Below are 263,362 nucleotides of genomic sequence, written 5' to 3'. Positions count from 1 at the left end.
GGGAACTGGGAAGTGTAAATATGTTTACACTTCAGTCATATGTTGACATATTTACTCTTCAGTAAATATGTCTCTTTTTCTTCATTAACCCTTGGTCAATATATAGATACTAAAGGTTTTAAAACCATGTTGTTTGTTTTAAATAGCTCCATGGCGAGTTGCTATTATCAAAAATAAATATCTATATCCAAACCAGACAAAGGTAAAACATAATGGCTGCTAAGTGCACTGCAGCCATTTAATCCATAAAGCATTTCCGAGTGACATCATGCGATCCCGTGTAAGGATGAGACGTGATTTGCCCTCTGAAAACGTGGCCACAGAGGCTGGAAAGTGCTCCTGATTCCTTCATCCACTCACACGCACACTCGCTTCTCTCGCCCCGGCGAGTCGTTCCAACCGTTTAATCATCACAGCAGTCAAGACTCAGCGAGTCTCCATACGCTCTCCTGCTCTAATCACCTTTGTACCGCTGGAGGAGGCTGAGCGTATGGCGTGCTCCAGTTGCAGGCGGAAGTCAGAATTTCCAAGTTCCTAGTTGAAAGTTTCAACCGGAACGCCCACTCAGGAAAGTCTGACATCCACTTTTACTGTTAATTGCACTTTTGTTGGATTTATTTACACATTTCATCCATGCTATTTGTATGTGCAAAATACCATGTAGGGCAGGGGTGTCAAATGTACAGCCCACAAGCCAGAACAGGCCCGCCAGTGGGTCCAATCTGGCCCCCGGGGGGGATTCGTTCCAGATACCTGTAAATGGTTAACTTAGGCATAATATTGTTGAAATTGCACTTATTTTTCTCAACAAATTTCAGGTTGTTCATAATATGTTTTGTAAAAAGATAATTAAATGTAAAACAAGGAGAAAAATGTTGTTATTATTTTACTGGTCTGGCCCACTTCAGCTCAAATCATGCTGTATGTGGCCCCTGAACCCAATGAGTTTGACAGCCTTGATGTAGAGTGTTGTTATCAACTGGTATTTCTAAGAGTGGTGACCCCTACTTGTGTGTGTCCATGTTTTTTCTTACTTTTTAAATGGACCAAGGTCAGGTGGAGGTCACGTCACTCCCACTTCTCAGATGACACTCTGAAAACCTCATCCGTCCTCGTTTACTCTGCTTCCTAAACCAGTGTTTTTCAATCCTGGCATCCGCGTGTCAGGTGTGTTGGAGCAGGGGAAACATCTAAAACATGGAGGTGCAGTTGATTCCTGAGGCCCAGGATTGGAAAACATTGCTTCGCCCACTTCCCCCGCGTGACGTGTATCTTCACAGATGTCTCGAGCTTTTGCTTGGCCGGGGGAACACACCACGCTCGCTCTCCCTGGGGTGAGTTAAGGAGCCTGGAGACATCTGTGACCAAATTAACGAAATGAAATGGGAGGTTTCCAGCAGCGACACCAGGTCTGAGGGTGGTGGCGAGTGTACATTTTCCAGAGTGCTCATGTCTGGAGTGTGGCTCGCTGCTCGAGCGGCAGAGCTGCAGAGCTGCCTGTCACCACAGCATTTATGATGCTTGGCCCCTCAATCAAGCGAGAACAAAGACGCCGTGTGGCAGTCAGACACTGCTAACACTGGGGAGAACAAGCTCAGCTCTGTGTCCGTCTTTCCATTAGAACACCGCCAATTATTAGCTTTTCCATCCCATGATAATTATATTAACAAGGACTGAAAGCACATAATGATTTAGCTTTGCTTTGAGAGGAAAGTGGAAAAAAACTTTTTTTTTTTGCTCCATTTCACAACTTTAATAAGGTTTTCTTCAGTTTTGAATATTTTTCAGGTGAATTGAGTTTGAATCAGTGTTTGTGAAGATTAATTCACTTTCCTCGTGTTGTGTCACCTCTCCAATGAACCCAGGAGCTCGTAGACGGAGTGTTTTTAAATACAACCACACCTGAGCAGCTCGGGCATCGCGCCATGCTCCCGTCACGTGGAGGTTAACGTGATTATTGAGTTGCTGACTTGTAAAAAGCGTTCACACAAACATCCAAGTCGTAAACACAACTCAGAAAGTCATAATTCTTTTTTTTAGAGCTCATACGTGTGACTTAAATCAACGCGAGGAGCCAAAAATGCCTCACTAAATGCAATCAAATCCAGATTTTGTGTTTGTTTTTTTGTTTTTTTAAATAAAGCTTCATTCAAATTCATGCAACGTATACAATCACAGCAACAGAGACAGAATGCCAGGGTGACGAAGGAGAGGTGAGCTTATGACTTATCCACACTGTACTTTAACATGTGCACTATGAACTTGAGTATGCTGTGATCAAGCTGCTGTTATGTGTTCTGTTCCATTTTAATGTTATCTATGTAGATAGGTTTTTTTTTACCATTAGCTTACTCCTATGTGGTTTGTTCTACTTATTGTTATTCTTTTATCATGTCTTTTTAGTCTATTCTCTTTTGTGTCTTTCTGTGGTACTGTAGAGGCTGAGTGTGTGTGTGTGGGGGGGGGGACGCAATACTTTTTTATGCATGTGAATGACAGTAAAGAAATTGTTTTCCCCAAATAGCGTATTGTTGTGTACGCGAAAACGTAAAGGTAGCTTTTGGGACCCATTTACAAAAGAATAGCATTTCAGGGCTCCCTTGACACAGTTTCTGTGTGGATGAAACAACGATAAGATACATTTTTTTTTAGCAGATTCACCTCGACTTGTTTCCTGTGGACAGCCTCTTTGGTTTTTATGGCTCTCATCTCTATTGTGCTGTGGTTCACTCCCATCAGAGTCTCAGCAAACACGTCCCACTCTGTACCAAACAGGAGACAAAGGTAATGACCAGCTGGAGGACAGTTCTCCCTCGGGGGTTTGTTCACAATGACTCCTGAGAGAAAACTAAAATGACAGCGAATACTGGATTAATAATTATGTGGCTCCATAACTGCGACATCGTCCCTCATATGCAGATAACAATATCCCAGTGTTGTTTTTCTTACAGCATTATTTCTGCAATAAAGTCACAGTTTCAGCATATTTATGATCCGCTCGTTGTCTGTTGCAGTCGTGCACCACCTGCTGCCTCCATAAACACCAGGAGACTCAGCTGTTGAATCTCAGATTAATACAGAAGACGCATGGAGGATAAACTGTACATTACCACCTATTGGCTTCAATCTACCAACTCCTGCAATTAGGCTCAAGGGAAATACACAATACTCTACATACTGTATAGTAATAATTCCCTCTGAAATGTTCTGAAATTCTCTTAAATTAGAGGTTAACAGTTGAAGACACATTAAGAATGCTTGATCATATATTATATTGATTATTTTCCCTTGAGTAACTAGTGGTATTTCCAAACCACAGCAAAATACAGTAATATGCATTATGTAAAACCTTATTTGTGTATCCAATGAAGCAAACAATAAACAAGGGATGGGACGATACCACGTTGTTGTGTCCGATCCCGATATCACAAACTCGATATTAGTCCTATAGAGTCATTTTAGACCATTTATCAAGCTGTTAACATAATTATTTGTGCTGAGTCATTTAAAAGACATGATTCTCAAACTGCGTAACAAATAGCCCAAACATGACTCAGCTTAATGCTTTTGCTGATTTTTATTTACATGTTTACAGTCTGTGCAAAGTGAAGCGTGAGCTATATAGGATTTTCGGATGGTATCAGGTTTAAATTTTTATCTGTCCGATATCTGATCCAGTGATTTTGATCACACTCTGATTCCAATCCCTACAATAATGTGTCAGATGGGACAAATCAATATTTCTGGCTCATCAGAATTGGATATACTTGGTAGTACAAGGTGAAAAACACATTTCACAATGTCCATGAAGTCGTAACACACCGTTACTAAGCAATACTTAAGGTGTAGATAAAAGTTTTACAACCTAATTCCGTAAGAGATTTAATCAAGAAACAGCCCGGCGGTGTCTTCTCCCCTCAGGCCTGTAAAGAGACAGAGACTCTCGAAATTATACTGAAGTCAGTCAAGACCATCATTAGTCTAAAGGAGCGGTTTTCATTCCAGGAGCAACACAGTACACAAACAAAACAGCGACCTTTAGATGGGCTGGGCTCTGTGATAGCAAAACCGAGGCAACAATAGCTGCAGAGAGGAAAGCTGACTAACGTTGCTTTATCAACAACACGGGGGGACAAAGGCTGGTGGGTGCGCACCTGCTTCTATGGTGTGCACAATAACACCACACAAATAACGAAGCTGCGAGAGAGAGCCGGACTTTCAATCAGTGGACCAACATGTGAGGGTGTTGCGAGTGTGATGAGGCAGCGTATGGTGCCACAATGAATGCTGGGAAAGCTTTTTGTGTTGCTGGGTCAAATGTGACACAAACAAGCGGACGCCGTGAAAAGGCTGAGCTGGTGTTTTGTGGGGATTCCGAGCTGCAGTTGTTATTAATTAATCATTATTTATTTGAATGATGAGAATGAATGAGAGCCAGGGCTGCTTCAATAATTGATAAATAAATGAATTATTGCTATGTTGTGCTTACTCTCTGTAATATTTTCATTTGTTGTTTTCTGATGTTTTTTGTTCTGTTAAATAAGGATTTGCTCCGTATTTGAAAGATAAAACACGTGTTCCATAATGAACAGATATGCACTCACGCATTGGTCAGTCATTTCACTGTGGGTCCAGTGATGCAGCGAGATGTAACGGTAAAATGGCGACAGGAGGATAATGCTCAGGCGAAAGTAAATTTATTCATTCTGAATCTCATATTTGGTCGATAGAACGTTACACACATAGAAACACTATTGTAAAACAGCAAAACTGCATCTTTTACTTAACCCCCGTTCCTTAATTTCTTATCAGGAAGTTGGCAACCTGACCCTGTACTCTTGGTATGTTTACCAAGTAAATAAAGGTTATTAACAATAATAATAATAATAACATAGGAAAAGTTATCATGACATAATGTATATACACTTTATTTAATCACAAAAGCGCACGAGCATACCCCTCATCATAGCAAATATTAAATCAAATAAAGAGGTGGAAAAACATTTATTTACCGCTCCTTCATGAGCAGAGTAGCAGCTACAGGTCTATTGAAAGGCTGGCTGAATAATTAACTCACATTTATTGGGCTGAAAACCAAAAAGATAGTTGTCACAAGTTTATTCCCATTACACTCATTATGAGTCCGTTATAAGTTTGTTATTGTCCCCGACAGCATTGTCAAAAGTTACACATTTCTAATGAATATTTTGTGTCAAAACTGATGCATTTAGACCAAATACTGTATGCTTTTGCATTTCTGGGGCAGGGAAGTGTTTCAGAGGAAAAGGCAGTGTAGCTAATATAAGGCAAGGACACAAAAAATAAATAAATACAATATAGAGTGGAGCAGTTCAAAGCCTAAAATTGATCCAGTGGCCCTATGATAAATCTCTGACCCAGAATCCTCCTACAGACTCAGCAAAGACTCTACAGTGATGGAGGACAAGACTAAGCAGCAGTGACACTGGAGACTGTGGTCATCCAGTCTAAAAATTAAACATTCATAGTTTGAATCTGAACCAATGTGAAAGGACGGGGGAGTGTTTCAGTGCGTTTGAGAACAGTCAGAGGCACGAAGCAACAGATTTACCTGTCATTTATTGTAAATGGGACAGAGGTATAGAAGGCTGGACGTATAGAAAGTGAGCCAACACAAAAAGAAGCTTTAAAAATAAGAAAATGTGTTCAAGCAACGTGTTCGTTACCACTGAGAGAATCCGTCATTAATGTCCGTAATGACATGAACAGACATGGACTGCACCAGGACGCGTATAGACTGACTAAGCCCGTATTCCAGTAACTTCACAAGAAATATGTGCATAATTGACCATGTTGATTTAACTAAAGATACATGTTTGAAGTGTGGTTTCATGAGGCATTGACATATATCAACGCTGACATCCAGTGTGCCGTCATTTCCAGGAATACACTGATGCTCAACTTCACTAAAAACATCGCTGCCAGTAGGGAGCCACTTACTAAAAGGCTCATCCAAATATCTTAAGAACATGCCTGCCGCCATATTTAGCCGTTAGACAGCCTTATCAGACTGGAAACTGAAGTTTGTGTCAGTGTGTACTAACTACTCACCCTACTCACACCAAAGTACATAGAGAAGTGATTCTACAACTCCACAGACAGGAGTAGTTAATGGATGTGTTATTTTGTGACTTTCGTGTCCTCATGAGCTAAAAACACAGATTTCCTCTATGGACTTTGCGGGATATTGAGTGGTATACAAAAAAGACGAGATAAAGTGATAATAAACTATGACGTTATCATAGACTTACGCAGGTATAGATATTATTTGGCAAGTGGCTGCTTCTCGTGAGGGACAAGACCACCATGATTGGCCGGTGCACACAGCAAAGTCGGCATCGACTATAAGTTAGGACCTCATACAAATACACTAAAAGCCAGACCTATATGCTGTCTATATGAAAGCATGCTCTCTTACAGACACTAGACCTGGTCATGTAAATCCTCATGGAGTGTGAAAAGAGCCATGACTGAACAATCACTAAATATCACCTAGTGCTTTAACTGTGCTGTTTATGACCCTTCTCCTCTGGGCTTGTTGACACACAGGATGCTGACTCGTGACATATTTTTTTAATTTTCAAATAAAACAGGGTTGTAACTTCTTTTTTTTTGCTTGCACTTGTGAGGATTAAAGCAGCTAATGAAGTCCGGACTAATTACTTCTGAAAGTGCTGAGGCCTGGCCTTGCAGAGACCACTATCTTACGCTACACCTTGTTTCTACAGCGTCTCAACTACGCAGACTAGATTTCAGGTTTAAGAATGCCCCATTTAATATAATCTGCAGTCCCAGCATTAGATGTCACTAATTCTTACACACAGAACTCGTAAATGTCTCTATGAATGGATTTTATAAACTTAGCCAGAGTCAGACGTTTCCCTTATTTTAAGCTAAGCTAAGCAAACTGGCCCTCGACAGTGTGATTAATCCTCTTTGCACTTTCATGAAGATCAAGAATGAGCACATTTTCCAGAATGGTTGATTAATGTATTTAAGGTTTTATACAGTGTTTGCAGTTGTTGTTGAAAAAAGCTCCCGCAGTTCAATCTCTGTGGCTGTTCCAATGTTTTAATAGCAATATATTACATTCAGAAAGCATAGGCTTTCCTAGAGCTCTGTTCATACATCTTTTAGCGTTTATTCAAACACACATTAACATATCGTGTGGGAAACACGTAGAACATTAAAATGATTTTGCTGTAAATGGCGTCTTACAAAAGGTCAGGTAGGGTTATGGGATTGATCGGATGGACGGATGAGAACTGACTTTCAAACTCCCTCTTTGCAAAATATTGGAATTCTTTGCGTGGTTATCCTCTACATGGCGTCTCAGCAAGTCCGGACAAACTCATTAAGTATTTGCACACTCAGTCCGACCCAAACCTGCTGCAGTGTCAATACGTGAAGTCCATTGTTTTTATGCATCAGAGCTTTTGTGCTCAGTGCGATTAGCGTCAGTGGGGTAATTGTACAGTGGGTTGGAGAAGGACAGATTGGCACCTTTCCAGGTTGAACCCTGCGGTGGAGTAATAGACAGAGAAACATGCATCATGTCACTGACCTCTGCACAGATAATGAGAGTGAAGGCTGTAAAGGCCGAGCGGAGACACCTCACCTCCACCTCTCTCCTCCAGGGGTAGACACTGATGGAGAGCCCTTGACCAGCACTCTTCCTGGGGTGAACTCTGGGACAACCAACTTGTCTTTCATCCAGTGACTAAACGGAAAGACAATTATGCAGATAAAAGTGCACAATCGGAATCAAACCGTTCCGTTATGTGTATATAATTACATTTTTAACCTTCATTATACATTTGCTCCTCTTTCCACTGCTTGCTGAAATGAGCACTGTCTGTGTTTGAACGGCGACAACAGTCTACACGTACACTTCTCTATTTATAGCTGAGCTGAGACTGGTGAAGCAAATATGTATACACATGCAGATGAAGACACAGACCATAGTTAAATACATACACATCTGTTGTGTGTGTGTGTGTGTGTCTGTGTGTGTGTGTAACATATCACTTGTATGTAATCTGATTCTATTTGATGGGAGCAAATACTGTGTTTGAGTGAATGAGCTCAGTGAATGTGGAGTTTCAGCTTACTTTTTTTTCTTGATCCACATTAATTCCAGAGAAATTAATAGAAAAATGCCCTTTATCTCTTAATGCTGTGGCTATTGATTTAAAAAGTCCTCCTGAATCCACTTCTTTCATTGCATGAAAAATGTAATGACATTACCCCTGACCCACCTCATCCAATAAATGTGGTGCAAATTGTTTCAATATTTTTTGCATAATCCTGGTGATCGTTTTTTGGAACATTCACATAAAATGCAGGACATTTTTACATCATTGTTTTTGCACTTAAAACTACAACTTGTGTTCTAATTTTCAGTGCGTTGACCTTGCCTGCTGTGTGTATGAACGCAACACGCACAGATTAACCACCAGATCGATAGTCCTACATCAAAAATATAATCTAGCAGAAAGGCTGGGTGATCAGCGTTTGACCTTCTCTAATGATAAATCCACTTATTGAATTGAACAAATGCGATTTGTATAACTGACAAAACTTAACATCATTCAAACAGAATTAGCTGATGATTGATTCCTGTGCACTGACCTCTGCTCCCCAGTCAAAAGCCAGGTTATCCATCATCCTGTTGTCCATCTGGTCAGATGTTCTGCAGAGCCAGCAAACAGTCCCATCATCTTCCTCATCGTCATCATCCTCGGCAACAACACTTTCATATTTTTTGGCCGTCACTTACCTGAATAAGCTTTTTTTCTTGCATAAAGCCAGAGAGCAGACGGCGACTCCAATGACGAGCAGCAGCAGTCCAATGGCGATGCCAACGTACACAGCGTCTAAACAGAGGAGGAGGTACATTTAATCCTGCCCTCGATAAACTGCAGAGGCACTGGGTGCTATGCAAGGGAACAGGGGATAAATCCAGGTGAGACAGTTTAATGGAGACTAGAGGGTGTGTTTCTTTATCACCCAGCTGTGTGTCCTGTGGTTCAGGTGTCGAGGTGGAGAGAGATGGCTTCTCTCGCACATGGCATCGGTTTCCCGTCCACCCTGGATCACACCTGCAGTCAGACGAGGAAAAGAAGCTTTGACATTTATATGGACACATTATTTTCTGCAGTGATTTATTTGGTGCAAAGTGCCCTGGTGAGTAAAACGTTCATATCAAGTTAAACTGTAAAAATAAAAATGCACCAATTAATCATCATCATCTGGTGATGTGAAACTAAATAAATGTTTTAGCTTTCATGCCATGTAATAGATAATAATATCAGCATTTTCCTTTAAGAGCAAGAACAAAACAAATGACAAAGGTGAAACAAAATAAAATACATATTAAGAAAAGAGATAAATCTTGAGCATATAAATTCTCTCTCAACACAACAACAACGCTATCTTGACAAATTGTCTGCGGGACATTCAGCACAGAAACGCGGACTAATTACAAATAGTTTGGAGCGTTCTGGTGAATCTGCCTCTCTTGGAAGGAAAGCGAGTTCCTTTTCTCCCAAACGAAAACTGTGCTCCAATTCAACATCTGTTCAGTATCAGCTTGATTTTTGAGCAACATTGACCTTCTAATGGGAAACACACCGCTCCCAGAAAAGCCACACTGCATCATTATGATTCAGAGGGGGTCAGGGTACATATTGTGTGACAGCCTGGCCGCGGCAGCGAGACGTCCCTGGCCTTTTTCCCCGGAGGATCCTGCTCCGAGCATGAGTGGAGGGACGTGATGCAAATACAGACTTCCTCACTGGCCTTGGGTTCTGCTACAGCAGGGCTGTTATCAATGCTGGAACAGCTACAGGAGTTCCATACCACACCGCACTGTGAATGACAGTGGTGAAGACCTATTACATAATGAGGAGGCAGTGGCGGTGGTGCTGCCGCTGCACTGGGGGAATGTCAGACAGGCGAATAAATGGTGATGCAGATCCGAGGCTGTATGAGAGAAGGAGAGCAGCATTTCTGTGAAGAGCTGCCATAATAAACACATCTTTGCTTTCTGCTAACTCAACGCGTTTTGCCTGTTTGCAGAATTTGCAATAATGTCACACAAATGACAAAATGAGACCACATGCAAAAAAAAATGTTTTAGTCGAAACTGAGGCATCAGAGAAGTCTGATTTATTATTTACTGCTTTGTGTATGAGAGTGGACCATATGGTGGTGCAGCAGAGGCTTTCACTGCATACTCTGGCTTCCTCCCACAGTACAAAGACATGCAGATTGAGGATTAGGTTGATTAGACAGTCCTAACTGACCGTAGGTGTGACTGTGAGAGTGAATGTCTGTATGAGTCCAAAATAATAATGCACTGATGGTTTTTGGAGTATACAACCAGTTGAATGTATGAATTGCTGTCTAGATTAAAACAGGATGATTATTACATTAGAAGCAAGACTTTGCTACAGAGGAGGCAATATTGGACAAACTATATACATTTTGAATGTTTATGATAATCGATGGCCATCACAGGTCCTCCAACATGATTGCAAGGGGAGGATGAGGTAATAATCACCCACATGCATGCTAATTCACCAATAAATGTCACTCTATTATACATTCAAATCTTACACATGCAGATGTTAAAATCAAAAACCAGCAGATGAATATTATACTAAGACCCAGCAGCATCAAAAGCTCTACATGAAGCCAAGAAGAGTGCTGAGAGCACATACTTTCATCCACACTTAATTATCTGGGTCTACACCAAATTCTACCTGTTCATAATTTTAGCTTTCACTAAAAAATTAAAAAAAAAAGAAAGGAAAAGAAAACACCACATTATATGTATTACCCTTACTTTGACCATGCCCCACCCTGTCAAATTTCAAGAAAATTGGTTCAGCACTTTCTGCATAATCCTGCTAAGAGAGAGAGACATAAAGCATCCAAACGTAACCTCCTTAGCACAGATAGTAAACTGCTGATGTGTCGGAGCAGCGAACTGTGACAGAAATAAAGAGAGAATTATTTGCCATGATATTATATGCCGTAAAAAGTTATTTAAATGCAAAGTGGCCTGTGACAGATACTTGAAGAGAAAATATTAGGCTTTACAGCGGGCACTTTTACTCTGACAGGTGTAACAGAGGATGTTTATCCTGACAGCATAAAGACTGTGAGGCAGTCGTCAGACGACGAGAACTTTCCTATTAATGTCTGAAATTGAAATGAGCCCACTGCCCTGTTCACGGGGACGTTATTATCCTGTTTCTCCGCGAATTAATCTCAATGTTTGTATCTTGTGCTGCTGCAAAAATCTGTTTGGTTTGAAGAATTGAACTTGAAAACACACGACTGCAGAATTCTGCAGTTCACTGGCGTATAATGATATTAGCAGATACAGCGGCACGTTTCATTATTGCGTTCATACTTTCATAATGAAAGATCTCAGTGCTGCAGACATTCCCGGGCTGCTCATGCAGACAACGAGATTCATGAGCTTCCTGAAAAACCTCCAACGGAGCTCACTGTTCGTCTGGAAGCTGTTTTTCGAAGGGCAGACAGGGGATTCTATGCCAACCTCTTAGCATATTAATCTCATACAGGGTTTTGGGTTTTTTTTTGTGGTCAACACACTGAGGCTGTTGATATCAGGAGTTGTTTAAATATTGACCCGGAGAATCCATCAGAGATTCCCAGGAAACACTGCACTGGTGGATAAATGAAGGCAGAACCTCCCTGGTGAAGCTGTGGGGGATAAGCAGATTCCCACATGCTTCATGGAGCGTGGCTTTTCCAAGGAAAGAAACAAAACTGATGGGATTTCCATGTTTTAAGTTGCACAAAGAGAGATTAAAAAAAAAAATGGTGAAAAAATGGGACATGATACTTAGATTTGTTCATGTGTGTTTGTGTGTGTAACTCACGTGCATACAGGCCCATGTTTCTGTATATGGCATGAGCCGTGATCCAGGCAGTACATCAGAGGACAATCTGCAAATCACACAAAAGAAACTGACCTTTGTATAATGATATATTTACTCCCCCCCGCCGCCATCATCTTCCATTTCTCCCTTTTACCCGACAAAGAAAAAAGAAGTATATTAAGCAAGTTTCTGCTTTGACAAAACAAAATGAATTCAGTGAATCGTGTTGCCAAGGGAGACTGTGCACTGTTCGGTTCCATCCATTAAACGGTGCAGATAGTATTTGTGTGTCCATTGAACCACAAAACATCTACTTCCTGCCTGTACATCTGCTGTCACACAACTGTGCCTCTATGATTTATGTGAAATGCTCCAGTTTGTTTAGCTCTTGATAAAGTTACTTTGGCTTGGTGGTGACATGGAGGTTTGTTCTTGGTCCTGAAATTGCAGGAAAGCTGGTGAAGGATTTAATGGATTTTGGCAGCGTGCAGTAACCTGTGAGGTGTAATTTGAAGGCTAAACAGTCAGACTTGAAAATGTCCTTAATTATGTAAACCACAAGTCTGTCTCAAAAATATGTGTTAAATCAATGGCAAATGATTTAGGTTAAAGGTTTAAAAGAACACAAATTAAAAAGTAATTCCCACTGTGTGTCTGTTCCATATCTCCAAGGTCAAATAATTATACAGTATAATGGAGTAGTAAAAAAAAAGAAAGTTTAAAAGAAAGTGTAAAGTGAAAAATATGTTACCATGGCAGCTGGACTCATCAGAGTGAAAAGGGAGACAATCGGTGGAGTGGTCACAGCGCTTCTGAGGTGGGATACAACCAGGTGGACCTTGTTCACACACCAGTTCTCCCAGCTCACACTGCAGCAGAGCTGGAGGACACGAAACACAAGAAGCAGATTTTTTTGAATTGATCACTATAAGAAGACAAAGATTTTAAAGCTGCTTTGACACTTTGAACTTAATCTGTGAGCTAATGTGTGTATGCTTTCCTTATTTATCCCACTGGATAATGTGATATGCATTAAAAAGCTCATAAATGAAAGATTTTAGGCAAATTAAAAAATCATTTTGTTAATTTCTGTCTGTCAATGCAGTTTTAAAAACCTGACCAGAATGATTGAAATACACTTAAATATTGAAAGTGAAAACATTTATAGTCATGCTAAGAATTCTTAATTCTACACAGGCCTAAGGGGTTTCAGAATCAGGGGTAAGAGATGGGTAGAAGCATTTAGTGCCCAATAATACCTATTTATATACCAGATTGAAAAATAAAGTATAGGGGAACAAAACAAAACAAAAGATTTAATATGATCCCATTAAATAAATCAATAGTAACTCTGCTGAGTCAATTGGGTCGGCTGTCAGGAACATTTATATAAACCATTTATTTTCCTAAATGTACAATGAAAAAAGTTAAAAAGTGAAATATGTTATATAAGTTTTAACTCAGTGACCAACATGTTTGATATACTTCACCTGAATCTTACAAAAAACTATCAGGCCTTTGGAAACAATTGACTAAGTCTTGTGTTCAGTGTTAAAGTGTTCAGTAAATTATGCCAACAAACAGAAGAGTAAAAGAAGTGAAGCAACAACAATAAAAGAGCATCGTCACTGAACAAATGAGCTGCTTTTAGTAAAACAGCTCTCTTCACTGGTGATGGAGAGCGCCTTTGACACCGCAGCTGCTCTGCACAGTGCTTTACGTCCTCATTAAAAGCATATTAAAAAGGAGCCATAAGCACAGAAAACGTCATACTGTTATAATTTCATGCAAATAATAGGCTAATGGGAGACGGGCTTTATGAATAATGCTTCTGAAGCTTTATGTATAACAGGTTGTACAATATAATCCGCAGTGAAAGTACCATCTGTATGAATGGTGATGAGTTCACATAACAAACTAGAATTTAATGGAGAAATGATTGTGTGGAGAAAAAGTGATCAACTGCCTGTCAGGCACTGCAATCCTATTGAATTACATGAAGGAAATAATCAGAGATTAAAAATACGTATCTTTTATATAATTTATTGTTTGTTGATAAAAGCTGCAGTCCGGAACGTTCTGTCTTTTTGTTGTTGATTATTCTGCCTCTGTTTGGTCTCCGTGAACAGCTTAACAGTTTGATGCTATTTGTATGCTGTGTCCATCTGAAAGTGGGCTCTGTCAAGCAAAACCAAACCTGCCTGAGGGAGTGTTTGTGTGTGTATACAGCAGCAGTGCAGGGGCAGGCGGGGACAACAAGTTTTACTCCAGTCAAACTGCTGAACGCGGTTTTATGTGAGCAGTAGAATTCACTTCTGAAACCTCTGAAACGGTCTTGCTATACCAGCGTAAAATTGATGTTGCCTCCATCTGTCCTGACAGAAAACAAATAACCTCCTATGTGCAGTGCAGGAATGTTGCCGTGCGACACAAGATCTAAACGCTTGTGAGAGTCGTGCGGAGACGATAGACTTCATCAGCATTGTGTGAACAAAATCCAACACACTCACGGCAGCTAAACTCATCCTCTCCATCAGGGCAGTCGGGGACTCTGTCACAGCGCAGTATGGAGGGAAGGCAGAGGGAGTTGGAACACTGATAATACCCAGTAGGACAGCTGTCTTGAGGGGGAAGAGTACCAGGCCCCAAGGTCGGGCATTGCTCTTCGTCAGACCGATCAGCGCAGTCAGGTTCTCCGTCACACCGCCAGCTTTCTGGGATGCACTGAAAGGAGTATGCACACTGGAACTGGTCCACTCCACAGGTGAGAGGCTGAGGAGTTACTGGACCTAGTGGGACATTTCACAGAAACAATTGCTTTTTTCAAATGCAGCCAAAAAAAAAACATCTGCGTACGTGATGAAATAAGAGAGGTATGCTAATTGTGAGTTCAGAGCTTAACTTTGAATGTGGGGAGGAAATATACAAAAAACAATACAGTATTATAAATGTAATTGCTTTCCCCCCCATATTGTCCTCTACATGGTCCCTCAACGCTGGCACAGACTCCACTGTGAATTTATGTGGACCTGCAGGGCAACAGGCTCCATTAACTCACTACACACTTCACAAGGGTCCACACAGTTTATATGGAAGGAGAGGAAAAGAGAATGGTTGCTGGAAAATGTGGAGAAAAGAGGAAATGAGAGAAGGTGAAAAGTGAGGGCAGAAAGAAAACAACGTGAAAAATGAGCAGTGTGTTGCCAGGGCTGGCGATGAGGAATAAGTAGAGAATATAATTGCAAGTGCAACAGAAAAGAAAACGACCACAGAGAGAAAGAAGCTTTACCTCCGACCGTACACTCTGCGGTGTAGGAGACGTCATCCAGGGCAATGTCTGTCCACATGTCTCCGCCCACTTCTGCCTGGAAGGTCACTCTAAAAGGTGCGGGGTTGGACAGGATGACATTAGCATACTTCCACTGGTTGCCATGGTTTCCAGTGGTTGCCCACATCAACAGACTGGTACCACTAGGTCCTGAAGTATAGACCTATAGAGATGCAGAGGAAACAATGGGTACTTCAGGTCAAATACTTCCATATTAACTTGATAGGCACAACTTTTTACCATGTAATAATTGTCACTGCAACCACTGAGACAACGTCATAATTTAAGTAAAGGAAGCACACTAATTGAATCATTTATAGTAATAGCTAATGTTATGATCTGCTTTATACTGCTTTTGTGTCATTTAATCTACAATAGGAATAAGACCATATCTTGATCTTAATCTTACTATGCACAGTAACTGAAGATTTGTATAAACTGTATCATTCAATTGAATTTTAATGTAAGTGAATCACATAAATAGTGGGAATTTTCACTTAAATCACCCTTTCAAGCATCTTGTCAATGACTATTACTACTAGTTTTTTTGCACACATCTTCTTAAAACAGTTGCTTATTGTTTGTTGTGTTGAAATCAACCCAGGTAACAAAGACTCCTAAAAAAGACAAAAAGTGAAAGATATAGTTTGATAGATTATTTCCTGACAGGGAAAGAACATTTTGTTATTTCCTGAGAGATTCAGGTGATTGACAGAGGCTTCAGTAAAACAGGACAGACATTCCAAATCAAGCCACACAACAAGGAAAGACAACACTTTGATTCCTGAAAGAATAAACAAAATAAAAACAAAAAGACTTTGAATTATTTATGGAAATGTGTCTCAGATTAGATCACCTTCAGCGTTCCCATCCTGTCTGAGCCGTGCATGAAGAACCAGAAGCGCAGGTGACACAGACCGATGCTGGCAGGAAACGGATGCCTGGTCGTCACCCTGGCAACGTCGCCCTCCCTCTGAGTGGCTGAGTGTATGTAGAGAAATTTCCCTCCTCCACCTTCAGAGATAAATACAGTATAGGACACTTAAATAACAATAACTCACTGTCCAGAGAAAGCAAAATCCTGCTCAACCGTACAATCGCAGTTTTACCGCAAGAAAGAAATTCAATAACGTCTGTCTGTTGTTTCCAATAGACATAATATTTTGACAGTTTTCTGTGCTGTTGTTAAAATATTGTAGCCCAAAGCCAAACATTTCAAAGAGCTTCTTCAGCTCAGCTATGGCTCAAAGATGAGACGGCATCTGTGCGATGCCAGAATAAAGTTAAGGGTTTTCCACATGAGTTAAAGGGGATTGGAAGCCAATGCAATCCAGAGCACAGAGCAAACTCCAAACCAGAACACCGGATTCTTCGTCTGGCTCAAAAAAAAATTGAAAACCAAAAAGTGGTGTAGAAATTATTCTCCAAGGATTACAAAGGCACACAAATCATGCTCACCATTCAGAGTCCCCTGACAATGTCAATGCATGATATCCTCAGAGTCATGATTGTGTGTGTGTGTGTGTGTGTTTTACAGATGGCTGAGTTTACTGATCTCTACCACAGTGAGATCAATAATTTCTTCAATGGCTCAGCATCCAGTGTCCTACCTCAGAACAACTCATCAATAATTTGGGCAAAAGTGCTGTCATGCTCCTTTCCAAACATGATCTAATAAACACTGCAACTAATAATGATTCACATACAATAAATCAAATACTTAATCTACACAATTTGCCTCAGCGGTTAAGCATTGAAAGCCATTTATTTTACAACCAAATATACCAGAAAAAGAGGCAACAAATGATTAATGGATGATCAAATATTTTCAAGCTCTAAGTCTAGTTGGACTCACGCCTCTGCAACGTTTGCATCATTGCTTTCTAATTGTTATAGGGAAACTAACATTGTGGAATGTTTTTTCTTTTCCCTCAAATGCACTCAAAATCTGAAATCTCATGTTCTTATATTTTATGTACAAAGATGGACGATGATCTATAAAAGTGAATACAAATGAATGTTGCATCGCCTTGCATGGATGAGGCCAGTCTCAATAGTCATATACGAGATAAATTATTCAACAGAAAGAAGGAAAATAACGTTTCGATGAAAGAAAAACACCATTGCCGTAAAGCTGAGACTGTCTTGGCATGACACTGATGAGGGATGTATTATCGTTAATCCTGCATTCACACTAATGTCAGAACTCTTATTTCCCAGTTGTCAGGTTGTAATTTCAAGAGGCAGTGCACTGAAAGCTGAAAAACAATGAGGATGTCAGGATGCACAGGCTGTTTTTAAATATGAGAAATGTGGTTTTGGAAGACATTATTAATCTGTCACTAAGAAACAAGGCAGAGAGCAAGCACAGAAAATCACTGTCAGTTTAAATGCACAGCTTTGTGTCTGCTGGTTCTCTTATTCTGATGTAGAGGTAACTAAATGTAACTATGCCAGCTCACTATACTGTCAAAGTTAACTAGTTAACATTGTTAGCTTTGCTGTGCAGCCATAGACACTGGTGGGTTGTTGACAGGTGTATTTATGGTGTTGTTTTAATGCCGTGATGGGAACACTTTTACAGGATTGGGCTCAAATGCACCAACGTAAATAATCCGCACACAAGCCACAAAAAACAAAGCACAGAGGAGCTCAGATCACAACACACTCAGAGGGATTGTGAGTTTATTCTCTGCTCAGGATGCCATTACTCCTGCATAGCTTGTAGTGACAGTACCAGCTTTGGAAACCACTGCCATATGATGATTAGAACATCAGATTAGAAAGTGATTATATAGTTATTTGAGGATATGAAAAGATAAGGATTATAGGAGATTGGGCACTGACCGGGGCTGTGGTCAGTGTGCGGTCCAGCTCCCGGTGTCTCTGTCTGATGATCTATCCTCCAGTCAAAGTCATCATCAGGGTCCTGAAAGAGCTGACAGATTTCCTCCCACTGGTTTGCATCCATGTTGAAATTACAGCCACCTGGAGAGTCAACTCCAAGGTCTACACATGAGAGGGGAAGAGCGTGATGGATGTGTGGGGTAAAAAAATTTAACAGTGCCAAGGAAATGTATTTCCTCTCTCGACTCACCACAATCCATCTCATCGGATTCATCAGCACAGTCTGGCTTATTGTCGCACACCAGGTGGGATTCGATGCAATCGCCACTGTGACACACAAAGTCTGTGACTGCAGGACAGATGACTGGCACCACAGAGTCTGAAATATGAACACAGATATGATTTCTTCCTCTGGTAATCTAGAGAATAACCTATATACAATATTTTAAATGGAATCTAAGGTGAGAGAAAATGCAGGCAACAACTGTTTCTTATTAAAACACAGACTTCTTCTTCTCTGCACCATGGGGCATGACACAGTAAACAAAAGCGGACAACAACCTGTCATGGAAATCAAAGCCTCCTTCCTCCAGCTCTGCCTTGTTTGACCCACAAGGAAAAGACAAACCACACATACAACTTTGTGTGTGTATGTGTGTGTGTGTGTGTGTGTGTGTATATCTGTATTTCAAAGGCAGAGACATGTAATGACTGGAATGAGGAAAGAGTTGGACATTACTGCAGGAGGTCAGCAGGGTTAATACCATCATAGGCTGAGTTGGAAACCCATTAGGCACACATTATTTGATAGCGCAGTTGTGTGCGAGAGAAATTTGGTTTTGGACAGACAGTTTGTCTACTTGTCAGTCCCCCGTACACGCCTCTCAGTCTGTTTTGATTTATGTCTCAGCTTGTGTGTAGGACAGTATTTATGTCTCCGTATGTTTGTGTTTATATCCGTGTCTCAGACAGAGCCTTGGCGGAGCAAACATCCAGCCTTGTGCCAGGTCACGTGTAATGTGAAACATCTCTCTTATACATAAAACATCAAATGATGATTGACAGCCACTGTCAATCCCTCTCTCTCTCCGTCTTTGTCTGAATTTATACTTCGCCCCCTAAACTATCAGATAGAAAGGTCATAAAATAATGTCATAGTATAATTACATCTCACTTGTGAAGATAGATCAAACAGTAGTTGTACAAAATAGGAAAACCTATGGTTTCATTAGCATCAAAGAAAAGGATAATTGGTTTATTTTCAAGACTTTAAAAAGTTAGATATGAGCTGGCACGACAGTAAAATGAGTTAAGGACAGCCTCTAAAAGTGTTGTTGTTTCTGAAAAGTTTAGTAGATAAGTCATTGTTCTTTTTAAATTACAGAGGCAGTAAGAAGGACACAAGCCTCCCTGCACAAAGTGACTTTAATATGCAGTGGTGTGCTGAATAGCTCACTGACTGGCTGACTGATTACTTTGACAGGAGCTGATATTCTGGCTTAAAAACAAAACTTTCCACTTCAGTGATTCATGTTGGAACAATGAATCTGCGCTACAGTACTTGCATTTTAAACCCCTGAATCAAAAGCCATGGAGCTGCACAGAAACAGGCATAGAGCAGCTAATTTAGGAGCCAACAATTCAATTCAATTCAGGGTTTTTTACTGTTGATACACGTCACCTACTTGGGGCACAGTCTATGAACTCCAGGTCGTCCAGAGCAGCTCCTCCGCTCACGTCCATTGCGCGAATGCCCTCAAATATCACTTCAAAGTTCCTCAGCTTCCTCAGAGGGACCTCAGCTCGGTTCCACTTATTCCCCTGGTGCCCCGTTTTATTCCACACTTCCAACAAATCATTGTCCGTCTGTGGAAAAGAGAGAAAAATCAACAACATATCATCTTGCAGTCACACAATCTTACATACTGGTTACAGCACAGCAGCTAATGTCATCTGTAAAATTGTTGCTGGTTTGACTGCTGCTGGTTTAAAACAGTCCATTTAACAGGATTCATTCAATTCTCTTTAGCATAACATATTAGTAATGAGTTCCTCTACCTGAAGTCCTGCTATTCAGACTTCCCTTGACTTACAGTATATCTCTCATGGCTGATATGCAAATATAAAAAGACAGAAGAGTGTGAAGTCCTCCGTTTGTCCTCTATGTCTTTTCCAATTATCTCACGGGTGGTTCTTAACTGAATAACATGAATACAGTAGATGCAGCATATCAAAGGGACACAGTTTTGACTCAATAATATGAGGAACAGCACAGAATGTATAATAAAGGGAGAGAATATTGAGATTCTAAGAAACAGTGCCAGGTTAAATCGAGAAACAATATAAAAAGCACTATACACAAGTAAATAATGGAAAATCTGCTTCTCAGCAACACTTACTGTATATCAGGAAAAGCACAATGCAAAGGGTAAACAAAAAGACCACATTCAAAACAACTAATTAGCCTTTCTCACAGCAGCCATCTTAACATTACCCCACTGGAAATGTCAGCGTGATTCAATTCCAGCTCACATTTAGCAAATAGCTTTACAGAATCAACAGCATGCCCATCAGATGCACTGAGACAGTGAATCCGGTCAGTATTGAACTGAATGATAACATTGTCCACTTGCTTTACCCAAACAAACAAACACCATCTACAATCGGCCCTAAAAAACTTAGGGCCGATTCCATAAACTGGGAAGAGGATTCAAAGTATGGTGTTGGTGTATTCTGTATTCTTTCAGTGTAAAGCCAAAGCAAGTGTCTTGTGCTTCTGTAAGCAAACTGGCAGTGAGATATTGGTCAACTGAGAGGAGTTAAAATGGATTGGAGACACACACACACACACACACACACACACACACACACACCCACACGCAATCTTATCTCTCACTTGAGGTGATTGGAGGATTGTTAAAATCCACTTCAGTTTCAGGTCAATACACAAAACTGCTGCCTGTTTAAACCAGTGAGTGTTTAATTGTGGAAAGTATAGATTTTGCTCCCGATCCTCTTGGAGTTCTAATATAAGCCTTTTTCATAGCAGACATGTTGACAGGAGCAGATAAGGTGGAGGTGATATTCAATGTTCTATTCACTGGTCCCTATAATTAAAGTCATTATTTACTCCTGTGTTTCTGTGGTGACATATACAATTGCAGTCATTCAGACTTCCTTTTAAAATTGGAAAAGTTCATTTCACCTAAAATGACTACATTGGAAAAATTAAATAGTTTGTTATTGTGTTTGCATGTGGTTCTGATAAATGCATGGCACTTTTTTTTGTGCTGATTGTGTTGTAAGTGTCTCCCTGAGACATGGACATTTGCTCTCAGTTGACAAACAGCAGAGAAACAAGGAAAAGAGATATAAGCCACTTATAGAAAACTAACCTAAGGCAGCCTTTTCTGACTGGAGACATATTTTAATCTCATAAACCAAATTCCAAATAAAAAAGAAAAAGCTCACGAGGAGCTGTGTGTCTACTGCTGCATGGTTTGGTAAGTTTGTGAGAGTGAAGGATTTTGAACACAAAATAAATAAGTCACAAAATAACACATTTGAACTTGAACAATTCCTGTGTGCCTTGATGTAAAATGTTCGATTTTCTCTATGAACTTTGGTGTGGAGAGTGAAGTGCTTACAAAGCTCGGTTCAGACTCCAAAAACTTACACTAGCTTACAGGAATATAAAAAGTATTTATTTCTAAGTGTAAGGGCTTTATTGTCCTCTATTAAAAGTTTCACTCAATTAATCTTTCTGGACATTGCAGGTGAACAATAGACTGTACTGGAGTTATTGCTGATGTAGTGACTGTGGTGAAAAGATAAATGTCCTGATGTGTTAAAAATCAGAGGACAAGCAATGTCACATTCTACTCTGCAGGTTGAAAGCCTATTAACAAGCATCCTTGCATGAGGCGTGCGCAAGCTGTCTCCACCGCTTATGCCTATGGAGCGCCGGCTTAAAATAATCTTGTTACTGTGAGGGTAGAGCATAGATTAATAGGCAGCATTGTACCCCGATTTATCCAGATTTATGTCACGGAGTAAAAGCTCAATCCATAAAACTGGCCTTAAAGTGACTGACAAGTGTATGATACCAGCGAGGTGTAGCTCAATCTTGAAGTCAGTGTGGCCCGTCAGTAACGGCATTTGTTAGATCGGTTTGAAGATTCATTCCCTGAACTCGTGGTCAGGGCAATGCAGCAGCAAATGTCGTTTGTTCAAAGTGAAAAGTGGACGATGCATTTGCATAATTGAATTTTATTATCCCTAGCTGACAGTCAAAAGGCCTGAAAAGAACAAAAGAGGTTGTAATCACAATAAAAAAGCTTATTTCATTGAAATTTTTGATTCCCGGAATGTCTTAACCATTCACTAAATGTTCCACTAAGATGAAATCCAATTTGTATTCATGGCTTTTTTCATTTTATGGAACCACTGGCAGCTGTTTTTTTTTTTTTCTGTCCACTTATCCTCAATTTATATTGCAGCCACTTTTTTCTACCATGTCTCAAGTTCTATTCTACATATCAGCCTTTTGTTTTCTTGACAGGGCTGCACTATAGATTAAGAATATGTTCAAATGATTATCCCTGTCATGCTATATTCGACTTTGGCAGAACATCATCTCTTTGACTCAGGTGCAGTTGCTCGCATGGCTCGCCATAATGGCAGACCACATCTGAACCCACTGCAGCATTCGTAACTATATAAACGAGTAAATGGCAGAGTGTACAGGCAGCTTATCTCAATCACTGTAACACTATGGTTATTCAAAATACATCTGTCAGCAAGTATGGTGAACAAACTGCCTACTCGCACAAAATGAAATATTAAATATGTATGATGTTTGATTTAAACTGTTGCAAAAGAACACGGAAATACAATACGTTATTGTACATGTGGAAATGGGTTTCATACACATTTTTATCAAGTGTTCATATTCGTAATCGAAAAAACTGTATATTAAGAGGATTTTTTTTTTCTCTTCAGGCTGAGAGCTACAAGATTGATGCTCGTATCAGTGCAGTTAATTTAGTTAGGCTGGAGGTTGTGGCCAAATAGCTTAATTTGCACCATACATGGTATTCATAATTAATATATTATAATAATACATCTTCTACGGCTTTATCCTCCACATGAGGGTCGCGGGGGGCACTGTGCCAATCTCAGCCGACATAGGGCGATAGGCGGGGATCACCCATCGCCAGTCAATCACAGGGCCACATATAGAGACAAACAACAACCCACTCTCACACTCAGACCTAAGGTGAATTGAGAGTGTCCAATTTATCAGTCCCCATATTGCATGTTTTTGGACTGTGGGAAGAAGCCGGAGACCCCGTTTCAAAAACTCAGGTTTCAAATCTCAAGGCACACACAACAGGAGTTTGTATTTGAAACCAGAAGAGAGCTTTTCATTTTTATATTCAGTGTATGTCCAAACCCAATCTAGATTTGAGGTGGTATATTACCTAATCCAATATGAAACATCTCTGCACTTATTCTGCACTTATATGTCAGATTCACAATAACTCCAAGAAATGACGCCAAAACGTGCAAACTGCAGAAACTGCATGCAGACGCATTACTGTACGTGTAGTAGCTTTGGCTTTTGAAAACTGATTTATTCAGATCATCGGGTTTATTCCAGGTGAGTGTGCTGCAGAGTGTGATCAGTGTGATGAGTGTGACAGACAGGCCTGTTGAGCCCCTGGTGAACTTCATGGGGGGAGAAATCAGTTGCCTGGTAAATATAATCCCCTCTCGCTCTCTATTTAGCATCAATATCATAATAAATCCCTTTGTTCTTCAATCAACCTCCAAAGATGACTCACACTGTTTACATAATTAGGCTTTCAGAGGGAGTGGTTGTGCCTGTGCAAAGTTGTGTTTGCATTTATGAAGCTGTTTTGCAACATCTGTTGCATTGAGCACTAATCTAAATTATGAGTGCTAATGTCTTTGTACATTTCAGGTCATACATGCACTCCCATAATTTAAGTATGATATGGGATTATAGGGACATGAGGCTGAGATCCTGCCTCTTACACCTCACCACAAAAACAATGACAATTCACCCAGTGTCTAAAATCATCAGGATGACCTCTGAACTCTCCACCCTCTGTCTACATGTCCGTGTAAATTTAAAAGGCCAAAATTTACATTTACCATCCATGTGTGAACGTGTGAAATGGTCCACAAACATTCATCATCTCCTCCTTTTTAGAGAGTCCCATAATCAATCAAACAGCCAGCTGGACTGGGCGGGAAAACGCTGCAGATTGATGTTCAGCCTGCACCGGGCTTTAATGTGCAATCAATAGAATGGTAGGTTGGTGGAGTATTTGTGCGATATTTAAATCCCTAACAACACCAATAAATACATCATGCACAGGTGTCAGACTAATATATATGAGAGAATAATAATAAGGGAGACACAGTAGTGCTGAAAGCTGATTATGGCAATAGTCAATATGTTTTGTTTTTCATCACGATTGCAAAATAAGTCCAAACGTATAGAGAACCTCCTAATAAAAGTGAGTCATGAATATAAAATTTCACTGGTAGGCAAAAGTAGCCTCAAGTGAGGACATTTTTTTTTTGTTTTTAACGAAATATTTGTTACCAGAGGAAATCTACTCAAAATAAACCCTGCTGAACCCATATTCATAGTGAAACTATCTGTGTTAACAAGAATAAAGGTTTTTGATAGCTTTTAGACAATAATTGATTATGTTTTGAATCACTGGCAGACCGTTAATCTCCTGAACAACATGAGGTCAGGACAGAGGTTGCTGCAGCGTGTACCAGCCTCAGTGGAATGATATGCAAATCTTTACGAGGCAGGGTGCGACTTGCTGTTTAAGGAAAAAACAAAGCAGTTTGTAGAATTTAAATAACTCGCTGACCTGATTTGCACACAAGGACACACTAACATGCGAGATTGTGACACAGATTTGAATCCACATTCACGCCTCTGAATGATTCTGAATTAAATGGAGTTGAGAGTAAACAGAGAACTGACAGAAGGTAGCTGAACAGTAATGGCAGAAGAGCAGCCAGCAATCCATCTGAATCCCAAAAAGTCAACAGTGCATGTTTGAAACAAGATGGCTTAAAGCTGCGGTGCATGAATTTTGTTGATTTTTGGTTTGATTTTGATGTTATCATCATGCCTCTGTTTAGTCTTTGTGAATAGAAAAGATGAAGCACTATTTGTGTGATGTGTCCTTCGTCTAAAAACAGGTTCTGTCAAGTAAAACCACCAGACCAGAGGGAGCGTTTCTGTGTATGTACCAACTGCCACGAGCAGGTGGGGGCAAGAAGGGCTTATCCTGTGAAACTGCTGAAAAACTGCTGAATTGTACTTTTTAAAACAGTACAGTTCACTTCTCTGTGTTTTCAGTCATTGTTTGCCACTGTTGCTTTACTTGCTCTATGTTGCTTTTGCTTCCCCCTGTCTTGATAGAAAATAAATCCAGTAAAGTCGCTGCGTAACACGAGATCTAAACACTGCTATGATGAGATAGATAGAGAGTCATGTGGAGCTGGTGCGCTTCAACAGCGTGCTGTGATGTCAGCTGACAAAGGTTTGATTATAACAGACATTTGTTCATATTTAAGTTACATACTACAGTTTTAACACCTATTCTGATTGTATGTCGCTGTCTATGTTATTTTATCTTATTTCTTGTCTTGTGTAATGCTTTGTCCTGTAAGGCCATTTGATTCAACTCCTGTTGTTTTTAAAGTGCTACATAAATAAACATGTCTTGACTTTACTAACAAGCAAGATCAAGCCTTAACATTTGGAAGCTTGTGTACACTGGTCAGCCACAAACCAGTGACTAGCTGCAATGCAGTGGCTGATGAGTTTATTACCAGATGGTGGGGAGGAGCTGCTCTGGGCCGAAGGTTCATGATCCTCATCACTCACCTCCTCATCAGCATCAAAAAGATGCTCGATATATCAAACACTGGTGGAGAGACTGACAGCTCAAACTTTCTTTTTATCAGATCACCGAGACCACAAGAGAGTAATGCCAATACGATACTGTCTATAATACTGTCTGCATTATTTATGGGTAACCATGGTAGCCATGCTAGATGAATGGCTGAGGGTCGACCATAGTTCATTTAAAAAAGCATCATGGGCAAACCTCAGATAGATTCATAATTATTTATCTTCATCCTTTGAACATGCTCTCTCAGTGGTTTACCTTGATCAGCAGTCGGATGGTGCCTGATGCCTTGTGGGAAATGTAGTACCAGAAAGCAAGTTTGCAGACGGCACTAGACTCCTTCCAAATGGAGCTTCGGATGTGAGCTTTATCACCTTTGAGTCCCACTGGTGTAGCTTCCAGATAGACGAAATGTCCTGTGGCGATAAAGACACGATGTGATTGAGGGAAAGGGCAACACCGGGGGAGAGAGTGAGATTGATGTGTACGAGTAAGCTCCTGAAGTCGGTGACAAATTAAACCGGTGTGGTGGAAAGTGAGGGTCAGAGGTCACAGAGTCATCTCAGACATGTCTCCTAACCCAGGTTTATGAGAGTTTGTATGTTCTCCCCTTGTGACAATGCATGTGTGTTTTCTCCAGGTTCTTCAGTTTCCTCTCACATAGGACACTCTAAATTGACTGTCAGTGTGAGTGTGAGACTAAATGGTTGTTCGTCTCTGTGTGTTGGCCCCGTGACAGACTGGCGACCTTTCCATGGTGTCCCCCGCCTTTCAGCTGGGATTAGCTCCAGCAGCTCCCTGTGACCATCATGTGGAGGTTAAAGTGATAGACAATGAGTGAATGAATGTCTCCTAACTTGTCCAACTGCCTTTTGACACTGTGGAGATGGCTTGGGAAAATGGCTGAATACAAAGACAATCAGAATGATTAATTTATCAGTCAGTGTGTTTACATGACGTTAGAAAAAAGCAAATTACTGTGTTAGTGTGACTAAAAATGCATGTTAACATGTATTAACAGAGTGACTGACATTGAAATTGTACTAAATTTAAATTCTCAAAATCCGACAAACACACCCAGATATTGCAAATGGGAGTTAATCACTACTGCATGTCCAGTTGGACTAAAGTTGACCTTGACCCTCTGTGCCTGTGCCACAGTTCCTAGTTCCCTGATGGGGAGTTTATGAATGAGCCAGTTCCGAGAATTAAATATTTTCAGGTTCACAAATAGTAGGAATACTCATAGTATGCCTCATTGTCCAGCTATAACTGTAGCCTGACTGATAAAAGTATACATTTTAGAAATATAAAACTGTTTTTCAGCAACAACCAATATATGTATTTACATTCAGTAATTATTGTATGTTAGATGCCAATTCTATAATTTCCCACTCTTGATTTAAGTGTCCTTAATATGCAAAAGGAAATAAACATCAAACAAGGCTTACATGTAATATGTTATGGCTTTTGATTTAATCTAATTCACATTAGCCTCCTTAAGCAGAGCTGCTTTGTGTTCCGGCTTCTGCAAACGGATCATTTCCTGCCATTGCTGTTTTACATTAGACAAAATGAATTGGCAAAAAAATAGAGTGCCTTATTATTGTGATTGGACTGTGCATTTGGCAGCGGAGGAAAAAAAAAGAAAAAGATTTCTTAAGTGAGATGAATAGGAAGAAGCAGAAACAATGAGCTGATTGACGAACAGTATGCAACAAGGATGACTACATTTCCCTTTCCTGCTGCTGTGTGGGAAACCACTTGCACCAGGTTCAACATATACACATAATGGCTTTAATTATTATTGATTAATATTGTATTTAACATTAATTTGTTTGGCACCTCTGTGAACAATAAGTGCTTGCTTTTCAGTTGTATTTCTGACTATGTAGCTGTTTGCAAGCAGGCATAAAAAAATTATTTTACCATACTCACTAAAGGCTCACCTGCCATACATGACACATTTAAGTGGTGAAGTGCATGAATTAATAATTGTGGAGCTCCACAACAGCTCAGTTTTATTCCCTGGTTGTACAAACTACCCACAATTAAAAGTGCAATTTTAAATTGCATACCGTTTTCATCCATTAACGTGTGGTCATATGGAGGCCGTATGCTTTGGACCGATCCAGTCCCGAGCGTCCAATCGAAATTATCAGCCAGGGAGCTCTTCCAGCCACAGCGACCATTCTCAAAGGAGCAGGAAGTCCCACAGTCCTTTTCATCGGTACCATCGCCACAGTCGTCTGCAAAGTCACAACTCTGCCCTGCAGTGAAACATTGGCAATTTTCACACTGCAGGAAGCCTGAAGGACAAGAGCCTGGAAAAAAAAAGAAAGATACAGCCATAAAATTTCAATCAGACCATTTGTGGCTCGGTCTGTCACTGTTTCTGTCAGGACGAGGTGGATTGATGTTGTGGCTGGTGGCAAACGTGCCGACACTTTTTAGTAAGTGAAGAGGGAAAGGAATTCACGTCAAAGGAGGAGTTTAAGAAATACACTTGTCAATTTTCAATTTATTTACAGATTATTAATGTGTTGAACATGAAATTAATATGAAAATATAGATTCTGATTTCTACATTTCAGGGTGATATAACGCATGATTACCATTTATCTTATCTTAAGAAATGCAGGTAGGTGGTAGTATTTGTAACTCCTTGACCGTCTCACACTGTTTCCTCTTGTTTCGACTAACCTGACCTGCATATTATCTGAAAGACATCTAACTAACATGAAAGCAAATAAATCTGCTTCATCTTATGTCAAGCTATCGTTAATGATATACTGTTGAGGCCAGCTCAGTATTAACTTTAGAGCAAAGGAAGGCAAGTCAGAAGAGTCCATCTCCATGCAGCATCCGGGTCTCTATAAGAAGCTTAGAAAGACAAAAGAACATGCGACTTTCAGCCCTAATCAGTGTATCAAAGGGTATTGGTGCTGGAAGGAGATGGAATCTGCTTCTTTTTGGTACCAGGCATTCCAGCAGAGCCAGTGTTAGAGAGTTACATGAGGCGGAATAAAGAGGGGTGGTCCCTGTAATTAAAGAAGGGAAAGGGGTATACATCCCTCCTAAACCTTTGTTTCTCTTCAGAGGCACAGGACCAGAAGCAATGTGCTCCAACAAAGGCACATAGAAAGCCAGGAAGCCACGACTCCCAACTGTGAAACCCAGGCAGCTCCCTGCCCACTGCTCACTGTGGCGCATACAGATGAAGCTGAAGTGAACGTTTGAAGCTAAAAATATACAGTGTCACTTCTCCAAAAGCAGCCTCATGTAGCTCTTAAGGACTCATTAATTTGTTCTCATTGTTTCATACACATAACTTGTGTATGTTGGGCTTCAATTGTGCATAATGTAACCCTCCCTCCCTAGAAATTCAACCTTGATGTACACAATGCTGGTCAGTCACCTTGAACATCACAGTGCCCTCTAGTGATCAACTTGCAACAATTGTACAGTAAAAAAAAAGAAATCTCATTATGAAAAGTGTGGAAATTCTGAGGGCTAAGTTTGGTTTTGAGGGTTTACAACATTAAAAAATGTGTTTATTATTAATATGTAATTTCTGCCACTAGGAGTCTCTCAATCAGAACAATAACAAAATACCTATTTTGATGACATCTGGAGCATGGGATCATGGGAATTGTTTTACTTTAAACAGACCTTTTTTAAAAAATAGTTTTGTTTTTTAAATTAAAAACACTACTCTCATATATTTTAGATATTCTAATGTGGACATGTGATATATTATGAATATTACATCTTTAATGGGATCCAAAGACATTGTTTGAATGTACTTTATGCAGAATCATCATCTTGAAACATGCCCAAAAAGTAATGGCTACATAGTAGTTTGAGTACATGAGAAAACCTGTTTCAGTGGTCTGTGGTGTAATTGCTCCTCATCATAAACCATCCATGTATCCTCTAAAACCTCCAGAGTATTAGTACAGGCAACAGAAGAGAATGAGAAGAAGATGATAAGTGTAATTAACAGCACTAACACGAAGGCATCATCAGCATTCAGCCTTGTGTTAGATCTCGGTGAGACCGCAAATCTGCAGAGCTCCTCAGTGACTCATTAATTCTCCCGCTCCCTAAGAATAAATTCTCTGAAAGCACAAATACAGACAGAGGCAGTCACACAATGAGACAGTGGACCAAGTTAATGGCAAGAGGCGTTTGTGAGGAAAATGATGTACATCATGCTGCCGTTCAAGACAAACTAATTCAGCTCATAATGACAGGGAGCAGGAGCCACGGAGTTTCTCATCCCTTCAGATGAAAAATGCACTCTTTTCTCCAGCATCCAATTTTAAGAGACAGTCAGGAAATGGCTCTGTTATAACTGCAATAACTAGAACATTAGTTTAGAAACAGTTAACACCACTCTCATACTGTATCTTGACAAGCTGAAACCTGATGCTATGATAAAGCTGGTCAGCGGTTAATACATGTGCCCAAATATTTTAAGAATCTAACCTTAGTATCATAGATATTTACTTTTTTATCATATATTCAATTATTCAGAAAAATCTAACTAGACGTTTTATGTTCACAGATTGACGGATGTGCAATTTCTGGATATCTGTTAACAGTTGCATGGACTTCTGAAATGTGATAGATCAGATGAGGAGTGAAAAGTCATCAAAACCATCTTTTGCAAAATAAAATATTTAGTGCATAATAAGTGTGTTGCTTTTATTGTAGCTTTACATTTAAAAGAAAGAAGAGGATTTCAGTCCACTTACCACAGCCAATATATTCCAGCTCCACCCAGACTATGATTTCTCAAACATTGTTGAACAAGGTTAGGCCTTGTTAAACCTGAGCTGCAAATTCTCCACTTCATATTGTGCTGAAGCTGATAAAGGTCATTGCTAATACTTACAAACATAAAAGAGCATTAAAGGGTAGAGCACAACTAACACAGTCAACGCTCTTTGAAATAATAGAATAAAAGCTGGGAAAAAAAGATTTTCCTCTCCTATTTGGATGAATAGTGGTGAGAATGTTATTCATTTAACTATGTGAATATAAACAAAAGAAGCAAAGAGAAGGTTAATGGTAGTGTGTAAGGTGATAATAACTGTACTGGGATCAATGCAAATACTTCCAGCGGCTCAGAGTTAATCACAATATGTTCTTCAGTCCATAAAATATAGAAAATACCTTCATAAGATGAATTATACTGTCAACTGAGATGAGTGTATACCTGCAGGAGTTGCAGGAGTGTTTTCCTCAAATCCAGCAGAGGAGGTAAGCAGACATCCAGGAGAGAACGTGATGTCATCCAAGCAGACATCACCCTTCGAGCTGCTGCCCACTTTGCCCTCAAACGTGACCTGGAAGTCTGTGGTGTGGCTCAGAGGGATTTCCCTCATCTGCCAGTAGTTGCCCTGGTCTCCCGTCAGGTTCAGTAGAAGATGGAGATTCCCTTCAGTTTTCCTGAAGACGCTGAGCGTCCCGATGCCGTCGCCGGACATGTGAATGTAGAAACGCATCTGAACAAAGGACAGAAAGTTAGAAAGCTATTCTCACAGTGATACTGGGTTACTTTTTAGCCACATTGCTAAATAAAATATGCCCCTTCTATTTTGTATTACGTGAACTATTTTACATTTTCATTTATTGTTAATCACTTGATGGATGCACTTCTTTTCTATTCTGCCCTTGTCCTGAGAGGGAGGAGAAATAAATAAAAATAAATAAATAAATAAAAAAATCTCCATTATGCAGCACAGTGATGCGGAGTGTCCTTCTCCACTTCTCCACTACCCCCACAGCCCTTCCTCCACTTTAATTGGTGCCCCTTTTGTTTTTGCTGACTGCATGATTGATTGACAGGTTAGGAGTGTGATAAGACAGACATGAGGCACAGAGCAAACAGAGCAGTCAATCAAGAGAGCCTTCCCTGTGGAGCATCAGGCTGACGGCTGGGAGGACACACGCACACAAGCGTGCGCCCGCACACACCGATACTGGCACAATGAACATTAACATATCAACTTCCCAGTGTCTTTTCTCTTATATGAATATTGTCAAAATCTGAAACCAATACAAAGAAAGATATCTGTATATATACTGTAGTTCAGCATAAATCATCATCACCTTTGTAAGATCTAATTGTTTTTTTTTTACAGTACATTAATTAAGGTCATACTTTAACATTAATTTCTCACTGTTTCCTAAAGGATACCCTCCCAAATTGTTTGATATTTTGAGAAAAAGCCACTTTATTAGGTGTCTTTTGTACCTAATAAAGTGGCTGGGGAGTGTTTCTTCCTAGTTACAGCCGCTCTTTAGCTCTTACCTTCGGATACAGGTCAGATGCACTTAAAAAAATATGTATCAAACTGGATAAACGTGTAGTTAGCAAAAACAAAATCATATATTATGTTAACCTGTAAACCTTATAGGTGCTAACCAGAAGATTTTATTACCTCAGACCGTCACTCACCTTGCACTGTGAGCTCCTGTGGCTTAGCATGGGTCCAGATATACGGGCTATGTGTCCGACTGAGTGTGGAAAAGAGCTTTCAAGGTAGAGGTAGTGCCCTGAGGGGTCTCTTAGGGTGTGGTCACTGGACGGCCCGGTGCCAACTGTCGGAGTGCTGCCCGCTTTGATGAGCCAGTCAAAGTCATCCCCTCGACTCTGGCGCCAGGAACAAAGATCAAATTCAAAACTGCAGCGTCCACTAAAGCCCTCTGCAAGACAGCGAATTAAGAATTAAGAAATCACATCAGGCCTCTACTTTTTTAATGCTGAGAGAATTTAATCTCTCAGCACTGTGACTACAACGGATGCCCTTACTGCAGATGTAGGGGTCCTCATCAGAGTTGTCCCCACAGTGGTTAATGAAGTCACAAAGGTCGTCCTGAGGGATGCAGTGGCCGTTTGCACAGGCGTACTGCTCAGGTGTACACGGCTGATCTGAAGGAAGTGGAGGGGAACAGTGCAGGAAGCTGACGTCATCTATCACCACATCTCCCATGTAACTGATACCTCGCTTAGCTCTGAAAACCACCTGATGAAGGACGAGAAACCTGAAATCAACTCCTAGTCCGGTCTGTCATGTACACATAATCAGATTATTAGACTACAGGGTTGATGTTTAACATAATCAGACACCAAACACACTTCTTTTCCCAATGAGTCATGATCGTCTGGATCTGAGGAGAACTCGAATCACCTGAACAGACTTGGGTTCTCTGACTGCTGAGGTTATTCCTGGTCATTAGGAACAGACACACACACACACAGTGCAGGGATTGCAACTCCGATTACTGTCACACACCAAATTAAGACTCATTAAACTGGATTAGACTCAATCAATCCATCCTTGATTATCAGGTCTGCCTGTCCAATTTAGTCTGCCATGTTTAAAATTAGGCCAATTACACTGCTGAGCACAGCCATTGGAGAGGCTGTGCTTCAGTAGAACCTGAATGTCACTCTGAATCATGTGTGTTATTGTGATTATGACACTACTGACTCCAGGGAATACACATCATGACAAATATGCTTCTCACATTTAAATAAACTATAAAAGGTCAATCATTTGGGTTAGTGGAGAACTTGTCACAGAGAGTCCTGTGTAACGTGAATAATGTGGCTGATTATGTGGCAAAGAGAGTCGCATGAAAGAATGCTATTGTCTGATGAAAATATACCATTTTCCAGCCTCGGTAATGAGTTTTTTTTATGTTACTCATGCTACCCTTCCTTTTTTAATTAATAATTATTTATTTATGATGATTCCACTGCCAGGAAAAAGCAATACATTGGTTTCCTGATAATCAGGGGTGTCAGAGCATCTTCCATAATTTTTTTATTATCTTTCCTGATAAACTCATTTTGGGTAATTTCAATGGACAATAGACATTTTTTTTAATTTTGGGTAGCAAGACACCTCTGAACAGTGGGCCACACACATTATGCCCTAGAATAAAATCATACTGAACAATACAGAAGATGTATGAAGGTAGGAATGATTTGTGTTGAGGAACAAAGATTGTATGGGTTCATTTTAGAAGAAGGCAATGTAGTAGGGTATGTATATGTATGTATACTTTAGTTAATTCCTAGGGAAAAACGTATTTCTGGAGTAAATTTTGCAGATAAAAGCATCCATTTGTAACATTGCAATGTCATACACGAATGCAGATACACGACTTAAGTCCAGGTTAAAAAAGCTTGAAGGGTAAAGAAAACCAAAGGCAGCAACACAAGCAAAAGAATCCAAAACAAAAGATATAAAGGAAATGTCAAAGATTACAAGAAAGATCAAAAACTCACAGGGAGAACACAAGGAAGAAAAAGAAACAGGTGTAAGCGATGTAACACAGGTGAAGGTAATCAACTAACAAGAAAGAGAATCAGGAAGTAAGAGAAAGGTAAATATAATACAATACAATAATACAAAATAAAACAGGAAGTTAAACCAAGAAAATACAAACCTACAAAATAAGACTCCATTAGCTTCAGGACAAAAACAAAACTCGGGAAAATGAAAGTTCACATAATAAATAAAATATCAGATAAATCTAAGTAATAAATCCCCGGGTCATGAAACATTTGGCTTCCAAACAATTTCAACAGAAAAGAAAACACTAAATCCTATGAAGATACGAAGCGTTATAAAAATCATTTATAATGAATTCATCATTTGTCTGTCTAATGGTTATTTGTTCATTTTAGAGAGCAGATGTTTGACTTCATATAGATACACATTAGTAAAGAGGGTGTGGTGTTGGAAGTATTCCTAAAGAACAAAAATAATTTACAGACCTGGAAGTTGTTTGATAACCCCAGAAAAACCTCTCCTCGTCTCCATTTGTTGCCTTGGTTACCAGTCTGAGACCAAACCTCATGAGTGACATTTCCGTGCATTAGCAGCACCTATAGGTAGTGGGGGGAAAAAGTCATGAATATAATGACTCACTTCTGATGAGATACGAGAGTGAAGTGACTGTGATTCTCCCGTACGAGCATACGGCTGCTCTCCTCACCTGCAGTGAGCCCACAGTGAATCCACTCATGTGGTACCAGAAGATGAGGGTGCAATGAGGCCCAGTGGAGGAGATGATGGGAGTGAGAAGGTCAGCGATTTGACCATAGCCACCATTTGAACTGTCTGCATACATGTACCAACCCTCAGGACTGCCTCTATCACAGGAACGATATGAAAAACTGCATCACTATATGCGATGTGAGTCATGGTGTAAGAGGTTTAAAACATGTCATTAGCTTGATTGGCTTTTATAAATATTCTTCCACATGAACATTCCTATTTCAAGAAGCCTGCGAGCATCTGTTTTTATTTCATTCACAGAGCCGGTGTAGCTTTGCTTGGGTTGAATAAGACACAGCCTCTTCCCTCTCCATTTCACTCAGCTCTTATCGATCAATAGCCAATCCTGGCTGCTGTAGGACTGAGGAAGAGGGAGTTGCGGCCAAATGTAGAGGTTATGAAAGAAGATAAAGTCTGCAATTCTGGAAGAGGGAAGATATTTGCTGAACTGTGGTGGTCAAAGTGCACTGCCGTTTTCTGCTCTCACCCTCCAGCCAATAAAAGAGAGATAAGAACAATCAGGTAACTGTCAATCCGCTATAAATGGGCCTGACACAGAATGTCAGAATCACACACCATTCTTTTCTCGTGTCTTTGCTTTTAGTGAAATAAAAAACACCAAAATGCATATTAGACACTAATTAGAAAGTGAGATATGTGCTATGATTTAAGATGATCCAATTTAATGTCATTGTTATGAACCAAGTTATTAAACTCCATCCGTATCTCGCCATCTATCCATCTGTGTTGTTCACCCAATCACCAGTCTGAAGCCTCAAAGCAACAGTTCAGGTTGTATGAGGTGTTGAAAAATCACCGTAATGTACACACTTTAGTTTCCAGTTGAACAAGGCTGTCTAATGGTGAGGAAAATGGACCAGCCTGTTCTTAAGATACTTTAGATAAGAAGAAGACGTTGATTTCATTAGGTAAGCCTTTTTTAAGTGGCTAAAATCTGCTGGCAGCCATGTTATCAGTGACATGTATTCAGTCAAATTATCATTATATAAGAGCCTGGACTTTGACTTTATTTTGACTTTTTTTCTGATTTAGATTATTTGATCAGTCAATTTGTCTGTACTCACAGTGTGTGGTCATGAACAGGCCGATCGTATTGCTCTCCATCATGGACGCTCTCCCCTTGATCAGGGGACCAGCGAAATTCATGGATTGGGACCAAAGAGGGATGGATGCTCCTCCAACCACAAGTGTCACCGCCTTCAAAGTCACATTGTTCCTTCACTGGAGAAAGATAGAGGTAAATTCATAAATAAGAAGGGAAATAAAAATAAAAAAAAGCAGTGATGTGTGAAGGAAAATGGAAAACAGAAATGAGAATGAAAAAGACATTTTACCACAGTTTAGTTCATCGGAGCCATCAGAGCAGTCAGGTCTGAAGTCACACTCTTTGCTCTGGGGAACACACTCCCCGTGTGTCCCACAAACAAACTCTCCATCAGGGCAGCTGTGAGGCAGGACAGTAGAAGGTGGAGAGGTCACTGTAGGGTTAGTGGTATTCACCGTGGGGAGCTCTCCTAAGACAGGACACGGTAGAAAACACAAATGAGCAATAGAAAACGGAGCATATAAACAGTCTCTTGTGTTATGTTTAACACATTTACCTTCATAAGGTAGACAGTCCAGGAAGGAGAGGTCATCAATGGCAATGTCTCCATTGAAATCATCTCCAACGGTACCTTCAATCAAAATCTGGTAACAAGGAAGGTCAAAAACAACAAGAGGACTTTAAAATTTAAGATCAAGGTGCTCAAATGTATTTTTATATGGCAAGTCTTTCCTAAGTTTGTTGAACTAGCTCATTTCAAAACACAGGATGATCTAAAGAGACCACTGAAGAAACACTGAAATAAATCTCGTCAAGGACAAAATTCCAATGTTCATGACATAAATTTGTTATATCGTTTACATGTGAAAATGTAACTTACTTACAATTACAACCAGGGTACTCAGTGAGTTCATGAAAACATTTGATTTATAGTTGTAGGAAAAGGTGCTCATGGTCTTCCTCTTTTCCTCCTGCCTAGCAGCTCCATCTTCAACATCCTTTATCGAATATAATCACAATCCCTCCTCTGCCCATGACCAAATTATCTCAACCTTGACTCTTACTTTATCTACAGACTTTTCAACCTGAGCCATCCAAAGTGTTTGAATGTGTTTTATTGCTGCATTTTCGTGCCAGCAGTTCTTCTTGCTCTCCTGAATTTTAAGTTCTATCTGAGCTCTTTTTCAAAGCAACAAATCATTGACTGAAAAGGTTACTGCTTAAGATGTGTCATGAAAATATTTCTCTGGAAATCTTGAATGAATAGACTCCAATATTCACTTTCCAGGAAAATACAGTAGCTTGAACCCCAAAGGTATTACAGTATAAGACAATGACATCTGCTGATAATGCTACTGTGGAAAAAACATTCAGGAGTATGTTGGTATAACTGACAACCTTGACGTTAAATCATTTTTGCTTTGTCATTTCGTGGACCGCTGTGCAAGCAAATGGATGTGCCCGAGTCTTAGTTTAATTTATCTCATCTTTTTCACTTTTACTCCTTCTGCAGTCAATTATTATGACAAATAGAGCTCTTCCCTCTTCAAGGCCATAATGGAGGAAAAAGTCTTTAACGGCTTGTCAAGTTATACTCACTTATAAGTAATGACAGCAGAACATATATCTTGGGGGGATCGATGTCGAGCAGTAAAGCTAATAAACAGAGCTTCATCATGCATTGCTGAAGTGCACTCTAATCTCAAAACCTTTCTTTTACTAGCTTTTGTATTGCCTGCCAAAAAACTGAGGCTCAAGTATCCATGTCCTACCTTCAGTTAGTCTACTCAATATGGCATATCACACATTTCTCTGAGATAGGGGTGTCACATGACTCAGAGGACATAGTAGTGTTAAATACATGCAATTAGTAATGTAGGAATAACATTTCATTCACAATTTCCACATTATAATACACACTATCTTGTAGAAATATTGAGCTTTCAATTAACTACGTTAAAACAGCGGTTAAAAATCATGTTAAATAGCTCCATATTCCAACAGCTATCATTGATCAGTGGCATGGTTTTCTCCGTCTTTAAGTATAAAATAAACCTTAGTATGTCACAACACAACATCCTCTCTGCTCCTGCTCTGACTGCTTGTCAATATGTTTACATGGACACAAATCATTTGAGTGAAATCCTGACTGAAAAATGCGTTGTCAAGACGGCAAACTGAATACTCATATGTCCGTCTAGGTAATTGTGCTTTTGATTCAATTTTTGTTAGAAATGGATAGAAGCATAGTGGGAACAAAAAAATGGTTTGTATTGACAGAGTTTTCTTATTACAGGCCTTAAATAAATTTACGGATTTACGTAAATGTCCTTCTGCCCTCTCTCGCTGTTTATTGAACACAGAGGTAATATGAACTGCTGATCTGGCAGCTTCATGTTGGAGAACAGAAGAAACAAAAGTATTGTTTGGTAAATTTTTGACTAATAAACAGAAATTAAAAATAACAGATTTGAGAGAGGAGGGAAATTAAATTGTAGATATGTGTGCGCAGTGACACTGGCACAAAAAAAACAGGAGAGAGCACAGAGTGGAAGCAAATACTAAGTGTGTCCTCTTTTATAAATAAATACACATCATGCATCACTTAATAGAGCAGTATTATTTACCTGGAAAGGGCGAGCACTGTTGAGGTAGAGAGTCTTTCTGTGCCATAAGTTTCCTTGGTCTCCATATCGTACCCACAGCATGAGACCACGGCCTGTGGCTGTGGTCCTCAGGTACACTGCCAGACGGAACACCTGGGATCCAAACATGTGGTAATGAAAGCGGAAAACGCAGTAGTGGCGGGACCTGGAAGGGTCCTTGCCTTGCAGGTGCGTGGGTCGGAAAACTCGGCTCAGTAACACCGCCGTGTCCTTAAACTCTTGCGGGATAGATGACTCGATGTAGAGATAGTGGCCTAGGCTGGTGCCCAGTGTGTGGTCCTTCCAGGGTCCTGTGTTTAATGAGGGAGTGGGACCTTGGATGCGAGTCCAGTCGAACACATCTCCTCCACTCTGCTCCTGCTTCCAGCTGCACAGCCCGTGCTCGAAGTTACACTGCAGCTCTGGAGCTGTGACACATGACAGAAAATGTATTTCAAATAAAAATATAATCCAACAATGAATGGGTACACGCAAATGAGTAACAAAGGCCTTGATTGGAATAACAAAAATCACTTTTTTTTGCAGTGGAGAAAAGTAACTCAGGGGTCTTTTGGGGCCTCATGCGTGTATGTGGGCCCATCATCAAAAAATAACCAAACACAAACATTAAATGCAATAACAATAACAAAGGACATGGTGAAGAAGCATGAAATCATGGAAATTGCTGTCTGAAGGGGGAGAGCTTGAGCGGAAGAATCTGCAGCAAATGGCAATGAGTGATGAATGATGATCCATTAGTGAGAAATACACAAAACAAAAGACAACACACTCACTAACTAATATTATCAAATATTCATTTCCTCACTCTGATGTTTCACAGGAGTTTTTCCCTGGATGTTATGGCTGTCATATACAATTGTGGCCTCCATGTAAAGCCTCCGTGCTCATGTCACAATAACATAGACAGTTAAGTGGATAACGTCACTGAAAGGTGACCTTTAGCTTAGCACAAATGTTACATATTAATTTACATTACATATAAGTTAGAGGATTTCCAACCATGTTATCCTTACAGATGGCCCTGCCCATCTTAGGACTCCTTATATGCTGTTTTTTTAGTTAGTTAGATTTGTATGATTGAATTTTGGGTTGTTTGATTGTGTTTCTATCTATTTTACCATCGATATTGGTGCATGAAATGAAATTAAATAACTTCTGACTTAAATAACTCTAAGTGGAACAGAAGAGACACTCACAACATCCTTCCTCATCTGATCCATCTCCGCAGTCGTCCACAAGGTCGCACAGCTGCAGGTGCTCCACACAGGCTTTGGTGTGCACGCAGTGGAAATGTGTGTGCGGGGGACACTTGTCCACTGCAAGAGGCATCGAACAATTTTTGAAGGTGATGTCATCCAAGGCGGAGACCCCATCAAACACACCAAGGCTGATCTTAGCTAGAGCAATCTGGAAGGGCTGGGTAATGCGTCCCAGCTGCACGGTCACCTGGTGCCAAAGAGGTCCCTGGTCATATAAAGTTCTCCATATGATGGTGTTGTTGTGGCTTTCGTTGATTCGAAGGTACATGTCAGCAGCCCCCACTGATATGCCTGAGTTGTAATGCCTGAAGCAGAAAAAGGGAGAGGCTGAAGCATAAAACATTATTTTTGATAATAACATCCCTGCAGTGCAGTGTGTGCACTCTTTCATTCCAAAAAATGTCCTCAGACTGTAAAAGTAAATCACATGCATATGCTTCCTGGGCATTTATAAATCTCACTGTTCCGCCATGAGTACCCCTCCAATCATCCAGGGGGAAAAAAAGTAATTTGGCATAATCATTTAGGGGCCATTAAAATGTCAAAACACCAATTCAAATACTTGTGAAGTAAGTAAGATGGATAGAGAGAGCAGAGCTGTAGCAGAATAGGTGTAGAAATGTAGGGAAATAGAATAAATGTGGTCATGTTAAGCAATCTTTTAAGCCAGGGAGTTCAGCGACAATTGGTAAAAGACTGGATTAGTATTGACTCCACACCGCATGAAAATTCAATTGTTACAGCAGCAAAAAGGGTCACAGGTAAACAAGTGACAAATACAAAAAAAATAATAGAATGCAAGACAAAATATGTGATACAATAAGACAAATATGATATATCTAAAGGCAAATGGATTAAACAACACTAAGAGGCCAGGTAACAGTGAGACTCTCACCAGAAGGTCATGGTACAGCCAGTGGCCGACTGTTGGAACCACGGTCCTCGAAGAATGGCTCTAGGATGAAGACTGCTGCTGTTCTTAAATATAAACATGAAGTGGCCTGAAGAAAGGGAGACAATTCATATTCAAACTATACTCAAGGTCTGCTGCTTGAGGGTGAATCGCACTCAGTCAGCAATTCACCTTTAAAAACTTTCAAACAGTTCATGACTGACAGTCAAGAGTTTCATTTACTATTCATTGGTGGTGTCGCTCAATGTCAAATGGGATTAGTTTTGCACAACACACAAGTAAGATGGAAAGATGGATGGATGGGCGGATGGATGGTCATATCTATTCAGAAATATGTCACCCTATCAGATTAATTGTGGAAATAGCACGTCCAGTTTTTTGTGATTACCATGGCAACAGTGTCTTGTTGATTACAGGAGGGGACAAAGGTAAGGCTGTGGCTCCCTAGAAACACTAATTGTTATAACTTCTTATTGAAAAACAAACAAACAGGTGTACTACATTTATTTACTTGCTAATTCCCTATATTTACATGTTGTGTACATTTAGGGATTTAAACATCAAAAACAATAAGCTACAAATGCTACTTCTGGGAACCCTTTGATGCTCTTCTTTCTGAGGCAATTTGCATGTATTTTAATGTAAATATTATAAATGGAGGCTTCATTTAAATGATGGAATAGTGCAGGTATATAAACATCATACTGCTCTAAGGAGTTAGGGGATTAGGGGAATACTTAAAATACACATTACAATCTTTAGTATATAATCTGTATAATTGTTTGAAAACAAAATAATGTAACAGCCACGGCTTGATTCAAAATAACAAAGAAAATCAGTCTGTGATGTTTACTCCAAGTGCCATGTTTGATATGGCAGGATAAATATGCAAAGTTCAAACATCATTACCTTTTGCCTTAATGATAATGTATAATTTTGGGTAAAATACAGATATTTCACTCATCCATTTTACTTAATTTCAACTCTTCACACTCCATATCAGCAATTTCATAACTTAAACTCAGTGTGGTACAGATCTGCTTGTCTATATACTATAAGACTATTGATCCATAGGTCCAATTTCATAGTACACTAGCTCACAGGCAGTTGCTGTATTTTTGGGTGTCTTTTAAAATTGAATCAGGAAGAACAAGTGACACCTATAGCAGGGGGAAAACAGCATGAATCATATTCTGTCCAGAACTGCACAGTATGAAGTAATGGTGTGATGGAGTTTGAATATTTCCTTGGCTGATTTTCGCTGCCTTTCTGCCAAACAAGCCCCGTTTGAACGCCGCCACATACTGTACCTACACACTGTGGCAGACGAGATAAGACTTTGGACGGTCACAGTGAGATCATCTAAATCTTCAAACAGATGCTCCCATTACTAGGAGCGTGTCTGTCGGCGCTCCCAGAACTCAACAGAAAAAATAGGAGGTTTCACTTTCCTTTTCTTTCACTGCCTCGATAATCTCTATCTGGACCTGACAGAGCAGCCTCTCACAGTGTGCTCGTGTAACGCGAAGGACAAAAACAACAGATGGTGCAGCTAAAACACTTATTTGGTGTCAGACTGCAACACGTTTTCTTGTTAAAAACATGCCTCAACGAGTTGAGTCTATTCTGGGGGGTTGATGTGAAGAAAAGTGATGAGGCATGAAATGCAGTAGCATGTGGTGATGCTTAAGTCTGGGGGAGACTAATGGTGCTTCAGATTGAGTTTTTCGGTGAAAGATGTGGGGGAGACTGGTGCAGAATGGTTGGTGAAACTATTTCCATTGAAACATTTCCCAGTGAACTTTTCTTCCTTCCACATCTTTACCCAGATATTTTTGACCACACACCCAGGACATAAATCATCCAATCAGCTCCTCACCTTTCTTTTCTTATTCCCCTCGACCGATAAACGTGACTGCACAAATCGCATTTAATCACCGCCGCGGTCCATGTGTGGTGTGACTGTGTGTTCTTAACCTTTGGTGCTGTTTGTGGAGTGGTCCAAAGGCGGTGGGTGGTTGTAGTAGTCAGACGGCACCTCCACAGATGACCCCCTGACCCAGTCAAAGCCATCGCCAAGAGTGAGCTCGTACCAGCCGCAGGACCCGTCCTCAAAATCACACACAGAGGCTGAATGGCCAGAGAGACATGAAATCAACAAAGCACTGATTCCTTTCCAACCTTACAACACACACAAATGTATTGTTATCAAGCTTTCAGTGCTGTCATGATTTTTCTCAGCAAATGTGGTTGTAATGGAAAATCTATTTCTCTGACAAAGAGAGTTATTACTTTTGATTGGGATGTTGTGGAAGAACTGCTTAGATCATTCATAAAATGAAAAGTTACATCACAACAACAACTTACAACAGTAAGTACAACGATGGTGCCTTGTCCATTCAAAAACAAATGTGATAAATCATTGAAAACAAGGATCATAATAATTGTTCTTTTATCTAGGACAGGATGTATCAGCGATCAGCATACACTGACAAATCAGTTTGGAAAAAAATAATTGAAAAAGAAACCCAATCTTCGCATGCGTCTTCAGCCCATTCTCGACCTTCAGACAGATGAATATGAGTCGCCACACTGCTCTCGGCCAAATGTACAAATGGGATGAGGATTATTTGAACGCGTTACTTAGCAACAAGGTTCTTACGGCAGCTGGCTTCATCCTCTCCGTGGGGACAGTCTGGGGTGAAATCGCACACTTTGCTATTCTTGATGCAATTCCCACCACCACAGGCAAACCACGAGGGAGGGCAAGCGGTGGGAGGGGGCAGACTGCTCTCTGCCACAGGAATAAAAAAAAATTTATACAATCGACATTTTTAATGGGATTAGAGTATTCTGTTGCAAGAGGCACTTTGGAGGCTGAGAGGTACTGAATTAAAATGACACAGAGCATTACATTGTTTATCACCGACTCCCATCATGTGATTCTATGGTTTTAAAGACACTCATGGGAGATTATGATAGATGAGGAGAGAGGAGTTTAGCTGCATCCAAAGTACACTACATTAGCTTTGTTATTGGGGGGGATTCTGTTCCACCATGAATTAATGATTATAAATTGGATATTTATGTCAATAGTACATCGAAGACTTTAAATTTCACTTCGCTTGTGAGGAGTTTTGGAAAGAGAAGTGAAAAATTAACCATTTCTAATGGTTTCCAGCTGGTTGTTGTGTCAACTTGGAAGATAAATGGAACCTGGAAACAACATGGTGTATAAATATGTTTTGGAATGCATGCAGTACAAATGAGTAAGTTATTTTATTCCCAAAACATGAACAACATACAAACAACCTCACATGTGCAAATTTCAAATAACACTGACATGATGTGAATTCTGATGTATTAAAGAGGCTGCATCTTATTTTCGCATTCTGCCCGTTCATTCAAGGTTATTTAATGTTGCGCTGCCATCATTTGCGACAGATTATCGAAAGTAGATAAAGTGATGCTGTGAACCCCATATTTCAGTTCAATGAATTTGTGCACTATAGGCTGAAGACTGTGGAATGTGGAACATAAAGAACCCTCTTTAAGTGGGATGCAGTTAGCAATTTGACACACAGTTTAGGCTACATATCAAAGCGATATGGCTTCCTGCACAGATTCAGGCTAAATTAATGTAGCTTACATATTAAACCATGCCTGTGTAGTAAAGTGTTATTGGTATTTTAATGTGAAAGTCAAAGACACTTTATCCAGAATTGGTGGTTTGACAAGAAAAGAGGATCTGGAGCTGCTGGTGGCAAAGTATCAACTGACTCCTTTTAAAACAGGCCAGAGACAAACAAAACAATGAGCTGGAAGATGAAGGAAACTGCATCCTGCCCCAAAGGGGACAATTTTGTCTGTCATCCAGTACTTAAAGAGACATTTCGCCCGGTATCACCCAATTTCAACCTCATTGCTTCCCAGCAGAACTACAACAACCATTCTTAAATAAACCAGCAAGTACAAATTTGATTTTTAAACTCTACTCTGCAGTTCAAATCTCATTCTCTGGCAAAGATCCACAAATAAACGACTGTATTTTGGCTCCGACCACTGACATCAAACTGTGACATTCTGTTTCCAGAGCAGCTCTGTCTCCGATCAGAGTAGCTTTGATGCTCGACCAGGAAAAGAGACTTAAAATAAAGGCCACAGACGGTAGCCTAAATGAGACGCTCGATAAAGAAGCTTCATCGACTGTATTTTTACAGGCAGAGATCTGACGTGGGATCATATATTAGATGGTTCATTAAAGATGTACAGACGCTACAGTTTGAGCTAAAAATCTATATATGTCAATATGTCAGAATTCTTTCCAAAAACTGCATCATATTCATCACTGAGCTAGAATTAGTGCACTACAGAAGACATAAATAAACCTGCAGATTCAAATTCATTCTTATTCAGTGTGGTAAGCACTATTTTAATGATTCAGTTATTCTGTTGTGAATCACTTTCTGAGTGCTTTAGTGTCTCCCCTCTGTTATTAGTATTCAAAACAAGTGTGTAGCGGCCTGTTTATGCATGGTGATATTTCAAAAATGTCAAGGTCTGAACCTGCCCTGTCTGTGTAGTGAAACATTATTAATGGTAGCAGTACCGGTCACAGTCAGACAGCCGGGACTGAAGGATAGGTCGTCGATGGCCAGGACCTCAGAGACTTCACTGTCGGCTGAAAACTCCCCACGAACAACAACCTGCGGGGAAAACATGAAACTGTTGACATCTGTACATCGTTGTGACACACGTGTATGTAAAATACCAAACAGAAATACGGGAGAATTCAAAAAGATCAAGATAATTTAAACGAATGCTGGATCATGTCTCCCAAAGAAGAAAATAAATTGTGACTTTCTGGGCTGGGAGGATAAAATTAAACACATTAAAATGAAATTACATTACTGCTTATTTAGGATTTTAGCCAAAATCTTGTTTGATTATCCTCCAGAAAAAAGGTTACTGTCAGCAGAGGCAGCTCTATAAAATACAATGACTTTGTTCATTTTTGTGTATTTCATTATATATTAGAATTCCAATGTATTTACTGTAAGAATGTCTAAAAATAAAAACCTATTGGATTTAATTGGATGAAAAATTTACATAATTAATAAAAACTGACTGAAATGGAAAATTTGAAAATAAAACCAACATAGTTATTCTGTGTCTGAGACAGGAAGTGGATTCATGGCGTTGAAAGTGAATGTTAACAGTAAGCTGACCTCTCTTTACCCCCGTACTGATGCGGGCGTTACTGTACGTTATGAAACGGGAGCTGGCTGCGCTCAGTGACAGATGGTGACGGCTGAGAAAGGGAGACGCTGACATTGTCTGATAGAGGAAGGACACAAACAGCAGGCTTCATGTGCACAAGTCCAGATGGCCACTGAAAGGTCCAAAGGGGTCAGTACCTTCTCACTGCACATAAATGGCTCCTGTAGTGCAGCTCGTGTTCTGCTGTGACGACTTTATCACTTTCAAGGAAATATACTGATATCGAACAGCAGCTAAAACCCACTATATTAGCACAATTACGTCATGTTTTACAAATAAAGTGTACATTATTTACCAGCTTGCAGATGCATCTGTCTACATACGGATTGTCTTATATTTAATATAAATATGCCGTGTCAAATATTTAGTATCCAGAGCAATATTAATTAAAACTTAATTATTGAATTAATCATAAATGTGAATATGATCTGGTTTCTTTGCTTCAACATCTTGTCATTTACACATCATTTACTCCATTTATAAAACAACTAATTGATAAATAGAGAAAACATTCAACAGATTAATTGAATGTGAAAATAATTATTAGTTGCTGTCCTAATTATAATTTAATATACTCTAAGAAATTAATTAATTGTCTGACATTTTCTCCTCCACATGAGCGAGCTGCACACGAGGAGAACACCATACAGAGAGGCCCTTGGTCAAACCAGGATTCAAACTGGGGACCTTCTTGCTGTGAGCCAATAACGCTAGCTACTACTCCTCCGTGTGACACGCAAAATGTAATCATGGTAAATTCTGAACATTACGGACCTGAAAACTGTGATTGCTGGCAAAGTGAATCATGGTCGGCTGCCATGTTTCCGTCTGTGGTTGTTGTGAGTGTTTCCACAACACCGTGCTCTGAGCCAGAGGATGAGCTTGAACCAGGACCTGCAGATCTCCATGTGCCGCCGCAACGTAATAATAGAAACTCATCTGTTGAATTGAAATAACAGGACGCTCATTCAATGATATTGTGTTGTTCGTGGATTTGCCTTGTTTTTTTTACTGTTAAGTATCTATCTGTAGAGTTACCTGACAAGTCTGACTGGGCTGGAATACAGGGCCGCTCAGGTCTGCTGTGGTTCTGTTTCCTCCAACAGGTAACAAAGACAGGAAGTACGCTAAAGGGGACAGAGAGGAGATTGTGAGAGGTGCATGAGGAAGAAATGAATGACATAAATTCAGTGTCAAAATGCTCTCACCTGTGTTGTTGGTGTGGTCATGATCGAGTCCGGGGACTTCATTTGTTCTGTTCCATTCAGAAAACGTCTCCGAGCTTTGAGTGAATTCACAGAATCCCACCTCAAAGTTACACCTCTTATATCCAGGGCCTTCAACAGAAAACAGTAACAGCTTCACTGTACAGCTGCTTTCACATGTTTCACTTTAAAATGTGGACATTTTACCACCATTAATTCATTCAAATTCTCAAAAACTAAGTGAAATACAAGAATACCCTTTTTGACCGTACAGTTAATTGTGCAACTAGTGTATATACAGTATACAAAACAACAGTAAGTTTGTTGTGTCATTATGTGTGTTAAAAAAGAGGCATCTTCAGTATAAGCCAGTTTAGTTACCGGTATGATATGGCTCTTTTAAATTACGTAGAATTGTGTCATTTTTTCTTTCATTTTATAGGCTTGATCATTGTGTGGAAGATTATCACATTAAGAAAATGAATATTGATCCAGCTGAGGCCAGTTCCTTTCATGTTTACAATCCCTTGAAAATTAGTTTTCACTAGTATTTACACCAGCAAGCAGCATATTAAATGTTTTACTGTCTCTCTGCCCTGTTTTGCTCTGTATTATCTTCATATTATCAAGGGTTACATGACAGTACATACTCTGTATTTTCCACTTTTACTCACAGTTTTCCTCATTGATACCATCTCCACAGTTGTCAGTAAAGTCACACACACAATCCTCACATGACAAACCCCGAGTGCAGGTAAACCCACGGACCCACTCAGGCGTGAACACCAGATTGAAGGCAAACAGCTGCCACACCAAACCCGGCATCATCATAATCCTGTTCCTGTGTCCTTTAACTAGAACTCCTTATTATTTTCCCCTCCAACAAAATCCATTTTGTCACGCCATGGGCTTAAATCTCTGGTTGAGGTAGAGCTTTGCTTCACCGTGTACTATTCCACTTGGATCTTACCTGTGTGCGTGTATGTGATATAGGCTGTAAAAGGTAATAAATGGCTTTTATGGTTGTTGCTCAATGAACTCCCTTTGCTGGTTGTCTTGCTTCCTGTATGTATCATGCATCCATATCAGTGCAAGGAGAATGGGAATAGACAAAGGATTAAAAGAGAGGTTGTTTATTGACTTGGGTTTGAACCAAAGGATTCATTTATAGTAAGGATATTGGGAAATATGCTTTGTTGTTAGATTACAGTATAAGTATGTGTCCCTATAGTCAAATACGATCCATTCCATACTTGCTGAGAGTTACAAAAGAAGGCTAGTTAAGAGTCTGTGTAAATGTGCCCAATCGCGGTGTTTGTTTGCAATGTAACAAAAAAGGAATATTTACATTCAAATCCAGAGAGAACAAACTGTTTTTATTCACCCAGCAAGGTGGAAAGAGCCTGCAGAGAGCGTGCCTAATGTTGTCAGCAAGATAAAATAAGATGCAACTAATTAATGCATTTAATATGCAACAGGGGAGAGAAGAGCCACAGTTAGATATATGAGCCACTAACACAATAATACATGGTGAGTAAAAGGGCTCAGTTTACAGTGAGGCGTAATTTAGTTTCACAGTAATCAATAGGACAGGATATATTAGCAGTAAGCCAGTGCAGGAATTAAGTTGTAGTTGCTGTAGTTCAAATGAAATGAACCTTGAGAAAAAAATGAAGGCTTAATGGTCCACAGTGGATGAGCGACCAGTGGAACAAAGGGATATTGTTTCTATTGGCAGTCAGAGCAGACATCATGTTAAGAAAGTGCTAAATTGTGTGTTTAATTGTTTTTGAATCCCACTAATTAAGTTGTAGAAAACCATGGAATGGAAATGGGTTTGTGGTCAGTATATTATTTCTTGTTAATGTGACAGAGAAGTCGTCAGGTAGTTACAAAAAAAGGGCAATAAGGAGTCATTCATAGTGTAGGTTATTTGGATCATACTCACTCACTTATCTTGCAGTCAATCTTTTTAAAATTCACAAACACACTAAAGACAGCACAAATCATGCTCAAAGCCAATAATCACCAATTACCACGAAATATTCAGAACATGTTCAGGGATCGGGGGGGGGTTACTAATTAAGAGGGAGGAATGATGTTTTAAATGAATAAAATTAAAGATTTAAATTAAACATTAAAAGATTCTGCAGGTCATTAAACTATGAAAAAAAAAAGTGAAAATATAAAGATCATATTTTCATGGGATACAGGGATGATATGGCGGCGCGATAATCACAGGAGGGTGTTAATTAATTTCTTTAATTAAATATGTTCAATATATTATTTATGTTACTGAGTAGCCATTTATTTATTAATTCATGTTCAGTTTAAAGTGACTCTTAGCTGCGTTCTTGTTTTGTTTGGTCTATTTGGCTATCTGATGATGTTCTATGTGAAGGAAACGGGATAACATATAAATACAAATAAAAATAAGGGACAGGGGTTTGTCTAGACTTCTTCCCACTTTAAATATGTGTCAACTCGTGTTAAATTTAATTGCTGATTTTCTGGGGGGGGTTTTCACGTTCAAATAACTCTTTCAAATCAAATCCAATCGGAGGTGCAAGAGTGCAGAATAACGCCGTCACAAAATGCACATTACCACATCTCACTAAAACATTCAGAGCATTTTAATACTCATACTTTTAGATTATGTTATGTGACGGCAGAATTAGTGCGTAATTGCTAAAAGTTCCACTCACCCCCGTCTTGTGTTCAACACTATGGTCAAAGCAGGTTGTTACACCAGAGTAATAGAGAGTGGGAGGTTCCTTTTACACAGATGCCTACTCATGCAGGTAACGATATCCATATTAATGGCATGTTAGCATGTGCTGGTGAAATGAATGCCATTATGTCATCCGTTCTAAAGAAAAACATAGACGTTTTATTTTCATGCCCGTGAAGCTTAAAAAAAGGTGTTTGACAGGTGAGTACATGCACGTGAGCACCAGTCCAGACTCAATTTTCCAGGCAGTCAGTCCTATAGTTGTGATATTTCCAATTACAGATTGGCTTTGTATTGTCTTCAAGTAAAATCCTCAAGAATTTGGCAAGATTTTAATAGAGCTTCCCTCCACTGCTTCACTACTCTAGTTAATTTGAGATAATTCCTCCTTACAGCTTGTCAATTCCTCAAAGCTCTTGTAATTCAGCTCAACCTTCATGAACAAAATGGAGGTCAAAACAAAACAGCATTTTCAGTGAGATAAATGAGACAAATTCATCACTGAGGCTCCAAGGGCTGATGAGACCGGTGCAGCGATTTGTCAAAGATTTGACACGTCTGTTTCATACACATGTATGATCTTGTCTTGAACATACTGAAAAGAAAAAGATGAAATTGTGTTTTTACAAAGACTGATTGTCTTTGACCTTGTTGTGCCTCTGACTAGGTGAGTTATGAAAAGCAATAGGTTACTGTAGCACCGTGTTTCTTAATCTTAATCCTGGTCCTGGTCATGTTTTATTAGTTTTCTTGCTCCAACACACCTGATTCAAATAAATGGGTCATTATCAGGCCTCTGCAGTGATGAAAACCCTAACACACTTTTGGTTGGAACATTTTAAATCCACAGGTCACAGACAAGGCAAGACACAAACATTGAAGCAGAGTTTCAGTGAAGTGTACATTTTATGTCCCTGCACATCTCCATTCAGCAGCAGTACAAAGGAATGTTCCGGGTAATTGCAGTTCTATCAGAAACGGGGCTCTACAGCGGAGAAAAAGAAACCAAACTCAAGTTCTTGTTTTCATAATCCCATTTCCTCAACTGGCACCTTGCGACGCTGTGGTAATTAGAACGTATTGAGAGTGATTAACATTTTCCCATGTTCTGAATGCGGCCAATCTGCTTTCACAATCCTTCTCGAGCTCTAAGTCCAAGTGCAGCACCTGCCGATTCCCTTCCAAACTGAATCCAGTAATTCACAGCCAAGTGAAGTGAGGGTAACAGCTGGGCTTTTCATTCTAACAGTGTACCTGTAGGTGATGCTTCACTCTGCACCTGCAATCAACACAGCAAGAGGGGGAAGCTCCTGCAGTGCGCCGTGGCATGTGTCACAAAGTGCCCCAAGTGTTGGCAAATTCACTTAATAAGAGGAATATGAGCCAGAAATTGAGGCTGCATTAAAAACATTTAGTAATACACGTCCCATTTGCCTAATCTTTGTCCTGTCACAATGCCGCCAGCACCTGTCAGGATTTAACAGCCACTTTGCCAAAATATCATCCACTAAGTTGCTTTGAGGGAGTCAGTTAACACCTGAAGCCTCTGCAGGTTAGATTTTTTAGAAATATCAGTGAAGGAGAAGCGGGCCACACGGTTGGTGTACTAGTTAACACTCTGTGGTCTGGATTTGAGTGGTTTGATCTGTCCAAACACACAGGCAGCGGTATCAAAAAACAACGAGGAAGGTAACAGCAACACAGTGGGGAGTACTAGTAGAGTTAACCCATATATTTAACATTACAACTACTTAATAACCGATGTGTTGTGAATAATAAACTACATCAGATTATTTGAACATCTCGTTATCAGATCGATTAATGACTGAGAAAAGAGGAGATGGCAGTGATAATCCAGTAACATTTAGTTTTAGTAAGAGGCATCTTCTTCACTTTGATCTTTAAAGAGACACTTCACCAAGAAAATATATAGTTTTTTACCTATTTTCAGAGATAAATGTGATCATAAAATGGCCACTCTGAGACACATGTCTCATTTCCAAAACAAGACTATTAGTAAAATGTACTATTAGAAAATAAAAGCCCTACGCTGTGCTTCACTGAGTTTCTGTAAATTATAACAGTTGTAAAGGGTCAAGGATCTTCAATAAGAAAATAAATAATATTCCAGCGCTGTAAGAGAATGTGACACATACACAGCAGCCTCACAAGGATCTTAAGATTGTTCTTCACTTGATCGAATGGAAAAAATGGGTGAAACAGCCCTTTAAATAGTCTTCTCAAAAGATTAAACTGATGCTATGGTACATGAGTAATAAATATGATATATAAATATATGACAGCTCTAACCTTTCGATATTCAAGTGCTGCAGCGTATGAATTATAAGGAGAAATCATCATGCATGCATTCTCACGTGTGTCAGTGCGTGTGTGAGCGAGCGAGGCCGACTCAGGGCAGGAGTTCATGCTGTAATTGAGGCATTTACATGCATACATCACAACGACAAGGTAGTCCTGAACATTTATGGATCAGCCCGCAGACAACTGTATCCTGCTCGAACACAAGCCATTTCTTTTTAACGGTAACAGCTTCAAACATATGAGGCACTGAACCATGTTTGTAGTTCAGGGTGACAGCTGACTGCGCTGGGTTCACAGCTGCCAGCTCATTGTTGACGTCCAATGACATAAAGGACCAGCATGAGAGGAGATGTTACACTGCCCAGTGTAACAATCCTGTTCTTGACACTTGATTTCTCTACTCGCTCTCAAACAGGCACTTAAATATCTCACCAAAGTAAACTCCATCAACTGAGAGAAACATTTAGCATGTTTGCCAATCATCACAAATATTACTTTTCTTTCTTGTTGGCCATTTTTTAAAGTGTTGTATGCCCCAGGGATCAATGCTTGGCACGGTCTTGTTCTCTGTGTATACGGTCCACCCTGCTAGCGCAAGTTGTTATGAGACCATATCACTGATACAGTGTCACACACTGTGTCCTTCTTTTAATTAAAGTACTGCTTCACACGGGTCGACACAGCTGGTGCCACAAAAGAAAGGATGTGTCCAACATTCCTGAAACTTAATTTGGACGAAATAGAAACTGCTTCATTGCAGAGATACAGTATTTGTCATCTTGAGCAGAGCCATTAAAAATACAGTAGTAACAGTGCAAAACATTGTAAATAGGTTTGTTCTTGTCTTGTGTTGTTATCAATTTTGTAAAGGTGATGCTCATGAGACTATAAGGCCTTGTTTATCTGTTACCTTTAAAATCAGTTTAGACATTTTACCTTTCTACCTGCATAATTTCAAATTTTAAAAATGATTTGAGTGCAGTATTTAAGATTTTACTGACTTTGACCAAAAAAAGAACAACAAAATAAAAAGTACATGAAAACAGGTTATCTCGACTGATGAGTTGCTTGCACATGATTTAGTATTAAATGATGCTGCAGCTGAATATTTAACCGCCCCTCTTTTTTACCACATAAGCACAGAAAACACAGAAAGACATTTTGCAGTAAATAGGCCATGATGCAACTCAAAATATCTCAGCATCAGTTGGAAAAATAAAAGTGTCTTTGGTCGACTGGTTTAAATGTCATGGGCGATGCACTCTATACGGAGCCTGCAGGAAACCCTCTCATGTAGACGCAGAGTTCTCAAAGTGCAGGGCTTTTGATCAGATGCTCACTGTTGCATGCAAAGTTCAAGGGGGCAAAGACCGTCAGCGGAGACAGTTTGTCCTCTGCAGGACACTAACACTGTTACCCAACCACGAGAAGCTACTTCTAACTTGTCAAAACCAATATATCACTATTCTCTGTAGCGTTTATGAAGGGCAAGTTAAAAACAGAGCTTTTTGAATATGATATCGAGGGTTCCAGTGTTAACTTCTACCAATGACAAGGCAACTATTTAAATGGTGACACTAAAGGATTGCTTCACCACCACTTTATTCTCTACATTATTAACTGTTATTCCCATATTTCACTTTATCATTAGCATTAGCAATACTCCTGTTACCCATTTGCTTAAGTTGCTTTGCACTTTTCAGAAAAATCAATAAAACTTGGAAGCAAGGAGCCTGTACAATATCTACAGCCACTAGAGGGCGTTACAGGCTGTAGTTTTGTACTGACTGTAGTGTACTAAGTTGTTTTCTTTCTTTCAACTGTTTAAATTACTACATGAGACTTTGAAATAACTGTGGATCTTACTAAAGGCAACACAAGAAAGTGATATTGGTGCTATTTCATTACAGCCACATAAGTTTAATTTGAAATTTGTCAACCTTTCTTAAACATAATTTAAGGTTTGCGGGTTCCAAAGGTTAAATACTTGCTGATATTTCTGGGGACAGACGGGAAAATATCTGACATTTTCTCCAGACTGCTAGTTAAATATGTCCAAAAAAAACAACAACAAAAGGGTGAACAGATGGGAGAATTTGGCTTTGACAGCAAAAAATGCTAGGAGAACAGCATCTATAGCATTATGCAGAAGCATATAAATGTAATATCCATACAATGTAATTAATATGCATTTTTTGTGTTCTAGATGCTAGAAAATTGTTATATTTTGTATGTTGGATACAAATATGCAGTGTAGGATATTGTATGTGTGGCTGAAGTGTAGGGCGCTTAGAAGCATTCTTGAAAATGCTAATAAGGCTGCCGTATGAGACGTTTAAAGTGACAATGTTACAGAGAAAATGTCATAACAGTGTCAACAGTGTTGGCTGCAAATTAAATTTGAGCATGAATTAATCAGTGGCCCAGATTATGTTATCATTTATGAGAGAGAGAATTGTCAGGAATCTATAATTCTGGCATTGAGTGGGGAACATGCCGGATCCATAAATGTGGATGTTATCATTGAGGACATACAGACTGCAGGAGGGACGATGTGTCAATTAAACAAGAATGATAACAACACAGAGAAGATCGAAATCGGTTGAGTCTGTCATAAAAGAATGCTGTCTAATGTTAAAAACTGAGAGGGGAATAAATAAATAACTGAATAATTATTACAATAGTATACCATGTATGGAGTGTTATTTTCAGTTACTGTGTATTTAGACATTTTTTAAGGCATACATCTCCTTTTGTCTCATGGTAAACAACATAAAAAAAATCATGAAAAGAGTAGCGTTTCATTGACAGTGACAGTAGAACAAATCACTTTGGTATCAATTCAAATCGTATCAAATCGTGACAGACCATAAATGACGGGAAAAGCAATCCAAAAAAGTCATCTTGTTTAATAAGCTGCTCACTTAACAGTCGACGCATTTGAAAATAACAAGCCAGATGCACATACCAGACGGGAATGAATGACCCTAAGCAATGTGAGTGAACAGAACTTGGGGGAGGCTGAATCGATTAAGGATACTTCATCATTTCCAGTCTCAATATTTCTCTATTTTGCTCACAATTACTATGTACACACAACAATGCCTTGAAATAAAATTAAAATATCAAGGAACTGACTGAAATCCAGACAGTATAGATACAGTATAGTCAAGAAACCAGTGATCCCCACAGAATAGACACCATATAACATAATAAAAATAAATAAAGCCAGAGGCCTCTCTCCTCCTGGTTGCAGTTTATGAAGATTATTATTGTAGTGATGGAAGTGATATTAAACTGTTTTATATCAAATGCAGCAGTGATGAGATGCACAAAGATCCTTGTAGGTCATCTGAGAAGACTGCGGCAATAAATTAGGTTAAAGTATGTTTATACTCCCTTTCTCTGTGTGTGTGAGAGAGAGAGATATCAGTGTTTACTTTTGCCCTCTTTGAAATGAGTCCTCTAAGCCAAGCCATTTTTTTTTGCTAAGACATAGTTTTAAAGTCTGATTAGGAAACAACTTACCAGTATGAGAATGATCAGAATCGGTTCTCTTGCCAAGTTACATAGAAGAAATCTGCTGCGATGCAGAACAAACAAGAACAAAGTAACAAGAAAATTTGAATCAAAAACTAAAGCAAGCTTAATTAAGAAATTTGAAACAATTACTCTTCAAGAAATAGCTAAATGAGACAAGACTGTACTATAAATTAAAGCTAAAATATACAACAATAAATGTACAGTGAATACAATATATCATATGAACATCTAGGATATACAAAAACAAATGTATTAGACCACCACCCAATGCCAAATCTGCCCTAAATTAACAGCACTGAAAATTATCAAAATAATAATACCATTACAGAATGGTTAATACACCAGTACATAGAAGCTCTTTAACAGAAATTACATTTTTATTGTAAGCACATTATTATTTCTTGACTAAGATGTCAAATTATATGTAATAACTTTCATTCTTGAACAGAAACATTTGTTTTAGAGGCTGAACGTTATGCTTGTTGTGATTTATGTCTGACTTCTCAGAGAAGAAGCCCAATTCAGTTTGTTATTTGGCAAATAAATAACAATCATACAACTCCATCTAGTGGTTCACTGCCACACTTATTGATTTATTTCACCATATAATGTCAGCGCTACTATGTGTTGTGAAAGTCTGAGGAAAACACTTGGTGAATGGTATAATTTAACAACACAAGCAAACTGAGACATATTATTTTCTTGTAGCAGCAAAATTTAAACACTGGAACAACCTGAAGAAACACCTAATCAATTTAATAAATAATCAGGTGGACATATTGTGTGAGAGATACAAACTGTGTGATGGACAGTGTAATACATGTAAGATGAGATGATTAAATGATAAAAATGAGGCATCATGCAAGACCTTTCACTCATGCAGCTCAAACAGGAGTTAGTACAGCATTCAATGATTAGCAGATGATGTGTATCAATACTGAAGCATAGTTAGGGTTAAACCTGGCAGCAGCACTGATAGTAGACCTAAAACTGAACCCCTGAACCGGTTTGGACTTACATAAGTACATAAGTCAGAAACACTTCCTGGTATTATCTCTTTAAATAGAAGTCTCTCGTTTAGAAAGAATACATTTGAAACCTTATATTTAAGTTAAATTTGTAATTATGTAGTATGTTATGGTAAATTATGAAGTAGCTGTACATATTTGCAGTTATAAGTAGTTATAACTGCAGTAATATAGGTAAATAAGTAGATATAAGAAGTTGTAAGTAAATGTGAAATAAATTGAATACAGATACAGGTTCATTATTACCTTACGCACATCTCTTATAAATAACTAATAATTTAGAGAAGTGTACATTTAACACACTTGTTGGATACAAGTGTGTTAAATGTTGATAATCGTGGGTGGACTTTAAACATGAGCGTCATGACGTTTGGCCTTTACGTCATACGTCAAATGCGTGCGTCAGGCTAAACTGTAAATACTTCTCCCCAAAGCTACCAACGCTTGGTTCCTGGCGTTTTGTGTTTCACGCGTTAAAATTTCCAGTCGAAGTCACGTAGTTTAATCCTCTGTTAGCCCATGGAGCTATCGGGTTATGTTATAAATTCTTTTTTTGGAGTTTGACAAGACCAAAGAGTCAAATTACCATCATAAAGCTAATCTTAGTGTGGAAGCTAGCAAACTTCCTCTTCTCCAGGGAATGAGAGGCAGCTCTGTTTCTTCTTCTTCTCTGTGTGTTTCATCACTTACAGCTCGTCGTGTTTGCTCGCTGACATGGTGTCCTCCTTGGTGAAACTCTGTGCCCGGGAGGTAGTCAGTGACCACAGCTCGTCACCCTCCTGGTTGAGGTGGGTGCCCAGGGAGCTGTTCAGCCCGCTGCTGGAGGCCGCCTTCAGCAGCTGCAGACCGCTGGCTGTGGGTGAGCTGGTGCAGAGGTGGCCCGAGCGCAGCCTGCGAGTTGGAGGACGGAGGAAACAAGGACAAACCGCGCCGAGTCGACTCTGCATCCAGGCTCTTTTACTTGCAGTTGTCAGAGGATTGTCGGACCAAAGGTAAGTTGCCTGACAGAGTTTTTAATTATTTTTTACTGCAAATACATACCTTTAAATAGGTAAATGATCCAAGATATTCCTGTCTAATAACTGAAACACAACTCTAATTCATGCATGTGCTATCTAATAGTCTTACATTAAAGGCATAATTTTAAAAAAGTAAAAGTGCTTGTTTTGAAATATAGTTATATCACATAATTGCTATGTTAGATGCTCTGAAGTCTAAAATGGGTGAATGTTTTTAATTTTCTGCTTATGTTTTAAACAAGTTGTAAAAGTCAGTCTTTAATTAACTAGTTTTATTGCAATAATTGTCAACCAATTGAAAAATCTTTGATGTCTTTTTGGCCATAACACCAGTACTAATCTACAATGTTGCAGCTCTTAGTAAGCAAATACAGAATTGCCTCTATAGTGATTAGAGATGAAAACAATATTCTTTCTGTATTATCAGTAATAAATCATACCACTTCCTGTCTTGCAGATGTGCTCTGCAACTACTCGACCTCTGTGGGCTCCAAGGAGATGAAGGAGGGACAGGAGACCCGATGGGTGGCTGGTCTCTGACTGTAGCTCTCTGCACCATGGTGGTTCAAGCCCGAGATGGGGCTCATAGACCAAAGAGGAGAGACAGAGAGCGTGAAAGAAAAAGGTTCTCGGCCCTGGAGAGAGAAAAGGACGTGAAAAGAGAAAGGGGAGAACCAAACTGGGATGAGGCAAGCAATAACAAGGAAATGATGGCATCATTGATGGGCTTGGGTGAAGATGAGAAAAGTAGAGGAATCAGGAGGAGGATGGAGATAGAGAGAAGAAGATACAGCACATTGGGAGGATTAGTGGTCAGCAAAAAGGACAACGAGGAAAAAGACCCAGGAAGTGATGTGTTGGTGGACGTGAGAGCTGATCTCTTTGTTAATGCTCGCTCTTGGGAACGTGTCCGTGTGGCTCTCAGCACATCAGGGCTCCTCAAGCTTCAGTGCAGGTATCTTCGTGTGGAGGAAATCTCTGTGTCAAGTATCAGGACTCTGCTGGCCCTCCTGCCCCGCCCAGGTCTCGTGGGCATCGACGTTAGGTACAGCTACCTCGGTGTGGCTGGTTTAGCCGAGCTTCTGCCTCTGCTCTCCACCTTCCCTGCACTGAACTCCCTCCGACTGCACTACTGTAACTTAGACTTTCGTCGGGACCACCCAGGACAAGAGGAGACACTGAGGGACTTATCACAGGGTCTGGCACAGCTAAAAGAGCTGCAACGCCTCAGCCTCACTGCTGTCCGCCTGCCAGGACAACTTCGCGTGCTGCTCAGGTTTGGGGTGGATTTCTGTTAACCTCAAACAGCTCTGTAACTTTGCATGTACAACAGGGTTGCAAATATTGTGCATGCATTACTCTGAGTTAATTAACAATAGTCAATTCAGTCGTTAACTTTAACTTATAGAATTACATTTTAAATGAATATTAGGAGCACATATGTAATGTGAGACTAATAAATGGGGTTGTTGCTGTAAAAAGCTCCTTGGGTTACCCAGTTAGTCTGGCAGAAGAGAAATGTCATGCCTATGTTTGTGCTTTGGCTTGTGTGCGCCCTCTATTTGTATAAGTTGTAACTGCACCATGTGTGAGGTTCTGAGAAATGACACAAACGGAGAATCACGCCTAGTCAGGTTATTAATTCATTCATTCTTAATAATTAATCATCTAACGGTGTTCCTAATGTACACAGTGAGCCAGGTAAACAGCACAGTCGTATCAATCATATTCTCAACTTTGACGTTTTTCCTCCACAAATAAGACAAGATTCATACTCAATATAAATGTATATTTGTCGATATTTTAGTGTAGGAAATAACGTTTTTTGTAATGATATTAAGATATGTGTCTTTCCATTTTTTTGTTCCAGCTCACTTCCTCAGCCTCTGAAGATCCTGGAGCTGCCATATCTGAGCCTAACTCCATCTGACCATGCCTATCTGTCCTGCAGCCACCACGCCTCCACTCTGCAGCAGCTGGATCTCAGTGAGAACCGTATGGATGAAAACACGCTGCCCTCTGTTCGCCGTCTCCTTTCCCAGGCCTCCGGCAGCCTGCAGCACCTCTCTCTGAGTGGCTGTGGTCTGACTGACGGCCTGCTGGGACTCCTGCTGCCCTCACTGGGAGGCTGCTTGGTCCTCAAGAGCTTAGCTTTGGCTCTGAATCCGCTCTCCCTGTCCGGCCTCACAGAACTGGTGAGGATGGCTGTGAGGATGCCATCACTCCGTCATTTACTTTACCCTAACCCACTGGAGGATTATCAGCCGGGCCTTCCTAACCTGCCCTCCAGTGCCCAGCTCTTAGACTGGCCTTTAGATGAAACAACAGACATCGACACCACCAGCAGCCATCTCAACAGGCTGTTAATAGACAGCGGACGCTCCGAACTCTTCCTGACCTGTGATCTGCTCAATTATGATCAAGACTTGGTTGACTAGCGCATAAGTGAGGGGCAGCTAATCAAGCCTGACAATCACTGTAAACATGACAGAGTTTTCTTTTATCTGTTTATCAACATTTGTGCTGTTTGAATGATTTACATATTCATGTATGCCTTTTCTTGCTTTTATTGGATACACATCTCCTTACCATAATCGGTAAGCACCAAAGAGAGCGTTTACTTAATGTTACCAGCATGAATGGTAAGACAACATTTGATCCATGCACCTGACTGTCTGTTCCTTTGGTCATAATTTTCAGACAGAGGCTTTTGAGGAGAATCTGGAGGAGAAGATGTGACCTTATTCTATGAAGGAATCAGTGGACCAAGTCGATTGATTGAACAGTGCACAAACAATCATTCTCCTGTCAGGTTATCTTGTTGAGGACAGCACATTTTTGAAGTAGCCTCATATTCGATCAGTTCACTTGCTACATGTGTGTATTCTAGTACAGATAACCAACCACTGCTGCAGCAGCCAACATTATTGTGTACTGTATAAGAATCTCCAACCACTGTATTTGACAAATATTATTTATATTTTTCCTTAAACACGTGGGTGTTTTTATTTTTATTCTCCAGGTAATTTACTCTTGTGTTTGTGCTGCTACGGTGTGTATATATATATATATATATATATATATATATATATATATATATATATATATATATAAAGTTTGTGAGGCAACTATTGCTTCATTGCCATTCTATATCAGTTCACTCAACTTTTGTATGTAAGTCAAAAAAGTATTAGCGTTAGCAATCACCCTGTACCACATGAATGCATTCACTTACTGTCAGTCACAAATTAAATCAAAGCAATGTTTGAAGAGACTGACAATCATTAGTACATTTCTATATACTGATAATACAGATGAGCCTGCAGAGATGTCTAGAGATTTGTTTACTGCTTATTTTGTCACTAAATCACTCATTCTTTAACCTAAATTTCCTGCTTTACGAGGCTTAATTGGCCTTGTGTGAACTCATTTGGCAGTGGTTTGAATGTAACCGATATTAATTTACATCTAAAAGTTACACACGTCATCTGTAGTACTCCACGCAAGACTGCTGTTGAATAAAGTAGCGGCGAGGTGAGGCCCTCTGCCAGTCGTCGTCTGAGTAGATGTGAAACGGACGCAGAGTGATTCGAGATAATGGCAAGGAGATGAAATGTGGAAAGTGTGTGAGGAAGGGACGGTTTCGCAGGGGAGGTAGAATTATCCCTGTAATAGCAAGAATCATATAAACACAAGTTACAGTATAAGCCATCTGTCAATTACATTCAAGCTGATGTGTGTGAAATATTACCGGCTGGCTTGCGTATCCTGGTCATGCTGTAAGTCTCTCCGAGACGAAAGATCGCTTGAGACCTACAACAAAAACGGACAAAAGAAGTCAATGAAACGTGTGGAAAAATACCATAAACAGAGGAAACTAATATAATATTTGTGACTTTCACCTACTGGTCATTTAGAGGGAGAAGTACAGTGTTGTGGTGACGAGCAGGTGCAACATGTCGAGTCTTCCTGTACTCCTCCTTTTGGACAGAACAGAAATAGTTCAGCACGTCCACCGCGGTGAAAGATGCCGGCTCGCTCTTTGCTGTACTCGTGAGGTGCTGATACCTGTTGTGTTTCTGGCAGCGTGGAAAGAGAGTGTGAAAGCAGTTAATCACCAGCCTAAACCAGCTCCTAATGTACTGTACAGGTCACAGTACAGGGCGAGTTGATACTCTCAGTTTTCAAACACCTGTTCTGTTCCTTCGTCAAACTCAAAAATACACTGATGGATGGCGATAACGATGTACTCTATGTGTCGCAAAATGTTAGGAGTTACTTTGTATTTGGAGATCCACAACTGCAGCCAACACTCTGCTCTGTCATGGAGGTTTTTCCACGTGTCAGCCTGGTCCTGCAGCTCCAAGTCCCAGGTGTCCAACTCAGGCCAAAGCCACTGCTCTGCCTCATTGACACCTAATGCTGTCAGAGCGCACACCACTGTTTCCCTAATGAAACAACAACACCATTATAAAAACAACCACTCCTTTCAGGACATTTAAATGCGACAGTGATCAACTCACCAGAGATCTAGAGATTTAAAGGCGAGTAGAGTGAGGAGGTTTTTTACAAGCTCATAACTGACGGATTTCAGATGCACCAGCAGATTCAACATTTCCACCAGCACCGTCTTTTCCAAATGTGACTGAAACAAACAAATTAAATCTTCATGACGTCATAATGCACTGCCTAAAAAGCTGTGATAATCTGGATTCATGGACATACTGTGTAACAGTACCATGTGCGGTCTCACAAATGTAGGCACCAAGTCAACAAGGCCGTGGTAAAGCTTGTCTGTGTTCTGGAGGAGTTTCTGACCGTGCAGAGTCTGCAGAGCAGCAAAGATCTGCAGTTTGGATGAATCGCTGCAGGCGGTGAGGCGGCTCAGCAGCTGTAAGGAGAAAGCTTCTGGAGACAGGGAACTCAGGAGAGTCTGCACACGAAACACACACACACACACACACACCTGTCAAAACCAAAACTTGAAACAACCTTGACACTGTGTATTGTATATATCTTTATCTTTTTAACAAGGTACTGGAAAGATGACTCAACTTTGTAATGACCTACCTGAGGAGCTAAGACTCTTATTATTATTATTATTATTATTATTATAATACATAAGGCATTGTTGTATTAATTAAATGTTGATAAAAACAATAATCCTGGAGAGGAAGAAAACACAGAATGATAAAATGTCAAAATATACACCATGAAATTTACAGAATTCAGTGATACACTGAGCCACATTCGTGAAGTATTCCAAGCTGATGGAGCTGCATGGTAAAATTTAGCTTTTATTTATTTAGACATTTGATGTTCTGAGTTTTGTCATTTAGCTCTCTCTTTGTCTGTGAAAGCACTTTATAAAGTTGTGTTTTTGAAAGTCAGTCAGTCATCATCTACCGCTTTATCCTCCACCAGAGGGTCGCGGGGGGTGCTGTGCCAATCTCAGCTACATCGGGCGATAGGCGGGGTATACTCTGGACAAACAACCATTCACTCTCACACTCACTCCTATGGTCAATTTAGAGTGTCCAATTTACCTAATCCCCACATTGCATGTTTTTGGACTGTGGGAGGAAGCCGGAGAACCCGGAGAAAACCCACGCACACACGGGGAGAACATGCTAACTCCATGCAGAATGGCCCTTGTTCCAAAAGGGCTCGAACCCGGGTCTTCTCGCTAACCACTAAACCGCCGTGTGACCCGTGTTTTTGAAAGTCAGTCAGTCAGTCATTATCTACCGCTTTATCCTCCACCAGAGGGTCGCGGGGGGTGCTGTGCCAATCTCAGCTACATCGGGCGATAGGCGGGGTAGACCCTGGACAGTTCGCCAGTCCATCGCAGGGCCACACACAGCTAGAGACAAACAACCATTCACTCTCACACTCACTCCTATGGTCAATTTAGAGTGTCCAATTTACCTAATCCCCACATTGCATGTTTTTGGACTGTGGGAGGAAGCCGGAGAACCCGGAGAGAACCCACGCAGACACGGGGAGAACATGCAAACTCCATGCAGAAAGGCCCTTGTTCCAACCGGGGCTCGAACCCGGGTCTTCTTGCTGCAAGGCGAGAGTGCTAACCACTACACCGCCGTGTGACCCGTGTTTTTGAAAGTGCCAAATAAAAATAATACAATGAATCATTATTACTGTTTGATCAGGGAACACGTCTCTGAACCAGCCTGCATCTGCAAACTGCTTGAGGAACGCTGGCACTTCAGGAGTTGGTTCTCGAGGAGGCAGCGGTGTCGGAGTCCTTGGACGAGGACGAGGGCGAGATGGAGGAGAAGGTGGAGTAGGAGGAGTTTTGGGTTGCACTACTGGAGGAATGATCTCTGGAGGCTGTAGAGAGTCAAGTTACACACACAAATGTTACAGTTCTTGTGCCTCCTGTAAAATGTTCATACCTCCTCAGTCTTGGGTACGACTCTCTCAACAGGCCGTGGCTTGACTTTGATCTGGGTGTCTGGTTTAGAGAACGGTGCTGGAGTCTTTTTCTCCAGCAGCTGCACAGTGAGGACAACAAATGCTTAATAATCAATAAAATACTGCGTATGTCAGTAAAATAAAGCTCCAAAAACTTAAAATGTCAACAGTTTATACCTTCTTTTTCTTCACAACCACAGGAATGATCACTTTAGGTTCAGGGCGGACGTCCTCTTTTAAGGGAGTCGGGTTACGCGGCTCATAATAAAAAGAAAATCTATCTGGGTCAAATGTGTCCTCCAAGTAAATCTGAAAACATAGTACATAACATGTAAGAATTATATCCATGGTAGGTAAAAGGTGATCATGAATCTAATTTGACAAACATTCCATTAAGACCTGAAGAAACAGGTTGAGTGAGTGATTTCAGGAGAAGTTCATACCTTATTATTTGGGGGCAGGCCGTATATTATATTCATGTAACGATCGAAAGCTTCTTTCTTGGTTTCCTTCGTACTTGGAGGCTTCTCTTTTCTGCACTTGACTGTGCCATGTAGGAGGGCGGATAGGTCAGCCCAGTGCTCCTGGAACAAGGCAGGCAGAAAAAAAGAGCAAGAAGCATGTTTGCCATGAGACAAGATGACAGGAGAGGAGTGAAATCAAGAGCATATGAAACATTTAAGACAGGAAGTCTCTTTCTACCTTTATGTTTTTGAAGAGAGTTTATGAAATAGTAAATCATTTTGTAATCTGAAATAGTTCATAGATTATTTTCTGAAAACACAATCTATAGTCAAATGATTGCAAAGGCAATAAAGTTCAGGTTTTTAAAAAGAGATCAGTAACCTGTCTTACCTTGCTTGAAGCTTGATTCACATTGTCCTCAAAGAACTTCTGCTTTTCAGGTGTTGAGGTCTCAGACTTCTGAGGCAGCAGACTTGGAAAAACCACTGTTTTTGTTGTTGTGCTCGACTCACTTAAGGCCACCATCTTCACAGATGCTGCATCCGATGACCTTTCAGATAATTTACATTTCAAGGATTTTGTAGAAAAAAAATACATTACACAAATGTATATTGATGCATGTGGTGGTGTTATTTAAAAATCCTTACAAGAAAAAAAACAAAATTTTCCTAGCACGTGGAACCACCTGGAATCACCAATTAATTAGATTTTTCTAATTCTAATCAAGAGGAAACATATTCTGAACGTTACAGCTCTATCATCTGTCAGTTTTATAAACACAAATGGGACTTCTTCTTTTTTAAATCAAATTTATTTTATTGGCACATGCTTTCTTTTTTTAAAACCTGACCTCTCAGTGCATTTAACTTTGGAAAAAGTAATTAATGTTATTAGTTAGCATAACAGTTAAGACTAATTGAGGTTAATTGAGGGGAAAAACGTTACGACTGATCACTCGACGTGATTTAAAACACAGAATTAGCTTAAACAATGACGAAACTAAAACTTTAATGTTGTGTTTACCTTTCACTGAGCAGTAGGTTTGTATCCCGGATGCAGTCGTGCTGTACTTTATTAGCAAATAATTAACTAAAAAGTAAAAGTTGAGGGTTTCTTTTCCTTCTTCTGTGAGATTCTTCCGCTGAAGACATCAGTCCCTGTTGCTACGCAACGAGTCGCGACCGCACCACTGAGACTACAACCACACAAAAAATAGATCCTAACAAAGAAGAAGTTCAGGTTATGAAAACAGCCAATGCTCTTTGTATTTTTAACTATTACCCATCGAGTAAAGATATTTTGGGGGGAAATATCAAATAATATCAAATTTGTGTTTACATTTGACCCATTCAACCATTGTATTTTTACAATCAATATAAGTAAAAAGAGTAAATAAATCAATTCTTTAGATTTAGATTCTGTAGCTAACAAATAAAAAAACAACTGCATACATACAATATAATCTCGGTTTATTGTACAAATATTAAAATGTGTTACCACCATACAAATAGTTCATATTAGTCAAAAGGTATTTATATTTACATCAACAACAAGATTTACATTCTATACTTCATATCATGTTTACATGAAGGACACTAAAAGCATTGTGGAAGATCTTTGGTGTTAAGTCACATTCATTTAAATGCTAATGTGAAAAATCAAAGGTAACAACATGACATGTCCTAAACTTAAGTGACACTAACATAATATAATTTGATCTTTAGGCTGTTCAGGAGTGTGAGAGGCAGGTCTTCAGAGAGCTTCCGTCATCATACTCTCCAGCTTCTCCTCCTCTACACACGAGGACACAGTAAAATCTCTGGTGAAATAATGCATCTCTATACTTCCCGACTCGTGTACAAGAGCGATTCCTGAATATGTGTTTTGTTTTCCTGAGTCTCCGAACACAGTTATGGCCGTCACCCTGTCAACAGAGAACACACACACACACATATTAAAACAAATAAAAAACAAATCTAAAATGACTGGGACATTAATCCCTCCTGTGTCTGGTGTTACCTGTCTGCAGAAATCCTCTCGGTGATCACAGGCTTTGTGTCGTTTTTCAGCAGGTCCCATATGTGGAGGTTAGAGCCTGCGTCGAGCACACAGAAGACTGTCGGCCTGGTCTGAGCCCACTGCAGTGAAACCACACGTTCACCCGCTGTGCTGTGGCTCCACTCGGCCACAGGCTGCTCCCGGCTGACAACATGCAGCCTGATGCAGCCGTCCCCACAACCCACCTGGAAGAAATGCAAAAAAGGATGAGTGTACAGTGTTTTCAAAGCATTGTGGGCCTTGAAGATGTTGCAGGATTATACGATTTCTCCCATTTGGTAAATGTGTTAAAAGAAAGGGGAGAGCAAGGGCAAGACGAGGCAAAGGAAGGAGAAGAACAAAGGGCAGAAATGCAAGTTTAACTACCATAAAACACCAATAATTAACAAAAATATAAAATAAACATGATGGTTTCATTTTGTTATTCACATTTTAATGATATGAGTATTTGTAAATGTAAAAAAAAAATCACAATTATAAAGCTGTAATGTGTGTTTAGAAGTGTAATTCATCCGCGTGCCTTGAAAAAGGTCAGTAAATATAACTGCGAGTCTTCGGCTTTGTTTACTTTATACAGGATTTAATTTCAAGGACTTTTCAAGGACTTTCCAGGACCAATTCCCTCAAATTCAAGGATTGCAAGGATAACCTTTGAATTAACAAGTTACTTTAACTTGAATTAATATTATATGGTTATTGGAGGCTATGAGAATGATTATTTTTATTACTATACTGTATAAATAAACTATGTTGAAAACTGTACTCTCACCAAAAACAGATTTGGTCTGAAGGGGGAAAAGTGGATGGAGCTGACATCCACAGGTCGGAGTCCAGCCTCCTGAAACCTGTAAAACTTTGGCGGCACCTTCAAACTGTGACTTGTTCCATGTCGCACGAGACCCTTGGACAGAAATGACATGAGGGCGACGTTACATTATCAAACAGGGGCAACAATTCATGAATAGCTCATGTGCTTATTTAGAAATGTTTATTCGGCAGTAAACACTGCGCTCACCATATTTGTGCCGATAAAAAAATGATTGGAGTCAGAGGGAAGAAACTTTAAATGAAGACTCTGTAATGCCCCAATTTTCACTGCATCTCTTGATGAAACCCTGAGAGCCAGACGGAGCCAGCGGGGTGGGGTGGGGGGGGTGAAAACCAGAGGTCAAAGGTTACAGCATTCCCATCCAAAAACAAACTGAAATATGACACTACAAACATCACATTCTCACAGCACAGATTTGACCACGCCATCTAATGTCGAGGTGACAAAAACTACATAACAAACAAGATCATATGACCACGACAGAGCAGCTGTTTTCCACCGGGAAAAGATTTTGTGGGGTATTTTGAGCGGCGGTGCCTGGCAGTGACGGATGCATCAGAAGCTATTTATCAATCTCACCTCTCAGCAGTGTGGAGGGTGGAGCTGTGAAGCAACTTTACTTTGCCCCCAGGCCTGAGTCCTGGAAGAGAGAAGGAGAAAGGTTAAAAGCTGGTGCCACATACGAGCGATAGATGAGTACGTGCATGGAAAAACAACACACAAAAGACATGCTTTAACATGTGACTGTGTTACCCAGGTCTGTTAATGATCCTGCCTCACTCGCTTTTGGGAGTTCCACTACCACCTGCAGGACAGAAAAGCGAACAAATCCATGAAGGTACATAAAGGTCAAAGTGCCATTTTCAGCTTCAGTTATTTAAATAAACACTGACAGTGTGACAAGAAACATGGATTCTGTCATTTCCTTCCTTTATTTTGATTTTCTTTGACATTGTCAGAAGCCACATTTTTCTTCATTTTCATGAATTTCTCAAAAATAATGCAGAGACATCATTATGGAGTAAATCAGACATGTAAAGTGCTGATATGTAAGAAGATATTATTGTTGAAGAAATCACACTTAAAGGTTTGGGACTGTAATTGTAAGATATACAGTTAATATGGAGGCAATAGCTATTAGCTGTTCTTCTTTGCAACTGTTGAATTACTGTGACGATATAGACTGAAGATCTGTGACTTCTAAGTGAAGGAATTCAAAAATAAGAATAAGATAATATAAGAATATCCACAGTGACAGTTTAAATCTACAATGATGTGTGTATCACGTCAGTTTAGATTTGAGCTTTTGACAAATCATTGGGCCACAGTTGTTTTTCCGAGTACTTGTCCCCTTTAGCTCAGTCAGGATGTTTGTATCCGTTTCACTCCATGGTTTTCCCATTAACTCAGTTCTGCCAGTTTTGAAAAATCTCTGGTGGAGAGAAAAATATGTTTCCACTTTGTTGCCAACCTACCCAGAAATTCAAAACCCCTGTTTCATCCAGAGAAGCCAACTGGAATGACAATCCTGACGACTCTGGATGAAGAAACAGACAACAATTCAAACGTGAGGCCAACTGTGAACGACAACAAACGCGTGGCACGTTTAGAAAACCACACACCAGATCTTAAATGAATGTGCTAACCATTCCATACCTTCCTCAGATGCCAACAGTGGGATCTCTGGCCTCAGCCCCCCCGCTGCAGTGGAGGGGACGACTTCTACAGACGACACAGATGACAAATGTCCCGAGCTGGCCATCACTGCATCTGTGTGGATAAGATGAGTGAATCAGCACACAGTGAATCATCACTGCTGTTACATAAGAAAATAAGCTGAGTCTGAAAGCAAGACCAAAGGTTTATGTATTTAATCCAACTTGGAAACTTGGAGACTGTTTTATTCCACAATCACCGACATCCCTACCAGTGGAGAAGGTGGGTTGTCTGAAGGTCCATTCGTCTTGCCCTATCTTCAGGCAGTAGTGGTTAGCGGCGTGTTCCCTCAGGTCCCACAAAACCACAGAGCCAACTGATGTACCTGCAAAGACCAATGTGGCCTTTCCAGGACTGAAACAGCAACACTGAACCTGGAACAGACGGATTCAAAGAGGTTACACTGTCTTCCGTGACATCGACTGGATTTTATTTTGGAATATTAATATAAAGTAGAATAGAATAATAAACAGTCGTCAGTCATAAATAATACATGTAAGATTAAACAAAACCGTTTTTTTATTTATTTCAAAGCAATAAGAAAATTATACAAACACATTAACGGGATGACTATTACACTTCTGTCAATAAACTGTAATTAAATATTACACACAGGACCTTTAAAAGTCTCTATATTGGTGTAAAAGTAGGTTTAAAAGTTTATTGTAACTTTAATTATCAGTATTTATTAGAAATAATTCTGCTCGTGCTCAAAAAAGAATCAAAAATAACACCTCAGATTCATAGACCAGGATCCTCTGAGGCCGAGATGGCTCCCAAATGTTCCAGATGCAGATGATCGTGCAGCTGTCGAGACGCACAGCGCTCGGCGTAGTTGTAGGCGTGTGGACGGACATCATGGTGTGGCTCTGGACTTGAGAGAAATGCACCAGGCTGATATGCCGACCTGGGATCAACAACAGGAAGGTTAGTAACCTGGTTAGTGCTGCTGTGCATGTGCCTCAATTCAAATAATGGTAAAAATAAAGGTAAGGTGCTTTGGGACTGTGGCGTGTACCATAAAGAAAAGACAACTGCGTGTTGAGCTGTGCACTTCCATCGCTGAAAGAAAGCGCATCCGTTTGATTCCTCAGCTTCCTCAGGGATTTCCTCTCAGCTTGATTCTCTTCTAGTAGGACAACCATGACCTAATTCAGTCGCAACATAAAACAGGATTTAGTAAGTTGCACTAGACAAAAACAAAAGAGTCTCCGAACATGATGCGAGTACAGAAACTGTAGATAACCTGTGAGGCTGAGTGCAAAAACGCTGCCAGACGCTGGGAATCAAAGTTAATCTCATTCATGTTTTTGTCCCTTGCTTCCTGAGAAAGGTTTGGATCTGAAAAATCACGGTAAACATCGTTAATATGTAAACGCAGAGTTCATGAGAGAATAATACTGATGCTTCCTCACCGCCACAGGATCCGCTATACTCCGGAGGATGCTGCGTCCACTTCTCACACACCTCTATCTCCTCCGTCTGAATGTCTCGATCTGCGTTGTCCTCATTACACTGCACATAGGCCTGTGAGAGAAAACAAATGTTTTACGCTGTTATAACCTGTAGATGTACCTGTTTGAGGAAAGGCAGAAACAGCTCACGACATACGCACCTGTTTGGTGTTTGCGTTTCCAAACGTCCTAATATACATGTCATATTCGTTCACGGGAGGGAGATCCAACAGGGAGGCGGTCATGGAGAAGTCCAGATCAATCAGTCGAAGCAGCTCTGTGCTGCGTTTTCTGTACACAAAAGAAAATATTGAAAATACCATTTAAAAAATGCTGAGCAGAGCCATTTTCCATTTAACATGAACAAGTGTTCTCAGTGAAGTTTACTTCTGTTTTGTCGCAACTTTCTTGCTGACTTCACGTTGTTTTGCAGCGACAAAGTCAATAAACCTCCCACGCTGAGAGGCTTGACTCTGGTTCCTTTCAGACCCTGTAAAATGAGCAGCAAGAGAATATTAAATTGTTCTTCATTTTTAGAACAAATTGTCTTCTGAAGAAAAAAAAAATACAGATAATAAAATACCTTTAGACAATTTAGGAGCATCTTCCTCTCCTCTCTTCGTACCGTGACCGGACTGACCTGTTCCAACTCTCTCATTCTCTTCGTTCATTGCTCTCTGAATCGCTTCGATCTCTTTTCTCTTTTGTGTCGTTAGCTCGTCTTTTTCTTCTCCTTCTTCCACTTGTGGAAACTCCGGCTCTTTCTCGTCCTCACCTTCACTCGGATCAATGTCCTCAAAATCTTCCTCATAATCCTTTGAAGAGAGAAACAACATCAATCTCTTGTCACATGAAGAACGTTTAGTGCAATTTCTCACAAAAAAGATGCTGTGAGCGTTAAAATAAGTTAAGATAAAATAAGATGAGATAAAGATAATCCTTTATTAGTCCACAAATGGGGAAATTCATGGTGTCACAGCAGCAAAGACAGTAAAGGTAATACATAATAAACATGCATTTTCACATCTATGAATTATGAAAATTACAGTATACATACATTAAGTAACCAGAATATAATATACAGCATAAATCTAATTTTATATATACAGTGTAATCCAGGATTATACTTGAGATATTCACATCTTAAATAAAATTAACGCACTTGTTAAAAGCTCTGACTACTTACCACTTTCTTAGATTGTAAATCGATTGCAGCATGCAAAATCAACACAAAAACAATATTAAAAATAATAATAATAAAATGAAATATTACAGAATTGTATTCAATTCTGTAATTAGAGAACATTTAAATGTTTGCTTTGTTTTCACCTCAAAATCGTCTTCATACTCCTGGTCAGCCAAATCTTCATCATTGACATCCTGAGAATGTGATAAAAAATACCTACATTAGTAACATTACACATTTGAAAGTGGAAAAGAAGCTTTGTGCACTTCTGAGTACAGACAGCAGGTGGCTCCCAGACCAAATAGACAGATTCCCTTGTGAGAGCAGCCAGAATATTTTTTTTATATTAAAGCGTGTAGCTCTGAATAAGATGCTGCAGTATGAGGTCATTTTGATTTAATGCAAGCAAAGCAAAGCAGCTGAGAAATGGAGGGCCATTGCAAATATTATTATAGTTGGCCAGTTACCAATGAAACGAGCAAACTACATCACCACAATTAAGAACAGACCCCATTAATACAAGAGTAGATTTCTTGTAAGCAGCGAAAACAAAGTAATCTCACAGGTTCTTCTGTGTCTCCTACATCTTTCACAATAGATGTTTGGTGCTCAGAATCAATCTCAAAATCCTGGATTACAAATGTGACCGTTGGGAGGATAAAAAAATGATCAGAGAGTCTGTAATAATAGAACAATGTTATGATGGATAAACAGGAAATATATGGGTTGACTAACCTCTGTTTTTTCTGTATTAGTGTCATGCCTTTGACTTTTCTCAGAGGTTTCTTTCTTAGAGGTGCTTCTTTCTTTGTGAATTCTGCGCGCATCGTCGTCGTCGTCGTCCTCCTCCTCCTCCCTGCGTCGTCGCTCCCTGTGTTTTTTTTCCACATCGTCTTCCTCTCTGTGTCGCCTTTCTTTTTGTTTTTCCCGTTCTTGTTGTTGTTGTTGTTCCCTGTCTCCACGATGATGCCTTTTCTCTTCACCTGGCCTTTTTGAGTCTCTGTGCTGTCTGGATTCAGCGTCATGCTTCTGCCTTTGGTCCTAGAGAGCAGGAATAACAATGTAACTGTGGGATGTTGACAGAAAAACCTGAACAGATCCCATGTGGATCTCAAATACAGCAAAAACATTCATTATTCTTGATATGTATAGTAATGATGGACAAATGATAGTAATGCAGATACTTACATCATGTCCTCTCTCTTTGTGTCTTCTTTCTCTGTCCTCTTTATGTCTCTTATGTTCCTCTCTATGCTCTAAAACCAGAAAAAGACAATTACTGATCCTGTATTGATATATCTATCCTTTGAATATGAGTGTGTTCACACATGTGAACAAATGTTTTACATTTACCTCTCTCCCCTTTTTGTTCTGCATGCTTCCTGTCTCCGTGTCTTTCTTTTTCACGTTCGTCTTTGGGTCGCTCTCTCCCCCGATGCCGCTCTCTCTGTTCCCTGTCATACTTTTCCACCCGATCTCTTCCTCCATCTCCACTCTCCTCATGTCTCCTTTTCTCCCTTTCGCTCCGGTGCTCTCTATCCTGTTCTACCCTACTTCGATCCTTGTCTCTCTCCTCCCTCCTTCTTTCCTTGTCTCTCTCTTCCTTCCTTTTGTCCCTCTCCTCTCCATCTTGTCTCTCTCTGTCCCTTACCCTGTCTTTCTCCTTATCTCTGTGCCTTTCCTTGTCTCTATCTCTCTCATGCTTGTCCTCTCTGTCCCTCTTTCTCAAATCATCTACTGGCCTGTCTCGTTCCTTCCTCCTCTCCTTGTCCCTCTCGTCTCTTCTATCCCTGACCTTATCACTTCTCCTGTCCCGTGAGTCCTCTTTTGGCTTGGCATATACATCTTTTCCTTCATCGTGTCTTCTCTCTTTTGTACTTCCCCTCTCTTTCTGCTCGTCCCTCTCTCGTCTGGACTCCTTCTCTGGGTCCCTGCGGCGTCTCTCCACAGATTCCCCACCACGGGGCTTTCTCTCATTGTCGTTTCTCCTCCTGACATTTTCACCTCCTGGCCTTTCACCCTAAGAAAATTAAGATATGCAAGTTTGTCAGTGAGAAATAGTTCTGCAGAGCGTTCTAACTCTCAAACTAACACTGCAGTGCCTTTTAGCTATGTAATCATGTTTTAAGAAAAAATAAGAAAAAAGCTAAACAAACAAGTGTTATTTTGTGCCTCCAACTGATATTGGTATCAGAAAATGATCAAGCCTGTGATACTAGTGTTGATATCCGACATGAAAAAGTGGTGTAGAGCCACAAATAATTCATTTTAATTATAACATCTAAAGAATAACACACAGAAAAATCCTACACATTCTGCAGTACTATTCCCTCACTGTACATTATCTCTGTTGTCTGATATTGACTGACTTTATTTAGTTTTACATAACATAATGCAAATATATGCTTGTGGTGATTCATAACGCATCAATCTCCAGTGAAGTTTGCTATATAGGTAATAAATAAAATGTTGCTATTCAGCAGTAAAAAAAAGAAGAAAGCCATAATATACTGTACAATCTGTAATCTCAATCTCAGCCTTTTAAGGTCTTGTTGGTTTAGTCTTGGTCTCAGTTCATGTGCAACACTGTCTCAAGCACTCACCCCTATGTGTCTTTTCAGTTCAGCTGGTCTCCATGTGTCCTCCATAGATGGTTTCTGAAGAAGAACATTATCTTTCATTTTCAATAAATGACATTAAATGACAGAAACAGGGATTTTCATCGACAAAAAACCCACATCATTCGAAACCATACGAAACGGGACGAGAGCGTTTTACTAAGTAGTTACTTTCAGCAACAAAAACATTAAACGGTCGCTAAAGTTCAATATTAAAGATACAGCGCTCACCTTATCACTGTACATGTTCTCATTTGTGTTTGTTTACGCTGCTGGAGTTTCTCAATCGCCGAAAACTAGCTCATATTTTTGTAATGACGCCGCCATGATGGTGAACATCCACCGCGCACGCGCAGTCACTTGAAACCAAGGAGATCGCGTCCGTCACTTCAGCCTGACAACAGGATTGCTAATCAAAAGCTGAGCAATCGCTCGAATCAACACCCAGTTGCCATAGTAATATGATTTTCTTTTTTAACCAAATGGCTGAGGTTTTTTTTTGTTTATCGACAGTGACATTTAAAAAGAACGCATCTCTGTTTCCCACATTTGTGCAGAGGTTCATGTGTACAAATGCAGAATTGAGATTTTAAAGAGACTGAGCGATTTATCTGCGCTCGTCATTTCTAATAAACAGATACTGTATCTCAGGGGGGGTCAAACTCATATGGGAAAAAACAACTGTTCAGTTGGGGTGAGGCGATATTAGTTTGAAAATATATGTGTAAATCAAAATAACGAGATATTTCACAGCATTTCAACATAAAAGTGTTTATTTTGTTATGGGATGATCTTAAGTTCCCATCAAATATACATATTTACGATGCAAAGTTGCAGAAATAACTCATTAGAACATCACATGACGTGGTGGACTGCATGAAGATACATAGATAGATAGATAGATAGATAGATAGATAGATAGATAGATAGATAGATACATGATACATGATACATGATACATGATACATAAAACAACATAATGGCATGAGCAAGACAGCTTTTAATTTTGTAATGATTTTATCACTTTATTATCCATGACTTGCTTTACCACCAATGAGCAGCAGATGGCGGTATTTGTTGTTTTTTGCTGCAGCGGCGCGAGCGCACAGCTCAGATCGCCTGTGCGTTGGTTTCGGCTCATTCCTTCGCTGTGTGGTGGCAGAGAGACGGTGAACTGGACCAGACTGGCACGGAACCCTTAACACTCGCCCAGTTAAAGGGATGCCGTTATTAGACCTAAGCGTTTACTGAAGTGAAGTCAATGTCAGTGATTCCTCCGCTTACAATGGGCTGGTGTGCTGCAGGTGAGCCAACGTGAGAGCAGCCTCCGTGATCAGAGGAGCCACGAGACCGAGACAGTTTGGAGGAAGGGGACTCCGGGGACACAGGGACATGTCAGGAGACAAAATGAAAACTGTGAAAGGAGCCCATTCACACAACGCTTCACCCAAAGAGAATGGACACCAGGCGCCGAGTCCGGTTCACCCCAACGACAGCTCGACCCATCTGTCAGCGGCGAACAGAGCCGAGGATCCGGCGTTGACCTCCACCGGCGAGCTGACCCACACCTGGGTGCACTTTGCAAAAACCTTTGTTCTCATTTTCCCCATTTACGCACTGGGTTATTTCGAGTTTAGCTTCAGCTGGCTGTTGATTGGACTTGTTCTGTTTTTCTGGTGGAGGAGGAACACACGAGGGAAGCACAGCCGCCTGAACAGAGCGCTGGCTTTCTTTGAGCACGAGGAGACAAGTGTGAAGCACAGCCTCACCACCTCTGATTTACCACCATGGGTAAGTAAGCGTGTCCAAGTGTCCTTGTCCACACAGACATGCTCTGCTTCTCCACTGACCTATGTGTGAGGTCTTCTGCGTAAAAGCAGTTACTTGTGAGTTTCACAATCAGCTGTCAAGATGAGGAGGAGGAGGAGCAGCAGAGGAGTCGTGTAGCTGTAAAGCTGTGATGGAGCAGCTGTTCCTCCCTGCAGTGACATTACACTGAGCCCCAGTCTAAATACAGCAGGGCACAATGGTAAACCAGACACCACACTGGAAAGGAAACATGTCCACAGGCTCCCTGTTATTTTGGGATTCACTCTGCTATGTCTCCTGTAGTTATTGCTGTCACACTATCTGGGCAAATGACACACAGTACATACAGTATTCCAAAAGCACAACTAAATTACTTATAATACAGTATCTTAAAAGACATTTAACAAAACAATTAAGGAGGGTTCCGTACCAGTTGGTATTAACCGATACTATTAACTGATGCTCCTTGAAACAGCTTGAAGATTATTACCTCAACACACTATAAGCAATTCACTCAGGCCTCTTCAGTAAGATTCACCGAGCATCATTAAACGCCACCTGTAGTCTCTGCATGGTTGTTGTTTGGGAGAATTCTAAATGGAGGGAGGGAAAAAAACGTTTTTATTTCACCCAAGAAACCTGAACATACTGTGTGCCATGCCAACATACAGTCATTTAGTTTTTCACTTAAAAAAGTTGTACTTTGCAAAGGTTTATAGGCTGAAATGTATTACTGTGTGTCTATAAGTGGACAATCACTTCAAAATAATAATAAAAAAAACACTTGGTATTTCAAGGGCCTTGTCTTATATAACTAGGGCTGAACACTGAATGAAATTTGATCAAAATATCATTTTAGATTAATTATTGTCACATCTTATTCTACAGACTGAAGTTTGTCACAGATCACACAGTCATCATTTCAAATATGGTTTTTGAATGAGAATTGATATCGTGAATCATATCACAATCGCAATTCCTGTCAAAATAATCGCACTTAGTTATTTATTCAAAATGGTTCTGCCCTAATACAAACCTGCCAGAGTGTGTGTTTTGTTTTGAGGCCAAAGCTCGCTATGCAAATGAAGAAGAATGACATGACATCCTTGTTGGTATGCGGAGGCCACCGTAGTTTCCTGACACACTTTGAGGCGTGAGTAGAGTTACAATCCTTTTTTACGATCTGCAGTGTCACTGTTAGATGTCATTAATACTCATTTTAAATGTCAACATTATTTCTCAGATGTGGTCCTTTTTGTGACATATTTAACACAAGTTAATTGTTTCCTCTGCATCCTTAAGCTTTAACATTTGTTATACTACAACAAAACCTATGGAAGGAAGGTTCCACCCATTTCCCCAAAAATGTTTTTAAAGCATATTTTCACATTTATCCCAGAAATATTTTGAATCAGAACAACACAATAATTAATGAAAAAACAAATACGTAGCCTGGTTTTTGTATTCTAGTTAAGTTTAAATGAATCCAAGTCATCTTCTCGGTAGAGTTTATACAGCGACTATTAAATAGACATTTGTATTCTGTATTCATTGATCCATCCCCAGCGCACCTGCTGACTCCTGCATAAGTTAACAGTAGAGAACGAGACCTTGATAAACGGACTTATTTAATCTTTTAGCCCTATATGTGTCTTTAGGGGGGTGAAGATCAGAGTGAAATGGAGCGATTTCCCTTTACAGAATCTTATTTTGTTATCTCAGGGGTTTGTAAGTCACAGACTGTGAACACTTACAGGCTTAATAAAATGGAAGCCAAGAGTCAAAATACAGCTCCCCTGAAGCACAAAGTAAACTCTGAGTCTCAGCTGCGTAACTTAAAACTGCAGGAGAAGTTTATTTGATACCAGCTCTGGTTTGTGATGTTCAGCGCGCTCTTGTGTTTCGAGATCAGCTAAAAGCATATTCTGCTGACACATGACTGAGGATGCATTGGGGCTATTAAACAGGGCCGGTGCAACCAGACAGGGGAAGGAAGTAGGCATTGTTGAATTACCTCATTCCTCCCCCAGATTCTTTATGAGTGAAACAGCAAGTTAAGCACAAGCTTTTGATTGCAGTTGTCGATGATTTATCCAGTTTATTGTTTTTAATTTAAAATTTAATTTGTCTTACAATGTTGTCTTATGATTACATAATCATTATCAAATGAGTTTACACAAGGCTGGCAAAGCCTATTAGCTTCACACAAAACTATCTCTTTCTCTCTGATCACTGCTTTTAGACACACACGGTTCTGGCTCTGGTTCTGGCTCCGCTCTGGAGTCTCAGAACCCTGGTGCTCTCTGGAGAACCAGTCCACGTTCACACAGTGAAGTTTAAGAGGAACCAAAGCGGGACGACGTTATGTAAACACAACACCAGCACTTTTTTCTCCATACTTCCTCTACTTCTCACTCGTCTTCACAACCCCGAATATGACACGCCCACTGGTGATGTCACGGTTCACGAGGAAGAACAAGCTATTTTTTGTTTCCAGCTGAAAACCAACTTTTCAGGTTCCAAACCCTTTTTTTTTTTTTTTTCTGTTTTGAACGTGCCGGCCGGTTCCAACTTTGGTTTGGAAACCGGGACCAGCAGTCCAGAGTAGGACTGAAAAAATAAAAATCCTGATTATTTGGATCAGAATTTAAATTACGATTATTTCAAACAATTACTCATTGACTTGAAGCTAATGGAATTTATTGCACAAATGTGGATCTACTTTAAAATAACTCTGTATATCTTTACTCGCGTTGCATGTTTAACCCGTGACATTCCACTGAATGCCTGTGTTCGACAGTTACAACATTAAAAGTGTTATTTTCCGAATAAAAGCCCCCTTTTTGTAAACTTTTGGGGCCATAATTGTGATTAAAACATAAGTTTTGATTTATTGCACAGCCCTATAGCTATGAGTTTCTCAGTAGAGTTTAGATCTCATGTTGCCCGCTGACACTCCTGCACTGCACATCCAGAAAGATTCCTAAGGTTCTGATATGTTGACTTTTTCACCGCAGTGAGGCTTAAAACCAGTTATTATCCCATGCCTAATCTTGATTTTACACACCATATAACTGTGCATGGCTATCATGGGAAATTACTCAGCATCCAAGGCTTTACAGGATCAGCATGCTTTCCACTGTCAAGCTGAGCGTGGACCAGTGCTTTAATCAGGGTGGAGATTTTCCCTATAGCTGGATTAAAATCTTTGAAATCTTGGCCAGTGCACCAGTTTCTCTCCACTCGGCACAAATGAGTCTTGACAGAGATGGCACTGCTTTCACAAAGCCTGTCTTTATTGCCCTGCGCCTGTTCCCAAACATCTGTAGCCAAAGTGCACTCCTCCTTGTTCACCTTACATCGCCAGCTGTATTCATCCATCCAGGGAGTGAGTCATTGGCTGGCCGGTGTGGAGCAGATACTTAAACTAAATAATGTTCTATACTTTATCTTAATGTCACACAGGAATAGAAAAAAACCAAGGCTACGAGTCCCATTTCTTTCATTTGAACACTGTAGTTCTCCCGACCTTTATCAGATGAATGAGTATCAGCCCTGCTCTATATACAATGCTCCTCCTTTGCACAAAAGTCCTGCCACAATTTCCTCTTTTATGAAGATAATAACGACAGTGGCTGCCCAAAACCATAGTTAAATTATTAGAGAAACATTTCTCACAGTGCCAGGATTATTATGTTCATAAAAGTAGAATTTAGGGCTGCAACTAATGATTATTCTTGTTTTTCCTCAAGTAATTAATTGGTTGTTTCATCCTTAAATTTGAAATTGCCACGCCCTTCCACTGATGTGCAGAGAAATTTGTGTGAAATATCGAACGGTTTTCACCAGACCTCAAAATAATAATGATGTTTTGAAGGTTTAAATTTGTCCAGACACTGGATATATATCAGTTTATTGTCATAATAAACCAGAAGAAACAAGTGATCAAATCACAATTGGTATTTGGTAATACAGTTGGTGAATGGCAAACATGAAAAAGAAGCCATTCTTCTTTATATATGCCACATACAGGATAAACAAAACACAGTTTCTTTGACAACAAAGTAATGAAACATTCACCAAACACATTAAAATCACTTACTAGTTGAGGCTTGGATTCATAATCATGCAGAAAATATATATCTATTATATATATATATATATATATATAACATATATGTATATATCATTTTTGTGTCACACTGGTTAAGGGAAGAGAAGCCAATACGTTGCAAACTTGAGGGATAAGGTTCTCGGCTTCTTAATGCACTCCTGTCAGCAAGACCTACGAGACCCAGGCATGACTTTTTAACAGTAAGCGTTCTGTGCCTGAAAAGAGATACGACTGTACATGTCAGCTGAATCAAACACTGTCTCTGCTATGTTTTCTTTCTTTCTTTTTTTGTTGGGGAGGGAGATGGATGACATTTAAGGTGCTTTATCTATAATTTACTGGTTGTTTCAGTCTTTCCAGACTCAGACTGTGCTGAACGTGGACATTTTTAACTCCACTTAACTGTTATTTTCACTTTCAGGTCATAAAACTGAATGCATTTTCAGTGTCGCACCAACTGTGGAATAACTAATAGTCTTTGCCCCCTCTTCCTGCTGCATACCTGATTTTTCTATAGCAGCACTTGTAATAATTAGCCTCCTGTTTGGTGAACACATCATTCACTTCAGCGCAGCTCATTGCATCAGGTGTAATAATCATGTTTGAACAGCGTCTCCTCCTGTTTTATTATCAGTCTGTAACAGAAAGTGCAGGCCTGGTTCTGTCACAGTACATTGAACTTGGTGTTCACTGTCCTGTCGCTGCTTCATCCACACTGTGACACCAGTGCTGTGTAAGCGCTTCTGTGGCCTCAAAGAATGATAGTGCTGTCTGTTGTAGCTGTCGCACAGAGTGTCATATCTCACCAGCAGTCCAGCGTGTGCTATCTCTTAATCTCACTGTGTAGATTAGGAAATAAACCCTTTGGATTCAGCGTGATGGAGGGGCAGCCTTCTTTATCTGCTGTTCATTAAGGTGGTGTGTGTGTGCATGGCTGCACATGCCTTTGCGCATGTTATTGATCTTTATTCCAGGCGATTCCTATAGCTCAAAATCAATGTTTGATTTACATTGCTCGTCTGTAGAGATTAGTCAAAGTGCAGTCTCGCAGCACAAGGCTGTGTGGCAATAAGCCAAGCATTATAAGACATATGACATGTAGGTTAGATTTATTCATCTTAATTCTATTCATGCAATACCTTTTAGGATCTGCCTAATTACACAAGTAACATGGAATTCAGTTTGTGAGAAAACAAATTCAATGCTGTGAATATTAATCCAACTTCAATCATGTTATTACACCGAACACACACATACACAAAATCATGATGTAAAAAAAAAAAACATAAAGAAAGGTCATCCATCATCCTTATTTTGTAAAGATGGTTGGTATATTGAATTACTATAGGAATATAAAATGCCAGGCTTACAGAAATATTTCAAAAGGCCATGACAAATTTGTCAGGCACAAAGGGAGGTATTTATAAATTGCCTCCTCGTTGATCTAATGAAGGATTATTTAATCAAGTGTGGCAACTATGGTGGCCTTCGCAGACCAGAATGGATGGCAATCTTCTTCATTTTGTGCAAGCGAAACACGAAGCCCACCTCTGTCACACTAAAATAAGGACGTACCTGGCATTTTTAAACCCATTACAAAATGGCGATTAACGCCATTTCTGTTGCGAGTGATGGCTCTACCCTGCAGTGTGTTTTGCGTGCCAAATAAAAGGAGTCAGGGGAAGAAAAAATATTTTCCTTCCTTGAGTACCATGGGTTTAGATGATCTGCATGCATGTCAAAAAATAGAGCAGACAAAGGAACTCTAAAGTTCACCTCCCCAGATAATAAAACCTTTAAATCTGTGACTAAATAGGTTTTTTTTTCCCATTAATTTTCTGTCAATAAAGCCTCCTAATTATTACACACTGGACCCTTACAACTCTGTAATTGTGCTGGCTTTGCTCAGTCAGGTTGACAGGTGGTGTTTGTGGAGTGTCTCAACAACTACAATCACTGTTATTTTGAGAAAAAAAATGTATTTTTTTCCCAAAGCTTTGGGTTATGACTGCCCTATATTTTTCGTTCAGGTCCGTTGATCAAAAGTATTGGTAATGGCAACATGTTAGTATTGTTTATTGATATTTGCTCGAGGCACTGGTGTGTGAAAATGCATACTCAGCAGCTGGTGTGACTGTGGACCGTGTCTTGTTGAAATGATGCTGCAGTTTCATGACTTGTAATAATACACAATGACATATTTATTTGAAATGTTTTGCTTTTAAATGGGACACATAAACATACAATACCTGAAGTGAAACTTAAGTGAACTTAAAAATCTCATTCCACGTGTGAAATCCCACATTAGAAAACAATGCATCTTAAAGATAATTCTTCCCTGAATTGGTCAATCTTCTAATATTATGCATCTAATTGGCTCTGATTTCTCCGATGTAGGTGCACTTCCCAGATGTGGAGCGAGTGGAGTGGCTGAACAAGGTAAAGAATGTTTTGGCTTCTCCTCTTGCTGTGAATGTGGCCACACTGCAGCACATTTGGCTTTTTATGCAGCCCCTATTAAGTGCTTAACTCTTGTCAATCCCCATGGCAACAACCTGTGTGTCAGTTTTAAAGCTCTCCTGTGTATGCAAGTGTCAACATATTATATACTGGTGGAGTCAGGCAAGATTTAGCAGAACTGCAATTACATTTACAAATAATATATCATTCACAATGTGAGAGAGGCACTTGTATGACACAATGGGTGACATGCAACATGCTCTTAAGATTTACCCCAATATCTAAAAAGGAACCATTCTTATGCTGCACTTAGCTTTTGATGCAGCTACAAGATGCTAACAAGCTGGTATGGACTCACCTCACTTTATGGATAACCCAAATTCATTTATAAAGGTAATAACACTTTTATTTAGTTCTGTCGGGTGAGTTGTAACAAACACTAAGCAACATTTATATGATTGTCCCTTCACTTAACTTGCAAGAAACTAGCAGCCTAGCCTAGCTTTCTGTTAGCTACCCTGCTGGCTAATAGCTAGCTTGGCTTTCCGTGACCGACACCATTACTACGTGAATTAATGGCAGAATTCTTTACATCACAGCTGGTTAAAAACTGCTTATGGAGAATGATGTCCACTGACTCTAGCCTTTTGCAAATATTCATTAACAATTTTTAAACTATCATTTATCTATGTGCTAGCGCTGCAACAAACTATTATTTTGATAATTGATTCATAGATTTGTTGTTTCAAATGTTACAAAATGGTGTCTCTTCTCTTGGTGTCAAAATTAAATCCACAATTTTGTGTAGTTTAATGTCATAGAGCAGCAAAGAAATGAGAATATATTCTATATATACCTCGTTTTTATTTTTCATTCTCACAGTCAATTAGTTATCAATAAATGATTGCAGTGGACATTCAGCTCTCTTCCTGTATCCCCTCAGACAGTGAAACAGATGTGGCCCTACATCTGCCAGTTTGTGGAGAAATTGTTCCGTGAGACCATCGAGCCAGCAGTGAAGGAGTCCAACGCTCACCTCAGCACCTTCTGCTTCAGCAAGATTGACATCGGAGACAAAGTGAGCATTTCTCAGTGTCCCCCCTTCATGGTTGCTGACGCTGATCATGTGCTTTTCCGGTGGCAAAAAACCACGCTGACCAGTAGCAGCAGGTGCCGATGGGACAGCTGGCGAGGGTGTGTGGGAGTATGTGGATATACATACGCACATGTGCTTGTTTCATAAATAGTTTCCATGCAGGGTGAGGAGAGGGATTGACCTTGTGTTAACCACGTGTGCATTATGGACAGGGTGGGTGTTAGTGTGGTGGTGATGGAGTGGAGGGCGGGGTGCACTATCCTTAATGTTTTTATCTTTGTTGCGGTGTAGCCCTTGAGGGTCAATGGAGTCAAGGTTTATTCAGAGAATGTGGACAAGCGACAGATCATCATGGACCTACAGATAAGGTGAGCCAATCAGATCTCTCTTTAAAGCTGCAGTATGTAACATCAGATGATTTTTGTTGTTATTCTGCCTCTGTTTGGTTTTAGTGAATAGAAACAATGGAACAATATTTCTATGCTGTGTTCTTTGTCTGAAAACAGGCTCTTAAGCAAAACTATTGGCTCTTTTCCATTATACAGTTCTAGCACGACTCTGCACTCAAATCTATTTCCGTCAGTGATAGTACCTGATACCTGGTGCTTTTTTTAAATACCTGCGCTGGCGAGGTTCCCAGCGAGATGAAACGATACTAAAATGTGATAAACTGCTGAGCACTGATTAGACAGAGAGTGTCGTCACTGGAACAGACATGAGTGTGATGTCCGACACAGGAATCAAACCATCAAACAAATCACGCCTGTGTGCAGCGTTTGGGTGTTGCAAGGCCAAATTGGACTAGCTTTACCACATATACTATACATTTTTATTTCTGTGTTCTCTGTGTCACTCAGCTTTGTTGGCAACACAGAGATTGACGTGGACATCAAACGCTACTACTGCAAAGCTGGCATTAAGAGCATCCAGGTAAGAAAAGCCTTATTTCACATTTCAATATTTAACACAAAGGAGCACGATGCATTGCAAATAAACTGACACTAAGTTCAAGGTCTGTCCTATTGGCTTGAATGTTCATAGAAACAGTGTAGTAGATAAACAGGATTGCTGGATTAATTGGAAACAAGCTTTTTAGATCCACTCCTCCAATGTTTCTAAATGCAAAAACCCTTTAGGAATGTAAGTGCATAATTTAATCATACTCTGCTCTAAAGGAGCAAATTAAACTGTATATTTCAGCGGTGGCTATTCATGCTAATGAGGCTCCCACCCGCCATGCAATAGTGTGATAAACATAGTAACTACAAGCATTAAAATCCTATTGCGGTGCATTTGTAAACAGATTGTTATGAAATGGTTTTCAGCACTGGTTCCAAACTATTTGTTGGCTTAATGCCCTCTGATATAAAGCAGAGTCTGGTTGCTTTGTTACAGTTTACATACTGTTGGGCTCAATGTTGTGAGCAGTTTAGTTTTACAACCTCGTATGTGTGGCATACTTACATTATCCAATTTGTTTGAAATCAGGAGAAATCCACAATTTCGATTAAGTAAGGGTTGAGGTCTTATCCTCTTTACATAGGTGTTAGTGTTGGCCTTGTCTGGCACAAGCGTACATTACTTTTTGTACCATTTTTATCTTTAGATTTAATGCAGATAATGTTAAATTATAGCATTCAAAAAAAAGCACTCCCATTTCATTTCAGAACAGTGCATGTTGTGTGTGGTTGCTGGATTTTCCGAAATTTACACTGTGTTTATTCACATACACATCTGTTCCACAGTCTTCAACCTGACTGAACCTCTTTGGTTAATTTTGTATCAGCAACAGGCGGAGATTGTAAGTGAAAAGTGTGTCTACTTCAGAGTAGCAGAGGTGAATTATCACATCATGAGAGGAGACAACAAGGCGACAGCAAATGACCATAAAACATGATATTATTAAATATCCATTGACTGAATGGGAAAGAGGGGGAGAGAGAAAAAGAGGGCGTTAGGTGCTGTCTTGTCCTTGAGAAAAGTATCCACACCAACATGTCTTCCTCTCCCCTTTCAGCCGTATTTATTTGAAGACATCTGCATTGCAGGCCCTCTTTATTCTTCTCCTCTGGTCGAGACGATTTTTGAGAGGGGTAGTGAAGTATTGTTTCTGGAGCATAGTGGCCAGCTGCTCTCTGCTGGAATCTTGTGCGTTTTAAAATGATTTACAATAATTGTTCTAAACCAGGGGTCTCAAACTCAAATGACCTGGGAAACTCAGCATCAGGTCTGATCAGGAGGGGCCAGTGAAGTGAAAGAAAACAACTGTTGACAAAATAAGCTGAAAATGTTAGCACAACTAACAACTAATGTTACATAATTATGTCGCAAAAAAGGTTTTTGTCACGATATTTCATCAAATTTCAAAATAAAAGTTGACATGGAACAATAAATGTTCACGTTAAATCACTGGAAATTAAAAAAGAGACTTGATATTTAGTGAAGGGCTGCATGAAATTGATTGGGGGGCTGCAATTGGCAGTAATAATAATAATGATAATTATAATAGAATATATGCACTTTATTAATCCCCTTAGGGAAATTATTTCTGTGCATTTGACCCCTCCTAGAATTAGGAGCAGTGGGCTGCCACACTGAGTAGCGCCCGGGGAGGTTGGGTAAGCAATGGGGGTTGGGTAACTTGCTCAGGGGTACCCCAGCCCTTTCGACCTGGTGGGGACTTGAACCGGCGACCTTCCACTTGGCCACGCGCTGCCCTAATAATGATTGCAGTAGTTACATATAAAATGCATCCAAAGGGAAAAGGGTAAAGAAAGAAAAATAATAAAAAAAAACATAATCAATGATTTTCAACCAACATGATTATTCTTATTTTAAAAAGGAAGAGATTTTTGCAGATAATTCAGCTCAAAAAAACAAACCCTGACTCTTTTGTGTGTTTCTGCTGCAGTGAAACACAGCACGAGAGAGAAACAATCAATTTGCCTCCACTAAGACCAAGTGCTGTTAGATCTGTCCCTGGGAGACATTAGTTGAGCACTGTCCTCATTATGTGCCTGAGATAGACCTATATATCTGTGCAACACTGATACATTCATCTCATGGGTTTATGTTACACAGAGCACATATGCTGGACTGCATCAAACCCCGAGGTTACTGATTGTGAGCAGTGAGGTTAAACACTCTGACATGTTGTCATGTTGTTTGTTGTCCCACTGCTGTGATTGAGGTCCACTCCTCATCACAGCTACAGCACTGTCAATAACAAGCCCGTTAAACCTGGAAATAAATTACATTGCCTGATTGATTTTTATATTGCATTCATTTTTCCTTTGGAAATTGATACATCTGTTTTGGTTTTTCACTGGTCACTTGCTGGTGGAGGCCTCCCCTAGCCTTCAACACAGCCAATACAACCACAAATATGCACTATACCAACATTTTCTGAAGTCGGGAGTCATTATAATGCAGGAATTGTAATTTCTGGATTTAAAAAAATGGACGGACTTTGCTTAAGCTAAAGCGGAAGTAGCAATATATTTAATAGCTATTGGGGACATTGTTTGTTGCAATTTAATTTGCCTATTTCTCAACTGATTTACACATCAGCAAATGTTTTCATGATATGTTTATGGTATCCATCACTAGTTTCAGGATTAGCTTCTTTAATAGAACATGAATTTTGAATTTTTGCAGGAAAATAGATGACAAAGCATGGCGCATATAGTGGACACCAGTGTGATTGACACTATAGCCTTCAAAACACATTCTTATGGGTGATGTGACAACCAGTTGAAAGTGTGAGGACATAGAAATCCAATCGTCAATTCTGGATTTGTGTCACTTGAGTGTGTGGTCCTGTGTCAGTTACATACCAGATTTGTGGCCACACAGCATGAATGAGAATAGTCAAATCCAATATCCATCTATGCACAACGTCAAACAACAGTGGAGGAGAGTGTTGTCCTATATGTCAAATTCTATCTTATCTTGCACGTGACCTTTGTGAAGACCAAGTGTTCTCACAAATATGACATATTCTATTGTTGTTGATGACGTGAAAGTCTGCAAAAGGTTTGACTGAGAGGGCAGTCACGTTCAGATGCAAGACACTTCCCAATCTGATCTTTACTCAATCCGATTTTAGTCAAACAATTTCAGCAATGTGGCTGGTAATCTGAAAGAAGCCTGAAATGATCATTCATTGTCATCATTCGATATAATTGTCTCTAAACATAAGGATTATATTTTGTGCCAATCTATTGTCAGTGTGATTCACCAAATAGCTGCTTTCGTCTATGCAGTGTTTAAATAATAATCTCATCCTTTGTTCGCTAACAGGGATTAGAGCAGCTGTGTGGTGTCCACATGACACATCCAGCACTTCCAATATCATAATCCTAGTAATTGTCATAATATGTTATGGAGAAGGTGGATGACACGGGGGCAGGTGGGAAGTCAGGCTGTGATTGAATTTCCAACCTGTCATGTGCTACAGGAATGTCAAGGGCCAGAAGAAGTGTGTAAATTCCCTTAAGGTCTGTCTTTATGTGGACGTATGTGTGTTAATGTGTTTGTCTTGTCTTTCCATAGATCCACGGCGTGTTGAGAGTGGTGATGGAGCCGTTGCTGAGTGTTATGCCTCTTGTTGGAGCTTTGTCTCTGTTCTTCCTCAAGAAGCCAGTACGTAAAGACACTTAAACCTGATTTATGTACGTTCTTATAGGACATTTTGAAACATGTGGAGTTTTTATCTTGCGCACCCCAAAGTAACACAGATGTGGATAGAAATAAACAAGCTTACAAAGGATAAAGTGATCAGGATGAAATATAATGTAACCTGGTAACTGAAAGAGTCGGCTGGAGGTGTGTGATTACAGGGAGACGAGTGAAACCCTTTGCAAGTGTCAAGCACAATACGATGCATTGCAAATGTCCCTCAGCATCGATAATGTCATTATGCTCTGATTCTGCAATAATCAGTGTAATGCCAGACAGTCATTAGGCTACGTCAGTGAAACCGAAGAATACAGAATGCCACAAAAGGTCGGTCAAGTTCAGGAGTTAACTTTATTTCACTGCCATTGTCGTGCTGTCAAAGTCTTCAGCTACTTTACTACTGTTTTTTTATTGAGCTCATTCCTGTGGTAAACACCAACATGGACTCATAAATCAGTGAAAAATCCTATCTTTATTTATACTTTTTGTGTAAATAGTTCACATCCCCCTCTTTAGTCATCGTCAGTGCACGTAGGACCTGTGTGCAGAGCCACTGCCACTGCTGCACAGCTCAGAAGTCTTTGACCAACATAAACCATATGGGAGGACCCAGTGGAACCATAGCAGAGCTTTAAATAGCTCCAGATAAAGCCAGTCCTACTTTGGCAGATTTCACTTCAACAGTCCCTCAGTGGAGACATAAGTGAAGGAAGCCGAAGTGAGAAGACAGCAGCTCTAGTTTATAAATCATAGTGCAATCCCACAAGTCTTCACAACCGAACAATAATGCATCTAAATCTCCCGCCCTCTGGAGGAAAACGATCACTGGAGTAGATGGAAAATTGAGAAAGCAATTTCCTGATAGAGGGAAAAAAAATATCAACACTGTACTGTGGAATCCCAGTATTTCATTGCTCTTCCGTCAGGGTGCCAAACAAAAATGAAACATTTCCAGACCAGGAGGGGTCTCATCCACATGTGACTCAGTCACATGTGGATGACTGGGAGATCACACCAACGCGACTCAGTGCACTGCAAATGAAATGTAACACACAGTGTTTAAGGGATTTTATTGCTCTGGCTCAATCGAACACACTCTTCCATGTTAAATGATGACTCATGAAGCTGAGTGAATGTTTATCTGTGAAGTCAATGCCTAAATTATGTCTGAGGTGAATTCTAATGGTTCTTTGATTATCCAGACATTTTTTAAAGATACAAAAATGATCACGTGTAAATTGAAAAGTGAAGACTCAAGAGATCACTTGTGTGAAATGGCAGCCGAAATGACTCATTTAGACACCTAAAAGAAACTGATTATTATTTGAATGATTCATTAAATCTGTTATAACTTCTCAAAATGCAGGATTTTTTCCAATTCAATATTGTTTTATTATTTGAGCTGCAGGTGAGATATGTATCCCAGGAGAAACTGGAGCAGAATTCCCCAAACTGTCAAACTATTCCTTTAAATTACCTATTTTTGTCTTACAAAGAGTTCAAACCCAAATGAATAATGATACCAAACAAAGAACATCAGGAAATCCTCACAGTTTAGTCACTGTAACCTGCAAATGTTTTTTGTTTTTTTTAGAATTTAAGTTAATTAAATTAGCTACATTATTTAATAAGTGGTAGATTTCCTAATTATCATTATTATTGTTATTGTTGTTATTATTTTTTTTTAACTTACCACTAGTTATATAGCAGAAACAAACAATTAACCTATTCAAAGACCTGGGGTGTGTCCTTTCACAGCATAATTCCCACCACACACAGCCATCCCACAACATCATCCACAGCGCTGCAGTGCTGCCTTCTTCCCTGCAGCGCTCAGTGCATCTGCTGCAGTGTAAGCAAACCAGGCAGGAATGTAGAGAAAAGGCTCATTAAGAAAATAGTGCTCCCTCAGCTTGGAGCCAGCAGCAGCTGAAAACTGACTAAGAGGCAGGATCTGTCTTTGTCTCTGCTCTCAACTGACACAGGTCACACTCTTTCTCCACCTTTCCCAGATTTGACATTCAAATGTGAAATTAGTAATGCCATATTTTTCCATTTATTGTTGAGATGTGTCCCAGTCGCTGCGAAGCTGTAGCTACTCCAATGAATATTTTAGTAAGCAGGTGATATTTTATTCATTTCCATTCAAAGATCTTTGTTTTATTGTCATGTTAAATATACAAAGTGTGTGTTGTTCTATTTTTACATATACAGTCCACTTCCAAACACTGTTATATACTCCTGAATAAGTCACACTTATATTTTCATAAGTTATTAAAATAGTGAACAGTAGTTTGTTAAGTTGTGCACAAAAATGCTGATTGATATTGTTTTCCTTCGACTTGTGTGGCGCTCCGGTATTATTAATCAGTGAGCCTCATTGGCCAAAAAACAAAAAGCCAAGTAATAAATGTAGCAGAGGGAGCAGGAAACAATAATGTTAAGTGTTGGGGTGAAGCTAAAAATCATTCACACTCTATGCTCTTCCTGGAACTGTTTCAACACTGGTTTGCTGTACTGCTTAATTGTGCTGTCTTCATTTTGTTGATTGGGTTTACTTTAATGATTTTTTTTTCTTCTTAGGTCTCTCGTTATAGGACATCTTAATCCCAATGAGACAGTCTGATTAAAATGATCATTTAAAAAAAAACCTCTCTCTTCTCTTTTTCTAAGCTTCTGGACATAAATTGGACTGGACTCACTAATCTACTGGACATTCCTGGGCTCAAGTAAGTAATTTTCCACCAGTATTTATTTGTCTGTTAGAAAAATCAAAGTCAAAGTTGAGATTTGAACTTAAAAAGTATGAATTGCTTCAGAGTCTTATGTGTATTTACATTTTAATTTTAATTCATGACTTTTTTTGTGATTTCATGATGTATTTTCCCATTTATTGTTGTGATATTACTTCACCGGTGTGTCTCCCCTCTGTTTGTTGTACGTGTCTGCGAGCAGCGAGTCAATGGCAGTTGATTAAGAGTCAGTGTAATTAGTCTTAAGTGGATTATACATCATTTACATCCTAAATAATGTGACATATTTATAAAGGCTGCATGGGACTTTCGGAGATTACAGCTGCTTGTGCTATACGCTGCTGCTGAGGACAGACACGTTCTCCTTGATTGCCTCGGTCCAGTAGTGTAATGGATCCACGTCCCTTGTGCAATGCAGTGTACACATGCTTGTAAGTGTGGTTGCACACACCAGCTGCCAACATGAAAGCCCTCCCAGTGGAGAAAGACTTCTTAAACCCTCTTATCATTTCGCAACCATGGAATGTCTTACTTGTTTATTTACATGTTTTTATGTAATTACCGCTGAGTTGGTCTTAAAGTCAGATTAAAAACAGTTTTTAAAGTCTGGTGCTTTGAGCTACATGTTAACACTAGCAAAGCAAAATGCTAACTGAGTGTTAAGTAGCATGTATTAAGGTTGGATAATTCACACTAAACAGTGATAAAAGTATATATTTTTTTATGTGCAGTTTGTAAAACTGAGGAAGGTATTGGCATAAATTGAATATATTAGCCATAAATATGTTTGTAAACATGTCTAGTAACTTAAAGATAAATATTGTTTGGTTTTTGTAGCATTAGCCAATGTTCTTTGGTCAAGGAGCTTAATTTATGGAGCCATGTTCCTGTAGCAGCCTGAAGGACAAACCAGACAGAGAGTGTGTTTCACATATTGAGGTAGAACTGTACTAGAGCAATTAGATTTGTAAAGGCCACTGTAGTTTACTGGCATGCTTGGGGAAAGGAGGGTTAAGTGGAGAAGTCTTCCATTTTTTTTTAATAATCTTACAGTGTTTTCCAGGCGGTTTGGTCCACTTACAAAAGTGCAGTGTGAAAGTGAATCAAACCAAATGAAGCTGTGACATTTTTCCCAATCAAATTCTGATTTGATAATAGCGCTTGAGCAAGGGAATGCTCAAGTAATTACAAATTATTCTAAATGGGATATGAATGTGTTTACCAGATGTTGGCAATACTTTTTGTCTTCAAGTTGTCATTATGATGAAAAAACACATTAACACCATTTATATCGATGGTATATTGTTTATTTTTGCCCACAGATGGTGGCAAATATGACTTGATTTATTCCATTTTTTTCACGCAAGGTGTTATGAAACAATACTTCTGTGTCTTGCTGCATCTTCACAACAATCACCAAACATGATCTGCTGGGGAAAAAGTTGCCCACTGCTTATTTAATTGAAAAAGTGTGTGCAAAAGTTAGCAAATCACCACAGTGATTTAAAATATGTCCTCTGGGTGACTATCAATCTGTACTCAACTTCATGGTAGTCCACAGAAGAGTTATGTAAGGTGGATTTCAGCCTGGACAAGCTGTGCCAAAAGGATAGCTAAAACATTATTGTGTGTCAAAGGATGATAGACATTTGTGATCACAATGTTTACACCCCAGGAGCAACGAGCGCTGATTCAGCAGGATTTTGCCCCTCGGCTCTTTAAGGGAGAAAAGCCCCAGCTCGGCTCTTTCCTCCACTAGAACGTCATAATGTCTTTAATTGGCTCACAGAGAGGAGCTGCAGTTGAGCTAGGAGATAAGCTGAGGATTGATCAAATAATTGTTTCTACTGACTCCAGAATGAGTTCATTTTATTGGGGTCATTGGTGTTTGTGCTGCTTTAATGATGCGTTAGAAAAGGTTTTTAAAGTTTGTTTTGGTTTTGCTGGAAAGTGCCTCTGAAAGAGTTACTTACCAATTCTCTGTCTTATACACATGACAAATACAAGGTTGTAATTATCTGCAATAATTTGATTAGAAAATAAATAAATCATAAATCTGAACTTGTTTACAATCCTGTGTTTACAGCTGGTGTTAAATTATTTGTGTGGCTTGACGTTTGGATCTCATCAATCTCATTCTGTTATTACTTACAGGAAAAGCATTTCATACAAGTAAACAGCTGATGCTCTCTGGTTTTTCAATGATCAGTTGGCCTTTAATCCGCTGTTTTCTATCAGATTATGTTGTGATCTACTGTGTTGGGATACAGTGGTTAGAGGAAATCAGAAGGAGTTGTTGAGTGGTGAGCCTTTTAGTTACAGGATTATTTGTCGGTTGTAAGTAGATGTTAAATGTTTGAGAGCAACAGCGGAACAAATTACCGTTTTATTCTGTGGCCTGAAAGCATCCTGGATCTAACTCAACAAGAAAGTTTGAATACAAGTTGTCTAAATTAATAACACCAGAACGATTTGAGCTGTCACGTAGCTACTCTACATTTCTGCCCCGGTGCACAACCAGAAAAGCATACAGGATGAGTGTGTCACGTCCTGTTTATTAGGTAATGTTTGATTTATCACACCGCTTGTCAGCCGACTGGGTTAATGTTTTTTACGTGGCAGCACTTAAAGCTGCAGTAGGCAGGATTGCTGAAGAAATATGGGACCCCCTTTAAAATGAGATGGTGGATCTCAAGGGGTTCGTTCCAAGATAATAAAGTGGTTGTTGAGTATCATCTCCAGGTTGTTAGATACTAACATATTTAACCCCAACCAGATGAATACAAAATGATGCTCTCATATGCGACAAATGAGTTTATGTATTGTCCGACTCTTTTCATTTCTAAGGCTACTTTGCAGCATAGGTACAGTAGGTGCTACTAAAGCTGAAATAGCAATCTTGCATCTAAGGAGTGTTTACCTACAACTGCTTATTAATACAGCTAATAGGAGCCCTGTCATGAGCCATATTTTTGATTTACTACTTCTTTTTTAATTATCCATAATTTTAGGTGTATTCCTCTAAGAGCTGTAAGCTAAGCTGTAATGTTCTATTCTATTCTATTCCACAAAGCTAGGAACAAGGGACAAGGGACTATAGGTGATGCAGAAGTGTGATAATTTTATCTTCATTATGCTGAAAGATTATTGGAATTATTATACAATAATAACAAATATACTGCTCAAACGAAATTAAGGGAACACTTTTGAACCAAGGGCCACAGTGGTTAGCACTCTCGCCTTGCAGTGAGAAGACCCGGGTTCGAGCCCCGGTTGGAACAAGGGCCTTTCTGCATGGAGTTTGCATGTTCTCCCCGTGTGTGCGTGGGTTCTCTCCGGGTTCTCCGGCTTCCTCCCACAGTCCAAAAACATGCAATGTGGGGATTAGGTAAATTGGACACTCTAAATTGACCGTAGGAGTGAGTGTGAGAGTGAATGGTTGTTTGTCTCTAGTTGTGTGTGGCCCTGCGATGGACTGGCGAACTGTCCAGGGTGTACCCCGCCTATCGCCCGATGTAGCTGAGATTGGCACAGCACCCCCCGCGACCCTCTGGTGGAGGATAAAGCGGTTAGATGATGACTGACTGACTAACTTTTGAACCAAGTCCTAAATGGGCTGGTGATTTTGGTACATTATTGTGTAAATTATACAATTTAAATCTGTAAATATTTTACTTAAGATCAAGTTTAAGGGGTTCCCTTAATTATGTTGTTTGAGCATTATGAATTTTGCACCAGCTTAAATTTGTTTGTAGTTCTGTGATCAATCAACGTTTAGTTTCAAACTCCCAACCAGTTATTCAACGTAAATATTGGATACTGCCATAAATAAAGATATTTTGAAGCAGTTCAGTTCTGTTTTCTTCAGTGTAGAAGGATTTGCTCGTGTGATAACACATTTTTTAATTATGTTCCATAGCAGCTCAATGAATAAACAAAAGCCTGGTGACTACAATGCTATTCTCCACCCTCACTGTCATTGGTGCTGTTACATAGTGTTGAATCATTAGAGGATCACATAGAGAGCCAGTGGTTTCTTGGTGAGCAACAGCAATGTGCTTGGACTTGCTCCAATTTTCCTACGATCTTCTCACATGCAATACACAAATGTACTGCGCTAAGCTGAGATTAAAGGAGAATATTTATAACCCAAGGGCACCCTCACTGTCTTTTTTAATAATTCACTGCTTCACTCTATTTATCTTGCTTTTCTCACTTCTCTCGCCCCTCTTTTCTGTCCTTGCAGTGGGCTGTCTGACAGTCTGATTCAAGATGTAATCTACAGTTATTTGGTTTTACCCAACCGTGTCACCATCCCTCTGGTCGGGGACATGGAACTTGCCAAGCTTCGCTTCCCATTGCCAAAGGTACAAATGTGGTTTTAAAATGATTGCTATCAAAAAATAGATTGAGTGTGTCACTTCAGACGGTCTGTGTTCAGAGCCACAAACCAGGTTCCAGGGGGATTCACTGTTAGTAGCTGAAAATCCTGGAGCAGTTCCGTGTGCTGGTTTTCTGTAATAAAATTAAGTTGTTTTCAGGGATTTCAAGGTAATTCTCCCTCAGCCATAAAACTGAAGGAAACAAAAACTGCCAAAAAAAGCATGTCAAGGCTTTATTGCTTCTGTCTGTATCCATGGCAACAAGATACACACTTCAGTGGATGTTTTAATGTGTGCGCAGGGTTCGTGTTGAGGATATACTATTTAATATTTGCTGCTGCAGTTATATGCATTTCCATGTTTTCTTTAATATTCTGCTGATATTTCTAAAACACATTAGTTAACTAAAAAAAAATGTGTTGATTGGAGGGAAATTAAATTAAAATCAACAGATCTTTATGTGATAATTAAAAAAATCTCATATACTGTATGTATATATATATATATGTACATAATATATAATATAAGCTTTTACTTTTATTCTCTCTCATTTAGACCTTAATTTAAATGTAATGTAACCAGGCCCTGTAGCCAAATCTTTATTCTAAATGTTATTGTTTATGCAGATATTTGTTGGTTTGTGTAAGAGGGAGGCTGGAAAACTAATAACTGTCGACAATATGAATCTTGTATTTTATGAAATAAACATGAAATTGCTTTGTGGAATAGTGAAATTGTTTTTATAGCACTCTTAGTAATCTCACATGTTTGCATTACCTTGTATTTTTGCAACAATACAAGGTCCAATGAAGGGATGTTCGTAAAGTGTGTTGTATTTCAAATTGACATGCTAAATAACTGTAATCACATCCACTCAGCCTCGAAGTGTCACTAGCTGCTGTGTTTGAGGTTGAGTTGCTCCCCTCACTGCTGTGCTCTGCATATGTCCGCAGGGAGTCTTGAGGATCCATTTCTTAGAAGCTCAGGATCTTGAAGGCAAGGATAAATTTCTTGGAGGTCTCATTAAGGGCAAGTCTGACCCGTACGGCATCCTGCAGATTGGCACCCAGCTCTTCCAGAGCAAAACGGTCAAAGAGAGCCTCAATCCCAAGTGGAATGAAGTTTACGAGGTGACAAGTTTGGGGCGTTTATTGGAGCAGGGCACGGGCATTTAAAGCATCACAGCTTTTGCTATGATTAACTGTGTATTCTTCCAATGTGTATCAACGTTGATAAATCTGTTTTTTCGTCTTTTTGGTTTCATCAGGCACTGGTGTACGAGCACTCAGGTCAACATCTTGAGATTGAGTTGTTTGATGAGGATCCAGACAAAGACGATTTCCTGGGAAGGTGAGTCTCTCTCCTTTCTTGCCTCGCTCTGATGTAATAACACATACAGGACTGCAGGAGACACATGGTCTGTTGCACTTTCAGCTATGTGAGAGCAAAGTATGTTTGGGTTTGGCTATATAAGCAACTGCATATCACAATGTAAACACAATCTTGAAAGCTTGGCAGGAGATATAGAAGGAATCGGTGCTACTTGACATCAAATAAAAGCAGAGTCACTGATATCCCTCAGACTGAAGGACAAAGTCAATCCTTTGCTCCAAGACTGTTACACTACACCCATCACTGGCTTCACAAAGCAGCCAGTCGATACCTGTGCCCACTCTGTTCAGATTAATAGGTGTGATTTGTCTCTTTATTGTTTGCCATTCAAATTTGAGTAATATTGTTTCATTAATCGCAGCCTCATGATCGATATGGCTGAACTACACAAAGAGCAGAAGGTCGATGAGGTGAGACACTTTTCTTAGAATTGTTTTGTCTGTGGGGAGTGGGAATGCTCATGCAGAGTCTTGTTCAGACTTGAATAAATTGATCCATCTGTCAATAAGTATGACACTCTGCCAATACCTAACAAAAACACCTAGCCCAACACCCATGATGTGTTGTTTTGAGTTCAGTAGGGTAAGTCTTTGTTCCACCAGCTTCTAGCTATAGCTTAAGCCTAAGTGTTCAAGCATCAGAGATAGAACTGTTGCATGTGTAACATTTGTTACTAACTTTTAAGCATTCACAAATATCTCTGTGATTCAAACCAATGTCAAATGAATTCACACAGTGTGTGTGAGGTCTATCAGTTTCACACAACTATCTCTCTGTGTCTCTCACTATAGTGGTGTTTAGCGCTTGTGTTGCCTGGCAACATCCCCGTGCTGCACACAAAGTGATTTGTTTTATGTCAAGTCAGATCAAGGCAACAGCAACATTGTGCTAGTAACGCAAGTATGACTGAAAACACAAAGAAGCACAGAGGAAAAGTATCAGAGGAGAATTCTACTGCTCAAAGAAAACAAAAACAAAAACGTGGTTATTCAGCAGTTTGATGGGATTAACAGTTACTGGCCCCACCCGCCCCTGCACCACTGGTACATACACAAACACTCCCTCTGTCAGGTCTGATAGTATTGTTTGACAGCCCACTTGAAGGACACAGCATACAAATAATAAATCATTTCTGTTTAACACCAAATAGAAAGTAACAATGGTTACACACTGGGGCGATTGGTAGCTCAGTGGTGGAGTGAGTCGTCTTACAACACGAAGGTTGTGGGTTGGATTCCCGGCTCTGCTAGTCAACACGGCGATGTGTGCTGGGGGCAAGACACTGGCAGTGTGTGAATGGATATGAAAGATGAGTGATAGAAAATGTGCTACACATAGATGCACTGTATGAAAGTGTGAGTGAATGGGTGTGAATGGCAAAACTGTAGTCTAAAGCAGCTTTAAGTGGTCATCAAGAATTTATATATACAGACTATTTACACTGCAGCCTTATGTCTTATTAACTGTTGTTGCACAGCTCATTAAATGTTGGCACATTATTCCAGTGGTTTGACCTGGAAGAGGCGCCGACTGGGAAACTCCACTTGAAGCTGGAGTGGCTGTCTCTGCTCTCTACTACTGAGAAGTTGGATCAGGTATAAAACACCAAAAAAAAAAACACTAACAGGTCAGTGAAGATGATGCAGTTGTCATTGCCCTTCATTACTGTCTGTCCTGTCCTCCATGTCCAATCAGGTTTTGCAAAGTATACGTGCAGACAGGAGCCTGGCCAATGACGGGCTGTCGTCAGCACTGCTGGTGGTCTACCTGGACTCTGCCCAGAACCTGCCAGTAAGAATCAACCATCTTCACTTTACTTTCATGTTGTTGTTGAATGTACCTCCTAAACCAGTGGAAAATGTATTGCATTAGGCTTATGTAGGCTTCTTGTTCTCCACCCACAACACACAAACTGCATTTAGCAACACTCTAAACCTGTTTAGGAAGAAAATCCAGTGTAGCACTCCTGTTTAAATAAGGATTCAGTCAATGTCAATGTGCAACAATACACCGTTCTCCTGTTTACATTGTCTTTTATGCTTTATGAAACTTGACTGACTTCATCACTTTGCTTTATCATGACCTTTAAATTGTATTTGCCACAGCAAACCACACAACCAGGGTAACTCAATTATGATCCTTATTATCCTAACTTTGCCAAATTCACTCATAAAAGCACACATGTAAATTATTTCTGAAGGCTATAGCGACAAATGGGTCAGTAGGTCTTTTATGTAGTTCATTACTGCTCAGGGATCCTGTCTCATTTAACAATAATTGGTTTGGTTATATGTGCATTTTTATTATTATCCAGTTAGGTTTAAAACTGTCATAAAGCTTGTAACCCATATAAAGTATGAAGTCCCGGCTAATATCCTAATGGGATTTCAACATCACATTTGAAGATATTATCTCACACTTTTTGCCGATAATAGCTCTCATAAGTCTTCACCCTCTTTCCCTCTTCATCAAAGAGTGTCTTCACAGGAAGCTTAGGCTGTGGAAACTTAAGTGAGCGACGAGCATCTGGCCTAGTCTTTTGTGAGACCAATACTTCACAGTATAGAACAATTTGTGTGAGTCAGTCCAGCAGAACATTTGCATCCTGATGGTGTTCATTACCAGTGTGGTGGGATGATGTGGACTGAACAACAACAGGTGTCCTTAACATGTGCATTGCAGAGCATGTGTAACGTCTAATCGAGAGATCTCGCAGCTTCCAGTAACCATTAACGTGACGCGGACAGACACTCTGACACACTCTGCCATGCAGACATCTATCTGTTCGTTATTCAGATGCATATGTGGGGAATACAGGTGGTATAATGATCTCTGTACGTGTGTATTGTGTGGATACACAGTCTTCCACGTTGGACACACTTATTATCCTGACCTGTTTTCATTGTTAGCTCCATGCAGTGTCAAAAAAAAAATATATATCATCCCCTCACACTTCTCATTATTTTCTTTGCTTCTGTTTACATTTTTCCCATATTTTCATCTGGGTTTCTGTCATGCGTCTCAACCATGTCAAGTCACTCGCATCCTACTAACTGTGGGTGTGATTTTCTCCCCCAAATCTCCTTGTGGCTTAAAGAGCAACCTGTCAGATTTCACCTATGATGGGTTGAAGCAAGTCTCAGTCTTTAAGGCCCTGAAGGTAATGTGGGAAAAATGGACTGCATGTGCAAATAACACCCTGTGTCTGTGGCCCCCGTCAAATGCACCATCCAGCGTCATGTGACTGCGGTGATTGAGCAGACATGCAAAGTGAAGTGAGCAAAAAACGATGTGCATGAAGATGGATGATTGCATTGTCTGCTTTGTGTTTTGGTTTGTCTTCTTATTTGTATTGATAAGTGAGTCCCCAGCTCATGTCATTGTGCTTGTCTAGTGTTGCTGTCTTATATATTATTAAATTAAATGTTCAGTCTTTGTTGAAACTATCGACCGAGCACTGCTTTAGGGCAGTATCCATATTCAAACACTGAAATTCTCCTACGTGTACTCACTAATTCTTATGCACCAGAGGTGAAAGTAACCAAACAATTTTACAGCAAACAGTCTAGGTTTTGTTAATAAACGTAGAAGCTGATTATTACCCCTTCATTTTGAAAGCTATGATTGCTAATTCAATTAAAGGAACCAAGGCCAGCTTTTCTGCTTTTTGTAAAGCTTGTTTCTTCCATGTGTGGTAGATACTGAGTGGCATTACAGGGGGAGAAAACTGATTAGACTTGGGATTATGGGGTACACAAACAATCACCTGTTTATCACCACCATAACAACGATAAGTGTCATGTTTCGTAGTCTCCACATTTGTCGGTATTGTTATATGCAGCTGTTGGTAACCGAGCACAGCCTGGCGTTGCACAAACTCACTCTGTGAGTCTTCAACATTAAGAGGAAGTTTCAACTCTCCCATTGTTGCACACACAGCAGCACTCCCTCTGTGTAACATTAATCCAACAGTCAGTAAAAAAGCATTACAGCTTTGCACGTCAGTGATATCTGGCATTATTACGGGCAACTGAAGTACAAATCTGACCAGGTTCACTCTTGGTATTCCCAGCTTCAGTGTTGCCAAACGCTTGTCATTTTCCATTGTAAGCTGTGTTGAAACCATGTTGGAAATGCTGTCATAAGACACCAGGAGGTTCACACAGTACAGTAGCGTGAGCTTCAGTAAAGGATACTGTGTTCATCGCAGTGAGGAGTAAAAAAGCTTTCTGATTTTTTTTCTGATTTGAATACATTCAGCATAGTTGCGATCAGAAGGGAAGCAGACAAATCCATGTGACATTAAAGACCAACATGCTGCCAGGAATCATTTATACTGCTTCCATTTCTGCCGCTACAACTCTTAGTCTTATTTGCCTCGCTGTTGTTTACTAGATCAAAAATTTGATTGGCAGCATTTGACCTACAGTCATTCACCATGGGGCCATTTAAAATGTCATGAGTCATGTTTTCCACTGCCAACAATATGATTGATTGCTCTAAATTTGAATTTGCCCAGTCTAAAATATACAGTAGTTTCCTATTGGTCCATTCTCTACATTGTAACCTTTTTAATGTACCTACAGTATACACATATATGCAGACACACACGTACACAATATGCCTCATATGATGGACTAGAAACCATCATACCTTTATATAAAGTGGAGAAATACTCTTACAATATTCATGAAACACTGCACACAGACTAAAATGTTCCACTCAGCCTTTCATATGCATGACATCTACATGTTATTCCAAAGAAATCAGCTGCTGCAAAACAGCAAAAACACTTAATCAATGAAATAAAGCACAGAAAAATTAAATTGAACACAAATGTGAATAAGAGCATAAAAAAAGTGTTTTTCCCAAAGTGAATCAGGTGCAGTATGTCTCCTTTTTACATAGTGCACAGATTTGGTTTGCATTAAGCGGCTTGCATTTCAAATGTATGGCTTTGATTCTCAGGTTGATGAGAAATAGCTACATTTACTCACTCCCCCCCAAAAAAATCAAAGGATGAGTTAACAACACTTTCCATCCTAATGTCAAAGCCGAAAGTGTAGGTTATAATTGTTCTGCAAGGAGTACTGACTAATACTCAGCTGTCAGGACTCGGCACAGTTAAATTACAGTGCTCAGGAGACAGAAGCTGGTGGTCTCCCCGGTTGCCTCTCTGCCTGCAGCCCTGCTTGTCATAACGTACGGTAGTCGACTCTTTTCGGCATTGTGTGCTTGATGAACACTCTCCCTGAAGAAGCTAATGTTTGAGTTTGGGCGTAATTCTTTTCGTCTGCTACTGATGGTTTGTTGTGCTGGTGAGAGTCAGCTAACACGTCTCTCTCTGCTTTTTCCAACAGTCTGCGAAAAAAAGCAGCACTGAACCCAGTCCTTACGTTCAATTTATTGTTGGACACAAAACACTGGAGAGTAAGGTGAGTCCGTCCATCGCTGTTTATGTACGGTTTGTTTTGAGCTCCTACATCAGGGTTGTCAAACTCACGCTGGTCAAGAAGGGGCCGGTCCAGAGGAAAAAAACAACACTATATTTCATCATGATATCGCAATAAAGATATTCATTGTGATATTTCACAGATAGTAAAAGTATAAAAACTTGCAAAATGAAAAAACATATATGTAATTTAATTTAATCATGCAATAATTACAACCAAATGTCCTATTATTACTATATTTAGTGTTATATTCTGTCTATAATCTATCACCTCCTTGGCAGCTGTGCCTCCGCCACATGCGCTGTGTTTAAAGGAAGATGAGGTCGTTCATTAATCTTGATATATTATTTATTATTAATGAATCATTCTTGATGAATCGAGTACTTGTTTTGGTCCGTAAAATGTCAGACAATGTTCAAAAAACAATTCTCAAAACCTGGAAATGATGATGTTCTGAAATGTCTTGTTTTGTCCGCAAACCAAAATGATTCAGTTTTAATGATTTCTTTGTTATATGGCGCAAAGAAACTAGAATATATTCATTTTGAAGAAGCTGAAAAATCAGAAAGCTTGTTTTGAAAAAAAAATTAATCTATTATGATAAAATGGGTCATCGCCAGACCTGCCCACCGTCGAGCGTTAAAATGATGCTCGTATGTGAGTCCAGTGTTATTGATCACATTCATAATGGCTCATCTCAGTCCCTGAAACTGAGGAAGCTAAATGGAATTCAGCCATCATTCATTCAATTTTCACCTCTGCTCTTGTCAGACCTGTCAAACTGTCACATTTTGTGATTTGAGGTTATGAGAAAAAGGATGAAAAATGCAACATGCTTCAATTTCATAAATTGTTAAAAGCATTTTTACGACCAAAGACTGAACACAGATGTTATTGTTGAATTTGTTTTGCCAGTCTTTATCTCAACACCTCTCTCTCTCTCTCTCTCTCCCTCTCTCTTTCCCTGGAGCTTTCCTTTTTACAGATAATGTCCCTCTGACTGTAAAGAGCAACTGTTCTCGAAATAGACTTATTGGTAATTAACGAGGTTAACGCTGAATTAAACTACAGCCAGTTCAGCTACTGCAGAATAAAACGGCATCTGAGCATGTTTTACAACTGTGTGACACTGTCTTTGACTCCGGACCGAAGTATTTTGACATTTGCTGGTGCAGACATTTGTCACGAGCACAATAGTGATTGCGTCTTTTTAAGAGCACATAAGCTTTTAATGATGTCATTATATTATATTTAAAAGCCCTGCTCACTCACACAGGTGTCTTCAATTCTCTGGCTAATTAGATGTCAGTACAGCCACTGTTAAAAGTGGGAATCTGGTTAAATGACCCAACAGTAAATTGGGAGAATTAATTGAATTAATAAATCTTTTTTAACTTAAATTACAACAAAACATAAAGTATATTTTCACAGTGTTTGAAGTCAAACACAGCATTTTGTATCATTGAACAGTTTCTTTCTCTCTCTCTCTCTCTCTCTCTCTGTGGATTGTGCTTTTAATTAGCTGCCCTGAAGTGTCTTTTAATTAACAGCAAGCAGTAAACAAACCTTTGTGTCCATAAAGATCCGGTTCAAGACTAAGGAGCCTCTGTGGGAAGACTGTTTTTCATTTCTTATTCACAATCCCAGGAGACAGGAGCTCGAAGTGGAGGTAATCCTGCATTATAGCATCACGTGACGACGTGCGGTTGTTTCATAAGTGCGTGCTCCAAAGAGTGGAAGTAACTGACCCGCGTATCTCCCTCCCTCTCTCACTCTTCATACACAGGTAAAAGATGACAAGCACAAATGCACTCTGGGTAATTTGACGGTGCCTTTGAGTTGTCTGTTGGTGGAGGAGGACATGACGCTGACCCAGTGTTTTGCCCTCAAGAACTCCGGACCCAGCTCCACCATCAAACTTAAAATGGCCCTGAGGGTAAAAGCACTCTGCTCCTTGTTCTCATTTGTTTATTGATACATTAATGATGGATGTCAGTGTACATTTCAGAGGAAGGAAGGAAAGAAGGACACGTGTTGTGTTGATGCAGCCATTAATGATGAGGAGGGTGTGTAAAGACTGACTCAGCACATTAGAAACTAATGAATAATGATTGAACAAAAATGAAATATCGTATATGTAAAATATCCCAGTTCTATTGGAGGTTTCCCACAACAGTCAAAATAAAATTAGGAATGCTGCCTTTATTATTTATGCCCCCAAACCTTTTTTTGGATTAGACAGTGTTTTAGTAGCATTAGATTAGATTAGATTGGATTTATCCCACACTGGGAGCAAGGACAGAGAGCAAACAAGATTAAAATAGATACACAATAGAATTAATTAAACACACAATTGTAGTGCATGGATAAACCAACAGTATCGTGCTGCAATATAGATAAAAATTAAACCATTGAATGTGATGGTAAATCTAGTAAAGAGTAAACAGAGCAGCTGAAAACGCCTTTAAACTTTTCTACAGTGGAAAAATAAAAAAATTAAAACTTATGTTTTTTTTTGTGTATGAATCTGTATTTTTAACATTATTTAATGATGATTTGATGATGTGCTCCTTGGTCTTCAGAGTTGGGCTTGCTACCAATCAGCAGGAGATGCTAAAAGGCCCAAAGTGGTAAACTTCAATTGCTAAAATATGATTGGATATTCTCCTTATTTTGGGTGGGAGGGGTTTCATTTCCAAATATTTATAAACAAAGTGAGAGAAATAATTAAAATATTCATCCTCTTACAAAGAAACACTGCGTTTCAGCGTCAGGGAGTCAGGACTATAGTTTGAGTTTAAAAGATAAAAAAGAATTGGACAAGAGAGTTCTTTACATTTTTATTAATTGTATTTTTATAATTGATGTCCTTCCTCATGTCCTTCAGATCCTGTCCCTTGAGAAGCAGGTGTCCTCGGACCAGCCTTCCTCCGTGCAGGTCAGGAAATCCAGCTTGCCGCAGCCAACTGCAGCCTCCACCCAGAGACAGTCCTCAGATTCCCCACTGCCTCCGCCCACGCCCCCGCCCCCCATAGACGCTTCCACCTTCACCCTCCAGCACAGGGACGGCGAGCCGTACTCCGCCAGCCCTCTCCGCAGTACCTCCAACCTCAGCATGTGCATTTCCAGTTCCCAGAAACACTTGCCTCACAAGGAGTCCACGCCCAGTTTGGCCTCGGATATCTCCCTGCCATATGCCAGTCTGGAGCTTCAGCAAAGGCTCCGTCAACTGCAGAAGTAAATAAATAGGCAGAAATGATTTGTTATATTTAATGTCACCTGTCCTTGTTGCTCTAGATCCCTTACTTTTAAACATTTTTATTGTTTTTTTTATTTAGTTATTTAAGTTATTTCAACTCAGTCTTATCATGTTTAGCTCTCATGTTGCCTGTTTACACATACAGTAGCTGTACATGTACATTGGACTATGGTCAAAACACAAAGAAGCATCCACCAAAAGTTTCTGAAGTGCATTCTACTGCTTAAAAAAGCCCCAGCCATTCAGCAGTTTTAATGGAATAAATACCTCTGTTCTCCACTGCATTGCCACTGTATACACACAAATGTCAAGAAAGTCAGGTCTGCTATCTGGTATTGCTTAAATGACCCCATTTTCAGATGTTTCATTATTTGCATGCTGAGTTACGCACACTGCCGCTTTAAAGGAGAAAGTTTTATTTGCTATTGTAGCACAGCTCATACGAGTCAGAACATTTAAACTTGATATCTTGGTCCCTTATTTGTAGGGGTGTGACCTAGAAGTAGCACCTAGTGGGGAAACTCCACAAATACTTTATTTATTTTTTGTATTACATTTACAAACAAAATCAGTTTAAATTCAGCTGCAGCATTCAGACGTGACACTGACTGTGACTCTGTTGTGGTTCCAGTGGCTCGGCGCCGGGCCAGTTTCCCCTGGGCGAGGTCCAGCTGACAGTTCGACACAGCTCTCAGAGGAACAAGCTTATTGTGGTGGTGCACTCCTGCCGGTGAGATCATCATTATGAGTTTAATGTGCACTGTGCTGTGAAGGATTCAAAAACCCCCCACTTCACTATTGTCCTTGATTCTTGGCTCAAGCCCGATGTCGCAAATTGTGTGTACAGATTTTTAAGTACGCAGACCATTTTAGTTCTGAGTCGAACTGTACATCACGTTTGAGAGTGAAACTGGCACCATTAGCATAAAGAACATGTGCCTGACAACATGTGAGTGAAGCAATTTTGTCCTGTGTGTCCTCAGTAACTTGATAGCCTTCACCAAAGATGGCTCAGATCCCTTCATCCGCCTATATTTACTGCCTGACAAGAGCCGGACAGGGAGGAGGAAGACCAGCACAACGAAGAGGACCCTTAACCCTGTTTATGATCAAACGTGGGTTTGGAGAATCATACTAGCTTAACATACCTGTCACTTGCATGTTATTGATTTGTGGTCGCATGAGTGTTGTTGTTGTTGGAGTTCACGTGGGTTTTGTTTTCTCACATGTGAATACTTTAGATTTAGCTTTTTGTAGTTATGGTGTTATTGATAGCATACACTTTTTTAACAGATCTATGGGGCTATTTTGGTATATTAAAGGTCCAGTGTGTAACATCTAGGAGGGTTTAGCTAATGCACTCCTAGATAAAACTACTCAGCTCTACTCAGTTTGTCAATTTGTAATCAGTCACATTTTTTTCCATTACTGTAGTACCGCCTTAACACACACAAACTAGTGACGAGTGACTTAATAAGTTTTACTGGAGCGCAGACTCTGTCTGTCACAATCACTGAACTGAAATACGCCAAACGGGTTGTGATTCGGTGCTGTTGCTAAATACACCAGACTCCTCCTGTGTTAAATATTGAGATTTTAGACATTTCCTTGCTAAATGTTGGAGATTAGCGCATGTTTTCAGGAGTCTACAGTTCTCAGTCTCACTACTAGATGTCACTAATTCTTGAATACTGGACTTTTAAGTACCTGTCAGTCCACAATGTATTGAGTGAGAAGAGAGTTGTTGGACTTCACGTGTGTTTTTGTTCACGAATCTTCATGCAGTCGATTTAGCCGTGTGTACACTTTACAAATCAGTATCACAAACTACATTAAATTAAAAGTACCCATTTGTAATAAACATAGCTCTGAGTTAAGTTACAGTCATGTTAATTCAAATCATTTTTCTTCTTGTGTTGGACACTTTGTGTGTTTGCATCTTATTTCTTTTTCCAGTGGATTTGACAACAAATCTTAATAGTGAGCAGCTTTATTCCACCTGTAGGAAGCAAGGAAGACATATACTGTATTAGCCATTTCCTCAGATAAATAATTTAATTCTACAATAGCTAAGTTATCTTATTAACAATTAGATTTTTTTGTTAATATTCCAAGGCATATGAGTGACATTAAACATGTTTGTGTTGCTTGTAGGTTTGAGTTTAGTGTATCTATGGTGGAGCTCCACAGGAGAACTCTGGATGTAGCAGTAAAGAACGGAGGAAGCATCCTGTCCAAACACAAAGGGCTCCTGGGAAAGGTAACTCCTGCTGGTTTTGGTTTTTGGCTATTGTTTTCACTGTTTTTTAGCATCAAAGTCAGACACAAGTACTTCCAAATTACAATTCTTCCTTTACTTTTGGTTCAAAATTGCAGGTTTTGGTAGATTTAAGTGGGGAGGATATAGCGAGAGGATGGACGCAATGGTAAGTTTGGATTTTATATGTGCCCTGTGCATTATTGACTGATTCCTTTTGCTATTATATTTAATTTTATTTAATTTTTCTTGCAGGTATAGTTTAAGTGAAGATGGATTGTCATCGCAAAGCTTAACAAGTACTCACGACCCTCTGCTCACATTGTGAATTCACCTTTCCGCTATAATTTAGTAACCTTGTTATTTTAAAGGGCACATCAATGAGTTGTTTTGGTGTTTATTTTTCATATACATGTAAGTTATGGGAATTATTTCAGCATGTAATGAAGTATTTTTGAATATTTCCTGATATTGTTCCGTTAATGATCCTAAAGATGTTTTCACATAATTGTAATGAAACACACAAACTGAACTGTGTCTGTTTTTAGTGTGTTGTGTAAATATAGAGTTGCTGACACTGAGTTATCAGAATTGCAGGGGCTTTCATGGCATTTTATTTATTTTAATGAAAATTGTGTTGAAATCTGTTTGTAAGAATGCGACAAATTTGCTGTGTGAGAAAACAATTTCCAAAGGAACAGATACAGTAGCAGTCTTGACTTTTATATACAGTATATATATATAATTTTTATTTGTCATGAAGTGTTATTTGACTGTTTATCTCTTACTGTTCCTTATGCTTGATTACAAACATGGAATGCACATATGCAAATAAAATAAAAATGATTGCTCTGAATGTTTTAAGAGGACTTTGTGCAATATTGGTTCTTTTAAATATTGTCCCTAACGACCTGTGGGTGATGTATAATATGAAAAAAGATACTTGAACAGGGCTTGGATTGTTGTTCATACCAGAAACTAAAAAAGAAAATGTGTACAGAGACAATTATTGCATTTTTGAGCAGGACTGCTGGGATTAAGATGGCGCAGCTATGTACATGTTTAGCCATGCATTTATCACTTTTATTACTGTCAATTTGAGCTTATGAATATTTTCTTGTTCTCTATCCCGTGCCTTAAAGACCCACTCTGTACTTTTTGCCTTCTTAATTTTATTATTTTTGAATGATATGATGCCTTGTGGCTTTTGAAGAATAAACTGTTTCAATTCTGAAATTCTTCTTGCATTTTTTTTTCTAAACAATGGTCTTTTGTGAAGGTAGTCTAGACGCTGTGGAATGGGAGTGGATTTGGCCAAAAAAAAGTTAGAGTGAAAACATGGGCAATAAAGTTTAATTCTGGCTGGAAGGGGATAAACATCAAGCAGTAAGTGTCCATGGGCAAAATTCAAACAAATAAATAGAATTTAAAAGGAACAAAACATTCAAATGCCGGCAAATTTACGTCAAAATTCAAAATCTGGACACACAACACAGAGGGGGTTTGACCAACACCCACCTCTGTCATCCCCATGGTCGTAACTAGAATGGACTAGGCCCGGAACCAAATAAATATGTTTACCTTTTCTGGACGGCTCCCTGCGGACCACAACAAACACTCAAGCCACCAACGACAGTCAATTTTCTGCTTAATAACGTTTATGTTGTGCTCAAGCTTGCGCCCCTGCTTGAGCACTTTATGTCCACATCATTACGAATAACCGTGGGTCTTCGCTTCACAATATGCACACATCCATGGATGCACACCGCACCTGCCCAAGCAGCAGCCCTCATGACAGCCCCGCATTCGCTTCCGGTATCTCTGCCTGAATGAGCATGGCTGTCAACGTCCTCGTATGTAAATGTGTGTGTGTTTCAACATTAGTTACTAAGTTTTTAAGTACAACAACAACAAATTCGACCTTGCAGAATATTTTCCCCGAGAATTGGGATCTAATTGATGTGAGTGGTTTGCTAATGGGTGAATAAAATCACGTGGTATAAAAAGTAAAACACAATGATGCTAAGAGCGTGAGGGCAACTACAGGCACAGATATGACCTGTAAGTTATGATTTGTCGCCATCAAGTGGCAGAAGAAGCTAATTACATATATACGTTTGTATTTAATTTAATTTTATTTTATTTTACGACACAAGATATCTCTTAACAGTTAGACAGGTACGGTGACATTATACTCGAATGTATTCAACACGACTGGACTATATTGGCGAAATATAAATAACTGTCTGGCAAAACTATGAAAAGCAAACAGTAGAGAGCAGCAATACGAAGTTATCGCGGCCAGTCTGCCAAAAACCTAAGAAGAAGAAGAAGAAGAAGATCGACGTACGACGTCATGACGCCATGCCGCCATGACGCACGGCGCCGACTCAAAACAAATTTGCGCGGGTTCGGGTTTGTTATGGGACGTGGCTATTTTTGCTGCTGCTGCCTGATAACATTATAAATAACAGGTAATAAGCACAACTGTCGCTACTTGTTTAGCAATTTTTAATAATTAGAAGGTATTATACGACTAGTAAACACAGTTAGAGTGGCGTTTGCGTTCGTTTCTACGATTAAACACTAGCAGACCTACTGACAGCCATGTTTGTTTTTGGTTGTTACCGCTAAGTTATCAAAAGTATTATTGCTTTACTATAAAGGTGAGTTTTTTTGTTCAATTGCAGGTTTGCTGGAAACATTCACTTCGCAAAACAGATACCATGTCAAAGCGAGAGGCATTTCTACAAGCGGCGCGCAAAGAAAATGTGGAGGATTTCCTGCATTTTATTCAACTTCACGTAAGTAGAACCGTATTAAATTATGAAGTGTTCACTTGAGGCACGCCTTTTAATATGTATATGTACTCTGACTTGTATTATAGATATGCATCATTTATTTATGCCTCCACAATGGCATTAGGTCACATGATGTCACTAATGTGTGAGGTTTGTCATTACAGATGGCTCTGATTTGTGTAAATAAATTATGAGAGGAAATACCTAGAAAATTGTTTTTACTTGTCCTTATTCCAGTTCAATATATTCCCACTTTCGGTGAAATCTGACTAGTCAGAATTGGATTGTAGATAACTCAAATTGGAATCATGACAATCCATAATTTAGTTGCAGATATTCACACTTCACATCGTGCAAGCGCTACAATTCTATTCCCATTTATCTTAAGTGACATACTGTACAGCTCTTAAATCTCATACATGTGTGTTAGTTTGGATTTTATACGAATATTAATTGAAACCATATTTTTAAAGCAACTGTGACCAAAGCAAATTAGTCAAAAATAATGTTTCTGGCTATTCATATTGTCATCTTCTTAAAAGCCATTATAGTTTTTGAATCTGTAAACCTGCATGTTATTTTAAAGATATATGCATGTTAATTTCTCTGTGAGACCAAATGAATGCATTTAGACAGAGTTGCACAGGATATCTGTGAGTATAAGAATTAAACTTACACCTTGATACTGTGACAGCAGTTGGACCAGCTTGGTAATCGTGTGCAGCTTTCACTCATTTTCGTTTTGCCTTTATTTTTCTGAAAACATAAAATTGCAAAAACAGTTGTCAAAAATTGTCAAAAGTTTTATAAGTAAAATAAAAAAACCTTGAAAATCAAGTTGCTAGCCCTGATTATGATATGATTTCTGATGGTTTTTGCTATTAATAATTTATATGTGTAATTCAGTTCCTATAATGTTATGGGATGCATCTCAAACTAATCAAACTAATATGTGAAACACATGCATTAGTTTCAAGCTGTATTAAATTATTTGGTAGTTTACCCAGTGACCAATATAAAAATGTGTTTTTTTTTCTAATACTGGGAATAAAAATGCAGTCTAGATATAAAGGTATTTTGTAGCTAAACTCTGTGTCTATATGTTGTTTCTGCTCCTCTCCTGCCTGTCTTGCTGAGCAGAAAGACAAGGCAGAGCCCTTCGATGTGGAGGAGGTGGTGCAGGAGATGCCCAGAGACCAGAGGGAGGCTTTGTGGGAAAGATTGGATTCCCTCCTTCAAGATGTCCTGCAGGAGCTTCCTCCTGAGCGCTGGGAGGAGAGACAAGAGCCTGGCAGGGAAGAGGGCATGGAGGTGGAGTCGGCTCAAGACCCTGTGGGTTTATCAGTCAGTTTATATACAGTTGAATCATTTGCGTTTCAGTAGACTTACTATTTAATTGTATCACAATACTTGGGTGCTGATTCGATTTGGATTGCCACTCAATAGTATTGGTACTTGCAATTTGTTTCCTCCTTTAACCAAAATTAAATGGTATAGTGTTATCGGTCTGAATGATTTAGAATAAATATGTAATTGCGATTGCGATCAGATTTGTGAGAAATAAAGATTATCTCTTCAGTCTGTAGAATAACATGTGTATAGATCAAGACAATAATTATTCAAAAAACATATTTTGACTCACATTTTGGATTTAACAAACATTGCGCCTCCTGTGATTTGAAAATTGAAGTAGGCTGTATTGTCATTTCAATTAATTATTCAGCCCTACAGTGTACAGTTACATGTATAGAGTGCGACATTGAGCTCTTCCTGCTCATAATGATATGAATATATTAAGGACAAGTTAAATATAAGTGTTTTAGCTTTAGTGCTCTAAGAAAATAAAATAAAATGCTGGGCTAAAATAAATTGAGCCTTTCAAAACAGGACACAGCACAATTGTGAGCCTTTATAAAAATGCTTAAAAATAATAATAATGATGATAAATAATAATGCTTTGAATGAAATTCAAAAATGTCTTTTTTAAAACTTTACATTCCCCCTCACCCAACTCCTACTTACTACTACAGGTTCCTTTACGTTTGGTCTATCCCCTTAATTTTACGTTGTTTTATGCTCCCTTTTCCACATTATATGATCTATACAAAATATTTGCCATATGGTAATTTGGCAGCTTATAGCCAAGTGGAAAGGAAACTTGGCTTATGACCAAAAAGTTACAAGCCAAGCAGGGTACCCAATCCCCATTGCTCATTGTTAATTGGACACTCTAAATCGCCCCAATTTACTTCCAGTGTACTCTGCCATATCAAATATGCATATCATCCGCTGCGGTGACCCCTAGTAGAGCGGGGGAAGCTGAAATAATTTATTTGAACGTAACCTTCCCTTACATATTTCTTAACATCTTGCTTTTTCCTTTTCCTTCAGAAACGTGTCATAGCTGTTGTGGACAGTGTGACACTCGTGGCGTTAGTGTCTCTGAAGATTTTGCAAGACGGTGACACCTATTGTGCCCTCCTGGAAATTGTCAACAAACTTCATGGTGGGTGTCTCTGCACTGTGTTTCTCTCTATTTGAAACATGAAATTGGTGTCAGATTCTTCTTCTTTGTGCCTTTCCTTCAGTGGTTCTGGTGTCACTGCCTGTCTCAGAGACACCGACAGCGCTACAGCTCCACATCCACACATTATGTGAGGCCTGGTGGAAGAAGGGGCTGAAAGAGAAAGAAAAGTTTGGTCACACTGCATTTGTCATCTCGCTGCAGAAGAGCTTGATTTTGAAGAAACCGGTCAGTGTACGACCTCAGCTACATGTCACAGCACGTGCTGGACTTTATTTATATGTTATGTTATTATATTTACATGACTCATATCTCTTACCTTGTGTCTCTTCTCAGGGTGTGGAAATCCAAAGAGTCTGGAGTCTCCGTGATGTGCTCCTGAGTTTGGACTACTCATCCCAAGATAACAAGGAAATAATCGACTTTTTGCTTCAGTGTTTTCACCATCCCGTTTACATCAAGAATGACGACGTAAGCAGTGTGAAATTTAGCCGGTGTGTGTTTGTGTGTGCTTTTGCTTTTTCCATGAGCTGTCAACCTCATGATGTGTATGTTGCCACAGGGGAAGCGGTTCCTGGTGTTTCTTTTTAGCTGGAATGTCGACTTCATCTGGGTTATTCACGGCACAATCAAAAACCAGCTGGAATTTTACAGCAAGTAAGACACACATTTTACTGTGTTTGACAGGTGTTTAATTTCTAATTACAATACTAACCACTATCTTGTTGCTTTCAGAGCTTTAACTACTCATATTACGGAGATCTACTTCAGAGCATGGAAGAAGGCTCGGGGGGACTTTTTGGAACAAATTGAGAGCACATGCATTCAGGACTTTATGCAGTGTGCCATCTTCCTTCACAGATCCTCTCCTGTCCATACCAAAGTCCGACAGGTAGACTTGACACCCAACATCTTTTGTTCCATGCACTCACTTAAGCAAAAGCAGTTTAACCTCCTTGCTCATATTTGCAGATTGTAAGCTATTTCCATTCAAGGAAGAGCTGCCCCAACGTGGACAAGATGCTGGATAATCTCTACAAGCCCATTCTCTGGAAAGCTTTAAGTGTACGCACACAGATTTTTGAAATGCATCTCATTCATCGATTATGTGTAGTATTTTATTCTAGCGTGATCTGTGTCTGTTCAATTTGTTCAGGTTCCCAACTCTGAGGTACGTGCAAATGCCACTTTGCTCTTCACGGATGCCTTCCCAGTCCATGACCCAAGTCAGAGCAAAGAGATTATAGACAAGAACATTCAAAAGCAGCTGGACACAGCTATGGTGAGAGTCACTCAAAGTATTCAGTCACATTTGGTTCTAAGTGTGAGAAAGTAAAACCATTCCCTGTCTGTCATTTTTAGAACCTCCTTGAAGACCCTTACCCCATTGTGCGCTCCAATGCTGCCCTCGGTGTCTGTAAGATCTTGGCTAAGTGCTGGGAGCTCATCCCTCCTACAATTCTCACAGACTTTCTGAAGAAGCTGGTGACAGAGCTGGCGAATGACACCAGCTCCCCCGATGTCCGTTGTTCTATCTTTAAGGTATGGACATTTTCTCTCATGGAAAACAAAGAGAGACATGGTTAGGGCGATGAAAACCAAGATGTAAGACGAGAACAGTTATAAACTGGCAGTTAATGTGTCTCACAATCTTAACCTAATATTTTGTTCAGCCATATTAAAAGAGATTATTATCACTGCAGACTGCACTTCACTAGCTAGATATTTAATGACTTGTGGTTTTTCTAATGCTCTCCCTAGAGTCTGACTATCATCCTGGACAACGCACTCAGTCATCCAGTGCTGGAAAAACTCCTACCCACCCTCAAGTACAGCCTTCATGACAACTCAGAGAAAGTCCGCGCAGCTTTCCTTGACATGCTTATCAAAGCCAAGGCAGTACGAGCTGCTAAGGTACAGCATGTTGTAGGCTTTCATTTTTGATTTATTGTTTGATCGTCACAGTTTTTAACCCGTGCTTTGGCTTAGTTGAATTAAAATTGAACCGTAAGATAATACAATAAACAGTGTTTTTATTCATGAAACAAAACAAAGCTAATGGTAAAGATAGATTCACCTCTCTGTCTGTTCATAATTAGTATTTTGTTTTTGACTCTCGCTATGACAACTTCTCTGTTATTACTCTCTAGTTCTGGGCTGTGTGCCACATGGACCACCTGCTGGCCCGTCTGGCTACTGATGGCCCGTCAGTCTCGAAACGAATCGCCGAACTGCTCTTTAAGTCCTTTTTCCCCGTCAACGAGTCAGAGAAAGAGTGGTGCAGTCGGTGCATCACCCTCATCCAGATGAATCCTGTGGCTGCCAGGAAGTTCTATCAGCATGCATACAAACACACAGCCCCAACCAACATCAGTAAATACTGTGTTTATCTGTTACTGAAACGCTATTACTTCAATTCAATTTTCCTAATGGCTATTTGTTGATCATACTTGTTCTTTTTTCTTGTTTTCCAGTAAAGCTGATGTTGGTCATCCGCCGCGTCTTGAATAGCTGTATTCAGGCTAACTGTGACATGAGTGAGCTTAACGATAGCAACAAGGAGAACAGTGCAGTAAGAGAAACTTTTGTTAACTGAGGAGGAGAAAAAAAGCAATTTTTTTCCTCAGTTAATCCTCTAATTGCTTGTTGTATTAACCCAGCACTCCAAAACCCTGATTAAAGGACCGATTAAAAGACTAATCTCTTCAAAGTTAACTTTGTATGTTTTATCACTTAGATCCAAAACAGTTTTTTATAGTTGTTTTTGAGGCAGTGGTTGGCATTTTAGTTCTCTCAGCTTTCATGAGTTTGGATGTGAAAGTACCCTGTACCGTGTCTGTGTACCGTGCAGATGGCTGAACCTTTAACATTGGGTAAAGACATGGCTGTTGTGTCCGGTCTGCTGGAGGTCGTGGTCATCCTGTGGAGAAGTGTGGAGAAGGCTCTGAAACAGAACGAAGAGACCCAGAAATACATTTTTGCCAAGTTTGGAAATGTCATGTCGAAATATTTCCAGGCCTTAGAGGTACATCAGTGTTGGTGTTTAGTATTATTTTTGGAATTCTTCCACATAGAATTATTGGACTAAGACTTTTTGATATGTGTTTCAGGATGAGCGTTGCACTGTTCCTCTCGTACAGCTGGCCTCATTTATGCCCCCGGCTGCAGTCCCAACATTCAGGTGAGCAGTAAATCAAGGCAATCAAGGCAGTGTTTATTGATGTAATATTTTCGACTCACTTCTCACCATGCTTTTTTACTTTCAGTTGTGGCGTTTTGTCCAGGCTGAAGAGAATGGAACCAGGAGCTGTGCAAACACAGTACAGCCAGCTGTTGGACTGCATTTGTTGCTGGGGTCAAGCTGCTGACGTCCTTGAACTCATCACTGAATGGCTCACTGAACCTCTGCCCAAGCAAGGGGTCAGTCAGTGTAACATGAACGAGCTGGAACAGAAAGGGATAAAAAGTTGCTATAGTTTTGATTTAATCTGTTCCGTTCCTCAGAAAAACATGTGTCCTTGTTACTCTCTAAGTGTGTAATCTTTTCTTCTGGTCCACTTTAGGAGAAGTCTGCAACCAGTAGAAGGGTACGTATCCAGGAGACTGTAGAGGCCAAACCAGACCTGGCACTGGCTTACCTGGAGTTCCTTTTCAACCACATCTCAACGCGAGAGAAAATACTGACTCTTGGTCAGAAACCTCTGAAGCAGCTCCACACAGTTTTAGGTAACTGGAAGGTATGTTGTGTATAGTTTTTATTACATGTCATCCGTCAATAGTCTTGTTTGTAGTGTGTACCTTCTTAATTCATGGTGTCCTGCATTAACATCCATCCGTACGTGTTGCTTGCTTCCATTGTCTCTACAGTCGGTGCTGTACACTCACCTTAGCTCCACCACAGAAGATCCTAAAAGTCCCAGTTTGGAGACGGCACTGAAGGCCTTCATGCTGCACAGCCGCCTCGGTGCACATCTGCAACATAGCGTGAGCCTCAGTTTCCCTTTTCAGTGCATTTTTAAATGATTTACGAACCACCACAGTTGTCACTGATCAGGGCCACTGGATCAATAGAAATCATGGTAATACTTATGTATACCTGGCTTGTTAGGTGGTTCCCTTTTGGAATATTATGTTGCCAATGTACATTCCCAAACATTGGAATCATCATTTCAAGTGTTGACAAAATGATTTGAAGAAAAAAAAGAATGTGTTTGTCTTTCCCAGGTCTCTGAGGGCCGTGACTACCTGCTCTCCCTGGAGCATGTGGCAGCTTGGGTTGCGGAAAGGGTGTTGCCCTTTCTGGCAGATGATGGGCAGGATTCAGAGGAGTCACAGCGACTGCCCGTGCAGATAATTGAGGTGAGCTCCTCTATAACGTAAATGCATGGCGTTGAAAAGCCAGCATACATGATGGGATCTCCAATATTCAGCTACAGAATTAATGGTGAAAAATATCCGTTAAGAGTTGACTGAGCCTCAACCAGTATGTGTTGGGCATCTTCACAAAGATAGTAATTAGTGACACTAAAGTAATGGTAAATGCTAGAAATTCATCCGGGCATGCATGGAATTAACTAGTACCAGTCGCACTACAGTGTGAGTGGTTGTTTTTTCAAACTGGAACAGTTCGACACAGACGTGTCACTGGGCAAGACACTTAAATTGTGTTATTTATTCAGCCCTTGTGTGGGTGCACAAGTTTACTCCTGGTGCCAGTCCCAAGCCTGCAGAGGGCTGATTTAGGAAGAGTCACAAGCCCAATTGGAAAAAAAAGAATCTGCTCTGGCAACTCCTAATCAGCAACAGTATAAAAAAAGCGTCCTCTACAGTAGCAGATTTGTACTAATTATAAGTGCTAATGTGCAGTGTTTCTGTTGCCAATGTGAGTTCAACATCCAACTTCCTTTTTCCTCACCATTAGCTGTCTGTAGCAGTGGAAAGCAACTCCGATTTTAACTCCTGTGTGCTTCATTATCACTTCTTTGCTTCCAATGAAGCATGGATAACACCTGTCTCTGGACTGGTTGGAACGAAAACAGTGTTCTCAGAAGAGAAGCTGGTATACAGTACCTCTTTAATGTTCTCATAATCCTACATTAGCTGTAAATAAAAGTGTGTTTGATGAGTAAAATAGCGCCATCATTGTACGCCTGTTATTACACAAGAATCTAAATTTAATGTGTGTTTTTTGAGCTTTCTGGTGCTTGTCGATTCTTAACATCATCTAGAACACTAGCATGAGGTTTGTGGGGGAAGTGGATGATATGGATGGATGCTTCTGCGTATGTGCATTTCCTAAAAATAGCTGTGCATTAATCTCTGTGCATCCTAAAAAAGCAGTCCAAGTAAAAATCATTTCTCTCCAGGCTTTTGATAAATTGAATCATATCTCCGTATTCATGAATTAACCAGTTTAGATATTTATCTTATCTAGTACACAGCCTGCATTGATGCTATCACAAAAATGAAGAGTTATGATCTTCTCTGGATTCTAGAACATCAACCTTTTGCCTCTAATTCCAGGACGTTCAGTTCAGCTTGGTAAAATTAGACTCCTCATAGATTGTTCTGCTTCAGACCACACAGTCACACTGTGCTGCACATTCCACCTCCTACTCACACTGCCTTTCCAAAATGAGTGTATTTCCTTATCTTTGCCATTATTAAAAAACCTGTTACCAAAAGTCGCTGCAAACAGATATTAAAAATAACAATAATAAATAATGAGTGTGGTTTTGAAATGTGAAGTGAATATTATACTGAAATGTCATACCTCTAAATGAAGTGTTGTGTGCCCTTTTTTTGATGTTGTTTATCTTCTTCATTATGTACGTTGATGCATTTAACATTGATGCATTAGAGCTTCCTGGCTGTGTGTCGAGATGTGTTGCTCGTGGGTTTAGGCGACGAAACGTTCCAGCGTCAAATCCTTCACTTGTGCTCGCTCGTCCTCGTCTCAGGTGAGTGTCCCAAATATCTCAAGAGAAGTCTAAAACAAGATGGCCGGTTGCTTCGTTGAATTTGGACGAAGCCGTTTAAAGTAGAAGAAGGTAGTGTGTATTGCCTTGTATTTAAATATTCCTCTTGTGTCTGAATAATTCAGAGGCAGGCTACCTCGGGATTCCTGCGGTGCTGCCAGTTCTAAAGGAGGTGGCAGGTAGTTACGTACCTGACGACAACGACGCAGAGGCTGAGGAAAACCCAGAGGATGGAACCACAATCATTCTGGGTGTGGTGGCCAACATCTTTCAGAAGATTATAGAACTCTTGGCCCGCCACCTTAAGAAGGAACCAGAAAAGGGGAAACAGGTACATCGAGATGAGTTATACACGAACGTGTGTTATCATCTTTCTTTTTTTTTACATTTTTTGTAGTTAGTTTGATGTTTAATGTCAGTTGGCTGCTGTATTGTTGTATAACGGCCTCCCTCTGGACTCAGTCATCCATCACTCTTTATTACCTGTCGGCCTTTATCTTTATTTACTTTATTTACTCTTGCTCTTTTCCTACTAGTTTTCAGTTTCAGTGTAATTCTCTCTGTCTTTTTTTTCTACCTCGACATTAGCTGTGTCAGTCAGCAGTGTCTGGTCTGAGTGACTTCCTCCAAGTGGCACAAACCTGGGACAGAGCGCCTCTCAGTGGTGTCTTTTCCACTGTTTTTGCAGTCATGGTTGTGGAGAAGAGATACCTGTTCCAGAAGGTATGAGCTGATGGAACATTGAAGCATTGATGTAACAACTTGACTTACTCATTGTATTTCAAAAGAAATGTATTTGAAGGAATTATTTGGGTTGGAGACTGAGTATGTTTTGTCTTCTGTGGTGCTCAAATTTTTTAAAGATGACACATCCTGAAGAGGTGATCACACCAGAGTCAGTGGAGGACATGCCTCCTCTGTCCGGCGTCCTGCTCTCCATCATCCTCAAGTCGCCACATGTTTGCAGGTAAAATTTGCTCAATCCAGTTTCCTTTCTGATCTGATGATGGCTACAGGGCATTATGCATTTTACAGCTTTATTTTCTTGATGTTGTCTTCTTTCAGGGCGTTTTTGAGAGAGGTCAGATCCTCTCTGGAGTCTGAGGCCATCAGCAGTCTGCTTGAAGTGGCTGCTGTCCTGCACATCTTGACTGTCCTCAAACATGGTGAGTGTTCTCCATGAGGGACTTGATAAGCAGGTGAACTCCAAAATATTGTGTGTTAGACCTTAAACTTCTTCTTCTCTTGTAGCTGGATCTTCTAAAGTGGCCTTGAAGAGCACAGCCACATGTGTCCAGCAACAGCTTCACACTCATGCAGTGACGTCTTCAGACAGCACAGGCGTTCAGGGGTAAGTTGAGGGCGATTTGATCTTTAGATAAAATGTTAATAAATGGTTAATTGAGTGTTTTTGCATACTTTTTCTGACAGGATGATATTTGAATCTTCTGTGAGGACCTTGAATCACATTCTGGATCTATAACTTCCATCTTATTAAACATATGACCCAAATCTACAGCAGAGAAACGGAGTGTAACACCAGCATTTTTTTTATTTGTACTGCAAAAAAAAGGCACAATAAATCATTTAAAATTCAATATTGAAAGACTATGGTCATTACAGATATTCTTCATTGGTGCACACATCATGTATATCTCAAACCGTGTGCATTGATAAAATGAATAGAAATAAAACTACATTGCATCACATGAATAATCTTTCATGGGTTGAGTGTCGTTTTTATGGCTTTCACATTCTACCAATCTGTGCTCGACATGTGTTTTTTCAACAATTTCATACAGAATAAGTATATTTTTTCATTTATCTGTGTGTATTTATATATACAAATCTGTCAGCAGTGTAGACTGCAGTGTGATATCTGTGTGTGTGTGAATAAAACCCACTGGATCAATCAAACTTGATGTTTATTACTTTCTCCGATCCTCCCACTTGCCCATGTTTAAAGGGGAATGGCACAAATTTAAAACTTTGTCTTTGTGTGTCTGAGTCTGAGTGGAACATTTTACTCAGAACTATACAATTCATTGATTTAGTCACATTCGATGGCGCAGTGTGCACAATGTGTCAATATTTATTGTTGAATATTGCAGCTGAATATTTTCCCGTCTGTCTTTCTTTCCAGGTATGTACAAGTCATACAATCATACAAAATAAGTCATTTTATTCATTTGAATTTCTTCCAAGTAATTTCACCTATATTTTGCACACTGGACCTTTAACTATTCTCTTTTCTTTCAGTTTTTGTGTTGATAAATGTCTGTGAATGTTTTCAGGTCGTCCAGTATCTCAAATTTTGGCGGAGATGTTCTCTTTGACTCAAGGATGAGCTGATTACACTCTGGTGGTCAAAGGTCAAGGTCAAGCTTTTTTTTTTGTTTACCTTGTGAATGTGATATCTTCAGGAACACCATGAGCCAATCATGGAACATGTGGCACAAATGTTGACTTAGACTCGAAGATGAACTGATTAAAGTCAAGGTCCTTGTAAATGCCTTATCTTAAGAAAAAGAAACAATTTTAATTTTGGGTATGAGAGTACAGCCATCACAGCTTAAAGGTTCATAACAGAGTAATGGCACTCGTAATATATGTAATATAATGAATTAGATGAACTATTATCACTTGAATATTATTGTTCCCAATCTTCCTGGGCTTATGAACAAAGATTCATTCATGGACCAAAGTACATTGTAAACATTTAAAGTAACAGGAAAGATCTTCAGACATCCATTAAGATAAAGCTTCTGGAATAAGTTTGCTGAAGGAAAAATTTATAGTAAAGACACTAATTGAACATTGCCTCCGGCCTTATTTTCTAGCTTTTTACGATTTGAGCTGCAATTGTTCATCAGCAACTATTTTGATAATCAGTTTGTGTTCTTTAAATAACTGAACAAAAAAGTTCTCTGATCTTTCAGCATCTTACATGTGAATACTTTCCTGTTTCTTTGCTCAATGTAACAGAAACTAGCATTAAAAATAAAAGTAAAATGTAAATAAGACATTTGAGAACATCATTTTGAATTTTGGGAAACACTGATCACACATTTTCGGATGACAACTAATCCATTAATGGAGAAAATAACCAACACATTAATCAATTATAGAAACGATTGTTGGTTGCAGCCCTACATCCATTCTTCTTTCTGTTCTTTACCAAGACTTTATATTGTGAACATTGCAGGACAACACTATCTGTTTTCCTCTAGTGCATTTTGAGGCAGATATAGGTATGACTCATAAATCAAACCTATGTAAATCCTAGTGTTTTGAGTAGTTTTTTAGGACAATAACAAGCCTTCAAGACCTTTAATCATATACTGTACGTGGTAGAGTTTTATTCTCAAGCTTTCCTGTAATGAGGTAGATAGAAACATACTTAATCCCACAGGGAAATGCAAATTTCCAGGGGCTCAGTATAGTAGCAGTTGAGAAATACAAATAGAAAAGCACAGCACAAGTCAAATGGGGTATAAAAATATAGAAGAAATGTACATGTAGACAGAAAAAGATAAAAAAAAAACTAATTGTGTTATTTACACCAAACCAGTATCACTCTTGTTTTGTTTTTTTAACCTTAAGATGGCAGTAAAATCGCAAATGGATTAATATTCATTTGTACGGAAGCATATTGTATTCACCCATTATTTAATTTTTTTATGGGGTCTGTTTTTACATGAATTCTTTAATATGTTAATATTTTATTTAATATGTAAATTGAGTTTGTTTTTTTCTCCACACACTCTTGGGGGGCCCTGTGGTGATCTGGGTGCCCCAAGCAGCCTCTTGGTTCACCTATGTCTTGGGCCGGCTCTGTTGCTCTGCTCTAACACAACTGATTCAAATGAATGGATAATTATCAGGTTATTTTTTTTAATGATGATGAGCTGAGCATTTGAATCAGGTGTGTTGGAGCAGGGCAACACCTAAAACATGGAGGGCAGGAGTCCCTGAGGACCAGGATTGATGTACAAGTATGCGAAATTTTTGATAAAATATCTAAAATACTACATGTTTTGACACATTTTTGGTGATAACATGATATCCGTGTTACTTGTAAATCTGAATTTGGAGCTGCATGTTTATTTTTTCCCCCCACTCAAGATGACGAGATGAATCAATCATGAACTTCCTGTTTGGGGTATTATTGTTCTCGTTTTGTTGGTGTCGCCTTCATGGCTTCCGGGCTGTAATCATTCACTTCTCCTGTCTCATCTTTCTCCTCCATCAGTCCACCCGTCCATCCATCCATCCATCCCTCTGTGCTGGGCGCTGTTGTTGCACGCTGCTCTCATCATCATCACCATCATCATTTTCCCTCCTTCACCATGTGTGCGTGTTTGACGTCAGTAAGTTAGGAGGGGCTCTTCCTCCTCCTCCTCCTCCTTCCTCCTCTGAAGAGCTGATGCTGTTTGTGGTGCTGAAACAACGCCTGTATTGTGTTTTGCGCGTTTCCAGCCTCTGCGCGTCCTTCACCGCTTCTCTCCTTTTGAAAGTCATGCTTCTGTAGAGCGACTGTCGTGCGAGAATCACCGCTCACCTGAGAGTCAGACATGCTGCTCTAGCGCTGAGGTGTGTGTGTGTGTGCGTGTGTGCGTGTCATGGATCAGTAGTGTTGTGTTGAGGCAGGAGCGGTATGGACTCTCGGCGCTGTCCCATCCTCTTCGCTGCACTGGCTCTCAGCCTCTGCTCCTCACCTGCGCTCTCCGACAGGAAATTTGGTAAGCATTTTGTTTATTAATTTATGCATTCATTCATTCATTCATTCTAAATCAACACTACACTCTCTCCTCTTTCCCTCAGTCTTTCATCTCTTTGGTGCTCAGTCTGTGGGGTTGGTCTTTTCCCCAAACATCTTCTGTTCTCTTTGCAAAACTTTGCACAAATATCGCAGCCTTTATTCTCAGGTCGACGTGACCTTGTTTGTGCATTTGCTAGAACTTGTCATGGTGCAGCAGTCCATATGAGAAAAGTTACATAATCTGTCAGGCCCATGCACACACGCACACACACACACACCATGTTGCCAGTTGGTGTCTTCATATCCATATGTTTCAAGCCTAATTTTGTGTGTGTGTGTCTATGCTGATGCAACCTGCTTTTGGGTCAACTGGGAATTGAACTGTGAACCTTGGGGAGCAAGTGGCTAAACACCTATACCGGGCCACACCCAGCTTTTTTTTTCTTTTTTCTTTTTTTAACACCTAACTCTACCAGAGTCATCTAAACAAACAATTACCTCGTGAGCTTCACCTGTATGTTATATCTTTAGCAATCAGAGCAGCCAGTGGCTGATAGATGCTGTCCACACCTGTAACTTTTCTGCACCAAAATATCTCAAACAAACAAGACTAATGCTATAACATTTTACGTGTAGTGTAGTAAATGCGTAGAAGTTTGTATTTCAATGGGCCATTTTAATGATGTCATCTGCTGTGTACCGTCTCTGGTCTCCCTAAGTATTCAACACTCGTAGTGACCCAGTGTGTTGTGTGTGCCACTAAGGATCACAACTAGTCTGTAATTATTTGCACACATGCACAGCGGAACCAAAGGAAACGACAAAAAAACCCACAATGACATACTGTGCTTTTAACTTAACAGTTACAACAAACAGAGGACACCACTGCCTGGGTTTGTCCCATGTTAACGTGACAGTGCAAGATGACAGCCTTCATAAACCAAGCATATATATATGTATAAATAAATAAAGGGTTATTCTAAGATTTCAAAAAACATTTTGACATGTTCAAACACTTATATAATCATACTTATCGGTGGTATAACCCATTTCTACCATCAGACTCTCCTAAATGTTACACACTGGACCTTTAAAATAAAGTTTTGGACGAAAAATGCTTAAGCGTGCACAAATTAAAGTAGTAATTTAATAATAAAAACAAAGCTTAAAAAAAGGGGGCCACTGGATGTTATTTTTAACCCACTCAGATACACGCAATACTACGATCATGCACAAAAACGTCACATTGTTTTATGGTTCCGGTGCACACCAAATAACTCGACATGCCCTAAAGGAGCATGCAGTATTAAATCCAGTTAAATATTTAATAATATTGCCTGAAAGACATCTCTCATACAGCCCTGATTCATTGTCAGACTTGGCCAGGTTATATATTTTTTTCATTACCCTTGGTTTGTTCTTCAATCTCTGCCGCAGACAAAAGTATGGCACGTGTCCAAGTCATGTAGTGAAACCTTTGAGACCACTGTGTCTATTTTGTTAGGACAGATCCAGATTAAAGGATTCATTTTACTACTTTGGCCAGGGGTGTGTGTGTGTACTTTCCAGCTCCAATTTGCACTTCTGATCACACTTACCAGTTCACGATCGGCGGCCGGAAAACACAGACACGACAGTATAAAGTTTATAATGAGCAAGTGGCAAATATAGGTCTCAGGCTGGCACTGGAGCTCTGTGGTGATTCATGCAGGCTCTGAGCTGCATCATATCGTTTATATTTAGAACGAGAGGGTGGCTGTGTTTTTTTTGCATCGTGCGTAATATGCACACACACACACAGCATACGGAAGTAGTTCATGTAAATGGAATACAGTGATGTTATCTAGTGCACATGAGCTTTTCCTGCAACAACACGCCTGAAAACAGTCTATTAATATCACCTGTACTCCCATAGACTATTAGGTTGCAAACATAGTGAAATGCGATAGCGCAGGACCTGCTGTTTTCATCATGGACGTTTTTCTTATTGGAATATGTCTAATTTATGCTTAGACTACTTGTGAATGAAGCACTTCTTACTCCCCAGTGTAGGCCTGTCATTGAATTTTTAGTATGCTGGTCTCTGTGTGTGTGTGTGTGTGTGTGTGTGTGTGTGTGGAAGTCTCCATTGTCAAGAGTGTGGCTCAGAGTTCGAGATGATTATTATTTTTAATGAGTCCCCGTGTGGATTATGCTGTGAAAATGGAAGGCTTTGGATCAAGGTGTGGTGTTAGAGGAGCACCGTTCTTTCCCCTAAAGGGGAAGGTCCAAATCAGCCCGGACAGTCATAACAGAAGGCTTTAAAGGTCTGTGAAAATCTGTTGCATAGTTATCTGCCAGTCTGACAAATTGACAAATGAAAGGTGCGGTGTGTAATACATTCATGGCGCGTTTCCACTATAAGGTCTAGCTCAGCTCCTCAACGTGGGCAGGGTCTATACACAACACAAGCTAGTGATGCAGAAGCAAAGCAGTTGTTTTCGGTGTAACGGAATCATTAGAATCAGTTAATTAAAAAGATGAGTTCACTACTTCCTTCCGGGCGCAGACTCCGTCTGACACAGTCACTGAGCTGAAATGTGACTGAACGGGTTGTTGTTTCACGTTCGCTGGCTTTCCTCACTAAATACCACCAGACTCCTGTTAAACATTGACATTTGAGACATGCCTTTGCTAAATGTTGGAGAGTAACGCATGTTTTCAGGATTTTTAAGTCTTTTTAACTGATCTACAGTTCACCATTGTTGGGTTCGATTCTGTTTTGGTGACTCTTCCAGTGACGACACTCTCTGACCGATCAGTGGCCGGCAGTCTGTAGATATCGCATTTTTAGTATCAAATGAAAGCAAAAATCGACTTGTGCTAGAACTGTGTAGTGGAAAAGCGTCACGTATCAGTGAAGCTGAATATTCCTCACCTCTCTTGGAGTGTGTTGGAGAACCTATGTAGCCTTCAGCTAACATGAAAACTTGAACGATGTTCAGTTTGTCCATTGTGGTCCAGAATGGCGGCCTCCAAAGATTATTTACTTCCATTTTCCCCTGTGGACTTTTAAACTTCCTTAATTTCACTTCTGTCCTAAATGCATTCAACCTTTTATAGTGTAGGTCACACCTGCCTCACATCATTTATCGTCTCTCTAACACTTTGCGGTAAACTGCCATAAAATACAGTATGTCGACGTGCTCTGTGTGGTCACCTTCATTCTGCTGTGACGTCTATGCGGTTGTTTCCTTGGCTCTGGACTCTGCTCGAGCCATTAAAAAGAACAAAACAGGGCCCGGGTGGTTTCACATACTTTCCCTGTGCTTAACTGATTTCACGTACACTGAGACCAGTGGCTTCAAGTGAGGTATTCAAAGGCATGTCTAATTATTAGCCAGGCTGTTATTCCAATACCAATTTCACTAAAAAACAGTTAAATCTTAATTTTGTCATTAAATAAACACTGGAAGGCAGATGTTTATTTTTCCGTTTGAATAGTTCCTTCACTGACTACTAGTGGAAAAACCTGTCGAAATTTACCTTGCACATGTACACTGAACACCTTGCGAGCAGTGTTGCTATCAGACCTGTCATTAAAATTCAGTTCAGCCTCCTTATTCTGTTTGCAGAGGGCTGCTTGTGTCCTGAATTCCAATAACGACAGTCTGCTAACTAGACTGGCAGCCATTTTACCTCTGCAACTTCATGTTTTGTTAGCGAGACACGTGTACTTTCTCACGCCGAGCAGATGCTGCATCACCTAACAAAGAGAAATATCATTCCAGTGCAATACAATTTAATAGCTTTTTGGAATTGCTCTCAGGAAGCTGTTTAACACGATTCTAATATTGTGTTCCCAAATGTGAGCCTGTGTGACCGTGGTAATGGCTGAAAACAACAATAAAGGGAGATTTGTTTAGAATTCAGTTGAGCAGCACAATACAATGATATCAGGTAGAGCTCTCCCAGTTTGGAAAACATTCTATTTGCTGCATATTTGGTACACAAACCAGCATATTTTTATGTTTTATACCATCCCTAGAAAGTTAAATCCAAATTTGTGACTCATTTTGTAATCATATGTGTCTCAATCGTCATTATTTTTGCTCATAATTCAGCCTTACGCTGTATTTATAGTTTTGACCTTTGTGGACTTGCTGCTGCTGCCATTATCAATATCTTTTATTTAATTTTTTTTCTCCTTTTCTCAGCTCTGAGCACAAAAAATTCCACGTGTTATTGTGGATTGTGTGTTTATGATAGAGTTTGTACATAAAAGCTGTGTTGCTGAGTCTTTTCATTTCGTCTGGCTATCGGCAGCCGTCGCCTAATATTCCCAGACATGTTAAATTTGATTCATAGACAGCTGAGCTCCATCTATTTTGCCACAGGCCGCCTGTCAGACCACAGGTATCACGACTGAATGGCGATATCTAATCTCACAGTCGGTATAAATCATCCGAGAGGATTGAGATGTTTTCCAACAGCCAGGATTATGAAATTGGGTGTATATCCAGGTGGGAATAGACATGCTGCCACACTGGATGTGGTTTGTTTTTTATCATATACGTTGTGTGGTTTGTGTTGTCATATTTCTACCTCAGTTGCTAGGACACTCTGCTTCTCCCAGGGCACCACAGTGCTCACTAGGTACGATGGGGCTTTTCTGTTCTTTTCATACCAGCAGTGCACAGGCAAATCAATGTATGTGACTTAGATAGTGTTTTATATACATGATCATAAGCTCATCTCACATCAACCATATTAGCAGTAGACTGGAGCCAACGAACCAGCAGTTTAAACACTTCATACACCCATTCATCAATATAATTTGAACCTTGAGTCTTATGCAGTGAACTGAACTATACCAGTTCCTTTTAGAACTCTGCCAGAATGCACACTGAAACCAAATTATAATTTAAAGCTTCTGAAACACTTCTTGTTGAAAGCCCCTGCTACGATGCATCCCACCCCTTCCTGTCTGGTCTTTCGTCAGCGGAGAAGAGAGAGTGTGCAGTTCTGTCGATAGTGACTCCATCGTGTCAGAGAACACCTCACGTTATCCTAGTGAATTGTGTATAAAGCCTTGTTGTTGTTTGTACAGGGCAGTTTGGAATGGTGCTTCTTGGTCTGGCTCGTGTTTCTACCACAGTGTGTGTGTGTGTGTGTGAGCCAGATGGCGATTGCAGCGTCAGCTACGTAAATATTGTGATGTCATAGCAATCTGACACGGAGTAGCCTGCCAAAAAGTTCCATGCGTGGAGGACATCCAACATTTTGTGTTCCTTCCTCTTGGCGTGTGGCTGTTTTTATCACAAGAAGAAGAAGAAGAAGAAGAAGAAAAGTTTTGTTTCAAGTGATGATTCTCACACAACTTCATTCATTGATGGCGATCAGGGCACGAGGAGGATTAGAAACTGATTACAGACTATCGCTTTAAGTAAAAACTTATCTACGACGTCTCACACTTTCCATACCAGTGGCTTTGTTATGTCCTTATCACTCATGCACGAGAGGCATCTTGACTGGACTGATAAAGGGTCAGCTTGAGGCCGCTAACGTTCGGCGATCAGTCTAAACTCCATAAACACTTTGAGGATATGGATTAGAAGTCTCTCTAGAATTAATAAAGGCTCGGAGTCATCCAGTAGGTGGTTTAAGTGTTTATAAGACGGCATTTTATCGTGCAGTTCATCCCCTCTGCACACAGGATGGTTAAATGAGCATTTGGTGTGTTAATGGGAAAGCCTGCCCCCCCCCACACCCCCCACAAATTTAATAACATCAGCAGCTGCAGCTGCAGCATTCAGCGTGCTGTGTAATTTATTTAACAGTGAGATTTTCTGCTGTCATCTGTTGCTGAATGTAATATAAGCCCATTGATTCTTCCTTATAAACAGCACACAGTGTAATAAACAGCCTCATCTCGGCTGCATTGAAGCAGCATAGAGTACAGCTGTTGCAGCCCCCTTTTTTTTTTTTGCCATTTGGTTTCACATGAATTTTAGACTGATAAGCTATTCATGTGTCGCTGTGTTTTGGATTCACTTGGGGAAGATGGGATTTCTGACTTAAAAGTTGCAAGTGTGTCGAGGACAGATCTTCAGTGAAATTGTCACTAAGCGGGCTGTTTATTTCCTGCCTTGGGACGCTGCCACGGCTGGTGTGATAACAGACAAAGTGCAGTGTTTCTTTGTGACTCAACAGATGCTCGGAGGAGTGCGTCGGCTTTGAGTGTTTATTGAGACGAGCGGGTGGGAGCAAAGTGGCTGGCTGTGCCGCGTCTCACCCCACAAATGTCAGTGGCTCTTGAGAGAGGAAGGAAGTCAGAATTGTGTCAAGTGGATGCATCAAAGCGATCCGTCTCTTTAGTCTCCAGTCCTGCTCCAGTTCAAGGTGAACCTCGAAAGAAATTCTGGGTCAAGGAGGAAGTCTGCCACCAGAGAGGCAAGGCAGGTTGTGTGACATTTTCCCTGTTTTTCTTTGTGCGCCATAATGTAGCATTAAATCACATTTTCAGAGGAGGTCTTTTAAATTGCAAGAATATGTTGTGTTACAGTTTTCCCACTTGCGCATTTTCCATGTGCTCCTTGAACTCTGTGGCTCACACTGTGACAGAGTGTGAAAAAAAAATCTGCAGTTATTAAAAGGAGGATCAAACATCTCCGTTGTGTCTTTTCATACCTATTTCATTTGGTCAAATGAAATGGTGCTGGCAGAGGCAGCAGTCACAGGGTCACCTCCATGTTGTTGAGCCTGTGATTTATAATGAGGACAATAAACCCTGTAATGAGGATTCCGAGGGCTGCAAGTTCAGCACCAGGATTAATCTATACCACCATCTCAGCTGTGATCAAAGCAGCTCGGTCTCACGTTGATGCTGATAAATATTCCAGACCGTTTCTCAGTGCAACAGGAAAACAAAATGACTGCCCGGTGGAGGCAGGGCAGAGGAGAGGTGGAGGTTTCTCCTTTCTTTGTCACTAAAGTCGTGTTTCCATTGTGGAACACTTGGGTTTGATACAGTACGGTGCGGTTTAGAACCCTAAAACCCTGGGTTGCATAATCAGCTGCCTGTCGTGGGTCTTATTTCACCCATACCGTACCATTACCTTGGGAAACCAAGGGAAAGCTACCCAAAAATGGAACTGAAAAAAATACGTATCAGACTGTTCTACTGACTAGAAACAGGTCATATCTGTTGACCTTTGTCCTCTGTGAACAAAAGATTTGTGACAAATCTGTTTAGTTTGGAGCTCTAATGAAGCTCCAAAAGCTACTTAGGTGATTGGCTGCCAATATGGCCAATATGCATTCGGGCCCTTCCTTTGTCTTTCTTCCCTCTTGTTGTATCATTACTTTCAGAGGCAGCTTAGAAAGGCTTATGGCTTTATGAGAAAGTATCATCTTAATGTTCGATGACCCTTTTGAAGCTGCACTAATCAACAATCGAATATAAACAAAGGGGTCAAATGACACACTGTTGTGAGTGAGTGTTCTTCTGTGTCTGCTGGTTGTGTAAATAAGCAACTGTCTGCCAGCACTTGGCAACAGCTTTCTGCTGAGTCCTCAGAGGTCCACTATGGACGCTGTGATGTCAACGTTGTCGTCCAGCCAGATGGGGACATACATTTTGTGACCATGCAGACGATAACTTTGGATGTTTGCTTTGTAGGTCATACAGCTGCACACATCTGTACAACACAAGCAGAACTGTGTAATGACTCCGCATTAAGGTATTGAGTTTGATATTCATAACGAGCAGTAAAAGCATGATTTCCTTGAAAAGTGAATTCATAATTAGTGTTAGCAGTTATCCTACCATTATGCTTAGTATAATCTCCATTAGCTACGCCCTAAAGCATGGCTCGTCTTCCCGGCGTCCACATTAAAAACATACATTAAATACTCTTATTATATTAAATAACACTTAAGACTTTAGTTTATTTATCCAGGATGTCCAGAAATCTTGCACACATTTGTACAGAGTGAACAGCCTAGAACTAGTCTGGCCGCCCTCTTCTGTAGAGTTTGATGTGTGATAATGGTAAAAATCAATACTTTGCCACATATGAATGGGAAGAAATTGGTTCGTGTTTGCACAGAAATTAAACAAGCGGAAATTATTGGTAAGGCTCACTCATTATTCTAACCCACTTCAGACTGTAAATACATTAAAGGAAGATTTGTAGATTTTCTTCAAGCTACAATAGAAGCATTTCCCTGAGGCCGTTATTAGGAGCAGGTAAATACAGGTTCATGCTTAAGTGGTTTGCCAAATGGACCTTTATTTGCATTAAAACAACCCAAGATACTCCAGCAGTTTCAGTTCGGAGCTATAAAAATCCTGATAAGCCGCAGAAATGACAACAGGAATGTTATTTCCCCTGAATTTGCATCCCCCCGCTGGCTTTGCTTCTTCAGGAAAAACACTGTAGCGTTGCGATAACCTGCACTTTTAAATGAGGTTCAAATGGTTCTCATAAGAGTTCAGGCTTTTACTTCATCTGGACGACTCGAGATTTCCCTCAGGGCCAGGTTGTGTTGGTTCAATCTGAGCTCTTCAGCACATTAGAAAGACGAGGCTTAGCTGTTCGACTCGCTCTGGTTCTGCACTTCAATTCCCAGTAACACCTCAGAAGAGGGGGGGGGGGAGAAAATCAAATGTCTGAATCATTCAGCACGGGTCAGTGAAAAAGGTCAAGCCGACCTATTTCTGGGCGCCCGGTTGCCACAGTGACACTGCCATCTTTAATTCATAGTTGCTGTCGCCTGGGGCTGGCAGCTGAGTGAGTGAGAGTGACCTGGAGTCCTGCGAGAAATTCTCTGGAAAGTTGGTGAATAATGTTTTTGGCCACACTTGTCTGGTGGTCAGGTGGTTCCATGTCGGGTTTCCTCTTCAATCAAAGTGACCTCAAAGCCCCTTCATGTCCTGCTTTTAGCTCCCGCTAATTATTGCGCTGTAATTCCGCGAAATAACTGCCAGATGCTGAAAGTTATTCTGGAAAAATTGACAAAAGCAATTTAGTCACGGGATAATTTTCAGCAAAAAAGAGTCCAGACGGACATTTTATGGCTTGTTAAAGGGTTAAAGTGCTGTCATTTTTCAGTATGACTCTGCAGTTTAAATCTTTATCTTACCTCACATGTTAGTTGTGTCCTGTCGAAAGGCAACAAAACTTCAAACATCAATCAACACATTTAATCTTGTGTCTTTAATCTGTAGTTAAAGACCAGCTGATAATTGTGGCTTTTTATGATATACAGACAATTTATATCAAGCCTGTCGTCTCTTTCTAAGAAAGCTTTAGACCTAAATGGTCCTATTTCTTCTGTATATAATAGTAATACCATTAAAATGAAGATAATAAACCTTATCAGTCACTTAAAGGACTGTGATACACTCAGTTTCCTTGTGAAATGTGGGTGAACAAATGCCACAGACGTCCTCAGACACGGGCTGCACCAGCTTCCTGTCATGTACTGAGTATATAGACGAGCAGTACATTGTGGACTGTGCGAAATGTTGGGAGGATAATGATAAACTAACCTTTGCTGAGCTGCTGACATGTGACATGCAGCTCTTGACAAGAACAGACCTTTTGGGGCGGAGGAAAGCCGCGGGCCATGTTTAATTTTAGCAGGAGAGCAGCCTTAATGACACAAGCTGTTTGAATGTGTGGACATGGTGTCAAGCTGACGCTGATTTGCTTGCAGGTGATGTTCCTCTCTGCTATCCCTGCTCCTGCCATGCTCCCCTTTTTCAATTTGCACTTTTATTGTCACTGCACTGTTAAAAATTGACTTTTTTTTGGACGTTAGTACAACGTGTGTGTGTGTGAAAGTGATTCCCGTGTCCTTGGTTGCAGATTATAATTACAATAGAAGATAAATCTGTGGCCACAGAGAGCGAATGAAACATGTCCTTAAATGCGGCACACTGTGGGAGTGGCTGTGCTCGCTGCCAGCCTCGCAGCAGCCTCCTTGGCCCCTCAGACATCACAGATGGTATCGCAGCACTGGCCAAACACCTGTGAGGGGAACCTATGACTAAATCTCTGACCACTTGTTCAGCCTTGGGCTTTGCTTCATCAGGACATATTTAATGGGGCAAGCAAGGTCAGCCAATCACGGCCAGTGTTTGAGACGCACACAGGCAGCTCCTCCAGACGTGTCGTCAGTAAATGACTTGATGATGTACAGGTCAAAACGATCAGTCATTATTATGATTGGATTATGTTCTCATTAGATATTCTCAGTTGTTTTCACCTAAATGAGCATTTCCCTTAAAAAAACAAAAAAGATCCTCCTCTCTGATTTTGCCTTCTTAACTTCAGCTAAATTCAGCTTGAGATGAATTGTGTGTGTGTGTGTGTGTGTGTGAAAACAGTTAATTGTTTTGAAATTGAAATCATGATATAAAAACAGTGCTAATAGCAAATCGCAAAGGCGGCAAGTTCCTGCAAATTGAGCCACAAGTGAATAACATAATTAGCTCAGTGTCAGAGACTGTTTACTGCGAGGACCTATTATTCTCCTATTGGAATTTTTTATAGTTTCATTTTTTTGACATAGTCTTAGCTTTTCAGATAATTGTTATTTGATCATTTCATATATTTATGCCAATTGAAAAAAACAAAAGAAAAAAACGGAATCAGACCGTGTCTAAGAAGTCAACGTAGTCTTTAGAAGCGTTGAGTTTTGCGACTTGATCAAAATTGTGTCCACATATGTGATGATTTATTGTTTATTTTCCTCTAAATGGAAACATGCATTCATTCTTTGTGTATCCTCCAAATGCGGGTCGCGGGGGTCGACGGTGCCAATCCCAGCTGACATAGTCTGTCACAGGGCCACACAGAGACAAACCTAAATGGGAAAAAAATCAGTTATATGGTCTTTTGAAAATTAGAATATGAAGTGGACTGATTTTTGAAATGTTGTGTCCTCAGTGAACTTTATGTGGGCTAGAGTAAGTGTTTTGCAATTTGTTTTTTGTTTTTTTAAACCAGTGGTGTCGCCTTAATGTGAGTCATATATCAGTTCTTACCTGCTGGTTAGAATCACCCTGCAAACCAGACGACTAAGTAAGATTGTACTACATATTTGTTGGAAACAATCTGACTTTAAAAGACCATTAATATCGAAAATTGTACCAAATGGTTCAGGTCTAGTGTGTGTGCACTTGTATTTGTGACCTCATCAGGACCTTTTCTGGCATCAGGACCAATAAGGCATATTTCATACACAAGGGCACCTTCATCTTCTTTACATAAGAGCAAAATAACATTTAAAAATGTTGGAAACATGATACAAACCCAATTTACTTAAATAAAGCGGTACAGAGTAATGACGAGAATGAAAGAAAAGGAAAAGTTTGACTAAAATGGAGCATAAAATGTGATCCTTCAGTTCATTTATTTAGAATAAATATTAAAATAATGCAGATTAAAAGTGCAGAAGATTCATAAGCATACGAAAAAAGCAGTGTTTTTAACCTGCACTAATTAAAAAGTCAAATTTCAGTTGCCCTTGTAGTCCTCATGGAGACCAAAACCTAGTCCTGATGAACTGGTTAAATTAAGGGCATAAATCCTTTGTTTATACACCATGCAAATGTGTAGAGTCCTTAAAAGGAGAGCTGCACAAACCTGTGTGTGTGTGTGTGTGTCTGCATGTGTGCATTGGCGCATATACACTGCTGCTGCTTACTTATACAACAGGTTGCAGGTTAGTTGTAATATGGCATGTTTGCAGGGCTGTTTCTCTGCCGCAGAGCTGTGGACTGGAGCCTCAGAGGTTCAGGTCACAAGTAACTGACTGAGGTTCATTTATCTGCGCGTTTACATTAACTTCTGGAAGAGTCTTTATGCAAAGCTGCTGACTGCATCTAATTACTGTAACAAAAACAGGCTAATGAGACTAAATTCCCCAAGATGTCTGGAACACAACAGTGCACAGTGTATCATTAGTATATTCCATCATCTCCTGGGAGCAACAGAACTACCGCTGTATGAGAGTGAACTGACCCAACTGACGCTTTTATTGACCCCCCCCAGAAATCTCCCTGCATACTGGATTTGTGAATTAGGCCACACGATGTCTATTTTGGGAGGAAAAGCTACGGCAAATTCGGAGCATCTGTTGTCAGCTCTCACACCTCGAGTCACTACTGGATTTCATAATTGATTAATGTGACACTTTTCACATGAAGGCAACCGCAATTTATCATAGTCTCACGTCTGACTGCAGGGAAGTCGTGTTTTTGTGTGACTTGTCTTTAAATAGTCGAAAATATTGTGTGCTTTGGGGGAAGCTTCCCTGCTATTGTTTGTGATTATTCAATGTAGTGATTGACAGACAGAGTAACAGGGCTGATATGTACTTTTAAGTGTATTCATTTTATGTAACATTGACCAGATATAATCTGGTTACAATTTAGTTGATTTTGTATTCTTTTGCAAATCTGTGGGCTTTGGACTGGTCTTAAATGAAGCTTAACCATCACGAAATTGACATTTATTGAATTTTTTGACGTCATAAATTAGAAGAAAAGTAGTAAATTAAACAATATCAAATGTGTTGTCAGTCAACGCTGTGCAGGTTGACTCAGCAGCTTTTTTGTGTGAGCATGTTCATATAGTAACGCTTTATATACAAAATAAGAAGGAAAAATAAAGCTCACATCAAACCGTTTGAGGTTTAATGATGACGATAATAATCCACTGGAAAAATAAAACACGGCATCTCTTCGTAACTAATAAGCATCATGTCCTCTACAGTGCATCCCCACTGAGACTGTGCTCGGCTCCACTGACAGTCATTGAAGAGCTGTCGTGATTGATTTCTAGAGAGGTTGACATGGTAACGGAGCATCGCCACTCAATAGTCAGTGTAGCACCTTTTGCAAAGCTCCTTTTTGTGTGTGTGTGAATGGTCTTGAATGGCCAGAATTACACGACACCGCACGGCTGTTCTTTGTCAGGTCGCTTCACTAAGATAAAAAAATCACTTTTTTTTTTAATCATGTTTCTTTCTCCATCACGACTCCAGCACCCCCAACCCCCCTTTTTTATTTATTTTTTTTTAAAGCTGGAGGTAATCAGCAGCATCCACTGTGATTGCATTTTAATTAAAAGGTGCCATTTTAATCATCTGGGGCCTTTATGTCGGTGAAAGGGAATGTGGCACTATCAATCCTGTGTTCCTGCCCATCACACACAAAACATGTGCACACAGTCACACACACACACACATACACACACACACACACAGTCTAACTAACCATGGTTGGCTGGTTGCTTCGTTAAATGCAAGGTTGTAATTAATATTGAGAGCTGACAAGGCCTCACAGAAAACTCTAAATGATTTAAGCAGGGAATTGATGAAGAGGGGAAGTTGAATGGATCGACACTAATTGCAGAGTGATGAGGTGCATGGTCAAGAGGGAACGTGTGTGGCTCCTCCAACTCGAGTGTAAACTCTAAATAAGTTTGTCCTGTACCGTAGTTTTGTTTCAGCTTTAAACATTTTAAGGTTTCTTTTATTTGGAAAGATTCGGCTATGCAATGAAGTGCAGTGATGAACACACTTCACCACAACAACGTGCAACGTACGTAAAATATTGCAATTTGAAATAAAGCATAGAACCTACTCACTTGCAAAATAGAAAATAAAACACACAAACATTCTGAGATTTAATAAAAACACTTTTACAAACACATCAACGACATCGGTAGAAAAAAATGTTTTTAATCACTACTAACCTCTTTATTTTAACACTGTGTCCTAAAACACAGATGCATAAAGCAAACATACACACAGCAAACATTAACCCACAACCTGTATTGCCGTTTATGTGGTCACTAGGGGGCAGCACAAAGGGCTTTTTAAATCAAACCTGACATTATTGCATCATAAATCTGACATGGACAACTCAGCAGACACAGACATGGAGTAAAACTAGCATGAGGTTGTGTTTGTGTCCATCTGGTGAATTTAATTTCAGTATCGACTCTAATCTTATAAACGTCTGACTCGATGCTCTGCTGAAATGCTCTGCTGTGTCTGCCGTTTGGTGATAAGCAGGAAGAATCCAGCGGCTTTCTTTATTTGTATTTATTCCTCCCTGTTGTTGCCGTGATGAGAGCAGTGAGAGCTGCAGGTTTAAAAAAAAACAAAAACCCGAGCTGACAGGTGCTAAAATGCTCTGTAGAGCTGGAAGGAACTGTGGATTTGTCACAGAGTGACCTATGTTTTGTTATACGTGCTATAACGTTGCTCTGTATTGTTTTGTGCAGAGGAGGTGTCAGCGTGGATCTGCTGTGGACGAGAAGCACAGAGAGAGAAACTCAGCAGACACACTCTGGATTTTTAGTGGTTAACCATTAGTGCTCACGTGGCGTGACTCTGTGCCACAGGTGCACCCATGGTAATTTGCGGTGGGAATAATACACATCTCCTTATATGGACATCCTGGGGGTGTGTGTGTATAGGTCACATGTTCAGGGTTTAAAATATTTGTTTCTTATGTGTTGTTGAGTCCAAGTTATGATTCATTTTATATGGCATTTTTAGAAGTAGTGATATAAAGAAGCAATTGTTGTGCACAAGTCACAAAATAGACCGTTTTTCTTTTCTTTTTGTTCTTAACAACAAGCAATGTGAACTTTGAACTGTGACGTATTTCCAAATTTCACGATTTAGTACTTTTTGCTCAGGTGTGTTTATATAGCTGCTGAAAATCAGATAGCCTAGGTTGTGCTGAAAAAAAAGGATATAAGACACTCTAAAATGCACATTCTTCTAGCCTCTGTATGTGCTGTACATTTTAACATAGAAATGGAAAAAAACAGCCAGAATGCTCTTTGTTCTAAGTGTTAATTACCTCTAAATGGAGCTGAAAAAGACAAAAAAAGCAGTATACAATGAGCAGTGAGCAGTTCTTCCAGTTCAGTTCAGGACATTGTGGCTTTTAGTTTTGTGCTGCAGAGCTGAGTGACCTTCCGTCTCTGTGATGATGCCTCACTCTACATCATTACACAGCCATTTCGCTGACATATTGAAGTCATTACTTCTAAAAGGTGTAATTTCATGAAATATGTCCTCCAGTCTGCATCGAAAATGGCCGCGTGTTGTCTCTACATAATCAAGATGCAAAGCCTCGAGTAGCTGCGGCAGACTGGAGAGGGAGAAATATGAGGAAACTCGGAAACAAAGTGTCTCGTCCCGATCGTCTGTCGTGTGTGTGTGTGTGTGTGTGTGTGAATTGATCAACAGAGTGTCTCTCCACCTGTCTGTCCTCATTATTAAAGGAGTCTGACAGAGGCGTCTCCTCCCACTCAGTCTGGTCTCTTATGCACGACCATGAGAAACTCGTTGCTGTCCATCGAGGACGCCGGGCCAAGAGGGCGCATCCATTTCCATCACTCCTTCTGATAAACGGAGGGAGGAAAATAAAGATAAAAGAGGTGAAGACACAGTACTGACGCTGTGTTTCACAAATTCTCTCTGTGTCGGTGGATCAGGGGTAGCATCTTTCAAAAGGAAGGCCACGGGTTTGATCCCCTGCTCCGCGAGTCTACATGCCAGTTAGGGCTGAACAATCATCAAAGTTTTATCAAAATCGCAATACGGCCGATATTTCCTAAAGCCAAAATGTATATCAAATTATATAGATGATGGATAGATAGTTTTTTATTTCAAACACGTGCAACATTTACAATAACATACATGTACATCTCGCCATTTGAAAATGAGTAGGCAGAAGTAAAAACTTATATGTTCCTACCCCATTCCTATAATATTTACAGTATTTTATACAACGTTCTTAATGTTCTCAGTACAACGCAACAATACGTCTGGCTGTCCTGGATCAAACTGCTGTTCTTCATTCTTATATGTATTTAAAATTTGTATTTTAAACAGATTTCTGTTTTTACTCTGCTAGAAATTACCATTTTAAATGGAATATTGTCCTGACCTGTACACATCAGTACTGTACATATTCTACAGACTGAAGAAAACATCTTAGTTTCTCACAAATATCATCATTTTCAATGTGTTTTTCAAATGAAAATGAGTAGAATTATGTAAAAATGACCATTCCCCAATATCACAAATTATACATCAATCAGAATTTTCGCTACATGAAGTTCCTTTTTTCGCTGTTTTCGCTGTCTTCATACACACAGAACCTACTCGCTGTAGTGTCAATGCCAGGCCTGTAGGTGGTGCTGTATGGAGCTGAGGCAGGGCCATCATTGATTTCCCATAAATAGCATTTTAGGGCTTCCAAACACAAACACCTGCTCCTTGAGGATAAAAAGCTGATACGATATAAAACTTTTTTATTCCCCTGAACTTGTGCTTGTCTCACAGGCCCTTAACCTTAAGTTTGTCCTGATGGCTTTGCCAGCAGCGTATGAACGCATGTTTTTGAATAACACACTTTGGTGTAAAGCAGCTTTGAGCGGACATCAAGTCTAGAATATAAAAATACACACTCTTTACCACTGAACTGTTTATGTTCCCAGTTTCTCATTTCTTGACTGACGCTGTGTATTACTGTGTCGGCACATTTCGACCCTGAAAGTGTCAAACATTGCATTCAGCTTACAAGACTTCAGCTTTTTTTTTCCACCCTGCAGAGATAACTTCTTTTTTTTTTTCCTCCTCTCAAAGCCGTCTTTTCCTGGAAATGTGTAAATGTGGCGGATCACCTGCGCATGTTGGCGAGCAGAACAATCAGTCCTCTACTCGCTGCAACTCCCACGTGTGAAATATGAACACAGGGAACAGCTACCCATAATGCTCTCTGCCATCTGTTCATTTATTAGTCTGGAACGCCTAGCCCTAGTCCAAGCGTTAAAGTTCATTAATATTCATACAACATTCATTTATGGAAACGTTGCCCGTGGAGTTGGGCTATTAGTGTCAGAGACAGGATAGGAGAAGTCACACTAATTGATGATTGATGGCTCTGCCATTAGCGGCGAGGCCCACAGCCAAAGTTAATGCAGTACTAAGCTGTACTTTTATAGAGTGGGATGATTTTGTGCAGCAGTTCAGTACATTTTCTCTACCTTCAGTTGTACGCTGTAGCTTTCCATTTATTGCTATTGTGTGTGTGTGTGTGTGTGTGTGTGTGAGAAGTGATTTGTTTTGTGCTGTCAAGACAGATGGAGGCAACAGCAACGTTGTGCTAGTAAAGCGAGTCGGCTGCAAGCGGTCGAAAAGAGTCTGTGAAGTGTTGATTATTCTGCAGCTCACAAACTTGTTCAGCAGTTTGATGGGATAAATGCTTCCTCCTCCTCTTCCTCCTCCTCGCCCCGCCCTGCGCACACAAACTCTCCCACAGTCTTCCAGAGCCTGTTCTCAGATGAAGGAAACTGTTAAGCAGGGGTTTCAAACTCAAATGACCTAAGGGCCACTGAGTGAGGAGTGAAAAAAGGTCCAAGTTTGAGGCATGCAACAAGAGCTTAAAATGATCTCACAATAATCCATCATTATGTCACAATAACAATATCTGAGGACTTTGTATAGATTTTCCAAATACGATTGTTTGTTTGATTTGGAATGATATATAGATCACAATAAAAAAAGTATATGTGATGTAAAATGATTCTGTAAAAAAACAAAACATACAGAAATGACTCATAATGATCAACATATATATGTATATAGATATATATATATTAATTTTTCAGTTTTAGGAAATCATAATTTGAGGAGCTCTTTGTTAATATTCTTTTTCCCTTCCTTGTTTTGCAGGTTGCCTGTTTGAAGACGAGCTCTGTACGCCATACGAGTTCTGCGTGAACGGTAAGTCACGTCCGCTGGCCACACATCATTATATTGAACATAAGCTTCGTGGTGTCAATCTAAAGCCCCGGTTGTATTTTGTTTTTTGTTTCTGTAGCTTCACGGTGAGTGGAGAGCTTTATAAACGTATAACTCATTTTATACAACACCAAGGCTTTTTGATCAATACCCAGCAGAATTACATACACCCAAACGGTCACGACCTCATCCAAAGCCCATCTCGTCCAAGAGGATGGAAGTGTCTGCGGTTGCCACGACAACGTGTCACCTGATGAATACGAGAGCGAAACGTCGGGGCCTCTATCCGCGGCACAGCGCTCAGTCAAATCACACAGCAGGCTTTCATTTTTGAAGAGAGCCCTGATAGCATGTCGATATTCAAGGATCGTCCTCGCGACGGAGCCACCGTGAAAGGTTAATGTATTCTGGCGCAGGAGATGAGGTTTTTAGGACACAGTGTTGTTGTTACAGGTGTACAGAGGACCTGTGTCTGTCCAGTGCATGTTTGATTCTGTCCTCAGTGGGATCATGATTAAGTCCCCGCGCCTTTTTTGTTGACTTTCTTTAGATTCTTTTTAAAATCAATTTCATAAACAAGATGGGGGCCAACAAAGGGAGTACACACACACACACACACACACTGGTAAACAACACAGTGCAAAATCATGATGTGACCTATATGAGACAGCACAGGCAAACACACAGGACAAACTTTGGAAAACACAAGGCTGGAGCCACTTTGAATATTCATGTAAAGGAGGAGAAGCTCAGGTCATATTAGTTTTGTATAAATACATGATTCCAATACGTTTTTTTCAGTAAAGATACAGGCAGCTAATGAGGATTTTCATTCTCTTGTGTTATTATTTGTTCACCGGACAATATTTAAAAAAACAAAATAAGCAGTCAAGATGACAGTTGCAGCTCAATAAAAACACAATAGCTGCATCGTCCAAGAACAATGTGCTAAATATGCTTTTTGGAATATACTTCTTCTAATAATATTATGTTTATTTATAGATGTGGGCTCAGTTTATTCCTTCAAGAGTGATTATTACTATAAGTCATGCTTGAGTAATCCATCATAGTTAGTTAGTTAACACATTGGCATTCATATTAGTTGTTATTAGTGTGATGGTTCACTTTCATTTGTCGTTTAATGGGGGAAACAGCTCATTTGTCTCTTATAGGTAACAACATGCACCTGCTTTACACTCTGGAAAACCCTTATGGATTAAAAATAATGCAATATGCTGTGCTGATAGTGGGCGAGGCAGATTTATTTACCTTTTGGACTGCGCTGTGCGCGCTGTTTTACCTGTAATCCTGTATTTCTTGCATGTTGTAGAATCAAATATGCAGGACGCCACCCTTCTGCTTTAAACCAATGTTGGTGAACACAGAGAAGGGGGGGGGAAAAAGGCAGCGCAGACAAAGACAAATATGTATAAAAAAAAAGAAATGACTTTAATTACGCAGTACACCAGAGCAATAGAGAGGAAATGGAAAGCAACTGCTGACAGCTTGACAGAAAAAAAAATACCCCGAGGCAGAAGAGAGAGTGGTGCTGATGGGTTCATATTAGATTAGACTATCACGCGAGGATATGAGGGTGGTGTTTCCTCTCCCGTGTCCTCTCATTGTTCCCTTTATTTGTATTCATATTTGTTTACCTTTCATCCTCTTAAAAATGTAATTACGGGCGCTATAGGCAAACACAGAGAAAAGACTAATGTTTGGTCGATGTTATCGTGAGTAAATAAGACAATATTTACTTTGCTTCATAATCCTTTATCTGCTCTCCACTCTGTCACTCTCCACTGGACACTGGATGAGTGGGAATAACTAGGTCTGCCACTTCGACTCCTCCTGTGCTCCCTGAAGGTGTAACCTGGTTTATTCTGGGCTGGGCCAACTGTGCTCCTCGTCGCCCGTGCTGTTGCCGTGCAAAGTGGTGGAGGGGAGGAATAGATGCCATTTTATATATACGATAACTATTTACCCAGCTTTTAACCCCTAGTGCACCCATGGTAATTTGCCGTGGAAATAAAACTCCTTATATGGACGTCCTGGGGGTGTGTGATTATAGGTCACATATTCAGGCTGTAAAAAATGCATTTTTTTTCCATCTTTCTATGTGTTGTTGAATCAAAGTTATGATTCATTTGAATAAACAGTAGAAGTCACAGAATAGACCCTTTTTCTTTTCTTTTTGTTCATAAAAATGAGCCAAATACGTCACTTTCAACAGTGACGTATTGCCAAATTTGACTAATTCAATCCAATTTTAAACATTTTTAAAATACCTTTTGCTCAGGTGTGTTTATATTGTTGGTGAACATGAAACAAAAGGATATAATACACTCTTTGTTGCACATGCTTATCGCCTCTGTATATACTGTACGTTTTAACATAGTAATGGAAGCAAGCAGAAATGCTAATGTGTTCTAAGGGTTAAAGCCCACAGCAAACAAGACACCTTCATGTCAAAGTGAAAACACTGCACTCTGTGAAGTGATCTAAATTAACTGCAAATATAAAATACATAAGAGCATAGGAACTCGCTCCCCGCCGCTGCTATTACACCTGTCAATCTTTCATCTCGCGCAGCACACAATTTCACACGAGTAAACACGAGCGGGTCCCTCGCCGTGTCAATCAGCGCATGCTCTTTCTAGTTAGTGCGTGCTATGAAAATTAAATTGTAAAACTTATGTATGTTTTTGTCCAACACTTGATGGAATAAATTTGAATTAAATTTTTAGTGAGTTTACAATTTAGGTTGAAAAAGAATCACATGTTGACCCAGGGTTTGATACTTCACTGTTAATGTTTTCAATAATTTGAGTTCTCAACCTTGCATTAGGATACAGAGTAGTTCATATTTTAATAGTGTATCACGTGGAGATGCTCCATCATGTTTAAAGTGCACAATGTGAACACTAAACTGAGTTTTGCAATTCGGGTCAGGACACACTGTAATTAAATATTTTTACCCAAATCATTCAGCCCTAGTTGTAAGTATCTCTTCCAAAAAGTGACTACAAAAAAGAAATCAATGGCCAAATCAATTACTGGGGAATAGAGGAGTGTGGTTCATTTGTAAATCTGCCCGAGAGCCGCTCTTCGACAAAGTGGAAGCGCTTATAGGGACGATGTAAAAGTTACCAACAGTGAGATTGGAAAAGGGCTAATTCTTACAAATGTCGTCTGATTCAGTGTAAATAACTGAAAGCACCCACAGGGATCAGACGTTTTATTGGCTAAAAGCAGTAGCTGATTATTAAGAGTGTATTCTTAGAAAGAGGCCCCCCCCCCTTCATTATTTTGCACTTTTACTCGAAATGTCAATGTGCCATTGATTAAGTAGGTCAAATACGATCCTGTCCTATACTTCATTTCAGAAGCAACCTCTTAAAACCTTCATTCCCTTCATTTTCAGCGGCCGCTCTATGTATTTGATTAACCTGGGATTAGAAAAAAAGCATTTTGATTTCAACTGCAACTCTCCCGAGTCTGTTGGTTTTACTGGTACGATCCGCTAAGCTAAAGTACGGTGGATAAGTGCCGCAGACGTTTCCCCCCCGAGGGCACCGGTTGGCTCCTATTAAACACTTAACCGGCGGTGTTTTCATTGATCGGTGGTTCTTCAGGCCTCCGCTCGGGCCAATATTGTCTCGAACGTCCTCACTGTATTTTAGATGTGAACGACTGAGGTGAAGCTTCTATCGATCACAACTCGCGATGCGTCCGACCGCAGCGCAAACACTCCGTGTAACCACAATCAAATCTATAATGCATATAATAACAATTTGAATGCACTTACTAAAGGAAGAGGAGAAGCAAGGCTGCGGGTGACAAACATATTAAGTTAATTAACAGTTAAGTGTTATAACGGATACATATTTTTATTTATTTCCATGGGGAAAATCCTGTATTTACTAGGGCGGGCGATGAGTCACAGGACAGTTCTTGCAGGATACCCAATCAAATTTTCAGAATTTGTATTTGTGTAATTGTAATTTTTGGTAATTCTACCTTATTTCTAATGCATTATATACATAATAACAACATCAAAGTAAACATTCAGGTAATGGCTTGTTATGGAGGCTACCATCTGTCACACCTTTTCGTGGAAATTTGGTTAATTGAAGAATTAATAATTGCCAGATTAACTTAAATTTCCCATATGTTGCGCACACATTTTTCATTATTATCACCAAGCCATCACCTGGTGATTACTGTATAGAAATAACCATCCCCATTACCATCATATTACTACTAAAAAAAATTGTACTATTACCATATTGTTGCTGTGCTGTAATGAAAAGGTAATTGTTGTTCTACGGCTAAAATTGAATAGGCAGGACGTTTGATGTTTGGCTCCGAGAGTCTGCTTTATATTTATTAATTTCTGTATTTACATGTAGATTGCGCCTCATCCGCCAGTGTAATTATCATTTCAAAGCAACACTTGTCAACCCTGAATAATTTGTAAACACTTCATTAAACGTATCCTGATCACTTTAGCTTTTGTTTCTGCTCCTTTCTGTGTGAGCGGGATACATCTGGCCAGTCTCGGCGCTCTGATTTGGGCCTATTCATTTTCATGAATTGAGTTGCACAGCTAATGCACCTGTTCCAATGCGTCTTAATTTGCCTCCTGGGTCCGTCTCGTCGTCGTCCTCCTCCTCCTCCTCCTCCTGAAGTACAGTCTCTTAGAAAAGCTTCGCTGACTGTCAGCTCCAGTGTTTGCTCCTGTTGTCCCACAGCATTAGCCTTCACAGTTTAAATAGCTTTAGCAGCCGCCGAGTGTCGCCCTGTCTGTCACAGTGGGGGTAGACGCCGTCTGGGTTTAGAGCTCTTTACCTTTTCCACAGCTGATCGTCTTTATTTCTGTCAACATGCTTTTAATCCGACCTCATAGCAGCTCTTGAGTGAGAATGTCACCGACGTACACGGTTTCTTTTATGGATTACATTGGATCAGGCTCATTTTGCATTAGCGCGGCACAATGCATGGCATCACAAATCTGCTGCTATTATGTTGTATGTAGCAATGCCATATGTGTTAATATGTGTAACTGTAGATTAGTTGTCCGTTGTTTATCTGACAGACATGTGGAACTTTTGGTTTTGTCCCATTTTTCTCTATTTCCCCCTGTGTTACCTGAGAAGTGACTTCATCATATTTTATGATGTTTTCTTGTCTTGTAATCCGTTTATCCATCCATCCATCCATCCATCCATCTTCTACCGCTTTATCCTCCACATGAGGGTCGCAGGGGCGCTGTGCCAATCTCAGCTGACATAGGGCGGTAGGCGGGGTTCACCATGGACAAACAACCATTCACCTATTCACTCTCACTCTCCCCTACGGTCAATGTAGAGTGTCCAATTTACCTAATCCCCATATTGTATGTTTTTGGACTGTGGGAGGAAACCGGAGAACGAGAAAACCCACGCACACACGGGGAGAACATGCAAACTCCATGCAGAGAGGCCCTTGTTCCAACCGGGGTTCGAACCCAGATCTTCTTGCTGCACAGGCAAGAGTGCTGTCATATGTACAGTTAATTTGTCTGACTGGTGGTTAATTAAAACGATAAATATAATTGATCACTTAAAGAATCCTTTCATATCTTTTTAAAAGAATCCCAATATGATTCTTTCACCGTAGTTGCCTCTCGTCTTCCTCTCCTCCACTTAACTTTGCTTTCCTTTCCAAGTAGCCTTGAATAAATTCGACCTGCGTGCACTTACGCCGAGGTGCTGAGGTGTTTAATGAAAAGTCAAACATTTTATTGCCCCGGATTTCTGTGCTTCCCCAAGCCTGAAATTAAAATGTAGTCTTTAGCCGTCAAAACTATAGTGTCGTCTCCACTGAACCGCCGGTGCTTATTTTGATAATCTTTGCGTTGTGAAGACACGGTATAAATTGACGGAACAGTACTTTGTGAATTATGGTGTGTGTGGATCAGCATCACCTCAATAAATCTGTCAACTCTTACACAGATTTCTTCATAAAATACCCCTGTCTTCTATCTTTTTCTCTCCCTCCCCCCCCCGTCTGTGTGTATTTCATGGCTGCTGGGAATGTCCCTGACAATGGAGAAGGAAGTGACACGTTTAACAGTGTCAATTGCCATGGAAACCAATGAGGGATGCGGCACATCAAATATTTAACACTTTTCTCCCGCTCCGTGTTGTGTCACCAGGCTGCCTTCGTTTCTTACATAATATGTGTTGTTATCATCTAACTGGGAATAATAAGTGGTCCTGGAGGCTCTTGTAGCACACATGAAACCTCAACATATTAACAATGTCACATATGTTATAATATCATTAGGAAATGGAGGTTGTAAGCGGAGCGTAAGTAGACGGGAGATTGAGACGTGATCACATGTGAAGTTGTTCCTGTGCCCTGTTTGAGATTTAAAAATAACTCTGGAGTGTTGTACTGCTTCTTCTCTGCTAATTCACCACCTCCTGTGGTTTTTTTCTTTCTTTCTTTCTATCTTTCTTTCTTTCTTTCCTTCTTTCCCCCACATACAGAGCTGTCATTTAACAGGTCACAGGCGAAGGGGGTGGGGGGAAATCAGGAAAACACCCACTTCTCATTTAGAAGGACAATTTAATTTAAAGCCCTGTCTGACATCACATTATTATTATTACCATCATTGTAATTATCTGTCGCTGAATTTTTACACCCAACGTGACACCGTAATACAATTTTTGTTGTTTTTTTTTTTCTGCTTGAAGCCGAAAAATCACTCTTTTCTTTTGCTTTTCTCCGTGTCAACATGTCACAGCATGCATTTCTATGTTCTCCCCGTCTTGAGGCCATTCAATGGGATGCCGTGGTGCGTGACTCGGTGTTGATTTACATGTTAAGATGTAATCGCAGTGGAATTCGCTCATATACTCGCACGCAGGGGTGAGGATGACTGCATGGACACACACACACAAAATGACTTTGATCAAATGTCCAGGATTCATCTCAGGGGGTCATCGTTGAGGTGCACTTTCATTTTGTGAGTTTAGCCAATAAGATGCATGATTTCTCTGTCCTCGGCTGAGAGCAGGTGAACTCGCAGGTCGTTTATATTCCCGGCGTTCCATCTACACACGGCTGTCTAACCCCCCCGAGCCTCACCATCTTTCAGAGGTCTGGACCAGCCATTGAATTATGGGGCTGACAGAGACTCTGTGGCGTTGGTTGCCCCGGCAACATGTATTGAGTAAGGTGGGAGGCCGCTGATGGGGAGATTACCAGGGTACCTGATAAAGTCCCTCCTGCCATAAACGGCTTCTTATCGAGGCGCTGTCAGTGAAATCTCAGCCATTAGATCCACCAAAACAGGAAATTTCAGGTATGGAGACGCTGCAGGTGCCACACACAATTACTGCATTTCATCTGTGCAGATATAAGATAAGAGCAAGCACCGAAGCTGGAGAGTTACCTTCAAAACAAACCTCTCCAGAATGATTTTTATGTCTGATTTATATATATATATATACATATATATATGTATATTTTTTAGTGCTTTCTTGATGTCACATTGCTCTAAAGTGTCTCTAAAGTGCAATATAAATAAAATGTGTTATTTTTATTAAATTTTTTTTATTGTGCTGGTAAATGTGTTGTTTGCTTATTTGTCACTTTGAGCTGTGAAAAAGACAAACTGTATCATTCTCTTTATAATAATGACTCAACAATACATAACATATTGCGATTTTCATCAATGTCATTACATTTTTAATATATATTGATCTCATTTTTATGCACTGTTTAATGTTCAATGTGTTTTTCTGTCCATGAAGAAGTTTAACCCTCAGTGCTCACGTGGTACAGTTCAGTGCTGCACGTGCACCCATGGTTATTTGCTGTGGGAATAATACACAACTCCTTATATGGACATCCTGGGTTTGTGTGTTCATAGGTCACATATTCTGAGTTGAGTCAGTTATGATTTGTTTTATATCACATTATTAGTAGTGCTATATAGATTATACATTTTGAGTACATTTTGTTCAGATGTGTGTTATATAGGTTGTGCTGTAATAAAGGATATAAGACAGTCTATATTGCATCTTCTTATACCCCCTGTATACACTGTCTGCTGGGTTAAAACCACAATTAACTGGTTTCTTCAACATTCACTTGGGAGCAAAACTCAATCATAAAGTAGCCGATACTTCCTCCTGATAGGCATCGTCATCCCAGCCTTAATTCTCCTCTCTTTTTTCTGTCTCTATAGATGAGTTGTTTGGAAGGTGCCAGGAGTTGGTCGGTGCACAGCTGTACACATACGATATTTCTCCCTCTGCGCTCCAACGCCTCAGGATCCTCCTCCAGAAACTGGCTCACAGAGGTACACGCTGTCTGTCCGTCCGTCCAGGGATGTCTTTCTGTTTTTTTTTTTCTTTCTCCTCCCTCTTCGACTGCCTTTATCTGTCATGTACAGGGTTTACAGCAAATGCTTGTCAACTGCTGTTGTGTGAAGCAAGCCAAATAAGCCAAGCTGTCTGTTTGGCCGGCAACACCACAGAGCGAGAGCAGGAATCGTCATATCAGGCCATTGTGTTTTTTTTTGCTGTCGCCACTTAGCTCCAGCAGCCAATCTAATTGGCTTGTATAGTGGTTGGACATTTACAGCTAATTTTGTGGATGAGTAACTGTGAGGTGTGCAGTATAATCACATCAGACAGTCTCTCCCACTCAATCAGTGGCAGCATCTAACGTGCTCGCTATAATGGCTTACACCTTTACAGAGGCACAGAGAACAAGTCCCATTTATATAGCTTGTTATGAATTAAGTTAAAGTATAGGGGTGATGGGAATTAGTGGCTTTAATGTCTCAACCTTTTTCTAAAGCGGATTTCAGAGTCTCGACGGCACCTGCCGTTGTTATGACGTAAATGTTCTGGCTGTGGTGAATAATGAGCAGCAGACAGGAGTGACTGTAGCCTCCAGCCAGTCTGCTGTTATGGAGCAAATGTCTCCTGTGTGTTTTTTCATTATTAAAAATAATGGGCACTTAAATTAATTTAGTGAAGGTTTTCTCTCAAGAAATACAGACTTTGGTGATAATTGTGAGTGGAATTTGCAAACATAGAGTATTTTCTTTTATCAGCTCCACATATATTGCACCTTTACAGTAAGAATTACGAGTGGATGGAGTTACATGAAGCTGCTCTCTCCTTATATGAGCTACAAGTTACATAATTGCTTCCAAGAATTGTCTGGAAAAACATTTTTTCTCACCTTTTTTTCTTCTTCCACACATTTATGCAGACTGTAACTCCACTAGTGACCCACCAGGTGGCAGTAGATACCTGCAATGCAGACCGTGACCGCAAACATCACTCCTCCAGATATAATTGGCTTTGCAGGCCACTCTGAGCTAAACATCTTTTAACAGGCGTGAACCAGTGCTGGAAATCATTAAGAGTAAGCAGTCGGCCAGTGGAAATTAAAAAAAAAAAAAAAAGAAAAGAAGAAAAAATAAATGCAGTGATGAATATTAAGCCAGGCGAGACCACACATTTATTCTAATTACTGCTTAGAAATAAACAAATGAGAGAGAGGGAGAGAGCAGGAGGAGGAGGAGGAGGAGGAGGAGGAGAAGCGATCCACTGTGCAAATTTGTCCTGCTCCATTTTAAGAGGTGTTAAATCCCTTCGATGCTTCTCATCATCAAACTTGTTCTCTGACCTTGTGTTCCTCTTAGACAACCGTTTACAGACGTGACATCATCACTCTGAATCATTTCGCCTCCGTTCTCCAGTCCGCAGAAATAACGTTCACACACAGCGTTATTTTCAGACGGCTCCACAAAGCACTGTTACCGCTCGGTGGCACATTATTCTTATCTGCTCAAGCGTTATTGAGATGTCATCTTTGAGACAAGGGGACCCCCCCCCCCTTTTTTTTTTTTTTGAGGCCAGATGATGAGACCATTGTACTGTAAGCTAAATTGAAGATATGAAGGGGAGGGAAAAAAACAAGGTGGAACATCAATAGCATTGATTTACAATCCTCTTTATCTTGCATCAGAGACGCAGGTAGAAATCACACAATCTCTGCTTTCTGCACAACACCAATGTCACTCGGATCAATAGAAATTGACCCTCGTACAAAAGGGCCCGGCTTGTCAGGACGTGTCCACGCTGGCAGAACATTGTCTGGTATTCCATTTTCACCACAAAAGCTTTTTGAATCTAACTGCAAATGACTTTTATATCACAAAGAAAGGAAAGAAGAAAAAAGCAGCTTTACTATATTCTGTGTACACAGTTCATAGACAGGCTGATGTCGTCATGGATGGAATCATTACAGCTCTGATAAATGCGTGGAGACACACACTTACCTAAGTTTCATGTAGGGCTGCAAATATTGATCGATTACTGATCAATTACTTAATGAATCGTGAATATTTCTTTGCTCTGTATAACAAAGAAATCATTAAAATTGAATCATTTTGGGGTTTTATGGACGAAACAACTTATCTATTCATGGGGAAAATAAATGACAGATTAATCGATTGCGAAAATAATTAGTTAGTTGCAGCCATAATTTGTACATTTGTATATATTGACCCCTCCTCCAACTAAGCATTGTCCAATCATTGCTTAGCAACTGTAACTAAGTAAATTGTGGCCCTTAAAATCAAATATAATTTGAGTTTACTGCATGTAAACACTTATTTTCATAATTTTTATTCCAAATCTGATTTTTATTATGATTATTCTGGGAAATAGATAAAACTAAACAATCTTAACTGTAGTTTTACTTTATTATTATATGCAGTATAATACATACATACATGTTTTAAGAGGACACACATACACTGACAGGTTCAGCGGGTGAATGCTGGTATTTTTCACTGGTTTCTGTCACAAAGATCAGAAAGAATCATGTCAAACCGCAGCAGCGCACCGCGTTAAACCTGCAGTCGATTGACCTCGTGACCCAGTGTGGGCCAGCAGATATTCTCATAGCACAGACGAGTCAAGTAAGATGATGCGTTGTGACATTTGCATTAGCTCCATTGACAGGAGTCGTCAGTCAGAGCCAGTCAGTGACCATAAACTGACACCGTGTCACTCCAGCGCCACTGAAGCCACATTACTTGTGTTTTCACTTCCATCCGACACAAACGTGGTTTTTCTTTGTTTTTGTTTTTTTGACGGACAAGCAACAAAAACCTCATATTGTTCTTCCTCATATTCTTTGACAACCTTGTAGAAGAGAAAACTCATACTGACACTAACGTACCATGATTCAAGAAAACCAGAAGAGTTCTTATGGCATTTATTTGGTGTCAGCCGTGATCTGTGAAGGGCGGATTTCAAAGAAGCCACCTGGGTAACATTTAACATTTGAGGGTGGTAACAACATGGCAATATTATGGTTGTATCACATTTCTAGTGAATAATGATGATACTAGTGTGTAATATTACATACATATCATGTTATTTTCAAATTATATTCATATTAATGAGAATTACAACAGGCTATCATCAGTGTAACACCTTTAATCAATCAATTTGATATATTGTTGTATAGTTTCTTATATAAAATATAAAAATTGACTGACAATATTATCATCATGACATTATTATTGTTGTAACCAAGCTGTTACTTGGAGATCATATGCTTAAATTACTATAATATTTCTTCTTATAAATAAGTTATATTGTCATACTGCTCTGTAATATAAAGGGTTACCACCTGTTGCTTTGGTCCACACACAGAAAAATAGTATGTTATGGCCTTGTACATGTTTGTAGTATGGAATCACTCTAGAGGAGATTCTGGATTCAATGACATGTTCACTGCATATGAAACACCTTCATGGCACGTCACCAGAGAATTAAAAAACAGCAACAACACTGACCCACTGAGGGGAGTCAGTTATTATAAAATAATGCTGCGCATCATCCAGTCGAGTTCCGAAGAAGCAAACTGTGTGTGTGTTTGGCTTAATGTCAGAAATTGTATGAAATAATGATTTCAAATGGTGCATACATCAAAAAAAAAGAAGGGTCTTGTATATAATTGAATGTTTCACTTGGTTAAATCATTATACGCCGGCCTCAGTTAAGACAAGATCGAGAACAGCGCTGGTGCAAAGAAAAACAAAGCTATTTGTTTCTCCTTCCCTACTTTTCGAAATTATCGACAGAGAACACGTTTTTGTTTTTTGTTTTTGTTTCTTCTAGCTGTTGCACCCTTGCAGTGTTGATTTAATTAATATCTCATACTTGGATTGACACGTTTCATTTTGACTAATTAGGCAGAAATTGCCAGTAAATTATTCACACTCTCTTCCATTAATGGCTTTAAAATCAGTCGGTGGACAGAAGTAAAAGGAAAGGGGAGAATCTGCATTTCAAAAACACCAGATGAAACAACAAGACATGTAGACAGGATCCCATCTAATAGGCTTTGAATATTTAGGAGCACCCCCACCCTGCTCCTCCACTCTTGCTGTTAGTCAGAAAACAGACACAAGGCCAAAAGAAATATCTCGCTTGTTTGAAAGCTGTTGCGTTAATGGCAAGGCCTTAATTAACTGAGCCATGTGCCTGAGACTGTGTGCTATCCTTAACAAGCAAGCAAAAAAAAACAAAAAAACAGCAGCACTTAGTGATGGAACCTGCTCTTTCTCCTGGACCTGCCAATGAATTTGCATGACATTTAGCTCCTCGGTGCCAGGATAATCAGCTGAGAGGTTGATTGAGAGGAATCCAACCGTAAAGGCCCCTCCACTTTTCTCCACTGACTTTTTCCCTTCCACAAAATGGCTCATTTTGATTTTGTAATTTGCTAGTAAACCTTTTTTCTTTTTTCCTCAAGTCTGCCCGTCACAGACACACAAGCCATGGTATGTATGGAAATGAGTGCATTCCCCCAGGACACGCGGGGGGATAGAGGTGTCACAGTCGATGAAGCTGCCCTCATCCTGTTGTGGGTCCATCACTTGTTTACTGAACCAGCCACAGTTAACCACAGGTACCATATGGATCCTTTGGGGCTGAGTCCAAACCTGTTTTCTCCCCCCATCACCACTGATGATAATGTAAATGATCATCAGCGCACACACATATAGACAGCAAATATGGATGGCATCGGGGTAAGCCACGGGTAGTTAACTGTCATTGTTGTATGGATGGAAGGCTGAGATGCATTCCAGAACAGTGGCAACATACGCTGCTTTGTGCTCCCTTCAGCGCTGCCAGGAATGACTGGAGGCATCTGCAGCTCCTCTGCATTGCCCAGATCCTCATCTGGTGCTAATGAATATCTATGAGAATACCCGGCATCTGCGGGTGACAAACCAGGCTAATGAAGACATTCTGTGGTGTTGATACTTTTGATTTTTTTTTTCTTTTTCTGTAAATTCCTACCCAGGAAGGTAGTTTGTTGCTTTTATAAATATCTCCACATCGTTAAGAGCAGCATTGTTTCTTGACGAGTTTGGTTAAAGGTTAGGAATGTGGCAACTGGGGATCTACGCTGTAATTACTTACTGTTCTGCACAAGCAGTGAAGAAAGTAGAAGCATCTTGGCTCTTTAAAAAAAAAAAAACTATATCTCTGGTATTTATCTGCTCTTAGCCGATTGAATTCTGTGCCTTCTGGCTTACTTGAAATAGGGCCTTCTTTTTTCTTTTTCTTTTTTCTTTTCTTCCTTGGGATGCTCCATCTGGTCCTGGCACTGCCACGCTCTGCCCCTGCCCAGGAGTTCTGCATCCCAAATATGTGTTGGCAATTAGCAGTAATGTTGGCAAGGCATCAGGTTGCAGTGTGACATTTTCCCCCAGCGTGTTGATGGGATGTTCAGTGTGTGTGTGTGTGTGTGCTTTTGTACACATGTGTCATGGCCTCCTTACTTTACCATTCTGACTTATCCTAGCTGTTTTTATGTAGTGTTCCTTTACCTGATAATTGATAAAAAAAAACAAAAAACACCTGATTGTGTGAATGGTTTATACTAATATTTGCCAAACCCAGTAGATTGGAAATTGTTATTCTTTTCAACCTAAATCCATATGTACACATTGATAACCGAATGAAATAGACCTGCGATTAATCTGCCGATTATTTTCTCCATTAATCGAGTTATCGTTTGGTCCATAAAATGTCAAACCTGGAAATGATGATGTTCTTGTTCTCATTTCTTGTCAAAATGATTGCGTTTTAATGATTTCTTTGTTATATGGAGCAAATAAATGAAGAAAAGATTCACATTTAGCACGCCGAAACCATCAGGAATCTTATATATTGTGAAAGTTCATGATGTCTTCTGATTGAACTTAGTTTTGTGGTTGTTTTTTTAGACAATAGTACATTGCAGTGTGTATCTTCCACCTTCCTCAAAACTGTCACCTGAAGCTTGTTAACAAGGTAAAGGAACACTTACTATTGTCTAAAAACATTAGAAATCTTGTTTTAATCATGAAAAAAGCTTCAAACAGAAGAATGGATTTTCTAGCTCTAGAATAATACTTGCACAACAGGATATTTCAGTGATGTGCGTTAAATACAACTACAAAGTGAAATTTGAATGAATACTATCTGAAGATTCCTTTTTTCACTATACTTCCAGATATTGCATAATAAAAGAACAATCAAGTTGTATGTCTTATTTATATTTTCCACTTTCAAAAGAAATGGAACGGCAAGAAAATATGAAAATAAAAGGTCAGCCTTTTTAATTGCACTGCCTCCAGCAAAACTCTTTTGTATAAATTTAAATTTTAGACTCATAAAATATTATATCTCCAGGCTTTGTTGCCTCTCTGTCTCATGTCTTCACTAAAGTAGTTTTCTTTGACCTCTTATTGTTCTCCAGGACTGACGTGGCGGGATGACATCACTCAGCAGGTTATCTCCCGAGAGCTCTCCAAACTGAGGAATGTCCCCCTCCGCCATCAAACCCCACCTCCGAGCCTGTCCGACCACCTGACCGCCTACAGCGGCTCCAGGGACAGGAAACTGAGGCCTGCGCAGGTCGAGCTGAACAGAAACCTTCAGCAGTACCTGAAGGGTTTGGGCTTCCTGCCTCAGGTCAAGACGGACGGACAACGAGAAGGAGCCAAAGTTCAGGTAAGACTCTATTAACCTTGTCGGAGGTGTAGCAGTTGCTGACGTCGGAGTGACACTACAAAGATTTACACATGAAGTTTAGTTCACTCTCCACAAGCCGGACTATAGTATGACATCTCCTGTGGCCCTATAGGATTTCTTTTTTTTTTTAACCAGAGATTCTTCCAAACTTGAAGCGCTGTTCTGTTTCTGTTTCTCTGACTGACTGTGTGTCTCCTTTTCTCCATTTTCCTGACAATCGCTCAACCGATTAACTTCAAACATGTTGGTGTTCCTGAGCCAACGGAGTGCGGTGACGACTGTGAACACTTTGTTCTGATGAGCAGTCATCGGGAAAATAGACTGACAGAGATTCCTCTATTTATTTCGAACTGTAAACTTCAGCGGCTGTCACCGTGTCATCACCCTCCAGCTTGATAGACACTGTACCAGTAATTTAAAAAAGCCATCTAGCTGCATTAGGGGGAATCTGAGACCATTTTCACTCTGTACAACTAGACTGTGGTGGAAAAAAAATTGATGCAATCTACTGGTTTCCCTCCTGAAGCCATTTCCTCCAGAATTTAGTGAATTCTGCTGGTTGCAAAAAGATCCCTCAAGAGTGACTGTTCGTCCACAGAACATGATGCGACTTTTGGGAGGAAAATAGATGATAAATATGGCACCTGTGAGTGGACACCTGTGTGATTGACAGCTGGTGCTTCTTCTGGCCGCAAAACCTCATCACCTCTTTACAATATTCAGTGTTTCGCAATTCCGACGTCTTCAAAATGGAAGTTTGAGTTCCCATGGGTGACGTCACGACCGCTTGCCACTTGCCACTGGATGTGAATCTGCACTTGATGGTCAAAACATCTCAGGACGTTTTCTCCCGCGTCAGTTTATTCAATTGTTAATAATCTATCTCTGGCAGGAAGCAACATATTGAGCCGTCGTTAACATAACTTGCCCTATTTCGCCATGTCAAGCCATACAGTGGTATTTATGTTCCAAGGTTAAGGCTGTAAATATTGTTCCGTGCTGAATAAATAAACAAGCACACTTCCTGTGGCTGAATTATGGAAGGGCCTCTTCCTATTCATGATGAAAAAGAGTCAGTATCTGTCTTTTGCCGGGGTCGCCCTCTCGTCCCCGCTTTGCCATTGTTTCCTGCTCTCCTTCCCCCCGTCTCCCGCTGAGCGGGGACCCTTTTGCACAAAGGTCCTCCATCACCCCTTTACATTATTCAGTCCTCATATTTAGGGCGGAACCCCAGCTTTGTGAGAAATGTGCTCGGCGTCCATCATAGCCGAGCCGCATCCTGCTGCTGTGTCAGTGCAGCCATAATGCAAAGTTGAAGAGTTCAGGACCTTCCTTATTGATGAGATGAGGCCCTTTGTTGTGTAGCGTGATGGAAAAAAAAAGCAAAGATGGTTAGCATGAATGGCAGCGTGCCCCCGTCTTGCTGTGCTAATGTCATTATGGCCTCTCTGTATGCCGAGCTTGCAAAGACTGACATTTTCTCTATATACATTTGAAGGACAGAAAATGGCACCAGGGGAGATAGCTAGTATTAGTGTAGCAGTAACATGGATAATAATGCTGCTCCGTGCATCAGATACTGCATATTGTATTCTCAATTGAATCATGGGCTTTTACGATGCAAACAAGAAGGTTTCTTGTTTTTGTGTGGAAGAAGGGATAAATGTTTTGAAAGCCTCTAAATACCAGTAGACTGTAATATAATAGTGTATGATAATAACATATATGGCTAGGTTTTAAATCAGATGACTCATCACTTTATTTATTTTTCCTTTTTAGATAAGCTGCTACTTTCCTGTCAGGTGGATATGCATTTAAAGTTTGCCGTGCGTCGTGGAAAATGCATGAAATTACACTTTGAGTGACACTATCTCGACTATGATTTCCATAATGCAATTTCCAAGGGCAGTTGTCTTTGATCTAGAATCCTCATTCATATCCTGCCCTGTCTCGTCGAGCCCAGGTTGCCTCTCTCTTCATATACCAAAGGCTCGTCACAACAATGCTGACCCAGTACAATACAGTTAAATGTTCTCGTGGAAGGGAACAGAAACTGAAGCAAGGCTGAATATTCATGTGAATTCTGTCATTTCTGTTTTGCAGGAATTAACAAAGTAGGAGTCAGAGTTTGCAGCCGCATGTGTGTCTCTCTGAGACAGAAGTTTGCTTTGACCTAAACGCTAATGTCAGCCGGCCAACATGTGACTAACATATAGTATATGTTTATTTTTATAATGTTGACTCATTAGCATTCAACGTCAAATACAGCTGGGAAAAGGAATATCATTAGTTTTGCATGGGAGATATTTAGTCATTGTGACGTCAAAAGTTTCTGGCAAGGAGGAAACTTATATTCCCTCGTACAGGACAAGGACAAGGATAATATAGACTTGTACACTTAAAAATGTTCTTTGATGGACGAGCTACCAATTATTTGTCTCAAACTATTAATTAATCGTGTGTTAAAGTGTCTGCCAATAATGAAACAAGACAGTTATGCAGGTTTATACAGCATAAGATAATCAATGGATAAAATGGATAGATGTTCAATTTGCTCTCTCATGAGGTGAAATATTTAATCAAATTATTATTTTATTATATTTTTGTCCCTGCTGGAAAACCCAGCATGGACTGGAAAAAAACAGTTTATACTGGTTTAGCTGGTGGACTATGCAGGTGCATGCTAGTCGGACCATCATAGACCAGCATGGACCAGTATAGTGATGGTGGTGGACTAGCATATGTTGTGATTCTATGCTGGTCCATCTAACAGGTGCTTAGATGTTTCATTAGATATGTGAGAAAGATTTGAGCCCATGGCATTGCCATTAGCAGTGTGACTGCTAAAAAACAATATTTGACATATTAACATTAATCTAAATGTACTAAATTGACGTGTTTCTTTCCAGAATGAAGACATCGAGTCGGATGGTCGTTCGGAGCCCAGCTGGCCAAAACCCAAGCAGGGCTGGAAGGAAACCACTGTCTACAGCCTTCATAAAGGAGATGGCAAACCTCCCGTCACCAAAGTCTTCTCTCAGAGTGGAGAGGGCAGGCACCCCAAGCTCAGCACAACCTACTCCAGCCAAGACCCAGCGAGGAGCAAGCTGCTTTCCAGCCATTTAGAACGGCTTCTTGCTGGGGCACCGAGCGTTCAGCAGGACTCCGCGGCTTCAGAGGCTTCCTGGCCCAAAGGAAAGCTTCACTACCTTGGCTACATCCATCCAGCTCCGAGCGAACATGCAAAGCTGCAATCTCAGGAGGCGTTTGGCTCCAAAACACAACGGCCTAATCTAGACAGGCTGCTGTTCAAGGCCGGTTCAAACCAACTGCCTGCCAAAGAACCTCTCAGCGTCATGGATGGTGAGATTAACTTTTTTTTCATGTGTTGTCATAAATATGGAGTGTATTTTATCATTCTTTTTTTCTTCTCTGTTGTGGGAAATAACAGTTGGATGCACTCTTTGATTGTGGGCGGTCCTTATTTTCTCTTTCCTGTCCAGAGCGATTCATCCAGAATGTGGTGAATCGGCTGGGGAGCCACAGCATTGACATGGAGGCTTTAATGGGCAAAGACCTGGATCAGTTGGCTGAGGTCATCACAGGGGCTCTGCAGGAAGTGGATGAGAAGGAACAGCCTGCGACTGGGGTCCAGCCAGGACGAGGAACCGCTGACTCCATGGGGGACATGGATGCTAGCAAGAAGCCACTGGCAGCCACACTGATGAATCAAGACCAGCAGCTTAAATCAGCCCTAGACCAGGATCCAAACCAGAAAGACACACTGAGAATGAAACAAGGTGGGAGTGTTAGAGGGAATGATTGCTGGCAAAACTGAACACTGCTGTGTTTGTTTTTGGTCATAGATATAAGACTATAAGATATATGTGGCACTGTAATGTATAAATATCGAAATAATGCCTTGCTTATATAATCCTGAATGCTGCCAAATGTATTTCTGAGTCCGTCAAGTTAGGTCTAAACTACTTTCTCTTTGCTAAATTGAACAATACTTTACGTTTTCACACAATCTGCTCACATTGTGTTTGTTTCCAGGCCAACAAAAAGACAGTGCAGACAAAGAGCCCGTTGACAAGGTGAATTTAAAATTACTCTACTATACCAACAAATTGGTTTCTGAGGGAGTGAGACATACAAACTTGCACTTTATTTACTTTTGACTGCTACTTCAAATAAGGGTGATTTCAAAGTTTTGCTTTTTTTTTAAAAACCATAACTGCAGTATGTTTAAAAATAATGCTTATTGTCCAACTTCATTATTCTAACAAAATGGACATCGATTTTATCACAATATTTCTGCAATTTGTTTAACTTTTAAAAGGAAAGAAATGCCCTTCAATGCACCCATAAGAAATGCATTCAGTTTTCTAAAGAGAGGGCTTTGTTTTTAAAGCAGCATGCAGCGTTCTTCTCCAAGCTGCTGGACTACCTGAACCTGGAGGCCTTCGATGACATGGATGTTGGCGTTGGACCACCAGCTCCCCTTCAGAAAACGGTCGGAATGGAGAGTGTCCAGAGCCGGACTTCACAGACCCAAGTTCCCGTCCCCCACCGCGGGGAGGAGAAGACCATCGTCGTGCCTGCGAAGGAAGGCTCCGCCCTCCGATTAACTGGTAGCCCAGCGGGCCCTGACACTCAGGTGGACTCAAAGATCGAGAGGTTGATGCAGGGGATTCAGGCCGCGACAGGGAAGAAGCAGCTGGAGGAGCCGGAGAAGAAGGACATGAAAATCAAAACCCAGCTGGTCCATGTCGGGGTGAAGGAGTTCTCCAGCAGAGGGAAGGACAGACACTTTGGCTACATTATCACCGGATCAGAGTGAGTATGAGTCACACTGTTATTGTTAAATGTTGATATTAGAGTGATCGGTTTGTAATACAAACAATCAGTTTGAGTTCACACACTATCTGGCTAATGACCATGATATTACAAAAGTGATTCAGATCGAACATCATTTCTCTATCATTATATTTTGAAGCAATATTGTATTGTAACAATTTTATTGTAGAAACATTATTATTTTTGTATGTTTTGGTGATATATACAATATGTCTTTCCGGGTAACCGTTTGGGAAACGGGAAATCTTGTGTCAAACATCCAGTTGTATCTATAAAGACGTGCATTTTTCAGATTTAGCAGAAATAAAGCAGATCCTGTAGCTCTTACCACAGTCAGACAGGACACTGGAATTCTTGCGACAAATCCACCACCATCAGTGAGTCGTAAAAAAAAAAAAAAATCTATGAAGTTTTTATCTCCCCTGCCACCATCTTTACTGCCTATTGTTTGCAGTGCACATGAGAGCATGTTGGTAGTGTCTTCTGTTTCTTGGCGCCTTCACACATGAGCAACCCTGAACCTGTCTCCATGGCTCCCTCCGTCGAGTGAATGCCGTCCTGATGTTCACTCACGTTTTACCTCGGTTTCTCTTTCGAGCTGTCCCTTCAAATTATTCATCTCCTCCAACGACTGATGTCATTCTTTTTCTTTACCACTTAAAAATGATACAGTTATTCCACTTGTTCCACTAAGCAGTATTTTCACTGCAGGGGTAAATGGCTAATGAAGATGCACTTGGGCCATAAAGCCATCTTTATGTTTCTCACTGCCTCTAAATTAATTAAATTGATCAAGAGGGTTTTTATGATTTAGTCACAAATAGCCAGATGCCTTTTATTTGAATTTTTAGGACTTTTCTTTTATGAATGTTTTTGACCTTCATTACAGACTAGACCAGCCGCTCCCAAACTTGAGAGTGCCGAGGCCTGCTTTAAAATCTGTAAAGAACCACCCAAACCTTGAATATTTACAAATTAAAATGATCAAATTGACGTTAAGTGCAAATACTTACTATTACATGTATATATAACCTGCTATACTTGGTACTTGGGGGGTGCTGTGCTAATCTCAGCTACATCGGGCGATAGGCGGGGTACACCCTGGACAATTCGCCAGTCCATCACAGGGCCACACACAACTAGAGACAAACAACCATTCACTCTCACACTCACTACTACGGTCAATTTAGAGTGTCCAATTTACCTAATCCCCACGTTGCATGTTTTTGGACTGTGGGAGGAAGCCGGAGAACCCGGAGAGAACCCACGCACACGCACTTTTAAAAAAGTGTGTGTGTGTGAGAGAGAGAGATTGTGTGTTAGCTGACCTCGGATGAAGCCTTGAGTTATTTTATCTTCTTTGTCCAGGAGAAAATGAGCAATAAAGGCATACCAGTCCTCAACTTCCCTATATTTTGAAGAATCACCGTTGTAGACACTTGTTTTGCGTTCTCCTTTAGCTGAGACATTTTTTAGAGGGGTAGTGGCTTTTTAGGTCCCAACATTTTCAACCAATAGAGACCATGACACATCATGGTCATTTTATGACTAAATAGAACAGATTTCTTTTTTCTTTTACCTTATAGAAACCTATATGCAATAAATAAACCGACAGGAAAAAAGATAAAAATGTTAAAACACCATGAAGCTGCTGCTCAGGGCGACATTATTAATGAGACTCGCCTTTCAGTGGCATGCATTTATATCAGCAGCAGCTCAGTTTTTGTTTTTTTTTACTGTTGGGAATGTCAGTACATTACTCTGCCAATAACCTCTCTACCTTAGTCATTACACTTGAAAATTGACAGCATATTCAAATAGCATCACCAACAACCATGTAAAAGCCACTCTCCCATTCTTAAGTGGTTATTATGTATTTCATTGCTGGTTCATCTTATAGTTTATTGCTCTACTTGCCTTTTGTCAGCCGTTCTGTCCGACCTGCTTGACATTCTTTAATACCAAGCATATGTCTGCTTTGTTCCGTCATTCAAAAAAAAAAAACGCCTGTAACATACTCAATATCGGTCGTAACCGCCCACACATTCACGTCGTTATGTGGAAGCACAGAGTCGTTTGAAATCCTTAGCATGTGCTGCACCTGCTTACAATAGAAAGGATGATAAATTCCTCAGCGTGTGTGGTTATTACTCTGCTGTATTACAGCTTTAATGATAATACTTTGCCAGGAAGGGGAGCCAAGTTCACACTCTCTCTCTCTCTCTCTCACTCTCCTTCTCACTCAGCTCAGGCTCAGCAAAGATAAGTTCCTATCGACTGTGTCTTCGCCCCTGGCTTTCTCTCAAATCCCTTTATGGCGTTATCGAGTCCGGTGTCAGTAGGTTGTCCTTCACCTGTTTAAGAGATGCGGACTCATAAAGCTACGATGGACCTTTTTGCCGTACCTACAGTACACAGAGTCAGAATAAGATGAAATCCACAAAAAGTGGGTATGTCCCAAGGGACAGAAGTAGGTCACCTTCTGAGTGAAGAATCTTCACCTCCCTCTTCACGTCTGTCCTCAGCCCACCCTAAAGTTGGCCCATAGAGGTGTCTGTATTTGCTGCAGACCTCATGATTGCACGCTTGTTATCCCCAGCTGCTTCGTACCCTGCAGTGAGGCTACGCAAACCTGCTTATCTGACAGCTCCTGACATTGAGGTGGTGGTGGGAGTGGGGAATAGGGGGGAAAGCGGGATTGTGGTGTTTGTGAGTGTGCAATGGGGGGGGGAGTCAGAAGGTATGGAGAGAAGTGAAAGAGACGGAGAGAAATCCAAGGGGAAAAGTGCTAGCATCAACAACCAAGTCACTCCTGGAGCACACAGTTGCTAGAATTACCGCAGAGGGATGCAAACGTGTCTGGAATGGCTTCGGCGAAGCTTTAACTTTCAAAACCCCTCAAAAAGTGGAGAAAAAAGAACCACCCACTCTCTCAAAGGTGGAGTGAGTCAGCCACTCATGCACAGTACACTGAGAGAGAGAGCGATTACGATCTCTCAACATCATGATTTACTTCCAAATCAGGCTCATGAATGTGTTTTTTCAGACTGCTGTGTAACTAGAAAAAGGAAACCTATAAGTAACCATTTCCAGTCACTGTATCACAGTTACATTTCTACGCTTTGGATGGGATGGAAATTTGAACAATGTCTCATTTTGATTTTGATCCATGGCTTTTTAGTGCATGTCACCTTACAGTCACTTGGCATCCTCTCTGGTTCAAGGTTAAGCTCTCAGCAATAATGTAGCTTTCTGTGTGTGTGTGTGTGTGTGTGTGTGTGCCCTTCTCATTCCTCCATCCAGCACATTGGCCTGTAGATTGCATTTGTTTGGTCTATTTCCTTGGCGATTTACTCTCAGAGTGAGAGAGCAGCCGTGGACTGAGCTGAGATGAGGCATGGCTTTATCAAACCACCATTACACTTTACTTCTATTCTATTTGCACCTTATTATTCTCATCTCATCGTGGGGGTGTGTGTGCACTGTTGTGCTCGTGTGCTCTGTCTCATCATGTTTTTACTTTGAGCATGTGTGTGCATGCGACAGACAGACAGACAGACAGACAGACAGAAAGTGAATGTGGGCGAAAGAAAAAAACCCCAGAAAAGATGAGAGAAGGCAAGGGAGGAAAAGGCGCGTACATATGATACAGCCATTACACCTCATGCAGGTTCCATTTGCACCTTATTGTTTGTCTCATTGCTGGAAAAAAAGCAGGTGATTTACCAAGCCTGAAGAGGCAGCTGATCCCTTTTCCCTTGGCACAGTGCTTTGTGTGTTTTGTTTGTGTGTGTGTGTGTGTTTGCAGTTGTGTGCATGTGTGCAGTACATCCATTCAGACAACCATAGCATTTGCTTGTGTGCAATGACCCATTTGTGAGTATGAATTGTGGCAGCATCTCCCTAAAAAAAATACCATTTTAACGCCTGAATGACTCTGTGTATCTGGTATGAGTATGGGCATCCAATCATGATACCCAGCTGTGTGTGTTTCTCTCCCCAGCTCCCTCACCACTGACCAGGGCTCGGACCTCATGGAGCGGCTGACGCAGAGGCTGAACCTACATGTCGCAGACCTCACCCAGCTCTCGTATGTATAAACATCCCCGCACACGCTCGAAAATAATGATTTAGCTCACTATTTACAAGCGTCCTACAGAACAGAATAATTGGCCACAATTAAAGGATATGAAACCGTTTTGTGCCTTTGAGCTCAGGGAAGCAGAGTGGAGGTTGTCCAGACACTGCAAGGACTGTTTGTGTGAAACTGCGGCACCGCACTGCCAGAGACTGTAGGCGTTTGTTGTTTTTCTGACCTTTTGGAGTATTTGACTTTTCGCAGTGAAAGAAATGAGGCCTAATTACCTCCAGACACACAGTGATGTCTCCATTGTATTCAAAACACTACCTCGCCATGATTGTCACTGTGCGCCTTGTCAAGAAGAGAGCAGTCTAGTCATCAAAAGACTCTCGGTTAGCGACAAAAAGAGGAAGAGAGAGAAAGAGGAAGCGGCCGCGGAGAGAGAGAGAGAGGTGAATACAGAGAAAGTATTCCATCAGGAGGTGGTTAATATATTAATAAGCAAGCAAACTGTCCTTGAACCCAAACTAGTTTATGCTTGTATCATGGTTCTGCTGTATATTCAGTGTCAGACCATGTAGGAGGCAGAGGAGATGTGTGCGCCTCAGATCTGACAAGCCTTTTTAAGGATGCTCCTGCAGGAGAAGTGAAGTCTGAACTGTGAGCGGTCTATTCTGGCTTGTACAATCACGTCTGAGGGAGAGAGGAGAGTGTCAGAGTGTTCTGTACCCACTGTTCAACGCTGAAAATACACTCTGTGACCTTGAAATTAATGCAGCCGAGGAGATGTTCTGCGCGCCATCTTTAAATCCAGCCTCTTTCATTTAGTCTTGATGAGCAGGAACACCGGGATATAACACCATGCCAGCGCTGATTGAGTTAATGTTGTTATTACACCTGCCGTTTCACATCACTCTGATTCAGCTGATTCAGCTCACGTAATGATAATGCTGATGAACTATTATTGCACGCTACAGTCATGTGGTGACTAGTGTTCATATCCTGTTCTCGGGTGCAATGAAGAGTAATGATTATTAACAGTATCATTTGAGGGCCAATATTCAATGATTTCTTCCTTTTTCTTACATATTGACTATCAAGCAAGGTTTTTAAAGCTGCCAGAGTGCAATGTGCAAATTTAATCCACGTAGATTGAGCGATATGTCACCGATCTTGACACCACTGACCCCTGCGATTCCCTCATGCTGCTTTCACACCAGTATATGGAGACATTATTTCACATCTGACCCAACTTCGTCCTTTTCTTCTTCCTACTCCCCAGAACGCGTATATGCTTAGAAATAAAAGCTAAATAACAGTGTAAAATAAACAATATATGTAAACTAGTTAGGATTGGCTATGATATGAAGTCATCACTACACAAGCTGAATCCGTTGCCTGTGTATTCCGTGTGTCCTTTGAATGACGTGGTTGTGTGACATCAGCGACAGGAGTTCTATATTCATGTAAAATAGTAACGTTATCCCAAAAGGAAAGGAATTGGGCTTGTAACCAGGGGGTTGCCGGTTCAAATCCCAGTACAGGTCAAGAGTTGGACAAGGCACCCAGTCCCCCGTTCCTCCCTGAATGCAGATTAGTGTTGCACACCGCTCCTGCACCCAGCTTGCGTGTGTTCACTGCCGGTGTGTAAAAAGTTTGGGTTAAATGCAGAGGTCAAAGTCACTGTCACTAGCTGGTGTTTGTGCAAAGAACACATTTTAACTACACTAACAATTTTACTATTTTAACTATGAGAGCTACAGCAAAACTAGAATCTCTTGCTCATTGATCTCGGCATCAAATGATGGACAGAAAATACCCCCAGTCTTATTTCTTTATTACTGACCTATTTATTTATTTATGTTTATTTGTATTGTGCAGTGGGATTAATCAGAATATGTCCACCATATGTGATGGCTGTATGTGATGCCCTCAGTGTTTGTATATGTGCTTGTATTTTGCAGAAATCATAATGTTCAGCTTTGGTTGCTCTTTACAAAATGTGTCTTGGCAAACCTCAGCTTTCACATGGAGCTTCTTGAAGTCAAGCAAGTGTTTTTTACAAATAATGCAGAATTCAAGTCGATGACGTGCTCGGGCGGATGCAGTTAAAGCCGTGTAAAAAGCCACAGACAGATGCTGCTGCTAATAAAGCTTCCACACTGTGTTACACCTTATGACAGATATTCTATATAGAAGACAAATACGTAAAATGTCCTCTTTGTCAGGCTTGTTTATCCCCACTCTTTTTTTCCCCTTAAGTAATGAAAGCGCATTCATGTAGAAATAGCTGAGATGGAGGACGTGATGCAAGCCCATTGTGACTTACTGTGCAGCCACAGCAGGTGAGTGTTTGAAAGCCTCGGCCTGAATATGAGGCAGATCGAGAAGGGGAGCTGGGTCAGAGAACACCGCCCTGCTCCAGGGCTGCTCCTCCTCTCTCTCCCCCTCCCTTTCTTTCCCTCTCTCCCTTGCTCCCACTCTTACGGGCTCTGATAGGAAGACGGCGATAGAGAAACGGAAAAATGACCACAGGCGGACACAAGAAAATAATTATTTCAAACTCTCATAGTACTAAAGGAGGAGGCTAAAGGTTTTGATGTTGAGATTTTTTTTTTTAGATGCTAAAACCAGTTCGAGCTTGCAGTTCAATAACCAGCACAATAAAGATCTGAAATTGTGTCTCTGGATGATGAAGGGCTGAGGGGATGATGTGTGCCTTTTTTTTTTTAAGATGACGTAAGTGTTTTACTCATGAGAAACACTAGGGGGAGTAGGACTCACACTCACAAGTCTGTCCTCACACACAGTCTGTTAGGGCGCACTAACACCCACACACCCTCACACACACACACACACACACACGCATACACACCCACACACTCCCTGCCAATATCCCCTCAGCCGGTCTCCACACACACACTCATGTCCCACCAGCAGAGCTAATATGAAGTCCAAGCTTACACATCTGATAACGCAGGAGGCAGTGTGAAGTCCTCCTGATGATTTATCTGTCTTCTAACTTCACGTCCAACTGTGGCACTGTTTCCCCCTATTGAATATTTAAATAGGATATGTGTGTGTGTGTGTGTGTGTGGCAAAAATACAGAAAAAAACACACGTCATTTCAATTTGAGATGCATTGAGATCCCTGGGAGAACACACTCGGCCTGGAAGAAAGCAGACATGGGGTGAAGATTGTGGAAATATTGACATTTGCGGCTGCAAACAGATCCCAGGTGAACACATTAGAGACGGACATATTTCTCTCAGACCTACGTACGTGTGTATTTGTGTGTGTGTTCGTATTCACAAATGCACTGGTGCGTGGTCGGGACTCCGTGTCCGTCCGTCTGCTGGTATTGGCTCATATTATTGCTCCTGGCTCAGTGGGTGTCACCACCTCTGTAGCAGACTGACGGATGGTGAGTGGGTCCGGGTCACAGCGTTCTGACAGTCTCACGAATATAGCTCTCTGTCACACAGTCTGGCAGGAAGTACACTAAGGGCGTATGTACCTTTCCAGACCATAACGGCTCAGACACAATGATGAACTGAAGTGGTTTTGTGATTAATGGCTGGGGGAAAGATGGAGTCGTCCATCTCGAGGTTGTCGTCTCGGCTCAGTGTCATATGTTCAATATCGCGTTACTGTACACCAGGAAAATGATTATAGACTGATATCAGGCCCCCATCTGGCAATAACTCTGTTATTGTGTCTGTCACATGCAATATCTCACAAGCCCTTTCTCGACGTGAATGTAAACATTTTAGCTCCTTATATACACTACGCTGGACTCGCATATGTGTCGCATCAACGCTTGACGGCTGGTGGGTCTGACATTTGGTACGAGAGATAGCTATTGAGGCGGACAGAGCGGTGTCCATCATGAAGGGTTGTCCGCAGTGTCCAGCATAGTTGGGTGCACTTCATCTGACAAAAAACATCAGCAATGGGGAAAAAAAACAAAAAAAAAAAACACCCTTTGTTCAGGGTGTGGCGCGTTTGTGATTCGATTGGTTAACTGTGTTGGTATATTTGCATTAACCCTTTAACACCTGAGCCTCACAATGTCCAAATCTTGCTGTTTTAACCATAAAAGGGTTAGAAAATGTCTTGTGACTAAGCTGCTTTTTCCAGAATAACTTTCAATATCTGGCAGTTATTTACATTTTACTGCACATTAACATAGTGTATTAACAATTTAAAATGAAGAAAACCAAAAAGTTTTTATTGAGGGATAACACTGTAGTTGTACACAAACACCAGATTGTGTGTGTTAAATTTGAAATTTGAAGTTTTTGAGTATAAAACATCGAAAATAACATTTTGTTTGAGTCAGCGTCTCAAAGTCCAATAACAGGCCGAAAAATGGAAACTACGTTACAGGTGTTTTTCCAACTCTTTCCTCTCTGGTGACAAAGACGCTGATCCGCCGGCTTCCTGCAACAGCGCAAGTGAAATTACCGAAATAACCAACTTTCAGAAACCGTTGGAATTTTTCCAATAGCAAACTGTCGCGTAATTACGGTAATTCAGAATGACGCTGGGTGTTACAGGGTTAAAGTGATTTGATTGGCTGATTTTTAGAACAATGCGAGCACAGTGAAGCAGCAGCCTCTCAGCGCGGTTCTGCAGCACTTGACTCCGCTCCATTTAAAGTGAATGAGATGTGTTTCACTTGACGCCTCCACCATGTACAGTGTCTGTCCAGTGTTGGCTCCTCAACTTGTCAGGCAGCCATCGGTTTTCATTTATTTCCAGCATGTGTGAAAATCCCTTATCATAAATATTACTTCACTTAACTATCGCAGTAAATATAAAGAACTGAGCGCTTTATTGCCGCTGTGTAGCGCGATGAAATTGCCTTGTGTGACACAACCTCCCTCATCCCATAGGCATAAGGATGATTTAAGAGCAGAGTTCGAATAACTAACAGTACAATACAAATGGAAACTAAATAAGCACAAATATTATGTAGCATCGTGGTGGCAAGGATCCCAAGTTGTTACCAGCACCAGGTTATTATTACATAGATAATAATCTCTGCACATTAGCATAGATTATTGCACATATTAATTTACAGTATATTGCACATCACCATCATGACATCAGAGTGAGATAGAAAATGGGCATTAATGTCTGTTAAATGAGACGATTGCTGAGTGTGTTTTAACTACCTGTGACGTTTTTGGTGTAAATGAAGAAATGAGAGCGATGATGATCATTTCCCGTGGGTTTAAGCACAGTGGATAACCAGTAATAAGTTTTGCATATGGGAAGAAATGATGAGGGTTTGTGTTGAACATCATGACACCAAAGCTTATGCCTTTGTACATATACTGTATATGTATATTCATGAAAAAAGAAAAGTGGCATCAATCTGTTTCCTCAGAAAGCAAAAGAGCTTTAAAGCTTTTGATTTGCAAAAAGAAATGTCAAACTAATCCCTTAAATGGGATTAGTATGCAACATGAATGTAACTTACTAGTTATACAATATGCTAACACAAGTTAGATTGGATTACACACATTAAGCAGAGCACAAATACACTAGACCTTAACTGGCTGGACTGTATTAACTGTATAATAATTTATTTATGGTTTATGTTTTTAAAGGGACAATGAACAGCACAAAAAGAGTCTGTTTTATGTACTAAAGTGTCACTTAAGGCAAAATAAATTTTTGCCTTGTGTCATCAGAAAAAAAGATGAAGTATGCTGATTTTCACTGTGTGCTCCTCGCTGCTCGGTTGCATCTCAGTTTCAGCTCTGATCATTTGCACCACGGTCTCTGCATCCGTGTGATGTGAGATCTGATGTGAGATTTCATTTTAATTCTTGACAAAAACCTGAGGAATATAATCTCACTGCTGCATTCCAGTGACTTTGATTGTCCCATTAGGGAACTACAATTACAGCTCAAAACTAAAGTGCAATATTTGTTTCTAATTAGCTCACACACACACAGGCGTCATCATACATGGGGGATAACATGTTTACTGTTGCCTTGTTTAGGCATGTTTTGAAAGAAATCTCTCCTCCAGTCACTGCTGGCTGCTGAAACGTCTTGCAGCTTATTGCGAAATGTGTTTTCATCTGGGATTTTAAGAGGTTACAGTCGACATGAGTTCAATTTTTTCTGTCAGTATTCACTGTTCTTTTCCTGACCACTGCTGGGAGTTCTTACAGAGTCTGGTGGGGTTGTTAGATTTTATTTCATGGCCGACCTCAGACCCTTAAACATTTATCCCGCTCCAGGGAGAGAAGTGTGTTGCTGACTCCCAACCAGACGAAGAATATAGGCACAAGGAGTGCAGACATGTTACTGTGGGGGGAAAAGAAAATAAGGTCTTTAGCTGATAACTTTGCTGTCGTCTTTGGTTAAGATCAAACTAAAATGGAAGGCAGAGTTTGTAATTCACCGCTCTGTACTTCTTCTCCTCCTCTCATCATTCACATGACTTACGCTTTATGTCAATTTCTGCATTTATTATAGAGTTTACCTTAATGTACCTCGGAATACTGTTGGGCGATACGATTATTTTCTTTTTGCAAAAATGGCTTGATATGAAGACAGATAATGCTGTGGTGTGTGTCTATTAAATGTGAGGATACAGCCAGCGGCTTATCATAAAAACAGGTAAAAAGTCCTGGAGCTTGTATCCGTGCTCGTTTTTCTCCTTTACAACCTCATACTCCAACATTATATACTGCTACTCTGAAACAATTCTGTGACTGCGGTACGATTTCTATTAACACAATGATTGCAATGTCATTTGGCGAGTCACAAATATGTTGATACTAAACTTGTCAGTAAAACAGTCACTGCCAAACCACGGTAGTTGTTGTCAGCCAAAATACAGACGAAAAACATTGTGTTTTTTTTATGGTTTGGGGAAAAAGCATGGTTTGTTTTCAAAGAAAGGTGATTTTGTTTTTGTTAACCAAACAATGTCAGCGTCAAACCAACTAGTGCTGCCATTAATACATGTAAACATTTGTTTTTTTAATGTAAACCAGACACTATTTATGTTAGTAAGTATACAGGGATGTGGGTTGCATGTGTAAAAAGTACATGAATTTCCGTGTCTATTTATTTTTTACACATCTGGAAAAAAGTAAGATTTTGTTAAATCAAATCAAATTCTTTCCTCTGCATGACTATGAAATAAAAAGTAACCTATAAATGCCCTTTTGTGTCTTTCTCCCTCCAGCGTCCTTGGTCCCGCGTTGACTTTTAGAGTCGGCGCCAACTCCAAGAACGTGTCCACCGCCGATCTGGTTCAGGTCGCAGGTAAGAGCGGCCCATATTTTTTCCTCTTATCACACACGGCGATGCCGTTGACAACCTTCATTGCGATCCATCTCATTTTTACCAGCTAGACCACTCTGTCACCGTCTGCGCTCCAGTAAATGAGAACACAGATTAGTCTCTCCAGATACAGTAGATAGGCCGGTGTTCATCTTGTTCAGACAAGCCGCTGTCCAAAAGAAGATTATCAACAGTGTGCAATGACAGACGACCATCAATTACTGAGATGCTGAGCCGAGTGTGCACAATTGTCCTGTCCTCGCATACACACTCATGTAGCAGCACACGGGCCAGATTATTTGGTTCTCTATTATGTCCAACAGGCTGACAGATTGAAACAGGTCGGGATCAGCAAAGTGTGTATGGGTCACGTCTATATCCCTCAGCGTCTGTATGAGTGTGTGTGTGTGTGTCTGCATGTATGCACTTGTTTGATGCAGACTGATGGAGAGCTGTCACCCACAGAAAGGAAGTTGTCAGTATGCAACTGTCTTTCCTCTCTCTACTGGTATATCGTCTGCGCTTGGTTCAGCCAGTCTGGAGTTGGAGCAGTGTGTCGCTGCCCTTGCTTTGGTCCGAAATGACTTTGAGAAGCGCAGCAATACTCCCGACTGCCACAATCACCATTGTGGTCTGGCTATTGACTGCAAAAGTGTCTTTTTTTTGCCACCAACTTGTTTCCTATTAGGGATGTGCTGCTGATGGCTTATGATACTGATACTTCGGTCCAGTGCTTTTTGAGAGAGTGTGTGTGTTTGTACAGTTTATAGAGCAAATATTGTGGGGGTGGGTTATGCATGTGGATTTATTTTTCCATAAATATCATGTATTTTTCTCATCCTCCATTTCCCTTCCCCCCCCCCCTCCGTCTCTTATGTGACTGGCTTTGATGAGGTGGCGTGTGGTGAGAGCTAATGACAGGCGTGAGTTGGCCTGAAATGTCACACCAAATGTTAAGTCAACATGATCATTGGTTTGACCCGTGTTGATGAATTATGAATACAGCCCACCTGAATAATGATTTGCGAAAGCAGACGGAGGGCGCTTAGTCAACTACTTATGGTTTGGCTAAATTGTTTGTTTATCCCAACTCAGCCTTGATATGGTGTCTTTGGAACTATATGTGTGCGCCCAGTGACCTTAGAAGGAAGTTTTGCCAGAGCTTTATCTCCTGTGCCTCCTCTCACCATGTTGCTTCCCTCTATTTTTACCTCACTCAGTATATTTTCATGCACAGTCAAGTTGAGCTACGGTTGTAACTCAACTATTGTTTCGACAGAACCCGCTGCCCTTGTCCCAGTATACAAGCACTAGACGGACATTGATTTATTGAATGACGTGTGTCCACCTCCACTCAGCCAGGAGGTGAAATGTCCCCTTTCAGCTGGCATTGCATGGTTTTTAGTTTATTGTGCGGCTGGCTGTTATGCTGCATTGCATTTTTCGTCAGATTGAGTTTGGATTTCCACCTCGGAATCAGTCGTATACATAAGACTGTTTTATTTTGAACTGTGGCGTGTTGCTACGCTGTTTGCGATACGTTTGCGTCCATGTTTTTTTGCAACTTCTCGACTGGAATGCCGTGAACACCGGGTGACAAGGGGTCACTTCCGGTTCTGACTTCTATGTTCCGATGTAAATGGAACAGCAGCATAGCATATCGAACGCCACTCAGAGTCCTCCTTCCATCAGTTTACTTTACTGAAATGTATTTAGTTATTTAAGATGGCAGAGCGTAACATCAGTTTTCTGTGTACCGGCTGCAGCCTGATTTGACTCTGGTCTGACTGAAGGTATACATGCACATGCATAAGTAGATTGACTCCCAATCTCATTATCTGGGTGTGTTCGTCTGGCTTTGAGAAATTTGTACAATTTCTGTCAGACCAACATGTTTACATGTATTTCAATTGTCTGTTTTTTTGTTGGACGAACACAATAACTTGTTTTCTTTTTTCTTTTTTTTGTCTATTGTCATGAAAACGTACCGCGTGTGAAGTGAAGAGGATTTTCCCACTCACCTCCCGATATTGAAAACAATGGGTAGTGAATGCAGAATCTGTCCTTTTCGGTGTTTCACATCCTTTTGTCGCTCGGCTCCAGCTCCCAAACGTGCATGCGTGACATTGAATACAACACAATATGGCAGTGGCGTGGTGATTTTTAAGTGGTTACTAGGTTGTGCGGGAGCAGCATGGTTTAAGTGCAATCTGAAAATCAAACTGACACCCACATGCAGTGGCCACCTGGGTAATCCTGGCTGACCTTTGCCTTATGTGTGACTGTGCATAAATGACGTGGCCTTCTAATGAACTCATCAAAACCCCTGCTGTATTCTGTGCTCAACCTGCTGCTGGGAGCCCGCACAGCGTGCTCTGAGTCTGTGGCAGCCGTGAAAGTAGAAAACCAAAAAGTGTGGAATGCGGTGTAAAAACTCAGCAGACACATTCAACCTCAAAATTGGATAATAGACATTAAAACAGGTAGAGACAGTCATGTATTATTAAAATGCTAATGGACTATGTTCAACTCTGCTTTATACCTTTGTGTTGCTCATTCCTAAACGAGTAGTACTGTGTAGCCAATAAATTATCAAGGTAATAAATGATGTGCTAATAACATTTTTTCTAGACCCAATTTGTTTGTCCTTTCAAATACTACATGAGAAGCTGTAAAGATACTCAAAAGGTTTGATTTTTAATTCATAAAGTGACTTAAATGTTTAATAGATCAACTATTTTTCCCCACTCATTGACTAAATAACAGTTAGTTTTAAGTATCTTAATATGTTTACTGAAAAATAATTTTTTTTCTTTTTAAAAAAGTTTACCTGTTGTCTAGTCAAATTAATGTCAAACAGACAAAGAAAGAAAGAAGAACATGGCATTTAAAATAAAATAAAGCCCCCAAAGGGAAGGGTATGTCACTTATAGGAATGGGGTACATTAATTGTAAATGTCTCCGCTTAGTTTTTTTTATATTTTCTGCCTCTTATACGTACAAATCGGCCATTCTATTACTCCTCCCCCGGTGTTACCTTGACTGTACTGTGCAGTGTCTGAATGAGGTTAATATGGCTCTGCTACATTCTGCTGTCCATCTATCTGCCCATCACTTCCATTTGATGTGTTCAATGTTCCATTGAAAAGAATAGACAAAGAGACTCGGTTGAAAGGCATGGACAGTATAGAGGAGATTTGATAACTCCTTGAAAAGCATCTTTTGGGCAGCAGGTTCTTAGCGGCTGTGTGGTGAAAGGCCTGCTGGGAGGTCTGACTGTATTAGTGGAGGTAGAGGCTCTTGTGTTCTGCTCAACTGGAAAACGGCAGGACAAAGACCCACACTGCCTAATCCCTGCTCGGCTGCAAAACAAAAGGGAAAGCTGCTGCTTTATCGAAAACTACAAGGCATTCTGTGTGTCCGTGTTTGTGTGAGGTTGTGTGCGTGCATGTTTGTGTATATGTGTCTTTTTTTTTTATATTCTTCTTCTCTTTTTTTGCAGCTGTGGCGTTCATACTGAGCCAAAGAATTATTTATTCAATATTTGATGAAGTGGCAGCCAAGCTGTTAAATCCAATGTCGAAATGTATTGTTTGGAACTCAAACTTTTTCGCCTCCCTGCATTCTCTCTACCTCGCTGGGATTTCTAAACATGTAAATCACCTTCAGTTGAGGGGAAATTGGATCTGCCAGAACTGCTTTTGCCCACTGTAAAGAAACATTTTATGGCCACTGATGGGCTTGATCCACTCCCTGCTTCCACTTACATGTTTGTGCACTTCACAGCGAGTGAGTGGGAGGATTTATGTGTAGGAAGGGTGTTTTTCTATAATTACGTCTGTCATTATATCCTCAAATGATGATATCGATGTGTTTTTGATGGAGCGTTCTTGTTTTATTAAACATGTGCTGCACTTTTAGCTCCATATCAAATGTTGTGCTTCACTGGTCAGCAGACCCTGTGATGTCTCGTGACTTGGTCGCTGTCTACCAACTGTGGTCAAGGATGTCCAGGTCAAACACCAGGGTGTGTGAGTGGATATATGAGTGTTTAGAGATGCTGGAAGGTGGTGGGTGGGAGCTGGGTGAGGACACTCCTATTGTCTGGGCTGTCATGGCTGGGCGACCCCAAAGCCCCTCGGAGGCCCCAAAGGCCCCAGAGGCCAGGCCACAGCAATGAGTCAGTGGGCCCCCAGGCCGTGAGAACCCCGGCCCTGGTCAATGAGCGCTGGGAGCCTGGGGACCCTGGGAGTAACTGGCTGGGCCATCTGGAGCAGAGTGCAGAGACCCTGACACACGGCTGTCACCCAAGGGAGACACGCAGAGACGTGGACGTAGACATTGTCTGTCCCGATGCTACTACCTCTGTTTGGCTGCCTCTCTCTGTCTCAAGCACACTTTCACTTCCATGTAGGTGATGATGGAAGGGAGACCAGTTTTAATGTGCTTTTACAATTTATGCATGAAAATATTAGTTTTTTTATATGAAAACTCCAGGAAAACCCTCAAATTATTCCAAAAAACGGAATAAAAAAATGGTTTGAATATAAATGTATGTTGCATTCAAACATTGTCCAATGAGTCCTGATTAATCCCATGTGACTCTCTCTGTTAGTGGTGAGGCAAAAGCAACATTGCGCTAGTAAAGGGCTGAACACATCTTGTACCTGTCTGTCCCTGCACTGCCAGTGTAAACACATCAATCCTCCCATGGTCTAATAGTTCTAGTTAACAGAGCCAGTTTTCAGATGAAGGACACAGTGAAAGACAATGCAACAGTGAAAATGTTGCATTGTTTCTCTTCACTAACACCAATCAGAGGCAAATTCAGTACAAGGACAGGATGGTACAATCCCTTTTTAAAGTGTTTTTTAAAAAAATGACCATCAGCACACATCATCAGTTGTGCGCTTTCAGTATCATATTGTGTTTGAGAATAACAACTGGAAAGATCAAACTTGCTCCTTGTTCTTGACGCTTGAGTCTGAAGTGAATTGTAAAGTGTAGACGAATGCGACAGAGCTCAATGGAAATGGAGCAAACACTCATGATTGGCATGCAATATGAGACATAAACATCCACTGAAGCTTCCAAAGCAAAGATTTGCAGCAGATGAAAACATCAGATTTGTGTGTGGCCATAACCTTCCTTGGATTATTTTTCTGAAACAATAAAATGAATCTGTGCAATGGTGAATTTGCTCCACGGTGAGGATTTACTGTCAGTAACTGTATATCTTCATGCATCAAGCTCCTAAAATTCACAAGATTTAAAAAGAGCAGGTGAAATTTGTATAACATTCTGGTGGAAAATGAAAAGTTTGCCTTAAACCCAAGAGGAGACACTTTGTGGGCTGATGTGAAATATACGCCACCCACATTGTGTCTATTGTTTTATTGTAAAAGCATAAACGAGCTGACCTAAATATATCTCACTCACGCCTGTCTGTCTGTCTCATTCTGTCTGTCTTGTCAGTCTTCTCTGTGGGAAGGTCTGCTACTCTCTCAGATCTGATTGCATGTGCACACACACACACACACACACACACACGCTCATTTCCTCTTTCACACACGCCCTTGCAGACAACTCTAAAGCGAAACACCGTAGCTGTGGCTGCATAATGGTGCTAGCTACCATTTGAGTGGTGAGTGGTAGTCTTTTCCAGCTGAGCAGATTAGCATAGATCTCCCATGCAGACAGAGTTGACCTTCACTCTGGCAAACACTTGTCAAAATGCCAACGATAATTACCTGTTCTCTTTGCAAACAGCACAATGGTTTATCCACCTGCATCTCAGGCGTGGAGGACGAATTTGTCATGTTATAGCTGCCAGTTTGCGCATATGCGCTGTTTGTAAAGGGACTTTAAGGTGCAGGGATTACCGTGTGGCTTGATATTGTAATATTTACCATACAGATGTTAGCACGCCACCAGGGGCTGAAGAATAAAGTGTGAATTCCATTTTCCGAGCGTGCTCGTGTCCACGTTCACGTGGCTGTTCTGTCATTTGGGCTTTGAACAATGAAGAAAAATGTCAATAAAAGTTGTTTTGTAATAGAAGAGAGCTCGACGGCAGAGTGTTTAAGCCTTAACATATGTATCAATGAGCATCGAGGTCAGAAAACAAGCCGATCCCTAACAACCCACCCTCCCTCTTTCCCTCTTTCCTTGGGCACTCTCCTCTCTCCTTCTCATCACTGACTACCCTCTCTGGTTGAGTGCTTGAATGTGCTCAGTTCGGTGATCAAAGTCTTCCTCAGACTCTTCTCCTACATTGCCCCTGGCTTTCTCTCACTCTCTCTCTCTGCGTGTGTGTGTGTGTGCCATCCAGCTACAAATCCAGGTCTCAGTTGTCTGGGCCGTTAGGATCCTCTTACTTTCTTTCAGTGTTATTACTAACTGCCAGGCTGTGTTGTAGTATCAAGACGGGGTAGAAGAAACACACACACCCATATACGCGACAGCCATTTTATTAGGTACGCCTTCTATTCCGTGTGTTAATACAAATAGTTAATAAAGCAAACTCATGCATGTAGGCATGTAGACCAGAGCCATTTCTCAATGTAATTGCATACTCCCGTACTTGTGAAACATCGGGAGCTGCGGTCCATGTACTGTTCCGATTCACAAGTATGCGAGCAGCAAGTATGGTTCTCATAGCCGTCCATTTGACCAAGTATGTACACAAACCACACACGAACCTGAAATAAATATTTTCCTGTGTCGCAGTGAACACAGTTTTAATTTCATTTGAGGCGAGAAATGAGTCATTTACAATTCAAAATTGTGTATTAATAGTTTGGCAGTGACGTTGTCGTAGATGAACAGCTCCGACTATGCGAGACTATGAAGTGATCTGCTATTGGTGTGATCCATACGTTTAATGCTGATCCATTATTTTGTTTTTAATATAAAAGTTTTGACCTGAGGGAAAGTTAGTACATTATTAATATTTCATTTATTTTAGATTGATTTAGAGTGTTTTACATGTTCATGGCGCCATCCGTCTTTCAAACAGTAGAACAAGTACGCCCTTGTTCCAACTGCAATGACCGTACTTGTGTACTCCCGTAACTTGGCGAATATGTACTTGAGTGATACTTTCCAAGTATGCAAGTATTGAGAAACGACACAGTCGAACTGAGGTGATTTAAGTGACCAGCTGCAGTTTTTTGAGCGAAAATGCCTTGTTGATGTCAGAGGAGAATGACGGGACTGATTCTAGATGATGGAAAGGCAACAGTAACACAAATAGCTACTAGTTGCAACCAAGAAAAGACTTAAAAGACGTAAAATAATACCTAAACAAGTGGCCTGTGAGTATATATGTGTTTTTATGAGCAATTGCAAATGATTATCAAAATAAATATTTGCTTGTTGACTGTACTGATATCATGGCCACACTGATCTGATCTTTCACAAACACTTGTGTCGGGCGGGGAAGCGTGCGTGTGTGTGTGTGTTTGGTGTACATGTAAAAACATGATTTTTTTATCAGCCTTTTTGACACTGACACGTTTCTTAAATTGGACACATACTCTGATTCTCAAGGATGGATGCCTGTTCCTGATTGGCAAATGTGTTTGATGTGTTTCCTCCTTTTAAGCACCTGGATATCTGCCCTTTTCAACAAGCACACATTTGGTTTTTCATATATTTTTCTGAGGATGGCCAAAGTAATCTCACACTAATTATTAGAATGTCTTTCCCCGTGATGGAATCTGGGGATATCAGTCCTGCTTTCTTCCTGTTGTTTTCCTCCTCTGAAAGTGTTTGAAGCCAGTCGCCGGGATTACGTTTGTGTATTCTAATTTTTGAGATAACCAACAGTAGCATTACGAGTGTAATTACATCGCTCAGTAGGTAGAACTGTCGCTGTTTTCTGAATCACATAGCTTTCGCTCTGTTGATTAAATAGCGCGGCACTGTCCACAACAGTTGTGTGTGTTATTTTTCTGAGGATTTCTGTAGCTCATGCACAGTGTGCCTGTCTGCTGCAGTCTGGAAACAACACTAAGGATCTGTACGTGATGTCATTACCATACAGAGCGTATATGCATTGCCACACAAACGCGTCTGTGTGACAGTGACATCACGGAGCAGTGCTTGGGCTGATGCCTGCGAGAGTGCAATAAGTCAACACACACACACACATTCACATACACTCACATGGACAAACAAGATAAGCCAGCATACTCTCAACATCTTTGTTTTATGGATTACTATATTTTTTATTCTTTGTTTTGGGTGTATATGTGCAATTTTTAAATAAAAAATGTAATTAATGATTGAAATTGACAATATTATTGCGATAATTGTAAAAAAATATACTTCAGTATCGTTTTTTTTTACTATTATGGAATGTAATGGGCTGCAATCTCTGTCTGTAGCTTCCCCAACGTTACATACTGTACATGTGCACATAACATTATGTTTATGACATCCTTCACCTTTATACACTCGCGCTCCATACATAGACGTGTGTCGGTGTGTATTTGTGTTGTTGCATGAGTCACAGTAAAGTGCTATATATACTGCTATAATGTTTCTTAGTCTTTATATTGGTGGAAACTTTTCCGACAAGGTCACAATGCTTTGTCATTTTTAAAAATCTCTTTTGCCTCCAAGAGGAGAGAGAGAGAGGGAACATCTTACATTTTCCGAGGCAGCTATTGGAAATGCTCTGCCAGGGCGTTCTGGCATCAAGAAATCATTCTTAAACATCTCGTTTTTATCCTTGTCCCTGGCCCAGAAAGTGAGCTTTCATCAGCCACTGACTCTTTGTGTTTGTCTCACAGAAAAAAGGTGTCATGTGGAAACTTTCTCCATTGTGTTGAGGAGCCAAGAACGTTCCAACCCATGAATCGGGTTGTGTCTCACACTCCTCTTTATCCTCTTTATCCTTGTCAGTCGTGCTCTTTCCCCCGCTCTTGCTCTTTCTCCATGCTCTCCTGCTCTTCATTATTCCTCCATCTCCTTTGCTTTCAGTATTTTTCCTGCACCTCAGTGTAGGGTCAGGGCTGCACAGCTCCTGTAAACATATTTACTGTGTCAACACTGCTGTTGCAAAGCAGCTGAGGACAGTAACAGGTGCCTGTCAACAGCCGTCCAGATCTCTAGTGCATTAAAGGATCTCTGCTGTAGACGAGGATTAGTGTCGCCTGGCATTGTTTGTTTGCTAATTCCATCTCCAAGGTATTTGTGGAAAATAGGCATGAATAATTGAAAGCGATTTCTAGTGGACGAAACAAAGCTATCAGCGAATGGAGGGAGATTAATGAGTAGGGGGGTGAGGCGCAACGCAAATTGGAACAACGGAGCAACCTTTCTCAGACACCCAGGGAGACCCGAGGTCGTACACAAAAACTGAATATGTATTGTTGCATGTAAATAAGAGACACGTGTGTGTGGATCAAGAAATAAAGGCGCCAATGTGTTTCAGTGTGAATTGTGCTAATGCAGACGTATTGTAGTATTTAAAATTGAATCAACCTATTTTACCTGTGAACATGAATCTAAACCCATTGCTGTGACAATGATTCATAGACTCCATAGATTGTATATATGATTCAATCTGCCTACTTCTCACTTGTAAACATTTTCCTGAGGAATTAGTGGTCTAAATGTGGTGGTTTCAGGTCTTCTTCAATACAGCATGATGTTCACTTTGTCAATGATTGTAAATGGAGTCGACCCCCGCTCTTCCTCATATGGTTATACTCGGCACGAGCCAACAGGTGACGCCGAAGATGGTCGTTCATTCTGTCGCATCCTTTTTTTCCAGCAAACCTTTTCTTTAGTCATTGAAGATGAATCATTGAGAACTTTCAAATGACTGTAATGAAATTATGTTTGTATGTTTGCTGTAAATCCTGCTTCTGCGAAGGTTAGTTTTCAGTGTTATAAAAATCATTTTTTAGAGCGTCGTCGGTTGAACTTGGAGACTACTTGCGATGACCAAGCTCCCAATCAGAGCAACCACAGAAAATAGTTAAGACCATGTATTTGATTTATTCATGGATTCATGGTGGGCAGCCCAGCGTGCGCATGGAACACGTCTTTCAACCACTAACCCGGAAAATACATCCATTTTAAATGCTACTATGCCAAAAATCAACATTCTGTATATGAGGTCCATTACATACTGTATAATTGAAACACCTGCCAGGATAATGCAGTTTCAGCAACAGCACATTATAACATTTTATAAAGGTATGATTTGTATTATACGGCGTAGTTGGAACCTTGCGTGTGATATGTGATGGTGTGTGCTGTGAGACAACTGTCAGAGAGTTATCCTCTTCATATCTCTGCTTTTATTGGACCATTGTAGGTGATGTTGCAGCTCAGTGAGAGAGACTGTGAGCATGTGTGGCAATATTGGATTTTTGAGCCGAACTCGTGATGTGGCTCAAGGGATGGAAGCCCTGACTGGTCAGCCTGTCTCTCGGTCTCCTTCCATTTTTGAGTTAAACCAAAATACTACATCAACAACTGTTGGATGGATAGCAATGACGCATTGTACAGACAGTCGCAGTCCTCCAGAGGATGAATCCAGATTTCCTTTCCTGTAAGGCTAGCTATAGGTTGACATTTGTGATATTGCTGTATACATTAAGCACTGTATATTCTATCAGAGTATTTGTGTCTTTGTTATTTTCCTTATTTGGGAGGTAATATTTGCCCCGGCAGTTTCTCTGAAGATTAACAGTCTAATGAACATATTATTTGTGTGTTTTTTCATTACACACAGCTCTGGTTTACAGCGAGGCGCCATTAAGCGACACCAAAATTTTATAATTGATCCTCTCTCGATTCGTGCCAGACGGTTGATGATGCGATTTTTATCTGACCAAGGACTTTTTGCTGTGATCTAATTTCCAGCTGTGCCTTGCAGGACGATTGATAACAACACATTTTCTCCCACATGGTGGCAAATTTAATAACACATTGGCTCACTAGCTTCACTGATTATGAACTGGCAAAATGTGTAATTTTGCCACAAAGTCATAAACATGATTTGCTGTTTTGTTTTTTTTGTTTTTTTTTTACACCAATTTCTCTATGCATTTCAACAGAATGTGCTCAAGTAAATGACACAATTGCTCCTATCAGTGTTTTCCTCGCCAGGACCAGAAGAAACGTTGAATTTATTTGCTTTCATGAACACTGCAGAGCCCCTTTTTTCAGGCCCTGTTTTTTTTGGGGGGGTGATTTGTATTCTGTTAGAGGTTTAGTTGCTACTCTGTCAGCTGCAGGAGTCGAAGGCACAGTCTGGTGAATACTTGTTTCAATGCTGCGGGTTTAAGCACCATGTTGAGCAGAAAATCCCACCTCTCCTTTAGTCCTGCCACCACCAGCTCTCTCGTTCCCCCTTTTGCTTCACCCTGACCCCTCCACCTCTCTTCTATACTCCTCCTTCCCTTCATCTTCCATCTCCGAAACCCTCAGCGAACACTACTCCAAGTAAGAGAAACACATGCTGATGGCCCTCATGTCGCAAACAGCAGGTACTCGTACATTGTGTTTGTTGTGTGCAGACAGATATGTAAATGAGCTTCTCTGCGTCGTCTCAAACCAGTCAGTGAAAGAAAGTCGTTATAATAAATAAGTTTTGGCATAGTTGTTGGCTTTATCTCTCTGTGTATCCTCTAATGGTGTTTCACAAAGTAGCAGGGCACATATTGATGTTGCACTAAGTCATTCATTTAGTCTCATACTTCTTTTCCATGCTCAAAAATATGGAAGAGAAAATTCTTATTACTCCTCCATTATGTGTAACATAACATTTAAGTGCCAAATATTCAAAAACACTTTGTGTAACCTTTGCATTTTAACTGCATTTTTTTTTACACAGATTTATGTCACCAGAATAATTTGAAAAAATGTCAATTTGAAGGGTGACTTTTTCTCAGTGTGGGCTGAAAGACACTGAAGACGAAGAACTCGCCGCTGTAGACAGAAACAATAAAAATCCGAACAGCTGAGACGCTGGAATTAGGTCTCTCTTTAGAATGAAACGTCATGTCTCAATGGGATCCCACGTGCAAATAAAAGTAAAATAATTGTCCGCTCCAATCCAATTTTATTTATAAAGCACATTTGAAGAACAACACAGTTGGCTGAAGTGCTTGTACAGTAATATTAAAATCCATAAAGGTAATATAACACAGAAAGACATAAAACACACGAAAGACAATAAAACAAGTAAAAGAATAAAAAAACACAATAAGACACCAATAAAATGAGACAAGAAAAGAGGTGCGTTTTAAGAAGAGATTTAGAAAGAGGGATGTAACGTGGAGCGGTGACTCATTCCATACTTTGGGAGCTGCAGCTTGCAAATCCCCAATCCCCTCTGAGCTTCAATCTGGTTTCCAGAACCATCAGGAGCAGCTGATCAGCTGACCTGAGACACAATGAAGGAACATAAGGTTGAAGCAGATCAGGAAGGAAAAACAAATTGTTTGGCATTTGTTGTTTTCCCAACTGACCAAAACAGTTAAATGATCGTTTAACCCGAATCAATGAATCAATCTTTAACTGGTTACTCACACTTAGACGTTGTTTTAACATTTGATGGTGGGTGGGTGTTTTGAGCTTAGTGCATAGATGTGATTTGACTGACTTGTACTTAAATGTGCATCACCAGTTTTGATTAGTTGCTGTTTGTGCCCATCCGTCGCAAATGTCATCTCCGTCACTACCCAACATACCTCTGTGCATTTTTTGCATTAGTATGGACGTTTGCAGGCCTGGCAGCACGTTTTACATGTTTCAGTGCAACTGTAGGTCACTTCTTCTTCGTCATTTTCCTGACTGATTGGACTGTTAACTCTATACTGCCCCCACGATTTCTGGTGGTATTACTCCGTTTCGCACAATGATGTACGAAATGAACGCAAAGTACGGACAAAAGGCTCAATCAGTCTCGATCTTTTGCGTAGAGTATAAATGGGCCTGAACACTTCAAAATGAATGATGCTGAAGACGTGTGTTGTTTTAACGCTTGACGGTGGGATGGCCCGATGCTTGGTGGTCATTGGAGGTTAGCAGAAAAGTGTCTGTCATGGCCGACGATGTAGCAAGTGATGGGGATGTTGATGATGACCGTCACTGTTTTGTCCAAAATCAATGGGGAGAACAACCTTGTCTGAGGTTTTCTGTCTGGGCTACGACGTGTTTGAGCATAAATGTGATTTGTTTGGCCAGCGCCTGCCGTTGTATATTTATATAGAAAGTGTTTTGATTGGCTGATGGTCTTCCTGCAGCCTTGGAAGTTGAACATTTCTCAGCTTCTACCACACACAAACACCAACGACAGACCTGTGTTGCAGCTCAGTAATACTTGACCCTGCTCCTTTTAAGTGAATGCGAAGCGTTTCTGTCAATGTCTCCACTGAATACATGTGAGGTGGCCATTATTGTCAACAACGCACTTTCTCCTACTTTAACCAACTTTAACCAAGTTGCATACTTTCTTAGATATAGGCTGTTAAAAAACAAACAGAATTTGACGACTAAAATCACTTAAAACCCCAAACGAACAAGGATTGTCGTACGTTTGCTGTGCGGTGCAGCGTTTCCAGGTGTGTGGACGCATGTGTCCTTTTGGATGTCTGAGCTCATGGGCATGTGTTTGTTTGTTTGTGTGTGTGTGTGTGTTTTTTCTCTTAATGGTACATCTGCACCAAATTGGCCCCATGAATACAGTACACTCTGCCAGTCTGCCAGTGGTTTTGTGAGCTACAAGTGTAGAGAAACAAAGAGAACCAGGGAGCTTCAAAGCAGGCGGGTGACATTTTGGGCTTTCCATCTTCAAAGCACTATTTGCCTTTGTAGTTCCTCTTTGAGTATAATTATATTTTTTTTTTTCTAAAGGGTTACAGCTGTCTGAAAACATAAAACAACTTTGAGAGCCATTTGATTACATATTCAATAAAGGATACACAATGAGCTGGCTGTTTTATGTCATTACTTTGTATATATTTATTCCACGTGTGTTTGCTTCTGTTTAATAGAAATCCTACGTAGCATACACTACATATATCGTACTGTTGTGTCTTGACTGCAGCTATTGGCAGTGAATTGATGGGTGACCCGGGAGTGCCTCCCCATGTGTGCGTCTCCAGATGGGGGAGACATGCAATCCACCCGATATCCCCTTGTTTACCTTCACCACTCTTCCTCGTCCACCTTTCCTCATTCCACCTCATCCAAATACCTGTCTATAATTCATGTCCAGGTGTAGCACCAGCTTTCTTTGGCATGGGGCTTGAAAGATTGGAAAAAAAAACAAGACAGCTGTTCAATTTTTACTCTTCCTTTGTAGAGCTCTCTGATTCTGTTTGTGTTCTCTCGGGCCACTTTAGCCCACATTTTACATGCAATACAGAGTGTGGCAGACACGCCAAGTGGCAACTGAATCTGTACATTGATTTATTAGGTCAATTGGACACTCTAAATTGGTTGTTTGTCTCTATGTGTCCCTGTGATGGACTGGCAACCTGTCCAGGGTGTGACCCCGCCTTTCACCCTATGTCAGCAGTGCCCCATGCGACCCTCATGTGGAGGATAAAGTGGAAGAAGATGAGTGAGTGAGTGAGTGAGTGAGTGAGTGAGAGTCAAGATTTGGCCAGAGTCATGTTAACATCTAACAGAATTTCATGTCACCTGCAACCAGGACAATACCAGCTGTCAATCACATGATAAAGTATGTAGCACACTTTATTTTTTCCTCTAAACTGGAACGCAATCCACAAAATGTACATCTATAGAAAAGGTCTTTTTACCAGCAGATTATTTTATACTCTTACTTCCTAATTGACCTCACTGAGGAAACTGTAGGACTCCATCCATCTCGTGTGTGTATATATACGTCTATGGAAGCAGCAGGAACATTAAATAAGCTGTTCATAATTTATTCAAAAAGCTTTCGTAAATATCCAGTTCTGTCTTCTTTTCCCTCTTGCTGTCTGTTTTTAAAAGCAGTCATCATGATGAGAGGCGTTAGAAGCCTCGGTATGCCCACGGTACAGCTGTATTTACATGCAGCCTCTGTGCATCTTGTCATATAGATGGCATTTATACACCCCCACCACTGAGTGCAAAGCCGAGGCATCCGACTCTGCAGGAGGACGACGTCTATATTGCAAAGGCGACGTGTGCACTCCAGTGCGCCGTAATGTCCTGGAGAGCCACTGAACTCAAGATAAAAACTTATATGAGGATAAATGCAAGTGTTTTAGTGCCATCGGATAAAACCTATTTATTACTTTGTACCATTTCTTTTTCCCTGTTTCTTTTTTCTTTTTGAAAGGTGTTATATAAATAATAAATGTATTATTATTTCATTTTCTTTAAAAATGTAGCTACAGCATTCTCCCTCAGAGAAATAATCATTGGCTGAGTATTAATAGTACATAAACCTGCGTGCAGAGAGCTTAATTTTGTTTGACCAACTCACCCACAAGATTAAGGTGAATTAGCAATAGCTGAGTAAATAAATATGCGGTCCGTGGTTGTTATATCAGCCAGCTTAACACTCACGGTCACTGACTTAAATTTTAACTGCATACACCTTGTTGAGACGTTAATTATGTAATTGCAATCGCGGCACTAATGATTTGCAAATTGCACTTATATCAACTGAAAACTTTGATATGAAAATGATTATTCATCAACTCTAATTACAGGCGTGTCATCAAGTGCTTTTATGAATGCTTTGGAGGAGAAAGTGTCCCTTCCATGCCGCGATGTAAACATTTCATCATAGCACAGGTTGCCGTATAGAAGATCTGCTGGAGTCTAGAACATGTAAAAAATAATCCTGTGTTTGGATTTTGAGACAAATGTAACAGAGTTTAGTAGATTCATCATATTTTATGCTTGCAATGTTTATTGTGTGATTGTGTAGTTGTGCAGAGTGATTACCAAATACAAGGAAACTGAGAATGGTGACCATCTAAATGTTTTGTCCACTCAGTACTATGCAAGTAATGTTCTTGGCTTTCTGTATTTATTTATGACAACACATTTGGTTTCAAAACTATTATTATAAGGACATAATCTACATTGGATTGACACTTTAGACCAGAAATTTCCTGGGGTTCAGGGCCGGTTAAGTGAAAAAAGTCCAAATGTTTGGAAGAGGAACTGCTTTGGAATTAGAAATGAAAAATGATATCTTGATAATCCATCACGGTGTAGCAATTAAAAAATATGTGCGACGATATTGCTAACCATTTTCAAAGTAAAAGTGTTTGAGAGACTGAATCTCTAAATAACAAAAACAGACAACATTAAATGAATTATTTAGGATTTACACTTATTTTATATTTTAATTGCTGTTTGGTTTTTGTATGTGTGTGTGTGTGTGTAGAGCTGCACAAATAATTGCTTTCACATCAAAATCACCATTTGAAACCATGTAATTGGCAAAACTGCAAATGATTGCAAATTGAGCCATTAGTGATTGACCTACTGTCAGTTTTATGTTCAGAGTAAAAATGTGATGTACACGTGTTGGAGCCAGTTCATATATTTAAGTGTTTATCCTTTCATGTATGAATTGTTTTGTTTTTAATTACCTAAGATGAGCCTTTTAAATGTAGCAGGGTTAGCTCTACAGTGGCTGCCATTTTGGACTAAACGCTAACTGAAGGCTACACAGATTCTCCAACACTCTTGGAAGGGATGGGTGAGGGATTATCAGCGGCAACTTCACCAATAAATGTTTTTAAATTTAGTTTTTACATTATCTGTGACATAAATCACTAGTATCACTATTTTCCCCACATCTTTCAGCCCTGTGTGTGTGTGTGTGTTTAAAACACATAGTACCATAGGGCTGCATTTTAAAGTAGGTCACCACTAATCCCCCTTAAAAATGAACATTCCCTTGCCGTGCTCTCATCTAACAGAAAAAGAAAGTATAGATGGAAAGAAAGAAAAGACAATGAATTATGGATAACTTTTAAAAGAGGATACCACTCCCTGGTCACCTCGCACTTTCTTCCTTCACCCCTCCCTCCCCCATCCCTCTTTCTTTTTTCTCTCTCCCTCTTAAATCGATACCAGCCGACTGTCATGGGTCAGTGGCCTGTATGCATCAGGCTATACTGCTACAGAGGAACGCCGTGTCTCCCAGGGCTTTCTGAGGAGGTGATAACTTGTTTCTATCTCAAACCTCTCTTTAAGGGACACCCGCTTTCAATTTAACTCCAATATCCACCTCAGATTGACTTGGGATGACACAAAGGAAAAGGAAATTGTATGTATGATCGCCGTTTCTCCAGGAGGAAGAGGTAGAGCACGGCTAAATACCTGCAGCTATATCCGCAAAGATATTGTGCATTTTTTATTGTATAAAGGCTGCTTTTAAGGACATCATTTAAAGTTATTTGTCCTTGCACACATTCATTTATATAGTTTACAAATTCTTTGGAATTTAGTGTAGTCTGTTCCTGTCTTGCCTTCAACTGTTTTTTTTTGGTTTTTTTGGTTTTTTCGCTTGACCATCATTTGTTAGTTTAGTCAGGGATGCTCTTGTCATGATTAAACAATTTCTTGCAACAAAGGGAAATGCAGTTAGAATTAATGCTGAAGGCTCTGCTAAGCCAAACGAGTTAGTGCAGTGCAGGAAACCCTGTAAACATTTCATGCTGTTATAGACGCTGAACTAGAAAGGTGTAGGCTGTGGCGATGGAAGCAAAACTAGACGATTGTTGTTACTAAATACTAATATGTTTAACAATTTAAAGCTTGATGAAAAGCAGTCTAAAATCAAAATCAAAGTAGCTCCATTTGATGAACAAGTGAAGTTAAAGTAGTCTGTCTATCTTGATATTATAAACATTTCTATTCCTATTTTGAATCTAAAATACATTGTCACTGTGGTGTGTGTCGAGCCACAGGCCTCCTCACACCCCCACGTCCAATTACCTGTGTTAAAGCCACATCTGAGGCAGGGGATTACAGCATATTATTGTAGCACAAACAAGAGTCGCTCTGCCCACCGAGCTGCGGACAGTCAGATTCAGGCGACTGACGAAGGTGTGAGAGGTGTTACATTAGCACCTGGATGTGCGAACAGCAAACTAGTGACCTTTTACCAGTGACTGATGCTTTCCCTCCTGTAGATTCTTTCTCATTTCTCAACTCTTCTTTGATATCTTTCCCTCTGCATCTCTCTCATTGTACCCTCTTTTCTTTTCTTTTTTTTTTATCAGACTGTCTTCTTTTTCAGCCTGTCATAAATTGTGCTTTTCCTTCATCTTCCATTTACTCTGCTGTATCTTTGAAAGCGTTCTCCATAGAACCGTGGCCTGTCTCTTCTGACAGTTGATGTTAGCTGAGATGTCGCCTCTTCCCTTTTGACTTGTTGTCACCGCTTTGGATTTTTCTTTTTAAACAGTGTTTTTTTTTTTTTTTTTATACAAAGTACATTGTTAAACCTCCTCAAGGCACCTTATGTTCACTGGAGAAGCTGCGAAAGTAAGCACTCTTAAGCATTTTAAACACCTTTAATAAGAGTGCTCTGACATCTTAATTCTCAATCCTTAGTTTAAAAAAAAACAAAAAACAAAGTTTTTTACTTTTCTGTCCTTTTGTGTCATGTAACATCTCCAGTGCCTACACAAATCACTCTGCCTGAAACACACAACTTCCTTAAAGTCACCTGCCAGGGGCTTTAATTAGACTGATGAGCTCTACCTCGTAATCAGCCCCACGGAGCCCAGACAGACGGCTAAATGAGCGGGAGATGAGCCATGCAGCCCAACAGGTGTCTGCAAAAAGACAGGGAGGCTGCGCCTGTACCGCCTTGCCATTCCCCTCTCTAAACACTTCAGATTTCACTTTATCAAGGGTTTGAAAAGAGATATTTTCTGCAGTTTTTTTAAGAAGTTTATGCTGGGAAAAAAAGAGCATTTCTTTAGTGTATAGATTTAATCATGCTGCGACTCAGAACTCAGAACACATTCTAAAGGAATTATTTTGCAAAACTCTGCAGTAAGACAATTGATTCAGATTACACAATAGCAAAGACACTCATGGACCTGTGTATTTTGATTTTTTTTCATATTGTATCGCATCCTTACCAACTGCCTTTAGCTGCTTTAGACACATAATAATGATTATCACATTTTGTCCTGAAGCAAAATAGTAATAATAATAATAATAATAATAAAACAAAAAAGCCCAGTGACACATCAGGTAGGCAAAATTATATCAGTACTAATAACATCTCAGAAGGGAAATGTCATATTTCTCATTTTGACACCTGCGTGAGGCTGTTGTGTTACACTTTCATTTTACACCCACCACTCCCAGCTGTACACAGGAAAGCAAGGCGGTGAGATTAACACTAAGATGAGAAGAGCAGCCAGGAAGCTTCACAGAGACGGAGGGAGGCGGGTAGATAGCAGGCAGCTCCGGGTTACTTTATCCACTGGCTGAGAGAATATGTCTTCTGCACTAACATCTGTAGATGGTGTGGTTGGAGGGATTGACTTAAAGGCCACCGACGGCAAATATGTTTGCTCGATAGCCTCCTCCTGCTGAAAGCATCTTGAATACCTCAGTGGGGAAAAAAAAAAAAAGGAACCTCAGAAATTTTAATCTAGACGCGCAGACAGTGCATTAGTCTGAACGGCGAGGCTGAAAAGGGGAACAAGCAAAAGCTCTGCAATCAATGCATCTTTCAAGTATATTTTTATACTGTTGTTGTGATGAATTTATACTCTGCCAGGACCACATTAGGAGCTCAGCGTATTGCAGGACTGATTTACCATCCACTTTGGTTTGTTGTTGGGGATTGGGTTAGAAAATCGTTGCATCTCTCTCTCTCTGATTCATTCTGTCACGTCTATTCATTGAGAGTACACTCCTTTATCTTGGAAATAAAGCTCACTCAGTCAGTTGACCAACAGGAAATTAATGGAAAAAATGTTTTTTTTAAAGAAAAAGCTGCTTTTCGGTTTCATTTGTTCTCTCTTCTTTATTGAGCAGAAGAAGAAAAAAAATCATATAATCAAAGAACAGCACACCAAGGAAATAACAATGGGATTCATTGATGGAGAATATGGGATCAGTTCAGATAAAAGTGTCTTTGCTGATCAAGGTCACAGGAAATTCAAGGCTTTACTTTTTCAGCAGTTTTTTAGTATGAATAGTTTTCATCTTCATAATAAGCGCTGACACACACTCGGCCTTCACAAGTAGTTGGTGCAGATTTTTGTGTCGGATATAAATGCAATTGTTGGGAACACTTTATTTTACCGCTCCTTAAAGGAACCATTTTATTTCTCGTAGTGTTTCATGAGAGTTTTCTACATTTTGAAAGGCTTGAATTAATCATTAATCACACTGTCCTTGTTCAGAAATTCCTTTTTTATTGTTATTTTATGATCTCTGAATGCTGTGGCAAAGGTTTGGTGAGGTTAGGACATAAACACAATACGACTTTGCCGCTGTTTTAATAAAACTGCAGCCGCTTGAAGTCACCTGACAATAAAATGTAACTATGGCTCGTAATAAGCCAGTTGCACGGATAATCTGTTTCTTTCATGATGTATCGCATCTGTAGATCTTTTCTGTATAGATCCTGTTTACAGAACACTTCCACTTGATTAGCTGTCAGTGCCCGACTCCACCCCCACCCCTGCTTACCCCTCCCCGTCTCTCATCTTTTCCCAGTGCCTCATATTTGTGACTTGAGTGATGGCGTTTGTGATTCCTAATGACAGTCGGAACAAATCTACGTTAATGAGGTCACATTGAGTTCTTCTCACTTCCTTTTATTTATTTATTTATTTATTTTTCTCCTTTCTCTGAAATCACCCTTCACAGCTCTGTACGATCAACCTGTGTCCCTGGACCGAGTTCCGGTGAGCCAGCGTGAAACAGATCAATGTTTTTGTCAGGAAGACCTCACTGCTGCCAAAGTGGACACCTTGTCCTTCTGAGCATGTCTTTTTTTTTTCACATATCCTGTCCATACGTTAACGCTCCACGGTGTGTTTCCAAACTCGCTCGTATGACAGCTTTCGCACATTTATTGTTTTATTTAGAATTAAGGATGTTCGAATTCGTGGACTTCTTAGTTAGTCCATGATGATAATGCATTTATCTATAACAGATCACACTCACATGCACATAATGATGTCTGTTTCTCCTGGCCTGAGCAGGAAGTCTGCACTAACACATCATTACCATTCATTCGAGGCATCCACTCGCGGGGAGAGAATCGTTGATGAAACGCACAAAAGTATATGTGTGTGTGTGTGTGTGTGTATGCATCTGTGAGTGTGCGGATATGTACAGTGTTGTGTGAGGTGTGCAGTGGTGTGCCCTCCTCTGTGTCAGTGTGCATACTCAGTATGTGTGTGCTCAGTGATGTGGTTAGCAATGTGGAGACCTGCAGGAGACGGTCCGTGGAGGGAGCCTGCAGGATAATTGCTGCCACAGTGACAGGTAGGGCTGCTTCTGTCAGAGTTCCCTCAGTGGGGAAGCTGTGTATGTGTATGTGTATGTGTGTGTGTGTGTGTGTGTGTGTGTCAGTTTCACTATCCCTTCCTCCAATAAGCACTTCCCCAGTAGGCTCCCTTCAGTCAGTGGCAGACTTCCAGATGTTTTCATCTTGTTTTGCACAAATATCCGGGGAAAGAAATGGAGCATCTTTCTCAGATATAGCAGCAATTTTCAAACAAGTGGATGTGAATGTATTCAGTATTTTCTTTCTGTGTTGATTATCATGTAGTACAAGGATCTGCAACTCTTCTTCAGCCCATCTACAGTGGCTCCTTGTAGCTTTGAAAAAAAGAGGAAATAAATAACTGATAATCTCAGTTGCAGGTGATTATCACATCCCTTCTGCCGCCTGTCCACATCCACGAATAAGTCAACCCGATCTTGAAACAGAAGTGGCTGAAATAGCTGATAAAGACCTGTGTTGAATACAATTAGTGATATTGAAAACCTCTCGAAACCCTGACAAACTTGTGTATCAAACATGGAATGCTTATAAGAACATGAAGAAGCATTTCCTTCTTTGGATCCACACACTTTATACAGGCAGGTTTTCTCAAGCATAAAATCCAAATGGGGAAGGACTCATGGATCGGCATCGTTCTCTGTTGTTTTCCGTTGTTATAATGAGTATAAACAGCAATAAAATGTTTCTTTTTGCGCCTCTTTAATTCCATCATTGTGGAACAACACAATGTTGTTTTTATAATATTTATAAAACATTATACTCTGCTATTATCCTCATTGTAAAGTTAAAATGGGTTCTGTGGGCCATAATGTAAGCTGTGAAAGACTTAAGGGTTTATTGGTAGAAACTGAATATACTCACTATAAGTATGTTTGTGTATAATTGCTTAACAATAAAGATAATTTGGTTCTCATAGTCTTCGAGTTTAACATGTACTTAAGACAGGGGCCATGCTTTATGGAGGCCACCAAGTAGTGTTTGTTTTAAATGCTCAAACAAAGAAGAAGAATGACTCTGCACACATAAACCGACAAAGAAGGGGGCAACAATAGAGCAAGCAGAAGAATGGAGAGAGAGTTTCCATCCTTTCTGGTATGCAGTGGCCACCATAGTTCTGAAGCACTTAAAGAACGCCAGGGGTTGAGGAAGAGGAGGAGGAGTCATCTGTCTGCAGTCTCACCATTAGATGTCACAGATTCTTTCACACCGGACCTTAAGGCTTTTCACACGTTTAAGTTTTCCTGAAGATTGTGGTTAATGGTTTTTCTGACAGCAAGGCTCGTGTTATTATAAAAGGTCACCCAGAGACTTTGGACCTCGGAAGACCGCGATTGCTTCAGGTGTGCTTTGTTCAGCGTATTATCCGCTCTTATCCACAGACCTATCCGTTTGTTTAGAGCGATGATCAGTTGTAATTGACTTCATGCATGTCACACATCTGCAGGTTGTCATCTCTGAGAGGCAGCGTAAATGATGCAAACGTGTCCTGGTGAGAATGCAGAGTGACATTGCTGCAGGTTTTCTCTCCCACATCTGGAGGAGCCTGCTGTCCAAGTCATTTGCCAGTGCTGCTTCTGTTCCCCTGATCTCCTGCAGTCCGTAAAGAATTGGTGTCAGCACCTATCAAATGCAAAACGCCTATTCTACACAGAGTGTCAGAGCAGCCACAATCTATTAATCAACCAGTCGGCAAAGAAACAGATCTGGGTGTGTGCCTGTCTGCATCTGCACATGTGCAGCACAGACACTGAACCGTTCATGTGTGTTATTTAGGGCCACTAATAAGACAATTATAAATGTGTCATGTGTGTCCTGTACAAGTACGTGTCTGAATGTCCCCAATACTTCCTGGCAGCGTCTGTAGATCTTATCACAGAAACCACATTTAATTAAAGGGAGTTTGAGGACGCATGTGACCACATTCCTGAGCTACCTAAGTTATTAGCTAATGGGTCTTTCTTAAATTAGGTTGAAGACAGTCTATCTAACTCAAGGAAGTCCACTTGCTTACAGCTAACTGCTGAAGACGATGATGACCTAGAGGACTGACAACCTTCACAGGAATGAATTAAGCCGTCTTTGCATCAGCTCGGTCAGGCTTGCGGTACTTTTACTCGGTAGGTGAGAGTGTACACTGTGCCCGACGGCCGTGTGCCGGTGCAACGACAACGAACAACAAAATTGAACGTGACGCAACGGTCGGCACTGCAGCAGCTCGCTTTTTTTCTGCTCGGTTTGTGACAACAACACGTCAAACTTTGTATGAGAATAGACTGCTGCTGGTGAAGAAACACCGGTCGCAGGGAGTGATGCTTTCCTTTCCTGTCAGCTGACTGTCCTGGGTCTAGCTCCACCTGTACCGTACCATACCTTAACTCTGGTACCTCAAAGGAAGGGTACCAAATAATGGAACGGCTGGGGCCAGGTTATTTTGATACTATTCCTATGGAAACGCCAAAAATATGTACCGTTCAGTAGCGAACCGTTCAATCGCCATCAAAGACTGCCTCTTCGGCTGACATCATCAGATCAGCAGCAGCAGTTTCAGGTTATTTTTACACAAATCAGTGCTCATACATTCATTTATTTGCAATATTATTCACAATATTCTCGCCGATCGCCGTTTGATTTCTACTTATGTCATTATAGTAGGCTCCAAGCTACACACACACACACACACACACACACACTCTGACAACAGTCAGACCCGTTGAACATACCACTTTGTTCTTGCCATCAGTCATGGCAACGGTGTGTGTATTTGACTGAAGACACCCAAGACACATTTTGATGCACCTGCTGATTGCAGACCGACAGGCTCCTTTTACTCCGCGGCGTTGTCTTCTAATGTCATTTAGAAAACATGCTCGCTTGTGTATTCGGCGAGCAAAGGCTTGTGGTGTGTTGATTTATGCTGAATAACAGCAGTTGGTTTGTTGGGGAGGACTGTTGGCTTATCCACAGGAAACAATCGATCAGGGTGAATAAACAGTGAGACAGCCAGGAGCCCCCCCACTGTGAACAGCATGGTTCAGCCATGTGACAGACACGCTGGCGTATGATTGGCACTGCTGATTGGACATTACAGTGTAATGCTGTCATTTGTAATCATCAAGTTGGGTTTGTTAGGAGTGAGGCTTCTGCTTGGCTTCTGCTCAGCTGAATTATTCTGGCTTAATTCAACCCCATATTAGTTTATGGGGATTAATCTGAACTATAGTGTTCTATTATTGAATTATGTCTAATTATATTAGATTTTCTGATAGCCATTAAAATGAGTGACCAGTATTGCGGAGTTGGTGGGAAGACGGCCACGTTTCCAATGAGAGATGTTGTATTAATCAGCACAGACTTGATTAGTCAGTTGACAGAAAATTAATGAAGCATGATTTTTTTCTAAATGACTAATCTTGTAAAGGCAAAAAATGCCAAATACTGATTAACTGTTACATTTCCACCCTTTTTGTGTCATCACAAATCAAATTAGAGCTTTAAATAAAAGTTGTTTTCCTTGTTGATTAATCTAACATTTAGGTTAATTATTTTGTCAAACGTCGCGACAAATGTCGAGGAAAATACAGTTGCCATTTTCAGAAAGCATTTTTAACCAACACAGGTTTATTTCTCGTGTTTATTATATAAAAATATTTACCTTTGAGGTGGCACAAATATTTTTTGGATTCTGTCAGCTGAAAACAATTTAATGAATTAAAAACCATCTGTTTTTAGTTGCATATTTGTATTCTTATTTAGGCTTTTTTAAATCCCCTACACCTTCTACTCCATGTCTTTTGCCATTTTTTGATTTTTTTTTTGGTTCCTGGTCTTTTGATTTGGGTTGTTGAACTCAAGAAGCAGAATAACAATTGATAGAAGCAGAATAACAATTGATATGCATGAACAGGAGACAGAGGAGAAAGGTTTTTCCCCAGAGATTGTCTGGCGGGGCTTATGAATGTGTGTGTGTGTGGTGAAATTTATATTAAGTTGTTTACATGATGTTTATCCCAACCGTAAAAAAAAAATCAGTGCTTATGTGAAAGTAATTTTATACAAGTGGGCTGTAGAATCTCGCCTGTGACGAAATCTCTCGAAACTCTGCTTGAAGTGGAAAAACAACAAGAGGAAATAAAAAAAAAAAAAGAGCCTTATAAAAGCAACTATAATACCTACGAGCTGATTTACATTTTGATAAGTATCAGCGGGCAGGTGTGTGTGTGCTCTAAAGGGGGCCGTATACATGTCATATATATACATATATATATATATATTTATATACATATATATATTACATATAGCTGCACGGAAGTCGGCGCTGCACAAGGAATAATATTGTTTTTGATTCCCCGTCATGGATTTTGTCTAAAAATGTCATTTGCCGACTGTGCATCTTATCTGGCAGCAGAGATCAGGTGCATCTCCCTTTCTTTTCCACTCCCCTCCTCCCCCCGCTCTCTCTCTCCCCCACCCCCCCGTTCTCTGATAGGTAGAGACAGCCATCATATGTGCAAGGGGAAAGTGATGGGCGGAATGGCAGCTTTAATATCGGAGCGATTGCCAGCTGATAAGGCTAACGGCTGTGGAGAGGCGTGTGCACCAGCCCTCCTCCGCAATAAACACTTTCATTTTGTTTGTTTGGAGTGACGGATGGAGAGATGGAAGTGGTGAATGGACGACTTGAGGAGCGGGGGGGGGGGCGAGATAGATGGAATGGATGTGGATGTTATTCAATATTAACAGATCAATCAGAGTGTGGTGAAATATGTATTTTGTCAACTATATACACCCGTTAGGCCAAAGAGGAAACATTACAATCATGTGACTGCAGTGGCTGCTGCTGTGCCGCGTTGAAATACAAAATACTTACAGCCTACAGTGGGTGATTTGTCACCCGACACAGAATTTATATTGCGTCTAACAATAACAGCCCTGTCCTATATCAGAAAAAATGAATATATATATTCATGACTTTAAGCTCTGATGACTTTATGATAATCATTTCTGAACTACTATTAGAATCTATGATGAGGCGTGTGCAATTGCAGCATATGGTGGAGAAAAGCCACATTTTAATCAAATTATAGCTTGCCACGAGATAATTTGTGTTGAGTGCATGTGCTCAGAGCGCTTTAAAGGTCGTGTAAAATCAGTCTATTTTCTGTCTTTTCACTCGTTAGTTTTGGTGACTAAGAAGGCGGCAGTATTTTTGAAGCGTTCTGTGGCGACTGACAATTGAAATGGCCTCGTTCCTCCTCTTTGTTGAGTCCTTGGTGGGTTTTTTTTTTAAGCTGTTCACTGCTAAACGAAGACAAGGTGATGTCAATTTGAAGCAAATTTCTTTGTGGACTTTAAAATGAAGGTTGTTCTTTGGCAATAAGTAGCAAAATCATTTACAGGTGATATTTTATGTGGCTGTAAGAACTTCAAATTTTAAGTTTTAATCCTTAACATTTTGGTCCATTATTATAGGAAAATTCACTTCACTGCAACTTTTCATTCATTCAGTCATTCATTTCCTACCGCTTTACCCTCCACATGAGGGTCACGAGGGAGCTGGAGTCAATCCCAGCTGACGTAGGGTGAGAGTCGGGTCACACCGTGGACAGATCACCATCCATCACAGGACAAACAAACAGAAACAAACAACCGTTCACTCTCACATTCACATTTATACTTTTGGACTGTGGGAGAAAACAGTGAATTACGGAATTATGTAAACTCCACAAATGCCAAACCAGGGTCTGAGCCAGCGGCCTTCTTTCTGAGGCAACACTTCTAACCACTTCACCACCATGGTGGTTTTCATAGTCAGTTAACCTGTCAATTATTTTATATTTTATTTTTCTACTATTTCCTGTGATAATGAAAAACACTGGCTGGTGGCAAAATGCCAAAATAGATCATCTTAGAGTTTAATTTTGTGGAATGATTTGTGATTAGCGATGGTGCATTTCCTGTAACATCTTCACAATAAAAGCTCTCCAAACATTTACATTAATTCAGTAGTATATGGCCAGTGAGCAGCTGATTTTGCCAATTGAAGCAAATAACGTATTCATGTAACAACTGAGTTTGATGAAATCAACGAAAATACATAATGTACCTTAATATATTCAGACTGAAATTGTTTATTTTCTAGCAAATGAGATAGTTTCAATCTGTAAACCACTCCAAGAGGAAAAAAAATGCGGTTCAACACAAATGTTTTGTGAGACATTCATTTAGAATTTTATTAATTTTGCATCGAGTTATCCAAGATCACAAGGGAAATCTCATTTTCATAATCATCAATGAAACTTGCACGTGTTGACTTTCAACAGAAAGCCCACGGAAATGAAGTGCTCTTTTTTGGCTTTTCTGTGGTCATTTTGTCTTTTGAACGTTGATGATTTGGGCTCAGTATGCCTCAGACACCGCAAAGATCAAATGAGCAGCAGGGATCAGGTCCCGATATTAGAGATCACACTAGATGGACTCAGACAATGCCTATTAAAATGGCTGGAGGAGCGTCTCTGAAATGAGACCTGACATCTCTTTTCCACAGTCTGTCAGGAGTATTTGGTGGCTAATTTGAAGCTTACAAAATCTGTGTGTCTATGAGAGAAAAGGGGAAGAGAGTGAGCTCCGGTGGGAGGTTAATATAAGGGGTGACCAGAAAGAGATGCTGCGGGCTGTTATCTGTACATTCAGTGACAGAACAAGCAAGTCCATTGGCTGGATTCTCACTGCAGCCCAGTTTCCTCCTAATGAGCTCGGGAAGTACATTGTATTTACATTTAAAGTGGCTGTTGTTGGGACTGTCCTTTCCCTCACGTTGATTGGAGAGTCATCAGCTTTGATTTACAAGTAAATACTGACCTTCAGGCTACTTTGGTTTCACTTTGGGACGGTTAATGTCAGCTTGTCAGTCAAACCTGAAGCCGGAGCCGCTGTGATGTGCACGTGTGTTGATTTTCCAGGCTAATCTCGCGCAGTTTGACTCATGATGTGCTGCGACCTCAGAGGGGTCCTCATTAGAACCAAAACGTTGCGTGACCTTTTAGCAGCTTTGCCTCCCTCCCACCACCTACGCCCTCACCCAGCTGGGCCCAATTACCTCACTCATTACCCCACTCCTAAATAGCAGTAGCACCAAGCAGGTACTGCAGCCATCTGTGGAGCAACAATATGTCTCTGACTAGATACCGGGGCGACAATATGATACGAGTCAAAAACTTCTTTCACTAATGGCATAAGATTTTCTTTTCCTCTCAGTCGTCGGACGTATATTTGACCTTTTCAGCTCTCACAGCGCCTCCTTCATCCAGCTTTTAGCCATAATTCACAGACCAGTGGCTGACACCTAAAGTATAAGATGTCCCTCTTGCTGCCATGACGATGAGATGACGGGGTGATCAGCGTTTGCGGGATCTTTAATAATCAGAAAGAGGGAAAAGGCGACAGAGGACGAGCAGGGGAGATGGATGATTATCCTAAAAGTAGCGTGCTTAATTAGATGGAATGCTGCGTACACTGTGGTCTGAGTGGATTCATTGGGATAGATTAAAATACTAATTAAACAGGCCCTTTTCCAAATTTGGAGTGTGAGGTGCGGGTTCAGCTCTTCAGGGTCATTTGCATAGCCTTCATCTGGGAAATGGGATTTAAAGGACCTGCTCTTCTTAACTCTCACTCTTTCTCCCCCCCCCATTACCAATCACATTCACATGCTAACAAACTCAATTAAAATTATGCCCGTTTTCTCTCTCTCTCTCTCTCTCTCTCTCTCCATAATTTGGCATAATCTGTTAAAGCCCTTTTGATTTTGTTTTTTAGTGTAAATGTTGCCATCAAAGTGAGGAAGGGGCTTCAAGCACAAGAGGGGAAAGAAGTCGGCTAAATGTGTGATCTTGAATGATGGGTATTTAACACTGCCTCACTTTGGTTTGATTTGCATAAGAATATATTTCACGAACAAAGCTTTGGAAATAGCATGCCACATTTGATTAGATCAATAGATGCGAGGATCAAACTCGGGTGGTGTATTAATTACTGCGAGAACAAAGGGAGGAGCTCCAGTTATTGTCTCCTGTGAATGTACAACCACTTCATCTGCTTTCTTGTGTCTTCGCAGGGTCTGTGCTTATAATACGTGTCGTATATTATGAGAATAACATTAACATTTTTACTTAAGCGTATTTATGAAGCCACGAGGAGGAAGGCAGATCAATCACTTTGGTCAAGACTGAAATCTTTCCACCAAAGTTGGACAGATGGAGATGAATATTTGAAGATGAAGTCATGGTTTCTTTCATGGAGGATGAAGCCTTCTGACTTTTCTGTACATCTAACTATTTATTTTCATCATCGATTAATCTGTTGATATTTCCTGACTATTTGGTCCATAAAACGTCAGAAAACCTAGAAAAATGTTGATCAGCGGTGCCCAAACCATGAATCATGATGTTCTCACATGTCTTGTTTTCGCATATGGAGCAAGGTAACCAGCAAATATCCACATCTGAAGTGCTGAAAAACCAGAAAGATTGTTTTAATTGTTAAAAATAATGGTTGATGATTAACGTATCCTAAAGCACAGTGTGTCCCCATCATGTGCAAAACACCTGTGTGCTCTCGCAGAAGAGAAAAACCACTGACAGTGAGCATTAAATCAAATGTCCTTTAAGCACATGTTGAATTTAAAGCCCTGCTGTGCCTAAGTACAGACTCACACATTCAATATCATGGCTGTACAGACTCTTAGCAAAATGACAGACTGCTGTTAGCTGGTAAACTGTTGCACTCAAAGACTTGTTTTGCTTCCCCCCGTGATTAAGACGTTCTCATTGTGCGAGTATGTGCACGGATTGGACATTCTCTTATGACCTGTTTGACATCTGACTCACTCCATTGCATCATTCTCACTCTCACTGGCCGCTTGTTCTGCCTCAGGAACTGAAGAATCTGCTACTTTGTCATCTCCTGCTCATCCTCATCACCTCCTCTGCTTTTTTTGTCTCCCGTGTGCAGTTCAACAGAAGCAGCAGCTGGAGAAGGAGACTGGCCTGAAGATTGTGGAGGCTGGAGTCAGTGATGTAAGTTATATCTGTTATTCAGCTCTGTGTACGAGTGGGTGTTCCTGTGTCACCTGTGTTTAGGCTCTTGGAATAACTCAGTGATTTCAACCGGCTTTGGCATCTGCATCACACCTGCAGTGTCAGTTGTGCAGCCAAACACTAATTTGTCCAAGCGGCATCCTTTTTAGTTTGCTCCGATTACCCCGCTCGCCGTATAGGCCTTTAAGCGCCGTCGTCTCCATGGCAAATAAAACACAACAAAGACAAAAGCCGTGCGAGTGTTGATCATCACCACGTAGCAACAATCACCAGATTATCTTGAGTGCTGTCGCTCTGTGGGGAGCGGGTGATGCTCATGTGACATATTCATTGGAAAAAAATTAAAAGGAGAACATGGAGGACACTCTAAGATCCAGATGAAAGGAGAGCAAATGTGTATTCATTCAACACTGATAAATATTCATATGTATCAGAGGTAAGGATCTAATCAAGCACCCATTGAGGCGTCGTAGACCCTCTATGCTTGCCTAGTAAATGAGTTTCTCTATGGAAATGAGACAGACAGCCCTAGACCCCTGAGCTGCCCTGATCATGATGCATGCTGGGACCTAAATGGATGTAGTCTGTGCATTGCAGGACAGTTGCCATTGGCAACAAACGTCATACTCTGTCAAGACAAGATCATTTTCCGGTGTTCATCTCTTATGCGATCTCCTTTTTTTGTGTCACAGACTTTCTCTGCCCGTCTGCCTCCCTCTTATATCTTCTTTAGTCGCACATTTTCTCTCATCTTTTTCTACACCGTGTCTTTATCATGTTCTTTTTTATTATCTCTGATTCAGGTCCCCACACACACACTATGACTTTTGTCCTGGTCTTTGTCTGTCTCTCCTCGCCTCCTTGTCGTTCTTTTATTCTCATTCAGACTGATTCCTGCGCTTAGCCAGCACTGGTATAGGGGCTGTGTTTGTCATATTGGGCCTATTTGTAGATAATTAGCTGCAATAATAGCCTCTCTGCAGGAGCCAGGGTGAGGGAGGAATGATGGAAAGAGGGAGGGAGGAAAGGAAGAATCTGTCTTCCACCTCATGGGGAGAAAATCTGCTCCAGACTGTGTTTGTAGAAATTCATGTTAAGCGAGGGCTGCATTCACTGTATTACAAATAAAGAGTTGGCAAAATGCAAAACCCTGAAAACTCACTCAGAAGGTGTTTTATCAGCCGTGGCTCTGGTGTGGACGCATTGATCTCGCCAGTTTGTTTCCAAGAGAGTTGAGGGTAAGTTGTGGAAAAATAGTAGCTTTTGACAGGAGAGCCTGTGAAGTAGGCTCTTCAGATACATTAGTTTAAAAGGTGTTAAAAACTAAAAAGCCTGCTTTCAGTTAATTTGCAGACAATTGAGCACAGTTATGAGTGAATGCACGCTCGAGGTTGCAGAGTGAGTCTTCTTTACCCTGTGTGGTTGTGGCAAAAAAAATAGAAATATCCTGGTTAAAATTGCTTAGTGGATCCATAAAGGGGTGTAGCGTGAGGAATTAATAAACCCCCAGTATTGTGCTTTCTGTGGACAGCGAGCTTGTCTGAAACCATCGCTGTGGTCGCTATCATTAAGCCTTATCGCTGAGAAATGTTCCCCTCCCTCCGTTTTATTTAAGAGCTGACAAATGACAAAACAGCTTAGCAAGATGTTCAGATAGAACACATGTCAATAGCAGTAGATGCGGACAAGGATAAGAAAATGTCAGAGTGGGGGAAAGGAGACATCGATCAATAGGCCGAGCAATATCCACTCCATATAGATCACAGGCATGTCGGCTTCCTGAAGGAAAAAAAAGAACACTTTGTTTTTCTTAAATAATATACATCTCAAGCAGTGAATATTATTGCGATTAGTAGTTGTAGAATGTGAGAATGAAGTGGAGGGATATTTACAGTAGATATGGCCTTTAGCACTAACAGGTTACTCTGTGTCTGTTCATTCTGCACTGAAACCGTGCATTTGAATACATGCAGCACATCTATTATATTATTAAACACTTTCATACTTCGTAAATGTGGAAAAAAACAACCCTTGGCAACTCACACCACACGTTGGCACCTCGACGAGCATTGCACCTAAAAGGCACAAAGCTCTGCAACTGTGCATCTCCTGCTGCAGCCCCCGCCTCCTCGTATTCTCCTCTGTGCAGGAGGGGGGTCAGTGAGTCACCCCCACATACTCACCACCCCCGAGCTGGAGACATCAACCAGACACCAGGAAAAAGGGTTGCTTACGCTGGCAGCCATGCACGCAGCATGGTTGGTACCAGTAGGGAGTGCGGAGAGAAGAGGCAAGGGGATAAAAAGGAGGAGGAGGCTCTGAAAGATGTTTTGTGAACGTAATTGCCGTGATCACTCGGTAAAAAGAAAGAAAAACAACATATCTTATGTTCGCCTCATAATCCTTTACAAAAACGACTGAAATACGACAAATCCAAGGCTTGGAAATTGTGACTAAACATGCCATTTCAAGTTTAACATCTTAACATCTACTGCATGCACAATTGATGTCAAGATGGCTGCTAATAAAGATTCAGTTGAGTGCATACATGCCAACACTTTCCTCTGGATTAAAAATGACATTATAGCACATTATAGATCTGACAGCTAAAATGGCAAAACTACGTATATATTTGTCACAGCCTCCACATTAACATCTTCATTTTCCTCTTCCTTTCATTTTGAAAATGCCTGCTTTTGTTCAAAAGCTCTTTAAGATTTACGGCGAATACTTCAACATACAAGGCAAGTAAACAACAGTACGTCCTCCATAATTTCCCATTGTCTTCAAGCCAATAATTCCAAATAAAGTTCAAGAAACGATGCGGCTCCAAATACTGTAGGGTCTGAGACGGTCCCCGTGTGATTTAGTTGGTGGTTAAATTGTGATTCGGTGACATTTTGACAGCGGTCTCATGTTCGAGATAACTCTGGCAAATTGCGTATGTGAAGAGGCACTCATTAAGCAAAGAATCCCCTCAGCTGCACGTCAACTGATTATTCAGCCACTAAATGTAAGTCATATATGACGAGCCAGGACTCTCTGCCTCTGCGTTGTGTATTGCTTTTATGATAATATTTGTGTGGCTGCCGTGTGTATCCATAATGCCTTTGTGGGTTTTTCTTGTTACATGCTCATGAACCTAAGTCTCTGGTTTTCCGTTCAGTAGCGACATGGAGGAAGCAGAAAGGTGAAATCAACATTAGTTCCTAATCCTGTCATCGGTCAGTTGTCGGAGGATGTCGCTGTCAAAGGCGAAGTGCGGGGGCACAGATGCAGAACTCATCTCGGAGAAAGGTCACATGTAATGATGACCTCTCACAATGGATTTGAAGGCTTTCTTTCTAATATCCTGTACCATAATTATTACAGGGGCCAAATCTAATTCACAATGTTCCCTGAAAACACACCATAGTACATCACTCTTTTTTTGCAGTAGAATAAGTCATCTTTTATCCATATGGTTTTAGTGTGTATCTACAGATGAAAACATATCACAATATTGCTCTGTTTAATGACCATTTGCCCAGTTATGTCTTTAAGTCTCGTGTTTTGTGTGATTTTTGACGAAAAGCCACGAATATTCTCATAACAATGATAGGAAAAAAGGAGAAAGGCAAGAAATCCCGTACAAAATATTGCTGTTTATGTATTTTTGCGTATTTGTTTGAAACACGGCGCAAGCAACCGTGAAATAATTGCTGTTTGTTTTCTGTCAATCAGTTGCGTCGCTGCTCTTTTGTTCTCGCCATCATTTTAATATCAAGCTCAAATACAGTGGAAACCTAATCTTCTGAAATTGACTCAGTGGGATCCAGTAATTCCTGGTCCAGTCACAGGGATGGCGGTGGAACCAGCTCTGCCTTGGATATTTATTTCCATGTTTTGGATATGATGCGCATCAGTAGCAGCCACTATCAGTGCCTTTTGCTTTTCCTTTAATCAAACAAAGCCTGAATTTGGTCGCGTACACAACCTATAACAACAAACACCATGCACAACCAGCAGCAAATGCAATTGCTTTGAGCAAATGGGACAGATAATTTCCATGGGGACTTCAAAGCAAAGCTACGCTGACCATTTTCTCCCAAAGAGTAGAGACGGCCACTCAAGTTAAAATAAATTTTCAAAACTTGTATAAGAGCTGCACAAATTGATCATGTACTGGCATGTGTGTACACTTCCCTCATGTTGTTTTTTCATCACAAGATGAAATAGAAATAAAAAGATACATTTGATGTTAATTTTGGGATGTCTTTTTCTCATTTAAATGTAGTTCCTCAGAGGAAATCACAGAGGCTTAGTCACATGGTGAAGTATATATTCAACCCAACCTTGTGTATATACGTGTATGAGCCATTCAATTCCACAATGGCCCTCGATTGCCTTTTCCCACACTGAATGACAACCCGTCCAATCTGTTTCAAACACTTAAATAAAACCGAACAATAAAAACATTGCAGCCAATGAAAATTTCAGCAGCGCAGGAAGGCCAGTGTGGACGTTTTGAAAGTGTGTAAAATGCCATTACTGTTGCAGATCTGGTTGTGAAATGTCATATTGGAGCAGCCCCACTGTGCCTGCAGCCCTGAGTAACACAGCCTCTTTGGAGAGTCCAGCTGCCTCCCACAGATGAAAGTCCATCCAGCAGCTCCGTTTCTCAGCAACCTTTTACCATCACCTGACCTTTGGACTGCAGAAATGCCTTTGATACCGTGCCATGCAGTTTGGTATTTGCCTCTCTCTATATCATGACGTGTGCTCTCCCCTGGGTAAGGGTGGTCTTGTCCGTTTTTAATGAGTGTCAGAATGTAAAGTGTTTACTCTTCTACCCTTTGCTTCTTTATGTTCCCCTGCCTTTGTTGAAGACAGGTACAGTTATTGTGTGAAACCGCGCGCTGGTATTTTTACTGAGGCTGCTGAAAGGCAAATCTTCCGCTCTTTTGAAGAGCAGTAAGCGAGGCCAAAGTGTCAGCGGAGGTGTTGTGCATGTTTGAATAAGATTACAACTCAAAATAACTGATAAAGCGCTCACATTCTTACAATAATTAGTGTAAACTGTGATGTTCGGCGCATTAACATATATTGAATAGTTTTTAATTTGTCATAATTTCCCTCAAGGTTGTGCAGTTAAGAATTCCTGCGTTCAAGTTGGTTTCTTTCAGCATTAAGACTGCAAGCTGTTTTATTGATGGTCCATGTAATGTGAAATAATACCATTATTTAAAAAGGCTGTTATATTTTAAATTTCCCAAATGCTAAAATTAAGTAAGGAGTGACCACATATATGAAGATTTGATCAATCATCAGCCCTAAATTGCCTACAGTTTAAATGTGACCACAAAGGGTTGTTGGTTCCATTTTATAGACTAGATAAACTCACTGTGTGAGGTGTAACATACCTCTTGCCCAGTCTCAGGTTTGGCCTCAGCCTCTGTGATCCTTTGTCATATTTAAACTGTACCATCATCACCAGATCAATTATTATTCATTCATTCATCCATCCATCCATTTTCTACTGCTTTATCCTCCGCATGGGTCGCAGGTGCGATGTGCCAATCTCAGCGAAAGGCAGCGTACAGTCCATTGCAAATTCAATTAAACTCAATTTCATTTGCATAGCGCCAAATCACAACATACATTAGCTCAAGGCACTGTATAAAGTAAGACAGAAACAATATTATACAATATTATAGAGAGAAGAGAAACCCAACAAGGCAAGACAATGAGCAAACAGTCCAGGCATCAGTGGAGTGAAAAAACCTTCCCTTTTAACGGGAAGAATTCTCTGACAGAACCAGATGCAAATATGTTTCAGCATATGCCTAGACAGGTTGGGGTGAAAGGAAGAATGGGGGACAGAAAGGAGGGAGAGACAGAAGAAAGAGACAAGAAGCAGATATATATATAGCAGTTGCATCAAGTTATAGCTTTAGACAGGACAGTTCTGATCAGTCATGACATGTTTATGGTTCTACAATGTCATTTATACATGCAGTAGCATAGATTGTTGATTAAAAAAACAATTCTGATATCAATTTTAGTTCAAATAACGGCTACATATGAAATGACAAATGTCTGACAGATTTCATATATTTTTGTATGAGTTGGTAGAAAGGTATGGAGCCCCAGACATGAAATGGGGGCAAATAGTCCGTAATGTGCACAAAAAATATAAATTTATGTAATCGTTCAGTGACAATGATTCTCTGAAATTCCAGATTTTTGAGAATATCCTTTTAACTCATTCCCAACCTAAAATAAACTAATTCATAGTATCTCTGACCATCGTCCAGCTTCAGCCCTATTTCAAGGTAATCCATGTTAATATTATTAATTATTATTTCATGCAGACTTTACATGTGGCCACAAATTAGAGTTCTGTCCCATGTCATGTCGTCTAGGGCTGTGCAGAAAAGGCCATCTTTGTGTTACTAAGACAAAGATGCCGGTTCATCTCATACAGTTCATTTGTTTTATCATAATGTACAGATACTGTATATCATCCCTGAAGTTCATTTCAAATGACGCCACTCTTGAACAAAAGCCCTGCCATGCCATTATATGGTCTTGTGTTGACTGGTGTCTGGCAGCAGCCGTAGCAAGGTTGAGGGCTGGATTCCTGCGGGAGGCTGAGGGTTGGTCGGGGGTCTGCGATGTCCACAGCTGGAAATCATGGCAGAGATTTTAAATGTCAGCGTTGAGGGGGGACGCGACTGCCATTTGGCCTGACAAGCTGTATGCCAAGAGACTGGCAGCGGGATGCAGGGGCAGCATGCTCCCATTCCCGGCCTCAGAGCGCTCACCTTCTGCCATTTATCATGCGGCTTCTTGCCTAGCACATCTGGCACCTTAGCATTAGCAGGGAAGAGCTTTTGCTGCAGGCTAACAAGTAGCTCACGGTAATCGTTTAGCACAACAAAATAAGTCTGTTCATTTTAGTTCAGTGGACCATATAGATAACCTCTCCAACCCCTAACCCTGCGAGACCTCCTGCAATAACAAGCTTTATGCACATGCTCCACGTCTTCTTCTGCATCACAGCGCCACATACAGTAAAGATATACTTTACTTTATATTATATATTTTGTGAGTATGAAGTCATTTCTTGAACGGATGCCATGTTCATAGAAAACGTTTTAAGGAACGAAAATGAAAAAGATTGCCTTGGGGAAAGCAATTTTTCCATGTGGATTTACATACTTACTGCACATAATGGCGGCGGCACAGCGTGTGCTGTAAAAGGAAAATATGCACGTTTGAGAACATAATCATATGTTCGTGTTGATCTTTAAATTAAACATAACTGTCTCTTTAACAGCACATTTTAGGTTTGTAGTTGATTGACGGAGTAGATTAATTGTCGCTCAGTGGGCACTGAATACAGAAACCACTCCGCTCTCAGTAAATTAAACGTAATCAACTGCCATATCATTTTTTATTGACTTTAATTGACTCTAATTGTGAATCCTGCTGTAACTGCTCGTTACTTTCTGCATGGCAAGGTCAGCTAAATTACTTGATGAGCTGTTACGGTCTTTTATATGATGACCTTGACTTGGTAGGGTGTATGAATGTCTTCCTCCTGCATGCGGTGATGATGTTTGGAGTGAAACTGTCGACCATTCTGCTGCACAGTGGCTTCATACCCGCTGCTAAAAAAAGCAACACTACTACTACAGTATGCTGCAGTTGTTCACCTAACTTTAAACGTGGCATTTAATATTTATCGATTGTCTGTCGACAAATCCTTTTTATTGGTTTTAAGTCTCTCAATCGACTTGCACCTGAGTAGAGACGGACGTGCTGTTAATGTTTTAGATCGCGCAGGTCGTCTGCAAGTACTGGCCTTTGAGTTGCTCCACAGGTGAGGACAAAGATCTTTAGGGAGGCAGCATTTAGCTTTTACGATGCTTGTCTGTGGAACAGCCTTCCATGAAAAGGCATCGTTAGCTTAGCACTTTCGTAGTACGTTGCACTTGTTTTATCATATTTTAGTTATGTTATATAATTCATTTTATTGTTGTATTTTTTGGCGTTTTACAGTTTTGTATACACGTGATCTGTTTTGTACTTTCTGTTATATTTTTATACATTAGTTGCTATATGAATAGAGTTTGACTTAATTTCATTCTTTTTATTTCAACACTTTACAGGACAGCAACAATATGGTAGCCATTTTTGCAGTAGGTTAGTGCTATTATGAAAATACTATCTTGTTTTATAGTAAGCATCAATTAATAGCCTGGTTATATCAATGGGAAATGTCTTGGGACATTAGAGAGGGGGTATTTTCTACTTAATAATATGCTAATTATTAGGATTTTATCCACAAACATCTTCATGTGAAGGTGTTATCTGATGTTAGCCGATAGCAATTCTCATTACCAAGCAATTACCTTGATATTTCTTTAGAAACAACATTGTGTTGCTGTCACATCATGTCCTTTTTACCACACTGTTGCCTTTTTTTATTACCAAGGTAAAAAACATAGTGTTACCTCCATATTAGAAATGATTTACCATACTATTACGGCCATGTTGTTACTGAACTGTATTTCCCGGAAAATGAAATCCAATCGACAGTAGATTATAGATACTCACATGTTCACTTCACTACTTGATGTTCTTATACAATAATCCATGATATCATGTTATTACTTGACTCCTATTTGTACCTGCTATTAAGTTTAGTCTAATAACCGTTACTCTGTCAGCATCAATAACCTAAGACTAATTAGGCCTCGTAGCCATGAAGGGAAGACGTTTCTTTAATGTGTTTGCAGTAATGTATATCATCTGTCAACCTTATATATTATGTGACGCCGTCATTATAAATGTGGCCTACATGTCAAAGTAAAAAGCCGTGGTAAAGATCAGTCACTGATATAGTGCTGCTGTGAAAATGGACGAACGTCGTCCTGCTGTAGTGGGAATTCCGCTTTACATATCACAGTCGTGTCCACGTGTGTGTACATGTTACACACACAGCATAACCGATTTACATTCAGGAGCACGCTTGTCATGTTTGGTGAAACTGCACGCGTGCGTCTAATATCCGGTGTCGTGCTGCTGGATACCTGCAGAAATACAACACAGTTACATCAGTGCAGCTTAAGAACATATACAACAACAGTTCTGTCCACCATCTTGATAAATCCGAGGATGATGATACCTACAACAACATCCAAAACTAATAGAAGGAATTACATTTCATTGTTGGAAACAACAAAAGGCAAAAGGATTTTTTTTGGCAAGCCAGGTCCATAAACACATAAACACATGCAATCAAATGTCAGTCACTGTTCATTACATTATTCACGTTGAAGAAGGAGCCAAGAAAAAAACAGAAAAAAGACATCATCACAGCCTCTCAAAAAGCCATAGAGTGTAATTATGTTTGTGGGTGAAAGCAGGCTAGATTGATTATATGCATTTACAATAATGAGCTGTCAAAGCATTATTACGTTACAGAGCCATCAAAATCTTGACATAAATCATAATTCATTCTGCCTTCAGAATTTCCGATCAGCCATACTTTGTGTTGTTGTCAGAGGTTGTGGTGTGACGCCATCCCAGTTTCTTCAGGGATTCACAGAGGGTTTTTTGGTTTTTTTTTATATGCACGGCACTGGTTGGTTTGGCTCCAGGGCAGATGACTCTTACCGACCTGCTGGAAGCTGTGAGGTAGACAGACAGTGAGGGGTGTGTGGGGGCTGCAGTGCCGGGTAGGTTGAGTGTCAGCGCCGCTCCTGCAGAGGATTTTTTTTGCAGTGCGGAGCCCCCGACTCTCTCTCCCCCGCCTGATTGGTGTGGCTTCATTAGCAGGGGCTGCGGCTCCTCCGATTAGCAGTAATTAAAGAGAGAAATCAGAGTGCTCGCCTCCAGTCCAGACACAGCCAGTGTCTGTCAAGTGAGATTGCCATGGAACAGATCTAGACTTCCTGGCCGCATGCCACTCCACAGTCCCCCCTCGTCCCTATAGTCTGAGTCTGGAGAAGAGGTATGGAGTGTTGGCGTCTGTGCCAAGTTACCCTCTCAGTAACCCCCAGGGTTACGCAGGCACACACGCCTCTCCCCATGGGTGCACGCTGGACCAGCGTTGTCATGGTGATAATGGGGGAAATGTTAAATGAAGACACTGATGGCAATTTATGAGGCTGTGGCCGCGTGCATTTAAGGGAATACGACCCTTCGCCTATCACGCACAGCCTCCTGTGGTGCCACATCTATATCTCCACTTACACAAGCTGTGGCTGATCACTGGGGCGTGTGCTCAGGCAGGCGGTCTCAATATGCCGCGGGTCCACCAGCCACGCGGTGCAGTTGGCGACACATGGCGCTGATTGTCCAATCGAGTCGATCCAAATCAGAAATGTGTATGGTATTCATTTTGTCTAAGCTAGAAGAATCTACTAATGTCTTGAGAGGGATTCTAATGGAGGCTATTTAAATACAAATTGTATTACGGAGCCTGTAGAATCCAAACAAGATTGAATTATGTGTTTTCACACCAGTAAAAAAGCGGAAATGTGACCATAAAAAAAGCGTTGAATACCATAATGTGTTCAGGCTGCATTGCCAACCTACCATCAATACTCTCCACTGCAACCGGGACCTGGCGATTGGTTTTCCAAATACTTGTAAACGGTTCCTGATCTAGTCGCCATTAAACAAATAAGGATTGAAGGCATCATATTCAGCAGCAGTTTAACTGCTTCTGAAAACAGGCCAAATTTGTTTTTAGTGCAGTGCTCACTTCAGGGGGAATGCAAGTGGATTGACCATCTGGAACACGGGCTTCTTTTCTTTTCTGCAAGTGTAGCTTCTCCCAAATCCGAGTCGTGAAAACTGTCTGTCGTGAAAGAAAATGACCCCTCTTCTTGACGTGGCTCAACACGCAGCAATCTCAATATTTACATTTTACAGCTGTATGGTAGCAGACACAGCATAAAAGGCTGCAGACCGATCCCTGTCATTGTAGATGTGTACGACCTGATACTGCACAAGGCACCAAGTAAGTAGCTGAAGGAGCAGGTATGCAGGCATCATGCAACACATCATTGGTCGGAATCCGTTTAAAATGGGATTACGTCAAGTTATGAGGTCATATTTTGGAACATTTTCGAAGCAGCTGGTCAGAACACACACACTAAACCCTCATCTATGGACTGTATTACAACAACTACTACAACTATGATGGAGTTGGATATAGAGAATTAAAAATCAACAATCATGGTGGACAAAAATCATGCCATAACTCTCTCTCAAATGACACAAGAAAAGGGAAATACATTTGTATAAATAAGTACTTATTTTAGGTGTGGATACAGTCAAACATGTGTGTTTTGTAGCTAATGATGCCATTAGCTGATGATTATTTTTGGCTGCACACTAATTGTTGTGGGAAGACACTCATGTTAAAGACATGGATCTATGCAGTGAAGCAGTTGAGGGACAATTTCTTGTCTCAGGGTCACAGCAGCATAACTTCTACTTATGTTGTCTTTATCTGCTACAGGTACGAATGGCACTTGCACAAAAGTCGACTTGGACATAAAGAGCAACATCATGCACTTGGATTATTGTACGTCTGTCTTGACTTGAGAGTGCGTACGAATAACTGGACTTTTTAACGCTTTGCACAACTCAAATACAGCACCACGGTGGTTTTGTGGCGAATTCAGTGTTTCAGAGGCTTTCAGATGGTTTGAGGAGCCAGGTATGAGGAGGACACATCCTGTTGAACCTATGAAGTCACACTGTGCTCTCCTCTGAACACTACTCTTTGTTCCCCCACTGTCAGTTTCAGTATCAGAGTCTCCCAGCCAACTAAGTCTCTTGTGACTGGGGTTTCAATTATGAATGCTACCTTTGACTACCTCTGTTATTCGGCGGCAGCCCACATATCCCTGCCTGCCACCACTCATGTGTGACTTGATGTATTGTCTCACTGTTTTCCCCCCTCTTTCAAAAATTAATTGCAGTTTTATCTCTCCCCAAGATAAAAAGCCTGCCGTGAACATAATAGTCTAAAAGTAGTGTGGGTTCTATTCAAACAAAACAATTAAAACCTTGGTGTTTTCCTCACTGTTTTGGATTAGATATTTAGTGGCAGTTCTTTTATCTCTTAACACAATAGAATGAAGCATTACCTTCAATTACCTTTTAGGATCGGGTTAGATTTTAGCAAACTCAGACCTTTCCTCTTAATATTTCACCTTTAATATCCGTCACCAAAAACTATCGTATATAAGCTACATCTTAAATAAGGACTGTGATTAATGCAATTCTCAAGACACATCTTCGCAGAGACTGAGTTGACTTTCCTTTCATTTTTTAAAGTCAAGTGCAGTTTCTGAACTTAGTTTGACTAATTCTGGCTGACATTTTAGAAAATGTGAACCTCACCCTTGTCAGACATATTGCTAATGTCAACACAGCTGCAGGTAGGAGAGGACTGTTGAGTCAAATCATTTGAGTTTTCGAGACCTTTACACTCCTTGGACGTGATGCATCTGGCTCTGGGAAAAAAATTGTGTGATTCTTTTTCGAGTAGCATAGAAAAAGGAGTGGGTACCGAAAGAAAAAATAGATTCTCTGATTCATTTGAAAGACCCTGTACATTCTGCCCTGATAAATTAATATCACAATCATGCGTGTTGTTACTGCTCAGCCAAGATAACAGCTTAGACGGCAGATTTAGCATCTATGATGTAGAACAAGAAATACTTCTACCACTTTTAAGATGCTCTGGTGTCTATTTTAATCATGTACAATGTCAGAATTGTGTACAAATTGCAGCATTAGTTCTGGCACAATCACCAAGCCAAATTGATACAGAAAGTTAAATATAATCTAAATATCAAATCATTGCCAAATCAAATCAAGACATTGTGAATTGAATTGATTCAGGAAATCAGTAGCAATACCCAACCCAAACATGAACATAGGAATCATGTCCTCTGTAGGTAATCAAAGTGTCTAACACTAAAGCTATAGAAGCCTCGAAATGTCCGTCTGGACATGTTTTTTTTGCTTATTTTAACCATAAAAGGGCCAGAACTTTCAACATCTGGCAGTTATTTACAATGTACTGCATGTTAAAACAGTCTATTATAACAATTTAAAATGTAGACAAACTAAAAGTTTTATTTAGAACCAAACAATGTATTTGTACACAAACACCAGACAAAAAACTGGAAACTACATACTCTTCTCTCTGGTGACAAAGACGCTGATTTGCCGGCTTCCTGCAACAGCACGAGTGAAATTACCGTAATAACCACCATTTTGGCTTTGACGTGCAACTTCTCAGCTTCCAGGAACCGCTGGAATGTTTCCGATAGCACAAACCGTCGCGTAAATGAAGTAATGCAAAATGCTCTTGCACAAACGTGTCGCCTGTTAAAGGGTTAAATAAAATGCTTGACATCTGAGAGCGTATGGTGAGCATTGCCCTCTTGTGCCTGCAGCAGCCAAGTCTGCAGGATCAATCTGTGTCTTATAGTCTTTTATTTGCAGCAGAAATTGACTTCCTTTCAAAAAAAAAATACAATGCACTACAATAACGTTGCTTTTTCACCACGCGAAGAAAGTGCAGCTTGATTGCTTGTTTTTGACAGAAACGACTAAAAAGTCTGAGGCAACATTTGATTACGGTGAGTATTCAGTAGGTTCTCACCAAAGCTCATTTGCAGCTAAATGTACACACAAGGCTGTCGAGATGACTGATGAAGTGTTTGTACAGGTGGTTGTCACTTCTAACATATGTTCCTGTCGTTAACTCCTACAGTTGCATCCGACTCAAAGTGTATAAGTATACGAGCTGTCACACACGCCTGAACAAAACATTAGTCTGATTTTCTTCTGGGAAGAATTGACATGTGCTGTATGCTGCAATAAAAGAGCAACGATGTATAGTCCTATGTCAACCGCATGGATGTCAGTTACTGGCAATTCGGATTCTTGAGTTGTTTGAGCAGCTTGAGCAGAATTGAGAAGCCGCTTTCAACTATTTCTGTCTGATATCGAGGATCTATGTTTTAATGTATATTACACGTGAGTCACAGGCCTTGGCAACAGTGTGGGTTGATTAGCTTGGATGGCAATTAAGTGAATTCAAATGTATCAGAAAGAGCTAACGGCTTTGATAGCCACGTAAGCATCTATCTAACACAGATAAATCCATAATTAAAGTACAACTACAACACACAGGGTAAAGCGGGTTAAGAGAGTGCCTTGAAATCTGCTTTAATTTGTTGTCATCTTCGTATAGATCACAACATTTCACATTACAGACGTGTATGGGTGTGATTTCCTACTCGAGGCTGTGACGCCACAGCACTGCTCGAGTTTGAAGTGTGTGTGTGTGTGTGGGTTTTCCCTCTCTGCTTTAAATATAGTCGAGATGACAGGCATCGAATTTACCTTGATGTTTACTGCTTTTCAACTGCTTGGCACTGGCACTGCCTGGGCTGGGATTCATATGCGAACAGGCCCTATTTGAACAAGCAAATCTGAGGGGGGTGAAAAAATACCAAAATGACATGGCTGACACACACATACACACACAATCTTTTGAATGGTTCCTCTCAGAGCAGGTGATGAGCATGAGACAGAACAATTCAAATGATCCAAGTAAAACGCAGAGATGGGACCATTTTTTGTGTGTGTGTGTGTCTTTGAACGGCAGCCACCGCGAAACACGGTGTCTCTCGCTCGCTACCTCTCACACGCACAGCAAGACACAATGCATTTAAGATGTTCACCTCACTGTCAAGTTCCGGCACCTTAAATGATGTTAAAAGGGTGAGAGCAAAGTGTCACCTTTTATATTTTTTCTTATCTTCTGTGCGAGCGTAGCTTTATGACTGGCAGCCAAATGCAAACTGCTCTGTGCTCACTCACAATACACCAAAACTGCATCATCCACAGACTGACAAGAAAACCATTAAACCCCCAGATGAGACTCTTCCTAGTAGCACATATCTTGTAATATCTCGACAGGAATAATAACAATAATAACATCTGGTGAATCCGATTAAGAAGAGGAAGAAAACAGAACACCCAACTGTGTTTTGTTTTGCATACATTTCTCCCTGCAATACAGTTTGAAGCTAATCCTCCGACACCTTCCCAAGTGGAGCCGCGGCAACAGTCTTGCTCGGATATTATGATGAATAATTTATCGCACCCCCATTTCAAAGGGCTGAGCAGAAATCCCAACTATTTTTGGTGTCGGGCGTTCGTTAAGACTGCAGGTGCATGTCAGCAGTTGTTCTTGTGCCGCAGTGCAAGCGGCGCCAGGCGCCCGCTTATTATCTCTATCGCGTGATTGCCGTGATGTGTTCCAGTGCTCGACAGATACACTTGCCTCCATGTCCTCTGGTTCTTCCCTCCTCTATTTTGCTGAAATACTGTAAATGACCTGCGCTGGCCTCTTTGTGCCCTGCATGGTGAAGATGTCCAGCCGCTGCACGCGCGGGTGAACACACGCACAGATGTTGTGGAGGTGTAATTTACGCAAAGAGTGGTCCACGATCACCTGTGCGTGTGTATTCAAATTGCACACACGTGTAAGCAGTTGTGAAAGTGTGCAGGCAAACACACCTAACCTAGATATTGTGTCTCCATTCCCTGTTCCTCGACGTATGTCTTTGCGCTGCCATCTCAGGTGCGACACTTGATCCTGACATTTGTTTAACATTCCTCATCCACCTCTCCCAGCGACACAGCGAGGCGCCGAGTATCTCCTCCTCGCGCTGTTTAAACACACACTCCATCTTTTTTCCCCTTTATTAGAAATGTGAAATGTCTCATGGAGGCAAACACCGGAGAGCAGTCAGTGCAGGATCGACGACAGATAAGCACGGCAGGACTCGTGGCGACTGTTTCGAAAACATGTGTTATCCCGAGGAAGCAGTTACCGGAGGAACACGCACACAAGGCGTGACAGCATCTACAAGCGTCGCCAGTGACCATGAGAGTGACTTCAGACTGTTCCTGCTGTTTGTCTGCTCGTGGAGGGTCTTTTTTAGTGAAAGTGAATCGATGCACGTCAAACCACCCCGGTGTGATATCCATTAGCGCCGGCCTCGCTGGAGGATGTGACATGGGTTGTGAAATCGTACTGTGCTGTGCGTAGTAGTGACTGAGGAGTGTGAAAATGTGTCCATTTTACGCAGAGTTCAAGCGCAAGGAAAACAACAGATGTCAGAGTCAGACGTCACTTCAAAGAGCGGAAGGGGACGGCGTTTGATGTTTTCAGGGTTCAGGTCGCACTTGTTTGGGATGAGTGTGGATTTAGATGCGGCTGAAGGTTATTTCATGTTCCGCCTTCTTCACACTGAAATTAGAACGTATGCGCGGGATTTCTTGAACCCGATCCCACTACAAACACGAACGCGCTGAAAACGAATGAAATGTGACGTCACAAATGCACGGGAGACAAAAGAACAAGAAGACAATACAGTAGTTCCTGTTTTGTATCTTTTACTTTGCATTGTGCTGGATATGACGCCACAATCTGCATCGCTTGCAAAAATGAAGACGACGATGACGAAATTAGCGTGTCCACCCAGGTCTTGCTCTCCCACTGATGCCGACTGCAGCCAAAGGAGCCGTTTGACCCGGGATTGAGTGCAGATTAAACACATTCCCACAGGTCAGAAACATGTTTAAACCTGGGATTGAGGAGGCTTCTTTTTTGACCAGTGGGTTCTGGAATAAAAGGGAGAACAGGACTCACCTCAAGCTCTTTAGAGAACATTGTAGATACTGTATGATCGTATGGTTGACTTAATGTAAGGACTGATTTTCTGGGGATTAACTTCAGGGCCCACTATTTCTTTCTTTTGGTAATAAAAACCACTCGGTGGCAGTCATGATAAAAGTCTCCCACTCTGCATTACTCCTGCATCCGTCCTGCATTAGTGCGACAACGCTCACTCACTGCAGCTGGTTCTTTCTTGTATTCAAATGCTGCAAGATAAAAAGGGGAAGGGGAAAAAAAAAATTGCCTCTCGAGTGATGGGTGGCTGGAACATTTTCGCGCCCTCTGGTAGGCGAAAAACAGAATTTGTATTCTGAATAATTCCTGATAAATGAGTGTGCAAGTGTGCAGAAAGCATGACCTGAGAAGTGTCACTCCTGGGGGCAGCTAAGAGATGAATAAGGAAGGATCAAAGTCTTGTTTTTTTTCAGGAAACAAAAAAACATTTTTTTTTGCGACAGTGTCAGTTCTGCAGCAGCATTGTGCGTCGGCCGTTGTAGTTTTTTCTTTTCTTCTTTAATTGTTGAGTCAGTTTGAGCATGTTCTGCTGCAGATTTCGTCCCTGCGGGCCGCCTGGTTGGCTCTGCTTTTCTTTTTTTTGTGTCGAGGGTGGGGTGGCGGCGTCCGATGCGGCCGCAGACCCAGGCTGGACAGCGAGCTGGTTTTTGTTCTCCCCTTCACATTGCCAACTCCAGCTGTCACACAGAAGGACAATGGAGGAGAGGGGGGGGTGCTCTCTGAATGGAAAAAATAAACTGGAGAGCCCCCGTCACACAGCCCCCCTCCCCAGGACTCGTCATCTGCATTTGACAGGACCCCCGTTCTCATCTCTTCACCGCCCCTTTTCTTTTTCTTTCTCCTTTTTCTCACCCTGTGCTCTCCATAATCCCCCTTTCTCTCTCTCTCCCTGCTAACTGCAGCTGTTGCTCTCCATTGGATCATTTTTTTTTCAGACTGATTGCTAATTAGGAAAGCATTTTAGTGAGTTATACCTATAAAACTTGTTAAACTTGCAATTTCCCCTCTCTGTTTTCTTTATTCCAGGCAGATCTTTGGGGATCAGAGAGAGCAGCCAATTATGCACAATTTACTGAGCATGTTTCAGACTGCACCCAATCTCCCATGCAGCATTCATATACTTTACAGCTACTATACTGTGTGGTAGCCTCTTGTTATAGCGCTCACTTCAGCTTTGAATATAGAAGCCTACTTTGAAGAATAGACTGCCCCATCTCCCTTATTCTGCTCACATAACTGAATCCCTGGGAGAGGGAGCAGAGGAAAAGGAGAGCCTGAGAAAACAGCAATTCACACACCAAACACAGAGACCCCTAGTAGCTCAACAAATGAGTGACTAGCCCTATGCCCATTCATATCAGCCCCTCAGCCCGCAAGCCTATTAGCCAGGCATCGCTCCTTGAACATTCACTGTCGACAACATGTGGAGGCATCGCTATAGCAACCAGTGGATATGACATGTGCAATGGACGGGGACTCCTGAGCTGCTGAATATAAGGAGGGGCTCAGCCTTAACTAAACGATCGAGAAAAAAAAAACCTCAACCCCACCACCACCTCCCCATCTCTTTTCATTGGCACAGAGGCGCTGAAAGGACTCACTAGTGGGGCTTCTGCACATTCTTCCGAAGCTCGGAAAATCAGGCGGGCATATCCCACATTCTTCTCCCCTTTTCTTAGTCCCTTCGACTCGCTCTTTTATTTTTTCTCCCTCTCCCTCTCTTTTTCTTCATTCTTCTCCCCTTTTCTTAGTCCCTTCGACTCGCTCTTTTATTTTTTCTCCCTCTCCCTCTCTTTTTCTTCATCTTCGTGCTGAAGCCGCGCTCTTTTGTTGGCGCAGAGGAGACGCACAGCGCACGCAGGAGCCTCGCACACGGGGGAACTTTTTTTGGAGAAGCGGACTGATGAGTGAGTGAGTGAGTGTGTGAGTGTGTGAGTGAGTGGGCGGTCGGGACGCACGGCACAGACGCGTCTTGGAGCTGCTGCGCGTCTCGGGCGTCAGTGGTTACACCGACATGCTCTCTGGAATACAAGAAGAGGCAGCAGCAGCAGCAGCAGCAGCGCAATCCGCCGTTTGCTGCGCAATGTGCGCTCCTCTGCGCCGCAACATGGATCTGGGTAATTATCTCCGCGCTTGTCCGTGTGTGCGTCCTGTTTGGTGCCGTGTTCACTGTGCAAGTTTGAAATCATTTAATCGCCCTTGAAAACTTTACAGTACAATCCCCGTTGAAGGTTGAGTGAAAAATTAATGTTCATGTGCTGCAGGTTATTTATTTGTAGCAGATGTGGTTTCATCAGGGTTTTTTTTTTTTGAGAATCGAAGATGCAAAATCCTTTTTTTTTGGTGTTATAAAATGTGAAAATCCTCCTGCAGATATTGATAATGTAGAGGAAAGAATAGTGGGTGTTGAAGGCACGCGCTCTTCGGTGCGCACATCTGGCTGCAGAGGACAAAGTTTGTGTGCAGGTTCATCTTTACCTGCTGTTGTCCGGGAGCACTTTCAGCTCATAAACCCTCACAACGGAGAGCTCGTAAATCCGCTCTGTGTTTGCATAATTTATACTATTTTAATCACGCGCATAGGTGCAAAATACACATGTGTAATTATGAAATGTTACATTCTTCTTTGTCCATTTTTTCCAAAGATTCTGTCAGGAGTGAAAGATTCATTCGTGCAGTTTATATTTTATTTTTTTGTTAAATGTATTTGTTTCCCCCTTCCTCAAATGAATGGGTTTTTTTTTTTTTAAATTCTGTTTGAAAATAGGACTTCAGAGCAGTGTCTGCCTTTTTTTTCTTATATCAATTTGACAGATGAGCTCAGTATTTCTTATTGGTGAGATAGAAACGATGCATTTTTGCATCTCTTTTTTTTTGCGGGAACAGATTTAATTCAAATCCAGAATTGTAACTGTGATCCTGTTTTTCAAACCTTGATGTTTGGGTGTTTAAGGTTTGGCTGTTGGTTTTAAGAGGACTTTCCTTTTGTATTAAAAAAAAAAAAAAAAAAGGTATTGTGATGTGAGTGAATGGATGGCCAGCCGCCCCAACAACACCTCTCTGCCTGACCTCTCCTCTCCATCATTTGAATAATCCAGAGCACCCGATATCCATCTGCCCCTTGTCTCTCCCCTTAGATTGGCTAATTCACCAGTCTGAGCCAATATGAATAGAAGAGAGAGAGGTAGAAGGGGGGAAATCTGTCAGAGGCAGAGATTAAAATCTTCACTGGGTATGGCTCTCACACACAAAGCACAAATAGCAATATATGGAGATAAATGAAAAATGCACTTAGTGAAGTTTGAGGAAGTCATTTGATTGGAGGGAGAGTCAAACAAACTGCACCGAAATAAGGTTTTAAATCCTAATTTTTAGTTGTTGCAAAATCCAGTTTATTTTCTCCAGTCTGTTTTAATTTAGACAAATGAGTTTTTGAATTATGACTTCCTTCTAAGAAAAGAAAAACATAGTTGTACTATTAAAAATAAATATATAAATAATAAAAAAAGAAAAGCCACTGTGTAGTGCAAAAGTGTGTATGGCCATGAATGTAATCCTTCACATCTTCTAACATTTTCTCCCTCATTCTGTTTGTCCTCTGGCTTTTATCCACACATGCTCTCGTCCTTCAAATCCTCCTTTATTCCTGCACTACATTTAAATCCTCTCTGCTTCCACGGTGGAAGTACTTTTAATTCAAGTTGTTCACCTGAACATATATATATATATATATATATATATATATATATATATATATATATATATATATATATATATATTTTTTTCAAGAGGATGCACAGATAGTAGAGGGCCACATATTTAATTAGATTTGATTAACAAGCCTTTCCCTTTTCTTTTTTCCTTTATTTGGTTTGTTTGTGGAAAAAAGAGAACATTGTATGCAAAGGGAATAGCTTGCATTTGTTCTCAGTGCTGGAAATAGGTTTAAACAGGCTTGAACTAATAGGTCTATAGGGGGCACTTTGGTGTCGGTGTTGAGCCACGACATCGATGACACACACTGTGCCTCACTGACATTAAAACGTGTTGAAATACTACGTGAAAACAGACTCTTTTTTATCGTGAGTCTAGGTCAGACGAGCCCTGCGTCGCGCTCATTTCTAAATGTGATTGCTGTGTGTTCATGTGACGGCTGAAGTGCACAGGCGAATCACTGGATCGAGGCCATCTCTCCCCTCTGTGCTCGTACACGAGCCTCTTCAGAGCTCTCAGTTGTTGTCTAACCTCTTAATGCTTGATTGAAACGACATCCTCGAGCCTCGGCAATTACAATCAACAACAACTGTCATCAGGCCCCACGCACTAATTGAGCAGACCTGGGCATCGGCACCACCTTCTGAAAAGATGGGCAATTATGAGGCACAAGGTCAAACAACACTGTTGCTGGTCTGAGGTTGAAGTGTGTTGTTTTGGAAATGCTTTAACAAGACGTAGGCATCTTTCAGCCAGACCATTAAACACCTCAGGCTAAATGTCAGAGCTCCACCATTTTATTTTATTTTTTTTTTCCCGTCTGAGTCGTAGATTTAATTCACTTTCATCAACCATCAACCTTTCAATATTGCAAGCAGACAATTAGGAGTCTGCTGATGTATTTATTTGTGCTCTGTTATTGATATTGCCCTTTTGTAGATGAGCTATAGCCACTGGCATGTATGGAGCTGGTTAGAATTAGATCAAAACTGTGAAGAATTGCCTCCTTTTCCTGTCAAATATGGCTCTAATTATTATTATATTTATTTAATTTGAGTAAAAATGTGCTGGGCAAAAGTCTTTTATGTGTTTGAGAGTTTAATACAAACTGTCTTCATCAGTCATTTAAGTAAATCTTTAACAGTAGCTATGCAGTATTTCTCATAGCTTTTGTGTGGCTGGTAATTGAACACTACATATATATATATATATATATATACCACAATATAACAGGTTTAATATATTCATATTATGTTAATGCAGCAGAGACAAACAAAGGATTCCTGTGAATCCTTTGGCCCAAATTTGCAAAATCTTTCAGTGTTTTCCACAATTATATTGTTTCTGACCTGACGTTATCACAAATAATTAGCGATTTCGCCCCGGCCTAAATTATGAGCTGCAATGCTGTAAGAATCTCATGAGTTATTAACACATAGAACACTTATTTTAACCTACACTGATTAGAAAAAAAAAATCTTGGTGCTAAATGGTGTTACAGCACATTAGAACCAGGTCTACCATGATGCAGTGAGACCAACACTATATACCTTCCTGTGTGAATGAACGTACAATGTGGGTGAGAATATTTGAAAAGGCCTTTCTCTCCAACCAGTGGGTGATGTATGAAGGTCCAGTCTGGGCTACTTGTGTCTCTCCAGTCCCCAGTAGCCATTATGGCTGTGCGAATTGGGCCGAGGCCTAATCCAGGCAAACTCGGGACCAGAGGAGCTAATTAAGCACAAGCTTTTAGTATCTCAACCTCCTGTAGCTGCACAGTGCCAGCTCGCCCCCATGCCAGCACTAAATGGGGTTGTAAATATCTATAGTGGGGAGCAGTGTGGAGAAAGCACTGGACAGGGGCTTGGTAATAGGGGGTGACTGAGTCTGAATGCACATTATAAGGCCAGTGTTAGAGCTGGCTAATGAGTGGGGCTGGTCAGACAGTGGAGGAGGTGGTGGGTGGGTGGGTTAGTGGGTGGGTGGAAGGAAAAACAGGGAGGAAGTGGAGGAAGGTGAGAAAGCACTCGCAGCACCACTGAATCCTCATTTCTTTTCTTTTTAACTGGAAAGTCAAGCTTTCAGGTGAAAACTGATGCACTGCAGACTTGATATTGCAGTTGCTGTAAATCAAAAATGACTTCATCAATCAGGAAAGAGACAGGGTGTCATCCTTTACTGCCGTGACAGTGTGTTCTCACTCTCTCTCTCTCTCTCTCTCTCTCTGTGTTTGTGTGTGTCCTCCAGAGGGGCAGCCTGACCCAGATCCCCGTAGTGAAGGAGACCAGGGTGGAGTCGGGCCAGTTCCTGCTGCTCTCTGTCCTCTGCATGCTCTTCATCCTGGTGGCGCTGGCAGTGTCCGCCACTTTCTTCTGCGTGCGTCAACGCTCGCATCTCCACATGAAGGAGAAGCTGGCCAGCCTGGGGACTGACACCAGCACTGATGCCACGGCAACCTATCAGGTTAGACCAGCCCCACCCCCCTTCTGCTATGAGCCAATCAGAGGCCAGGGCACCCAGTCGGCACGCTCCCATTGGTGATAATAAGCTCACACAGCTTATTATCTGATTGGTTTCAAAGTGTAGTTGTGTTAATGTGCACATGTTCGAATGATTCTCTCCCCTACCTTAAACTCTTATATTTATTTATTTTTATTTTTATCTTCCAGTACATGAATTTAAACCAGAAATCACTTTACATAATTTATTTATCCTTCCTTTTTTTCCTTTTGACTTATTGCTCCAGTAGATTCTTTACATCCAATTACTCAGCGCTCAGCCATGCCTGAGAGGAGTGTGCATGTCAGAGAGATACACACTGAGGGTGGGAGGAGGTGGAGGGGTGGAGGGGGGGGGGGGAAGCAGGCCGCCGCTGTGACCTATTCCCACTCTTCCTCCGAGGCCACGGGCAGCCTGGGCTGTATTGATTTTTGGCGCTGGGGCTCAGCTGTGCCCAGCATGGCACTCAGAACACATTTATCTGCATGTCGCGTTAACATTTTCAATATTTAATCAGGTTTTCACAGGGCTGCTCTCAGTGTGTCTGTCTTATCGCGGCCACAGAGACACAAACACACAAAAATGCACATTTTGTAATCATCATTTTTAACATTTATATTGTTAAAAGTGTACTGTTTTTTTTAAAGTGCTCTGTCAGGTGTTGCTGTAGTTTTTTTCTCAATGCAGTGGCAGTGGGGTATTTTTAGATTGCACCACAGACTGTGGGCATTGTCTCCTCTTGGCCTGTTTTTATTCTTATTAGTGGTCTGAAACCAGGAGGAAACTGTAATCCCATGACCTATGTTCCTGTCTGGGCTGTGTGTGTCTCTGCTCTGGCCCTCTCTTGTGCTAACCGCATCTCCTGCCCGCCTCTGGGACAATATCTGGGCTCCAGTACAACACGGCGCTTTGCAGAAATGTTGAGAAATAGGATGAATTATGAGGTGGACCTGGATATTGCCCCGAGGCCAAGGCCCAGGGCGCCACTTCATGGCTCTAATCATTAAAGTCTGACGGCGGTGAAGCAGATCCAAGACCAGGGCTTAGAGAGGCCCGTGCTCCAGAGGGAAATATCACTATGATAGATCATGAGATAGTGTGAGCTTTCACAAGGCATTTTTCTCCGGCCCGCTCTGCCCTTGCTGTTATTAATTGAGTATGGCCATGAATTTGGTCGCGATGTGTGGCTGGGCCACCTAAATCCTAACATAATGGGGTTTAAATATTATACTTTTCACTGAAAAATGCCAAGTGTGAACACACATTATGAAAGGAATGAGTCCAAACTTATGTTAAATATTATTTTTTTTTATTTTGTTTTACTAACAAATGCCTAGTCTTCAATTTTTCGATGCCCCTCCCTCTGCAGTGAGACACGATGGGAGAAAAGCTGAGTCACTGAGAAAAGTGTAATCTTCGTAGCAGTGGGTCTCTGGCATATTTCAGACACCTCAGTGCATCAATCAAAATAGAGAATTATACTTTACAATTGTACCAATGCATTTTTATCTCCTTCAGCTCTGTGTTGTGATATGAATTCATACTGGAGATACAATTTGATTGATGGACTGCACCTTTTCTGCTTCTATTTTTGGTCCAAGTGGATCCAAATTCAATTTTTTCCCCCAGCTAAATGATCCATTGTCAAACACTGAAGGCAGTGCTGCATGGCAGCGTGGTGTGACGCTCTTTGTTTGTTCCATAAAGCATACAGACTTCACCAACCATGTATTTTTGACATAATTAGTGTAAGCTCCATAATCCACAAGGATAATCCATTAATCTACAGACAAGTGAGGAAAGATCAAGTTTGTTACAGCATTTTTTTTACAAGGTACATTTATAAAACTCAGCCCCTAAGACCATGGATGAGCACATAACATGAAAAGAACCTTGAAAAACCTTGAAATGAGTCAAAAACACCAGCGCTTCACCACTATCACCTCCTCTAATCCCCGCAGGAGCTGTGTCGCCAGAGAATGGCGATCAGGACGTCCGAGCGCGTGGAGCGGCCGGAGACACTGCGGCACTCGCGGCTCAACAGTGTGTCGTCACAGTTCAGCGATGGCCCCGCGGCGAGCCCGTCCACCCGCAGCAGCACCTCCTCCTGGTGCGAGGAGCCAGTGCCGTCCAACATGGACATCTCCACCGGTCACATGATTCTAGTAAGGAGCTTCACACTTGGATTGTACAATGTCAAGAGTTTGTGCGAACAGCAGCATGTGAAGCTGGTTTCTTGTCATACACGGTTTAAGTGTAGTTTGCTAAACACATTTTAAATGTATTTTTTCCTGGGTTGTGTAAACAACAGAGAAGCTTGTAGTTGACAGCACCACAGCTCTTTGCTTATGTCAACAGAAAGTAACCAACAGTTAGTTTCACAGTCAAAATAATGAGCTAAACATTTTGGATAAACAGTAAAAGTATGTTGGACTAAAGCTGATATTTATATAAACATAAAGTATATAAATGGTGTGTTTATCACAGAAGTGTCAGGGAGATTTGATTCTTTTCTTTAAATTCTTTTGACAATAATACGATATTTGCCAGTATCAAAAAAACTGCTGATTGATATGAAACAGTATTTTGTGTCCATTTCACACAGTTTAATGTTTATTTCATTTAATTTGGCACTTTTATCTGAACATACAGGAGTATGAATCAAGGTTTATTGATACTGCATATATTATTATCCATTACTCATTGATTCCGTCAGCCCGACTTAACATTCAGTTTAAAATAAAACTCAAATTAACAGATTTGCTTTTGGAACATGATGATTCAGGAGTATTTGGGTTAATCTGTGCTTCAAATAGAGCTTATTGTTCTACAGAAACAGGGATTTCACATATTTAGGGAGGTTACATTGCAGTGTGTGTGCTTTATAAAAAAGCATTTTCTGGGCTGGAAACCAGCAGCCTGATTTCTCTCTGTTTATCTGTTGGGGTGTGTCTCTTATTCATCCCTATTTCACCTCATTTCTTTTCACAGCCCTGTTATCTTAGTGTTTTTTTCATCACTCTTCCCGCTGTTTTTTTTCTCCCTCTTTCTTTATCTTGGCTCTGTTGTCTTCATTCTCTCCCCCCCCAACTTTTTTTTTCCACCCTCTACTGTGTCATTGTCTCTCTTTATCCTTCCGTCCTGCTCCTCTCCCCTCTGTCATTTTCATCTTTTACCCCCTCCGTCTCTCATCTCGCTGCAGCAAAAATAAGAGAGACATTGTTTTGTGTGATGAGAGCTGCTCAAAAGTGGAATGTCATTACCCATGTGATTGTCATTTGGATGTTTTAGAAATTTCTGGAGGTGTTTTTTCTCTCTCTCTCTCTCTCCACTCTCTCTTTTCGGGGGAGGGAGGGGCCTCCGGGTTGCCAACGCATCCACAAACCCACAATGGATTGTTTTAATTTTGCACAACTTTCGCTTCATTCATTTGAGACAAGCTTGATAAAAGAGATGGATAGATGCCTCGCAGTGTTTCCATTAATGGAGAGAGCATTCATCACACTGCAAGTCTAGCTTTTATACTGGGAGGCTGTAATGAATGAGAGTGAATCTGAGTAATGCCTTGTATCGGTGGTAATAGATGGGTTTTGTTGCACTCGTCAAGGCTTGTTTGTGAAGCCCCTTTTGAAAACACTGACAATAGAGGAGCATTTAGCCCCGCGATGACAAAAGAGCCACAGTGAATCATTTCCAGGAGCAGTTATTATTAGCCCTGATTTCTTCACAGCAGCACTGCATGCATTATAATGTAGAGAAGGTAAAACGCACAGGGACCTTTGCCTCCCTTTCATGCCGTGATTGACATGGAGATGTCCTATACAGGATCTTCCTTAAAATTCTAGCGCCATCTATCACGAGCACCGTGTGTGAGATTGCCTTGTTATCACTGATCTCAGGCCTATATTTTCCCATCTCTGCTCTGCTCTCCTCTCATCTCCCCTCTTGCTCTTTGGAGCACACACTGTGTGGAGTGGGATGATGAATACCCGGCTTTCTAAAGCACACATGCTGTGGGTCCTTTTTGAGGCCTGATCACCCCTCTCTCTCTCTGTCTCTCTCTCCCTTTCTCTGTGTCTTTCACCACACACGCATACACAGAGTTGGTAAATGAACTATGACGCTGCGCCCCGCTGTGTGGCCCACCTCAAGTTTTGAAAAGTCTTGCATAATGACTTCCAACTTCAAAACGGAAAGTGGAAGCCTCTGTTTGCTGAGTCATGTGCCGTGTTTTTCGGAGCTTTGATAAAACTCTGCTGTGTTACATGTTTTCATCTCCGTTTTTTTTTTTGTGCTGCAGCATAGGGATAAAACAAATGTACAAATGCTTCCTACTAAATGATTTAGAATGGAGAAAAAAAAAAGCATATGTTTCCACATGCTGTGGCTGTACTGTGTATTTATGAGAGGGTGGTTTTCAGCACCATGGACAGCAATTTGCATTTGTCAAACTTACTTTTTCTCCTCAGAAAAACACAACAACTCATTTGTATTCTTGCTCTCCCGCTGTGACGAAACAGGGTTAAAATATCCATCACTGTTTTGGTTGTGTCACTTTGCTCTAATCAACCTTTATGCTTAAAAAAAAAAAAAGAGGCAGGGGGAATCAATGATGATGTAGCTTGAGGCTATTCTTATTCTGTTGAGTAGTTACTGTTCCCTTTTCTAAAAGATTAATTATTTCTTCAAAAAGAATTATAGATTCAGGCAAAAGAGGGAGAAAAAAAAGCCACTCACTCATGCAACATATTCTGCCCTTAGTGACTTTTACTGGCAATTTTAACTTTACTTGAGCTTAAAAACGATTTGTGTCTCCTTGTTTTTCAATAAAAAAAAATGTGTGCTTTTCATTTAGTGATGATTAGTCACACAAGGCATACATATTAATTCCTCTGTTAAACTCTCACCACTGTTTATAATATCATTAAGCTCCCTGTACAAACTGTTACCGGCATTGTTTGTTTTAATTTGACAACGGTAGCTCGGCAGTAATATGTTACCTGTTGGGTCTGTCTCCCCTGGATCTCCCTTCCTCCTGATTTCACCCATCAAGCCTCTGCTGCCGTGGAGACTGCTCAGGAAGGATTAGACATTGTTTCCCTGACACCCCGGCCTCCCATCCCAACCCCCTGATTGGCAGACATAATCCCCCCATTCACTAAACCTTCGTTACCCTGTCTCTGGAATACGCCACGGTCCACTGCCTCCCTCCCTGGAATCGGGAGGGCTTGATGATAAGGGCCTGCTGTTATGCATTGCGCTAAGCTGCAGAAATATGAATCTGGAATGCAATCGATTGAGAGTGTCGTTTGAATTGAAGGGGGATGCATTTCAGTGCGTGGATGTATCAAGAACGTGGAGGTGTAATATTGGTTCGGGGAGGTGGAAATGCTGTCAAACTGGCACGCTGAGACTACTTGTACTGGTGACAAGATCATAGTGGTGACAGGTTCTGTCAAGTGGCCATAATTCCATGCTGTCATTTCCCTGGAAAGACAGCACTAAGCTTTGTGCGTAGTCGTCTGCCATTTAACTAGATTTTTTATTTTATTTCATAGTTTCATATGATTACACGTTCAAAGTGCAGCAGCAGAAAGTGTTTCAGAAATTGCGTTCTGTCTCTAATGGGTTCAGGTAGAACACGCTGTGCTGCTGTTGTCTGTCATCATGCAGCCGCATAAATCACAAGAGTTGATCTTCTTCACTCTGTGTGGCTTCTAAGACCCGAGTGTCACCTTTGCCACCGCGTCGAACAATAAAGTTTGATTTCCATTGTTTGCAGCATTTTGTGTGATATTCCTCGCTTGCACAGAGGAATTCACGAGCCATCAAAGGATAATTGCCTATTATGTGCAGGACAAGCTTATTTGTGATTATCATCCAGGAAGTAATTGTATACATTCAGCAAAGACTTGGATTTTCCCCTTTTTTTTGACAGACAGGAGAGCATAAGTAGTATTCAACGATGGCGTGTCGCCTCTGCTCAGCCTACCTATCCTGCCTTTAATATGGAATAAAACCCCAGCACATCTGGGTATCACTTTCATTGTATTAGCCAGCTGATCCCTGACATCAGTTTATGAGTCTGTAATCTTCTCCCTCGCACAATAGCAGACTAAACCATTTAACCCTGTCGGAAGGGGAGCCATGATACAGGAGAGAAAAAGACACATGGTGCAAATACTGAAAGAGAATCCTCTTGCCAGTTCCAGCCTGACTTGCCCTGGTTTGGTAGCATACAGTCTCAATCACACACACACACAGGCCTCTGCCCCTCCCCCTCCCCTCTTCCCATCTTTGTCTCTCTAGCGAATTCAATTTTGTCTTCTCCAAGCGAGGGCTTAAATGGAGACAATCTTATCAGTGGCTGTGCAAGCAGCGAAGGACGTGATTGAAACACCCCAGAAGTATTTCCAATGCAGACAAACCTTTCAGGAGTCTTAATTGTGTGGGATTTTTTTTTTTTACAGTCAAACGCACGTGCACAAACACACAAAGACACAAACAGTAGCACACCTTCCCCTCCTTGATCTTCAGCAGCCTCCTTCTCGTGCAGTGCAGATGCTGTACTCACAATAATAAAGCACCATGACACCTGATCACAGCTTTAAAGGAGAGGTGCTGTTGTCTGCAGTTTAGCATTAAACTCCATTTTTTATTAATTGGTTGGCTCATAGTGAGGAAACACAATAAGGAAAAACTAACAACCTTCCTCCACCCTTCTTCTTTACATGAATCCAAAGTTTTTGCACGTTTAGGATGAATCCTTCCAATGCTTTTTGGCTTGTGCTTTGCAATGGCAGCTAAGTTTGGTCCCTCTTGTCCTCTAGTCATACATGGAGGACCACTTGAAGAACAAGAACCGTCTGGAGCGCGAGTGGGAGGCCCTGTGCTCGTACCAGGCAGAGCCCAGCGCCTGCAGCGTGGGCCACGGAGAGCAGAACTCCAAGAGGAACCGCTCGGATGCTGTGGTCGTTTGTGAGTCCACTCAGATGTTCATTTAGTTGTATTGTGCGATGAGGCTTTTCCCCCAGGTAGCTCCTATTGCTCCACCTGTGTCTCTGATATGTTTGTGAACAGATGTTTCAAAGAACTACACAAAAACCAAGTCAGGACACAAAATATTGTTGTTTATCGGTTCTTTTTTTGCTGAAAAGGTCATGAGATCATCGTGCGAATCAACTTGTTTTTAAAATCCATACCTCTGAAACATGAGACATGACTCTTACCTTAATTAAACTCCTTTAATCCTAAGTTTTAAAGCTCCATTTTCCCAAGTGGGTTCAAATTGAAAGCGATTCTGTAAAACTTGAAGAAAAAGTTTCACTCACAAAATAAAAAGGCTCACAACTTACAGACTTCTTAAGATGAAATATTTATTATTAGTTCACACGGAAGCTTCTTTATTGAAGGTGAAGCAATCCACGACTTTGGAATAGCGAGTGTGTGTATGATGAAAGTCTGGTGAAATTGCCGTCCCTGCAGCCGTTTCCTGTCTCATATTCTGATGCTGCTCAAAATTCTGTTGTTATTGTGCTGGGGGAAAAAAAAAACTGTGGAAATGTTTGTAGATGAATTATGCATCTCCATTACAGATGATCATTCCAGGATCACCTTGAAAGCGGAGAACAACCACGGCAACTCAGATTACATCAATGCCAGTCCAATTGTGAGTACTGTTTATTCATTATGGCTGTAAGTTGCTGCTGATATGTGATGTCCCTGAAGTCTCCCGGTACCAGAAATACCTGTTGTGTTGTGTGCTGGCAGTTTACTTGAAGATTAAAGAGATTTCAAAGGATTTGTCATCAATCCAAGTGCTTTTATTTATTTATTTTTAACTTCATTTTTCATCCTGGGAGGCTCAGTGGAGTTTTTTTTTTTTTTTCTTGTTGAATCACAACTGCTACAAAATGGCTGCTCCCTGCAGATCCCGCCTTTTATCTGCACTAAACAGAATGTTATTATTATTAATGTTGTTATTATTATTTTTTTTAAATAAGGAAATGTATCCTCTACAAACCTAGAAAGAAGAATAAAACTCCCCCTTTTTTTTCTATTTTATTATTTTCCTTCGAAAATATCGCCAGTCATGATTTCCCTGTGGCTGCTGAAAGGGGATTTTTATCTAAGGCGAACAGGAAGCTATGCATTTCAAATACGGTGCCAGCGTTTTCGAGGAGATAGATGGGAACACACACAGCCGCACTAAGAGCCTATTACTCTTCAGGAATAAACAATATGGACTTTTAGATGCTCAATTTATTCCTCCATTTCCTCTAATGGCATATTCATAGAGTTATTTTTTTTTAAACAACATTGCAGTGCGTCGCTGTGGATCTTACAGAGTAATATAATAATGTAGTTAATCAATCAGGGGAAGTAGTGAGTAAAGAGGAAGTGCATGAAGACAATTAAACTTACTAGGGGTTTTTCTTAATCGTGATTAATCGCAGACGTTCACTAGTCACTCGCGATTAGTTGCATTTTCATCACGGTTAAAATTAAATGAAAGTCACATTTAAGTCCGTATGAACCACGTAAAGCAACTCTTACCAGTGTGTCTTGATTCTGAATCCAAATAATGCAAAGGAAAGTTACTTTGTGAACTTGACTTTGATCGTTTCGAATGAAAAGAAGTGAAATAAACCTCCGGAAACACAATGTCTGCTTCCGAAATGTTAATGCAACGCCATTTGCACTTTGCAGGAGTTCCAGTGTAGTTGCCTCGTCTGTTTTCTCCAGGCTGTGTCTTAGTGTTTGGGCAGATGAACAAACCTGCTGACTGCAGTGTTGAACATAATAACTAAAGACAGACAATGAACAACCGTCATCAGCTGTTTTTAAAAGTGTGACACCGTCCGGATGATGTGATGCTTCACGAGATCAGAATATAATAACACGCTAAGGTCGGGTTCTTTAATTAATGTCGATTATCGCACATTAATGCTGACAGCCCTGGTTCTAAGTAAAGTTATCCAAGACAGTTTTGTGCAGTTGGGGAAAAAAAAAAAAAGATGGGTGAAGTATTGGCGGACGCAGTGATGTGCAGATGAAAGGACAGTAATTACACAACAAAAGGGACCCCCTGGCTGAGCCCAGCAAAACTGTGATAATTATGTCTGTCACCGTGGCTTCCTCTTCCTCATTAGTCTCAGCAGAAGTAAATAATCGGTCGCTGCTTTCTGGGGAACCGGGGTCAGGGAGGCAAACAAAGGGGTGATCTGAGCTCAGCACAAAGCACAGCATCACACACACAGTGAACGACTCGGCTCATAGTTAATGCTTGACCACAGATGTTGCGGCCGCTCCCAGATGTCCGGCATCATTAGAGTGAGGCTTGGTTTGAAGGAATGTGCAGCGACACATAAAGTGGTCAAAGCCTGCTTGTCTTTTACTTCTCTGCCCAAAGACAGTGTAGGTTTTTTTTCCCCATCTCCCACCTGGTTCTCTGTGCTTTTGCTCTCAAAACTATCTGGGACGAGCTCAAGTCGGGCTCCCAAGCTCTCTGTCTTATATAAACACAGGATCAAGGTGCTACAGCGTGTTCAAAGTTGAGACGCTCCTGCGAAAAACAGATATTTTGTGCGAGCTATTTCAGTACAAGCTATTTTACCTCAAACCAAAGAGCCCTCCTTTGTCTTTCTTGTTGCACTCTCTCTTCTTCCCACAATGGCGAGGGGAGGACAGCGGAGACGCAGGACTACTCTTTCATGTTTGCACTTAGTATTCATGCGGGGATGTCAACACGTAGCTACAGTACGTCTGTGTCCTTGAGATTGGCGAAACGGAGTGGCAGCGCTAGAGTTCGGCACCACCCTTCCATTTCTGTGCGGCTGTTGTTTTATTTCTTTTTTTTTTTTCATCCAACCTCACATGGAGAATTTCTGCCCTGAAAAGATGAAGAGAACAGTGAACAACACGGTTATTTTTAATTGAAGTAATGAACAGTGTTTTCTGTCTGCTTTAATTTGTCCTTTGAGGGGGGGGAGAAAGAATTTCAACACAAAGGCAGGCAGTAAAAAAAAATTCAAATTCCAGCTAATATTCGTGTAGGTGTAGTGAAAGAGCACTCAAGCTTCACCTCCTCCCGTCCTAGTCATCACTTAGTTCCAAGCAGAGCAGCCTGAATGAAAACTGACACTCTGGTAGACACAAATCAAATAATGTATGACTATAATTCTTAAAGAACCTTAAAAAAACAAGTTCGTACACTGTAGAAAAACTAATTATCACCCTGTGACTCATTGTACTGTAGAGGTGCTTCTTAATGCTAACTTTAAAAAATCTCTCGCTCTGTAAATGACTGTTGCACTCAGGGCTTGTAATGCACAAAATGCATCAGTGTAGGTGTCGCTCAGTGGCAGCTTAATACGCACAGAAAATGTATTAACTTGTGCATTTTCCCCTCGCTTAAGTGCATATTTTGTACTTCTGTGATAAATGATTTGTCTCTACCGTCGCAACACTGTATAACTCAAGATCGCGTGTCGTTTTGCGCAACGTGTCAGACGTGCTTCCACTGATGCATCTCACACTCGAGGCTGTGCATAAAAATGCATTCAATAAAATGTGATTATTGATTTTAGATGGCGGCGGCTGACCAAGCCAACACCTACTCAATCAAGTCTCAATCACATCCTTCACATCAGGACTCCCTCCCCTCGCCCGCCTCCATGTCATTATGTCCCACCTCTACACGCAGCTCCCTCATGTCAAACGCCTCCAGGTTGTAAAAGTCCCACCACGAAATCATGTTTCTTGCAGTAACGCGGTTGTTGGTGCGTGGACACAAAAAAAAAAAAAAATTGGCGATCTGAAAGCCATTTCGCGAGGTCTCTGAGGAAGTGTGTTGGTATGACAACCGTGTGGAACAGCGTGTGCATGGCTTAACTCGGGCGATGGCATGAAAATCATGTCTGAATTATGAGATAATGAATTGGAAAGTGGTTACTTTGAAAAAAAAAAAAGTCACAGCTGCTTTTAGTGGGCAAACAAGTAAAGTCCAAGGTCATCAAGGCCTTTTTATGCAAAAGATGATCTTTAAGGAGAAAAATTTCTAATTTTCCGTGGTACAAAACCGCGTCCTTCACATACGTGCAGGCCCACGCGACCTCCACAGCTCATGAACACTTGTGTCGACTTCCCTTTTATTTACTTTATTCAGTTGGTTAAAAAGATATGTCTTGTGACAAAAGCGGAAGAATGAACGATCCTAATCTCCGGCGATTCCTTCATCCATATGGAGGCTTTGACACATCCTTTACTCGAGCAGTATGTTTTCATCAACCCAAACACCATCTCACACTCTGTTCCCTTCTCTCCCAGATGGACCATGACCCTCGCAACCCTACTTACATCTCCTCGCAGGGCCCGCTTCCCTCCACCGTGGCGGACTTCTGGCAGGTAAAGCTCGTCCGTCTCCATTCACTCTCTTTCTTCTCTTTGCTGTTTTATATCTGCTGTGGTGAGGCTTAGAAAAATAATCTCCTCAGAGCTCCACGATGCTAAACATCTGATTCTCTCACCTTTTTGGATTGCTGCAATTTGTGTCAAAGGTCAATCTCCTCTCAAATGCAAACTCCCTCACACAACTTTGGCTTGGTGAGGTTTTAAAACGCCCCATAGATCAATCAGAAATAATGTACAATACCATCATTCTGCATCATTTTAGTGGCATGAATGTGCAGGAATCAAACACCAAGACCATAAACTAAGATTTAAGTCGTGGTTCTTAGTGAAATGGTGGCGGTTAATCAAACTCACATTCATTCTAATATTGTTTATAATAATGCTTTCTGTCTATGTGCTACTACACGTATTTCACTCCTCGTCCATTAATGTCACAGGAGCTCATCAATCACTGGCTGTTATAAACCGCGTCGCCTTGCATGGAGGCGGTGCTTTAAATGATGCATGCTCGCCCCAAATGGCGTTCTCATGTGTTAATAGGACAGCGATGTAGTAATTAGTGGGCCCATCGCCTCCATATGTTGAAGGTGATGCCCGTCGCGATCGGGATGTTAAGGTGTGAGGCATAAATCCTCGCAGAGCAGCTGCTCCTGCTCTCTGCACTCCTGCCCAGCAGAAACTCATTTTTGTGTAATCACGGTGGAGCTGACTTTGTGTTGGCAGTGGCGTCCGGGCCTGTTTATGGGCTAGCAAGAGTCACACCGCCAAGTTCTGTCCTGCTTGGGTTTTGGCTCTGCGTGCCAAAATCAATATACTTTAAAATGCGTGCACACAAAGGCAAAACAGAGGGAAAAACTCAGGACCTGTCACCTTTAAAAATGGACCTTAATTGACCTCATCAGCTCATATGAAAGGAGCTCCGTTTCCCCGTGTTTAATTTGTGCCTCAGAATGAAACAGTTGTTGATCATCTCTCAGTGTTGTTTATGTGTTTGTTTGCCTGCCAGCTCCTCTGTACGCCAGGTGAATGAATGCATATCCATTATCTAATAAAACAGGCTATTTACCATGAACTCAACTCTTCCCAATTAAGCAGAAAATAATGGAAAATTAGACACAGATTGGCCGACACAGAGAACATCAGTGCTGTGTCGAGGATAAATAGTAACCATTCATTATTCAGTATGGTTAACCTTGGATTGTGGCAGGAGGGGGAAAAAAGAAAAAAAAGCACACTCTTTCTTTCCTTTAAAAGTAAACAAACAAGGGAAACACCAGCACTCTCATGCAAATGGACTGTGCAATAGGCAAATCTGTTTTTTGCTCTGTCCTATCTAATCCATACTGGCCCCAGGCAGTGCTCTGAAAGGCGTCTCGGCTCTAATCCTCCACTCCTCATTCCTCCATCCCTTCATCCTTCACTCCTCAAGCCATCTCCCCTCCCATCCTCCCTCCCTTCATCTCTCGCTATTACCTTATTTCAGCTGGGCATTGCTTTCCTGCTCGCTTCTCCTCTGAATTCAGAGCAAAAAAAAAACCCAAAAAAACCCACAAACCAATCAGCATGAGTTCACACAGCAGCAGTTTTTTGGAAACTAGGAATTGTTTATCACCTTGAAACAAAAAGGCACAGATTATGGGTTCTAGCTGGAAATGGAAACTAAGGACGCACCTATTTTCCCTTTCAACCCACAAATATTAGCCATGCTTTGCGGGACTAAATGCATCATATTACCTCACATTATCACCTAACCTAATCTCATCACATCGTGACACATTTGGCGTGTAATGTGTCCACTGGGCTGGATCACAGAAGCTTGTGGTTAGTGTAGTCGGGGCCATTGTGTTTTTATAGCAATCATAAAACTTGTGTTTCCTCCTCATTTTCCTAATGGCTGTTGTGGGCCTGTATTTTTGCCCAAGGACACATTAGATTGTGATAAGATGAAATGGCACAGAGGCGCGGCGGATGTTGTGATCTCACGCCGATGACTGAGAGGGGGCGACACATGACGCAGCCTCCTGCTGCTCCACCCGGCATTTATCATTTGTCACACGCAGAGAGGTGACATTTATTCATACTTCCTGCGCCAAGATTAAGAAATCAATTTCACCCTAATACCAAGCTGCCATGTAATGCTAATGTGCAATATGCTGCTCCTAGTGGCACACCTCTGCTGCGTGTCGTAGCAGAGCAGTGTCATTGTGATTCCGTACAGATGCTTACGACATGGTCTCAGGGATGTGTGTCTGATGTCTCTGTTCTCACGTGTAGATGGTGTGGGAGAGCGGCTGCGTCGTCATCGTCATGTTAACCCCGCTGTCTGAAAACGGAGTGAAGCAGTGTCACCACTACTGGCCCGACGAGGGATCGGACGTCTACCACATATACGAGGTATGCACGAGAGCGAGGGTCCGGCCGTGAGAACAGCTCTGAGTCCATGTGTTGACTTTATCCACCTCCAGCTCAATACAGTGAAAATGAATTATGTTTTATTTGTCTGTAATTTATAGACCTCGCCGTGAACAGTTTACAGTGGAGCCCTGAGTCCCTGTGAAGCTGGCGGCGAATAAAAGAGACTCTTTTTTTTTTGCAAAGATACATTGCCTGTTGGGTTTAATATTACTTTGGGCACAAAAACAAATTGAGTCACTACAAATTGTATTGTAGTGATGGCAGTATTGTTAAAAGCTAGATATTGCAGAACAAAGAAAGGCAGCACAATGCCACTGGCCTCAGGAAAAAAACGGCAAGCATTTGTTTCTATTTACAATATTTCACAGCCGTTACTGTATAGGAGCACGCCATCTTACTTTACTGGCCTTTCATGTAAAGTTGCACTAAAAAAATAATCCCTGTGACATTAATACATCTAGAGTAAACTAATTATTCTTCATCTTCATCAAACTATAATCTCCAACCAAATGGTTTTACCAAATCTGCTTTTCTTGTGTTTATTTATTTTATTTATTTTCTATACCACACAAGATATAGGTACTGATTACTCGGGATGAGCTTATAAAATTGGTCCAATATTGGTCAAAGTAACTGTATCAGATATCAGATAGAAATCCTCATGTTTTGGAGGTTCCTATTTCTTATTTTTATGGGAGAAAAACTGTCACACAATAGGTTGAAATGGCCATTTTGTTCATATGATCAGGAATGCTTCCAAGGTTTAAGTGCAATATAATTGTGAGTGAGACATTTGAACACATTAAATGTTGAAAAATGTTTAATCCCTTGTCTTTAACAGTCCAAAAACTCACATGTTCTCTTTTAAATCCATCCTCCCCCTGACATTCTGAACAAAAAGACTAAACAGAAACAGAATAAAAGAAGATATATGGTTATTTAGGGAGTAGGTGCTTCCTAACAGCTGGGTGCACACAACCAAAACTATCTGCATGGGTAGAAACCACTGAAGGATAACTAGGAAGTATGTTTGTTTTTTTGTGCAAACTCACTCTCTAATTCATCATAATCTGCAAAGATTTTCCACCTCCGTGGTGTTTGCACGGTTATAAAGTTACATTTGCTTTGCCTTTGTCATTTTTAGGTAAACTTAGTGTCTGAGCACATCTGGTGCGAGGACTTCCTGGTGCGGAGCTTCTACCTGAAGAACCTGCAGACTAACGAGACGCGCACGGTCACCCAGTTCCACTTCCTGTCCTGGATGGACCGCGGGATCCCCGCCTCAGCCAGGACGCTGTTGGACTTCCGCAGGTAGAGTGGAGCGCTCCCGCTGGTTGGCATTGTCAGATGCTGTAGCCGGGCAGATTTCACTCATTTACAACTGGCCTTTGTCCTGAGCTTGTTCTTAACCACCTTCCTTTATAATCTGTATTCTGTCAGTGTCTCTCTGGTCCATCTCCCTTTTGCCCCTCTGCCTTTTTTGGTGTCCTAGAGAATGGTTCTAATAAGGACTGTGTTTCTGCACTTTCCCTTTCATCCTGGGCCTATTTCCCTCACCTCCCTCCAGCACACGTGATGCAGCAAATTAACAGCCCTGCACTGCCTGGCTTGGCTTGGGAAGAAAACGGAGAAAAAAAAAACACCTATTTCAAACACCCAATTAAGTCAGAGCTGTCTCAATAAAACATGGGAGAGGGGGGAAAGCTAGTGACTAAATAACCTCACTCTGTTCTCCATATAATGTGTTCTGGCAGAAGAGAAGCAATCGCTCCTCTGGGAAAAACCTGGAGGGTTAGGAAAAGACCTCGAAATGAGCATAGATGCATCTGATTTGTGGATGGAAGGTTATCCCTCTGTTTGTAATGCAGATGAGAGAAAAATAAGAGGATGTGCAGTTTGCATCGTGCCATCCCTTCCTGACTGAGTTGGTGCTTGTTTTGTTTTTTTAAATAAAAATTCAACTGCTTGCAGGCAATTACATTTATTTATGCTACTGGTGTGCAGGTTTGAGCTGTGTTTCTGATGACATACATACGTTTTCTGTTCCTGTTTACGTCCTCCTCAATGACCAGACTGCTCTCATGTAACTCCGTCAGTGTTGCTGTAGTGTCATTTGGGAATCTAAAGCACTCTGATAATGTCACTCAGAGATCCACACCAAGTACTGCACACTCACGGTTTTCACGGTTTCGGCCAACTCAGTATTTTGCGGTTGCCAGTGTCATTTTTGTGATGTTGCAGCTAGTAATATGAGCCCAGTTGCATAGTCACAAAAGTGATCATTGGAAACTGTGTCTCCTCAGCCAGGCCTGTGCACAAACTGTCTTTCTCTCACTCCTTCCTCCTCCTCCTCCCTCCTCTCACTGCTCCTTCCTCTGGCTTGCATGGGAACTCTCTCTGTATGCTGCAAAAAAAATCATTATAAAAGACCAACCAAAAATATAGAATAAACATGGAAATACTATGGGGGTTTTTGAGTTCACAATGACATCAAATAGAACAGAACTGTGCTTTGAAATGTGAGTGCACGTCAGAGGGGTCAGCTCATATTTGCCGTTCTGATGGTGCATATATGTATGAAACTTCACAAAAACCACATGAAGGAGAACAGGGAAGTAGAAATGTGTACAAGAAGTGATGAAAAGGAAGAAAGCAACGTGCAATGTGTGTCTTTCAGTCTCCGTAACAATATAGAATATTTGTAGAGGCTCCAAGCGCATGGTGTTACAGTTCTAGTAAATAATATTTATACATAATACACACACGATGAGGTTAACACTTGTTTATTGTTCATTTTGTCCATTAAATGTGAAAAACTGGGGGAAGCAAAGACACACGGAAGGTCTCAGTGTAGTCAGTTTCCATGGCAACGCCGCGGTGTAAAAAGGCTTGTTGGCCTTCACTGTGCCTGTGGTGTATAACATTCATAACTGGCTGGGGTTAATGCATTGGCAGTCTGCAATCACAACATCACACCGGCACATCCATCACCCGCATGTCACGATAATGCTGTTTGAAGTGATGCTCAATTTATTTACATGGTGCTACACGATTGTCCGTCTCTCTCTCTCTCTCTCTTTCTCAAATTAAAGTGATTGATTGACAGGAGGGAGCGTCTCTCAGGATCCTGCTCATTCCTTTGATTATTGCTGCCATTAATTTCATCCAGACCATAGAGCACGAGTCCCCCCCACCCCCCCTCCCCCCACGAGTCACATTTGTCGCCGTTATTACCCGGCGAAAAGAATCGGGCCGTGTTTCCAGAGTGTGATTGAGCAGCCTGTGAGTTTAAGACAACTCACTGTCAGGCTAACAATAACATCCACTTCTCTCTTCTTTCTTTTATTCCAGAAAGGTTAACAAGTGCTACCGTGGTCGATCTTGCCCGATAATTGTTCACTGCAGGCAAGTACAACTGTTTGAACGTTGTGACAGTGGCTGTGCTGATGAATTGAGATGGAGAGAGTGTGTGTGTGTGTGTGTGTGTGTGTTGGAGAGGAAAGGCTGTTTATTTAAACCCATTTTCTCTCTCCGCGGATTCACTGAAGCTACTATTTACTCCACTGGCTGCGTCACGCAGCCTAAGACTCTTCCATTTCCCATTTGGTCGAGTTAGTTATCCGACCTTGATTGGTTTGCTTTAAACACCAGGTATCCGTCTGACCACTTTTAATAGTCACATCCTGTTAAGTCATGCATGGGGCCAGGCGGTCCACTCTCCCTCTGAGGGCGCCACACAGAATGAGTGTCTCGCACTGGATTAATGAAGCAGTGGTGCTCAGGCCGCTCTCCTGTTTTATTGGCCTTGCCTTTATTAGAGAGATGTGCACGCCTTGTTTGCAATTAACATGCAGAGCCGTTGAATGGCCGGCGGGCACAAAGGGAGGCTTTTCATAAGACTATCTCTGGAGTAATGGAAAAGCAAGGCTCTCCAAAAGCTGTTCTCGAACCGCTCCTGGCCTCTCAACCTCTCCTCTGCTCCTGAGGTGCATGCATTTAAAAGCCTTTGTCCCCAGTGTGCCTCAGAAACCATCCCCCCCTCTCTCTCTCCCCCCTCCGGTAGCCGAGCAAGTCTCAAGACCACACATGCTCTCGTATGCAAAGATTTTAAACACATCAAATATTCAGATCTCCTCAGGTACTTCCATAAAGGTACTCAGGATTATTATCACTTAGCGCTATTTTCTCTGTGATTTCAGGGGTTTTTAAGCAGACGTGTGTGTGTGTACGGATACACACACACACACGCACAGTCTAATTTGTGTTTAAATGTGCCGCACCATCACTCAGCAAATGTAAATGAGCAATTTGTTTCCTTAAAAGAAAAACACTCGTACGATTAAAGCGTTATAGATTCACTCTGCAACCTTAATTCTCTTTCTCTCTCGCCCTCTCTGCAGTGATGGAGCTGGTAGGAGTGGGACTTACATTCTGATTGACATGGTCCTCAATAGGATGGCTAAAGGTAACGATCAATGGCTTCCCTTTCACTCTGTCTGCTTGCGTTGAAGTGTTGCCCTGGCAACGCTAAATCCTCTCATTTTCCAGAGGGTCTTGGAGATGCATTAGAGGCTGACTCTTTTCTGAGGCCTGGAAAGGCAGCGATGACAGAGAGCGAGAAATGAAGGGAAAAGTGTGGAGAGAGGGGAGAGAGGGGCGGGGAGGGGGGAGGACAAAGAGAAACAGAGGAAATGAAAAAGAAATGTACACACAAACCTTAGTAATTATCTGTTTAAGTCACCGTCACGCCATATTGACCTGCATCACAATTGCTACATGAATTTAGATAGGACATGCATGGAAATGAAATGTTTAAAGAGGAAAATACATCCCAGTGGTTTGTATCAATATTTAATATTTTATAGGGGCGTCTGTTTATTTTGTGATTGACTGATTTCTGACAATGCTAAGAAATGTCAAATTCTCTGCACAATTGTGTTGATTTGGATCACAAACAGAGATAAACAGAGTCAAATAAAGCAAATCCTAACTATAAAAAGATTGTTCAGAAGGTGTTTGAATGCACAGAGAACAAAAATGTTTTAAAGCAGTGCTTCTCAAAGTGTGGGCGTTGCCCACTGGTGGGCCTTTGTGGTATTGCATGTGTGTGTCAGACTGAGTTAAGAAAACAGGGAAACACAGAAAATCTTTTGTTCTGGGGGGGAAAAATGAAAATAAATAAAGTAAAATATGATGTCTGACTGTAATGTAATGATACATATGAGAGGCTGCTCTTCGAGGGCAACCTCTGGTTTGAAGATATCAAAAATAAACTTAATTTCTACATTAACAAATCAGAAATGAATTGGAGTTTGAAAAGCAACTTATTTACGTACAAAAATATTGCGCTTTCCCCTTTAACTCTTTGAGATCTGCCACTTATTCATGGCTACTCTTACATGGGAGCTGGGTTCTATACCAAAGGCTGAAAGGCTGCCATACGTCATTCATAGTTTAGCCTGCCCCGCTGCTCTTTGCACTGTGACCTCTGCACTTTGCCCTCTACTCTCTGCACACACACGCACCCTCCTCCTCCTCATGCGATCCAGCCCAGGACAGATAAGACTGATGCCTCCTCATGGAAGTTCATGTAGTTCAGAGACGAATGCAGCGGAGGAAAAGTGCCACCCAGTCTCCTTTTAACCTTTTGTTTCCTGCTTCAAAACCAAAATGTATGAAATGGACATAATCTCACTCTCAAAAGCTTTTTTTTCCTGTGGTTGGAGAGACTCTCTTCAGCTTAACGTTGGAATCCAGCCCTCCTGAGACATGAAAGTCTCAAACACTAGGGTACTTTGAGTACTAAGTCCAGCTGCATTAAATCCCCTTGTTTCCTCTCTCTCTCGTTCTCTTTCACCCTCACACTTACATACATTTTTTTTTACTTTCGCACTATTGCACTTTGCTTCCTTTTCCCTGCTTCACTTTCAAAAACATCTTGAGAGTTCAGAGGCTTTTTTTCCCCTGTCTCTGTCTCACTGTCGCTGTGTGCTGCGTTTCTCTCATGTCCTTCCTTGAAATCCATAAATCTGAGAGTAGGGGGAAAATTTCCAGATTAATGTCGGCCAAAAAAAAAACAACTGAACCCAAACACCGATCGCTGATCACTGCTGAAACCAATCAACTGTTGCATGGGTTAATCGGCAGCATGGCTGCTGAAAAGGCTGTAAATCATTTTAGTTCTTTTGTTGAGACTCTGAAACACACACTCACACAACCATTGAGATGTTATTGTATCAGAAAGCTCTTAACAGACTTTATAATTGGACATCATCTAAACCAATTCTTCAACAGGATTTTCACAGAGAAGCCAGCACTGGCTATTTTATAAAAAACAAATTCTGAAAGCATTATTGCACATTTCCCAGACCCCAAAAATATCTTCTTGCATATTTTATCGAGAAACAGTCTGTGGCTCTCGTCCAAGTCTTTCGAGGGATGAATGTAATAATTTTCAATCGCTGCACTGTTCCAAAGGGAGCCCGGTATAAAGAGAGATTGACAGATGTGAGCTGGATTACTCTGCTGCTTTGAACTCAGTCCAATTTTTGGTCTGTTGCAGGTGCTAAAGAGATTGATATTGCCGCTACCCTGGAGCACTTGAGAGACCAGAGAGCTGGCATGGTCCAGACAAAGGTAAGGTCCCCGGCTTTGAGTTAGAGAGGTGGGGGGGAGGTGGGAGACAGAAGAGGAGGGGGAGGGAATGAGGAGGAGGGGCTGCAGTCATTCAAACAGATGATTGTCTTCTTCGTGTGCACAGGATCGGGGGGGGAAATGATGTGGTCATTTATTATGGCTTCAGGTTTAGAGCAACGTTGTCACTTTTCCCAGATTTAGAGTGATTTTACAAACTCGGACATGATCTTTTATTACAGAAACAGCAGCAATTTTAGATTTTACACATGATGTTCATCTCCAACACCATTGATTTTTCAACTGGAGTGGGACACCCTGGTGGGTCGTGTAAGTACTGCAGGTGGGCTGCAAGGGAATAAACAACGTGTTAGTGTTTTGTTGTTCAGTTTTGCTTCAAATAGTCATATTATTAACAAAAGTTCATGTTCATGTTCATGTTCATGCGGGTGAACAAATGATTGATGATATATAGAGTGGTTTCTTTTTGTAAGCCTAACTTAGAAAAACTCATCTCGCTATTTGCAACTTTAAGTAAATTCAACTAAATCTCAGTAGTAGATATAAAATCAAGACTATTAGTTACATTTTCTCGCAATTCATAGATTGTATAGATATGCAAAGGTCCGATTCAAAGTAAAAATTATATTTTTGGCCTGTTTATGAAATAAATTACACATCACTTTGGGTTTTGATGAGCCATAGATGATTTTCAGATTTTAAAATGGTCCACCACACTCTTATTTTAAGGAATTCCTCACGTCTGAGAAGCAGTTTGGCATTTATTTTATTTTTTTTTGCTTGAATAATTATTACTCAGCTATTAAAGACGCACATTTCTTTAGCTTACAAATCCTTTCCATCAGGTTATAAATGTTACCTGTACAACACTGAGGGATTGGACGCATTTGAAGTCGTCTGTGAAACCCAGACGACTTCAAATGCATTAATCTCCACACTGAACATCACAGTGGTCCGTCCACCTCGCGCCATTTTACAAAAGCATTTCCTCTCAGACACTTATTCAAATAATAGGAAGGAAGTGGAGTTTTCTGTCTCTTGAAATTGGAAGGAACAACACTAATAATAATAATATCGATGATAATAATAATAATAATAACAGTAATAATAATAAAGGCAAACCTCATGCAGCGATGGGTGATAATATTTATGGAAGCTGCCTGCTAAGAGACTCCAGTGTTCCTGAATGGTTCATTAGTGCTGCTTTTTCGTCTCGGTTTTGTTCATCTCAGAAAAAGCTTTTCAAGCGCTCTCTCTTTCCCTCTTTCTGTTTCTGACAAGTCTAAGTGAAGTTATACTGAAATATTGTTAATTACACTTTGTTCCATGCTGTGTCTGCACTGACTGTAGACGGTCGAAATGTGGATTTGTGGAGGTTCTGAGAATTGGACAACCAGTCGCATCTTTACCCCACTTTATTTTTGGAGCTTGCAAACATAAGAGAGAGGGAGAATTTATTTCCCTTTCTTTTTCCTGGTTACTGCTTTTGACAGACATAATGCACTGATGACAGCATGGTTGGCCCTATTTATTTTTAGTTTATTTTGTCTTACGAGCATTCATCACTGATCACTAAGGCAGAGATTGATCTCCCCCCAGTGGTGTGAATGTGAACAGCAAAGCACTCATAAAACTTGACTTTAAAATGGATCTTTCTTTATTTTTTTTACTCACAGAACTTGAAAGGCCAACTTGGGATTAGATATGGGCACACTGAGCTGCAGTGCAGATGTAGATGGATGCACTTGCATGTTGTTGTTTTTTCTCCCCTTCTTCTAGCTGCATCACAACATCAGAATACACATAAAAATAGAAAATGCTCCAGATCGTCTCCACTGCATAGCGAAAGACAGAGCCACCAGTGACTCCTCCATATTGATTGAGCCTATCCTCAGGCCAGACTATGGCAGCCTGTGTGTTGACACATCTAAAGACTGTTCCCTCCAAACTCCTACGTAGCATTTTCTCTCTGCAAGGACCCCGTGGCCTGCAGCCTTGGGAGAGGAGACACATACAAAAACATACCAGGTCCATGGGGCAAACATCAATCGGCTCCTTTTGCGTTACTCGGGGGAAAACTATGAGTCAGATTCACAAATAAATGCACATGCACACACAGACACAGGCCTCGATTCAAAAGCTCCATTTTAAGACACACCTGGACGGATCAATGGCAGCGCGGGGTGTACGTGTGCACCTGGAGATGAAAGCTCACTGAGTGCCTCACCTCCACCTCCAGTCTGTGGTCACACATATCATCAGCAGGGTCAGGAGAGATGGAAGAGGGGGAAAAAAAAAGAAGGGAAGAGGCGGCAGCTGCCAATCATTCTGTAATAGCATGCCTCAGCCATTACACTCACTGAAACTTTCTCCCTCCATCTCTCTCTCTGCATCTTTTCCTCCTCTTCCTCCTCCTCCTCAGGAGCAGTTTGAGTTTGCGCTGACAGCCGTGGCAGAGGAGGTGAATGCCATCCTGAAAGCTCTTCCACAGTGAAGGCATCGGCTCCCCACCACCACCTCCACCGCTGCCGCTGCCGCCCGCCGCCACCACATTTTTTTTCCGTGCTCGCTGAGCAACAGTTTTCTTCTGCCCACTCAAGACTGACATCTCTCCCTGCCCTTCCTTCTCCTCGCTCTGTTTCCCTCTCTCCCTTTTCCACTGTCTCTGCCTCCTCTTCACCCTCTATATATACTGCGTACCTATGAATGTCGTGCCAGATATCTCAAATGGATCTATATTTGCAAAACCTGCCTCAGAGTACGTTCTGTCGATCTGAGACCTGTGTGGTTTAAAGGGAAGATTTCGGATGTAGAAACTTAGATCAGCGCTCCTACTGTGAGCCGTTCTGCCAGTTTGATCCCTGCTCTTCTACAACTGTGATGTTGTTCCTGAACATACTGTTCTATAGTGCCACTGATGAGCTGTTTAAACGTGATGTCAAATGAGCTATCTATAATCTCTACTATTGGCACATTTAAAACATACTGCAGTGGGGAATGCAAATATCTTATTTATTTAGTCTACGACATATTAAATTGAATCAAAAATAAGTGAAAACCGCAAAATTGTCATCCCCTCTTTGCAGCTCCCCACTGCAGTACTTTTAGAATGAATGATGATGTGTAAAATAACTTAGAAAGTTATTGCCTGTAAAAAAAAAAATCACCAGATTGTACAGAATGTATCCCCTCAATGTATTGGATACAAATAACATTTTTTTTGGAAAATGTTTCTTCTCCTCTGTGATCTGAACTACTATATACTCAGCATCACATGTCTAGATGTTAAAGTGCGTGTGTGTGTGTGTGTATTGTTGTATTTCAGGTCCAGACGTCCCACGACTGGCTGATAAGAAAATAAAAAAAAATTAAAAATACCATAATTTTTTCATCATTATCATCACAAACATATCAGGTGCTTATATTTAAGAAAAAAAAAATGTTTTCGCTCATTTTGCGCCATGAATTGTTACATGAACATCTCTGTTAATATTAAATGTGAAAACAAGATAGTTATTCCTTCTACTTAGAGATACTAATAGGAGTGCAATAGATTTAAGCAGAACTTATGCTGTAGTTGTTGCTGAACTTGTTCGTCCCTCCATCGCTGGTATATTGTGATATTTTGTGCAACATAACAGATTATTCCCATCAGTGTATAGATGATAATGAAATACTATGAATCTCTATATAGTGCTATCTGATGCATATATATATATATATATATATATATATATATATATATATATATATATACATACATATATAAATATATAAACTGAGACTCAATGAGAACTCTATATTTTGTGTGAAAAGTATCATTCAGATTGATAATAAATCCAAACAGATTATACTACTCGGGTGTCTGGTGTTATTTCTGATGCCCTCGCTCTCTCTCATACACACACACACACACACACACACACACACAGAGGAGAGAGCAGGCTGCTTTCACAGAGAAAGGCATTTGATTGAATTCTTAGTAAAGTCACAAAGAAAAGCAGTATCATGCTCCCGGCGGGCTTATATCTGGGAGAGACTCGCAGGTTTGTACAGATGAAATGTTTGGTTCAGCAGCTCCGTCAGTGGAGAAAGTGGCTGGGATTTGAAATAAAATCAGTCATGTATTTCAGCCACTGAAGAGGCGGCTCCAGAGGCCGGAGCCCAGTTTAATCAGGATCTGCTGAAGGATGTGATGGTCACTATATAGGGCTATATATATATGCAGGGAGTCCTTAAAAATGTTGATAATTTTGTGTATTTATATTAATATATTCGTTTAGTTTGCACTTTTAGGGATATTTTAAATCTCACTACCAACATACTTTTATGGGGCAACTGTATTTTATAATTAAGTTAATTTTAGGCATTTCATAATATACATTTTTTGCAACTTCTTGCATTTTTACATGAATGCAGCATAAAATAGAGCAACAAAAATGACTCATTTATCTCAGCAAAGACATAATTGAGTCATCAATCAAAGGATCTCACAGTATTATGTAGCTGTATGTGTTTACATATGTCATTTGCATGGCTCTCATTCACTTTTTATTAAATACGTCCCATTTACAAGTAACTATGGGATATTAATTGTGATAATTGTTGATAAATACATTATGTATGTGCTCACATTACCAGACATTGTGTCGTCAATTATTTATTAAAGCGTAGTGTGGCTCACTATTACAAATCACTGCAATTCATGACTCATTAATTACTAATAACTTCATCATCAATGTATTGGCAATTCATTTTAAAGTGGTACAGAAATAATAGTGTCACTGTTGTCCATATGTCAGCTAGTGCACGACATGAATATCACTGTATATCAAGTGAGACTTGATAGTGACAGTGTGTCTCTCGCAGAAGGTGAAATATGGATTTGAGAGAAAGCATCATGAGGATTGTGGTTCCATAAGACCTAGAGGTGCACATGTGTGTGTATATGTAGAATGTATAATTTCTAAATTTGTGCATAAGCCTCTCATGTGAATTCACAGTGGAGTGTGTGTACGTGCTGCCCACTGACATGTCCTTCTCTCCCCTGACAGTTCTAATAGCCGTGAATGAGGCTTCATGCACTTCCTGGGGTCTCATTTGCATAAGATTTGCTGATGAGCTGCCACCACTAACCAGCAACACCAAACCAAAGCCTTATTAATATTCTCCTATTCAGGTTGTAAAGCACACAGACCTAATCAGCTTAGAAATGACTGTATGGAAAGTATAATTATGCATGTTTAATTGCTTATCATCTGATGGTTACAAGTTTATTAGAAAATGTATTCATGGCGGTTGCTTCCTGAGGTATCGGCTGTGCTGTAATACCACATGATATCCTGTCAGCTCCCATTTGGGAGGATTAATGCATTGTGGAAAAAAGTCACAAAATTGAGCACGGTGTGTGTTTCCTCTTTTGGATGCTTGGTTTAACTCAGAGTGATTTTTAATTTAGGTAATTCTAAATTACTGATCAAGCTCCGATAGGTCTCTGAGTGAGATCTGTCAAAATCAGCATATCTCATTGTCGTTGACGAGTCCCAGCAGCTGATCACAGGAATATAAATGACTCACAGAAAACCTGCCAGGGATTTCAAAATTTCTGTAGCATGAAAACCAAAAGTGAAAAGTCGTGCACATGAAATAAGGAGAATTGTATGGTAAAGCCATCTCAAGGCTAATGAATGAGTCAGCCCTGGAAGAAGCAGATTAAGACACACACACAGCGTAGTTCCCTCGAAGGGGCCTTCACGCTGCCAAGAACGTCGAGTGGGCCTTTTCAGCCACGGACCTCAGTGAGTCTCACAGCTCCTGCCCACTCTTTGATGATCTCTCTATGGTTTATTGTGATCGCTGTTGGCTCTCGAGCCTTCTGACACACTTGTAAATTCATGCCGTCTTGTCAGGAAACATCTCAAGTCCAGCCAGGAGCTCCTCGTCTTTGGAGCAATGACTCCCAAACAGGAGACCTTGTAACTCAGCCAGGGCTGCAGTTGTCATGGGGAACGTGGAAAGGTTACGAGAGAACTTTGACCAAAAAAAGAGTAAATGAGAATATCTGCTCAGAAGTAATGTATTGTACACATACATATCTTTATGGCTCTGATTTATCTCAGTCTCACAAAGAACTTTATATATGTGCCCGTTTAATATAACGTCTAATAATGTCGGCAGATGTTTTTTTGAGGAGATTGTTATCTATTATTTATGTTTCCGTAGAGACAATTAAGCATGACATCAGGATCTCAAAATGATTTACGTGTGATGGACAACTAGAGCTGTCCAGTGCAGGTGCTGGGAGAACAAGCTCTGACAGTCACCCCTATTTTTCCACACATTTACATCCTGTTATGAAAAAACAAAAATCAGCATGGCTCTGGATGAAATGCCACATACTAGAAATACTAATAAGTAGATTTCAAAAGGGAGTTCTGAAACCATTGGTACTGGCCAAAATCACAAGATTCCACCCTCTACCTGCAAATCAGCCACTCCTAACCACACCCACTCTTAACCACACCCCTAAGTTATATAAGCCCTGAAGCACTTTGACCTCTGTTTTTCCTGCCATTTTGAAGAACAAAGGCTCTGCTCTGTGAGTTAAAATGTACCCTTTTTTCATGTTTCTCTGTTATAATATCCCTTGAATGTTCATGCTGTTTTATCCTTCCGTCATATGCAGATTTATAATATGCCTTTATCTGAAGAACCATCTGTCATCTATCCTCTACAATAAACTGTTGAAACGACTTTCTGGATCCAGTGTTTAAATGTAAACACCACATTAGGCGTTCAGTGAGCCAGCAACACCAGTCTCCGTATAGTTTTAACAGGTGCAATGGACTGCCGCATGGTAAATCGTGTATGTTTAAGTCTTTATATGAAGATAATTCACCTCTGCTGTACTTTTTTTATTATAAAAATAATGTTAAACCTAACTGATGCATGGTATACTTTCGTAGCCAGAAAATAATCTTTCAGAGCTAGAAACATTGAACCTACTACTACATAAAATGTCAAACAGACTCTTAAAAGAGTCAATATAAGGCAAGACCCTTTTTGTTTTTGACCCTGAAACAAAAACAGAGGCAATGGTTGAAACTGCAAATCTTAAAGGTACAAATGCATATAAGATGTTGAACTTCTCCCACTGAGCTACAAACAATGCACTGCGTTTTCAGCAGAGTTTTGACCTCCTGTGCAAAGCTGATATTCATTTTCCTTTCCCTCCATTAATGTCATGGGTGGAATACACCCTCAAGATATTGTGCAAAACTCGACAAACACAGTTGATTTACCATTAAATCATGTTATGTCGAACTGCATTCATGCCCTCGACAGTAACTTAAATCAGATTTACATGTTTGCTGCTTTAAAAAAATAATTGCCGAATACATTAACAAGCAGCTGCTTCACTGATCTCATCACATTTTGGATCCAAGTCCTGAAGGTGCTTGATGCCTTAAAAAAAAAAAAGCACCTGCAGATCTTTCAATTTATGGATGATAACACACAACATGCCGACAAACATGTCATTTCCCTGTTGAGAGATCCTGGAGTGTTTGCTTGTTGGGGAAACTGTCTGGGATGCTTTCCAGGATTTTCCAAAGAGAAAAGCCTTGTTTTTCTTTGCTGGTGTTGTGGGGAGTGAATGGGGAGCAGATTGCAGAGGCTGTGCCTCTCATGTCTGTCCAAGGCCTTGATACCTTTGATCTTCTTAAGAAACAAACAAGCTTTTAAACTTGGCACTCCAGGCTAGTTGTCTCTCTTCCTCCTCTTGAGTCTCCGTGTTCATCGCAATCCTGATGCTGAGAAAATTGATATTGCCTGAATAGTCATGCGTACTCATGCTTATGCAGTGATTTGAGGTTTAAAATATGGACTCCCATCATGTTGTCACGAAAAATAGTTTTTTTTATTATTATTATTATTATTATTATTATTATTATTATTATTAAGCCTCGTCTTGGGGCCAAACTGAACTTTTTTCTATTTTTTTTAATCTTTCAAGAATAAAGTGATCATTATGAGAATAAAGTAATTGTTATTCTAGATAAATCTCAGCATTACGTGAAGTTACATTTTGATTTGGGCTTCACAAATTAATCTTTTTGCACACCAGCACCAGGACAGGAAATAATAAATGCATGTCACGGCACAGAGGACAGGAATCTGCTGTCCACCAACATCTGAAGGACAAGGGACACTTGTGAGGATGAGAATATTCACGTTCTTGCCAGAGAAGACAGACGGTTTTATAGAGGAGTGAAGGACGCCATCTATGTTAACCTGGAGAAGCCATCACAGAGGAAGTGGACTAAGATGCCAACCATCAGCAACCTAGAATGCTGCGCTGAGCTCCAAAAAGAATCCACAAGCACATAGACAACACTGAAGTCCAACACAATAGCAGACTGCCTTTCAGGTGACCCTAACGACCCTCGTTCACACCTTGTCTCGGGTGAAACCAAACAACCTGAAACTGGGAGGGGTGAACTATCTGCATTGTTCAACTTAACCACTCTCTAGACTGTCTTCAGCCTCGCAGGTTAAATTCTTCGTTCTTCCCACTAGTCAGAACTGAAGAAGTGTCTTGAATGAGAGGTGAAACGTATTCAACTCGAGCAAGTCCAGTCGCCCACAGCCAACTACTGAAGATTATAACCTGGGTGACTAAGAACCTTCACCGACACTCTGAAAGAAGAAGACTTGGCGGAAATCATCTGTTTTTTGGAGGAGGAAATGGCTGGTAGGGATCGACTGTAAGGTTACATCTGCTTTCTGTTGCCATTTAATTACAATTGTATTAAATGATTTAAAAAAATCTCATATTATGACTTTATTCTCAAAAGATTAAAAAAAAATCTCTTCAGTTTGGCCCTAATACTTAAAAAAGCAACATTAAAACATGTGAATTAACTGCATCTTCAAACCGTACAACAGTGTAAAACATGGGGATAAACAGTACAGTACCTTATCTTTGAACATGCTACACATCTCACAACCAAACGTTTGTTTCCTATTTTTTCCCTGATGTCTGATATAAAAAAGGAGGCAGTTTGACCTGCTGCTTTTCCAGAATTAACTAACTAACTGTTGCATTTCTGTTACCTGACTGAAGAAGCTAAATGGTTTAATGTGTATGTTGTTGTACATTATAACAGTTCTAGATGATTCACCACATATGTTTCACATCCATGACCTTTCTTAAAGGGTTAATGTGTTGGATTTTGGGACCGGGGTCTATCAACAGAAATTCAAATTAATATTTCATATTATGTTTTCATTCATTCATTATCACATGAACTGTTTTGTTTTCCTCACCACAGAAGCAGGCCCTCCTCCATGAAGTCTGCCATGTTCTACCACAATGTTTATTTGCACTACAGAAGTATAGAACTTAAACTCTAAATGCCATTAAATCCCACACACTGGACGTTTAAGTTAAAAATGATACAATCTCATTAGGTAAATCTGTAACTGTAAAAAATATGACTTTTTTTTTGTGTGACAAGAACGTTTGCTGCAAACCTCTCCACGTGTAGAACTGTAGACTCACATGTTCATGGTGCAGCTGAAAAGATATCGCAGTTGAGGTTGTAAAGTCAACATCTGGCTGAGAAGAAAAGGAAAAGCCTTCAATCAAGATACAAATCTCCTCTCATTGCCCCCTTGCTTCCTCCTCTCTGGTTATTAATGGGCTCACAGCAGCTACAATGACATTTTACACTGCTTCATCACTGTCCCATCATGCTTCTGGGGAAACACTGGCATTTGGCGGCGGTGTTTCCATCGCTGTCTGGGGCGGAGCTGACCAGCACGACTTCAATCCTGCTCGCTGTCACTCATCATAAGTGAGTTTATCAACACTCATCTAATCGCCACACTCCACAGGGACCTCCACCATTTGCATACCAAGATTGCTTTCTTTTCCTCGGCAGAGAATGCGCCTCTTTTGCATAATTATTAATGATAAAGAATCGGTGAACAAATGTGTCAGAAGGTATTAGCATCACATATACAACTAGATTCTAAAGGATCTGTTTAGCCGCGTGCTGAGAGGAGAGATGAGGGCAAAGGCTGTGAAAATTGAACAAGACTGTCAAGGGATGCACTTTTGCATTAAGGGAAGGGGTTAATTAAAGGGCCAAGAGTGGAAAATATATGTAGTTATTGTTTGACCAGGATGCTCCACTGAGATTAAGAGTTTCTGGTTGTAAAGAACACAGTGGCTGAGCAAAATATTAACACTTGTGGCACAGTTTGTTCATAACCTTTTTGATTATGTTATTTGTTGAAATCCTTTACCTCCTGATAGCTGGCAATAAAGTTGGAAATTGTGCAGGCATCATGCTGCCAGCAGGAGGTGCTATGACTTACTTTTCATGTGCTGATGATTTTAGGCCACGTATAAAGTTTTGAGCTGATCGGTCCAAGTATGGCAGTGTTACAGGGCATTTCCATGAAAGTTGAATCAACTTCCTGTCCGATCTCAATAAGTCCAGGCAAATTAAAGAAGACATCGAGCACTGAAATCTGTGTTCTGATGATGTCAAAGTATTTTTCAGTATTTTCAAAATACAAAAATACATGACATTTGAGGATATATTTTTTATCATTTAAACAAAATACAAATGACAAAATAATATTTTGCATTTTAAATACAAGTGTTAGGAAAATACTGCCCACCCCACCACAATATTTAACTTTTGTGACATAGTATGTCCTATACTATGTGGTGTAAGTGACATCTCCAATGCCTTGGTATAAGATAATATAAAGATAATAAAGATGATGTCAAAAACGTGTCTTTGTTTTGTTTGTCATCACAGTGTTTAGAGCTAAAATATATTCATGAAGTCAGGTTTAAAAGGCTTAAAACCATTCGGCATTAAATGTACTCAAGTGTGTTTAAATGAATTACTATTATTATAAGAAAAAGGTAAAGCAGATATGTGTTTTAGACGCTGAGTTGTTGATCCTAGCCCAATATTATTTAGCCCAATTTAATTTTGTGCAAATAATGAAAAGCTCTATGAAACTTGACAAACATGTCTCAGCAGGTAGCTCAGTTGGTGAAAATTATTCTACATAATCCTGAGACGGTGGGTTCAATTTCTCAAACTCAAAATCTTTTTAAATAACTGACCGAAATGAAAGTTAAGTACACCAAAATATGTGAGAGGATCAAGATAAATAGCTCAGAGCATGACCTGTGTATCTCTGAATTTTAAGTTTGAATCTTGCAATAACTTCAGACCAAAAACAGAAATAAAAAAGCACTAAAATAGTTTTTTGGGCAGCTCAGTAAGAATAGCTTGAGCTCTAAGAATAACACTCATATGTCTGAGGTTGAGAGTTCAAATCTCCAAGTTGTCTGGACTGTTTTTGTTCTAGATTCAATGTAAAATAGTCAAAAGTTTGAAGAAAACCTCAACCTTGGCCGACACAGGTAGACGAGAAAGTTAAGTACACCAAGTAAGTCATGAAGTTGTCATCAGCATGAATGGCTCACACCATCAGAAGGAATTTTGGATCCCAGAGGTTGTGTGTTCAACTCTTGCAATCAACTGAACTTCGTCCTACTTTAGAACTTCAGACCAACAGGAGAATTTAAAAATACCAGCAACTTGTTGTTCTGCAGGTCGGTAAGAATAGCTCGTCCTGGAAGAATAAGACTCTTGTGTCAAAGGTTATGTGTTCAAGTGTTATGGTGAACTGTTAGAGTACGATGGTCAAAGTAAACAGTCAAAAGCTCTAAGAGAACCTGAAGAAGAAAAGCTGCAGGTAGCTCAGTGGACAAAAATGCTGCTCTGAAGTCCAGAGCTCATAGGTTCAGTTCTTGTGAGGACCACAGTTCCACAGCCGTGCAGGTTCCATTTTGCAGCCTTGCAGGGGTGGGGCAGGGCAGGTAGTGAGAGGTGAGGAGGGGCAGGAAGGGTCAAAGGACTTGAATGTCTGAGGTTGCTGACAACCTCAGACATTCAAGTTAAGTTCAGTTGACAGTAAGAGTTGAACTCACAACCACAGAGAGGGAAGCCATCTTCTGATGGACTGAGCTATTTGTGGTGATGAGCCATAGGGAAATGTCTTGGTGCTTCTTAAATTTGTCATCCATTTTTATTTTAAATTCGGCAGTTGTTAAAACCTGCAAGATGGCAAGGTAGGTTCCACAACAGCAGGGTGTTCCCAGTCCAGCAGTCGACAGGTTCTGGTCCACAACCACAGGACTAGTCTGAACAATCAGAAGGTTGTGGTCGTCATTTCTGTCTCAGTCTCATGATCAGGTGACATACTATACTATGACTTTTTTGACTGATTTTGGACAACATACTATACTATGACTTTTTAGGTGATTTTGGACGACATGCTATACTATGACTTTTTTGACTGATTTTGGACGACATACTATACTATGACTTTTTGACAGATTTTGGACTACATACTATACTATGACTTTTGACTGATTTTGGAAGACATACTATACTATGACTTTTTTGTCTGATTTTGGGCGACATACTATACTATGAAGTTTTTGTCAAAATTTGGACAACATATTAAAGTATGACGTTTTTGTCAAAATTTGGCCGACATACTAAAGTATGACATTTTTGTCCGATTTTGGGCGACATACTATACTATGATTTTTGAGTAATTTTGGACGACATACTATACTTTGACATTTTTGGGTGATTTTGGATGACATACGATACTCTGATATTTTTGGGTGATTTTGGATGATATACTATACAATGAGTTTTTTGTCACATTTTGGACGACATACTATACTATGACTTTTTTGACAAATTTTGGACGACATGCTATACTATGACTTTTTTTCTGGTAATTTTGGACAACATACAATACTATGACTTTTTTGACTGTTCTTGGACGACAGAATATAATATGACTTTTTTGACTGATTTTGGACCTTACATAATATACTATGGCTTTTGTGATGAAGAGCAGATAGCTCAGTGGACAAGAACACTGCTGTGAAGTCAGTAGATTGTAGGTTCAGTTCTTGTGAGGAGCAGGAGCTTTTAAAGGTCAACATCCAAACTGAAGATTAAAAGCAGACAGCAATCCTAGACGAAGGCGGCCTTTGTGGCGTGGTGGCATTGTTTCAAACCGTAAGGTTGTGTCTCAACAGTGAGGTGGCAGGTTCAGTTCCCCACCCGGCGGTTGTTCATTGGAACAGAACCAAACCTAACCTCTTGCTGACCGACACAGCACACCAGGTGACCAACCCCAAGTGAGTCGTACCCCCCGGTGGCGAGCAGGGCGCGAGTGAGTCGTACCCCCCGGTCAGGCTCACTGGACTCGCCAGGTGCGGCCAAAGTCCAGCAAGCAAAACAGTTGGCAGGGGCCGGGCGTCCCCCACCCCCGCCAATCCACGAACTGCAGAGTTGGGTGGTGGTGGCTTCAAGGCCACCAACACCTAAGTGTCTTAATGCGGTTACCTTTTGCTGCACAGTGTAATATAAAGTATTTGACCTTTGACCTTTCCATGCCCCTCCTCCTCCTCTCAGTCCTGCCCTGCCCCTCTGCTTCTCTCACTCCATCCCTGCCCCTCTGCTCCTCTCACTACCTGCCCTGCACCTCCTCTCACCTCACCTCACCACCTGCCCTGCCTCTCCTCTCCTCACCTGTCCTGTCCCAACCTCACCTCTTGCAACCTGCCCTGCCCAAACCTCACCTCTTGCACAACCTGCCCTGCCCCACCCCTGCAAGGCTGCCGAATGGAACCTGCAAGGCTTTGGTATCGAACCGGTCACCTTGTAACTCACGCATTCCCATGGTTGTGAATAAAACCACTGCACCACCAAATCCTGCTGCAAGCAGGACTTTCGGTCTCATTTCAATCTTCACTTTGGATGTTGACCTTTAAAACATACTTGTCCTCACAAGAACTGAACCTACGAGCTCTGGATTTCACAGCAGCATTCTTGTACACTGAGCTACCTGCAACTTCTCTTCTCCAGGTTCTCTTAGAGCTTTTGACTGTTTACTTTGAACTTCACAATCAATCAGGGGACCATAAGATTCGAACTCATAACCTTTGACATGCAAGTCTTATTCTTACAGCACGAGTTACTCTTGCTGACCTGCAGAAGGAAACGTTGCTGCTATTTTTAAATTCTTATGTTGGTCTGAAGTTCTAAAGTTGGAAGAAGTTCAGTTGATTGCAAGAATTGAACTCACAAACTGAGAAATCCAAGACTCCTTCTGATGGTGTGAGCCATTCATGCTGATGATGATCCCCAGACTTGGTGTACTTAACTTTCTCGTCCAGATCAGAATTTTGAGAATTGTGAATTGGAATTTTGACAACAGTCAATTGGTGTTATTTTTGAACATCGCACTCAAAAAGTTCATCATAAGACTTGAACTCATAACCTTTGACATACAAGTCTTGTTCTTCCAACAGAGGCAATTCTTGCTGAGCTGCAGAACAATATGTTGCTGGTAGTTTTTAACCTCTTCTGTGGACGATCAGAGGGGGAATTTCTTGGTGTTCTTGAGTTTTTAAACATTCTCAGATTCTTTTAAACATTAGAATCACTTTAATCATAATAAACCAAAATAAAAATTATTGATATGATAATATAGTATGTCGTCCAAAATCAGTCAAAAAAGGCATAGTATAGTATGTCGCCCAAAATCAGTCAAAAAAGTCATAGTATAGTATGTCATCCAAAATCACCTAAAAAAGTCATAGTATATTATGTATTATGTCATCCAAAAATCAGTCAAAGTCATAATATAGTATAGATGCCGCGTCCAAAATCACCTAAAAGAACTCATAATGAAAAGTATAAGTATAATAGGTAAAGTCAGATTAAAAGTCATAGTATGAAAAGTATAATACATTCAAAATCAGTCAAAAAAGGCATAGTATAGTATGTCATCCAAAAGCAATGAAAAAATTCATAGTATAGTATGTCCAACATCACCTAAAAAAGTCATAGTATAGTATAATATTGAGATAAGTAAAATTCATAGTATAGTATGGTCAAAAGTCTGTAATTTATGTTGTCCAAAAATCTGTCCAAAAATGTATATAGAATAGTATGTGTTTGTTAATGACTTTGAAGGTCATGGTGGCCAGTAATCCCAAGACACTTACTAAAAAAAAAGTCATAGCATAGCATGTCGTCCAAAATGAGACAAAAAAAGTCATAGTATAGCATGCGGTCTATAATGAGACAAAAAATTCATAGTAAGCAACTAAGCATATTTATGAAGACAATAACAACAAGGTGGCAGCATGTGTATCACTTTAGTTGAAATGTCGAGAGGAACAGGACTTCTAATTCTGCATCGTCTCCACAGTGCAGATGATTCATTATGTTCCTGTGTAAATCTTCACTGAACATG

General features: G+C 40.6%; 7 protein-coding genes and 1 long non-coding RNA gene across 15 annotated transcripts; 4 read left to right on the top strand and 4 right to left on the bottom strand.

Moving 5' to 3' along the window:
• Nucleotides 1-5,581: 5,581 nt before the first annotated feature.
• On the bottom strand, nucleotides 5,582-48,401 carry malrd1 (MAM and LDL receptor class A domain containing 1). The gene is made up of 33 exons (XM_044039222.1): nucleotides 48,251-48,401; nucleotides 47,580-47,708; nucleotides 47,410-47,498; nucleotides 47,146-47,310; nucleotides 45,701-45,797; nucleotides 43,754-43,885; nucleotides 43,069-43,221; nucleotides 41,074-41,179; nucleotides 40,116-40,483; nucleotides 38,881-39,326; nucleotides 36,810-36,897; nucleotides 36,543-36,722; nucleotides 36,273-36,429; nucleotides 35,126-35,282; nucleotides 34,905-35,015; nucleotides 32,928-33,141; nucleotides 32,574-32,821; nucleotides 31,329-31,617; nucleotides 28,184-28,429; nucleotides 26,364-26,521; nucleotides 19,818-19,998; nucleotides 18,383-18,511; nucleotides 18,133-18,294; nucleotides 16,142-16,299; nucleotides 15,247-15,448; nucleotides 14,468-14,746; nucleotides 12,709-12,837; nucleotides 11,958-12,024; nucleotides 9,049-9,140; nucleotides 8,819-8,915; nucleotides 8,671-8,731; nucleotides 7,658-7,759; nucleotides 5,582-7,558 (listed from the first exon to the last, which is right to left on the bottom strand). The coding sequence occupies exons 1-33, from the start codon at nucleotides 48,399-48,401 to the stop codon at nucleotides 7,460-7,462; spliced, it is 5,442 nt and encodes a 1,813-aa protein (XP_043895157.1). The 3' UTR covers nucleotides 5,582-7,459.
• A 9,207-nt stretch (nucleotides 48,402-57,608) lies between these two features.
• Nucleotides 57,609-61,211, top strand: si:ch73-174h16.4 (leucine-rich repeat-containing protein 14). Of its 2 annotated transcripts, XR_006361059.1 has the most exons (4): nucleotides 57,609-58,192; nucleotides 58,677-59,495; nucleotides 60,090-60,816; nucleotides 60,920-61,211. XR_006361059.1 is itself a non-coding variant. In XM_044034666.1 (3 exons), exons 1-3 carry the CDS (start codon nucleotides 57,915-57,917, stop codon nucleotides 60,655-60,657), a joined length of 1,665 nt encoding a protein of 554 aa, XP_043890601.1. In that variant the 5' UTR covers nucleotides 57,609-57,914; the 3' UTR covers nucleotides 60,658-61,211. The 2 variants fall into 2 exon arrangements, 1 of the variants encoding a protein (XP_043890601.1); XM_044034666.1 differs by having other exon boundaries at nucleotides 60,090-61,211.
• Nucleotides 61,212-61,301: 90 nt separating this feature from the next.
• On the bottom strand, nucleotides 61,302-66,227 carry wdr97 (WD repeat domain 97). Its single transcript, XM_044038564.1, has 12 exons — nucleotides 66,143-66,227; nucleotides 65,510-65,669; nucleotides 65,098-65,238; nucleotides 64,832-64,963; nucleotides 64,636-64,734; nucleotides 64,379-64,570; nucleotides 62,958-63,152; nucleotides 62,743-62,864; nucleotides 62,499-62,667; nucleotides 62,126-62,298; nucleotides 61,971-62,032; nucleotides 61,302-61,885 (listed from the first exon to the last, which is right to left on the bottom strand). Exons 2-12 carry the CDS (start codon nucleotides 65,642-65,644, stop codon nucleotides 61,704-61,706), a joined length of 1,602 nt encoding a protein of 533 aa, XP_043894499.1. The 5' UTR covers nucleotides 65,645-65,669; nucleotides 66,143-66,227; the 3' UTR covers nucleotides 61,302-61,703.
• Nucleotides 66,228-66,571: 344 nt separating this feature from the next.
• On the bottom strand, nucleotides 66,572-75,318 carry dync2i1 (dynein 2 intermediate chain 1). 4 transcript variants are annotated; one of them, XM_044046461.1, is made up of 24 exons: nucleotides 75,212-75,318; nucleotides 74,966-75,019; nucleotides 73,716-74,382; nucleotides 73,551-73,618; nucleotides 73,098-73,403; nucleotides 72,926-72,991; nucleotides 72,506-72,556; nucleotides 72,363-72,368; nucleotides 71,760-71,991; nucleotides 71,564-71,666; nucleotides 71,338-71,467; nucleotides 71,138-71,249; nucleotides 70,969-71,063; nucleotides 70,741-70,870; nucleotides 70,457-70,629; nucleotides 69,934-70,096; nucleotides 69,663-69,776; nucleotides 69,482-69,543; nucleotides 68,760-68,811; nucleotides 68,586-68,646; nucleotides 68,193-68,292; nucleotides 67,947-68,078; nucleotides 67,139-67,362; nucleotides 66,572-67,043 (listed from the first exon to the last, which is right to left on the bottom strand). In XM_044046461.1, exons 1-24 carry the CDS (start codon nucleotides 75,224-75,226, stop codon nucleotides 66,872-66,874), a joined length of 3,288 nt encoding a protein of 1,095 aa, XP_043902396.1. In that variant the 5' UTR covers nucleotides 75,227-75,318; the 3' UTR covers nucleotides 66,572-66,871. The 4 variants fall into 4 exon arrangements, with proteins under 4 accessions (XP_043902396.1, XP_043902402.1, XP_043902410.1 ...); XM_044046467.1 differs by lacking the exon at nucleotides 72,363-72,368; XM_044046475.1 differs by lacking the exon at nucleotides 72,926-72,991.
• Nucleotides 75,319-75,936: 618 nt separating this feature from the next.
• Nucleotides 75,937-109,871, top strand: esyt2b (extended synaptotagmin-like protein 2b). 3 transcript variants are annotated; one of them, XM_044037867.1, is made up of 23 exons: nucleotides 75,937-76,771; nucleotides 83,301-83,342; nucleotides 84,307-84,441; nucleotides 84,751-84,827; nucleotides 85,317-85,389; nucleotides 89,014-89,103; nucleotides 91,813-91,868; nucleotides 96,139-96,259; nucleotides 97,228-97,404; nucleotides 97,542-97,624; nucleotides 98,028-98,076; nucleotides 99,172-99,261; nucleotides 99,362-99,457; nucleotides 100,764-100,826; nucleotides 103,027-103,101; nucleotides 104,702-104,788; nucleotides 104,906-105,055; nucleotides 106,007-106,356; nucleotides 107,010-107,108; nucleotides 107,362-107,493; nucleotides 108,533-108,638; nucleotides 108,755-108,804; nucleotides 108,891-109,871. In XM_044037867.1, the coding sequence occupies exons 1-23, from the start codon at nucleotides 76,373-76,375 to the stop codon at nucleotides 108,961-108,963; spliced, it is 2,673 nt and encodes an 890-aa protein (XP_043893802.1). In that variant the 5' UTR covers nucleotides 75,937-76,372; the 3' UTR covers nucleotides 108,964-109,871. The 3 variants fall into 3 exon arrangements, with proteins under 3 accessions (XP_043893802.1, XP_043893794.1, XP_043893809.1); XM_044037859.1 differs by lacking the exon at nucleotides 100,764-100,826 and adding an exon at nucleotides 100,141-100,242; XM_044037874.1 differs by lacking the exon at nucleotides 100,764-100,826 and having other exon boundaries at nucleotides 75,938-76,771.
• On the bottom strand, nucleotides 105,947-110,540 carry LOC122777004. Its single transcript, XR_006361280.1, has 3 exons — nucleotides 110,217-110,540; nucleotides 106,988-107,102; nucleotides 105,947-106,348 (listed from the first exon to the last, which is right to left on the bottom strand). It is a non-coding gene; the product is annotated as an uncharacterized LOC122777004 (long non-coding RNA).
• Nucleotides 110,541-111,010: 470 nt separating this feature from the next.
• Nucleotides 111,011-121,855, top strand: ncapg2 (non-SMC condensin II complex, subunit G2). Its single transcript, XM_044045005.1, has 27 exons — nucleotides 111,011-111,109; nucleotides 111,326-111,439; nucleotides 112,577-112,768; nucleotides 113,828-113,942; nucleotides 114,025-114,188; nucleotides 114,297-114,431; nucleotides 114,523-114,617; nucleotides 114,696-114,852; nucleotides 114,933-115,025; nucleotides 115,117-115,242; nucleotides 115,323-115,502; nucleotides 115,722-115,874; nucleotides 116,111-116,333; nucleotides 116,435-116,532; nucleotides 116,812-116,985; nucleotides 117,071-117,141; nucleotides 117,227-117,380; nucleotides 117,524-117,697; nucleotides 117,828-117,944; nucleotides 118,185-118,319; nucleotides 119,821-119,920; nucleotides 120,064-120,269; nucleotides 120,527-120,661; nucleotides 120,802-120,905; nucleotides 121,004-121,104; nucleotides 121,190-121,289; nucleotides 121,370-121,855. The coding sequence occupies exons 2-27, from the start codon at nucleotides 111,362-111,364 to the stop codon at nucleotides 121,419-121,421; spliced, it is 3,432 nt and encodes a 1,143-aa protein (XP_043900940.1). The 5' UTR covers nucleotides 111,011-111,109; nucleotides 111,326-111,361; the 3' UTR covers nucleotides 121,422-121,855.
• A 2,490-nt stretch (nucleotides 121,856-124,345) lies between these two features.
• On the top strand, nucleotides 124,346-251,831 carry ptprn2 (protein tyrosine phosphatase receptor type N2). 2 transcript variants are annotated; one of them, XM_044023795.1, is made up of 22 exons: nucleotides 124,346-124,680; nucleotides 142,458-142,508; nucleotides 150,769-150,882; nucleotides 157,371-157,624; nucleotides 160,555-161,008; nucleotides 161,149-161,445; nucleotides 161,702-161,742; nucleotides 162,063-162,484; nucleotides 166,509-166,595; nucleotides 173,804-173,883; nucleotides 204,407-204,471; nucleotides 227,246-227,461; nucleotides 229,459-229,662; nucleotides 234,328-234,475; nucleotides 235,093-235,166; nucleotides 238,826-238,903; nucleotides 241,184-241,303; nucleotides 242,469-242,635; nucleotides 244,676-244,729; nucleotides 245,725-245,789; nucleotides 247,887-247,960; nucleotides 250,401-251,831. In XM_044023795.1, exons 1-22 carry the CDS (start codon nucleotides 124,596-124,598, stop codon nucleotides 250,470-250,472), a joined length of 3,222 nt encoding a protein of 1,073 aa, XP_043879730.1. In that variant the 5' UTR covers nucleotides 124,346-124,595; the 3' UTR covers nucleotides 250,473-251,831. The 2 variants fall into 2 exon arrangements, with proteins under 2 accessions (XP_043879730.1, XP_043879724.1); XM_044023789.1 differs by having other exon boundaries at nucleotides 162,060-162,484.
• Nucleotides 251,832-263,362: the final 11,531 nt, after the last annotated feature.

The sequence above is a fragment of the Solea senegalensis genome, linkage group LG1, assembly GCF_019176455.1.
Source record: "Solea senegalensis isolate Sse05_10M linkage group LG1, IFAPA_SoseM_1, whole genome shotgun sequence".
NCBI lineage: Eukaryota > Metazoa > Chordata > Actinopteri > Pleuronectiformes > Soleidae > Solea > Solea senegalensis.
This window is presented reverse-complemented; position numbering and strand designations above follow the sequence as displayed.

Excerpts from the sequence above, each read along its gene's own strand:
- malrd1 (XM_044039222.1), bottom strand. The coding sequence starts at position 48,401 with ATGCCGGGTTTGGTGTGGCAGCTGTTTGCCTTCAATCTGGTGTTCACG. Across the intron at positions 16,300-18,132 it reads GCACACTGACCACAGCCCCG|GTGGAGGAGGGAAATTTCTC; the intron begins GTCAGTGCCCAA and ends TTATCTCTGAAG. Across the intron at positions 8,732-8,818 it reads AAGAAAAAAAGCTTATTCAG|AACATCTGACCAGATGGACA; the intron begins GTAAGTGACGGC and ends CTGGCTCTGCAG.
- si:ch73-174h16.4 (XM_044034666.1), top strand. The coding sequence starts at position 57,915 with ATGGTGTCCTCCTTGGTGAAACTCTGTGCCCGGGAGGTAGTCAGTGAC. Across the intron at positions 58,193-58,676 it reads AGAGGATTGTCGGACCAAAG|ATGTGCTCTGCAACTACTCG; the intron begins GTAAGTTGCCTG and ends CCTGTCTTGCAG. Across the intron at positions 59,496-60,089 it reads CAACTTCGCGTGCTGCTCAG|CTCACTTCCTCAGCCTCTGA; the intron begins GTTTGGGGTGGA and ends TTTTTGTTCCAG.
- wdr97 (XM_044038564.1), bottom strand. The coding sequence starts at position 65,644 with ATGGTGGCCTTAAGTGAGTCGAGCACAACAACAAAAACAGTGGTTTTT. Across the intron at positions 62,668-62,742 it reads TTTAAATCTCTAGATCTCTG|GGAAACAGTGGTGTGCGCTC; the intron begins GTGAGTTGATCA and ends TTGTTTCATTAG. Across the intron at positions 62,033-62,125 it reads CTTCTCCCTCTAAATGACCA|GTCTCAAGCGATCTTTCGTC; the intron begins GTAGGTGAAAGT and ends TTTTTGTTGTAG.
- dync2i1 (XM_044046461.1), bottom strand. Across the intron at positions 72,992-73,097 it reads CTAATACAGAAAAAACAGAG|GATTTTGAGATTGATTCTGA; the intron begins GTTAGTCAACCC and ends TTTGTAATCCAG. Across the intron at positions 70,871-70,968 it reads TTTTGCACTCAGCCTCACAG|GTCATGGTTGTCCTACTAGA; the intron begins GTTATCTACAGT and ends CGACTGAATTAG.
- esyt2b (XM_044037859.1), top strand. The coding sequence starts at position 76,373 with ATGTCAGGAGACAAAATGAAAACTGTGAAAGGAGCCCATTCACACAAC. Across the intron at positions 97,625-98,027 it reads AAAGACGATTTCCTGGGAAG|CCTCATGATCGATATGGCTG; the intron begins GTGAGTCTCTCT and ends CATTAATCGCAG. Across the intron at positions 100,243-103,026 it reads CACAGTATAGAACAATTTGT|TCTGCGAAAAAAAGCAGCAC; the intron begins GTGAGTCAGTCC and ends TTTTTCCAACAG.
- ncapg2 (XM_044045005.1), top strand. The coding sequence starts at position 111,362 with ATGTCAAAGCGAGAGGCATTTCTACAAGCGGCGCGCAAAGAAAATGTG. Across the intron at positions 114,432-114,522 it reads TTTACATCAAGAATGACGAC|GGGAAGCGGTTCCTGGTGTT; the intron begins GTAAGCAGTGTG and ends ATGTTGCCACAG. Across the intron at positions 115,243-115,322 it reads AGCAGCTGGACACAGCTATG|AACCTCCTTGAAGACCCTTA; the intron begins GTGAGAGTCACT and ends TGTCATTTTTAG.
- ptprn2 (XM_044023789.1), top strand. The coding sequence starts at position 124,596 with ATGGACTCTCGGCGCTGTCCCATCCTCTTCGCTGCACTGGCTCTCAGC. Across the intron at positions 204,472-227,245 it reads TGGAGGCTGGAGTCAGTGAT|AGGGGCAGCCTGACCCAGAT; the intron begins GTAAGTTATATC and ends TGTGTCCTCCAG. Across the intron at positions 238,904-241,183 it reads CCGTGGCGGACTTCTGGCAG|ATGGTGTGGGAGAGCGGCTG; the intron begins GTAAAGCTCGTC and ends TCTCACGTGTAG.